At 41.4% G+C, this 234,450-nt stretch overlaps 16 protein-coding genes across 26 annotated transcripts; 12 read left to right on the forward strand and 4 right to left on the reverse strand.

Moving 5' to 3' along the window:
- The first annotated feature begins 17,290 nt into the window (after positions 1–17,290).
- Positions 17,291–24,486, forward strand: slc32a1 (solute carrier family 32 member 1). The gene is made up of 2 exons (XM_052076021.1): positions 17,291–18,626; positions 21,569–24,486. The coding sequence occupies exons 1-2, from the start codon at positions 18,219–18,221 to the stop codon at positions 22,754–22,756; spliced, it is 1,596 nt and encodes a 531-aa protein (XP_051931981.1). The 5' UTR covers positions 17,291–18,218; the 3' UTR covers positions 22,757–24,486.
- Positions 24,487–25,667: 1,181 nt separating this feature from the next.
- Positions 25,668–31,626, reverse strand: aurka (aurora kinase A). The gene is made up of 9 exons (XM_052076023.1): positions 31,364–31,626; positions 31,070–31,135; positions 30,026–30,479; positions 29,910–29,952; positions 29,641–29,838; positions 28,349–28,487; positions 28,093–28,241; positions 27,830–28,004; positions 25,668–26,155 (listed from the first exon to the last, which is right to left on the reverse strand). Exons 2-9 carry the CDS (start codon positions 31,130–31,132, stop codon positions 25,979–25,981), a joined length of 1,398 nt encoding a protein of 465 aa, XP_051931983.1. The 5' UTR covers positions 31,133–31,135; positions 31,364–31,626; the 3' UTR covers positions 25,668–25,978.
- Positions 31,627–32,145: 519 nt separating this feature from the next.
- wdr82 (WD repeat domain 82) lies at positions 32,146–37,816 on the forward strand. The gene is made up of 9 exons (XM_052076028.1): positions 32,146–32,555; positions 32,953–33,050; positions 33,775–33,841; positions 33,917–34,016; positions 34,787–34,903; positions 34,975–35,130; positions 36,215–36,284; positions 37,295–37,437; positions 37,646–37,816. The coding sequence occupies exons 1-9, from the start codon at positions 32,395–32,397 to the stop codon at positions 37,673–37,675; spliced, it is 942 nt and encodes a 313-aa protein (XP_051931988.1). The 5' UTR covers positions 32,146–32,394; the 3' UTR covers positions 37,676–37,816.
- A 1,379-nt stretch (positions 37,817–39,195) lies between these two features.
- LOC127607577 (twinfilin-2) lies at positions 39,196–48,802 on the forward strand. The gene is made up of 9 exons (XM_052076026.1): positions 39,196–39,392; positions 39,464–39,619; positions 42,985–43,163; positions 44,271–44,366; positions 44,455–44,559; positions 45,024–45,149; positions 45,223–45,373; positions 46,874–46,995; positions 47,224–48,802. Exons 2-9 carry the CDS (start codon positions 39,523–39,525, stop codon positions 47,389–47,391), a joined length of 1,044 nt encoding a protein of 347 aa, XP_051931986.1. The 5' UTR covers positions 39,196–39,392; positions 39,464–39,522; the 3' UTR covers positions 47,392–48,802.
- Positions 48,803–58,897: 10,095 nt separating this feature from the next.
- On the forward strand, positions 58,898–64,430 carry cish (cytokine inducible SH2-containing protein). Of its 2 annotated transcripts, XM_052076924.1 has the most exons (4): positions 58,898–59,556; positions 59,717–59,784; positions 61,356–61,522; positions 63,625–64,430. In XM_052076924.1, the coding sequence occupies exons 2-4, from the start codon at positions 59,765–59,767 to the stop codon at positions 64,125–64,127; spliced, it is 690 nt and encodes a 229-aa protein (XP_051932884.1). In that variant the 5' UTR covers positions 58,898–59,556; positions 59,717–59,764; the 3' UTR covers positions 64,128–64,430. The 2 variants fall into 2 exon arrangements, with proteins under 2 accessions (XP_051932884.1, XP_051932883.1); XM_052076923.1 differs by having other exon boundaries at positions 58,899–59,784.
- A 539-nt stretch (positions 64,431–64,969) lies between these two features.
- On the reverse strand, positions 64,970–205,047 carry hemk1 (HemK methyltransferase family member 1). Of its 3 annotated transcripts, XM_052076920.1 has the most exons (12): positions 205,034–205,047; positions 71,490–71,647; positions 70,428–70,601; positions 70,263–70,354; positions 70,091–70,184; positions 69,836–69,952; positions 69,485–69,549; positions 69,336–69,385; positions 69,044–69,149; positions 66,965–67,060; positions 66,687–66,797; positions 64,970–66,498 (listed from the first exon to the last, which is right to left on the reverse strand). In XM_052076920.1, exons 2-12 carry the CDS (start codon positions 71,550–71,552, stop codon positions 66,438–66,440), a joined length of 1,029 nt encoding a protein of 342 aa, XP_051932880.1. In that variant the 5' UTR covers positions 71,553–71,647; positions 205,034–205,047; the 3' UTR covers positions 64,970–66,437. The 3 variants fall into 3 exon arrangements, with proteins under 3 accessions (XP_051932880.1, XP_051932879.1, XP_051932881.1); XM_052076919.1 differs by lacking the exon at positions 205,034–205,047 and having other exon boundaries at positions 71,490–71,721; XM_052076921.1 differs by lacking the exons at positions 71,490–71,647; positions 205,034–205,047 and having other exon boundaries at positions 70,263–70,350; positions 70,428–70,551.
- nprl2 (NPR2 like, GATOR1 complex subunit) lies at positions 71,924–80,778 on the forward strand. The gene is made up of 11 exons (XM_052076918.1): positions 71,924–72,334; positions 72,447–72,538; positions 72,616–72,784; positions 74,970–75,078; positions 75,638–75,774; positions 76,493–76,590; positions 78,509–78,545; positions 78,779–78,872; positions 80,081–80,198; positions 80,290–80,432; positions 80,510–80,778. The coding sequence occupies exons 1-11, from the start codon at positions 72,257–72,259 to the stop codon at positions 80,575–80,577; spliced, it is 1,143 nt and encodes a 380-aa protein (XP_051932878.1). The 5' UTR covers positions 71,924–72,256; the 3' UTR covers positions 80,578–80,778.
- On the forward strand, positions 82,651–91,983 carry zmynd10 (zinc finger, MYND-type containing 10). The gene is made up of 12 exons (XM_052076910.1): positions 82,651–82,843; positions 83,906–84,014; positions 86,082–86,198; positions 87,289–87,342; positions 87,986–88,138; positions 88,228–88,316; positions 89,064–89,158; positions 89,247–89,419; positions 90,829–90,954; positions 91,258–91,379; positions 91,473–91,598; positions 91,692–91,983. Exons 1-12 carry the CDS (start codon positions 82,755–82,757, stop codon positions 91,795–91,797), a joined length of 1,359 nt encoding a protein of 452 aa, XP_051932870.1. The 5' UTR covers positions 82,651–82,754; the 3' UTR covers positions 91,798–91,983.
- Positions 92,914–107,252, forward strand: LOC127608054 (ras association domain-containing protein 1-like). 2 transcript variants are annotated; one of them, XM_052076916.1, is made up of 7 exons: positions 92,914–93,195; positions 94,834–95,189; positions 96,021–96,145; positions 103,301–103,405; positions 104,617–104,914; positions 105,005–105,120; positions 105,607–107,252. In XM_052076916.1, exons 1-7 carry the CDS (start codon positions 93,155–93,157, stop codon positions 105,751–105,753), a joined length of 1,188 nt encoding a protein of 395 aa, XP_051932876.1. In that variant the 5' UTR covers positions 92,914–93,154; the 3' UTR covers positions 105,754–107,252. The 2 variants fall into 2 exon arrangements, with proteins under 2 accessions (XP_051932876.1, XP_051932877.1); XM_052076917.1 differs by lacking the exons at positions 92,914–93,195; positions 94,834–95,189 and adding an exon at positions 98,937–100,387 and having other exon boundaries at positions 96,022–96,145.
- LOC127608060 (tumor suppressor candidate 2-like) lies at positions 107,274–115,414 on the forward strand. 2 transcript variants are annotated; one of them, XM_052076926.1, is made up of 5 exons: positions 107,274–107,413; positions 109,790–110,028; positions 110,176–110,296; positions 111,373–111,432; positions 114,808–115,414. In XM_052076926.1, exons 2-5 carry the CDS (start codon positions 109,880–109,882, stop codon positions 114,904–114,906), a joined length of 429 nt encoding a protein of 142 aa, XP_051932886.1. In that variant the 5' UTR covers positions 107,274–107,413; positions 109,790–109,879; the 3' UTR covers positions 114,907–115,414. The 2 variants fall into 2 exon arrangements, with proteins under 2 accessions (XP_051932886.1, XP_051932887.1); XM_052076927.1 differs by lacking the exon at positions 114,808–115,414 and having other exon boundaries at positions 107,276–107,413; positions 111,373–111,975.
- On the forward strand, positions 124,141–134,818 carry hyal2a (hyaluronidase 2a). The gene is made up of 4 exons (XM_052076908.1): positions 124,141–124,363; positions 125,385–126,357; positions 130,028–130,117; positions 132,701–134,818. The coding sequence occupies exons 2-4, from the start codon at positions 125,428–125,430 to the stop codon at positions 133,103–133,105; spliced, it is 1,425 nt and encodes a 474-aa protein (XP_051932868.1). The 5' UTR covers positions 124,141–124,363; positions 125,385–125,427; the 3' UTR covers positions 133,106–134,818.
- hyal1 (hyaluronidase 1) lies at positions 136,181–145,101 on the forward strand. 5 transcript variants are annotated; one of them, XM_052076915.1, is made up of 4 exons: positions 136,181–136,359; positions 137,168–138,008; positions 138,127–138,216; positions 139,594–141,485. In XM_052076915.1, the coding sequence occupies exons 2-4, from the start codon at positions 137,187–137,189 to the stop codon at positions 139,918–139,920; spliced, it is 1,239 nt and encodes a 412-aa protein (XP_051932875.1). In that variant the 5' UTR covers positions 136,181–136,359; positions 137,168–137,186; the 3' UTR covers positions 139,921–141,485. The 5 variants fall into 5 exon arrangements, with proteins under 5 accessions (XP_051932875.1, XP_051932874.1, XP_051932873.1 ...); XM_052076914.1 differs by having other exon boundaries at positions 136,182–136,359; positions 137,119–138,008; XM_052076913.1 differs by lacking the exon at positions 136,181–136,359 and adding an exon at positions 144,954–145,101 and having other exon boundaries at positions 136,451–138,008; positions 139,594–139,931.
- Positions 145,085–147,144, forward strand: npffl (neuropeptide FF-amide peptide precursor like). Its single transcript, XM_052076928.1, has 3 exons — positions 145,085–145,254; positions 145,908–146,023; positions 146,760–147,144. Exons 1-3 carry the CDS (start codon positions 145,102–145,104, stop codon positions 146,878–146,880), a joined length of 390 nt encoding a protein of 129 aa, XP_051932888.1. The 5' UTR covers positions 145,085–145,101; the 3' UTR covers positions 146,881–147,144.
- On the forward strand, positions 147,255–168,249 carry LOC127608059 (protein phosphatase 1 regulatory subunit 1A-like). The gene is made up of 7 exons (XM_052076925.1): positions 147,255–148,286; positions 156,785–156,845; positions 160,932–160,969; positions 161,094–161,157; positions 161,966–162,148; positions 164,417–164,551; positions 166,329–168,249. The coding sequence occupies exons 1-7, from the start codon at positions 148,206–148,208 to the stop codon at positions 166,409–166,411; spliced, it is 645 nt and encodes a 214-aa protein (XP_051932885.1). The 5' UTR covers positions 147,255–148,205; the 3' UTR covers positions 166,412–168,249.
- LOC127608050 (dual specificity calcium/calmodulin-dependent 3',5'-cyclic nucleotide phosphodiesterase 1B-like) lies at positions 170,015–186,161 on the reverse strand. Its single transcript, XM_052076907.1, has 14 exons — positions 185,942–186,161; positions 181,283–181,396; positions 180,947–181,129; positions 180,099–180,165; positions 179,866–179,982; positions 177,750–177,890; positions 176,604–176,704; positions 174,211–174,336; positions 172,865–172,966; positions 172,679–172,799; positions 172,136–172,217; positions 171,933–172,050; positions 170,498–170,634; positions 170,015–170,319 (listed from the first exon to the last, which is right to left on the reverse strand). The coding sequence occupies exons 1-14, from the start codon at positions 185,992–185,994 to the stop codon at positions 170,216–170,218; spliced, it is 1,566 nt and encodes a 521-aa protein (XP_051932867.1). The 5' UTR covers positions 185,995–186,161; the 3' UTR covers positions 170,015–170,215.
- nckap1l (NCK associated protein 1 like) lies at positions 193,060–218,150 on the reverse strand. 2 transcript variants are annotated; one of them, XM_052076905.1, is made up of 31 exons: positions 217,943–218,149; positions 216,661–216,771; positions 216,483–216,575; positions 215,991–216,047; positions 214,586–214,728; positions 214,407–214,497; positions 213,098–213,235; positions 211,529–211,577; positions 211,256–211,412; positions 210,725–210,781; positions 210,556–210,652; positions 209,770–209,879; positions 209,532–209,664; positions 209,372–209,453; positions 208,659–208,717; positions 207,546–207,691; positions 207,341–207,473; positions 207,079–207,198; positions 206,869–207,005; positions 206,531–206,662; positions 205,464–205,682; positions 205,055–205,185; positions 203,768–203,865; positions 202,740–202,833; positions 202,391–202,473; positions 201,310–201,390; positions 199,556–199,649; positions 199,345–199,461; positions 195,060–195,169; positions 194,329–194,409; positions 193,060–193,397 (listed from the first exon to the last, which is right to left on the reverse strand). In XM_052076905.1, the coding sequence occupies exons 1-31, from the start codon at positions 218,030–218,032 to the stop codon at positions 193,281–193,283; spliced, it is 3,360 nt and encodes a 1,119-aa protein (XP_051932865.1). In that variant the 5' UTR covers positions 218,033–218,149; the 3' UTR covers positions 193,060–193,280. The 2 variants fall into 2 exon arrangements, with proteins under 2 accessions (XP_051932865.1, XP_051932866.1); XM_052076906.1 differs by lacking the exons at positions 193,060–193,397; positions 194,329–194,409; positions 195,060–195,169 and adding an exon at positions 198,930–199,266 and having other exon boundaries at positions 217,943–218,150.
- Between the last annotated feature and the right edge of the window lie 16,300 nt (positions 218,151–234,450).

A 234,450-nucleotide genomic window follows, 5' to 3' on the forward strand; every position in this document is an offset into this window, starting at 1 on the left:
GGGGGGGCTAAAAATGCCTTACTATACATGGTCGCTTTTTGGGGCTAAAAACGCCTTACGATACATGGTCTTTTTTTCGGCTTGAAACGCCTTACATACATGGTCGTTTTTTGGGGCTAAAAACGCCTTACTATACATGGTCGTTTTTTTCGGCTAAAAACGCTTTGCTATACATGGTTGTATTTTTGGGGCTAAAAACGCCTAACTATACATGGTCGTTTTTTGGGGCTAACAATGCCTTACTATACATGGTCATTTTTTTCGGCCAAAAGCGCTTTAGTACACATGGTTTTTTTTCCGCCAAAAATGCCTTAGCATACATGGTCTTTTTTTTCGGCTAAAAACACCTTACTATACATGGTCGTTTTGGGGGGCTAAAAATGCCTTACTTTACGTGGTCATTTTTTTCCGCCAAAAATGCCTTACTATTCATGGTCGTTTTCTGGGGGGCTAAAAATGCCTTACTTTACGTGGTCGTTTTTTTCCGGCCAAAAATGCCTTACTATACATGGTCGTTTTTCTCGGCTAAAAACGCCTTAGTATACATGGTCATTTTTTTCGGCCAGAAATGCCTTACTATTCATGGCCATTTTTTGGGGGCTAAAAACGCCTAACTATGCATAGTCGGTGGGGGGTTTTCGGCTAAAAACGACTTACTATACATGGTCGTTTTTTTTCCCGGCTAAAAACGCTTTTCTTTACATGGTTGTTTTTTTTGGCTAAAAACGCCTTAGTATACATCACTGGTGTCAAACTCTTTTCACATATTGTATTGTATTGTATTGTATGGTGGGCCACATACGGCCTCGGTAGATGTCAATTGGGTTGGACTATTAAAATTATACCATACTTTGCTATAAACAACCAAAACAATGTCTTTCCTTTGTTTTGGTATAAAGAAGCACAAGAACATTTGGAAAATGTTGAAATTTAATGAACGTATCTTTTACAGAACATTTCATGAAGCACCTTACATTTCCTTCAACAAATGTGCAATTTACTTTTATCATTCACATATATGCATTGCAAATGATCCCATTGATTGTAAAAACTTTAACAAGTCATTAGTATTGAAAAATATAGGAATGCACTTTATGATTAAACAAGATTTATAAAGAAAGGAAGTTTTAAACCATTTACATGTGCATATCAAATCTAAATGTAATTAATTCCTGCCTACACCTTACAAACTAAGGTCAGTGCTACTAAATGTGTAAATGTGAGAGTGCTATTGATAACGTCTGCTGTCATGGGTCTGTCTCAGTGACGGACTGAGGTTGCTGTTGTCTTCTTCTCTGGTCAAAACAGTATCCCCCTAGCGGATACTCAGTGAATTGCACCTTATTAAAAATATTAATTCTGTGTTTTTTTGTGCATTGTTTTCATTTTTAAATTATCCTGCGGGCCTGATTGAACCTCGCATGCGTGTGTGTGTGTGTGTGTGTGTGTGTGTGTGTGTGTGTGTGTGTGTGTGTGTGTGTGTGTGTGTGAGTGCCTCGATGGGATCACCACCTTATCGTGGTGAGGCACTTTGCGCGTCTCCATGACCCCTAGAGCTATGTCGGCAGGAGTCCCGTACTCCTGGCAGTATGTCTCTCCACTCTGCTCTACGGGTCAGAGTCATGGACTCCATACCGCCGGCACATTACTTCTACCATGGAAGCCTTCCACATCCGCTGCCTGCGAAAGATCCTTGGCCTGTCCTTAGAAGATCGAGTTCCCCATACAGACATCCTTAAAAGCACCAATTCTATCTGCATGGAAGTAGCCGTGGCGAAGAAACATCTTCGGTGGATCAGACACACCATTCGCATGCCCGACAATCGCCTGCCCCGCCAGGTCCCCTATGGCTAACTGAGGGGTGTAAAGCAATCTGCTGGGGGGCAAAAGCGGCGCCTCAAGGACTACAGCAGAGACCTCCTAAAGCGAGCCAACATCAACCCCACGCAGCTTGAAACACTTGCAGACCAACCTGGTAGATCACTTGTGCCACTGCAATCTCTCAAATACACCAAATTAACCAAGCCAGATGAACCGAGACGCATTCAACGACACCAGCGGGCTGCTGATACCCCCCTGGTATCTGGTTTCCCTTGCTCCATCTGTGGTCGAGTCTGCGGCTCAAGGATCGGTCCCTATGCCCACGAGAAGTTGCACCAGCGAGAGTCGCTGACCCCCCATCCCCACCCTACCCATCCTCCCCTCCCTTGGAGCAAGTGTCATCATCAGACATGATGGACAGCTAATCCAGTGTGTGTGATGAATGAAATTCCGCATTGGTGTGCAATTGTAAAACAAGGCTGTGTGTTGAAAAAATACATCTGAAACTGCATTTAAGGGTGGCTATATACGGGCCGGAGTTGTAAATTGATTTCTGGCCCAAATACTTCACTCCACAACTGGCCCTCATCTGGTTTGCCAGAGTCAAGCCAGTGCCTCAGTTGCCACTCCTGGGCCTTGTTCGGCCCACATGCATTATGCCAGTGCCAACTCAAGGCCAGCTGTGCCAGCTTCATGCCGAATCCGGGCCAGATGCCTTAGCTGACTGGGTAGCAACCCGCATGCACACATAATGTTATTTGTTGCATCCCCCCCCCCCCCAACACTGAAAAGAAAAACAAAACAAAAGTAAATTAGAAGAAAGACACTCACACACCACACCACACATACAAGCACAGTGAAATTGTGTTGATCACACAGTCAATTCGTGTGCGGTGACTTTTATGGTTAAACTATTTTTCTGTACCGTTAAAATGACGCCACGGAAATGACATGCTACCGGTAACAATTGTTACCGTGAAATCCTCAGGCTTGCCGTAGTTTTTTTTGTTTGTTTATTTGTTTTGACTGAGAAATTTCCCTGCGTCCCAAAAACACACATTTGGAACTGTGCGTCCCGTGGGAAAATTATGCGTCTAGGACGCGGGACGCAGAGGTAACGAGATGGCTGAATCTCTAAACATTCTCTGAGTACTACTATTATTACCACTCCCACTAATACTACATTCATTAATTTAATACCTTCAACTTCACAATAATAATAAAAAATAATTAAATTAAATATATATTATCAATATTCATTATTGAATAACTAAATAAAAGAACTGTTACAGAAAGGCTTTACACGCTATTTAAACTGCAGATCGCGAACGGAACGAACCGTGATTAAAACTAACTGTGATGCCGCTCTTTACACGTTGTACTGACTGTCAGCTACAGCCCCGCCCCTCTAAAAGTGCCAGACAACGTTATCAACGTCGGTTTCCTTGGATGGATTTTGTTTGATTTCTTTGTGATTTTTGCGCTCCTCTGGCCCACTTTATACCTGTGGACGAAGGATTAGGAGCTCTCATCCCTCGTTGTATCCGATGACCGTCAACCCGAGGCATAGGCCAAGGACTTGACTCCGAGGCCAAGGCCAAGGACCAAGGACTTGACTCTAAGGCCGAGGACCAAGGACCAAGGACATGACTCCAAGGCCGAGGACCAAGGACCGCCCTTCGGTCCTCGAGCCAGTCCTCGAGGCCAAGGACCGGCTCGAGGAACACATCACTGATATTAGGTGTAGGATATGACTTAGTTTTATTTCCTGGCCACTTCCTCGTTCGTCAGTCAGTCAGGTTTTGTGTCAATTCACTTTTGAATCCCGTTTCTCCCAGTTTGTATAAAGAATGTGCGGAGGGGTGTGTGACTTGAACAGATGTTTAGATATGGAGGTGTTTAATATTGCCGGCTGTTTATCTCCAGCAAGCCACAGTGGCGATTGTATCGGCAGGCGGATGAAACGATTGACACGATGCTGATAAGGCGATAAGCGGCTGTGAATTATGAACATCGGATTGGTACAAGCACACGCGGATTTACTTGTTTTCATAGGCGAGTGTAGGCGGACCATTGTCGTTTCTGCGTTTCCACAACCAGGAAGTCCTTTACCTCTCTTTATATACCGTATGTATGCCATTTCCATTAACATAGTATAAGACGTTTTGCATGTTTTATTACACAGTTCGTCAATTTCAAATGTGCAAAAATGTGTTCGTCAAGGGGATACAGTATATTTTTATAGACTAGGCTATTGGTTTATTTGAACCCATATTGGGTTAAATATAACCCAGCAATTTAAGGGTTTAGTCTTCAATAATGATTTCAGTTTGGATACTTGTCGTATGCCGAGGAGCAAGACGACCAAGGAATATATAAGAATATATATATATATAGATATATAAATAGCTGGATAGCTCAGTTGGTAAGGCAATTGTTTTGCATATTCGAGACGGTGTTTCGAATCCCAGTTGGGGCAAAAAAAAAAAAAAAAATAGCACATAACACCATCCAGTGTGGGTCTGTGGGCAAGATCCTTCACGCTAATGCCTACCTCATACAATGATGAGAGACAATAAAATGAATGACATGCCGGCTCAGACATCGCCCGGCCAAACAAGGTCTGTGTCAGGTGCTGGGGAACCTTGGAGCATCTTGATGAAAAATGGGCTACCGGAACAAAGCGGAGATGGGCGAGATGCGATAACATGGCTCTGTTGGAATGCTACTACTCAAGCAACCCTAGTCAGAGGGGTTACATGCAGAGAATGTGGGCTAAATGGTTACTTCGAAACCCACAGTCACGGTTGACAACGAAACAACTAGTAACTCAGTATTCCAATATCCACAAACGGCAACTGCTGTCACAACTTGAGATTGATGAGGTACAACGCAGGTTCCATGGTGAAGGGCCCCAGGCTGCCAGATCAGAGGAGGAGGTCATACCAGAGATCGGGAGGCAAGCCCCAATGAAAGCACATGATGAGATTGGGAGGCCAGCCCCAATGAATGAAATGCTGAGCGAGGCAGCAGCTGACCTGAAAGCTAAGATCATGGTGAGAATGAAAGCTGGGCAACCTAGAAACCGATTACAACGGCTATGTGAAGTACCACCTAAAAGTCTCATGGAAAGTGTGAATGCAGCACTGAGGGCGATCCCTACCGTAACGATCACGGAAACCAATGAGCTGATATATGCTTCAGCATCAATGATCCTTGAGATGCTTGGCTATAAGAGCAACCATGGACGCCATGACTACGTTACCCACCATGGAAAAGACGGTTGGAGGCTAAGATCAAGGCGGCTCGGAAAGATGTGAGTCAATTGACGGAGGCCCAGAGAGGTGTGATGAAAAGGCCGATACCGGAGAGGTACATCCAGATGACCATACCTGAAGCACTCGAAACTGCCAAACAAAGGCTCCAAGCCTTGTCCAGCCGCCGAAAGCGGTACTCGAAAGAGAATGAGGCCAGACGAGTAAACAGGCTGTTCGCAACACAACCTGCAAAAGTGTACGCTCAGTGGCAGGGTCCTACCAACAGAGCTGATCCACCAAGACTGGAAACTGAAAGGTACTGGAAAGGCATATGGGAGAAGGAGGTTGCACATAACAGCAGTGCACAATGGCTGGTGACCCTGAGAGAGGAGCACAGCAACCTCCCTGAACAGAACCCAGTTACCATAACAGTGGCAGACATACAGGAAAGAGTCTCAGATATGAAGAACTGGACAGCACCAGGCCCGGACATGGTTCACACCTACTGGCTAAAGAAACTCACAGCACTCCATGAGCGCCTAGCAGTACAAATGAACCAGCTGCTGAGGGAGGGGACTCACCCAGGATGGCTAACCGAAGGGCGAACGATCCTGATCATGAAGGATCCCTCAAAGGGTGCAGTCCCATCCAACTATCGGCCAATAATCTGTCTCTCCACAACATGGAAGCTCATGTCAGGCATCATTGCGACTAAGATAAGTGGACACATGGATCAATAGAAGGGCATTGGTAGAGATACCAGAGGAGCCAAACATCAGATCCTGGTTGACAGAACAGTCGCACAAGACTGCAGGTCCCGACGTACCAACCTGTGCACAGCCTGGATTGATTACAAGAAAGCCTATGACTCGATGCCACATACGTGGGTCACTGAATGCTTGGAGTTGTATAAGGTGAACAGGACCCTAAGAGCCTTCGTTGCGAACTCGATGAGGATGTGGAATACCACACTTGAAGCCAATGGCAAGCCACTTACCCAAGTGTCCATCAAATGTGGCATCTACCAAGGTGATGCACTCTCCCCACTGCTGTTCTACATAGGACTGAACCCCCTAAGCCAAGTAATCACCAAGACAGGCTATGGATACCGCCTCAGAAATGGAGCTACGATCAGTCACCTCCTATCCATGGATGACATGAAGCTGAGAGCTAAAGGGACATAGAGCGAAAGGGACATAGACTCCCGGATCCACACAACCAGGATCTACAGCAGCGACATCGGGATGTCATTCGGGCTTGAGAAATGTAGTCGGATGGTGACTAAGAGAGGAAAGGTAGTCCGCACTGAAGGGGTCTCACTCCCTGAAGGAACAATCGCAGACATTGAGGACAGCTACAAGTACCTCGGTATACCACAAACCAATGGCAACCTCGAACTGGCAACAAGGAAAAGTGGCTACGGCCAAATACCTCCAGCGAGTGAGGCCAGCTCAATGGCAAGAATTAGACCCTGGCAATTAACAGCTATGCCCTGCCAGTGATCAGATACCCTGCAGGAATAATAAGGTGGCCAAAGGAAGAGATTCAGACCACGGACGTTAAGACCCGAAAGCTCCTAACCATGCATGGAGGGTTCCATCCCGAATCCAGCACCCTGAGACTGTACGCAAGCCGAAAGGAAGGAGGCTGGGGACAAGTAAGTGTGAGAGCCACTGTCCAGGATGAAACATCCAAGCTCCATGATTACATCAAGGAGAAGGCTCCAACGGATGACGTACTCAGAGAATGTCTCAGACAATGGGGAACAGAGGATGAGGAGCTGGAAGAGGGACCATCATGGGAGGACAAGCACCTACACGGGAAGTACCACGGACCATAACTGAAGTGGCCGATCTCAAGAAGTCCTACCAGTGGCTAGAGAGGGCTGGCCTGAAGGACAGCACAGAGGCACTCATCCTGGCTGCTCAGGAGCAGGCCCTGAGCACCAGGGCCATTGAGGCCCAGATATACCACACCAGACAAGACCCAAGGTGTAGGTTGTGCAAAGAGGCACCTGAGACGATCCAACACATAACTGCAGGGTGTAAGATGCTGGCAGGGAAAGCCTACATGGAACACCATAACCAGGTGGCTAGCATAGTCTACCGAAACATCTGTGCGGAGTATGGACTGGAAACCCCAAGGTCAAAATGGGAAACACCTCCGAAGGTGGTGGAGAATGACAGAGCGAAGATCCCGTGGGACTTCCAGATCCAGACTGACAAGTTACCATGGCGAACCAACCAGATATCGTGATAATCGATAAAGGGCAGAGGAAAGCCGTTGTAGTGGATGTAGCGGTCCCAAGTGATGGAAACATCAGGAAGAAGGAACATGAGAAACTCGAGAAATACCAAGGGCTCAGAGAGGAGCTGGAGCGAGCCTGGAAGGTAAAGGTGACAGTCGTGTCTGTGGTGGTCGGAGCACTCGGGGCAGTGACCCCCAAACTAGATGAGCGGTTGCGACAGATACCGGGAACAACATCGGACATCTCAGTCCAGAAATGTGCAGTGCTTGGAACAGCAAGGATACTGCGCAGAACCCTCAAGCTCCCTGGCCTCTGGAAGAGGACCCGAGCTGAATGAGGGACGGACACCACCCGAGGGGTGAGATGAGGATTTTTTTTCCTGTGTGTGTATATATATATATATATATAAGAAAATAAACAAAATAATGATAAAATGTAATTATTTATTTATTATTTTATTTTTTTATATATAAAGTCCCTTCAAGAGAAATTCTGTATTAAGAATTCAAGAGCATGTCTGACGGTACAGTATCTGTCCTGTGTGTGTGTGTGTGTGTGCGTGGGTGTGTGTGCGCGCATGTGTGTGTGTGTGTCCGTCCCTCAGCTCTTGTGTGACTGTGTTCCAGCATAAAGAGCAGAGAGAAAGCAATCAATGTAAGAACTGTGGCCATGCAGCGCGGTGTCCCGAGGGCACGTGTTGGGCTGAGTGACAAAAAGTTGAGAATATTGACACCATCGAATGGGAGAGGTGTTACATGCGCGCCCCTGGGACACGACACCACTACCACCGGCTCAGGATTGACCACTGACTTGTCACCTCTGCTCTGTCCCTGAAGAAGAAAGGGGATTGAGGGGTGGGGGGGGTCAGCCGAAATGCACAGTAAAAATGGACTGCTTTAGAGTGTGTTACTTTGTGTGCTCATTTTCCATGGGAGGGTTTATTACGGTTGTTTTTCAGCTATATGCAATAGTATTGTAAACACACTCGGATCCAACTAATATGTTGAGACTTAGACCACGATTGCACTTACCTATTTTATTAAACTAATTACAAAGGACTAAATAAATACCCGATACATGTTTGTGATTTTTTTTAAATTACAGTATCAATTATTTAATGATTTAACAAATGTTATTGACTTATTAACCTATTTTTTCATTTGGCAAAACAAAATCTGAGGAAAAATAATTTTAATTAGAATAGAATAAAGTTAGTACAGCCCGGTAGTCGAGGTCAGCACGTCGGCTTCACAGTGCAGAAGTACCGGGTTAAATCTTGCTTCGGCCTTCCTGTGTGGAGTTTGCATGTTCTCCCCGTGCTTGCGTGGTTTTCTCTCAGTCCTCTGGTTTCCTCCCACATTCCAAAAACATGAATGGCAGGCTGATTGAACACTCCAAATTGTCCCTAGGTGTGAATGTGAGTCTGAATGGTTGTTCGTTTCTGTGTGCCCTGCGATTGGCTGGCAACTGGCTTAGGGTGTCCTCCGCCTACTGCCCAAAGACAACTAGGATAGGCTCCAGCAACCCCCGTGACCCTAGTGAGGATAAAGCGGTTCGGGAAATGAATGAATGAATGAATAAAGTTGAATTAAATTTTTCATAGAGGATAAAGAATATATGCAGGTATTGTGATATAATCGACACATTACACCACTGCTTGTGTTCAAATATCAATTGCTTTTAAAACCGTAACTATTGATGCTAACTGTGAGCATGGCAATGGCATTTTGCATTATTTGCTTTGCATTAATCTTCCTAGGGAAAAGCTGTGGCTTTTTTTGACACAACGTGCAAATGTCTTTGTTTTTTGTTTAGTTTGACACTAAACTTCAACTGGGAGTGACAATAAAAAGCTTGAAGCCTCTTTTTAAATCCTCTCTGCCAAACAGCTGCTTCTTGTGAAGTGAGTAGAATTGACTTGGCTGCCACAATCGTATTGAGCTGCTGCCTAAAATCAAACAGTCATTGTCCAGGTGTTGCAAAGCCACTATGACATTTTTAAAAAAAACGCCTTTTCGTCCTGTGGCTCGTGCGGTGTCTCGCACATCCGATCCTAAATCAATAGTAACATCTTCTCTCCTGGCGTCTACTTTCTCGTGTGTCCGTTGCATCAGAAGTGTGTACATGCTATTTCTGAGCTCATAATGGCTTCTTCCCCCACATCACCTCTCTCGCCTGCTCTCAACAATAGCAGTTAATAGCAGTCCAAAGTGGGCGCGCATTTCCACCATAGGGGAGGGCTTTCAAAAAGAGTCCATGTTTTTTTGGGGATGTGTTTATTCACAAGCTACATGCATTATGGCCCGTGCTCTCTCCGCAATTAAATCAAAGTGTTTCACATCACAGGGAACCCCCACCCCCACCCCTAGCCCCCAAACCAACCCTTTCAGCGGGTTATGAATGTTGTCAATTGCAGGCAGGCAAGATGTGCATTTCAATGAAAAATAGGAAATGGAACCTTTCTATGAATAACACAGACACACTGACACACACACACACACGGGGATTCTTCAAGAAGAATAAAACACCTATTTGCATAAGGAACCAATTTCAGCTTTTAGCCCTAAATCAAATGAAAAGCATTTTTGCGTGTTAATGTATAAGTATGTACAGTGGTGGCTCTTTAATAAAATTGTAATCCTCAAACGTCATTATTATTAGTAGTAGTATCATTAACCAACACACTCGCAAACCTTGTGAGAATCGAAAATGGAGGGATGGATGAAAAAAATGAAAAGCAATTTCAAGTTATATTTGACTGAATTCTTTTTCAAAGCGGTAAAACTTCCTGAAATTGAAAGCATCCGCATTAAAGCCCTTAATGATCTTGCAAATGCACACTCGCAATTGTTAAATACAGTACTTATTTCAAATAATAAATGAATAAATACAACATTATGAATAATAATACAAATAATAAATACATTTTAAATAATGTGTTGAGTATACATTTCCCAAGAGCACAAACATTAGAACATCAAATGACATTTTTGCAGATGATTAAAAAATAAAGCACCATGTTTCAAATGCTTTAAATCGGATGGCAGTCGCCTCCCCTTAATGTAGCTAATAATGATGACAGTTGTCATTTTTACAATGGTGATTGTAAATTACTAAATGTTTATCATCAGAAATATAATGTTTTAATTGTTCTTCAAAAAATCCAATCTAATATATTCTATCGAATAATGTAATATTTTTAATGAATTGTGAGTTTGAAATAAACACCCGAATTTAAGTGAATAGTCTTTTTTTTTAATGCATCATGTTACTTTTTTATCGTGATTTTGTTTTCTGTTTGATCAATGGAACGCAATTTTGGCCACGAAAAGGATTGACTGTGGTACAACACGGTGACCTTGTGGTATGCATGTCTGCCTCACAACTTTGGGGTTCTCGGTTTGAGTCTTACCCCAGTCCTTTGTGGGGATTTCCATGTGCTCCACATGGGTTTTCTTCGGGTACTCTGACTTCTTCCAAGTTTACGATGGACCCCGCTTCCCAAAGTAAGCAGGGATAGGTTCCAGGTCACCTGAAACCCAGATGAGGACGAGCGCCATCGAAAATGAATGAATTGAGCAAAGCATCATTGTTGCCCTGGCAACATCTGAACTCCAGACATCATTTATCTCATCGGCCGATGTAAATATCACCCCCAAAAAAAGTGTACTATTATTAGTAGTATGATTATTGCGGCTACTACGGTACATTCTGAGCATACTGAGAACCTTTTTGCGTGGCTTGCAGACATGCAGTCAGTCAAGTCAATGTTAAAGGTCAAACACAGTGTCGCTCACACGAGACAATCCCAGTGAGAGCAGACATGATGTCATTAAACTTTCATGACAACTGAAAGGTGACAACTCTCAGCCGTTATTGACTCCGCACGACCCCAACACACGTAGGTGTGCGCACACACCACACACAGACCTACACGCGCGCACACACACACACACACACACACACATACACACGTACAGTATATATTTACGATACAGTAGGTACCCCTCAACTGTACTGCTAACCAATGAATTTTAAATACAGTGACTGCTCATGATGAAGCAACATGTGGCTCAGTGGTTATTTGTTTTGTGTATAGTATAATGAGAACGTACTTGGTATGCAGAATCCAATGCTCCGATGACGCCGTATAATAAATTGTTCTAAATCTCCTCCATTTTTGGTGGAGTTATATTCTTTGCCAGTAGATGTTGGCACACAGCTTACTCTGTGTGAATTTGGGGGCGCGGGGGGGGGGGGGGGGGGGGACAGAAGAGGAATTTAGAAGAAGAAAGAAACCCCAATAATTTTTATTGAAAACTATTTAAAGTCATCCTCTGTAATCCTGCTTTTCATCGGCTAAGGTAAGCAACAGCAACACATTAATTTCATAATCTTTGAGCATGACTATGGATGGCTATTGTGAGATGATAAGTTTGTTGGGAAAAAAACAGGACTGTTTATACAAGTACTGTAAATACCGAGGGATTGGTACACTGTTAGACTGTACTGCACAGTATTTTTGGGGTTGCTTTTGCTCTCGCTTAATAAATGATATGAATTTAAATGTGTTTGTAATATTGTGTGTCAAATACTTTGAAATTCAGTGCCATAAATGCTATTAAAAATGCTATTGTCTTTGGAGTAGTTCTCTATACGGTATTTCTATATCACAGATTTCACGTATTGCAGGGATGGTCCCAAAATGGCCGTTTAGTTGACATTTTTTATTTTCTATCATCATGATGGTGGGTGGGGGGGGCATGTTTTACTTGTGACTTCTAGTTGCTGTATGTTTTAGAAAAAAAAACGTCTAAATTACAAATGACTTTCCAGAGTGTCATCCGAGCAAACATTACACGTGTGTTGTCGATGGCAAGCAGCGCAGGTTGTGTGAAAAATGTCCGACGCGAGCTTTTGTGTTTGCCGCCGGCTCCGGCAGGTCCCATAGGAGCGTCTCCGTTTATTGTGCTGCAAAAAAAGCCAATTACAATGTTAATGTGTCACAGCGGGTGCCTGAACCCCGAGGAACGCGTCCAACGCTTGATGGAGAGGGCTCGAGTCAACGCGGGGTTAACAGCAAAACGGCGTCTGGGGAACGCTTGGCCATAGCATAACACTACACAATAGTAAACACGCACACATATGCTTGATACATTCAGGAATTGCTGCATGGAAAGAATATATCAGAGTCAGGATCAAATACTACAATTAATAAGAAAAAAAGGTATCTAGGCTAAGACGAAAAAAATGGGATGATAAAAATAGACAACCAATGATACAACACAATTTGATTGATGAGTTCACCCCTCTCAATAATAATCACGCATGATACAATAATGATCTAATAGAATGAAATGACCTCGGCAAAACTACGCAATGCAGATTTGCTCAGCTAACAAAATGAACTGTAGATATGAAGTAAAGCAAGTTTAGATGCACTCCAATATTATCATCTCACCTTAATCAGGCTATGTGAAGCTAAGCTATGGAGGATATGCTATGGCTTGCTATGACGATAAAATGAGCTAACCTAAGAAAAACTGTGCCAAAATGTGCTACAGCTAAAGTAAAATAAATAATCCAAAATTAAGTGAGCTGAGACAATACCCAATCCGATACGATGAGATGAGCTCACTTCAGCCATGCTAAGCTATGTTTACAACATAAGATGGCGTGTCAAACAGTACAATATTAGACAAGATAAGGTACGACAATTCGGCATTGAAAGATGAGCTCACTTTAGCCAATCTAATCCACGCTTTGCTAAACTAATAAAACAAAGAGCCTGCAATGAGAGCAATGTACATACAAGACAAGATAACTCACTTCAACCAAGCGAAGATCAGTGAAAGTATGCTAGGCTTAGCTAGTATATAAATGGCTGCCATTGTACATAATTAGACAATGCAAGATATGACAGATCGATCCATCACGACATTGCCAAAACAATGTCCTTTTTTTTCCCTTTGTTTTTCCAGATAACACAAAAAAGTCAACAAAATACTGCCTCTATCATATTCATGAATAATTTCATTTTCGGGGTAGTATTGAATGATCTGTCTCACCGATTTTAGCGGAGGAGGCCAGCATCATGAGATATTTAAAGCACAATTCTTTTATTTCCATCAAAATACAATTTTAAGATGCTAAAATGATAACATAAGTTAACCTCAGCCAAGATAGGCGAATCTATGCTACACTATTGTAACAAAATATGGTTTCTCTCAATGTACAACATGATGAAAGACAATGTAAAGTACGAAACTACAGCATATGAAGATGAGCCCATTAGCCAGCTCAAGCTAAGCAACTATAAACTATGCGAAACTAAGCTGAAACAGGATGAGATTGCTCTATTTTATCTATCGATCTACGTATCCAGTTAAGGTAAGATAAGACAATGCAGCACATCCTCAGAGGACTCCCGCAGGACGATCTCTCTTGGGAGGCCATAATAAGCCATTAAATGGGCACATTAGGAGCTAATGAAAAGGCTCTTAGTGTTTTTTTTTCCACTGCGGTTCACCTGAATATATTTGTCACACTCTCGGTTGTGCATGTGTGTTACTTACTTGGACTGACAAACGCTCAAATTGCAAAGCAATAAACATATTTCCCCACCAATTTTATGATGCGTTTTGGTCTGTGTGTAAGGCTGGCAGCACAATGTTCTCGACACACAACGCGATGTTACACTTGTTATTGTCATGCAAATGTTCATAATAGACTGCAGCCAGCATCTCTGATTAGCCTGATGTGTGCTCATTCCCCACTCTCAGAGGGTCTTTTCTCTGCCGTCCATCCAGCCAACCATGATAAATAGACGCACACACGCACAGGCACAGGAATATCATCATGTTACCTCACTAAAATGCTTTTGTAATCATTTTCAAATGCATTGAAAAAGGCTTGATGTGGTACACACACACATGCACACAAACGATAATATGAAATAACACCGACAGTAAAAATTCCAAGACTAAATAAATACAGTGCTGCTTTGACCTTATGGGACAAACAAACACACAGATACCAAATGAAAACACTCACAAGGAGCATGGAGAAAACATTCACAGTTAACGAATCGCACAGTGAACGAAACGTGTTAGAGTTTATGATTTCACAAACTATGCCACGTACCGTAAAGACACTCGATGGCTCCATGAGGCTACTCGTGTGACGCCTGCCTGGGCCTAGTGGCGGTAGTCGTGCCGCAATGGTAGGCCAAAAGTCATACTAGTCGTGTCAAAAACCTTATGAGTGAGACACAGTTTTCCCACGAGTGCGCCGATTTTATTTAATAAAGAGGAAAAATAGCATACTAGTATATGGAGCTAATGCTGGACACAATCATTACAAGTGCACCGATATATCTTACTAGTGAGGACAAACTGCGCAATAGTACATGGACCCAAATCTGGGTATCAAGTATATCGAATTAATGCTCAAATGGCTTTGCATAAAATTGGGTGTCCTCTCTGTGTTGTGCGTTTCTGACTAGTTCACTCAAGGTAATTGATCACAGGCGTGACCACATGTGCGTTGATGATGGCGATGATGATGATGAGGGGGTGGTACCCACAGCCAGCTCACCCATGTGTGTAATGTGAAAAGGAGGGCTGGGTGGGTGTTTGGGGGAAGGGTGAAATGTTGCTGCACTGACACTGTCGAGTGTGGACACAAGAGTGCATGTATGTGTGTGTCTGTCACACTTCAAAGCTATTTTTCACCTATGTTCTGTGGTGGGATTGCTTTAAAAAAAGTCTTTCTGTAGGATAGACAAAATAGTGGAAATTTGGTAGCAAAGGAATGAATCCCCCTGATCCCCAGAAAGAGTTCTAGTCCAACCACTTGAAAGGAGCTTAAACAAATGGATGGATGGACAAGTGGATGAGGACAGATGGAACATGTACGTCAGGGGTGGGCGTCGGTCCTCAAGGGCCAATATCCTGGATGTTTTATATGTTTGCCTCCTCAAGCACACCTGATTCAAAGGATCAAGACTGTTATCAGGCTTCTGCAGAGATTGGTGATGAGCTTAATCATTTGAGGGAAAGATCTAAAACACGCAGGATGGTGGCCCCGTGGGACTGCAGTTGCCTGCTATACGTGAATGTGGATGAATGGAATGATTGCTGGTTGGATGTTACTAGGTGGATAGATGGACAAGATGAATAACTGAAATAAGGATCCCTAATCATCCCCAAAGGATGGGTAGTTTCTTATTTTTAACCGAGGTTACTACCGAGAAGTTACACATGATGGATGGATAAATGAATGGATCAATAGATCGACAGGTGGCCATACAGATAAGAATTTTTATTTTCAGATATTTGCTCTTTGTCTGCTTTATTTTTCAGTTTGTATTTTTGAATTTTAATTCCTGTTGTCGAGCAAATGTTTTGACACTTCTGGATTTGTAATGCTTTAAGATGAAATTTGAGCGAGGCAGCCTTCGCTTACCCTTTGTCAAATGTAAGTTGCCTGTTTAAAATATATTTTAAAATTACTCTAAACGACGGCTTGTAAATAAATCCGTATTACACAATTGTTATGTGAATTGTTCTCAGAGGCTCACTGTTGAAATGGACTCAAATATCACTGAGCCTCCCGATTTTTGTGGCGAAATAATTAAGTGAAAGAATATGTTAACCAGCCTTGCATTTGATTCATGAACGTCATATATGGACATATATTAAAAATATAATATAATGGACATATATTTAAAAAAAGACTCCAAGATTCTGTGTGGTTCCATCTTTCCTAAATTGGCACTGACACGGATGAGCAACGTTGATTGGTCGGACGTCAGACGCAAATCCCCGTGGGGAGTTGGCCCCGCCCCCTATAACGTCGTCCCCAGCCACCCACCATCATCATCGTGGCTCTCCCCGCGGGTGATCAAGAGAGGAAAATCGCTTTCCTCCCCTTGATTCTTGGTTCGCACATATATAAATATTTTAGAATAATTCTCTCTTTTTTTTGCGGGATTTCTCGAATCCGAGTTGAATGAAGACGCAAATATATTTCATTTAACTGATGATGAATGGGGTTCTTGCGTGTTTTGATGGGATAGGAGGTGGTACACACGCACACACACTCACACAGTAACCTTCATCGTGCAGACCAGAGGCTGTCTGCATGCTGCTGATAAGAGCGTCGGTCGTTAACTCGGCCACGCAGGACAGCCTTGTGAGATTTAATTTCGGCGTTTTGAGGGATTTCTTTTCTTTTTTTTTTTTAGATTTCAGTTTAATGGGTTTTAATCATTTGATCATAGCGTTAACACAATTATGATTTTTTTAGGGAATATTTACATTAAAAGTGCAGGGAATCCTGCACAAAATATGATAGTCCACGATGCAAATGTCTCATGAATTGTTGTTTCCTTTTACAAGGGTATATAAAAGCATGCGCATTGGATTGCATTGCATTCGAAGCTTTTACACATGAAGCAGCGAGGCCGCTTTGTTGCAAAGTGATGATGATGATGGTGATGATGATGATGATGATGATAATTCAGCGTGGCGTGCATGCAGAAATTTGGCGTGGGGTCATAAGAATATCCATATTTTGTAAAAACCTACAATGCGTTCAAATCTCAGAATTTGTGCGCAAACAACAAATGGGTTCTTTAAAAACAAAAGCAGAGCAGTTTTGTGGGTATGAATACAAAACGAAAACGTTGTCATATTTTATATTCCAAATTATATAATTAAAAAAAACGAAAACAGACAAATTTCCCCCCCATTAAGAAAATCTCCTTTTTCTTGAACGGGCGGCCATTCTTCACAATGGCACACACGCGGGCGCGCGCAAACACACGCAGTGATCCTTCGATGGATGAATGAATGAATGACAATTTTTCATGTTATGAAACAAAACAAAATAAGACTGAAGCAAAAAGGCCAAATTGGAGGAAGAATAGTCCATTTTAGGTCACTAAAATCTATACCGCTTGCATCCGCAATCTTTTTTCTTTCCCCAAAGAGAATCTGGTTTACGAGAAAGCTGTCCGTTGCTTCTTAAAAAGAGGCAAAATGTTTCTTTCATATTTTTAAGAGAGCGAGAGAGAGATAAAAAAAAGGAAAGAAATCCGACATTTGGTTGTGATCCAAAGAGGTTGGCTTTTGGCACAGATCTCAGCCGCCTTTTATACGCGTAAACTTGGGCGAGATTGGAGGCCGCCGGAATGCCATTGGACGTCGGTCTGAAGTATTATAGATCGTGGCTCCGGGAGGGGGTGAGGAGGGAGTGGGTGAATAGGGTGATGGTGGGTGTATGGCAAGGGGTAACGCAAGCACCTCCCCTAGAAATGCAGCAAATCTCTCCCGTGTTCTCCTGGTGCGGGGCTCTATCTACTAAAAAAAAAGGAGGGAGGGGATGGAGGAGAGGGGGGGCACTCAATCCCACCCCCCCTGAGCGCCACAGTACCGCATTGGCATCAGTGAAGGCACCTGGACGCACCTAACGCCCACCCCACGCGCAAAAAAAGACACTTTCTGCGGTCGGTGCGTAAAGCTTTACGCACGGCGTCTGGGAGCCCCCCCCCCCAAAAAAAAGACAGCGAGGAAGCGTCTAACATCGAGGAGGAGAGGACAGGACAAGGGAAGGAGAGGAGTGGGGGTGCGGGATGCAGAAGCGGAGCAGCGACGTCTGAAGGTGAAATGATCCTGAGGAGAAGCACACTGAGGAAGAAGTGGAGATAGCGATTAAAAAAAAAAGAATCATCATAAACCGTCGGTGTCTTAATCAGAGCTCGTCCTTCCCCCCCAACCCTCCCTTCGCCCACCCACTCTCGTGTCTTGTGGATGCAACGAAGCGGACGCCGCCACCCAAAGTAGCCTCTTTTGTATATTGGATCAGAAGAGGAGAAATTAAACGCAAACATGGCGACGTTAATCCGGAGCAAACTGTCCAATAAACTGTCCAACGCGGCCACGACCGTCACCAACAAATCCCAGGCCAAAGTCAGCGGCATGTTCGCCAGGATGGGCTTCCAGGCCGCCACCGACGAGGAGGCGCTGGGCTTCGCCGCCTGCGACGACCTGGACTATGACCACCGGCAGGGCATGCAGATGGACATCCTGGCCGCCGACGACAAGGCGGCGGTGGCGGCGGAGGGAGGAGGGGAAGGCGGGGCAGCAGGCGGCTTGGATGGGGACAGCCACTACCAGAGGGACGGCACCGGGCCGTCGCGTTCGTCCTCCAAGGACGGGGGTTCGAACGAACTGTCCGAGGTCAGACCCAAGATCACGGCTTGGGAGGCGGGATGGAACGTCACCAACGCCATCCAGGTACGAGCGCGCACCTCATCATCCATCCATTTTTTAAAAATCATTTTACCCTCACAAGGTTCGCGGGGCACCTCATCAAGTTTAAAGCAAATCGATCAGATTGCTGCTCATCTCATGACTCGAATAAAACACAACGCAGATGTAATGCGACGATGTCCTCCGCGCACGTTGTCCACGAACACACACCTTCTATTCTCTCAAACACTCCTACGGTTAAAATAAAATGCACCAATAAAATAATCATTCAACGTTTTTCATGCCGAAACAACACGTTTCGAATGTATTCCGTGCGCAATTACGCGCGTCCGTGGCGCACGTAAACGCGCAGTGGGCGGGGGGAGGGAGGGCGTGAACGAACCGAGTCAACCACACCACGATTAGAACCATGTCTCGTTCGCAAAATCTGCGACAAAATAAAGAAATAAATCCTATTGGGGGGTGACGTCACAGAGTGTCTCCGATGCGGCTCGTGGTGACGTTCGGGGCGGGAGGGAAGACGGACGCGCTCAAAGCCAAGTGGAAAACCCACGCTACGTCAAAACGGGAAGGGAGGGGTGGTGGGGGGGGGGGTGCACGAGGAACGTCATTTAGAATTACAAGAACAGTCAAAAGAATGTAGCCCCCCCACCCCCAACCAACACCACCAAGGTGGAAATAACCACAAGTGACTGGATGAACCACTTCCAGTGGGGTACTAATTGGAAGAAGATGTGACAATCTGATTTGACAAATAAGCATCAATGTGCAATCTGGATCAAATCCAGTCCAAACTAGATTTGATGATGATATTCAGTGAAGCCTTTCGTTTGAAATGGCTGATGTTAAAGGCACCGAATTTGTCACCTACCTGCTAAATCAGGGCTAGATGAATCCACGTTCATCATGGCAGGATTTGTCTCTGCATAATTTTTTGAATCAGAAAGGGGAGTCATATGATAAATTGAAAGAGCTTCTGAATTGATCTGATAGTCTTTTCTGATCTGAATCTGAAATTCTTCTTCTTATCTTATCTTATATGGACGATGCCTTCTGTTCAAATTGGCTTTATGTATATCTGACCATGTTAAATATTTGCAAGTTTGAAATAATACATATGTGAATATTTGGTGCCAAATGCCGAATCTAGATTACATACGGCGCTGAAAGTGTGGATATGAAAACATCTGACTTTGCATACAGATCAGACTAAAGGTATTAGCAATTAGGCATGTTGAAAATTATTTTCCCCTTTATATTGAAATGTTTTCAAAATGATCAATCTGGGTCAAATTTGGATTCAATTTGGTTTGATGTTAAAATGTCTGACACCGTTGTATGAAGATCTGGATTAGTTTGAGTTGGCAGCTTTTGATTCTGTATGAATTTCAGAAGCGTGACAAGGAATAGGGCAAGGTAAAAATGACTTTTCCCTGTTAAATTGAATGCTCAATGCAGTTCAACTCCGGATCAAAAGAGGCTGCAAATTACGTCGAATGAACAACCCTTCACAAACATAACAAGTTTTGTTCAAATGACAAAAATATATCACCTTGATAAATCGCACGTTTGAAGATGGCACACATTCAATCTGGAGCAACCAACTTCAAATATGGGTTGAGGTAACAACTTCTGAGATGTTTTTATATCGTGAAATCCACTGGAATAAGTATATATGGTGCAGAGGGAGAGATAGAACTTGTTGGATGGAAGTCAGCACACACCCGCGACCATTCAAAGTGCCTCTGATTACGCGCAAATACATTTTAGGTGATTTACTGAAGTTTTTTTTCCCTTTTTTTGGGTACTTGAAACTGATCATAATTCTTTCCACCTTGACTAAGACCTCATCTTCAGCTGAAGCAAAAAGCCTCATATCATAATTTTGCCACCACCATTTTTCTAGGCAATTCTTTTAATAATGAGCAGTGTTGTGTTTAGTTCCAGAAAAGGAAATCCCTGCCACAGTTTGGCTTTAGCCACAAGCTTCTATTTAACAAGCTTGTTTACCAGCAGTTGAGTAGAAGCACCTGAAGCCAAACTGGCAATGTTTATTTTTTTTCCGGACCCAAATTAGCCACCACTGCTCAGTAGCCAAATATTTGCATGTTAATTTTCTTTGTAAGAAAATACAGTGATCCCTCGTTATTTCACGGTTCGTTTATCGCGGCTTCGGTGCATCGCGGATTTTTTCAAACATTCATAATTTTTATTTTTCATTCATTTATTTAAGTCCGCAAAAATCTGTTTCTAAGTGTTGTTTACTATGCGTGCTAGTGTGTGCGCAACTGCGCACTCTGCTCAAGCAAGGAAGGTCCACGTGAGGCACGTGCGTGTGCATGTGTGTGTGTGTGTGTGTGTGTGCGTGTGTGCGCGCGCACATGGGCGTGCAGGTCCACAGTATGTGTGTTGCTGAGACAAAGAGAGAGACAAAGAGAGAGAGAGAGAGAGAGAGAGAGATACTTATAAGAACAAAAGCAGGTCTCTCCACCCTTAATTGTCTAAACAACCTTAATTGACTAATCATAAAAAGTCTACTGCATGCCAGAGGGAGGGATCCTAGCCTTTGTGTGTGCGTGTGTGCATGTGTTAGTGCGTATGCGTGTGTTAGTGCGCTCTGCTCACGCGCAAAGGCCCACCTGGGGCAATTTTTTAATACATATATGATAATTGGTCGCTATTTCGCGGATTTTCGTTCATCGCGGCTGGTTTTGGGCCCATTCACCGCGATAAACGAGGGATTACTGTACTTCTGTCTCACCACTCAAGCCCATAGCCTGAGATGATATCTTTTGGCCTTGAATATTCACATTTTTTGGGATCGGATCCCGATCGGCCAATATCATGTTTTGAAAGGGATGTTGGAAAAAAAAATTGTTGCTATTTTGATTTGAATCTCGCTTCGGGCGTCCTTGGCGGTTGTGACACGATGATGCGAAATCACCGGCCGTGCGTTCACCTCGCAGGGGATGTTCGTCTTGGGCCTTCCGTACGCCATCCTGCACGGAGGCTACCTGGGCCTCTTCCTGATCATCTTCGCCGCGGTGGTGTGCTGCTACACGGGCAAGATCCTGATCGCGTGCCTGTATGAGGAGGACGAGGACGGCCGGCTGGTGCGCGTGCGCGACTCGTACGTGGACATTGCCAACGCTTGCTGCGCGCCGCGCTTCCCGGCGCTGGGCGGCCACGTGGTCAACGTGGCGCAGATCATCGAGCTGGTGATGACGTGCATCCTGTACGTGGTGGTGAGCGGCAACCTGATGTACAACAGCTTCCCCAACATGCCCATCTCGCAGAAGTCGTGGGCCATCATCGCCACGGCGGCCCTGCTGCCCTGCGCCTTCCTCAAGAACCTGAAGGCGGTGTCCAAGTTCAGCCTGCTGTGTACGCTCGCCCACTTTGTCATCAATGTGCTGGTGATCGCCTACTGCCTGTCGCGGGCGCGGGTGTGGGCGTGGGACAAGGTCAAGTTCTACATCGACGTCAAGAAGTTCCCCATCTCCATCGGCATCATCGTGTTCAGCTACACGTCGCAGATCTTCTTGCCGTCGCTGGAGGGCAACATGCAGAAGCCCAGCGAGTTCCACTGCATGATGAACTGGACGCACATCGCCGCCTGCATCCTCAAGGGCCTCTTCGCCCTGGTGGCCTACCTGACGTGGGCCGACGCCACCAAGGAGGTGATCACGGACAACCTGCCGCAGGGCATCCGCGCCGTGGTCAACCTTTTCCTGGTAGCCAAAGCGCTGCTCTCCTACCCGCTGCCCTTCTTCGCCGCCGTGGAGGTCCTGGAGAAGAGCTTCTTTCAGGAGGGCGGCCGCGCCTTCTTCCCGGACTGCTACGGCGGCGACGGACGACTCAAGTCGTGGGGCCTGAGCCTGCGCTGCGGCCTGGTGGTTTTCACGCTGCTCATGGCCATATACGTGCCGCACTTCGCGTTGCTCATGGGCCTGACGGGGAGCCTGACGGGCGCGGGCCTCTGCTTCTTGCTGCCCAGCCTCTTCCACCTCAAGCTGTTGTGGAGGAAGCTGCAATGGCACCAGGTCTTCTTCGACGTGGCCATCTTCGTCATCGGCGGGATATGCAGCATCTCCGGCTTCATCCATTCCATGGAGGGGCTCGTGGAGGCCTTCAAGTACAACATTGAGGAGTAGACTCTCCCTCGTCCTCCCCCTTCTCCTCTTCTCGCTTCAGTTCATGCGTAAAAGCGCACGCTCGCAACCATCCAGTCTTGCGCAACCGCCCCGCTATACCCTCCTGTCACGAGGCCTTGCATTGACATACGACAGAAATATCACAAAACACAATAGTCTGATGTGGGTGTACCTAATAAATTGGCTGCCCCCTCCTCCCCCACCGAGAACAGTTGTCCCCGTAATCTACTCGACTGATATGTTCTCATTTCTTGAGGGCAAGATGCGCTGAGATATTTCATCTGCGCTTTCCTTTTTCTCGCCTTGTAGAAGCGCGTGCTCCCACCTATCTCATCTTACGTATGTGGAAAAAAAATCAATAAGAATTAGCAGCGCCCACCCATGGAAAATCAAACATTATCGTCTTCTTCCACTTAATCTGCTTGACTGACGCTACCATTAAATACAAATTTCTTTTCGGGGGTGGTCATAAAATGAATCATCCGGCAGTCCCCAGCTTCGCGGTTCAATTTAAATACGCACGCTCGCAACCATCCGGTTTGGGCACCGCGCCGCTACGCGCCCTCCTGCAATGAGGCCTTGCGAGAAATAAACGCAATATGCATTCGTCTGATGTGGGGTCGTGCCAAATTGGCAGTGTACATCTATGAGAACAATCAATAGTTTGGCTTCTTCCTATTTGTCTGCTTGGCATATGAAGTGCGAATTTCGTTAACGCCTGTTGCAATAAGATTAATCATCCACAGCCAAAAATGTCCAAACCCAACGGCAATAACCTTCAGTAGAAAAAAATAAGCAGCTTTGGAAAACAAATAGGTAACCACAGCAAAAGTATTTGTTTGTCTCATTTTCCTATCTACAGTTTTAGTAAAATCAATATTTGTTTCAGTTTACGAACATAACTCTCAATTTCCAAATGTAAACACTTACATTTGGAACACTTATTTCTTGCAAAAAAATGAAATATGGTTAGAATACCCTCCAAAGATCTTTTTTGGTGGGTGGGGGAGTTAATTGCTTAATTCCAGAGTTGGAGTTTATATAGTCAACAAAAAAGTTGGAGATTGGACCGAACAAGCAGCTACTCAAACTATGCACTGAATGTATGATATTTAGCTCACAGACACGCGCATGCATGCGCTCGCTCGCTCGCTCGCACACACACGCACACACACAAAGAAAAGAAATAAGTTAGAAGGGGATATTACATTTTTAAAAAAGGTAATTAATTGGAACCCCCCCCCCCCCAAACTTTTTCTTTATAACATTTATTTGATTGGCAGCTCCCAAATCCCAAACCTCCCTCTGCATATACAAAATGCTGTTTGTCATCTCATTTCAAACACGTGGCTTGCAAAAACATGAAATTATGAATTTGGTGTATGCAAAATATTAATTTAAAAAAACAGGGAAGGGAGAAAGAGAGGAAAAAGTGCATACGGACATTTTTCATTCTGTGCAATCAAATGGGGTCCTGTGGAAACGTTATTTAAAAAAAAGAGACGAAAACAACAAACGTACTTGTAGTGTGTTTATTATTGTGGTTTCAAAACAGATGGAATGTATATCTCAAAGTCGTTATCATATATCGTGGAAATCAATATTAAAGAATAACAGATGAAAATAAGTGAAATTATATTGTAAAAAATCGTGTGGTCTTATGTAACACTAAAACGATCAAAACATGTTTTTTTCTCAGTAATAAAGAACAGAAAATAATGTGAAAAGTAGTTGCATTCCTTTATATGTGTGTGTGTGTGTGTATATATGTCAATTGAATCCTTCTGGGAGATGGTGATAAAATCTTGAAACAAAATCCATAATTCAGTGAATGTGTTCCCCACTTGTATGTACGGCCATTTAAAAATCTAGAGAAATGTGGAAGACAGGAAAAAGTGGTCAAAACGACACTCATCTTTAAAGAAAATGCATCTAATTCGCTAAGAGAAAATATACGTAAATGTATTTTGAAAGTTCCGAGAAAGGGTTCAAAAAGAATCAAAATCAGTTTAGGCCGTTTCGCCACCTGGCCTTGGCTTTTTGACAGAAAATTAAATAGAACCTATTTTACCTCCGTGATTTTTTTCTCACACACACGCACACACACACACCGTTACATTTAGAACATAAATCAGTAAATGCCTGTTCCCCGCTTGGCCTTGGGCTCCTTAAACAGAAAAGTCATGCTTAAGGTGCGTTCGGAAACTCACTCGAACGCCCGACCACTCCAACGGAACACGGTGCGCCCGTGCTCCAGGTGATTCAAATGGAAACAATTCAAGAGAGAGCTTCTGATTGGTTCAGAACCTCCGCTGCGTTCGGAAATTAATGAGGGAAGCGAGCTCTGACTGGCGTTAGAGTAAATATCCGAACGCACCCCTAGAGTTTGTTTGTTGTAGGGAGGGGGAAGTGGCGAGGGCTTACTAAAAATCATTCAAATTTCTACTCTGAATTTGATCTTGGCCTCCCAAAGACACAACATTTCGGTAGTTGAACTCGGTAATGTATTATGAATGTGTGTCGTGGGATGAGGTGAGCGCAACCATTCCCTTCTCGCCCAAACATCTCCGGAAACAAAAGTCACAAATGACGAACATAGTTCTGTGCTTCATTGGGGCTTGGCCACCTGCGTGATAAAAACAAACCCCCAAAAAAGCAGATTTTGAACTCCGAGGACGCCCGTGACCTGCAGCTCGAACAAGTTCATGCGAGGTGCCGATTGTATCGTTAACAAACGTTCATTTAAATATGCTTATTTATACGGATTAATGTTTCAAGGACAGGTCACTTATAGCAGCACTTCTGAAATGTCAGCAGGGGAACGTGGCAACAACCATTTACCTCAAGTGTATTCACTTGAAAAAAAAATCAAAACCCGACACAATAGGAGGAAATTAATACAGAGAATGCGTTCTTAGGTTTCAACACTTTTATTGGAGCTTCAAATGCAATTCGAGCACAAAGAGACAGCGGGAGAAACGCGTCACAATCCGTATGAGCGATAGTGGTGCACTGGCGGCCCCTGCTGTCCAAAGACAAAAGAGCACTGAGAAAAAAATCTCGAGGGCTCTTGGGGGGGGGAAAGTGCAGGTGGATAATTTATTTTATTTCAAGTAACGACATCTCAAAAGTCAATAAAATTCTTAGTTATTCGAAGAAAAAAACAGTGAAATATTTACAAGAAAGGAAACGGGAAGAAAAGATGAAATGATTGTATTAGTATCAGGGTTCTTCTCTGGTGTGGGTACTGGGTTTCTTGGTGGAGTTTTGGACCACCCATTGATGAGCGAGAACCCCTTGTATGGGCAGTCTGTGTGCCGGGTTGTGCTTCAGCAGGAGAGAAATCAAATCTTTGGCCAGCGCGCTGACGCTCGACTGCGATGGGTACGAGTACTCCACCTGCACCGGGAAATGAGATGGCAAAAGATGAACAATCCACACGTTAAATAACTTTAAAAAAATCATTTATAGGCCTGACTATCAACTCATCAGTGAAGAATGGTGGCAGTACTGCCGAGGGGTGGTGAGAATGTGTAGCTGCCAATGGAACTACCGTAATTTCCTAGTACGCAATTTAATGACGTTAGGAATGGCATACAATAAAAAGTTTGGCCAGTTGCGTACCAATACGCAGTCACAACACAAGACGGCATGCTCAGTTAGTGCCTGGTGGTTTTTGTTGGATTTTTTTTTAAAAATAATCATTATTTATGGCTTGTACAGTGTAACCTCAAGTTATAAATATAATTCGGTCTGTGAGCCCATTTGTAACTTGACATTCATAAATCTAGATGATGTTTCCCCATTGAAATGAATGGAAATGTAACCGTTCCAGCCACAAAACTAACTTGTAGTTACCCTTTTAAACCATTGTGAGGTTGAAATTCTGTGTAGAAGTGAAAATACATTATTCTGAAGAAATAAAACTTCAGAAAAAAATGCTAACCATTATTGTTATTAACTTTGACTTATGGGTGGCAAAGGTGACAACTCCTCCAATGAAAAAAGACTTTTTCCATATATAACATGAAGAAATTCTGATTTAAGTGTTGTACCCCCACTTTGCGTTTCTTTTCCAATTCATTAGTTAATGTGGCATACCAATCAACTGAAACTTGGTGGTGGTGGGGGAAGGGGGGCGCTCAGTTTGTTGTCACATTGTCATTTAAAACAAGGGTCCTCAACCCCCTGGTAGGTTAGCGCTAGACTCCGTGATAAACTGAGGCCACCCTGCACAGTAGCTTACGACACAAGTTTCTCCCTATATTGCGGTAGACAATAGGGCTCAACCGATTAATGGACCGGCTGATTTAATCAGATATTTTTTAGCATATCTCATACAGGCAAAAATCTGTGCCCCCCGCCCCTCTTTTCAACACATTAATGTTACAATATAAGGTTGAAAGACGAAGTCAACCCAAAAGTCTTGTTGACAATAACATGTTCTATTCAGGCCCACAAGGCTTTCTCATGAATTTTGCATTAGTGGAATATGAATTAAGCAGCAAAATCCACCAGTTTTTATCTATACAGGGTAGGAGTCGGGAGCTCCGGTTGCTCGAGAGCCACATCCTGCCTGTTTAAGATCCCTCCCTACTCCAACACACCCGATTCAATCGTTCAAGATTGTTTCAGGACTCTGCAGGACTTGCTGATCAGGTGTGTTGAAGTAGAGAGGGATCTAAGACAGTCAGGATATGGCTCTCGAGGAACCGGAGTTCCCTTCCCCTGATATAGGGGGTGGCCATTTTGCCACTTGCTGTCATCTGAAAATGACATCACAGATGCTCAGGGTGCAGATGTTTTCTGAAGCAAATAAAAATGGGTGGATTTGCTGAAACATACAACATATTGAGAAAAAAATTTGGGGGTGACTTCCCCTTTTAACCCCCCCCCCACTAAAGTAAAATCAATTTCTCTCAAATACTGTACTTCAGGACAAACTGCCTGTGATTCATATTTTGATTGTTGAAAGTGTTTAAGTTTTGAAATGGCCATTGGAATGTTACTCTACCAAACATCGGAATCGCCTCAATAAATATCAGCTGAACCCTAAAGGACTTGTTGCCTTACCCTGGATATCCTACGATACGTGTCCTCATGAGACTTGGTTTCAAATGGGGGTTTCCCAAGCAGGAATTCATAGCAAAGTACACCAAGACTCCACAGGTCCACCTTCTCATCGTGGGTCTTTCCTTCGATCATTTCGGGGGGCAAATAATCCAGTGTTCCACATAAAGTCGACCTCCTGCACCAGAAAGAAGGTTTAGGGAGGGGGGTCAGTCATATGGCACCTTGACACACACACACACACAAAGTAGTAGCCTAAGGGGCACCTGGATGACGGCGTGTGAACAGACCAACCAAAGTCTGCGATCTTCAGCTCCCCGTGGGCGCCCAGCAGGAGATTCTCAGGCTTAATATCCCTGTGGATCACCTTCCTTGAGTGACAGTAGTCCAGGGCGTCCGCTAGTTCCATGATGTACTAGAGTAGCACAGTTATCATAGCCAGTGTTACAAAGAGCATGCCTTGGATGCCAACGACACCCTCCCCAGACCCCCCCCCCTCCACACACACAAAATAAAAATTACCGTGGCACTGCGATCTTCAGAGAAAAAGCCACAGCGCTGCAGCTCACCAAAGAGCTCGCCCTTGGGGGCGTACTCGAGAATGAGGTACACCCGGGAATCGTCGTGGAAATAGCCGTAAAGGCGCAATATATTGGGGTGCCTGCAGAGAAGCATTTGTAGTAAGTACAGCGAACCCTCATTTATCATGAGGGATACGTTTCAGACGCAATAAGCCGCGCTCGAGACCGTGAGCATGAGAGTTGCAAATGCGGGCTGTTTGGCAGTGTAAGCGAGTACGAATTTCTTATGGCCGTATTTGTGTTGGCTCCCACCAACAAAGGTGGGAGCCGGTCAAAAGTCACCATGGTCAGTCTTCTACAGTTTCTGCATTGTGCGTACGCCGATCTCTGTGGACCACAGATGTGTACGCCGTTTCATTCATAAACCATTTCAGGTTGTCGTTTTAAGTTCCACACTTGCATGTGATGAATGACATCCGCCCAAACATATTATCAATGGAAACACCGGCGTCTCCACATAAGTGTGAGCAATTCGATACGCTCTGCCTCATCAAAGACAGTCTGACATCCTGACTGGCCACATTGAGGTAAAAAACTGGCCATGCCAAAAGGTAATATGTGTCTCGTAAATTAAAATAATGAAATATGATTTGAAAAGAAATCATGGTAGTCGGGGTTGGACGATTCATGGAAATTTTCATCAGGACTTTAAAATCTCTCTTTAAAACGTGATTTAAAAAAAAAAAAGATTCACGCGAAAGAACCTGAATGCACCATGTTGTTTGTGCAGAAAGTGTGTAGCCTATGAGATTCTGCTGTCCCTGAGTGGGCTTCAAAATGTTGGATGAAACGCGCAACAAATCACACATTCAAAACATGCTTCATTTTCAAAATCCCCTGCCTTTGTTATCGTACCAACACACAGTTCCACATGACATGGCATGAAATACCGTCCCTGAGATCCCAGGATAAGCCAGTAAGTGCCAAGACTTGTGAAAACAACATAAGATGAAATCAATATCTTTAAATTCTGGAATAAGGCTGAATCAAATGTGAAAAAACTGAAGCGCTTTGAAAACTTTCTGGATGCATTGCGTCTCTCTCTGCTCAACTGCAAATTCTGGTTACTTTGCTATTGTAGGAAGCTAACTCCTCGGTCAACCGAGGATGATTAACAACACACAAAGAGTACCGGTCAGTCAAGGAACAAAACGCACCATTCTGTGACCATCTGATCACACCTCTCAGAAAAAAACCCCAGTCAATTCAAATTAAACTTTTTTTTTCTTTTACCTGAGATGCGACTGGATCTCCACCTCTCTCCTCAGTTGGTGCTCCACACCTGCCTTCTCCAACTGCTTTTTGAAGAGCACCTTCAGAGCCAGGATGAATTTGGTCTGGCGCTCTCTGGCTAGGTAGACGTTGCCAAACTTGCCCTTTCCCAGTGGCCGGCCGATTTCAAAGCTGTCCAGGCTCCAGCGCTTCTTGCTCCTTCCCAAAGACAAACAAGTCTCAATAAGGTACAAGAAATTAAAATGGCATGTTAATGCAGACAGACGCACTTTGATGATGTTGAGTCTGCAGAATCTTTCTTGAGCGGTTTGTCTGATAAAAACAAAAGCACATATTTTGACAATGGTACCCCACACCCCCAAACATTCATTTCACATGACCATACTCTGTGGTATCTCAGGTTTTGCAGCTTGCGTTGCAGGTTTTGCAGATAGTGCTATAGCTGGTTTAGTGACCCCTACAGCAGGTACAGTAGCTGGTTTAGTGGCTCCTACAGCAGGTACAGTAGCTGGTTTAGTGGCTCCTACAGCAGGTTTTGTCATCCCCAGGTTCACTTTGGATTCATTCATCTTGGGCTGGCTTCGCTGGACAGCAAGTTTGGGCTGCAGATTCACATTTGTGGTCACCGGTTTGACATTCTGATCAGCGGGTTGAGCAGACCTGGTGGCACTGAGGAGTTGAGGTGCAGACTTATTGTGTCTTAATGGCTGCACGCAGCGCTGTGGCCCATTAGACACTGACAGAATACGTTGCGGTTGGTGGGATGGGGCTACTAAATGCTTAGAAGCCATATGTGACAGGTGGGAGATGGGGATACGCATTGGTCCGTCTTCTGCTCGCTGGAATGAAAAGAAAACACAATGAATTGTCAAAAAAACAAAAAGTTGTGAAACTGTATACTCATTCTAATGCACAGGAAGTGTGATGACACTAACCCACAATGAGTCTCATCTGCTTGTCTGCCCTCCAATATAAGTTTTCATCAAGCTGCTGCTGCTTCCTGTCAAGCCAGTTGGCTATTTGCAAGAGGCCGAGGCGAGCCACTCTTCGGTGTCTAGCAAGGTCAGGTTTGCCCAAATCTCAGCACATCACTCCCATACTTCCCAATAATAGTTTGGGAAAGTCCTAAAACTTCTCCCAAGGACCCCAAAAACTCTCTACGCCTTTGCACCTATCACCAACCTCCTCCATTCATTCACCCATGCCCGGAATCTATCCCATCTCGGGAACCGTCTTCCGACAAAAATCTATGATGCGGCTGGCATGAACAATTAGGAAAAATACCAGATGACAGAGCGACCTCTATCTTTATTCGTTTTCTTCTACTCAAGTAAAATGTGAGACACAATTATCCACCTCTGCCGTTTAGTGTCTCTTAATGTTATATTAATTGTCGTGGAGGCCATGTTAGCTTGGCAATGCAACTTACCTTCATTTCAGGCCTCTGAACTTTTAGATCGTTTTGTACCTTGACCCTGGCAGCGGTCTCCATAGTCTGGGGTGGAAAACAAAAGTACAATAATAAATGTTAATTATTTTAGCGCGTTTTAAAGTCGCCGTCTCAAGAGCAACGACTTGACGCTACCCGAGCATCCCGCAACACCTTTGGCGTTATATTTGCGGCTAAAATAAACAAACAGTTTTTGTCCCACAATGAGGGCATTTCATAAACAATACTAAATTAAATAGTGTAACAATTTAGAGTAGATCAAACCAAACTTACCAAAGTGTAGGAAATTACACGGCGACCCTGAGGAACCACTCCAGAAAAAGATCGATGGTGTACGCAACGTTAACCTCGCTTATGTTACAATTCTTTCACTGCAGTTGACAGTAGGAATCGAGTAATTCAAGACGGATTTTACGCTCGGCGTCTTAAAACCTAAACGCTATTAACGTTCGTCTATTGAGCGAGAAAAAACCAATGTGGCGTCTGAAGATGGCTCCAAACATAACCCCGATTCGTTAGTTTAATTTCAAAAATCCCTCGCGTCCGAACCTTTAAGACTGTAACGCGATTCTATTGGCTGAGAGGATGCACTCCTTGCTTCCTCATTGGCTAACAAGAGTTCGAAATATGACGTCATATATTGTAGGTGAATCCTGGAAAGAAAATGAACATGTCAGCTGTGTAGTGAGAAAAAGAGAACAATGATGTGAAAACAATATTATGACATTAGCATAACGATTAAAATATACTGTTACTTATTGTGGTGATATGGTAGAAAGTTATGCGCGAAGTAACACAACGCGAGACTTGAGTGCAAGATGGTGTGTGATTGGTGGATACTAAAGACGTGTGCGGGATACGTGTGTGTCGTCGAAATGTAGCGTTTGGAAAACAAAAACTCATTGAGTTGGTAAAATAAACCTCAGAATAGTCGTGGTGTTTCGGGATGCTACAGTTTGTTTTGTTTATCAGAATATGGTCGTCAAAACCGTATCGGAAAACACTCCAGCGGGAAGTATGTCAATCTCGCGATATAACCAACACACATGGTTTCCGGCTGTCCGTCGGGCCAGCCGCGCATGCGCGACACCGACATCACGCGGGCGTTGCAGCAAGTAATGATTGCTCCGAAAGAAATAATATCGTTCCTTAATTTTGATCGAAAACGACGATTACCGCCGTTACGGGTCTCTTAGTATATTTTAGAGGTTAGGTGTATTAAGAAGTTTGAAGGTGTGCAAAGAGGCTCGTGGAAGCGCCCACGGGACACACGTACAAGACAGAGGAGTGAGTGCAAGGCCGCCATGAAGCTGACGGACAATGTGCTGCGGAGCTTCAGAGTGGCGAAGGTTTTCCGGGAGAACACGGACAAGATCAACTGCTTCGACTTCAGCTCCAACGGAGAGTCGATCATATCCAGCAGTGACGACGATTCGCTTGTATTGTACGACTGCCAAGAAGGGAAGTAAGTCAGACGGAGCCGTCCTCCAACTCCCAACAAATACACGCATTCTAGCTGTTTTGTTAGCTGACATGCTAGCGCTAGTTAGCAGCCACGGCCTGCGAGAATTGTGTGAAGGGCCACTTGCTGGTTTAGGAAAGTTTAAAGAAAAAAGCATTTGTGTGGAAACATTTGATCAATAAACGCAGTTATCATGTTACCCTTGCAGCATGCAGAGAAATGGGTAGCATTTCTGCCTTGCAATTCTGAGGTTATGGGTTTGAATCCGGAAATTGCATCCAGTTCAATATCCAGCATCTCTTAAGTCAACTGTTGTAAACAACATAAGTTAAACAGAAGATGGATGACTGGACAATGTTCCTGCCGTTCTCATCGTTTTCTCTCTAAAATTTGTGACCAGACCCAAGAGGACTCTCTACAGTAAGAAGTATGGAGTGGATTTGATCAGATACACACATGCAGCCAACACAGTGGTCTACAGTTCCAACAAAATTGATGGTATGTTGATGCAAGTTGTTTTTTAAAAATTATTATTATTGGAAGTCAAATGTGGGAACTATATTTTTTTGTTTCACTTTCTTAAAGCATTACTATCACCTAACATTCAAATGGTGAAAATATGATATGTCCTCTTAAATGGCAGCCACCTTTCCAATAAATTAAATAATGGGTCCTTCCATCCACTGAAGAGATATATTATGCATATTTTTATTTTTTGTTATTTTGTATTTACAATGTTTGTATGATGAATTGTTACTGTTGTTTTTAGATGAACACCTGTCTCCATTTATTAATTCATTTATGAAAATAGCAACCATGAAGGCAATTTAAAGGTAATAGCAGTCTGTTTCAGTTTGCCTCAACTGGTCATTTGTGTGTGGTTTGATAAGTCTCTAATTGGCTAACAATTTCAACTGAGAGAAACTCTATCTATTTTAGTTTCCCCACATACTACGAGCAATAAGTGCAGCGATTGAAGTTAATGTTCGGCTAGAGTGTGTGCGCACATGTGTTTGTATGTGTCTCCAGGATGCTCGCCACATGACTGCTCGCTCTGGCCTGAGGTAGTTGTTTGTACAGTTTTTGGGTCTATGATTGTTCCCCACACTGGAGCTAACTGTACAAATGACTGCCTTGCCCATATCCGAGCACACTCATCTCCACTGAGCGGGCCTGATTTTGTTCATTACACCAATGTTTTTAAATTTTGTCCTCTCCAAAGATACGATCAGATACTTGTCCCTTCACGACAATAAATACATCCGCTATTTCCCTGGGCACGGTAAAAGGTGAGTTCTGCTAGTCTTGTCTTATTCCCCCCAGTTGGGCCACGTTGATTTCATTCAATTGACTGTTGTGTTCAGAGTGACCTCCCTCTCGATGTCTCCCGTGGATGACACCTTCATTTCTGGATCTCTGGATAAAACCATTAGACTGTGGGATCTACGCTCACCTAACTGCCAGGTAACCCAGGAGTACTATGAATATTTATTATTATCACAGTTTACCGTTGGACGATTAATGGCGGACAATACATAATTTGCTGACTTCCAGTGGTTAGCACGTCGGCTTCACAGTGCAGAGGTACCGGGTTCGATTCCAGCTCGGGCCTCCCTGTGTGGAGTTTGCATGTTCTCCCCGGGCCTGCGTGGGTTTTCTCCGGGTGCTCCGGTTTCCTCCCACATTCCAAAAACATGCGTGGCAGGCTGATTGAACACTAAATTGTCCCGAGGTGTGGGTGTGAGTGCGAACGGTTGTTCGTTTCTGTGTGCCCTGCGATTGGCTGGCAACCGATTCAGGGTGTCCCCCGCCTACTGCCCGAAGACTGCTGGGATAGGCTCGGAAGATGAATGAATGACTTTGAATTGAGTTTGGCCTCACCTATCCATCAGTGCACAAAAAGCACACTGGCAGACATGGAAGGGAGCGCAGTATTCAATTTGTCGTGCTCCTGCACACTGCTTAAATTCACTCTGGTCCAAGGTTTTTATAAAGTAGACTACTATAGTGGAATAATACTTGTCCTTATATAAATACACAAAACACAATTTTGGACGGAAGGGTTATTGGCATTTCCATTAAATTCAGTGGGGAAAGATGTCTTAAGTTAAGATTGTGGTCACAGAATGAATGAAACTGGTATCTCAAGGCACCACTGTATTGGTATACAACCTATGAGAAAGTCAGTTTACTCTCCTTTGTCCCCTTTAAAGTACCGTGTCATCCATGCGCAGGGTCTCATGCACCTCCAGGGGAAGCCGGTGTGCTCGTTTGATCCGGAGGGTCTAATTTTTGCTGCGGGCATCAATTCAGAAATGGTCAAGCTTTACGATCTGCGGTCCTTTGACAAGGTGAGCGCACGACTATGCAACGTGCAGTGACGTTGAGCAGGTTCACATTCATCCTTCCCATCGGTCTGCAGGGTCCCTTCGCGACCTTCAAGCTGCAGTACGACAGGACCTGCGAGTGGACTGGACTCAAGTTCAGCAACGATGGCAAACTCATCCTCCTCTCCACCAACGGCGGTGCCCTCCGCATCCTTGACGCATTTAAAGGGGCCGTGCTGCATTCCTTCGGGGTGAGACGCACACGGCCATTCGCGTTGTATTCAGCGCAAAAGTTAATAGAACGGGCACTTTGTGAAAATAAGCTGTCAGAGAGCTATCGATGGAACAAATTCAACGTGTTCAGTATTTCTACTTTACAGTGCAACTGTAACATACTGAGTGTTTCTATTTTAACCGAAATGTTCTTCATAGGTCCAGGGTCAACTAAAAGTGGGTAATTTAATGTCCTCCTCCAACATTGCACCATTCCTCAAACCAATTTCAGTCTATCAGTCTCAATAAAAGCTTCAAAGATGAGCTCGGACATTATAGATGTGAAAAGCAAAAGTGATGATTACAAGATAGCAGGGGTGTCAAACTCCTTTTTTCATGAATCCATCTTAGTTATGGTTTCCTTTGGGAAGGCCATTATGACACGAAACAAATAAAATGAAGGATGTTACAACAAAACTGGTGAATAATATCTCAAGATTTTTAAAAGTGAATTTGCAATGTTGTTGTTTCAGCAAGAAACATGAAGTCAATTCACAAAATTTGCTTTTGCGAGGTGCCTCAAATAATATGGCAGGCCAGATTTGGCCCCTGGGCCTTGAGTTTGACACCTGTGCAATATAGGGTTTGACGCTAAGGAGGAAGGTTACAAAGTAGTATTTAAAGACGTTATGATTTTAAAATGGGGTTTCAAGGAGAGATAGACCTGTGTGTGTGTGGGTATAGATAAAAGAAACGGGTCCTCGAAGCAGAAAGATTATCTCATGGATTTTGTTGAACTGTGGTACCTGAATAACTCAAGGACTCGTTTCTGCCCTAAATGAAAACCTCGTCAGAATATTTGACACATTTTTACCCTGGTTCATACCTTGTGCTTCTGCTCTGTCACTCCTTAAAGGGCCAGCACACACGCGCTAAACCAGAATCGGGGAGTGACAAAAAAGTCCCCCGTCACTTACATTACAAAAATAGAAAAGTACAACTGAAGCGTGTTTCACTCGTGTAATTTCTTAATTCAAATTGTAAAATGTAGTTTTGAGTCAGTGAAGATGAAACGGAGCAGAGCGATCGGCGCTACCAAGTGTTGTGTTTCTGTGTTTCCAGGGATACAACAACAATAAAGGTGTCACACTGGAGGCCTCATTCACACCCGACTCTCAGTTTGTCGTCATCGGTAAGTTACAGTCTGCGTGGCCCCTCATGCAGAAATCCTACAAACATATTTAAACAATTTATTTAAATAATAAAAAAACGTTTAGAACCCAGTAAGTGTATGGTAATGTTTGAATTTATTGTAAAACATTCAAAAAATAGTAGTGTATAAAATGCACAGGAGAAGTGAACCGAATGCTACAGCTTCTTGTTGACTTTGAAACTTGGCTTATAGTTGACGTGAGCACATTTTGAGCATGACGTCTCTGATCCACTGGTGAAAAGGACACTTTGAATCTCTCTCCTTTCATCTCAAAACTGCTTTAAACAACAAAGCGTATGAGGGGAAAAGTGGTTAGGACTGCACGACTGTCCGTGTTTTATGTGTTGTCTAATATTTTACTTTGTTAACTGTTAAGCGCTCTGTTACAGCTGCTGCTTGCTGTTGTGAAAGCGCTATAGAAATCACGATGTATAAAATCCTGTAGAGAACATTTATTGAAAGGTTCTAGGTTTTAATTTCTTTGTAAATTTGAAAGTTAGAACACATGTGAAACCGTTCATTAAAAAGGACAAAGGCTGCAAGTAAATTCTACTCCATTAAAAAACACTCAATGAAAAATTTGGTTTTATTGAAGGAAATCTGCATCCGATCGATATTTTCAAATGATAGTGGTGCCTTTTGAAACAAGATGACATTTTGTTAATCTGTTCCAGCGCCTGTACTCAAAAACATTCATGTTAAAGTTTTTTAAATGTGCTTTTTCTCAAGACAAATTGCACTCAACAGCTTTGAACTGGGAAAAAAAGAAACAGTCATAACACGTAGTCCCCACATCACCCCGCAAATGCAAGCTCAAAGCATAACCGTACCTAAAGTATTGGCCTTACTTGTTCTTCTCTCGAGTCTATTTGGCAGTTGGCAAACCAGTCATTCATGATTTGCCTATTCATCATTGCAGATGAGCCAATTGTTGATTGAGTTCACGTTTCGTTTCCGCCTGGGCTCAAATTTACAATTGTTTGTCGCAGGATCCGAGGACGGCAAGATTCACGTGTGGAACGCCGAGAGCGGCATGAAGGTGGCCGTGCTGGACGGCAAGCACACGGGGCCCATCACGTGCCTCCAGTTCAACCCAAAATTCATGACATTTGCCAGTGCCTGCTCTAACATGGTGAGCAAATGCTGCACCATCATATGCTCACGCCCGTCCGCTTCGTGGAATGTAGAAGCAACACTGGTTTATTTGTTCCCGGCAGACTGGAGACAAAGGGATGAAGCATGACATTCAGTTTTAGGGCATATCGGACGACACTTTTTGAATGCTCGTAAAATACAAATGCACACAAGTGGCTTTAAATTATATACGATTGTCTTTTCAGGCGTTCTGGCTTCCCACCATAGATGACTAAAGTGCGAAATGGCGCCAGCAGGGGGCGGCATGTCATCTTCTGTGAGCCGATTGTAAATATGTCGTGTGGTAATACATTGTGTTCATTTTTTATATATATGTATATATTTTTATTTTATATTAAATTTTCCATGGAAACGTATGAGTGTTTGTCCACATTTTTAAAATATTCTCCAACGGTTTTGATGAATACTTGAATGTGGTTTTGTTAAAATGGATGTTAAGAATTTAGTCTCACCTCAATTGCTTTAGGCTTCATAAATGATAATTCCAATTTATACAGTCAAACATGCCTATAAGTGGAACTCTTTGAGATCGCCGGAAGGTTCAACAATTTCCAAATATGGTATTGTACTTCCTGTTTCAATTCAAATCATCGTGTAATGCAATTAAATATTAGCAGAATCATGGAAGTCATTTTTAATTGCTTGTGCTGAAACTAACTTACAACAAAACATTTAACAAGAATAGTCAATTTGCCTTGATTCAATCTTTGAGAATGACCTGGATGACTGATAATCTACACATTAAGAAAAACCCAAATGTTTAGCAATACCTTTCAATTGATATTGTGACTGTAAGTTAAAAATGAGTGGAACAATTAAGATATTTAACAAACAATATCATGTGTCCTTTTCTGTTTCACCATAATTCCAAAGTTTATATTATGTAAAACAATTATCAATGATGCCAAACAAAAATACACACACATATCCATGGCATTCGATTTCCGATCCGCTTCATCCTCACAAGTTTCGTAGGGGGTGATGAAGCTTATCCCAATCGTCTTCGCGCAGTCGGCGGGGGACAGACGCCCTGAACCGGTTGCCAGCCAATCGCAGGGCACATAGAATTACACTAAAACTTGACAAAGCTGATGAATGCCTTTCTCAGTCTTTTTTGTTTCAAAAAGCTTTCTCCTGATTATCCTGCAGATCACCAAATCTAATGAATTTCATGTTGGCAGACAAAGGAACCAAAGATTGACACAAGCAGACTATTGTTGCTGACACGTGACTTGTAATGTCTCTTCAACATTCTCCCCCAATTTATTTCCATCTGGAATTTTGGATAACTTCAAAAGAAAAAACCCTCGCTAAGCCATCATCTTATCATTGAGCTAAGGTTTATGTGTCCCACTGAGTTGACTTGTCTGTGACTTTATATCCCTGGCAGGGTCACCAATGGCAAAAAAGGTTCTAGGTGAGGGACCAGAAAAAGCATGACTCAAAAGACCCCTTTGAAGATTCCAATACTTGGGGAAACGTTTTTCCTTGTCAGGACCAGGACATGGTCCACCAGGCCCCTCGTTTGGAGCCAGAAGGCCGGGCGACAAGGTCGCTTGGCCTGCACCCATGGGTAGTGATGGGAAAATAAAGCTTCAAATTTGTTTCCTGAATCTTTTTTTTTTGGTATCTATCTGTGCGTGCACGTGTGTACACAATATTTCGAATGGAAAAACATGTCTAAACAGTGTTGTCACCTGCCCCATTCACTTGTGGTGTTGGGTGCATGTTTTTTTTCACAGGTCAGCACCAAGACTGGACCATCAGTGGGAGCTAAATTTGGTAGTCAGGGTGGGTGATCATGTTCCCTATCTGTGTGCACACGATACTGTCCCAGTTACTTGAGCGATGTTCTATCTCGCACACCCATAAGGTCTCTGATGCCCCTGACAGCTCCACACAACTGTATTTTGACATTTTCAACTTAAAACAGTAAATTGCAGACTTAGGATTGTTTTTTAGGCTGTTTTTTTTTTTTGCCTTCTCGTGACTCAAACTGACAGTTTCGTGGGGCCTGCCAGGAGGACGACCCTGCTACTTTCTTGCTGCTGCTTGAGCCGCCATGTTTCTCGCCCTTGTGGTGACGCCAGAGCTGAGGGAGTTTTTGGTTCAGGCGAGAGGAGGAGCGGTGCGCCTCATCAAGGTGCGCATACAAGACGGTGAGTGACCCTAACAACACGCCACTGAGATGATAAAATTCTGTGTTGGTTGTTTCACTGGCTTTGTATCTCTTTGTGATTGGTTCTATATTGTTTTCATTGTGCTGCCTTGGAAGTTTTTCAATCGGCAATTTTTGCATGAGTTTTAGGGGTCAGGAATACAACGTCCATAAGTGTCTAAATATCCAGTTACATCAATCAGCCCGACACACTTTTGACCATTTGACACAAAGTTGGGTTTACCCATCTACCGATAATAGGACACCTACTGCCCGGAGACAGCTGGGATAGGCTCCAGCCTGCCCGTGACCCTTGAGAGGATAAAGCGGATTAGAAAAATGGATGGATGGATGGACCATGTGGCAACCCCTGACTTGAAGGGACTAAGCCAAAAGTTAAACATTTTTATGTTTTTTAATGATATTTAAAACCTCTCTTGTTGCCAGTCTACTACGGATGATTCAGATAATATGCATATAATAGCAAAACAAAGGAATGCATGGAATAAACTAAAGCATTATTCTCACGGTGCTTTGAGTACAAAGGTGCCACAATCATCTTGTTAATCATTTCAAAGCGGGTTGGTTTTCAGCGAAAAAAACATGAAAAGACGATGATGATCTGATCCGATTTTCTAAGGGGAAAAAAACCCCACAAACATAACAAGATTTGGAGGCAGGAAGGAAAGGAAGGGGAAAAAAAGATTTGGCGGCAGCTGCTCAAGTGTTAAGTGGGAAACGGTTGAGTGAGGCCACATGAACATACCTAGAAAACCTAGGTATGTTCATGACTGATGTGGTGTGTGCATCTGACTCTTGTGTCACACCACTCGTGACTCTTGTTTTTTTGTACGGACCCTTTTTACCATCTGTGACATCACTCCTGCGCTTCACCTCTTTTTTGGCTGGGTCATGTGAACCAGTTTCTGCCCGGTGGCACATATTGCTTTGACTACTTTTCATCACTGACTGATTTTTGACCCTTGTGCAATCAGAGGCAAGGATAGGATCACCTATGGCCCAGCTAAACCATGATTCTTATGATCCTGATATAAATAAATACCGGTCATATAAATCCTAAAATCTTGTTCTGTAGTTGGGTATGAAAGTCTAACATATGGTATGCCAACACACCCCAAGATAGGATTGTGAGTGCAAAAAGTGCTGCGGCGGATTGGTAGGGATTTTACATCATGTTACATAGTAAGGTTTTATTTAAATGGAGAATTGATCAAATCCTCACGTGTTTGGAGTTGAAATGTTAACACATCGCAAGATAGTGACCTGATTGCAAAAAGTTGTGAGGAAGAGTTAAGGAAGCGATTTATATCCTGTCCTGTGAATAACAACTAAGAACACACTAACAGACCATTTTCACTGCCAAAATTAAGCATAGCTATCTTTATAAAGTCAATATTTTGTACTGGATCTCATTCACTGTTGTGGTGGTCATTCAAGAGAAGTGCTGTACTCACATAACAAAGGCATGGTTAAAGAAGGATAGTTGGTGGAAAATATGCAGAACAGGAATTTGTTACCCCTCAGAATAGAAACAGTTTGCAGGAGACTAGTCAGCAAAGCCAAGCAGTATCCTGCAAGGACATAGCTTCATTAGCTAGCTGGACGATGGCCTGATGAATAGAAAATCACCAACATGCTACACTAAAAATTACATTAGCTTGATTAATGATTAGATATTGAGCAGATCCGTTTTTAGATGGAAAATGTCTGAAATGCCATGTTGGAAAGCAAGGCACTTAGCAGAATTAGCTTGGTTGATTAGACAGACAGACAGACAGACAGACAGACAGACAGACAGGGTAAGACTGGGAGGGACAAACAAACAGGTGAATACACATGGACAGCACTGACAGACAGATAATAGACAGATAGAGATGGATGGACACAAGCAAGTATATTGAGACAGACAGACTGACTGACTGACAGACAGACATGAAGGTGAGACGACAGGAATGGAGGGACAAGAGATGGATGGACAGCTCAGGGAGAGACAGACAGGTAGCGAGAGACAGACAATCCCAGCCTATCGTGACATCAGCTGAAATTGCTGGCCAACAAATAACATGGTTGAGAGAAAATGGCCACCACGTTCCACAAAAGAAACAAACAAACGAACAAAAATACCATATACCCAGCATAACTATCCAGCACGTAGGTTAATGTCGAGAAAATGGTTGATATGTTTCTCGAAAGAGGAAAGCGACATCAGCTCACATTGCTATCTAGGAGATTGACTGATGGCTAGAAAATGGCCGATGTGCTATGCTGAAAGGCAGGGGTCACCAAACTTTTTGAGAGTGAGAGCTACTTCATGTGTCCTGATTGTGTGAAGGGCTACTAAATTGATACACGTCTAAAATAACATTTGTACAAATTACATTTAATAATATTAGAACATTAGCTAGCTAGATGTATACTGTAGCTAGCTAGTTAGATAGCTAAATAGGTGGCTATAGAATCTATAATGCTGCCCATGTTTGCATTTTTAAATCAAAATTTCTACGAGCAAATCACAATCCTAGCACTGGCGGGCTACTGGTGTGGTCCTCACGGGCTACCTGGTGCTCGCGGGCACCACGTTGGAGACCCCTGCTGAAAGGCAAAGCAACATTAGCTCAAGAGAATCAAGACAAGGGCACGGAAAATCCTCCTGGATCGACCGCACCCTGCCCACCACCTTTTTCAGCCACTCCCCTCAGGCAGACGCTACAGATCCCTGCGCACAAAATCCAGTAGACACTTAAACAGCTTCTTCCCTCTAGCCATTAACTCCTTAAACAGTCACTGACATAGTCACTCTTCTTGCACCACAAAATGGTACTACAAAACTACTGGTATACTCTAAAATGGTTCAATGATTTTCTTGTTTACGATAATACTAGTGCAGCGTGTTATACCGGAGACAAATTCCTTGTGTGTTCTACATACTTGGCCAATAAAGATGATTCTGATTCTGATTCTGAAGAAGCTATCTAGCAGATATTGATTTGATATGGCAGATATGCTGCACTAAAAACAAAGCAACATTATCTCAATTTGCTGGCTCGACAATAGCTAGCTAGCTAGATAGATAGATAGATAGATAGATAGATAGATAGATAGATAGATAGATAGATAGATAGATAGATAGATAGATAGATAGATAGATAGATAGATAGATAGATAGATAGATAGATAGATAGATAGATAGATAGATAGATAGATAGATAGATAGATAGATAGATAGATAGATAGATAGATAGATAGATAAAAGGTTGCTAAAAGAAATTAAACATTACATCATCCTGTGAACGTGTGTTGTAATGCAAGGTAAGGAATGTAATGTCCGCCTGGTGTGACTTTCAGAACAGCTGGTGCTTGGGGCCTACAGGGAACCAGAGCAGAGCTGGGACCGGGATTACGACCATTTCCTTTTACCTCTGCTGGACCGGCAGGAGCCCTGCTATGTGCTCTACCGCCTGGACTCCCACAATGCACTGGGCTTTGAGTGGCTCTTCTTATCCTGGTCACCTGATGAGTCTTCCGTATGTTACAGACATCACCTTCATCCTTTCCTGATAAACACATTGACAAGAGCAGTCAGAATTTATGAGGCTTGTCCACAAAAAGTAATGCGCAGAGGAAAGTTGAAATGGGTCTATCATTTGATCTGCTGCTTAGCGAAACGAGCTTATCAAAAATACTAATCGCTTTGCCTTTTCGCAGAGCATGTCACTTATGATCTGATATCTAGCAATTTGAGCTCCTTTGTGTTTCCATTAATCTGTTTGGCTTGCTAGTGTCTTTAGCTGTGATTGTGCAATGCACAATGTGCATGTAACCACTGTGCTACATGACAAATCATCAACTGATCTGTGTGAGCAGAACAACAACCAGCTAACTGTTTGCATCACAAGCTATCATGGTTCTTGGCGATATTAATTCAAAGATCTCTTTTGTAGTCGCCAGTGTGAATTACTGATAAAATGACATTGTTCTTTTGTCTAAACATGCACCGTCTCCTTCTTATAAATCATCAGTTGTTCTTCTTCAAAACAATGGTAAAAATCACTCATTCACAGGACCAATGCCAAGTGATGCTTTCCATTACTCTGATAAAAGCGGGTCAGGCTAACTCAACTACATTTAGATTACAGTGGTAATCTTATCAAATTAATCTCTCCAATCATAAAATTATGATCATGTGTTAATAAACTGATAATTTTACAGTCGTGTAGTGGTAATCTTATTTTGACGTCAGAACCCTACTGTTTTAAATCCGTAATGTTTGATAATTATGCACTTGTGACTTTTCCAGACAAAAGCCACCTAGTTTCTCAACTAAAGTATCAAATCTCCTTCCCCATCCATTTTCTATGGTGCAGATCTCAAGATCCAGTGATGTTGGAGGCTAGCCGTTCAATTTTGGGCAAAAGGCAGACCACAACCTGGACTGGTTGCCAGTTATTCAAAGGGCACATAGACAGACAATCTTTCAAACTTACATTGAAAACTGAAGTCAGGAGGGGGGGCGTGGGGGGGGGATATTTTTTCACTTCATTGTACATGCATTATTTTATTTTGTCAAGCTGAGCTTTTTTCAATCGTACATTTTTTTGGGGGGGGATTCTATGTTTCTCTGCTATTTGCAGGTCAAAGACAAGATGCTGTATGCTGCCACCCGTGCCACCGTCAAGAAGGAGTTTGGCGGTGGCCATGTGAAGTATGAGATGTTTGGCACACTGGAGGTCAGAGTCCATTTGGTTGGCAGTGGGCAGGAGCAACGTTTGTTTCAAAGGGACTCTCTAGTGTATCTTTTTCCACCCCTCCCCATAGGAGGACGTCTGCCTGTCGGGCTACCAGCGTCATGTGTTGTCGTACTCCAGCCCTGCACCGCTCACACTAGCGGAGCAGGAGCTGCAGAGGATCAAGCTCACTGAGGTGAGATGTCAAAAATCCATTCTGTTGTGTTCTCATTGCAAAAAAATTCACCTGCTTCACTTTTGCAGACATTTATATCATACATAACATAATATATTTATATATTTTTTAATAATATTAAAAAAATATAACATAATATAATATGTTGGTGAGTGAATGAATACATGATCATCATTATTTCAGGAGTTACGCTGCAATTTTGGTTTGGTGATCTAGTATGAAAATTTTACAGTACAAAATGTGTGACTTGGCTCAATAAAGGTTGGGAAACATTGAGTTAGACATCAGTTTCAGACCAACAGGTGATTGTGATCGGAAGGGATGATGTATGTTCTTGCCGAGATCGAGGGAAGCCTTTCTCACAGAATTTGACGTCTGCTCTTTAGTAACCTGATGAAAAAACACATACAGTATTTCTTCATTCATGACTAAAAGATGAGCTGTGTGCTTGCTGCCCCCTGCAGGTGGCAGTAGAGAACAGCGTGGAAAGTAAGCAGCAAACCCTTCAAGGCCTGGCCTTCCCGCTGCAGGAGACGGCCAGACGAGCCCTCCAGCAACTTGCCCAGAAGCAGATCAATTACATACAGCTGGTCAGCGCCCCACCACAACCACTTAGAACACCAAAATAATTCAAACACTGAATGACCACCTCCACTTTCTCAGAGACTGGATGTGGAGCGAGAGACGATTGAACTGGTTCATTTCCACCACACGGAGACACGGGACTTGCCTTACAGAGTCCCCAAAGACACGCCAAGATATCACTTCTTCCTCTACAAACACTTCCATGAAGGCGACTCCTTCGAATCCGTCGGTACGCCATTATTGAGTTTCGTGCTTGATTATGGAATGTCTCCACGTTTGCCCCCCCCCCCCCCCTACACGCACACACACACACACACCCTGACAACAGGCCTATATTTAGTCGCAGATGTCACATGAGATCAGCTGTCGAAAATAGGCGAGATGGACAAGACAAACTTGCAGTAATTTGATTTCGGAGAAATATTTTTCTGCATCACCACAAATAGCACTGTGACCAAGTAGTTGGATCTGGGTTGAAATCTTGGCTCTGGCATGCATCGAAGAGTCGAAATTGTCTATAAATGTGAATGTGCATGTGAATGGTTGTTAATCTATGTGTCACAGGATCACTGTGACAGGGCCACTATGTGGCCTGTGATTGATCCGCAACCGGTCTGGGTCAGTTAACTCAGTTAAGCCATGATCCTCATGAGGACAAGCGCTGTACAAAATGGATGAAATGGACAGAAATAAACCACTCGTGACTTCTCTGAATTCATTGTGGGACACAAATAAGCGGAATCAACAGATCTAAATCAATATACAATACAATTAAGAGCCGCCTGTAGCTCGGTCCATGAACCAAGCCACATCATGGCATCATGTGTCATTCATTGTTTGTCCATTTTAAATACACACAGAAAAATGCAAACGTCAATAAAAGAACCTGAAGCGGTTCCCACTCAATCACAAATAGACAAGTATTCACAGCGACATTCGCGCTTATGGACAATTTCAAGTCTTTCATGACCCCAACATGTTCTTGGAATATGAGATAAAACTGGAGTACCTTGAGGAACAAAAACGAAGCAAGGGGAGAATTTGGAAACTCCACACAAGAATTTATAAATTCTCAGGAGGTCAAATGTGAGACTCAACTGTGGTAATGTGGAAAATTCAATTTTAAATTTGATAACCTTCCCATGGGGAGGCACGGTGAATGAGTGGTTAGCACGTCGACTCCAGATTGAAGGGTTGCATGCTCCCAGTAGACTAGGAGAAGCTTATCTATAATAGACTTGACTATTTGAATGGTCTTCTTTCCCTCAAAAAAGCCATCAAACAGCTGGAGCTCGAATTCTGGCCAAAACAAAGAGATCGAAACATAGTTCTCCTGTCCTAAAGGCGGAACACTGGCTCCCCTGTCAGCCGGAGACTTAAAAGTTCTGCTTCTGGTCTATAAATCACTGAATGGTTTAGGTCCTGACTACATTAAAAAAATAATAATAATTTTTTTTCACTGTTTGTTCTTTTACAAACTGTCATAAGTGACTTTTTTATTTCTGTCGTTTAAAAAAAATCTGTTTTCTTTGTAAATCCTTTTAATGTTTTTAATTATGTGAAGCACATTGAGTTGCCTTGTGTATGAAATGCGCTTTCTAGATCAGAAAATAAAGCTGTGTTTGCCTCTTAACCACATTTTCAAAATCTATCAGAAAGGTAAAAGTAGGTATGGGAAGTAATGGTCTGAGCGTATGCGTCAATTAAACATCTGTCATCTTGTTTGTAGTGTTCATCTACTCCATGCCTGGGTACAGCTGCAGCATCAAGGAGCGAATGCTCTACTCCAGCTGCAAGAGTCGACTCTTGGAGGAGGTGGAGAGAGATTACCAGCTGCAGGTTGCGAAAAAGGTGAAAGGGAGTTGTACACGGATAGAACATTCAATTGAGCAGCTGTCGGGGAAAAAGAGTCCTTTGAGGACACTGAGGTCATGTGCGCCGTGTAATTCTTTTATAGGAATTTGATGCTCAGAGAAACATAAAATGCTTTGTATTTTTGCGGAGGATTTCACGGACTCATATAACAAGCGACATAAAATGCAGCGCGTCAAATACATGAAGTTTTTTTCCTCTCTCTAGTTGGAAATTGACGATGGAGATGTGTTGACGGAAGAGTTTCTGTACGAAGAGTTTCATCCGAAGCAGCACGCGCTCAGGCAGGCCTTTGCCAAGCCACGCGGCCCCGCAGGCAAGAGGGGACACAAGCGCCTCATTAAGGGCCGAGGCGAGGCGGTGCAGGACGGCTAGAAGGCGGACAAAAGTTCTTGCTGAGGTGTTTCTTGAGTACTGGCACTTTGTAAAATAACAGACACATCGTCAGGCCCAAAACAAAGAGCTCAATGTCCAGTTCTTTGTGAGCATAGGAGACATTTGTGATATAGAGGCTGGTCTCACTGCATGTATGGTTCAGAATTCTATTGGTGTGTTTAAAAATGTATGAAAAAAAAACACTCAACACCTTTCTAGTAGCTTTTATTTTCATACACACACAAATGCAATGGGGTCAACTGGTTAGCACGTCGGCCTCACAGTGTAGAGGTGCAGGGTTCGATTCCGGCTCCAGCCTTCCTGTGTGGAGTTTGCATGTTCTCCCTGTCCGTTGCTTCGTGGGTTTTCTTCGGGACTCCGGTTTCCTCCCACATTCCAAAAACATCCGTGGCAGGTTAATGGAACGCTCTAAATTGTCCCGAAGTGTGAGTGTGAGCGTGGATGGTTGTTCGTCTCTGTGTGCCCTGCAATTGGGTGGCAACCAGTTCAGGGTGTCCCCTGCCTGCTACCCGAAGACAGCTGGGATAGGCTCCAGTGCGCCCCGCGACCCTTATGAGGGTGAACGGATCAGGAAATGGATGGACAAAAAAAACAAACCAGAAAAAAAAAGACAGGTTGGCCAGGGGTGTGAAGACAATGCAGCATGGTGGTACGAACATCATGAAACTATGTTGGTCCCATTTATGGCCTATTCGGCATTGCCTAGGACATCATTCTGCCAAAAAGGAACCACCTTTAAACTTGCTTCCAGGCTGACAAAGTCAAGTCAAGCTTTATTCATCTGTGAAATAAAAGTAATTTCACAGGTGAAATTACTTTCCTCTCTCAACCATAGTGCAAACAGTGCAAAAATGAATCCCCCGGAGCGGCCAGCCTCATCTCCAGAGATGAATCCAATAGAGAACTAGCAGGGGGCAATTAACCAAATGCTGCTTCTGAGGTCAAAGCATCAAATTCAGACAATTATGGAAACATCACGATTCAATTCACTTCAATTCATTTCAATGCAACAGAGATGAGAAGCACCTGTCAGAAATACTAAATATTCGATCAGTGATACACAAAGAAACAAAAATTTCAGCAGGTTTTAGTTTATACGTCCCCAAAATATGTTTTTAATCGCCTAGTATTCATTTTTTAATCTTTTCAAAACATGCAGCAAAAGGTGTATGCTATGAAGTGGCTAGCTTGGTCTCCTGATAAAAATCCAATAGACAGCTAGTGGGGGTGACATTAATATTGCGGTTTCTGAAGCCAAACTACGATAGGCAGCTGACTTTTGGACTGCCTAATCTTCGATTTTCTTCCATTTCTTCAACACATTAGATTTTTTTTCAGTATTTAATTTTGAATAGTTCCCATTGTATTCAGGTGTATGCAAATAAAAACTAGTACCGGAATGAGATGAAGCCACTGTTTTTTTTTTTTTTTTTTTTTTCCATTCTGTTGAATTGTATCAGAATAGTTACTTGATTACCTTATGTTAGACTTACACAATGAATCTGCAGTGGACTTTTAAGGACACAATTTTGTACCAGCAATGTTTGTAAGAAAACTAAAATTAAATTCCAAGTAAAAATGTTTTGACTGTGACAAGATGTTTTCACTCAGCCTGCGGCGGGTAAGTCAATTGACTTAAACTCATCGTATTTACATTCAGAAAAAACAGTGCTATGTGGTGATGGTCATAAAGCAAAAAAAAAAAGTCAACCAAGTTGACATACGGCACTGGAGTGAATTTTGAGTTTGAGTTTGTTTATTGAACATAAATTAATGGCATACAAATGCATTTTTGCAGTGCTCTGGCGTGAGCCCAGGGTGTATGAATGCGTGACCATCAAGCTATTCAAGAGCTCCGAGATGGATTTTCTGTAACTGCGACTGCGATGTCAGCTGCAATGGCTTCCAATCATAATCTGCCACATTCTTGTTTAAAGTAACACTGATATGAAGTGCCTTGAAAAATAGCATTTGGCATCCGCCGCCGCTATTACTTCACTGCTATCGCTCGAGATCATGAGGATCATTGAACTGGAACGGAATTCCCAGAAGCAACAGAAAACAGATTGAAGGAAGATAAACATGATTAATTTAAAAACTCCTCTCAACCAACCCTGAGAGATAAATTATACTCTTTGGCACCATTTATTGCCCTTTTTGATGCGTAAAGCATGGGCTTTTCTTAGTTTTGCTGTTGTACCACAAAAAAATGCAACCACACCAAAATCTGCAAAACTATGTTGTGACACAGAGCAAACCATGAAATACAGTGACCCAGCAGCTCGGGGACCGTTTGGAGTGCCCAACCACAGTGGGCCCCAAACACCAGTGCGTGGTACTGGGGCACGTCTCATTTGTCCCGGGCCAAGATCCTTTTGTGTTTATTTTTGTTTTTCCTGAGCGTCAGTCAACCCCTCCCCCGCCCACCCGTCGATTTTACCTTTTAAAGCAGCCGTCCCCAACCTTTTTTGCCCCACCAACCGGTTTGATGTTAGACAATATTTTCAGGGACCGGCCTTTAAGGCCAGATATACGGTATACAACAAAATAATAAGATATGACATGCATGAAAACGGCGGCATTTTCGTAACAGTCATAAACACGAATCATGACACGAGGAAGTCTGATCTGGCCGCAACGCTCTCTGATTGCTGGGGTAACGTTAAAACTACCTTCTAAATAAGATACACCGCAAATAAAAATTGCATGAAAAATATGACTCACCATAGCCGCATATTATGCAGGGTGGGCTTGATATGAGGAATCTTGTGTTGAGATAAATCCGTATCTTAAGTAGGACTCCTCATACTTTCTTATTATATGTAGCCTTCTTTTTCTTGGAAGTCGTTGGCTCCTCTTCCGTCTCCTGGCTGGGCCTTTTCCCCTTTCCATAGGAACTTTGCAAAGACGTTTTTTTTAAACTCATTTTGCTAGCTGTAGGGCAGTATGTCCAAAGTCCGGCCCGCGGGCCAAATCCGGCCCTCGGTCGAATTTCATACGGCCCTCGGCCCCTGTCATAAAATCAGTGCCGTCTGGCCCGCAGGTTGGGCGCAATGGAACACGTGTTGCATTGACTGAGGTCTCGTAGACTGGTGAGTGATGTTTTATAGAGTACTGCTTCCCTCTAGTGGCTAAATGAGTAATAGCATTCACTAAATGAGTAATAGCATTTAGACACTAGAGGGCAGTAGCACTCTACGAGACATCACTCACGAGTTAACAAGACATAACTCCGTGTTTATATTGACTGATATGTCATATTTCAAATGATCCTTGCAGTTGTGGATATGTGTATTGCTTGTTCATTTCCCTGTTGTTCGAGTCAAAGGTTTTGTGACTATTGAAAAGTCATGGTGATACATTTTATGTTTCAAATCAATAAATTTGCACTGAGACTTCTGTTTAAGAAAAAGTCAAGTGAATAAGCAGTTGCATGTGATATACCTGTTTCAAATGAACCAAAAGAAATTCTTAAGATTGTTGAAATTAAAATAAAAATGGAAATGTGAAACAGACTGGCTTACTAAAATTTGTTGAACAATATTGTTGTTCAATGTAAAGAATGTCAGCCAAGGTCGGCCCCCCGACATTTTACCACATAAAATCTGGCCCCCTTGGCAAAAAGTTTGGACACCCCTACAGTGTAGGGTTTCATTTAAGCGGTAACCTATCACGTGACCAAGAAGCGCCGCCTTCACCTGCATCAAGTGTGACATATTGTAGACTGATTTAACAGAGAGTCCGGTAATTTTTCAAAATAAAATATATAATTCAGATTCCGAAATGAATAAAACTGAGATAATATAAGTTATTTAGTCTTTCTGTGCGGCCCGGCACCAAGCCCGGGGGTTGGGGACCTCTGTTTTAAAGGACAATATTAATAGGGCCGGTTGATTATATGAGCGAGAATCGTGATATTACCTAACCAGCACGAACTGTGAGTATACTGAATTTGTGCCATCAAAATATGCGCGACTCTAGTCACCATTCTAACATTGTTTTGCAAATAAACTGAATTTGTCAACTAAATGAAAGAAGAAGCGTTACACAGAACAATAAATTGACGAAATGTACTTCTGCCAGAGACACAAAGGCCCAGGCAAGTCATCTCCTTGGAACGAATAAACCCTTCATCCACAATAAGGTGACGTCTCAGGGAGGGGTTTTTAACTTGAAGTTACACGAAATTCCAGATGTAAATTAATTTGAACGTTGATGAGTTATTACCAGTCATGCGTGAACAACAATAGTCTGCTTGTATCAATCTTTGCCTCTTTTATTGACTGTCAAAATGCATCACGAATTTCATTGGATTCTGTGATCTGCAGGACCATCATCACGAGCAAAGCATTTTAAAACAACAAAGGCATTTATCAACATTGTCTAGTTTTAGCCAAATTGTCACCATGATGAACAACCAACTGTGGACGCCTGCGCCTCACAGTGCAGAGGTGCCGAGTTCGATTCCAAATCAACCCCTGCACCTTTGCGAAAAGTTTTTATGAAGTACAATATTATTACAGTGCACTCCGCTTAATAGAACACCATTGGGCCGAAGCGCTTCTGTTCTACTAAGCGGGGTTTCTATTAACCGGAGACACTTTATTAGGTACACCTTCAGACACGTCGACGACCAAGTTATGCACGCAGAAAAACCCCTGCTGACGAGTTAGAAGAGATATTTCGACTGTGGACGTCCATATCTTTAATCAAACAACAAAACAACAACTTTAATCAACTTCAGTCAAACATCTCAAATCACGAGAAAAACGTCGTTACTTTTGTCTGGAAACAGGAGTCCGTAATTTTGCGGTTGACTTCCCTCTCAATGCGCTGGATAAGAGGGAAGTCCTGGAACCGCGGGCGTACCTTCTGAGAATCCGGCAATGCATCGTATCGTCTGAGTATGTCCTTCTTGTCGCTAGAACTACCGCGTTTTCTCGCGATAGTGGTACAGTATCGCGATAGCTACACTTCGTCTCTCTCTCGTCTCTTGAATGAAGTTGAAGCCATTGTGACGTGCGTGTGTCTATGAGTGGAGTGACGCGTGCTACCTGTTACTGTATACGGCTAGAACTACCGCGTTTTCTCGCGATAGTGGTACAGTATCGCGATAGCTACACTTCGAAAACCACTAGTTTACAATGTTCATTGCTTACGGCCTGTTCTATTAAGCGGAGATCTGTTCTACTAAGCGGAGTATCTTTATAGGAAATTGCATTAGGCAAATCGGTTCCAGAGCCTTTTGCTCTATTAAGCGGATCACTCTATTAACCGGTGTTCTATTAAGCGGAGTGCACTGTAATAGCAAAGTGGTGGGAGAGATTTCCATTCATTACAATGGGGAAGCAGGATGATTTGAGTCAACTTTTATCGCAAGACACCACTGAGAATGGAAGGTGTGTATTTGTGTTTATTGTATTAGAACTTGAACCCGACAAGTTATGATAAGATACTTCCTGGTTCGTGGAAGCAAGACATTGCAAATAGGTGAAGCACGCCATTTGGATTTGAGATGGACTGCACAATTTGAGCCAGAGAGTGTCGGGTCAAATGGCACAAGGTGATATTTAAAAAAAAAAAAAGATTTTCAAACGTCTCCATTTCTGAGAAAAACAATTATATCTGTGTTTTTAACATGCATAAAAACATTAAGATTATGTTAGCTTTGGGCAAATCAGAAAGCTCCACCACTCAGTACAAGTGAGTTTATTGCTGCATGCTGCACACAAACAGGCATTCATGAACACAATAGCCATAAACGTGACCTCCCCTCCACCCCGCCCACCACCACTACCCCTACTTACCAATAGCACCATTTTCCCTTGAAAATACTTGGTATGCACCCAGTGTACTGTGTGAATCATTGTCCTGCTTGCCTATTAGATCTTCCAGACGGATAATCTCCCATGTTCCCAGAATCTGCTCTTGTGTCTTCTGAACATGGAAAAAAATGACACCTCATATTGTGAAGGAAGCAGATTCAATAACAAGACCGTCTCAAAGCGCTTTCGAAAAAAAAACCCTGCCAGAAAAAAAAAAACGCCTCAGGGGAAGGAGAATTCCTCAGAATAGGCGACGTCCCATACATGAATGTTAATCATCAGGCGAAGCACATTTATGAGGTCAGCTTGACATGCATTTCTTGCCCGGATACTACAATGTATTTACTTTACTCTTAGGAAGATGAATGAATGAATGAATAACTCGGAGAGATTTATGCAACAGCACCAACGCTTTTGAGCCCTATTTTTTCTTGTATTCTTACACGTGAAAACATATTTGCTTAACTGCATCCGGATAGACAAAAGTCCGCAGGCCTTCTGAGAACACAGCTCGCTTGAGGATTTCTAGGAAAGGGTTCCCATTCAGCGGTACTGTATCAGAGCACTCCAGTGTAAACGGCAATGATGAAGACTCCTAAATAGTTGCATGTGTTGGTGCGAGGCCAATCCACCACATGCGTGTGCGAAGGAATATTTGGAAAAAGTTGTGTTCAGGAAAGCATCTCGCCAAGAATGGCCTTTAAAAACACACAGGTGTTCGGTTGTTTTTAAACTAAAAAGCAGTCAAAGGGCCTTGAGTTGACTTGTCTATAAACTGTTCAGACGTTTACCCAATCAAAAATACTGTCTATCAACCTCCGATGTGTTGGATTATTATTATGATTTTTGCATAATAATGATGGCCCTCATAAAGCCTTACAACATTTCAACATTTTACTACCGGTATTCTCAGCTGACATCAAGTGTAAAAAATCAATTCTGACTGATCAACCACCGACTCATTTCAATTTGGATTTATTTTTCTTAGCATGATGAGAAAAATATTCGTTTTTCTGTTAAACTACTGCAATCATTAATCATCACGGCTATGTTTTAACATTTGAAGAAACTTTTTTTATTTTTTTGCTCGACAAAAGTTTCAGAGTCAAACCGCAGCCCTCATGAAAGCTTACAGCACACGTGATCGTTCCATAATGTTCTGCGTGTCTGTGTTTATGTTCAAGGGGAGCTGTGCGCAACATATAAGTTGTTTGCTCTTTCACCACAATACTCTCTTGTTTTTAAGGGTCCATTATGCATTTTCCCCCAGGATTTAAAACGCTCAGCTGTTTAGTACACACTCAACATCCACTTTGTTAGGCTAAGAGCATAATTGCAAGTCATTTTTTCAACATTCTCTGAAAACAAGAAAAAAACACAAGAAATTTGACAAACGAGAAGAGTTCAGTTGCGTCAATTTTAATATTGCGGATTACCATGACTTGAAAGTCTGAGAATAAACCCAGAAATAAAGAAAAACAACGTTTTTCTTTTTTAGCAAGACACATTGGTCACTTCATTCATATTCTGACAGCAGGTTAAAGAAGATTTGAGCAAGTAGGCTAACGACTCGTAACACTTTGGCTGAAATCACTCAGTTTTGGGGTTGGGAAGGTCAGTGGCTTGAATGAGACAGAATGGATTCATTTCTGTGAGGCCCATGACGGGTGTGGTTTCAGGGTTGTGATGAACAGCAGTTCCACATAGACAATAAAAGCATGGGCTGCATTTTCCCTCGGGGTGGCAGCACTTCATCACCAAGCCGGATCCATTCATGTACAGGCCGCTCCCTTATCATGTTCATGCTAACCTGTGGTAACCTCAGCCCGTTGATACAATCGTGTTTCGGTGTGTTTCCGACCGCTGCTTGGAAATGGCGGACCTTCACCCATTCTGAGGGAGTGGCAAAATATCACACGCCAACAATTTGGAAAATCTTGCTCACAGACATATTTTCAGAATTAGGCTGCTCACAAAAGACAGAATCGGTTGGGAAATTTCACACGTGATGGTTTAGCAGCAACAATTTAGAGGAAAAAGTCCAGCCGTGCATTTTCGAGTTTGTCCTCATTAGAGTTGCGGCTGACCTCGGGTGAGAGATGGGCTAAAGCAGGATTGATCACTAGCTAACTGTAGGGTTTTTATCATAGGGTGTCATTTTTTTTAAACCAAAAAGACCCCAACAATTTAGATTGGAAAACCGATTTGATTCAACCCAACTAAATCAAATAAATGTATGCTAAAATATACCATCCTTGATTGATATCACACCCTACGTATGCATCGCATCGAGGTGCATCTCGAATCATGTTTATGACACGTGGGCACCAGGTACAAATCGAAATAAATCAGTTTGATGTTGCAAATGATTTGTTGTTTCTTTCAATTTAATGAACTCAAATAATTTGAGATTTGCAGAACTTGTAAATATGGTTACATGATAATAAATATGACCAGAGCTACAGCCTCAGCATATTGGAAAAATCTAATCGCAATCCCAAATAAAATTGCTCCACTTGAAAGTGTACCAATTTCGAATCATGTCGCACCCCATGCATCAAGACACGTATCAAATCGTCTTTTATTGGAGAGACGCACACTGCTACTACAGACAAACAACCACTCACATGCGCATCCGCACGTCTGGAGAAAATATTCCACAACTACGAGGAAAACATGCAATCTTCATCCAGGGAGGCCAGAGCTGAGATTCCAACCCAGGCAGACGTACTTAACGTTACTAGGTTACGCTGCTCGCTCACTGATAACTTTCTTGAAAGAGGCAACACACACAAAAAAAAAATAATACTGTCTGGTGTTTTTCCATACAGTATGTTCACTTTAAATCAGATTTCACCATTTATTTATTTATTTTTTTGACACAACAGCAGCTCAACAAAATGCAAGTGGGGTAAGGGGCGAGGTCACTCAGTGCATGCTCAACCTCATGTGGCCTCACGCCGTAGCAGTGAACTGAGGACTCACACGTTCCAAAACAAGTGGCCCTGGGCCTTTTAAAACCTCTTCCATTTCCTTGTTGGCGCTCACAACAGCGACAGGTTTTCACAAGTGACGTTGCGTCAAATAGGCTGCCAGTGTTCTTCCACTGAGGGAAATCAACACCCAAGCTGCGGATTGTCTGTGCATGTGTGCACGGGGCATAACCACAGCTACAGGAATAGGGCAAGCAATTGCCCAGGACCCCTAGCTGAGCTACAGGGGGTCCATGAGGGACCGTTGACATCGGTTCATATTAATTAGGAATTTACCTTGAAGACATTTGATGTACTCTGCAGCAAACAATTTGCTTACCGTCATTGTTTAGAAACATGAGCCTTAATCAAGTGTATGACTAATGTGGCTGGTTGCTTGGTACGCTACTCATCCAAAAACAACACTCTTGATTAATTGCCTTGTCAAATGTTACCAGTGGGCACAAGCTTGCCTGTCATTAAATAATCAACACTTGTTACAGTTCTATTTGAAGGTTAATTGTTTTAATGTGTCACAGCGGCCAGAGCGACACAACATTTCGCTGTAGTAAGCTGACACACTTTTGCATAACTGAAACCCTCTGTGTAACTGAGAAGGCATTGTGTATCATAGCGTCCACAGTCACGGTTTCATGAAATAAAATTCACACATATCCAGAAACTTGCTCAACCCACTGCTGGGCTTATTTTAGCAGCTAATGCGACTTTCTTTGCAGTGGCTTTTGTGTATTATCTCATAGTCTACTTCTATCTGCACTGATTTGCTAGCTAACAGTCAATCACAGTGGGCGTCACCGATGGCCGAATCCATTTTGTACACTCGATCGGCAAATTGGTGCCGTTGTTAAATCCAGCTTCTTTCACCTTAGACAGCTGGCCAAAATAAAACCTCTCCTCTCACATGAACACTTTGAGACAGTAATTCATGCCGTTGTCACATCCCGGCTCGATTACTGCAATGCCCTTTACTTTGGAGTCAGCCAGTCCTCCATTAAGCGCCTTCAGCTAGTCCAGAATGCCGCTGCTCGCCTCTTGACTGGTACTCGTAAGAGGGAGCACATAACTCCTACTCTGGCATCCCTTCACTGGCTCCAAATTCATTTTAGAGTTATTTTCAAGATCCTCCTCTTTGTTTTCAAATATCTGAATAATCTCGCGCCACCTTACCTCTCTGAGCTCATCCGCCCCTACACACCTGCCTGGCGCCTCAGGTCTGTGGACCAGTCTTTGTTAGAAGTACCAAGAACTAAACTGAGGCTCAGAGGGGATCGAGCCTTTTCTGTTGCGGGTCCCTCTCTCTGGAATGACCTCCCACTGAACATTCGGCAAGCCTCCTCGCTGCCCATCTTTAAAGCCCTCCTCAAAACTCACTTGTATTCTTTGGCGTTCGACTCAGCATGATTTGTCCTTGATTTTACTGCTTGGTGCTTTCTACCGCCTTTATTACCGATTCGTCTTACTGTTTATTGTGTATGTTAAATCGCTCCATGTGCAGCACTTTGTATGCAGCGATGGCTGTTCGAAAGTGCTCTATAAATACTGTTGACTTGATTTGACTGTGAGTGACGGCTTATTCATTCAAATCATCATGTCAATTTCGTAATGACACAAAAATCTCTCAATTCTTCACAATTTTAAACGTCCACTGAGTGGCGAACAATTGCGAGTGCTTCCAACGCCAGCGACCGTTGCATTCACATCGGAGTTCCTCGGGATTCCTTCAAGGTCACAAATGCTTGCTGAGTGCTTCCGAGACGTTTGCCTGTGCTTTTCTTGTCCCAAGGGAATTTTGAACATGTTGAAGGTATCCTGTGTAAATTGCACATGCCATCGAGTGGTGAAATAATGGCATGTCTTGTGGGTATCCGAAGCAGAAAGATGACAGTGAAACATGTTAGCCTCGACGCATGTGATATAGTTAGTGAGTACTACACCTACGATATTATTGAAATTAATAGTGGTGTTTTCAAATGAACATTGAAAAATCAAACAGTTTCCCTCTAGGAAATTGCATTCGGGTACATTTGTGCTTTAAATACACAATTAATATTAATGCATTGTGGCAGATTATCAAGTGATTTAAGAATACTGCATCAACGTGAAAATGGCAGGAAAGTCACAGGTATCAAAATTTTCCCCTAGGCCAGTGGCCACCACGCAGCTCCGCCCCTGGCCCTATGTCAGCAAAATGTTTCCACATCTCATTCCCTGCCTGTTGTTCCTTAACAAGGTACGGATGAGCGAAAGGTCATTGAGGTCTTTTCGAGCACAAGCTACCGTGTACTGTGGCTGAAGAAGAGACACACAGAGTCCTGCGTGAAGCCACCTTCATTACAAATAAATGATTCTGTCCCGATTTCTGATCACGTGATCGTATGGGAGAGCTCATATCACTGCACTGCAACGACAAGGGGTCAGAACCCCTTCACGTAGGGCCCCTTACTATTGCTGCACTCTGGTGGTGAGATGACTCAGAGAAACAGCCAATATTGGTCCACGTCAACGACTGAAAACCTTGTATACGCTGCGATTTTGCTCAAGCCAAGGTCAGCAAGAAAAAAGTCATCAGCACGGTACTGTAGACTTAATAGCATGGTGTCAGCAATTATTAAAATCTCGTTTTCCATTCCATCCATCCATTATCCGAGCCGCTTATCCTTTTTTTCCACGTGGTTGTGTGTTTATCAGTCTGAAAATATTACCTCCATGGTCCATTTTATCTGGGCCGACAGGGGGTGAAGAAACGCCCCTGCCAGGCACGACTAGTATCTTTAATGACGAGGCGGTGAATTCCCAGAATGAAGCCCGCACCGGGGGCGGCTCGGCGGGGCGGAGTCAAAGCGCAAGCAAGCTTATTCCTGGAAAGCGTGTAGAGAGAAACCAGCGCTCGATTCCCGGGAGCGCGCGCCGCTTCAGCGAACGCAGAAGTCAGCGGGCGGGCACCGAGAACAAGAGGAGGGGCGCGCACACAGAAATGCACGCACACTCACGCGCGCGTACATCGTAATTAAAAAAAACAAACACCCAAAGTATAGAAGGACTATTCGTCACGAAGAGTCGCATTTCGGGCTGTACGCTTGTTTTAAAAAATTGCGCAAGGAGACTGTGTCGGGGATCGCTTGCGCGCGTGCACGTCGTCCGGAGTTAGTGACGTCAGAGCTGCCAGTGCCGAAAGGCGTTCTCGGAATAGACTTCTAGGAAATACTCAATTTTAAAAAAAGCCAAGACTTTTCGCTGTGCTCCCTTCGCACATTGGAAGCTCCCGATTCTGGCGACAACACACTCCACAAAACGAGGCCGCTAAACCGGACTCTGTTATTTAAAAGGTACCACTTGAACAAACGTCGTATATTTTGGCGACCGACAGTGACGCGCGTTTACCGAAACTGGTTTGGTGAACCAGCGCTTGTTTATTTTTTAATTCATGTTTTTTCTTACAAGCTTTTTTTTTTAATTAGCTTATCTTTGTCTTTTTTGAACAAAAAGCGAGGAGTGCGTTACGACTGGAATTGGAGTGTGGCTTGAAGAAGTAGTATGATTCTCTGTGTGCCAGGGTGAGTACATAATTTCTTTGTTTGCTTTTTAAGTCAACAACAAAAGACCTCCGTGCGAATCAATGTATTATTAGATCGCTTCAACACACACAGAATTTAATTTAATACAGTAGCATAAGATCGTTATTTATGTATTTATTCATATATATACATATATGAATGTGTGTGCGCTGTATGTATAAATTCACCACCATAAATTGCATTATAAAGCATATGGATAAAGTGATTCTCATCAGAATCACAGGAAGTCCATCCTAATTTAAAACCTTAAAGTTATTTAATGATAAATACTGTACAAAACTGTGACTATTTGGTTGTACCCGTGAACAATAGTCTCAGTACTCGTTTTAAAATTGTGCCTCGATGAGGGATTATTTATCTTTCTCGGGATGGTACTGTTTTATAGTTGTACTATGATTTAGGATGCGTGCATGATAAACCAACAAACAACTCCACTGGACCCAAATAAGGGTAACTCCTGCATAAAGTAAACATGAGGGAAATTATTTGTTTACGACTTTAAAAAAAATCGATTAGGCATGACTTGTTTGGCGGGGAAGGAAGTCTTGCGTCTGTTTATACAATTTAAACCTGTATTTTTAATGTGTTGTGTAAAAAGAAGTCAGATTTTTTTTTTAAAAGGACATACCGCAACCTAAATCACACACGGCACTGGCTTGTCGGCGTAAACTGCTGTGTGCATTTTTTTGCCCGAAGAATTTATTTCGAACGTGCAAAAAATACAAGTACAGTGTAATATACGCATTTACAGAAACTGACATTTGCCGTGTCTGTAAATCGCTTTCAAACTGGTATCACGGTTTAATCCCAATTTTATGACGTTGTGGGCTGTTGAAACAAAATCTTGAAAACACATTATAGTGTAACTCTGCTGTGAACATTTGTTGTGTTTGTAAATAGCATTTGAACAGATATATTCACCATGTTCGTCCTATTTTGACCTTTTAGGCCATGCTAAAAGTCCAACTGCACTTTATAGTGAGTCTTGGGAGTAAACTCGGCTTTTACCAGTTGTTGTGTTTATAAATAGCTTTCGAACCAGCATTACTTTTTAATCTCTACTATTCTGTCATTTTGGCCTATAATAAAAGACAAAATAACATTATGTTGCCACCTGAGTGAAACTGTATTGTAATATTTTTTTGGTAGTATTTAAATTGATATTATCACTGTTTATTCCGAACATACCGAATCCTGTGATTTTTTTTTTTTTGCGTTTGGCGGAAGTATTTAATACTTATGACAAATTTTACTTGTTATGATGAAGTACAGGGCCGTGTTGAAAACTGAATGACACAAATTGATTCCAGGCAGTTAGCTCTGATGTAAACATTTGTTGCGTTTGCAAACTGCTATTATTACTGCATTAGCCTCATTATGACAAAGTTAAACACATTATGTTGACTCCTGGGAGTGGCCCATTTGTTGTGTTTGTCACTCGCAGTTACACTGATGTCATTACAGATGCATTCAAAATTTCAACGATGCATGACTCTTTGCTTTTGTTTGTTCACGACTGAACCTTAATAAAGCGATCATGCTATTTTCAGTCCCCGAGGTCTTTTGCCTACTGCTACAACAACTGAGGCCCGCCACAGGGGCATGCGGGCAGGGACGGTTGCGCCAACGCCTTGCCTCCAAAGCAGCACGTCACTATGGGATCCCACCAAGGATCTGCAGGCCATTGCGAGCAACTTCTGCCACTTAGAAACATCAGGTGTGGTATATGAGCATAAACAGTGGACTCTCCCAAGTTTTTTTCTCACTAAACTAAAATTAAGTAAAACGACTCATTTGAAGATGCCACGGAGACGTGGAATGGCGAGGGGGTGTTTCCTGTTGTTGTCTTACTGTTGGAATTAATTGTTGACAGCACAAGAGCCTTATACACTGTAGAGGGCATATACAAAGTCTACACACTTATCGGATGTTTTTATGATAAAAAAAAGAGAGTTTGAATGTAACTAGTTGATTGTAAACATCACCATATCCCCAGTTAACTCATTGAGGACGAGCCAATTCTGGACCCAGTCTGAAAAGACGTTTAAAAACGTCTTTGGGAGTGAATGAGTTAAAAGGTTGTTCACACTTTTGCAACCATGTTATCTCAGATTACAACTCCAAAAGTTTAAATGAATACATAAACACATTCAATAGAGTTGTACACGGTACAGGCCACATTGTTTTTATTTTTATGACAAAAACTTGCCATTTGAACAGGGGTGTGTAGATTTATTTTTAAATTCACTACTTGTGTAAGTGAACAGGGCATGTGCTTGGTAAAATGTATGGGGGGAGGGGTGCTCAGTTTACGATGGTCCCATTATACATTGCAACATTTTGAGGTTATGAAAGGCGCGCAATCATCTCGTTTGTTTAGCAGCATAAAAAGGATACATTGCCATGTGGCACAAGAAGGGCACAATGTGTTCACAGGTTTTCATTTGATTGTTTTACATTCATGGACTAAATGTATTTACGTGCAAAATAGGGTTATGCAGTAGGAATTGAACTCTGTTGGAAAGAAAGAAGCCCCTGTATTTACGTTACATAATTGATATGTCATCACCTACATTGTTCGTACAGTACTGAGTAACGATAAGTTACATTTGTGTTCAGTCGCCAGCGTCACACTTTTTCCTCTTTGCTGTTAGCGGTGTCGTTTGTGATGGCTTTAGACAAATAAGAACACATTTATGGACTTGGATTTGGGCTGTCCAACTTGTTTTTGTGGCAGAGGGCGCATTGTAACTAAAGTTGCCCTCGGTTATACAGTAACTGCGAAATCATAAATCTATAAACATTGTCACGACTGCCCGTGCTTTTGTTTCAGAACAAATCTGACCAACAGAATAATGGAAAACATATTTAGAAATCAGATGTAAAAACAAACAAAAAAATCATGTCAAGTTTCTTAAGCAGAGAGGTCTTCTACAGTACACATCAGAACATGCCATTTTGTCTATCAGTAACCGAAGATAACGCAGCAGTAAAAGCATAACGATTAATTGTATGAAAAACACTTCTAGGCCATCAATAAGAAACAAATGAAATAGAAAATAAGTAGGGCGGTAATTGAGTGTGCTTTCTTGTGCCGCCGTATTCTTATGTGCTGCGCAAAGTTGTTCATTGTGTGAGGTTCATATCCCCGAAACCTCATGATTACAGTAAATATTGTTTTGAAAAACACGTGCAGGCCAGAAATTTCGAACCAATTTTTGTTTTTAAAAAGGAAAAAAGAGGTAGTACAAAGGTATCTGTGCTGCGTGACGTTTTTTTTTTCACTACCGCTCAAAGCAGTTCATTGTGTCTAACCTAAAAAGGTCATTCTAACAGTCGATATTTGGATGAAAATGCTTGAAGGCAGTAAATAAAATGCAAATCAAATGCATCAGCAGTGATTAACTTCTTGCTACCTTCTTGGTTGGTGTGCTTTCTCGTGCCGCGTCAACACGTGTTGTCACGCCTCTGCTCTAGCTAGAATTCGTCACACTCCATATTTGACTGTGACAACTATCTGAAAAATACATCTATGTCACAAATATAAAAGAAGCAAATGAAAACTCAAAACGCAAGAGTCTTGTGTTGCGTGTCAACATATTCCGAGGCTGGGCACGATTCATAACCTCAGAAATTCTTGTGACCATCTAAACCAAGCTCTCTTGGCATTATTTCCAGATCTTGGGTTTGCCAATTGTCCTTAGTCGTATCACATGACAACAATTTCAACTTTGGAGGCATATTTTCCAAGAATTTTTGGGTCGAGGACTTGTCTTGAGATGTGCTAAGCGATGTGCTAACATGGCGGTTTGTGTGTAGGGTGGTACTGGGGAGCTATAAGTGCGGCCCAGGCGCACGGTGCACTTCAAGAGGCCTCTGAGGGGGCTTTTCTGGTACGAGACAGCAGCCACCCTTTGTACATGCTCACCCTCTCCGTCAAGACGGCCCGCGGTCCCACCAGCATACGCATCCAGTACAGCTATACCCGCTTCTTGCTGGACTGCAGCTCGCCGGCTCGGCCCAGCTTGTCGTCTTTCCCCAACGTGCCCAGCCTGGTCCAGCACTACATGGGACTGGAGAGGAGCGCGGCAGACGAGGAGGGGGGCACGGCGGCCAAAGAGGCTACTTCCAAAGTGACAATCCAGGAGTCGTCGGCATCTGTGGTGCTAAAATTAAGGCGTCCCGTGTACAAGCCGCAGAGCCTGCCCTCCCTGCAGCACCTTACCCGCCTGGTCATCAACAGGCATTCGGAGCGCCATGACCAGCTACCACTCCCAAGGCCTCTGCTGCGTTTCTTACAGGAATACCCCTTCAAGGTATGAGGCTTATCTCAACTGCAAAGGAGGACAAACACACAAACTGTTCCTTTTACACCCCCGGCTTCACATGGAAATGACATTGCTGCTTCAGAACTTTGGACACAGGGTCATTATTATATTTTTTAAAAACGTGTATGAATTGAGTTGATATCAGTGCACACGAGAGCGTGTGCGCAAGCGCGCGCGTGTGTGTGTGTGTGCCGGTATATCATTTGGACTGGATTGCATGAGATGTACATACACTGATTCCATTTACATACCTTTGCCGTTTTATTTTTTTCAGTAAAACCCTTTTTCTACCTTTTACATGTGCAATGTGTCGTTGTTTTTAACATACAGTATCTACTGGTTTTGGAAAGAAAAAAAAGGGACCACTACTCTGTATATTAAAGAAACAAAACAAAAAGATGACTTCAAAATCAAGGATGCTTGCTACTCTTCATCACAATCTTATACATTTGACCAGCGATTGAAAAAATGTGGTTATAGTACCACTCTTGGGCGCGGGCTTCCTTAGTCGTTCAGGGGGGGGAGTGACAAACAAACAAACACAGTTTAGTTGTATATTACTACAAAAGATTTGCGCACAATTTGCCAGAATTGTGTTTTTTTAAATACTTTTGCCCCTAGGTATAATTTTTATTAAAACTCTTAAATCATCATACAAGTATTTTTTTCTTCCTATATTTCACCAAATCGTTAATGTTCAGACTGTGCAAAATGTTACGCCATCTTTCCATAGCCTAATATGCTACTGTTATCAATTTAATCATGTTGGTGGTACTTGGAGAGCCAAGTATTTTTTTAGATGGTTCTCGGAGTAAAGATATGACAACTAATCATGAACATTGGCAGAAAACGACAAACAATTCCGTTTATTTGTATATTAGTGACACTTCAGTGGCTGTTCATTTTAATAATAATAATGTTGCAGGAGTTTCCAATTTTTTTCCAGAGCTGTATACATATACGATTTGTGGGTTAAATGTTTTGGGTGCAATGTGAAAACTGCCCCTGAGGTTTTCATTTGTTTTTAGAATCGCATATTATATGCACGACTGTTCAAAGGTTTGGGGTCCTCCGGAAACCACTTGTTTTTGAAAGAAAAGCATAATTTATATTTGCTGGCAGAATTTGTGAAATACGGGCAATTCTTCAGAAAATATGATCATGCTATTTGGAAATACCTTCTAATTACATTTGAATTCTCCTCCCCTAAAAAATGTTTTTCTTGATCACTCATTGACACATTCTGCGGATATATGTCAACTCACGGGCACAACTGTATATACACTATAATTCAAAACCTCATTTGCAAATGTCGGGCTTATATAATTTGAAGTAGAATGATGCTTTTTTCCCCCCAATGAAGATAACATTAAATTAATCATCAATAAAATGCGGACATTGTTGATGTGTGCTCAAAAAATGATTTGTTTTTTAAATAAGAACCTTTCTATGTGATCCCCAAACATTTAAATGGCAGTGTATATACTGTATATGAAGTGGTCTGATTGACCAGTCGTGCGTGTATAAATATCAGATTCCTCAGTCTGAAATGAAAGCTTTTATTTTTAAATATTGTTCCGCATATATATTCGCACACGGTGAAGAGGGCTTTTCTCCCGAGGCGATGGTCCTTTGTTTGTGCTAAAATGAATTACCGGTACACTAAAACTACTTGACTGATTTCTAGGAAATGTTACATGTCAATCCTTCCCCTTCGATATTCAGTCAAACATGGACGACCATGACAATTTTGGTGTTGTTCCAAATGGGGATTGTTTTGGCCTTGGCGACGTACGGGAAATATTTCAGCCATTTGATCAGCTCAGGAATAAAAAGAGACCATGAGGCCTGTGAGCTTCGAGTGAGCGCGAGATTGCACGAGGCAGTAATGGCCACATTGTGCTCGCATGTGTGTGCGCGCGCGCTCCTGCATCTGAGTCAGTGAGTGGACGGGCAAAGGGGAGGACTATTCATCAGGCGATTCACAGAACTACAAAATGCTTCCAGGGAGGAGGGTACGATTTCTGAGAGAGAGGCTTCTAAGAAAAGCCTTGGTAATTACCTTCTGCTTTGAGCCGCTCTTGTGCCATCGCACACACAATTTTTTGTGGCATGGGACGCACGCAGATTAAAAAGCGCAGTAGCGGGTTGATTTGGATGATTCCTGCTGGAAATAATACCAGAGAATATTGAGCGATTAAAGCCGGCGCGTGTTTGCCAGTTCGGGAGTGGAGGGGGAGGGGAGCTGGTCAGCAAGGGCTCCGGCGACCTGGCCTAAAGCCAACATAATAGGATCTCGCTTTCTCAACCCAAGTGCGGCTTGCGGCCGTTGGGCTTGTCTTTACGAAGGATGCAAAACCTAGGCCTGGGAAACACAAACAAATCAATGTCATCCTTTCCGAATTTGAACATCAGATGGGAAGGCAGCGCAGGGCATTACGCGCACTTTGTGTCTAATTTGGAAATAAAGTTACGATTGTCCGTGCGGTGGAAATCTAATGCACAGTCATGGGCCTACTCTATCGCATTCAGCATTGCGCTCTGTGGACGGACCTGCTGGTGATGTCGTGACGTGTCTCTGCCAAACGAAGCCACTCTACGTTGACCTCCAGCCAGTCCCGAATGAGCTGAGGGTGTCTGGGGTCCACCTCCAAGTAAACGCAGCTGTTGTTTATGCGGCAACAGAGCACAGGATTGATTGAAATGCAATTACAATAGCACAAGATTATCACAAGCAGCTTATGGGTGGAGCACGTGACTTATTAAAAAGGCTTAGGGGCAAAACCATACATGGGTTGTTAGGGGGTGGGGGAATTACATCTGGGCATTACCCATCATCCGACAGAATCTGTGGAGCCAGGGTTAAAATCTCGCGGATCACTTTCAAGCCGTCTTTTCCCCCGTCCAAAGCGGCGTGGTCCTCAAACCTGCCAACATATGTAAAAGAACATTTCTGTCAATGGACATCTAATGTTTTTAAAAAGTATAATTTTATATGATGTACACAGCACTGTTCAAAAGTATTGGACCCCATGTCATCAAATAATGGATGGATGGCTGGATGGTTTGTCCAAAACATGTCTAAAAGACTGGCAAAAGCAAGAGAGCTGAGCTAATCATGCTAGTTTTCAGCTAAAGATAAAGAGGCACACTAATTTATCACAGTTTATTTACCTATGTCTCCTTGTTATGTCCTGGGAGTGAAATAAATTCGTTTATTTATTTATTTGGTTCTATTTATGTATTTATTTGTTTATTTTTTTTTTATTTTTAATGTGCTAACATGTAACTAAATAGCTTGAAAGGAAATCAGCGAAAGGTACATAGTGACATTGTGTATGTTTCACATTTTTGCATACCCTAGAGCAGGGGTGCCCAAACTTTTTGGACCGAAGATCGATCAACTGACCTCCCGGGATCTACCCTTACCGGCACGCGCACACACACGCACACATGAACGCCATGATGAGAAACAGCCTGAAACTGAGGCATGCGATGCACTTTTGCAGCCTGTTAACTATCGTAGCTCACACGTACAGTTTTAAAGTGCTTCCCTGGGCCCTCCGAGATTCCTATTCTTTGCCCGTGCCCTCTGTGAATTGTACATGAAGCAAACTCTGAATGAGAATAATGACGATAAAAGATAGAACGCAACAGCTCTGATCACAAGCTGCAATTGCAGACTGCTGAGCGCAAACAACTTCCGGTGACGTACTCACGCGCCACCGTAAATTCAAGATTTACCTGCTTTATTTTATTTTTTATTTTTATTAATTTTTTTGTGTGAAAATGAGACTGAGGATGATTAGGGTGCAGCGTACATTAACACAAAAATATTACTAACATTCACAAAAACACACAAATTGTTGTTTTTTGTTGTTGTTGTTTTTGTTTTTTCCGTCCTCGACACTCCTCGGATCTACTTGGGACCTGTCTTAGATCTACCGGTAGATCAGGATCTACCTAATGGGCACCCCTGCCCTAGAGATTGTGTCCAAATTTTAGCACGAGCTTTTCTGTTAAGAATTTATGAGTACCCTGAAAAACACTCCAAAAATGTTAGTGATCATTTCTAATGGTAGAGAGTGTCAGTACCTGTGCTAACATGTTAAAGCTAGAGCCAAGTCAAGCAACCAGCTGAGCAATTCTCAGTGTGGTTCAAGTCCCACCCAATGAAAAAATGACTTAAATGTAAAGGACTCCAGTATAGTTCAGTTCAGTTGTATTTAACATTTTAAGGACAAAACATTTGTTTTCAAAAATTTATATGCAATAGTTTTTAATTTTGGTACATTTAAGCACAGCGCTCATGTTGAAATTGTGCTTAATGTTACAGTGGCTATACTTTGAAGGAATAAAAGATCTGCTTGATTTTTGATGAACATTTGAGTTTACTACTGCACTGTCTTTCAATGTTGGTCATTAGAGTGGTTGTTGGAAAACCAACTACCGTACTTTTTTGAGGTAGTACTTTGTGTCTAAAGTTTGAGAACCACTGGTCTAGATCAATCAGGAGGACCTAAATTGTCATAAAAGCTCTGGCATAGCATGTCCTCCAAAGTTAAACGATACTTAAATTGACAATTCATTTTTTCCTGATTTCATCTATAAACCATTTCTGTTTCGCCATAAATGCACTACTTTGCCATTTTTAAATATCATGTGTCCTACCCGATTTAACGATGGTATCAGATCTTGGTAATACAGTCCTAATAATGAATGCACAGCTGTATTGGACTGTTTTTAGATGGGAAATGTTCAAAAGTCAGCATATAGCTCTACTCAGGAAGTTTCGATTCCCATTGCAAATATACTGTAGATTGTCCACACATCATCAAAATACTTCCTATTTCGCAAAGGTTTTTACACAATATTATCAATTTCCTGTTTTCCCGCTCTTGGTTAGTTACCTCAAAATTTCTGGTTCCAGTGAAGGCATATCTTCTGAGAAGAGATAGGGAGGGTTACTGACCAACACGGCGACATTGCTGCACAGATTCAACACCGTCTCGGCATCTGGCAAAGACATCAGACAAACAATGATAAATAAGAAAAAAAATATAAATGATCAACATTTATATTTTTCTTTTGTGTGTGTGTGTGCGTGTGTGTGTGTGTGTGTGTGTGCGTGTGTGTGTGTGTGTGCGTGCGTGTGTGTGTGTGTGTTTACAATAAATACAGTGTTGATCACCATTCGGTTACCTTTTGTGACATCTACGTGATAAACCTTGAGTCTGTCTTGAAGTCCTAACCTGTCAAAATAATTCGAATTAACATACTGGATGTTAAAACACACACACACACGCACGCGCACACACACATACATTTTAATGACAGAAATTACAAGTTACCTTAATGCATTTTCTCTTGTCAACTCTACAGCCTCCACACTTTGGTCCAGTGCAATGGCTCTAAGCTGCAGTAGAAACCACAATTATTGTTCATTAGGGATGAAGAACTGTTTGGAATTTTTTTAAAACTATTTTTTCCACATTATTATTATTAATGATTTTGCTTATTATAAAAATAAGTATGATAGATATACAGCATAATAATGTCATTTAGCTACGTCAGGGGGCAAAGTGGCTAAATAATTGATTATAAGATAAATATTACTATAAATAGTTAACATGGATGAGAATACAAATAGTGTGACACAGTAAATGAATTCCTTACAGTCAATAAATGAGTGAAACGCTAACCTGAGGTAGATGCTTCAGCAGGCTCAGAGAAATGGCACCAGAGCCACATCCCACCTCCAAACATAGAGGTGAGCCGGTCTTCCTCTGCAGATCAGTTAGGACCAATTCTACCAATTCCTGCACCAAAACACACACACACACACACACGCACAAACACACGCACAAACACACACACACGGCTATAATGTAATGAAAGCCGAGCCAAAGTCGATTACCGGTAATCAATGACAGCAATGCTTCAGAGTTCCCTCAAACCTCAGTTTCAGGTCGTGGGATGAACACGGGAGGCTTCATCTTCAGCGTCACGTCTCTGAAGTCCCACTCCTCGATCACATATTGCACAGGCATCCTGAAACATTCACACACATCACTGTAAGTCACTACATATGGATATAAAATACATCTAATGTCATTATAGACTTCCAACCTGGCGAGGCGTTTTTTGCAGAGCTTCCATATTCGCTGCGTTTCCTCTTGTGTGAGAAATTCAGACATCTTCACCTGCTTGACACCTTCTATCTGACAGTTACAGAAGGACAACTGAGTCACATACGGTCAGCGAATAGATCATTGAGTACAAGCCGCAACTCACAGTTTTAGCCCCGAGCACATGGGCGATGATGTACTGGCTGGAGAGGTCGGGTTCAGTCACACTGTTCAACTCAAAACGTTTCCTCCAAATATCTACTGCTTGCCGCGCATTTATTATGCCTGAGGGCAGGGCCTGAGAACTGCATGGACGCACCGCACAGGGGCTCAAATATTCCTAAAACATTAGATTTAAAAATATTGAACAAGGTGACAACCATTATTCCTGCAAACATCAGCATTACAATTAGTGGTGCAAAATTGTTCTGACGTATATGTGATATTTGAATGCGCAGTGACCCAAGCGGTCTTTGATCAGCTGCCGCAACGTATTTGTAAGATGTGATACAATACTTATATATACACACACACACACACACACACACACACACACACACACACACACACACACACACACACACACACACACACACGCACACACACACACACACACACACACACACACACAGTGAGCCAAAAGTAGATAACCAATTTAAAAAAAGACGAAGGAAAAGAAAGAAGTAAGGACGGCCGTGAAGAAATAAAACAATGATGTGTAGTTGTAAAGTAAGGACAGAAGGAAAGAAACATGGAAGGATAGAAAAAAGGAAGATAGGAGGCAATCCCTCTCGAATAAATGAAGGGTCTCACTGCCACTTTTGTGGTCTTCGCCAGGTCAACACACACACGATCCAAAACCCGTTCTTGAAACCCAAATGCCGGCTTTGAAATCATGATTTCAAACCCCAACTACAAATCTTACACTTTGCTAGAATCCCTATTTTTTGGAACTTAACTTTGGAATTTTTGTTTAAACCTTCCATCGAATGCTATTTTTGGAGCTTCAATCCTGGCTTGATTCTACTATACCGTACAAGATTAATATTTTAAACGTTTACAAAATCAAACTGTATTTGATAAATGCTTGAAGCGTACCATGTAGTTTTTTTTCCTCAATGACACACTTATATGGAAAGCCATTTGAGAATTTATGGCAAGTGTAACACACTTATGTTTGATATCAGGGATTTGGAATAAATGCTCAAATGGCTTGCCATACACTTACCTTCAACCCCGCACTTCTCCCAACTAAACAAATGTATCCTCTGATCACTGACTTGCTCCACATGTTTCATCCGACTTAGTCTCTTGTTGGGTTGAATAGAGAACATTCAGTTACGTTAACGATTTTTTAACCACGTGGTGTGTCGTTTATTTGACATTGTTTGCGGTGATTGTTATCTATGTGCATGGCGCAGTAGCAAAATTCCTGATGTTCTAATGTGACGTCACTCGCTTATATGCACAAAAGGCTGCGCAGCGCTGGCTCTCTCGAGTAGTGTTGCATTTAGAGACAGTCGTGACAATATCGATAGCACACAAACTGAACTATAAAACAGCAACGGAGAGCTGAGATATGATACTCTGTCTGAGATATGCTACTCTGTCATATATGTATTTTTTTGTTTTGAAGAGTAGAGAAATTCTCATTCAAATATTGATCTCACTCAAATTGTATAGTGTTTTTACAAGGTTCTATGAAGGCATCATTGTTGTTTTCCCAACTCTGTGTTGCGGCTGCAAAATGTTTTTTGTGTAGTAGCAAAAGTTAAATAGTGTTTGAAAAATGTACAACGGCGCATTTGTTATGATGCATTTTATGTCGTTCGTGTGCTGATATGGCTTTTCATTGTGTTATTGTAATTTTCGTGTCAAAACAACAAGCTAAGCTCAACAGCTAGTTTAAAAAGGAAGTCTGGTGCATATTTTAAAAAATGTTTTTTGTTTTGTTTTTTTTCGTATAAGTAAGAAGCACCAAGTGCCAGGTGCGATATGTACATGGACTCTCGAATAGAGTGCATATTCTTTAGCGAATTTCACCCGACTTTGGGTCCCAAAATAACATATCAGGTGAGTGTAACATTTTTGGTGAGTGAAATGCAATACTACTGTAAGTTTACAGTGAAAATGTGCAATAATATGCTATAAATATGTCTGATTATAACCCTTGTTTTATGTTCAGGTCCCGGAAGAGTACATTTCACGGGAACTCTTCGACACGGTTCAGGTTTATATTATCACCAAACAGGAGTTGCAGAACAAATTAATAACAGTGTATGGAACTAATTGTTTTATCACACTGCATTAATGTCACAGTGTTATGCATTGTCATCCTGTTTGCCTCCCTGTAGCACTGCGATGGGCAAAAAGTTAATCGGGTGTCCAGTGTGCATCGAGCATAAGAAGTACAGTCGTAACGCCCTCCTGTTTAATTTGGGCTTTGTTTGTGATTCACAAACCAACACGTGTGCCCTCGAGCCGATTGTCAAGAAGCTGTCTGGATACCTCACCACACTGGAGGTAAAATATTTTATAACTTCATAATACAGTATCGTGTCATAGGTTTTGCAATTTGGAGTTTTCTGGGGAAAAATGTGAACCATTAACATGTGTACCTTTATGTGAGAATCTTGTGAGTATTTACTTTACTAAATTGTCTTTCATTTTTCTTTTACTTTTGACAAAATGCTTGTACATGTGATATCAAAGAGGAAAAGAGGGTTGATGACCATAGAACTAGAAATGCAATTTACAGCAATTCAGGAAAGGATCTAGCTGCTCACTGCAACATGCGCAACAACAGATCCATGATCTGAACTGCTGATCCGTCTTCGGGCAGGTGGCGGGGTACACCCTGAACTGGTTGCCAAACAATTGCAGGGCACACATCAACAACCATTCACAGTCACACCGAGGGACCATTTAGAGCAGGGGTCACCAACCCCCGGGCCGCGGACCGGTACCGGTCCGTGGGTCATTTGGTACCGGGCCGCACAGAAATAATAAATAACTTACATTTCTTCCGTTTTATTCATTTCGGGATCTGAAAGATGTTTTATTTTGAATATTTACCGGATTCTCCGTTACATCCGTTTACAGTATGTCACTCTTGACGCAGGTTACACCATAGCTTACTGCTGAAAAGAAACCCGTGAGCTAGCAAAATTAGTAAAAAACAAACGTCTTTGGGAAAGGGAAAAGGCCCAGCCAGGAGACAGAAGAGGAGCCTACGACTTCCAAGAAAAACAAAGCTACATTTAATTGACAATAGCAGGAGTCCGACTTAAAATCGGGATTTATCTCAACGGGAGATTCCCACGCATCAAGCCCACTCTGCATAATACGCGGAGATGGTGAGTCGTATTTTTCATGCACTTTGTAACTTATTTTGAAGGCAGGTTTAAACGTTACCATCGTGACCGGAGAGTGTTGCGGCCAGATGGGATGTTCATTTTGTCATGATTCATGTTTGTTATTATCTTTCGAAAATACCACATTTTTTCATGCAGGTCATATTATATTATTTTGTTGTATTTATCTGTCACACCTTCAAGGCCGGTCCCTGAAAATATTGTCTGACATTAAACTGGTCCGTGGGGCAAAAAAGGTTGGGGACCACTGATTTGGAGTGTGCCATTAAGCTACGTGCTTGTTTTTGGAATGTGGAAGGAAACTGGAGTGTCCGGCGAAAACCGGGGGTCCATTGTGCAGTGTTTTTAAAAAGTGACAGTTTCTAAACTGCTAAAATTTAGTTCTAAGAGTTTTTTTTCAGGGGGGGTTATTTATTTATTTATTTATTTTACTCAACCGTGCTGGGAAAATGTCATGATCCCCCCCTCTACTTTTGCTGGTACCAGCAGTCAGCGAACCTGACAACATTCCCCTTTGTTGAAAAAAAGTAATCTCATTTGGGATTTTTTTTTAATTGTACCGTGGCTTTATAGAAGAAGGATATGCAAAACTTGTGGCGAAATAACTACCGGGTAATCATTTTCTGAGAAGAAAGTACTTTCGTTTTTGTGCTGTTTATACCGTCAAATGTTGTCAGAATCTGATTCTGGTCGCTGCCTACCCCACCCATACTTATAACTGTGAAATGGAGTCCACTGTGTTTTTTGGTTTGTTTGTTTGTTTTTAAGGGGGTAAGCACCCCTAAAACAATGAAAGCATTTGTGCACAATTTGGCAATTTTGCTCACAGAGACTTTCACATTCCAAAGACACATACATTTTCGTATACTAATTATTCATTCATTCATTCATTCATTCATCTTCCGAGCCGCTTGATCCTCACAAGGGTCGCGGGGGGTGCTGGAGCCTATCCCAGCTGTCTTCAGGCAGTAGGCGGGGGACACCCTGAATTGGTTGCCAGCCAATCGCAGGGCACACAGAGACAAACAACCATTCGCACTCACACTCACACCTAAAGACAATTTAGAGTGTTCAATCAGCCTGCCATGCATAATTTTGGAATGTGGGAGGAAACCGGAGCACCCGGAGAAAACCCACGCAGGCCCGGGGAGAACATGCAAACTCCACACAGGGAGGCCGGAGCTGGAATCGAACCCGGTACCTCTGGACTGTGAAGCCGACGTGCTAACCACTGGGCTACCGGGCCGCCTGTATACTAATTAAGTAAACTTAATTTTACAAAATGTTGTATTTTCCCTTCTTCATGTGTACGGTATGTGTTTGCTGTGCTGCAGCTGGAGAGTGGATTCATTTCCACTGACGAGAGCAAACAGAAACTTCTGCCTATCATGTCAACCCTGTTAGAAGAGCTCAACGCGACAGGGGCCTGCACCTTACCCATAGGTACAGTTCAGTATCGTACATCATTCACGGAAGTGACATTGTTGATTGTTTCTGCGAATGGAAATGTGCTTTGAACTCCCCCCCGCCCCCCTCCCCAAAAAGCAATGTCAGTTTTATGATACTGTATGTATTGTTAAGAGCAAGATAGCGCACAATCTTTGACCATCATAATAACATTTCCACAAATTATAATTCCAGGCATGATGGTGAGTTGTTAATTATCCCATCCCAATCCAAGTTTTCAGCCTAAATCTGATCATGTCGAATGATAAATCTGGATCGGAAAAATTCAAATTGTCTCAGTTATTTGTACAAGTAGCTTCTGGAAGTCTGATTGGTTGCAGCCAAGTTACTGAACATACTATTGGTAATATGTCTGGATTTTGCTCTTGAAAGACATTTGGGGAAATTTATGATCATCAGCCTGCTTTTTTCTCTCTCTCTCTCTCTCTCTCTCTCTCTCTCTCTCTCTCTCTCTCTCTCTCTCTCTCTCTCTCTCTCTCTCTCTCTCTCTCTCTCTCTCTCTCTTTTTTTTTTTTTTTTTAATTTCTTTATAAAGACGAATCCAACACCATCCATTTAAAGCTGATCCCATTGCGGAAGGATCCCCCAGTCGTCCAGGAGTACGACGTCCCGGTTTTCATTCAGAGCAAAGACCACTTTATTAAGTCTCAATGGGATCTCACCACGCAGCAGGTGCGCCAATGTTGCGTTTAATGTCGTGCGACGTCAGATAAGGCATCTCTAAATACTAAGAAATGTTGGGACAATGCCTCTGATCAGATAAGTCGTCCAACAGTTCACAGGCAGCTCAATGTTTGTGGAAAACTGGAAAACAACAGTTGTCTAATGTGAGGAAGCTGCGCCACTAATGTGGTCTGACAAACAAAGACAATTCATGTGGGTCAAAATGTCAAATGCTCCATTGCAGGAATGTGTTTGAACCTCACTAGGGTTCTTTACATACATGTAGAAGCACAGCTGATTTGAACATTTACACACTAGCAAGACGATGCTTGACAGAAAGAGAAAGAGTGAAAATATTGCGTACATAAAACCTTCAGTGGCTGGGTTATATCCCACCAGGACTTTCCACGACACAACAACGAGGCAACCTTGACAGCGCGAAGGCCTTATCCACACACTGACTGTCACGTCAGACATGATTTATTTTACCTCGCTCTTTTTCCTTTTCTCCATGATATATGTGCACTCCCGGCCGACAATGAGGCGCTCTAAAGCTGCCACAATAGCCCGAATACCAAAGACCCATCCCACACGCTGACTGTCAAGTCAGATTTAAAAAAAAAAAAAAGACAAAAATTCTCTGCTTTATGAGCGTGCACTTTTGGCCACCAATGTGGTGCTGTAAAGCAGCCTGATGATGCAGTCGTCTTCTTTATTCTGCCTACAGATTCTGCCCTACATCGATGGCTTTCGACATGTGCAAAAAATATCTGCCGAAGCAGACGTGGAGTTGAATATAGTTCGTATTGCTGTGCAGAATCTGCTGTAAGTACACTTCGCCAAGTGGAGTGATGGATGAATGAAGATCTCTGTGATGGAATTGACATTGTAATAAGTCATGTTATATTTTTCAATGGGGATGCACCAACACCACTTTATTTTCACACTAAGTCCGAGTTGAAGTCTTTACAAAACGTGTTGATTGAAGATGAATATTGTTTAACCCCCCCCCCCCCCCCCCCGCCCTCACACACACACATTTTCATTTCAAATGGCATAAGTTTCACACATACCGGTAACTATGTCATGTAATGTTTTAATATATTTAAAAATGTTAGGAATTTCCACATGATTAATTTACTCCACCAGACCATAGGACAGGGGTAGGCAAACTACGGCCCGCGGGCCGGATCCGGCCCGTTGGTCTTTTTAATCCGGCCCACCGAAGATTGGTGCCCAATTAACGTTTGATTGCATTCATTTCGTTTGGACTTGTAATGACAGGTATTTCAACACCAGGTGACGCAGTTACTTCAAGTTGCAGAGCACAGGGAGGGAGGGGAAGAAGAAGAAAGAGGGAGAGAGTAATGACCATGGAAGGAAAAGTGATATGTATCTGATTAAATGAAGCGGGTAACAAAGTACGAAACATTCAGGAGACGCCTGGAGTCAGAAAGACTCAAATCTACGAGACTTTGAAAAACAAGGAAGCGATTCTTACTCAGTCCGATTCTGGCAATTTCCATGCTCAGAGTAAATTGCTTGTGGCTCGAGTAAATTAACATTTCCTAGAATGGTTTGATTGTTATCATGTTAAAAACTTTCCGCAAACTGGGCCGCTAATAAGAGTCAGAGAGCAGTGAAATGTGAACAACAGGGGGCTCAGTACACATCCTTGAGGAGAACCGATGCTGAGTGTGATGTTGGAGGAGAATGTTACATTATTACTGGCATACAAAGATATTGTGCTGTCTTCTTTATTTTCTATTTATATTTCTAACTTTTGGCCCGGCCCTCCACAATATTTTCTGCTTCTCATTTGACCCCCTCGGAAAAATAATTGACCACCCCTGCCACAAGGTATACTGCACGTGCTGCTTCTGTTTTCAGAAACAATCATCCGATTTGTGCGTCAAGGCCTTCAGGGGGCAATGTGGTGCATAAAGGCAGATCGTACGTGCTGTAAATGACATGAAAAGAGGCTAGGTAGACTTGCAACTCATCTGAAGCCGTATAACTAGTTTACCACAGAGTAGAAAAAAATTTATACCTGTGACTATTGCTACACCATCTTTCTGGAAATGTTGTTTCACCGTTTGTTTTCAAATATTAATTATTTAAAGGTTTATACCATGAAATTGATGTTAATTCTGTTAGCCTGTCTATGGCACCTCACAAAATGCGTTGAGGTCAAGCTGGCAAACTTTTGTAAGATGAAGCTATTTATTTATTTTTGCTAAACATATTGTAGTTTCTTTTTTGGGGGGATGAGCTTAGTTTAAAGGTAAACTTCAACTTATAATATATATCAATAAACAGCTTGTAACATGCATAGTAACTTGATTCCTTTGTGCGTGCCAAGGTAGTCACTGTTCTATTTATTTGTTTCACTGACCGCCACAAGTTCATTCATTCATTCATCTTCCGAACCGCTTTATCCTCACTAGGCACCCTCGTGGGGGGTGCTGGAGCCTATCCCAGCTGACTTCGGGCTGTAGGCGGGGGACACCCTGAATCAAACCACGCACGCCCACACGCACACCTAGGGACAATTTAGAGTATTAAATCAGCCTGCCATGCATGTTTTTGCAATGTGGGAGGAAACCGGAGTACCCGGAGAAAACCCACGCAGGCCCGGGGAGAACATGCAAACTCCACACACAGGGAGGCCGAAGCTGGAATAGAACTCGGTACCTCTGCACTGTGAAGTTGACATGTATATATTTTCCCATTTTATTTTCAGGTACTATGATGTCGTGACCCTAGTGTCCATATTCCAGGTACTTTAGAAATTAAAATCATCACTGAGGATTATACTATGATTGCATATACTGTAGTACTGTGTTTCTGTTTTAGGGAGTAAAGAAAGTTGACATTAAATGATGACAAAGAATTGCATACTGTATTCATTTGTGTTGGAAATTTATTTTATGTAGAAATGAAAACATGTTGATTTTACGTGATCTTTTTTGTTGTTGTTGTAATCTTTTTTTTTGCTACTATTTGCTTTCAGTACTCCAATGTTTACTGTACCACCCCCAAAGTGCAGAGCCTGATCGATGATAAACTCATCCAGGAGGAATGTCTAAACTATGTCACCAAGCAAGGTAAACAAGATAAAAAAGCTACAAAGATTGCAAGAGAGTGTAGTACCTTTAACCCTTGTTATTCAGAGGGATGAGGGACCAAGCCACACAAACACCAAGAGCAGAAATCTCATTTTAGAGCATCACCCTTAAGAATAAATAGTTTATTTGGCATAAAAAATGCACCTGAAGTGTGAGGATACTGATGGTGTGTGTTGCTGCTTTGCAACCGATGTACTTTATACCAATTACTACTTTCCTATTAGCCATTTCATGACCTTTTTGACTCAATGATACAGTACATAGATATGCTGTTTTTTAAAATATAAATACTGTACAAATATAACAAAGGACTCTTTATCTTTGGATGGGTACTCACTGCACCTGACATTGGCCAGCTAGCGATTACGAGCTCATCTGCTCTTCATTCCATCGCTGCCAGTTGGGATCTAAACCTTTCTCATCATCATCTTGAGATGTTTATCACATACTGTAGTTTTCTTTGGCATCAACCACACAAGTAGCTTTGCCTTCTTAACACCCTAAAAGGTGCAGGGTGTTTGAGTGGCATCTTAGTCTTGCCACAAACCTGAGTGTCATGGCCAAAAGCGGTGAACAGAAAGATCATTAATTCATTCGCTGTAAAAAAAAAAAAGAAAATACTGTCTACACTGTGTTGTTATGACTTGGCCTGGTGGTGAATAGCTCTATGTTGCTTCTCCTCTGCAATGTAATTTTTGTTATGATGCCTTGTAAGCATTTTAGTTGCACTCTCAGCATTTCACATTTTAGCTGCAAGTACATGTGAAATCATATGGTTATGTATTATTTATGTGTATAATATACCGTACATAATTGGTAATGTTTTGTGACGGCTGACTGAGTCTCTATTATAAACTGAAACATCTTTTTATTGGGAAAGCTCATGTGACATCTGCAGCTTTGCGACACCATTCACCCGTGATTCAAATTTTGAATCGCAAGCGAAACTAGTCGCAGACAGTAGGCCCTGAACACTCGTGTCCAAACCCTGCATACTGCACGCCAGTTGAGTCAGCTTCACTACAGAAGGAGTGCAGAAATACATCAAATAAGAAAATACTTTTTTTTTTGTGAATAGTTAATTTCACAAATAGTTATTCGCAGGCTGACCGGAATTCACTGCACAATTCTTACAAAGGAGTGCCGTATTTATGTTCATTTATACTGGATATTGTCATTACCGTTAGGTCAGAAGCGTCCAAGTGTGAGAGATGTGTACCAGCTATACTGTGGTCTGAGTCCAGGAACCACCGTCCGCGACCTCTGTTCCCGCTACTCACAGCAGCTGCAGAGAGTTGACGAGAGGTCAGTGGCTCACGGGGGGAAAAAAAACATGATGTCGCATGACAGACGAGGTCAGATGAGATTAAATTCTGTCATGTGTTCACCCTTTCAGGAGGCTAATTCAGTTTGGCCTTATGAAGTCTCTCATCCGACGGCTGCAGAAATACCCTGTCAAGGTGACACGTGAGGAGCGGAGCAGGCCACCTCGCTTCTACACGGGCTGTCACAGCTATGATGAGATCTGCTGCAAGACTGGCAAGTATTAACTTTGAGACTCGCTGAGGGGGGGAAAAACCAGACGGTGTGCTCATGATGCTCTTTTCACTTGGCAGGTGTCAGCTACAAGGAGCTGGATGAGCGTTTGGAAAATGATCCCAACATTGTTGTGTGCTGGAAGTGATGTTGCATGTGCCATCATGAATAAGAGAACTGTTTGATTAACAGATGAAGAGTAGCCCAACCAAAGATGTTTTCCGGCAAAGGAGTGTTGGTCATCAAAGAAAATGGTCCAATTTTTTTTTTGCCACTTTTTATTATCACCTGCTTAAGATGAATGATTATTGTACAGAAGAAATTATGATCAATAAAATATTTTAAAACTCTTGTTTTCATTCTTTGTCTTGGAGGCATGCAGAGGTAGCAGTTAGCACATCTGCCTGACATATGAAAGGAATGTTTTTGGTAGTTTTTTTGTTTTTTATATATATATATATTTATATATGCACCTGCACAAAGGAATCCAATTTTTAAAATCTAAAACACAATGTATTGTTTTTGTTTTCAGATGAAGCTCATAATGTGGTTTTAAAAAAACAAGAAAATTAAGTTTTTATTTGTTTTTGAGATATCAAGTCAAGTCAAGTCAACAGTATTTATAGAGCACTTTCAAACAGCCATCGCTGCATACAAAGTGCTGTACATGGAGCGATTTAACATATACAATAAACAGTAAGACGAATCAGTAATAAGTAATAAGTAATAAGGCGGTAGAAAGCACCAAGCAGTAAAATCAAGAGCAAATCTAAGTCATGCTGAGTCAAACGCCAAAGAATACAAGTGAGTTTTGAGGAGGGCTTTAAAGATGGGCAGCGAGGAGGCTTGCCGAATGTTCAGTGGGAGGTCATTCCAGAGAGATGGACCCGCAACAGAAAAGGCTCAATCCCCTCAGAGCCTCAGTTTAGTTCTTGGTACGTCTAGCAAAGACTGGTCCACAGACCTGAGGCGCCGGGCAGGGGTGTAGGGGCGTATGAGCTCAGAGAGGTAAGGTGGCGCGAGATTATTCAGAGATTTGAAAACAAAGAGGAGGATCTTAAAAATAATTCTAAAATGAATGGGGAGCCAGTGAAGGGATGCCAAAGTAGGAGTTATATGCTCCCTCTTACGAGTACCAGTCAAGAGGCGAGCAGCGGCATTCTGTACCAGCTGAAGGCGCTTGATGGAGGACTGGCTGACTCCAAAGTACAGGGCGTTGCAGTAATCGAGCCGGGATGTGACAAAGGCATGAATTACTGTCTCAAAGTGTTCATGTGAGAGGAAAGGTTTTATTTTGGCCAGCTGTCTAAGGTGAAAGAAGCTGGATTTAACAACGGCACCAATTTGCCGATCGAGTTTGAAATCACTGTCCAGTTTAAGTCCCAAGTTTGAGACCGTTGATTTCAGATAAGGAGATAGGGGGCCCAAGTCTACAGGATGGAATGTACAAGGTCCACTGGGGCCAAACAATATCACCTCTGTCTTCTTTTCGTTGAACTTCAAGAAATTTTGTGCCATCCAGGTTTTGATTTCTTCCAGACAGGATAGGAGTGGCCTTAATGAGAAGGTGTCTTTCTTGCTCAGTGGGACATAGATCTGGCAGTCATCTGCATAGCAGTGGAAAGGAATACCATGTTTCCTTAAGATGGAACCCAATGGGAGCAGATACAGCGAGAACAGCAGAGATATGAAGAAACCTCCAACTGTAATTAAAAAAAAAAAATTTTTCATGTACAACAACAACAAAAACCTTGCATAAATTGTTTTAAAGAAAAATGCTTGATGTTTTAAAATATATAAAATACACAAAATGTTCTGTTTTATGATGTATATTTAAAAACTGATCGAATATTTTTTTCGGTAAAATGTGCTTTCAAAAATTTATGTCGTTTTCTAGAGAAAAAAGATTCAAAATTCATTGGAAAAAAACAAAACTGACTGGTTTCATTTTTTGGTCGTGCTTACATGCCTTAATCAGTACATGCGCAAAATAAGGTAACAAAATCAACATTCAGTATGATGACACTCTTTTATCAATGCAAGCTGCAATGTTAATTAATTCCTTGGTGAAAAGCTCATTCAATCATTTTGCGAGGTCAGTAGTTTAGTTTTGATTCGGCTCTTGAATTGGTCCCGATCGGATTGTTTGTGGGTCTGGAATTCCGCATCTTTATGATGTGGCGCCTCTCACTGACGTCACAGAGGTACTGCGCCGTTAGTGTACGCTGCTGCCATGACGACCAAAAAAACGACACTTAACACTAACGACTGACAGCAGTCGCTCGTAAACTCACTTTCCACTCGACACGTTTTCAACAACACCAAATGGAGGGCTCGGTGCTGTTGCCAGTGGAAGCGGAGGCATTCATAGAAAGTTTGGAAATATTTTCTCTCAAAGACGTGGGCTCGACGAGGTAAATTCGAGTCGAATTGACAAACTAGTGCTGGCTATAAAAGTGGCTAGATTACAGAGGTTCTCAATTTGGGTACTCAATTTTTCACATGTTGCCCCCATCATCCTAACGCCAATTGAACATAACTATCACGTGCACATACAGTATATTAGTCATTTGGAGACCCAAGGAAAACTCAGGATGGCCTGTAACGTACGTACTGCATCGAGTTTTCATCTTAATGTTTGTCATCAAATACAAAATGTTAATGTGGGGAAATGTTCCTGTTTCCTGAGCAAGATAAAATCCTTAAAATTCTGCATGAGGATTATTATCCAATCATAAGTGAATCCTGATCTTGTTACTGTAATTGGCATGAACATGAATCCTCATTTAATATTTTGAACGGTTTTATACTTGCGTCTCCGTAATGAAAAGCACAAATTGTGTCACTCTTCACTTCATCTCTACTGCATCCTCTGCGGTCATTCTTCTTTTCTACTCTCCACAGGGCTAAATCTAGTTAATTTTCACCACAGTGAAGTTTCAATCATCTTAAATCATGTACACACATGTGCAGTAAAATGGAATAGACTGGCAATTAATGAGCATTTGAATAATTTTTAACTGTATGAATGAAGACAAAAAATAGCTTTAAAAGGAAAACAACTTTCTTGTTGTTTTTTTTTTTTTAGACATTTGTGGGCCGCTGAAAATCTCAGCCCCATTCAATTGTCTGTGCTTGTCTAATGGTATGTCAACCCCTAGAGTACATGCAGTTCTTACACTAACAACATAAGTTAAGATAACCTTTATTAGTCCCACACTGGGGAGATTTGCAAACATGGCTGCAAACAGAGCAAAGCTAGTTGACAAAAGCACAGTGAGAGTTTCCAACATAGCAATTTGATCACTATATTAAGTGGTGAGCACCCCCCCAAGTTGCATCTTGCTGTCTCTAGGGTGCCCTGGGATATCACTTTGAGAACCACTGGGTTAGTAACAAATTGTACTTAAAGTGGTTCCAAAACAATAACTGAGTGATTTAAAAAAAAAACGTTTTAATATGTTCTCGTTTCCTAGGTGGTTCAGACAACATGAGCACATTGAGAAGCTCAACATGCAGGCAATACTGAGTGCTTCTGCGACACTGGACGAGTACATCAAGGAGATGTTAGTGTCTCATGGAAAGGTGATGCACAAACAATCACATCGTCTTTCTTTCTAAATGCTAAGAGATTTTGCGAATGTCCAAGGGGGCATGTTTGTGAGGACAATGACAAACACATGTATTGTCGGTATGGATTGGGAACGATGGGGGAAAGGACGCACAAAAAAAAGTCTAAAGGATCCATGTCATGTAGATGGCCGGTTTGGTTTGAAGCAGTTTGGAATTAAAAAGCTGTGTATAGTAAGGGAGAGGAAGGATTTCCTCAGTCTGACAGTGTATACTAGGCTTCACTGATAAACGGCATGTTACCGAAGCTTTGTGCCTTGAGATGGTGCTATGCACTGGATGATGTGGATTGTTCATCATGGATCCACGGTTGTTGGGCGCCGTCCTTTCTTCCACAGGCTGTCCAATTTTATGCCCATGAACGCCTTGCCCATCAAGTTTATCCAGTCGAGAAGCATATCTCTGTTTAATGTTAGGTTCATTGAAGACTTCACATTATTATTATTATTATTATCCCTCGGTGTGAGTGGGCGTGTGAAAAGATGTGGACCCCGCCTCCCTTACCAAATGTGAATTGTGAAGGGCTTGCAGCTCAACCGCATATCCTTCAGTCCCTTGGGCTATATAATAATAATAATAATACATGACATTTGTAAGCGCCTTTCACAACACTCAAGGACACTGTACAGCAAGACCAATGGTAAAACACAGATAAAATAATAAATAAATAAATAAAGATTTAAGGCGGGTAGGCAAGTCTGAATAGGTGGGTTTTGAGCTGGGTTTTGAATAAGGAAAGAGAGTCAATATTACGAATGTTGGGAGGAAGTGAGTTCCAGAGTTTGGGGGCAGAGCGACTGAAGGCTCTGCACCCCATTGTACTGAGACGGGCAGAGGGTAGAAAAAGGTGGAGGGAGGATGAGGACCTGAGTGAGCGAGAGGGAATGGAGATTTGAAGATCTGACAGATAGGGGGGCGCAAGGTGTTGGATGGCTTTTAATTTATAGAGAAGTAATTTGAAGTTGATTCTAAGTTTGACAGGAAGCCAGTGGAGCTGTCGGAGGATGGGGGTGATATGATGGAGGCAGGGGGTTCTCGTGATGATCCGGGCTGCTGAATTTTGAACAAGTTGAAGTTTATGGAGGAATTTCTGATGGACACCGAAGAGGAGTGAGGTGCAGTAGTCAATACGGGAAGTGACGAGACTGTGAACAAGGATAGCGGTGGTGTGCGGAGTGAGTGAGGGACGGAGGCGGTTTATATTGCGAAGGTGGAAATGAGCAGACCGGGTAATATTATTGATGTGAGAGTGAAAGGATAGTGAACTGTCAAGGATGACACCCAGACTCTTCACCTGGGGGGAAGGAGATATAGTAGCATTATCAATTGTGAGGGAGAAACTGTTTAGAGTGGATTTGGTACCGACGAGTAGGAGTTCAGTTTTATTGCTGTTTAGCTTGAGGAAATTGTGGGTGAACCAAGATTTGTTTTCTGAGAGACAGTGAGAGAGGGATGAGAGTGGGCGAGAAGCGTCGGGTTTGCTGAGAGAGAGAGTTGGGTGTCATCCGCAAAGCAGTGAACGTGTAAGCCAAATTTGCGGAAAATGTTTCCGAGCGGAAGGAGGTAGACAATGAAGAGGAGTGGACCGAGGACAGAACCCTGGGGAACACCAGAAGAAACGGGGAGGGATTGTGAAGTGAAAGAATCAAGTCCATTTACAGTATTTAATTGTATTTTATTAATGTGTATCCTGTTTCAGTGATGTAAAATTTTACATAAAATTGTGCTTTTTTAAAAATAATTTTAATGGCGCCTTTATAAGGGTGACTTAACGTGATTTTTTTTTTAGATACGAGTCATCAATCAACCATTAATTTTTTTCTGTTTTGCGTTGAGTGTTTGGTATCACATATCCTGGTATTTCCAGAAAGATTATTTATAATAGAGTTAAAGGGCGTGGTAAAGATGAGTCAAAGGCCGTGGTCAATGAACAGTTTAAAATGGTATTTCAAGACACCACCATACCTGAAAAGAGAGGTTGATTCTTTTTTTCTATACAGGAATGCCTTTTGTCCTTTGCAGATCTCAGTTCTGGTACATGAGATGATCCTGACTGAAGTGTGGAAGCAAAAAATATTCCCCATTTTATGTCAACTGCAGGACTTCACGCCAAAGAACACTTTTCCTCTTTACATGGTGGTGAGTGCATAGTCATGCAATACGTCATGAATCTGACTCGAAGCGATTCCAAGAATAACTTTCAAAGAATGAGCTATACTCAACGTAAGTTGTCAGTCATATTTTGAAGCTAAATAGAGTGTAATACTTGACAGCAACCAGCAGACAACACTGATGATTCCGGCTACCAGACTGACTTGTGATACTTACTGTAGTAAGCTTGAGGTCATTTATTTTGCTTCTTTTTTTTTTTAATCTTGTGGTGCTCGAGCAGCACGGTGATTAAGTGGTTAGGGTATCTGCCACAGAGTTGAGAGGTTCTGAGTTCCTAGCTTAGCTCTTGTTTGCATGTTCTCGTCATGCTTGAAGACTTGCAATTCTCTGGCAAAAAGTCATCTGATAGGCTCCTGCTCAAAGTAGAAAACGTCTGGATGGCCGAGGACCCCATTTATGAAGAGGAATAATTCACCCCAACATAAAATAACAATTCCCAGATACCAAACTATACCGTAGGCTCCTTCAAGGCTCTGACTAACATGACTAACAGGATGTCATCACAGCAAATGGAGTGTAGACTTCTGAGTGCTTTGAGTATGCATGGGCGTTTGACAACATTTACTTGATCGACGATGAGAGAAAAAAAAATGATCAAATTGTTCATCAATTTATGATCAATTAAACGATTGTTTGTTTTATTGGTATGGGAGAATCTGAATGCATAATTTTGGCTTCGTTTAGACTGCAAACTAGTACTACTCTCTAGTTTGCCTCAGTTGCTTCAAGACGCAAATTCTACATCATGACTGAATGTATAACCGTCTGTTTGTGAATTATGCCATGAAATCATTTTTTATACGTATATATTTTTTTACCATGATGTCAACCTTGATAATCTCGCCTGAAAAAATATGGATAAGTGTTAGTATTTAATATTTTATACAATACAATACATTTTATTTATATAGCGCTTACTCAACAGCTGCAGCTGCGGCCCTCTGAGTCTTAATCCGTTGAGAAATGGTGATATATAAATCAGCATGTATTGTATTGTATTGTATTGTATATCATTAGGGACGGAAAAAAACATTTCTATCTTCTGTCTTCCTCCCAGATCCACCATGAAGCCACCATCATCAACTTGCTGGAGACCATCATGTTTCACAAGGTCAGTTAAGGTCAGCCTTAGCGCTTGTCCCATTTATATATATTAGAAATGGAACCAAGCCAAATGATTTCAAAATGTATTTGTCACCTGCAAAGCGTGTATGACTCAATTGACCAATAAAAAAACTTCAAGAGGTACCCTAAAAATGAAACAGCTGAGATAAGTGATGAGAGTGGCTGCCTTTCCAGCAGCTCCTATATGTTGTTCTTCTACTTCTTCCTTTCATAACTTTGCTGCTGTGAATTGGGAATTTCTCCATTGCGAGACTAATAAAGGATTTCTTATCTTAGCTTATGATAATGTGGTCGCACATGTTTCCATACACTCTTATAAATTGGGATGTGGCTATGTTTCGAATAAAACCCATTGAGGTTAAGATCTCACAAGGCTAACCGAGCCAAGAGGTCGCCAGCACATGTCAGGAAAAAAAAAAACAATGAAAAGTGAAAATACTAATTTTTTTTAAGGTTCCTCAGATTTACCCCATATAAAGTTATGATCTTTTCGTCGCCTTAACATTTATCTTGGACTCTTTTTTTTTAACCTCACATTTAAAAACCTTGCATTTCAACAAGGTTGTGTATAGCTTTTATAGCAGTTTTATTCATGTATCTATTGACAAACAAGTTGACATTTTGTGTAGGACTCATGCGAGGCGAGTGACGATTCTATTCTTGACTTGGTGGATTACTGCCACCGGAAGCTCACCCTGGTGGCCGCCAACACCGGAAACCACGACGACGTGACCCGCAACACGCACAAGCTGTCCGGCGAGGCGCTTCTGTCCTCCAAAGAGGTAAACGAGTGTTGGTTGGGGTCACATCTAGTGATGAAAAAACAAGGTGATGGATGATGTGTCTTGTCGTGTCTCTGTTTCTTTCTTAGGAGTTGCAGATTCAAGCTGCTGAGCTGGAATTCGACATTTCCTTGAAGGCTTTGTCAGTGCTGCGGTACATCACTGACCACACTGACAGGTACTGTACAGTACCGTTGCTGTCCATCAAAGAGCTTATTGGTCAACATTTTGTTATAACAATGCACATTTTTAAATACAGATCAGATCAGATCAGATGGTGCAAACTTTCTTTTCTTTGAGGAGCAAATTTGTTAATCAATAACTTCATATGAGGAGGAAGTGACTGAAAATTGAATAACAATTCAATAATTGGATAAACTATATTTTTTATTCTGTTATAGTTTATTATTTTATATTAACTCTTTTTGAAAGCACTTTGTGACAGCTGTTGTGAAAGTGCTTTATAAATAAAGATGTATTGCATTGTATTGTACTTTTTACATTTCTTTTCATAACAAACTACCAATTTCTTTGCTATATTAGGACAATTTAGAGCTGTGGTGCTGGATAGGGCACCAGATTTAGGCACAACCTGATTTAGAGCCCTCAATGTACCCAATGTGCATGTATTTGGGCTGTGAGAAGAAACCACTGCAAGCATGGGGAGAGGACACTAATTCCACAGAGTTGAGATTCCAATCCGAAAATTCTCAACAATGAAGAAGTGCTAACCACTAGCGCGCTCTGCTGCCCTACATATAAATCCATACCGATCAACAACAACAACAAAAATGTTGCGAAGAGGGTGCACATACCATCAAGCCACACAGATAACAACATAACCTTGATAATATTAAGATAATATTACTAGCCCATAAACCTTTCACCCTTTTGTAATAAAGCCTGTGTAATTTTCCGTTTACAGTATCAGTGCCATTAACCGAATGCTCTGCACGCATAACGTGCCTTGTTTACTGGTGCGCCTGATTGAGTGCTGCCCGTGGAGCCGCTGCACATCAGGTAAGCGTCATTACGCCGCTTGTGTGCTTTGCTTTCCTCTTCCAGTCTACCCATCCATACTTTCGCTCACTATCGACACCCCATGCAGGCGACACAGAGAAGTACATCAATGGTAAATGGCAGAGGGTACCAGAGGAAGACCGCCTGAAGATGACCAAACTGGATGGGCAAGTCTGGATTTCGCTGTACAATCTGCTCCTTAAAGAAGACTGCCAACGAAAATATGACTTCAACAGTTTCAATAAGAGTCAGCTTCTAAAGGTGAAGTATTCTTCATGAATTAGCTACTATCATGGCTACCCATGCATGTGTCACTCAAGTCCACCTGCTTTCCAAGTAGAAAGTTATACAGTGGTACCTCCGCGTACCTATAACCTCACATCCAGGTGTTTCCAGATGTGAGACATTGATCAGCAGATTTTTTTTTCCTCTTGAAGAAATGGATAGTTGAGCACAAATGGTGAAGCAACACCCACTGACTGACAATATAATCTATATACTCTGCAAAAAATACTATTTGCTACGACAGTTAATTCAACAGTCGTCACTGTTTTCATCAGTTATTTGTGTGTGTTTACATTCCACTGCCCCTCTGTAACTGAGGCACGCACACCCAGAGCTGCGCAATAAATTAAAGCATGAAATCATCATGCATAAACTATTTAATTCTATTTCATTCTGATATTACTGTATGATTTGATAACATACAATACTGTAGAGGGCCATTTTTTTCATTAAAACATATTACAAAAATGAATCGGATTTTATGGGAGGGCTGGAATTGTCTTGATCTGTTTGTTTGTGTCTGAGTTCCAGCTTGAGCGTTGGGTATTTCTCGCCAACAGTGCACCTGTCTCGCGTCATGATTATGTCACGACTTTCATGATTTGACTCCATAGTTTTTTGCCATGTTTTTGTACTGGTTCAAATAAATAGTGTTTTGGTTCTTACTTTATTCGTGGTTTGTACCATACGCGTTTTGGGTCCTCTTGTCCTTTTGAGACAAGCTATTTCTGTTTATGTTCTCCTTGCCTTTTGCTAGTGCTTATTTTCCCCTCATTGTATCCTAGTTTATTGTATTATTTGTACTTTGTCGGCCTAGCACCTTTTTCTGTAATTAGAATATTTTTATCAAAACCTTTATCTGAGTCTACGTTTGGAGATTTTGATACTGTCCGGAACCTTCCAAACATCCTGTCAGGAATGGATTTATGGCATATTTCAGTTAACCAATTTCTATTTAGGGGTGAAAACCTTTTGCCTTCTCGATGTGAATTTGGGATTTTTGTTTGCTTTAGGCTATGATTCTTACAATCATTTTTAAAAAGTCATGAAATAATTCTCTCTGTATATGGGATCTACGCAAAATGTTTCACTTATTGAATCAAACTATTGAGATATTCTTCCACAATATTGATACTTATTGAGCTGCACCTGTTTATATAGTTACTATGGCAGCATTTTTCTTCCTTGTTTGCTTTCTCGAAACTCTTTTGGCTAAGGAGCTCCCTCTTCTTATATGCACCTGCATCCACTTCCTGTTAATGACACAAACAGATGAGCTTTTTATCTAGCACCATCGACTTCCACCATCTATCTAGCATTAGATGTAGTGTTTGTGGTGATGATAGTGGCTTTACACTATAGTACGTCCCCTTTATGTTTCACAGCTGCGCAGTTTCCTGACTGAGGTGTTAATCGACCAGCTGCCCAACTTGGCCGAGCTCCAGCGCGTCCTGGCTCATCTGGCAGTTACAGACCCCGAGCCCCCAAAGAAGGAGCTCGTTTTAGAGCAGGTACGTTTGGAGTGGTACAATTTGGAGTACAGTATACCAAGAGTCTGCCTCAAAGTGGTTTTGCTGCCATCTACTGGCATCTTGATGCAAATGATTTGATGTGAGCTGAGGAAATTCATTTAGATAAAAGTAAAGTAGTCCTCTGGTGTTATCTAAAGGCATCTATGGACGATTATAAACTTTTTGAGAGGGTATCAATGAATGATTTTCACAAAAAATAATGCAATACATACTAACAACGATTAACTCGATACCGTTCTAAACGAACCTTTGTATTCACCTTCTGCTTCTTTTCACGTGTAGATCCCTGAAATGTGGAACCACATCATGAGTGAGAATTCCAGTAAGTGGAAGGCCATCGCCAAGTATCAAGTCAAACAAACATTCAACGCCTCTGAAAAAGACCTAAGGTTGCAGGCACAGAGGTATCCCCCCTCCCCCAAAAAAGACTTAAAAGAAAAGAAGGAAAGTAAGGACTTTCCTTTGCATTTGCGTGAATAATGGTTGTCTTGGACCAGGTTGGCTAAGACGTACAATTTGGACGTGATGGAGAGTTTACTTCCAGAGAAGCCGAAGTGTGGCTGTTGTGGGAAGGACGCTGCGAAGAGATGCTCTCGATGCCAAGGGGAGTGGTACTGTCACAGGTAAGGCCATCGACATTAATTGAAAGTTGTCTTTTGATGTCACCACTGTCAAATGAATGTCAAATGAATCATCTCTTGGCTGCTATTTTTTAGAGAATGTCAGGTGAAACACTGGCCAAAACACAAGAAGGCCTGCCAGCTCATGATGGAGGCCAACAAGAGGACTCAGGCTGAACTGAGCAGTCACAACAAAGAATGATGAACTGAGAAGAGAGTTTAGAAATGGACAAGACAGAACCCAGACCTAAATCCTATTGAAAATCTGTGAGGTGACTTGCTAAAAAATTGTTCTGATTGGGACGTTTCAATTTTTATGTTTTGTCAACAACTTCCTGATTGGTTTAATAAACTGCTTCATTTGTTCCAGAGAAAATATGAAAATTCATTACTATTTTTTGGTTTTCTTTTCTTTTATTTTAACATAGTCATCCATTGCCCTGTCACATTACTACATTTGCACAACATAATGCGCTCAAATGTAAGAGCTGGGTATATGGGTGCTGTGATGTCATTTTTTCAGTCGACAGTAAGTTACAAAATGGCTAGCTCCTGAGATGGGTTAAAACGGGTTTGTTTTGCCACTTAATTTATACTCCACAAATGTGATATTAATCAGAAGTCCGTGTTTAGACAAGTGTTTGGGACTTAGAACATTATTGTAGAAGAACATTTTTGACCTGACTTTCCCATGAACCACGGTGCTGTGGCCCGAATTGGTGCTGGAGATCGCCATCTCGTGGGCAGTAAAATAATTTCAATTTTCCAACTCTGGGTCGTGGGACAGCGTATTTGAATTACATTTACATTAATATAAATGTATGTTGCTGTTGACGAGATGCTCAATTACAATCAAGCTTCCTGTCACCAGGCGACAGTAAGGTGTCAATGTCAAACCGCACCAAAAGGAAGAAGCACTGAAGGTTTCAAAACGTGTCTTATATTCTTATATCAAACATACAACACTACAAGGTTTGGAGAATTTTTGAAAGAAAACATCAGATAAACATTAATGTCACCATAAATCATATTTTTGAATTTGCCTCGAACCATTTCACACAGGACACACTGGGCATTCAGGTCAAAAGTTAAGAAAGCCCGTGAGAGCCCCTGAGAATGGAAAGTACTCTGAATAAAATGCTTGTAAATTAATCATTACAGTTCAAACCCATTGTGGAGGTGTGCAAAGTCAATCACTGTGCAAATACTTGGACACCGTATGCCAAATTTGCTCATTTATCAATGAAGTGGGCTTTCTCACAGCCCCCTCCACGGCCTGCTTGAAAACATCCCGGATGTTGCTTCAGTTCATCTGATGATCCTTCCTCCTACTCTTCCTCCCCCTCGTCTTCCTCCGCCTCAAACTTCAACCCGCTATACTCATACTACTTCGAACCCCCACAGATGTTTCCAATGGAGTGCCCTCCTCCGTGATGGCACCGGGCAGAGCCGTGACAAACGACCGGTGCTGACGGCGTACTTCCTCAAGACGGGACGCCGAGAGAAGAAGCCCAGCCCGACCGAGATGTCTGCCGCGGAAAGTTTTCTTCGGATGGAAGATGTTTTTCAAACATAGCGCGTATCTTTCTCATCTTACTGAGTGAGTGGGACTCAACGAAAACACGCCGAACAATACATTTTGAAAAGAGTGTTTATATAATGGTTTAATGGAGAAGCATGTGGATGATAGTCTGATTAAAATGTAGATGTTTATTCGTGATCTTAGTTGAGGTGAGGTACTTTTGGCAGTCTGCTGACATCACGATTTATCTAACACTTCGGTTTCAAAGTTTTCTCATATTTTGCGCATTTCGATTTTGCGTATTGCTTTCTCACATTGACATAACAATATTAACGACACAATAAATAATGCCTTTAAATAGCTAGAACTTGAAAATGTTGTTTAAGCGTGATGCATCAGCAATTTTTCTCAACCATTATCCTGCCAAAGCACTTGTTTTATCCTCGAACTTTTTCTGCCAAGTACCACCATCATATATACAGTAAAAATATCTCTCTCTCTCTCTCTCTCTCTCTCTGAGAGAGAGAGATATTTTTTACTGTAGATAAGTATTTTTTACTTTTTACTGAGAGATATTTTTTACTGTATATATGATGGTGGTACTTGGCAGAAAAAGTTCTAGGATAAAAATAGAGAGAGAGAGAGAGAGAGAGAGAGAGAGAGAGAGAGACCTAAGGATAAAAAGTACAGTATCTCTAATATTAGTGTAAAGCACTGTAACATTATGCACGGTATACACATTTAAACTGCATTTAATTAAAGGAAAATTAAAAGGAAAAACTACTTAAATAATAATTTCAGTGAAATCCACTCCATATAAAAGTTAGATTTAAATTGTGTCTTTTAATAATAGTCAAAGATGAAATGCAAATGTACTAAAGAGTCAAATATAACTGAATTGTTCAGTGATTAGAGGGAGGCGACGTACCAATAGTGATACTGTACTTGAATTTGAAATCTGACTGGTTCAAAAAACAGTCCCATAGCTAATATAATTGAAGTGACATCGCCCTACACAAATAATTCTGAAGTCCCTGGCAACATGGTAACATACAAAGGCTGAGAATCTGACATTCATGAATACGTCCTGGAACAAGCCACGCACAATTGTTACAAAATAGTTGGGAAGATCCATCCAATCCATCCATCCATTATCTGAACCGCTTTAGCCTCACTGGGGTCATGGGCATGCTGGAGTCTATCCCAGTTAATTTCGAGAAACAACCATTCATACTCACAATCATACCTGCAGACAATTTTAGAGTGATTGATTAACATACCAAGAATGTTTTTGCGGTTTCCTCCGGAGTACTTGGAGAAAACCCATGCAGGCACGGGGAGAACGAGCAAACTCCACACAGGAATTTCCCGGCCTGGAATCGAACTCAATAACTTCTGCACTGTGAAGCTCACACGCTAACCAGTCTTCATCGTGCCGCCGCTGTTGAGAATAAAATCATACAATTTAATGGAACAAATAAAATTTTGGTTGTAAATGTAGGTCATTGCTTCTGGGCCAATTCCAAAGAAATCACTGAGCACAATATTATCAGAACTGCTCAAGTTAGAGTGATTTCTATTGTTTTGTTTACCGTATTTTGCGACACAAGAAGAGCACATATTCATTTGTCCAAGTTAGCAGCTTTGTGAAGACAGTTTCTGTGCAGAGTAACTTAATATTTCAGTGTTTTTAAGTGTGTCTTTACTGTATCTTAGTGACCATGGAGGTGTAGAGGTCGTGAGTGACACAATGTCCATGGGGGAGTTCATCGAGCTGCGTGACCTAACGCCTGGCGGAGAGCAGGTCCAGCTGACTAGCGCATGCTCGCCTCGCTCCCCGCCACGTTTGGAAAGAGCCAACGCCCTGAGGATCAGCCCGGGGAAGGTGCCAGATCTGCTGAGCAGGGCGGGCATCATCCGCGTCCTGAGCAGTTGCGACCTGGACCAGAGCCTGGCAGAGGAGACCGGGGAGGGCCACGACTTCCAGCCCTGCAGCCATGCTCAGCCCACGTGGTGCGACCTGTGTGGGGACTTCATCTGGGGCCTCTACAAACAGAGCTTGCGTTGTGCCAGTGAGTTCACCGATGCGTGTCTGTGTGGAGAGAAGATTCATGGAAATTAAATAAAATGACAATTGGAAGTTGACCAGCTTAATTCCGCCCTTTTGGCAGACGTTTATACATGTCAGACTCCCTTACATTGTCTGTATGTTTCTCTTGTTCAAGACTTTATCTTCAAGATGAAACAAAGTCTTGAACTTCCTGTTCTTCAGCAGAAGCCCACACAAAGATAACCTGGTGGTTTTATACAGAAAGTGTAACCACGTGCCTATACAGTAGTTATGAAACACGAATGCGTCACATGTCTGATGATAATAATAACAGCAAACCATCATCTTATTTTGGTTATTTTAACCAAAATTACTAAAGTACTCAGTGTCACATGATCTTAAAAGCTTTTCATTTAATAGTGTGGTTTGAGATGAAACATTTCATGCCTCGATTATCATGACCAATATTTCCACAATGATCAGTATTATCACTATATTATTCAAAGAAAACAAAAACAGGATACATGCGCATAAAGCACAGCAACAAAAATCTGATTGTGTCGGATCGTGTTCTTTTTTACTTTGTAAATTGCAAATAGCAATAACCAAAATATTTGTTCATACAAGCATTCTCGTGTGAAACTGGAAAGTATTTCATCCCTGATTGTAGTTATATTTTCTAATGTTGCACTGGTCTCCAAATTATTCATAATAACTCTCGACAGCTCTACTCCACTGCAATGTCTATAGTGGCCACTAGTGGAATTTTTGGAACATGACAGAGCAATGCAATGAATTGTGTGTACAGTATACATAATTCTACTTGTGTGTCTGAAACATTCCCTTCCTCCAGATTGCAAGTTCACATGCCACTACCGCTGTCGTCCACTGATCCGCTTAGACTGCAGCTGGGATCGAGGTTCTTCCACTGACTACACGTTGGTTGTGGAGCACACAATCGAAACAGATACCAATGTGGTAAGGAACCTTGAATCACAAAGCATGGATTTTCCACTTGTCTAAAATAGTAGTTGTCACATTCATTCATGACCTCCATCAAACAGGGTATGTAATTGTTGCTGACACACATGGACAAAATTGTTGATAACCCCTCTGCTAAGAAAAGAAAAACTTGCATTGGTCACAGAAATAATTTGAATCTGACAAAAGTAATAATATTTTCAAAAAATATATATAAATAATAAAAATAAAAATAAGAAGAAAATCAAACAATGAAAATCAGTCTAGATATCAAATTGCTTTTGAATTGTGGTTAAATAAACAAACTCATTAAACACACATGGAGAAAAATAATGGTAACTCTAGAAAAGATATTGATAATCATTTGACTTAAGATAATGTTTTCGAGTTAGCACCACAGTTGTCTTCAAACGTGTAATCAGTCAGTTGTTTGGTTTAAACTTTAAAGTGTTACAATTAGTCACTGTGCCGTTTGGAGACATTGTGTATACCACACTAAACAGGTAGTAGAGCGGGCATGTCCAGCTCCGTTCCTGGAGGGCCACTGCCCTGCCTGTTTTCCATTTCTCTGGGCTGCAACACAACTGATTCAGATGATCAGCTCATCAGCCAGCTCTGAAGTAGCGTTAGAACGTTCCTGATTATTTGAATCAGGTGTGTTGCTCCTGGTAAAGCTGGAAAACGGGCAGGACAGCGGCCCTTGAGGACCGACTTTGGACACCCTTGTTAGAGGAAGCAAAGGAAAGAGCTGTCTTGGAGGATTCATCCTATTCACAACGAAGTGCATTCACAGAGGGAGCCACAACTGAATGAAAGTCATTGACATAGATACGTTCCCTCATAACTTGAAAGTGGAATCACCAGTTCAAGCAATGTCGCATCTGTAGCGAGTATGTATAATCACAGGTAGTTTATTTATTATATTGTTTTAGCATCACTTGACACACCCTCACCCTCATTCCATACCTTGAAAACAGGTTCATCATTCTCTGGTGTGGGGTGAAGTTCCTGTTTGTTTGGATTTTCAGTTTAAATGTCCAAAATAACATCCAAACATGAGTTGTCAAGATTACAATTAAATGGGTGGACATTTATGCTCTATTACGACCCACCATGGTAATAATGATTATACAGATGGAAAATCAAATATTACAAAGGATTACGTTATTAGGAAGATGCCAAAAGGAAAAAGTAATTATACCATATATATACCATATTTTTTAGAGTTAAAAAAAAAAATCTATGTGAGGAAAAATGGTAGCAGGTGTTTGCTGACTCCCATTAACATGAATTTGAATGTGACTGATCAATTTTGGACAGCGCCAAAAGTAAAGTACAGGTACTTACAAGTGGGTGTGCACACTTATGCAACCACATTACCTCATTTGCCTACCTCGAATACCATCATCCAAAATGTTTTTAATTGAGTTGTACAGGTTATAGGTACAATACTGTTGGAAAAAGTTTGAAAATGATTTGTTCCTTTCTCACTTTTTCACATCCTAAAAACCTGCCCTTTGAACAGGAGTTTTTATCTCCACTGAAAGTAAAACTTAACTTCCTTGAAGCTATTTCATTAAGATCCTACATAAAACTAAAAAGAATATAACCTAATTTGGTGAGATTTGAACAATATTATTAACATGAACAGATTTGTTCATATTTTATATTTAAATGATCAGTGTCGCTATATTGGTTCAGTGGGAGAATCATTTTACTTTACTTTACTTTACTTTCACAGAGTCATTGCTGTAAAAACAAGTCAAACAAAAACACCACAACAGAGAGAGCAATACATCTTCTATATCAGTGGTCACCAACATGGTGCCCGCGGGCACCAGGTAGCCCGTGAAGACCACTTGAGTAGCCCGCCAGTGCCTGGACATTGTGATTTGCTAGTAGAAATTATGATTTAAAAATGCAAACATTGGCAGTACTGTGAGACATTTCGAAACACGATCAAAGTCTGACAATTTAAATCATCAAGTATTAAAAATAACACATCCTCATATTATTGAAGGTATTTTGGACAAATATGTTATTTCAGACGTGTATCAATTTGGTAGCCCTTCACACAATCGGTACACATGAAGTTGCTCTCACCCTCAAAAATGTTGGTGACACCTGTTCTATATATATATTGCGCGTCGTCCCGCACGCGGTCTGTCCTTCCGTCTGTCCCTTTTCAAAACGTACCTACTTCACCGCGCCGCTGCGCGCCGCTCAGGCAGTGGCTCACTACGATCGCGCAGGCATCTTAGCGAAAAAATGTTGTCTACCCACAAGCATTGCAATGAAATTGTTAGTTATTTAGTAGAGCTAAACATCTCTTTATTTTCGCGATAAGCAATGAAGATGAACAAAATGTTGAACCAAGCAACAACACTTTTGTGGGCCGAAGGCCCACCTTACCAGCCTTCCGCAGGAACTAGCTGATGAGCCGCCCAAAGGGCGGCGAACCAGCTAGTAATTTAATAAGAGTAAAAAAATACTGTGATGGTAAAAATAATTTCACACGAAAACAATCTGACAAAAAAAATAGGCACACATACTTGGACTAGATTTATCTATTTTTGTAGTACTGGATTGTTAAACTGTGCAGCACTTTGGTCAACAGATTAGGACATCTGTCTCCCGGTACTGAGGTCATGGTTTTGCTTCCGGGTCCTGGCCTTCATGTTTGCATGTTTTACCTGTGCCTGTGTGTGGTTTTCTTCATACTCCGGCTTCCTCCCACATTCTATAAACATGTGTGGCAGGTTAATGGAATGCTCCATATTGTCCCTAGGTGTGATTGGGAGTGTCAGTGCTTGTTGTCTATGTGCGCCCTGTGATTGGCTGGCTACCAGTTCAGGGTGTACCCTGCCTGCTGCCCAAAGACGGCTTGAATCTGGTGCAGCATGCGCTCGATGCTTGTGAGGGGAAGCGGCTGGATGTTTATTTTTGAACCTATTTTTATACGCAACCAGTGATTTCCACCTTTTTAATTCTCTTTAAATGTTCCATGAATGGACACCTTTAAAAATGACACACATTTGCTTTGTCTGTTCTTGTCATTGATTTTTACAAGACACTTGCGCCCCTGAATCAACTCTATGATTTCGAACAGCTTCCAGGTACTGTGGTAAAGTCGGTTATTCTCTGTTTTGTCTATCATTTATGGTGTTTTGAATTGGGAGTTGTGAGTATTTAATTTGATAAATATCTGATTTGTTGAGTTTTGTCTTACCCCATGTCTCCACTTGATATATCAGTTATGAGAGTAATAATGAACAACATAATGTATAAAATGATTCCCGATTAAGAGGTCCTTGGTTTAATCAAGAATACTGATGGTTTTAAGATATTTTCTTTTGAGATTTTCTATCTGTGGTTTCCAGGATAATTTTGCATCAATTACAATGCCAAGAAATGTTAGTTCATTACTACCTAAATTATGTTGAAAGCCCCCCAATCCACCGCCCACCCACCACTTACATTATTAATTAGTTGGACTGTGTGCGGAAATCATATGACATACATCGGCTAAGTGACGGTTGATTTGACGCTATTTCCGTTGGCTTCGACATGTGACCACTTTAACGGTGAGCACGAGACTGCGCGGCTTTTCAATGCGCATGCGCAGAGTACCCTTCAGTTACCTTTTTTTTGCTCTCTCGGTCACTAGTCCAATCAGGAAGCCTGTCAGAATCAGACGTTGCTTCCGGGTGTCACGCGTCCTATCAGAAAACGCTGCGTTGGATTTGTGTATTTTCTAAAGCCAACGGTCTAACGGGCGGGGCCACGGGCCGGGCGGGGTCTCCACCCAAGTGCATCCTGTTTCACACAGTTACACTTTTGTCGAGCGGAAACGAGGCCGGGTGAAGACGTCTGCGAGAGAGATTAGTTGACGTTTATTCATTGATCATAGCTATCGATCAAGTTGTTTGAGGTAGTTCGTCACCTGTGTTTTACATCGGCTCGCCATAAAAGTTAAGACAGCCTCCAAGAAGCTCTTAATTTGATCGCTTAGTTGGAACGTATTATAAGTAGCTTAGGGATTTTCAGGCCCTCATCACCATGTCCACGGCCAGTAGCGCAGACAAGTCGCCCTCCTTCGAGAAAACGTGGGGCAGCTCCACCAGTAGCGGATACTGCAGCGACGAAGCGGCAGACTCCGACGCAGAGTTTGAGCAGTATTTCACTGCCCGCACGTCCTTCTTCCCCAAGGGCCGCAAAGCGAACTCTGACGTCAAGAAGGTGAGAGACAAAACAAACAAAAACTCGAAAAAAAAATAACGAACAAAATCGATGGCAACGTGGAAGTTGTTCTTCGCTTCCGCCTTTTAGACCGGAGTACTCAAAATTCCCAGTTGTCCTTGAATGCATTTTCAACGGGCAGTCAACTGCGCGTGTGACCTTTTTTGGTGGTGTTCCAGTTCAAAACCGAATTTATTGGAATCTACATTCCTTGTTTTTGTAGATCTTACAGCTGTCTGTTTACTGTCGTACGCCAATCAGAGTTTTCCATTTTGTAAAACGAGACTTTTTCACCTAAGACGTTTGAGTTCCAAACGCTGTCATTTGACCGCCTGTAGTGTTGTTTTACCCGAAAACCATGTTTACATTATTGTGGTTCTAATTTGTTTAATAACTTGGTGTGGTGGTTAGGATTTGGCATTTTTGGATGGTGTTTTATTTATAAAGCAAGACTAGTAGCAATTTATTGTTAAAAGAAGGTTGTTTTTTCTCAAGTAAAATATTTGTGTGATGTTTGGGATTTTACCTTATGAGACCACAACAACTCAAGAAACTAGAATGACAGCAGAGGAGAATTCTTAAGCCTTCCAGTTGTCTCTGCCTTTTCAATGGGCTGTTACTTCGACCAGTTTCCTTGCTTTCATTTAGAAATGGTGTAATTTGGTATTTGTTTGTGTTTTTTTGTTGTTTGTTTGTTGCTGTTCTAAAGTGCTCTATAAATACTCTTGACTTGATTTGTGTATGGTCCTTGACCTAAAAACCACTGGGCCCATGCAGTGAGAACTTAGCTTCCAGCCATTAATAGGTTCGCACTTATTCTGCTGAGTGGTTGCCACTGATTTAAATGGTTTTGATGCAGTGTATATCCTTAGTTTGGGAAAACCATCATGAGTTGAAGCAGACATGGGTGTCACCATTGGGAATTTCGCCATTGTGAGACGATTAAAGATTTTCTGATACTGATTACAGTGGCCCTCTCTTGCGCTGACTGTCATGTCTTTATTGCTTTTGATGTACTGATCCGTGTCAGCCACAAAGTTTAAAGTGGGTGCAGATTGAGTAAAGAGTTCGGGAAGATGACATAAATGTAGTAGGTCTGCCTTTGGACAGTATTAAAGGTTTTTGAACTTAGATTGGCGTGGACAGATGGCGCTGTATTCCATCATAATCAATGACTGCGTAATAAATGAGCATTTTTTTATTTATTGCCTTAGCCCGTTCCATGACAGTGCTCACTATAGAGGAAAGCTATTCAAAAGTTGCTCTCTCGTACATGAATGAATTCCCCCACCCCCTGACTGGTGGAGGTTATCATAATTCATGCATGAAAGGTGTAGTGTGATTTGGATTTGGTTGTGTTGGTGATGTTTAGTGTTGGTAGTAAGGTAATGTATTAATACCAACTTGTTTTTTGGTTACTCAAGCGTATTGAGTTAGTTCTCCTTTCCTGTAGTGATTGTGACAGTCCGGATAGGATGCTAAGCAAGTGAAGCAGACAGACGTTGTTCAAAGTACCCTTTTGAAATACAACCAGCCCATAGCTTGCACCAGAAGGGTGTGTTTAGTGACGCACAAGCTCCTCTCATATTTCCATGGATATACGCCCATCATTTTTTACACTCATTCTTGCATCATAGATGATTCATGGGATGTTGTGGTATTTTGTGTTGTAGTAGTCCACACCAACCCACGCATTATTTGCTCGTCGGTTTGGTTTTACTCCCAGCAGCGTTATCGGAAAACTGCACCTGGGACTCTGACAGATTATTTTTTTGGATAAGATAAGATATCCTTTATTTGTCGCAATGGGGAAATTTACCGTCAGAGTTCAGAAAGGAAACCACTAGGTAGGGAGAGGGAAAAAATACAGCGTAATTTTAACACATCTTTCTTCAATCGGCCAGGAGTAGTGATACAATTGCTTTTTTAGACTTCTTACCCATTGAATTCTTGTAAACCCCCAGTCTAGACCTCATATTTAGAATACATTTTCTAAACTTAAAGAAATAAAGGCGCTTGGCCACATTCTTAATCAGAGAATTGTTGGGATTTTCACGACCGTAGTGGCTTGAGTGGAAATAAAATGTGCTGTTTCGTTGTTTTCCGATGCAGGAAATGCCATTTGGCCTGTGCAAACAGGAAAAAGCCTATTTCATGCTCACGAAACTGCCAGCGCTGTAATGAGTGAAACGTGACTGGCTGAGGAGTTAGCTGACCGCACAGGATGTCTGCTGTACAAGGGAGGGCATTGTATCTCCCACCGGCGCGGGGGCTATTTTTACAGGAACACTCGCTGAAGGAATGCGCTGTCGAGTTTTTTTTGCTCACAGTCATGCAAACAGCTGCAAGTTGTACTGGCGCTCTCCACAGCTTCCCACCGCCACCCTTCCCTCATCCTCCCATTAGCCCTCCCACAGCTGCGAGGCGCAGGCGCAGAACAAGATTGGATGGCGTCACTTTTGCCTGCGTTGGCAGGATGTGAGTCTGATGCAACCAGTGCATGCCAGATCCAACAAACAAGTCTTTTCAAGCCTTGATATTACAAAGACAACGTTACAATGTCTTGCAGCAAACACTTCATCTCTTGGAGCCATAATTTTGAAGTCATGTCATTTAATCAGAAATTGTGTTTACTATTTTGACCACATGTAAAATAAAAAGCTAATAATAAAGTGATTATGAGAATGAAGTCAACATATTGTGAGAGAATTTATAATGTCATAAGCATAATTCTGTATTATGAGAAGATTAAATCATAATAAAAAGCAATTGAACAAATAGAGTATTTTCATTACAATTGAGACTGGGCTAAGTGCAACAGATCTATGATACTATTTCCTGATTATGTTTGGAAATGGAACACTTGAAGTCTTGTGGGTGTCAACCCTTTTTTCCCCTTCTCTGTCCCTTCAGGATGAACCAACCGAATGTGGAAAGCAGGTGTTGACAACTGCCGATACTCAGAAGAAGGTCAAGGAGTACAATACTCAAATCAATAGCAATCTGTTCATGAACATGGTGAGTGTTACGTTTGCAAGACATAAAAAGTCTACACACGCCTGTTAAGTCAAAGTCCATCAAGCCATCCATCCATTTTCTACCGCTTATCTGGGGCCCGGTTGTGGGAGTAACAGCTTTAGCGGGGAAGCCTGGACTTCCCTCTCCCCAGGCACTTCCTCCAACTCTTACCGGCGGATCCCGAGGCGTTCCCAGGCCAGCCGGGAGACATAATCTCTCCTTGGTGTCCTGGGTCGCCCTCTGGGCCTCCTGCTGGTGGGACATGTCTGGAACATCTCACCAGGGAGGCATCCTAATCCGATGCCTGAGTCACCTCATCTGGCTCCTCTCGATGTGGAGGAGAAGTGGCTTGACTCTGAGCCCCTACAGGGTGACCGAGCTTCTCACTTTATCTCTAAGGCAGAGCCGCTCTCCGGCCGCTTGTATCCGGGATCTCATTTTTTCGGTCAGTGACCATAGCTCCTGACCATAAATGAGGGTAGAAATGTAGATCGACCGGTAAATCGACAGCGTGGCCTTTTAAGACAGTTCCTTCTTTACCACGACAGACCAATACAAAGTCCGCATCACAGCACATACTGCGCCGATCTGCCTTTCATTCTCTCGCTCCATCCTGCCCCCTCCTGTGAACAAGACCCCAAGGTACTCCACTTGGGGTAAAATCTCATCCCCGACGACCAGGAGATACTTCTGAAACGTTGCTTTCCGAATGGATTTCTGACTGGCTTTGTACACCACCATAGGGAGCTCCGCTATTGTTGCCTTGATGTGACGTCACACTTTTGGGTTTTTCGCTCGTCAGGATCTCACTTCGGGGAAAACATTACTTTGTAAAATAGAAATGGTTTTTTCTATGCTTTATTTAATGTATATTGTTTAATTACTTGTGACGTTTGGGGTTTTCTAAAATAACTTCACTCTTGACCTTTTAAGCGTCTCAAACCAATGGGGGAGATAATGTGGTTGCACATGTATGCGTATGCCCTTGTAACGTGGGCTGTGTTCAAAATTAACCAATCACAGTCAAGTGAATGTTAAACAGTCGTCAGTTAACACGCATCTACCATTAAAAGTGATACTACCATTAAAAGTGATATTCCTTTCTAGAAGAAGCTCAAAGAACGGGTGTATGTAGACTTGCTTCTACATTTACTGATATGTATTAGTGTTAAGATTGTACCACAGTTGTAATGATTTGTTCCTGTGCACAGAACAAGGATGGTTCCTATACCGGCTTCATCAAAGTTCAGTTCAAGCTGGCACGGCCCGTGTCGGTCATCCACCCGAAGAAAGCAGGATGCGGAGGTGCGCAAAACGCCGGCTCCAGGAAGGGCGGCGGTGTGAAGCGGCGAACCTCTTTTTACCTGCCCAAAGACGCGTCCAAGCACCTGCACATCAGCTCCCGCACGTCAGCTCGCGAAGTCATTGAGGCCCTGTTGAAAAAGTTCACCGTGGTCGACAACGCTGGCAAGTTCGCTTTGTTTGAGCGCAGCGAGCGCCACGACCAAGGTATTGCACATATTCACACAAATCATTTAACCTTCAATCTCACTTTAGTTCTTTAAATTGTTTTTAAACTGAGCTTGTGTTTGTTTGCAGTTTACATTCGCAAGCTGTCAGACAATGAGCGCCCCCTACCTCTGCGACTGTGTGCTGGACCCAATGAGAAAGTGCTCAGCTTTGTTTTGAAGGAGAATGAGACCGGAGAAGTCAATGTAAGTGTTTCATTGCTCATTAAATTGGTTGGCATTAACTTGTAGTGCTGCCAAATGCACAGTCTTGATGGGAGTGGTTTGATACACCTTATGACCAATCGTTGCGTAAGCCACACTACACGGACTACGACGCAACAGCACTCAGAATCGGCGATGAGACTTGACATTACATTATTTTTCTGCAACATGTCTGTCAGCTCAAAACAGGGCGACAATCATGCAGTCTGACTTCGGCATCAGGCAGTACAGTGGAGTAGGCATATTTGTCTCACAGTTGCACGGTTCTAGTTTCATTTAGTTTAATCTCAACTCTGGTTCAAGGTTTCCCCATGTTTTAGTGTTTGTTTGTTTATTTTTGGCCGGCTACTCCGGCTTCCTCCCACATTCTTAAAATTTTCCTGTTGGTTTAATCAAGGAGTGGTAATTGCTGCGAAACATTTGAAAACGACTTTGCTACAGCTAACCTAGTGTTCCTTCTGTTTGCAGTGGGATGCTTTCACCACACCGGAACTGAAGAATTTCCTGCTCATCCTCCAGCGCGAGGAAGAGGACCACATCAAGCAGATCGTGGAGCGCTACAAAGTAGCTCGAGCCAAGATGCAGGAGGCTTTATGCGGCTCCACGCCGGGATGAGCATACCTTTACCCCTGCTGACGGGGAGACCTGGAACGTAGCACACCTCCGGCTGGACCGTGGCCTTCAAAACCACCAGTCGCCAATGCACGTGACGCTCCCGTTAACAAACGAAAACTAAAAACACCTTTTCGGTGAACGAGAGTGTGAAAGAGGCGCGAGACGATGAGAGCGTGCGCGAGAGAACGCTGACGCGAATGTGCGTGTGAAAGAATGCGAGAAGCAGCGCCTGACACCTTGAGAGTCTGAGAAGCAGCGCCTGACACCTGGAGAGTCTGATGTGCCTGAGAGAATGAGTTGAGACCAATGAGGACTGACAGACAACCCGACGGATGTAGTCAGTCTACTTCCTGATGACCCTACAGTACACAGATTTTAATTATTTAATTTAATTACATGTTTTTTTTTTTGGCCACATCACTTGTGCCACAGTGAACCAGTCTTGGACATAAACACACATTCCAATTTTAAAACAAAATTAGTAACATCAGTTATTGCCGCATACACACAATCAAAAAGCTGAATGTTAAATTCTTAAGTACCAATAGGTGTTCTTTGGAAGTAGCCGTGCCAGTCTTGTCATGTCCTCTATACCCTTCAAGGGTGCAACTCAATTTTTTTTTCCACTGTCAATTTGTGAGCGAGGCGGTTGTGTGGACATTGTTGTGCGATGTTAAATGTGTCAGCACCAGTGTCAAAATCACTTGGATCGACTGTGATTGTGAATGAATTTCACTTAAAGCTGATCTGTATTTCATGTTGTTGACTACCCCTCCCCTCGTCTTTTAATGTACAATGTCTTTTAATGATGGAAGCTCACTGAGATGTTCTTTATTTCATATTTGTTAACTCCCCTCCCCAAGCTGTTCTTTATTTCTTGTTGTTGACTTTTTCCGTGTTTAATCTCTTCACTCTGATTATTTGTTGAATGCACAAAGTCACTTGTTGGCCAATACTGTTCATTTCATCCAGAATAATGCAACTGTCCTGCAGATGATTACTAGATTTCTCCCATCTCTTTTCTAGTCCTCTCATGAGTCATCAATTACTGACACAGCGGGCAAGATAAGCCATTTAATTGCGGATATGTGAGCTATACACATTTCTGATGCACCTGAGCTAGGTCCTATCCCTCCTGGCTGATGAGCAAAGCGCAGCACTCCCTGCAGTTGACTGGTGAACTGTCCATGTTATACCCCTTTTCTTTCACCAAATATGTCACCTGGAGAAACCAGTCCTGCGTCTCTTGCCAAAAGGTCGGCTGGCATAGGGTCAAGCTCACTGAGCAACCAAGTGAGGATTGGTGCGATAGAATAGATGGCTGTGTTAAATGGAAATGACAAAATTACATATATATTTTATATGAAGTATATTTTAATTAGAGAACAATAGCAGGGCTGTTGTCTACACCGGGTGACTAAGTGGACATCCAAGTGGCTTCATCACATCCTTTCAAATGTGACATATGTGCACTACTTAAAATAAAGTATCTATCAGAATGTGTTTGTTTTTTAATTTAAAAGGCCTTGAAATCTCATGTCTAAATGCTAAGGGGAAGTACATGAGTGAGCCATTAGGGGTGTGTTCACATAATCCCATCAATGCAACCACCATAGCAACGAATGCTTACCATCATGGAGATTAAAAGGTGTCAAAGAAGGTAGGTTGTGAAACGGAAACACCGTTCGACATCACGGTTTGTACAGTACTGTGCTTCCAAGGGTTGTAGAGAGAGGTTTTAAACGACACCTGCCTTGTACGCTTTAGCTTCCATTGCCCAGCTGCATCAAAGGAGGCTAAAGAGCTAGCATAGTTCACCGAGCAGCAGCTTCGGTTAACCACCTTGCTAACTGGCTAAAATTTACAGTTAAAAGCATTGTGTCCACATTATAAGGTACGTTAAAATTACGAAAGGCTTGGGGTGGTTGTTAAACCCCTGATAGTGGCTATTAATAATTACTACGTCCGATCTGCCTTTTATGCTCCAGCTGGTTAGCACCCCTCATCATAAAGCTAACCTATGGTTTAACAAGATGGGACGTTCAAAGTGACGAGTATTTATTGCCCACTTTGAAATATTTGCCTTCTGGTGAGAGTTGTGTTGTTAAATGTGCACTAGTGTCCACTTAGTAGGCATTTCTCTGAATTCAACACAAGAGCTACCGCATACCGGTCAACTCATACGGTTTAGCCATACGGATTTTGTGGTGAATCTTACGTATATGGCCGTATCGCACAAATCATACGGATTCTGAAAATTTCTGTTTTTTTACCAACTTCAAATCATTTGAAGTTGGTGGAAAAAAGTAACGCAGGAATACAACTCTGAACACCGTAATGCCACTAAGTAGAATGATGATTAGACATTAACCACACATTGTATTATGGAGAGCTACAATAAATATCATTGAACATTTCGTGGGTTTTTTTCTGCCGTTATTTTGACATAAAAAGCTTTGGTATGTTTATAAGGATTTTTTGCTCTTTATAAGGATTTTTTTTTGGTAGTTTATACAGGTTGGCGCTCCGAAAAGTTGACTGTACGCATATTACAGTACAGTACATCAAATTAAACTACTACAGCAGAAATGCTTTAAAAATGAATTTATCAAGGTAAGTTTATTTCTATAGCACAATTAGCACACAAGTCAAATGATAAATGCTTTACAATGGCAAAGGAACCCAGACGATATTTAGATGTTTAAAAAGTAAATTCAAAAGATAAATTGTATGGAGACATAAATACTAGAAATAAAACAGTTGAAGCAAAGTGATTTCAAAATCAAGAAATAGATTGAGCATGTAAGGGTAGCTTACAATAGACAACAAGGTTTTCAGGCCTCATTTAAAAAGGCTGACAGTTTGAGCAGACCTCAGGTATTCGGCAAGTCTGTTCCGAAGGTGAGGAGCATAGTTGCTGATTGCTGCTTTGCTATTTTTGGTTCATATTCTGGGAACACACAATAAACCTGTCCCGGATTACTTGTGGGCTCTGAATGCTTCATATGGAGCTAATAAGTCTAGGATGTATTTTGATCCAAGACCATTTAATGCTTTGACGACCAGAAGCAATATTTTAAACTCTCTACTTTCATTAACAGCAAGCCAGTGATTTAATTTGAGGACCAGTGTAATATAGTCCAACCTTATGGGATTCGTCAGGACACTGGCGATCAGTATTATATATGGACGGACCACTTACTCGAGTTCTTCCAAGGGAATTCCAAGGCATTCCCAGGCCAGTCTACAGACAGACTCTCCGGCCCGTCCTGGGTCCACCTCCTCCCGATAGGATATTCCCAAAACCTCTGACCTGGGAAGCGTCCAGGAAGCATCCTTAGAAGATGCCCAAGCCACCTCATCTTGCTCTTCTGGGCACTTCCCAGATGACCGATCTTCTCACCCGATACCAAGGCAGAGCACAAACACCCTGCAGAGGAAACTTTTTTGCGTTGTATCGAGGTTCTTTCCTTTACGGCTCATCGCTCATGATCAGAGGTGAGTCTGGGAATGTAGCTCGAATGGTAAATTCAGAGCTGAGCCTTTTGGCTCAGGTCCTTTTACACAACGACAGACGGATACAGAGTCTGCATCACTACAGACGCTGCGTTAAGATGCCTGTCAATCTACTGCTCCACGCCCAGCTTACTTGTGAGGAAGAATCCAAGATACTTCAACTCCTCCACTTGGCGGAAGTCTCTCATCCCCAACCTGTAGAAGGGATGCCACGGTTTTACGACTGCGGAACATGATCTCAAATTCGGAGGTGCTGATTTTCATCCCAGCTGCTTCACATTCGGTTATGAACCGCTTCAGTAAGAGTTTGAGATCGCGACTTGATGAAACCACATCATCTGCAAAAAGCAGAGATGCAATACTGGGGCCTGATCAGTCAGAGTCTCTTCTTCTTCTCCTTTCGACTTGTCCCCTTTTAAATGGCCTGATCAGTCAGAGTTTACCCTATTTAATATGGTCACCTGTTTGATTGTGACCACATGAATAACATTTGATTTGTGTCTTGTCTTTACTTACTCAGATCCTGCCTTCATTAAGGAATTGCTAGGCTGGCCCAGGACCAGATAAGTGCTTCACGTGAAGAACTAACAATGCCTTATGCGTGAGGAGAATGGGAGGAAGCGGGTCCAAAGCCAAAGGCGCTTGGCCTTTCTCGGGCAGCGGGGCGGGCGGTGACTCTGTTGAGAATGTCAACGAACAGTCGGTGGCCCGCCTCAAAAGGCCCAGAAACGCAACACCCTTTGTTTTTACTCGGAGGAGGTAAAACCAACACCGATGAATGTTTGTTGTAAATTGATAAATGAAGTCTAACTGGTTTCAGTGGAATCTCCAATGTTATGAATTGATTCAACTTCTTTATGAAGTTTGACATTGCATTTTGTGCAATGTGACTGTTGTGTTTTGCAGCTCACTCTACTACGACGAGGATGGGGACCTTGCCCATGAATTCTACGAAGAGACGGTGGTGACAAAAAACGGTCGAAAAAAATCCAAGTTGAGGAGGATTCAAAAGAATCTGATTCCACAGGTAAGATAAGTGTTGGTAACAGGGGTGGGAAGCTCCTCCCCTCACGAATATTTGAAAACACTGCTCAAAGAGGGCATTGCCTGGACGACCATTGGGCTCGTATGAGGGGTGAAATGGTTGAGCATGGTCTGGCTGTGATTGACAGCAGCAGTGACAAACTATGACCTAAATAATTTCTGTAGTACAACAACCTATGCTCAATAAACAAATCAAATGCTTTACTAATAAATCATTAACCTGAAAATGAATAGAAAGATGTCCGCAAACGCTGCGATTCCAACTCCCAACTCACTATGGAATTGTGTAGAGGGCTCAGCCGTTTATATAAACCACGGCTGAGTGTGTGACTATGTCAACATTCCGAAAGTGGCCTCAGAATTCCCTGCGAGTCAAGTCAGAGGACACAAAGCCAAATGCACATACAGTGCAGTGTTTAGCCAGATTGGCTTCTCACATAAATTTTGTGACCCAAATTCAAAATCTCAACAAGCATGCATTAAAATGTCAAACTAATTATCTGGACATGTAGACAGTGTGAGCAGACACACATTTATGCAGTTTATTACCCCCCCCACCGCCCCCCAAAAAAATTGATTTGGAAGTGTGTAGCCCTTTAATTGAAATGTAGATGATTGATTTTACATGATACCCTGAAATTATTTCCCATTTGTAATGTGAACTGGTGAAATGTTAGTATGATAGCAGCTGGTATTTCTCGGGACTGCCCTATATGGATTTTTTTTTTGCGGCTGATGCTGATTCCGATATTTGGAAGAAAAACTCGATTAACCACCCGAAAAAAAAAAACCCCATCAAATTTTGGGGGGACCTTTAATGCTTACAACAATGAAGATATGGATTAAAGGCATAACGTGACTATTTTACAATATTTTGCCCTTTAGTACTTGGGCAACGAATTTTATTATCTTTGTCTTTGTCTTTGTAATGTGATAATGTGAAATAAAATAAAACTAATTGGCATTTTAAAAAGAGCCAATATCGGCCAATTAAAATGAGATTAGTCGGGTCGCAGGCATTAGTATTTTTAATGATCGATGCTGTTGCTTCTTTTTTAGGGGATTGTGAAGCTGCAGCATCCCTGTATTCACGTGGACTTCCCCATCGTCCTCTGTGAGGTGTGAGAATTGTTTTGTTTTTTTCAAATGAACAACTGGCGCAAATTCTTCCCCTTTAACTAAAAGCGGTCTGACCTGAATGAGTCTGTGTTGTTCAAACATGAACTGCCGGCTGCAGAAAGAAAAACTCCATTGCAAAGTGACATATCAATGTTTTGTTATTCACACACAGATAGTACAGATTTCTGTAACGTGTTGTCTGGATAGATTATACGGTATGTAAGCAGACTTTAAAGGAGACATGGTATGGAAAATTGACTTTTGAATGGCCGGTATACACAACGTTGAAGCGCTGGAGTACTTGTCTAAGCTAAAAGCTAAGACAAGCTTCTGTGTTACCAGAGTGCAATTTGGCTTCTTCATAAAGTCCTGCCTCCAGAAGTGAAAATACAAAATCTCAGTGGACACTTGCTATTTTCATTCACACTTACCTCGTCGCAACTCCCATGCTCCGCCCTGGTCGTCATCATGCCGAAAGTCGTTCTCGGCACTGATCTCACAGTCGAAGGGGGCCGGGGTGAGCAGTGGCTCGTTTGCATTAGACAGGGCCTATCAGTTTTTTTTGAGAAGTTAACAAGACAGAAAAAACCCATAGTATGTCTCCCTTAAAAATAACCCATCACACTATGCTGTATTTCTACCCCGAGGTGTTCTTTGTGCAAAACTACAAAAGGAGTATTTGAGCCACATCGAAAAGAGGGACAAAAAGTAAATTTACGAGGAAAGGACAGTCAAGTCATAACATCATCTTTTTTTCCTTATCAATTTCTTGAACAGTGGTGCCTTGATAGATGAGTGATATGACTTACAAGTTTTTTGTTTTGTTTTTTGCTTTCACTTGTGAGGAAAAATTTGAGACAGAAGTGCTGTATGGTGGCAGTAAACTCAACTAATGTCACAACAAGCAGCCGTTTGTCAGATCGTGAACAATTCTTCCAGGAAGAGAATTTTAACTTTTTAACATTTTTACTTAAAAATCTTACTTTATTTTTTGTACATCTTTGTGATATGACATTCTTGTAATTACCTATCATGTAATGTTATAATATTCCCTCTTTATTTTGGGGGAATAGTTAAACTTACTCATCTTTTTTTGTTGTGGTTGAACACTTGACCTCATAAGTGTAGGACTTCTTCTTTCACCCAAAATTTCTTTTCACCCAAAAATATTTTGTTTCCTTTCTTTTCCCACTTTTTTTATGGCTATCACTGATGAATAAAAATGTTTTTAAAATTGTTCTTCCAATATTAAGCCTCTCACAAAATATGATTTATTACAAATCAAATTTATCTTGAAATACATGGTGTAAAATTAATTTTAATATTTTTTTCCACGTAAACCCTTTTTGTCAGAATATTTTGAGTAGGACTCGACCGATTAATTGGCTGGCCAATTTAATTGGTTGATATTAGCACTTTTAAAATCAGCAAAAAGTGCAGACTTTATTTGTGATGATTGTTTTTTTTATGTATTTATTTATTTATTAAATATATATTTAAATACATGAACTCATTGTAGCATAAAACAACAATAATGACGTTGAACCCCTCCCGCCCCAAAAAAATTAATTGCATATTTCTACTTGTAATATTGCGACTTTTTTCCTTCTTTTCAATGTGGCTCCATAGTCACTTATACAAAATGGAAGCGGAAGTTAGTATCTGCCTTTCGTGAGCCGCACAAAGTGTGTGTGTGTGTGTGTGTGTGTGTGTGTGTGTGTGTGTGTGCGTGTGTGTGTGTGTGTGTGTGTGTGTGTGTGTGCGCGCGTATGTGCGTGCATTTGGTCTGCGTGCAGCTTATCTTTGAATGAACAAATGTGTAAATGTGCAGCTTTGGCGGCTGGGCAGCGAGTGTTGTTTTATCGTAATAAACGTTGCATATAATGTGAGCCTTTTTCAGTCACGTGAGCTCAGACTCGTTAAAACGTTGCACTGTAAATAATTCTGATGCATTAGTTGGAAATACTTGAATAAATAGTTTACTGAGCTGAATTTCTTGAGTCGGATCAGACTTTGTGTGGAATGGATCTTTTTATTTTTTCAAAAGTGTAATTTATTCACCCATTTATAAATTATTCTTTCATCTCCCGGTGCACTGGAATGAAACCAAATCACTGTAGTGTTCTATCTACATTTTGACTGTTCTACCTGAAATATTGCTGCAAAACGTTCATCCAATTATTATTTTTATAGTTCTTGTCCTCACAGCTGAAGCAACCGGTACAGGGTGTACCACACTCGCCAACAATAAACCAGTCCCCCGATGTACACCACTTCGTCTCTCGCAAAAAGCAGTCTTGGACAGGGATGACAACTTAAATGTTGGCGAGGGGCGCACAATGTTTGATCACTGCTACTAGGGGCCACATAAAACTATTTCCTAACCAGATGTGTGACAAAATGCTACTTTAAAAGTGGAAGAAAATATATGCATTTGTGCAAAATATGTGCTCTTAATATATTATATTTTATTTTTCATAAAACGGTACATTTTTCGATGTATGCACTCTAAACTGAGGCTCAGAGGGGATCGAGCCTTTTCTGTTGCTGCAGCACAAAACTGGCAAACGGAAAACCAACAGTAGATGTAAGAATGAATTCTGTGTGTGTGTGTGTGTCCACACAAAAAAATCAACCCACTTAAAATGTTTATATTACTGTATTGGGATACAAATCTACTCCTGCATATCATTCCAAGTTTTCAAAAAACAGATTTTAGGCTCATGTTGTAGTATAGGGAATTGTCACGAAAGTCAACACCTGCATGCTGTATTTGCCATTCGGCAGCCATGGAGTTGGATGATCTCAAATGTTTTGACTTTTTTTTTTCCCCAAGATGTTTTTAAAAAGTATTATTATTATTAAACAAATAAATAATGTGGGTAGATCAATAAGCACCCCCGTTCCAACCTAAATGAGTAAACATGGATGGAAGGATGGATTTTACAAATTTGTAAAAAACATAAAAACATACATTGTAGCATTTCCCTAAACAATTAATTGGACACACTTTTCTCACCACAGACCCAATTTTGTCTTGGATCAAAAAAAGGAAGAAAAGATATATAAAAAAACTTGTCATTGTAATTACATTCATGTCTGAGTTTTGTGTTTTACCTGCAGATGGCAGCAGTAGCAGCAGTCTCTTTTGAACAAACCTCTTGACTGAGCTTGTTTCCTCCTCTCTTAATAACAATCCTCTGCTATTGTGCCTCTTGTGTAATTATAGGGCCTAACTCACGCACTAAGACTACAACCATGACAATTTGTGGCCTGGCTGTCACCGCTTTGGCAGCACACCAAGGCTTAATGGCAATGTAAACATATTCAGAGGCCTATTTCGCGGACAATAAATGGCCCGCTGTTCTTTTCCAGGGCTGCCGTGCTGTCTGTAATTGTGTGGAATGCGGTTGGGTGTATTCCGGTGCCAGAGGTCACTCATTTTCATGTGCTTCCTCTCCGAGCCTCTTTTGATGTCGTGCTGGGAGCCCACTGAGGTTTGGGGAAGATAAACCCCTGTTCTTTTAGGGCCACCCGGTATTACCACATTGAATATATGTGACAGCGTTACGATAGAACAGCTAATGGGGCTGACACATGCTCAGAGACAGGAGCTGAAAAGAACTTGTGTTATCATTATGAAGGATGTAAATTATGTTGTCACATTATGTCCTTTTTCCTGATCAGGCCGTTTTGCCCAGAAACGAGAAGCGTGTATCCAGGATAATGGACTGTTTAAATGCGGACTCTTTCAATTTCAGAGAGCCTTGCTTTTTGGATAATGAATAAGAAATGTCTCCAGTGTCATGAAATGAAAGGCCATTAATGAAGTCACCCAACAAGTTAAAAAGAGAAGAAAAAGTCATGGAATATATTTTTTAACATTCAGGAAATGGGAAAATATTACACAAAATAAAAAAGTCGGTAAATCATAGAAAAATATTTAAATAATGTAATCATATAAAATAAATAAATATTCATCCATCCATTTTCCAAACCGCTTGATCCTCACTAGGGTCGCGGGGGGTACTGGAGCCTATCCCAGCCGTCTTCGGGCAGTAGGCGGGGACACCCTGAATCAGTTGCCAGCCAATCGCAGGGCACACAGAGACGAACAACCATTCACGCCCACACTCACACCTAGGGACAATTTAGAGCGTCCAATCAGCCTGCCGTGCATGTTTTTGGAATGTGGGAGGAAACCGGAGCACCTGCAGAAAACCCATGCAGGCCCGGGGAGAACACGCAAACTTCACACAGGGAGGCCGGAGCTGGAATTGAACCCGGTACCTCTGCACTATGAAGCCGACGTGCTAACCACTGGACTACCGGGCCGTCCGCTAAATAAAATAAAAAATCTAATAAATAATCCATTCAAAGAAATGTCACTAAATGATTAAAACTGAACTTTATTCAACTAAAGGCCATTAATTAAAATGTAATAAAAATGCCATTAAATAAATCTAAATTATAAATGTAAAAAATAATTTAAATAAATCACCAAAGATCAACTAATAAATAAAGACACAATTAAATAATCCACCCATTTCCTAATCTGGTAATCCTCATGAGGGTCGCGGTTGTGCTGGAGCCTATTCCAGCCATCTTCGGGCAGTAGGCGGCGTTCACCCTGAACTGGTTGCCAGCAACCATCCACGCTCTCAGTGAAACACAGTGACAATTTAGAGTGTTCCATTATTAACCTGCAATGCATGTTTTTGGAATGTGGGAGGAAACCGAAGTACCCGGAGAAAACCCACGCAGGCACGGAGAGAACATGCACACTCTGGAATTGAACGCTTCACCTCTGCACTGTGAAGCAGATGTGCTCACCAGTCTTTCACCATGACACCCATCATTAATTAATCTAATATGTACTGTAATTAAAAATGTAACCAATGAATAGAAAATATCTGAAAAACTTTTCATTTTAAATATTTACTTAAAAAAAAAAGAAATGTCATTAACCCTTAGATGCATGAGTGACTGGCCCCTACACTCTTCCATAGGTGGGTGAAAAATGACCCATAATACAATCAATGCTTTTTTTAATGACATTTTTGTCATTTTAGTTAAGAATAATCACTTCTATAAAATTTTGTAATATATTTAGGACCATACAGGAATGATTTCATGTTTGAAATATCTTTATTTTTAATTTTTTAACATTTTTGAAAAATTACCCAGAATAGCAATAGAAAAATGTGAACATCCATTTTGTGTGTGTGTGTGTGTGTCTGTCTGTCTGTCTGTCTGTCTGTCTGTCTGTCTGTCTGTCTGTCTGTCTGTCTGTCTGTCTGTCTGTCTGTCTGTCTGTCTGTCTGTCTGTCTGTCTGTCTGTCTGTCTGCCTGCCTGCCTGTCTGTCTGTCTGCCTGTCTGTATGCATTGCCTGTTTTGCCTTTCTGTCAGTGATCATTGCACACAGGTACATTGCATTTCCCACACCTATTGCTGACTTTGCGATCTTTGTTACTTGGGCAGATCTGACACCTTTTTCACTTTGGTTGGCCCTGTGTATTTCTTTCCTGTGTCTTAGTGGTGGCTTTTGTCACCCCGCACCTTTTCATTGCTTCAATAAACGGGATTTGCATTTGGGTGCAGCTTTCCAGTCGACTCATCATGTGTGGTGTGACAAGCTCCTTTGACAGCTCTTTGAGGAACAGCCGTCGTGCATTGGTGATGCCACTCTTGAAATCTGGGTGCTGAGCCATGAAAAAGGTGTAGGCATTTAGGGTGCCGATGTCAATTATGTTGTACCATTGCACCATGGGCCACCTCTGTGTTTGTCGCTTGCACGGGTAGTTGCCAACCATCTGGTCAATCGTGTCTACACCTCCATTTGTCTTGTAAAATTTGATCACTTCTGTTTTTTTCTCTTTGTTCATCCACTGCTTTGTCGTGGTGCATCGTGCTCAGGAGCACAACAGATTTTCCTTTCTTTCTGGCGTAGCTGACCATGGTAAGGCTGTCATTGAATCCAAACTCTGTGCTGTAAACCTCCCTGGTCTTGGAAAGCTTCATCAGAGTAGGGATGTCTGGCTTGTTCTGACATAGAGTCCGCACAATAGTGAGCTCCTTCTCCAGGAGATGCTGCGCGAGTGGCACACTGGTGAAAAAGTTATCCATGGTGATGTTGCGACCGGTGTTTCTAAATCTACCACACAGCTGCTGGACAATATTTTCTCCCAGATTCTTCTGAACGTCTTCCCCTGGTTGTCTACCCGTGTAAACTATACCATCTATTGCATTGGGGATGCGTGCATCACAAACCCAGAATATCTTTAGGCCATACTTGGCAAGCTTGCTTGGCATGTACTGTAGAAACTTGCACCTTCCCCTGAATGGCACAAGCTGTTCATCGACAGTGACACAATCACTGGGGATGAATTGCTGTCTGCAGTTGACCAAGAACAGGTACCATACATAGCGAAAGACTGCCATATGATCTGTTTCCAGGCGGAAGGCCAATTTGTAGATAAATCATAGTCATGAACGACACACAAACAATTTTATATGAAGATAATACTTAGACGTATCAGCTCTTACAGTGTAAAATAATTTTCCTGAGGGGTTCATTTCTGATAGTATAGTCTGCCCAGTCCGCAGTCAATGTATTGCTGACAGCCAAAGTCGATTCGAATCAGTGGTTCCCATTGGACTCCATAGAAAATGTACACGGGTCACTTTTGACCCATTTATGGAAACTTTGGGTAGCAATACAAAAATTGAAATTTCTTAAAATGTATAAAATGTAAGTTAAAATTGTGAATGACATTATATAAAAAACATGTTTTTTGAGGAATACCCGGAATATGAAATTATAATAAATTTTCAGTACGAATATATTTCAAGAAAAAAACCTCACCGGGTCATTTTTGACCCACATATGCATCTAAGGGTTAAATAAAAAATTGATTACATGATCAATCAATTTAACAAGTGCATATTTCAATAAACAAAAATATGAATAAAGATTCAAGAAAATACATACCAATGCCATTAGATAAATAAAAATTATATGAAATATTAAAATTGGTCATTGAATAAATTGCCATCAAATGTGTTAAAAAAAAGCCTTCAAGTTTCCACTTCTTCAGTTTTATACCAATACCCAATGTACAGTATCAATTTTTCCAAAATGACATGATCCTTGTATCATGAATTCTCAGTATTGTTGGCAAAATCTCACACTAACACATTAAGTGTTACACCACCACAATTCTGGCCGTGGGCAGGATGAGACTGCGACAATATTTCCATTGAGGAACTTATGCTCCAATGCACTTCCCTTGACAAACACTTGGCTGAATCTGTCCGCTTCCTGCTTTCTTTCTGCACACAGGAACATCTTGACGACCACAGAAAATATTTGCTTTAATCTAAAGTGCTGAAAATAATGGAGCTCTACAGGGCGTATGTCAGGGGTGTCCAAACTTTTTGCCAAGGGGGCCAGATTTTATGTGGTAAAATGTCGGGGGGCCGACCTTGGCTGACATTCTTAACATTGAACAACAATATTGTTCAACAAATTTTAGTAAGCCAGTCTGTTTCACATTTCCATTTTTATTTTAATTTCAACAATCTTAAGAATTTCTTTTGGTTCATTTGAAACAGGAATTTGAAATATGACATATCAGTCAATATAAACACGGAGTGATGTCTTGTTAACTCGTGAGTGATGCCCTCTAGTGTCTAAATGCTATTACTCATTTAGTGAATGCTATTACTCATTTAGCCACTAGAGGGAAGCAGTACTCTATGAAACATCACTCACCAGTCTACGAGACCTCAGTCAATGCAACACGTGTTCCATGGCGCCCAACCTGCGGGCCAGACGGCACTGATTTTATGACGGGGGCCGAGGGCCGGATGAAATTCGACCGCGGGCCGGATTTGGCCCGCGGGCCGGACTTTGGACATGACTGGCGTATGTTATTGCAGTATTTTCTAGTTTAGCTCGATTAAGTTATTTGTACAGTGGTGACTTAAAGCATCTCTTTTCCCACCGAATTGATCAGTTTGCCGCAACAGAGAGACTGGAAGAGTCCTTGGAAGGTATAGAAATGGATGTCCTAGAAAACCCCAAAAACTCAAGACCAAAAAAAAAGTAATGCCGCCAGTTTTCCACAATTCCCACTCTGTTTCCACTTCATAATTGTCTAACGTCCTGTTTTATGTCAATCACAGTCTCTGTTACATGTTCGAACTTGGTGTTGAACACCTATTTGCAAACATAAAAAGTGAAGCAGAAGTTAAAGAAGTAAGTTTGTCGACCCCAATCATTTTCTGAGCAGATCTGGGAGAAGGGGGGAAGCACTTTTTTTTTTAAGCGAGTGAAGTCGATAACAATATTGTACAATGTCACAATGACACAGTGTAATTGATCGCAATGTTTTACAGTCAACAAATCACATTTTTTCCAAACTAACAAACGGATTGTGCCCAAAGATGTTCATTATAAAATCAACCTACAGCTGTGGCTTTGAGAAGGCGAATAAAGCAGGATGGGAGAGGATTTGACATTCAATAATAGACTGAGTATAAAATACCTCCTGTTTTGCTCTTGTTCTTTCAAATGTACACTGTGTCAAGTGTAATAGTATGCCGCTTGCTACTGGTCGACAGTGGAATTACACTGAAAGTAAACGGGAGACAGAACAAAAGTGAGAAGGAAGTTTACTGTACTTTTCTTGTAAGACTTTTGTCCATTTTTACTTTGGATGCTTGGTATTTTATTAGTTTTTTTACCTTTTGAGATATGAGTGACAAGTTTTTCTAGAAATGAGCCGTCATTTGTGTTAAGTGGAGTGGAATACTGTGTCCGTAGAGATAGTATGGGCTTGATTCCCTTGAGTGGATGGACCCCTCCCACAAATATGCATTCCATCGTAATCATAGAGTGGCGGAGGCCCAAAGTGAAGGTGGTGGGGTGTGTTTAACGTTTCCCTGCCATTGTTTGGACTTCCTGCCTTTTGCCGATGTCACATTCGGGAAGCGGAGGTCCAATGAGGAGGCGGGGCACCCCCCAAGGGGAATCCATCAAAATGCCTTTGTTCCCTTTTCCAACCCACTTCCATTCATACAGACGCTTTCCTAAATGGCACTCTCAACGGGATGGACCCTGATGACACTTACGGTGAGTCAGCAAAGGCTTGGGAAACAAAAGGCGGAAAACGTTTCACTTCCACCTCATGTGCACTCGGAAAAAGTCCTGTTGGGGCAACTTTTCCACACAGGTTCATTCGTAATGACACAGAACGTTGTCAAACAACACAAATAACTTGCCATATAAATACAAAATGTCCATCGAATAAAGAAATGCAAGTCAATGAAAAATGTCGTGAAATAATGAAATATGTCCATAAATAAATAAATCTATGATGTAATTTTCAAAACAAAATCAAATACAAAAGTGAAGTGAAAATCTGTCGAGTAAAATAAAATAGCATGATCCAATCAAAAAAAAATCAATAGAATAAAAAAATGGAGTATTGAATATTCTAAAAATGTCATGAATTAAAATAAAACAAAGCCTTTAAATAAAGAAATAAACAATCAAATGATGAATTAAAAATCCAATACATAATAATTGAACGTTTAATTTATTAAATAAAATAGACTTAAAAATGTCAGTTAATCACTGAAATGACGAAAAATAAAATACAAAAATATTTAGAATCTCAATGAAATAACACCTAAAGCTGACAAGAATAATAATCCAATAGAATTTTTTTGAGCCCCTTATATATATATATTTTTAAATGCCATTAAGTCAATATAACAGACACGAAATAAATGATTAACAATGGCTCTGTGTACTTTTTGAATAGATGTTTCACATTAAAAAAACAATGAAAGTATTACAAATCTTTCAAGATCCCTCAAATGATTAAACTGAATTAAATCAGTAAAATTTAATTATATACTTTAAAACAAATGAAATCAAAATTCATATTAAATAAATATAATTGCCATTACAACATTGAAAAAGTCATTGAATAAATAGAAAATTGAATAAATTGTATTCATGAGAAAAAACATTAAATAAAATACAATGCCGTTAATCAGAAACCATTCCAAAAAAAAAACACTAAACAGAACATCTATTACATAATTAGAACTTGTGTGCTTACATCCACCGATGCTTCTGGACACTTCTTCAGTGATGTTCCTGGAATCTTTGGGTGTTTCACGTCTTTCAACATCATACGCCCTCATTCAGGTGACCCAACCAGGGGTGATCTGACCCCGGCTTGTGTCCAGATGGCCAGCTACCACGACTCCATGGCTCTCCTCTTATGAGCCACAATGATCTTGAGGCTCTCTCTGCCATGTTGGTGATACTACGGACGACTCTGCTCTTCCTCTCTCCTTCGATTCTTAAAATACTGAAACCTCAAAGAACGGACTGCAAACCCCCTGCAACCGACCTCCACTGGGAGACATCTTGCTTTATATTAATTACATAAAATCCAATTAAGCCTTTCATGCACCCTGTTACCTGATAACATGATAAGCTGTCCACTGTAGTAACCGCTATGCCTGAAAGGGTTCATTAAAAATATCACGCAGCGAATAAAAAAAATCTAAATTACCGCTTGTTTAAAAATATTGATTCAAATACTTCAGGCCATGAAATTATATGAAGTTGCTGATTAAATAAGTCCACTATTTTTTATTGAATATATAAATCAATTCATGGACCTTTAGACGATTATCAATGAGTCATCGTTGTTCTCATCCCTCAATCAACATTAACTGGACAAGTCAGCAATGGAAAAGTGAACATTATGTGTGCTTCATTAGACAAGTTTCCTCCCCACCACTCAGACACATGACAGCACACACACCCAGTTTCTTATCTTCTGCATTTGCTGGTGCAATGCCAGCGGCTGTCATCGCCAGCCTCCATAAATGGAGGACATGTGCATAACACATGCCCGCTGTCTCAACGCAGAGGTGGCAAAACAGCAACCACTTAAGTTGCAAGCTTGGAGAAGAAGTCTGTTAAAAGTGAAAAAAGAGAAGCTAATTATAGAGCAATGAAACACTGGCATAGGAAATCTAAAAAAAGGAGCCGTTCAGAATCCTATTTTCTCATTTAGTGACTCCATCATGTTTGTGCAGGGAACGTGATCTGTTTTTAACTCCACTTTAACTTTGTGCTTCATGCTGGTCGATAATCCAAACTCTCTTACCTCATGTGTTACGCTTAAGTGAGGCCCTCCGAATGCTTCTTCCGCCACTAATTGTAGATGGCTCAGAGACGTTCGACCTAGCTTGCAGCGCAACGGCAACCATTAGTTTGACTGCGTCCACATCCCAACTTGTACACTGTTTGCAAAAAGATGCCGAAGCTTGCGTCGTACCACCAAACATTGAACAGCTCAACTAGGGATTGGTGACATAACTATCAAGAAGTATTGTGATTATGTTGGTATGCATCCCGTCTTCAAAATTGCTACTTTTCATCTAATCAAACAGAGGCCATCTTGCTTGAATTAACAAACGCTGTGTAATTCAAGTTGGGATTGTAATTTATATTGCTATGATATACCACGACGGACCAATGTCAACACAACACCACTCCAAAATCATTTTCAATCAGTAATTTAATATACCCCAATTTGTTTTATACTGTCATTGATTTAAATGGTAGAAGATGGTGGAAGCCATCTACGTCAATCTGCAAATGTGCAAAAGCAAACTACTTTGGTTACGTCATCTTCCCAAACTCATTTTCCAAGGTCTTAGAGCCATGGGCGATCCAATAAATAAAACAATGAGCTGACTATTGTGTAATAGGAAACAAGTCTTTGTGGCTGACTCTTTCCCTCTGTCCCAAAGCATTCAAGCTATCCACTTTCTAAAAAAAATGCATCTATGCAATCTATTTTACCTCGTTATTGTTTAAAAAAAAACATCCAGACTTTCAATCTTGAGACGACATAATGTGACACTCGGTGCAGGGTAATTCAAACAGGATTCTATTTTTTAATTTGTTGAAAAGGAAACATTTTGAGATGCAAGGTTCTCAACTCGTACCGACAATATCTTATATATAAAATGGATTCTACCTCATATTTGAATGACTTGGGCGATTTGTCCTTTCATTAACTGAAAAAGGCCCTGCAGCACAGAACCCCTGCTGTAAAGGAACGTTTCAATTTCCCTAAAGAAAATTTGCTTTGAAATCTGAACGAATTGCAACCATTTGTCTTGTATTTATTTTAAGCCAAAGTACTGTATAATTTCATTGAAATCATATTTGGGCGCTTGTTCTTATTCTCAAACTAATGGGAAAAGCATGAATAAATTGTCCTGAGGTCCATGTATTTATCTGACTGTAAATGATTATACTTAAAAGGGGCAACTGCTCATTTCTGTCATGGCTTTTTTTATTTTTAGGGAAGAGACAGTGTGGCTGTGACCTCGGATGAATCTCACTTTATCTGCTTCATATGGTCTGTGACAAACTTTTCGGAGCAGCCCATTCAGCCGGTATTCCACGGGGACGATTGGATTATTATTTTTAAATCAATGGCGCCAAATACAGAAAATGAATGCCTCTATTCCCACTAGATTATTAAGTGTGTGGATTTGAGACGTAAATCTTGTTTTTATCGGATGCAAAGATTTTGGTAAACTGCAGCTCACCCCCCTTTTCTTTTAGCTGAGTGGAACCTTCCAGTGGTGGTGGTTCTTGTATCCTCGCAGGGGGCAGCTGCTCGTGTCTTCAGCCCGCTGGGAGGCCAACCGATCCGCCTCTCGACCTGGACGACACTTCTACAGCTTCTTAACACACAAAAGAAAGCGCAGCGATGTTCACTTGTCCTTCTTTCATGCTTTGAGCCGATCAACAACCCCCAAAACGGCGACGTGACTTGTTGGGGATTCTGGGGGGAATGCTTGTCCACACCGTCTGGAAAGGTGAGTGAATCCCAGCGGACCGGTGATAACTTCATTTTGCATTGATTTATGGAATACAGTATAACAATCTATTTTTGAATGAACAAGTGAAAGCCTTTTGAATGTACTAAGCTTCAATGCAAGAGCAGAATTAAATGATGCCTTTATCAAAGATACGTGTGTGAAAAGTTTATTAGAAACCATCATTATGCTGATACAAGTGCCATGTTACTGTGATAAATGTCACCAATAATTATTATTTTAAACTGGTGAAAATGCAGCACTGTCCTGGCAACTCGTATTTCCACATTGAAATGAATTAAAACTCCATTGAAGCCACTCCTTCCCCAAATGTTTAACATTTGTTTGCTTTTTAATAACAAAATAGCACTCACAATATACTTAATGAAAACATACAGTAATCATATAATTAAATTTTGTTGGTGTGTCGATTTCATAGTGCAGAGGTCGTGGATTTGATCTCGGCGGTGGCCTTCATGTGTAGAGTTTGCATGTTCTCCCTGTACCTGCGTGGGTTTTCTCTGGGTACTCCGGTTTCCTCCCACATTCCAAAAACATGCATGGCAGACTGATTGAACACTAAATTGTCCCTAGGTGTGAGTGTGAGCGCGGATGGTTGTTTGTCTCCACCCTTTGTGATCAGAATATCCATTGCTTGAGGGGTAACACCACCACCAGATGCTAATTGTGTTTCCAGTTCTGCACTCGTAGGGGCTATGTGGTTGTTTCAGTTACACAAGGTGTAATTGTCTCTGTTGTTGTTATTGTCTTAGTTTAACAGTAGCTTTCACTTGAGAGTGGCAATAAACAGCTTGAAGGCTTTTTTCCCCAAGACTTGTTTACTCTCTGCAAACTGCTGCTTGATGTGAAGTGATTTGAGCCACTTGCCGCCATACAGCTCTTGTATCCCAAGTTTGCTCTCATAAGTCAAAGCAAAAAATGTTCCTGAAAAACTCAGATGTAGGGTCACTTGTACCTTGGGGGAAAAAAGCCTCATGTAGCTGTCTTGTGCTAATTACAGAGCAGAGAGTGACAGTCAATTCAGCCCGTTCCCATCTGGAGACATGCACTGGACGGTGGCTGACTACAAAGCTCTGCTGCTGCTGATTGTTCTACTGTGGGATGAAACCGGAGCCTTGGGACTGAAAGCCACAGTATGGCCGCTGTATTCCCAGAAGCCCCTGCTGCTGGCGTGGAACGTCCCGACAGAGGACTGCTCCCCACGGCATCGCGTCTCTCTTCAGTTGGACCAGTTCCAGATTGTGGCCTCCCCCAATGAGGGTTTCGTGAGGCAGAACCTCACCATCTTTTATAATGACCGCCTGGGCCTGTACCCCCATTATGAGCCGGACGGAACGCCTGTCAACGGGGGTCTGCCGCAGATTGCCAGTCTGTCACAGCACTTGGAAAAGATGCCAGAAGGGGTGAAAAAGTACATACGTGAGCCCAATGCCAAAGGCCTAGCAGTCATTGACTGGGAAGAATGGCGCCCCCTTTGGATACGTAACTGGGAGGCTAAGGACATTTACCGCCGACATTCGCGTGAGCTGGTGCGCCAGAAGAACCCTACCTGGCCGCCCGAACGGGTGTCCAAAGTGGCCGTCCAGGAGTTTGAGATGTCTGCCAAGAAGTTTATGCTGGAGACACTGAAGCTTGCCAAGCACCTGAGGCCCAACCAGCTTTGGGGTTTCTACCTGTTCCCGGACTGCTACAACCACAACTATAGGTTGACCCTGGAAAGCTACACTGGTCGCTGTCCTGACGTGGAGGTGGCGCGCAACGAGCTGCTCAACTGGCTGTGGACCGAGAGTACGGCTCTCTTCCCGTCCATCTATATGGGCAGGGTTCTGCGCTCGTCTGCTTCCGGACGCCAATTCGTGAGAAACCGTGTGAAGGAGGGCATGCGTTTGGCATCATCTGGTGATGGGCTAGCGCGTCCCGTCTTTGTGTACACTCGACCCACGTATATGAACTCTCTGGAGCAGTTGACAGAGGTGAGACCTGCCTTATAATATCCCCCCGTTTTCGATAGCAAGCAGCCTCTTTAAGAGTCATGGGTGAGCTATAGCCTATCCCAATACATTTTGGGTCAGAGAAGCAGCATATACCCATCACTAGTCTCTGTGAGTGTTTTTCAAAGTTTTTTGAGCCAAGGCACACTTCTTTCATTGAAAAAAATCTCGCGGCACACCACTAGCTGAAAATGTGAAAAACCCTGCTTATTTTAACAATTTACGTGTTATAGTGTTACTATAACCGTTTTTAACATTGAGGAAGGACGTTATAACAGATTGAATTGCAATCAAATGACCACAAAGAAAAAGGTATTTTATAATCTTTCATATTTATTGTTTCACTGTCGTCCAATGGATGCGTTCATGCGGCACAAATTCGCTTGTCTCGAGTGGTCGAAACACAAGGCAATTGGCTAGCTGTTGCTGCTTCCTAGCGGTATGGGAGGGTACTACATGATTACTTTCTGGGCGATAGACCGCACAGGCATACAAGTTGCATATTTCCCCGCGGCACATCTGACAATTTCTCGCCGCGCGAGGTTTGAAACATTGGTCTATTTCCACTAGGACTGAACACTCAATTAAATTCAAAGACAATGAATAGTAGAATGCAACTTTCAAATCGCAAAGGCTACAATTTCGAAAGAAACACAGAAGTTATTAGAGTCATAACAAAAAAAAAAACAATACGATCTGAATACAAAAATAGTTTTTATTTATTTAAAAGACACACGTTCATCGAATGGAATTGATTTATGATTTACGGACTTATATTTACACGATACATTTGGTAGAAAATTGCAAAGTCAAAAAGACTGCAAGTAGGGTTTAGTAAGTTACCAACTCTTATTGAAGTAGATAAATAAATGGTCTTTCATCTTAATTCGTGATTCTTTTGCCTTTATTTAGCGTAATCTATAAAATCGAATCTACAAAAAGAGGACCTTGAAAAACAAAATGCCATATCAAACCACAATAACAATATTAAGGTTACAAAAAAGAAGAGATCCAATTATGTTATTTTTCAAAATCTTTCCGGCCTAATTCACTCTCCCATTTACACATCACGTGCAAATTCCACACAGGAAGGCTAGAGCTGAGATTTAAACCTCAAACGTTTGAACTGCGAGGCAGACGAGTTCAGCACTTGACTCAGGATACTGCTCCTTCCTGTAGGCTTTCCAATCAATTCCAAAATGTCATGCGCATTCGCTCCTTCTGACGTTTTGGACAAACTAAACTTGGCTTTCTCTTACTCGGTTTTTCTGCCCCCAATTGAAATCTTGGCCCTCTGATCTGGAGGAGCTTCACACAGCTTATCAGCGAGCGCAGTCCTTTCCTGTGCTGATATGACACCTTTGTGTGCGGATGGGTGTTGGTCCTTTTTCAAAGCTCGCTAACTTCCCGTTGAGGGCTTCCTTAGGATAGGACAACAAATACGAGAACGTCACATGTGGTGGCGAAGGAAATAAAAAGGATGCCTATCCTAATTAAGTGAGGCCGATTCTGTCTTAACTCGTTTGCTGTTCGAAGACGACAGCGTGATGTCATGTTTCATGACATTCACCGAGACCTTCATGCAACTCCTCGTGGCAGCATATTCTGCTTAATAACACAATTTCATGGTTGGATTGATTAGATTCAGAGAGCGATTTAAAAAAAAAATGGTCAATGACATCAAGTCGAATGCCAATGCTCTTCAAAATGCAAGCACTGCATATTCCTTTCCCTTGAATAACACAGGTAACACTTCTCGTTTGGGTGTCTAACTCCACCCTGGCACCCCCATGAAAACTTGTCAAAAAATGTGGGAGTGACATATTGTGTATTTGATCATGGAAACGGCAAACTATGTGTTCCAAACTGAACCCAAAGAGCTAAGTCCATTGCCACGTCGACAGTGAAAATAAAAACCTGTTCTCGATTACCTTACTTGGATAATTATAGATCAAAAGAAATAAAGCCTGTCCTTATAAATTAAAGGATTAATTTATGACATGCTCTCACTTTTATAGTTGTTATAGTACCTAGTTGAAATGGGACAAATGGTGAGGGGGGGGTGTAAAAGTAGAAACAAGGGAACAAACACTAATACATGAGGACACAAACAAAGAATTTCCCAACTGCTGTAAATGGCTTAGTAATCGGCAATGATACTGTCACTGTGCCTGTGAGTATTATTATATTGTTTGTCTACATGTGTTGATGCAGTCTTTGTGTTCTAGTATCCATAGTTTAAACAATATGACATAGTTATAAATATGGTCTGAAAGATTCATCGGCTGATATTAGCTTATTTAAAATTGGCATAAGCCAGCTGCTTTCCTTGCTAATTTTTATTTTTACACAATAACACACTCTAACATAGCGCAATGATAATAACATTGAAAGATCCCACCCCCAAAAATAATTGGCAAAACGAATCTGCCATTTTTTCCCCTCTGTTGTGAAGTTAATCAAATACCGAAGGACAAAGTATTGGTAAGTAGTTAAATGGTCTTCCAGTGATTCTTGACTTTATTCTTATATATTTATTAATGGAACAAAAAAACATAGTCATCCATCAATTATTTTGACCCGCTTATCCTCACTCTGGCTGAATTCAATCCCAGCCGACTTTCTTCAGGCGAGAGGCGGGCCACATCCTGAACTGGTCCGGCCCTCGTTACAACACCGTGCCAGTCGATGCCATATTGCATTTTGAATTGTTAGCATTAAATCGGCGTAAGGCAAAGTTGTATGGTTGCTTTAAATCAGGGATCACCAACCTTTTTGAAACTAAAAGCTCCTTCTTGGCTACTGATTAATGCGGTAGGCTACCAGTTTGATATTATGCACTTTTGAAATCAATTTGCGGCAGCTACATTTACATCTATCCATCCATCCATCCATCCATTTTACAAACCACTTTATACTCACTAGGGTGGTGGAGGGTGCTGGAGCCTATCCCAGCTGTCTCCGGGCAGTAGGCGGAGAACACCCTGAACCGGTTGCCAGTCAATCGCAGGGCACAAAGAGACGAACAACACGCACACCCACACTCACAGCTAGGGACAATTTGGAGTGCTCAATCAGCCTGCCATGCTGTGGGAGGAAACCGGAGGACCCGGAGTAAACCCACGCAGGCCCGCGGAGAACATGCAAACTCCACACAGGAAGGCCGGAGCTGGAATCGAACCCGGTACCCCTGCACTGTGAAGTCGACGTGCTAACCACTCGAGGACCGGGCCGCCCCCACCATCACATGTTATAATAAATGATATTCATTTCTCAGAAGACACTGATCACATTAGTGATTTCCCACAATAATTATGAAACGGATAAATATCAATTTGCCACACTTTATTATAAATATCTGCCAGTTTTCACATTTTGAAATGACTACCATATTCCTGAGAGAGTCACAGTGTCTGATCACTTGTGGGCTATTTTTGGAATAGCCCCTCAAGAAGTCCATGAGGGGGCTACCTTGTGCCCACGGGCACCACGTTGGTGACCCCTGCTTTAAATATACAACCTATAATTCTCCGTTTTATGTAGAATATGACAGTAGACTTCAATAGGATTGGCATCGAATGGCTTGAAGCCTCTTTTTGAAGAATTGTTTGCTGCTCTTATGAGCTTGATCCAGCATGGTCATGTGTTTCAGATGGACTTGGTGTCCACCATCGGTGAGAGCGTGGCTTTGGGAGCAGCTGGCATCATCCTGTGGGGAGACGCAGCCTACGCCAGCAACAAAGTAAGCCGCTGCCACGGCAGCTGTGACGCACGTGCACTGTGTAAATGCAACATTTGCATGTGATGTCATCTCTTTCAAGCAGCTGCTCTTGTCAAATGGCTTTCTTCTTCGTTTTCTTCTTCCTTGGGGGACCACTTCAAAGAAAAGGGTCACATGGCAATGCTGAACATGCCTTTGATGGCCGTAGCTTCTCTTGTTTGTTTGGGAGTAAAACCAAACTTCAATCTTGGCAGGACACTTTAAATACAAGAAGATACAAATAAAATGAATCCCACTGGTGGCGATTATGCTTTGATCTGTCTGTGTTGGAATGCATGAAAAATTACCAGCTGAATTTTGATGAGAAAAGTGGGGTATACCCTGTACAAGGGTTCCCCAGCTATCTTTTGGTTGGTGAACCAAGGTTCAGCCTGGCATAGTGTGCCAAGGGGAATATTGGCAAGAGAAGCGGGATACAACCTTGACTGGTCGCCCCAGTTGACTTTTGGCAAGAGAAGTGGGGCACACCCTAGACTGACTTTTGATAGGAGAAATGTTCTCTTCTTCCCACACCTTTTCAGGATCGGTCTTCATTTTAGGTAAATTGGAAAATTATGTTTTTGGTTGACCCGTGCCTGAAATAAATGAATAAATGCGAACCCAAAAAAATCCAGGTACACCACTGGACTGGTTTCCCCTGCTTACCTTTATCGAGAGCAGTGGGGTCCAACCTGGATTGGTTACCAGCGAATCGAAGGGCACATCTAAACAAACACCGAATGACACTGTTCATTCATAGTTCATTGTTTGCAATGTTTGCATGCAATTTGGAACTTAAAATTTCTTGTGACTTTAGAGGCATATTTTTTTGGAAAAAAAAGAAACTTAAATGTGAAATTCAGATTGTTGATGTTTAACCGTGAGAACCCATGGGGTCAAATTTGGCCCCTATAAATTCTGCTACTCAAATGCCACCGTTAAATCCCAAAGGGTCAAATTTGGCCTGAATCCTAAATTAGGATTAAAGCATTGAATATTTGAAAATACAAAACATTGTTCCATCAATAAAGTCTACATGCATACAACGTACCCCCAAATACCCACGTAGACAACATTTTTGGTACTCTGCTAATGAGACAACAACCCACAGAGCTCACAGAAATAATGTGATCGATAGAAGTAATGATTTTTGTAAAAAAATAAAAAATAAAGAAGAAAAATAACCAATGAAAATCAGACAGGGTTTACAAACTTTTGAAACAGGACACGTTCAACCAAGGTGTGCCTCTAATTTAGCTCATTGATGTTTTCAAATTTCTAATCAGTCAGTCGGCGTAATTAAAGGGTGACAAATAGTCACTGTGCTGTTTGTTGACAGGGTGTATCCCACACCAAAAAGGGACCAGAGGAATCAAAGGAAATAATCGTCTCTTAGGGCTCCAAATTGCCCATAAATGGTCACACGTTGCCCTTAAAATATGAGGCACTAGTACCAATAAATCTACAGTTTAAAAAAAAAAGTAAACGGTGTTTATTTTTATGTTATGCTTTCAGTGTGTCTGTAGTGCATGATTTACGTTTAATATTATTCCCATAATGCCATGGGCCAAATATTTATAAAAAAACAAAAAACTTTTTTTTCCCCATGCTTGTGCAAGTCACTACCCTGTGGCATTATGGGACAAATTCTACGTTTCATAGCATTTAGCCGACAAGTACATATTTAAATACTTTTGAACATTTTGCATTTTGCAACATACATTTTGCTGGTCAATATATTTATTACTCCACATTGGCAGCTCCACGCTTCTGTAGAAATAAACCCCAAAGGCTCATATATTGTATTTATCCTGGATTTTGATGTGAATTATAGACCATATAGCTCAGCCCCTGTATGCCATTTGAAGTAAAAATATGGAAACACAAGGTCTTACAGTTTATTTTCCATGAACATGTAAATTTGTTTCAAAGTTGAAACATTTTAGTCAAAAAGATATTATATTTTTAAAATACAGTTTTACATATAATTATGTATTTCTATATGTATGACAGAAAGTGGGAGTTCTTGCTTTATTGAACCAGTTTTAAAAAATTGAAGTACTGTCTCTCTCACACAGACTCTTTAGGGTCCTTACATTCTTAGGACCAATTTTGTATGTTTTGATGATATTCATGTAAGCTTCTGTCATATTTGTAAATTTTAATGTCCCGAGTGAATATTGCCCTGAAGTTGGATTTCAACTAATCAAATCGAACGGGCAATTTCTGTGTGAAAAATCACAATTGAATCTTTTTTCTGAAATTGTTCCGCTATACACTGAATTCAGAAATTTGTGTGACTTTAAGGACATATTTTTCTCCCCAAAATTGTAACATGAAAAAAGATCCAATGTGAAAATCCAGAAGGAAGTTGACACTGAAAAAACAACATTGAAAAAATAAATAAATGTCTGAAATGGAAAAATGTAATGTAAACCATCCAGATAACTTGGAGCGTGTCGAGTTTATTTTTCTCCAATGCCAACATTTATTTCCCAGTGCATAAATTGGTCCCCCTGTCCACAAGCTGTAACTCTTGTCTCTTCTGTCTTTGCTCTTTTTCAGACCACCTGCTCAGAGCTGGATGCTTATCTCCGCGGTCCACTGGGCAAATACCTCCTCAATGTCTCCACGGCAGCTGAGGTATGCAGCCAGGCTCTGTGCTCTTCCCACGGCCGCTGCTCACGCCGGGACCCCGATGCCGACGTTTACTTGCACCTGAATCCTGCCACGCACAGCCTGCGGGTCGGAACGGGCGGCAAGCTGGAGGTGGTCCGTGAGCCGGGCCGGGAGGACCTGGTGGACTTCGGCTCCATGTTCCGATGCCAGTGCTATAGCAGCTTTGAGGGGGAGCGATGCGAGAAGATGGACCCTGTGTATCAGAAAGGAGCGGCGTGTCTAACCTCGGCGTCGGCTCTGCAGTGTGCTATCCTTCTGCTTTTCTATGTTTGGGTGCAACATATACTGTAGACCAGGGGTTCTCCAATTTTTGGGTTCCCAGGACCCCTTACGATAGGAAAATTTACCGTACATTTCCATGGGAAGTTAAGATGGGAAACTTGGGAAATATTCCATCCAATCTATGCAATTAATAGAGTTGATTGGTAATTTGGGGTATTTTCATGGAAAAGTATCTGATTCAAGCTTAAAGATGGTGGATTTGATTAGTCTACACACGCTTGAAAAAAATACATATATCAAGATTATTTCAAAACTTTGTCCATAATTAATGTATATTTGTACAACTCCAATGATTAAAAAATATATTTTAAGAAGTGGAAATTAAAATAAACAACTGCGATCATGGTCTTGCACAAGTGTGCACACCCGCTGATAGATCGGGATGTGGCTGTGTTAAGAACTAATCGATCTCTTGGGAGTCGGCATACACCTGCCGCTACTAAGAGTGCTGCTTATAACTCTAAAGAAGTTCAGTTTGGAGAAAAAAAAGGCTTTATTCCTGTAATAATACACATTTTGCTCTAAGAGAAAATTCTAATATTACAGTGATTAAGTCAAAAGTTTCACAGGTTGCCGGGCATCACCGAGAAGAAAATGAAATTGGAAACACTTAATTCCAGGGGGACCGCACTTTAGCCAGTTACAATTCCACTGCCATTCTGCGGAATTTGAACCGAGCAGTACATGGAAAAAAACATTGGTGGCTACAACATGCGAACATAATGGGAACTAAATAATCAGAGGAAGTCTGTTTTCAATATCAAATTAAGGAAAACAGCCATCCAGTCAGAGCAAGCTTATTTACATCTTAAATATTTAGGAGAAAACTGACTGTCTTACATGCCAGGTTTTTAAGACCAATTAATATGGCTTTGTGGCCATTTCCAACCCAAGTTATCTTGCTCTTGTAATAATGGGCCTGTTGTTCTTCCTATTATAACATTAAAGTCAAATCTTTTATTGAAGGAACAAAGTCAGATTTTAACAAGTCATTTAAAAAACTACCACTTTATTCTTGTAATATTGTGCCTTTTGTCTTGGAAAAGAAGCCTACAATAGTTGTACAGGGATGTCGGATTCATATGATGAATCACAATCGAATCAAAGCTTTTAGTCGCTGAAAAAAGGAGTCATTTGTAGATTATGTGCTTTGTAAATGATAGGTCATAATTTATTGCAAAGCATATAGAGGACCCCCTTACTATGGCTCGTGGACCCCAGTTTGAGAACTACTGCTGTATTCACACACACATGCGTGCACACACACACACTTTTCTGGTGCCTTTCATATACTGTACAACATGGATGGCAAAAAGTGAATTTTTATCTTGAGATCACTGTTACAAGAGAAGGAAGAGGGGGGAAAATGTTATTTTTTCAGCGAGCGAGAGCGGCCAATTTCCTGGCCCTCGCCGTTTCTCCCAAAGGTGTCAGATTCCAAGTTTCCCACAGTGGATGAGATGAGTTGAGATGTTTGCTGAGGGAAAGGTGAGCAGTCAGTGGCTGAGCTGATTTTAATGAAGGCCATTGCAGTATTTATTTGAATGTACCTTAGCTGTTTTCACATGTGTGACATTTCTGTGCCTTAAACGCCACGACGACTACTAATTTACTACTTCAGAGTTAAATTGTAAAAGCAGATTGTTTAAAAAAAACATTCAATTGAAGCACAACTGTTGTAAAGAGCAAATGCATTTCTGAACAATAGATTCACTGACAGAACTGACTTTTTTGTATTCTTCATATTTTGATTTTTAAATCCATCCATCCATTTTCTGACCTGCTTATTTTCACAAGGGTCACATGGTTGTTGTTTTTTTTAAATCAAATGACAATTTTCCTGACAACCGCTTCACTTTTATTTTTAATTTGACAAACTATATTTTTACGAATTAGACTGTCAAAACATTAATTAATTTTTAATTATATTACATGTGACTATATTCACTGACATCATTGCCATTTTAGTTTTATTGTATATATACTTTTCAAATTAATTTCACATCAAAATTTTATGAACATAAATCCTAATTAATTTGCAGATTCTATATCCTTTTTTGTAAATTATCATATAAGTTCTAAAATAGTAAGCAAATTGATGGTAAATTGTGTTTTACCGTCAACGCAGCATTAAATACATGCGTTTGATTTATTATTGTTATTATTAAGAGTATTATTATATTACTGTGTGGCCCGGTAGTCCAGTGGTTAGCATGTCGGCTTCACAGTGCAGAGGTACCGGGTTCGATTCCAGCTCCGGCCTCCCTGTGTGGAGTTTGCATGTTCTCCCCGGGCCTGCGTGGGTTTTCTCCGGGTGCTCCGGTTTCCTCCCACATTCCCAAAACATGCGTGGCAGGCTGATTGAACACTTTAAATTGTCCCTCGGTGTGACTGTGAGCGTGGATGGTTGTTGGTCTTTGTGTGCCCTGCGATTGGCTGGCAACCGATTCAGAGTGTCCGCCGCCTACTGCCCGGAGACAGCTGGGATAGGCTCCAGCACCCCCCGCGACCCTAGTGGCGATCAAGCGGTTCGGAAGATGAATGAATATTATATTACACGACGTATAACCACTAGAGGGAGCTACAGTTAGCTATTGGTTTGACCGGGCTTGCTCCAACTTCTCCTTTCCCCCTATGAACCCAAATGTTTTTTTCCCCTTACGGTTAAAGGGAAACACTCAACTTTTTGGTAGAGAGAGAGTTCAAGTGTCATATTTCAGAGCGGATTGTTCTTTCGTTGATTAGAATCCTGTTTGTTGATTTGCCCAGTATTTGGATATTTAAAACAGTATGCTCTGCTTTTGTCACCAGTTCACAGTTCAATCGGCTCACTGCCCGTAGTCAGCTGGGATAGGAATGCCTGGACCCTCATGAGTTAATGAATGAATATAAGAATTTCTACTGTGGGTGTTTGTGTTTACATTAAGTACAATCATCTGCAAATAATCGATCACCTGACTCGTTTTCGAGCTGCCTATCACATAAAAAAGTCTCAACTCTACTCTGTCATCCCTCTGATTGGCTGTTCGAGATCCAATCCTCTTGGCTAGGGGCGGGTTTTGAGACATACCAAGGACCATTCTGATTGGTTGTGACAAATCCCACAAACTCACATCTGTTTTTGTACCGCTTCCCCTTTTCCTGTGCACAGTATTATTCCAGTCACGAGACTTGTATTTTTTTTGTTTGTTTTTTCCAACATGAGTTCATTCTTCTTGAAAAAGTATTAACGTATCCACTTAAATACTTTCTATCGAATGCAGGTAAGTACAAAATTTAAGAAAATGAACAATAGTTCGCTTTAAACTACTGTACTTACTTGGAATACGTTTTGGACAAGTGAGTGTAGATTCACTAACAAAAACAATTGTACTAATTGAAAACTTTAAAACTAAAACACTGTTCGTAGATGCTTAAAAAGTAGAAGGCTACGGCATGCCTTATTTAGCAACGTCACTCTTGAAGAAAATGATGAAGCAAGAGAACTCCCGTCAAGACTTTCTACCAGAAGGAATGGCCATTTGATGATTCTATGAACTTTGACTTTAAACGTCACTTTCGGGGCTTCTTGTTTTTCGACGGAGTTCTGTTCCTACGACAGCGACGGAACCGAAGTGTGTCCGTAAATTGGAACGGGCCGTAGTCCATTTCTAATTTCGCTATCGGAGTAGTGAAGCAATAAATGCAGTACAGTAATTATTTATATGAAAACAACCAAATGAAAAAGAGTATTCAACCGAGATTGCCATCTTGATGTACTCTTGCAGCAAATTAGTAAAAAAACAATATCCTTGGCGGAGGTAATTAAGCCAAATTGGTACAAGAGCAGTCGTGAAATTTGAGTACTTGCTTGCACCATATACTTATACTGTACTTCGTCATGCCTTTATGACTTTGAATTGTGATGAAACATCTAGCCTGTAATACAAGATTTCTCAGTTATGGGGTGACATTACCAATTATTACATGATCACTTATGTTGATTTTTTTTATGTTGTTGTTGTTGTTATTTTTCCTCATAGGCATGAGTTGCTTTCATCCTATCCCGCTGCCCTTGTTCATCTTATTTAGTAACATTCCAGGCGTCACCATGGCGCTATCGCCCATCTCCAATTTGCCCTTCTCGAGTGTGTGGAACGCTCCCTCGGCCGCCTGCCTCTCCCAGTACGGCGTTGATCTCGACCTCGGCACGTTCAGCATCGACCAGAACCAAAACCAGACTTTCATGGGTGACGACATAACCATCTTCTACACGGACAAGCTGGGTGTGTACCCGTACTATAGTCGAGGTAAGGCCGTAAACGGCGGCGTGCCGCAGAACGCCAGCCTCGATGAGCACCTGAGGGCAGTGAGAAATGACATCCACAAGTACATCCCTGATGGGGATTTCCAGGGCTTGGCTGTGGTAGACTGGGAAAGCTGGAGGCCAGTGTGGGAGAGGAACTGGGACACCAAGCAGGTGTACTGGGAAGGATCACGAGTACTGGTCCGGTCCAGGCATCCAGACTGGAAACCTGCGCAGGTGGACGCCCTAGCCCATGTCGAGTTTGAGGCGGCGGCCAGAAAGTTCATGGAGGAGACGCTGAAAGTGGGTCAGAAAGAGCGGCCTGGTGGACTGTGGGGCTTCTACGGATTCCCCAACTGCTACAACTACTACAAAAACAGCAACTACACAGGCCAGTGTCCCACAGTGGAGTCCATGAGGAATGACAAGCTGACGTGGCTGTGGAACGTCTCATCTGCGCTCTATCCCGACATCTACCTTAGCCAGGAGCTGCGAAGCCTCGACATGGAGGTGTCGCTCTATGCCCGTCACCGCATCCTGGAGGCCTTCAGAGTGGCGACGCCACCTCGGCCCATTATTCCCTACGCCACCATCGTCTACACCTACTCGTTCCAGTTTCTCTCCCAGGTGAGTTAAACACGGTACACAAATACTGTCATGATTTTTATCAGGAGGTTTTAATTAACATAGACTTGCAAAGAAGTCTTTTTTCCCTCACACATATCCTTTTGTTTGCCTCATGCAGGAACATCTGGTCTACACTGTCGGAGAGAGCGCTGCCTTGGGATCTGCAGGGGTTGTGCTCTGGGGTGACCATGTTTTCTCCAAATCTAAGGTATTACCACTTCTATCTATGCATCCATTTTCTATATTACTTGCACACATGGACAAAGGTTGCTGGCATAGTTTGAGTACTGTCCCTGTCGATGGAAACTTTCTTAATTATATATGCAACTGTAGTTACAGCAACATCAAGCTGCTTTGTAGATGGTAATCGGCTCTCATTTGGAGGGCAAATTTAGTCCAGCAACATTTTCCAAGAGTGTGTATTTTGAAACATGAAAATTACAATAAATACAGCCATGAAAAAAGTATTTCCATCCCTACTTTTTTTAAAGTTGTATCAGTAACCAAGCCTACACACTACTTCCTCAAAAAGTATTTCGGAAAGTTTCAGTGTTCAAAACATGTTGGAAACAGTTGGGGGTGATGGGGCAGGGGAGGGGGGGGGGGGAATATCACAAGCTCAACATAACTGACCGAGTTGAAATGTCATCAATAATGGGTAAATTGTGATGTACAATACAATACAAAATAACAACCATGTATAATTGTTGTTGTTTTTTTTTTGCAAGTTTGCACAGGAATGATTGTGACTTTTTGTTTTCAATTTGCAATTAAGGCTTGATCGAAGTTTTTTATTTGTTTTGGTGGAATCTAAATAAACAGATAAGTCAAAGGGCACTCGTTACAATCATATGCCAAACCAGCGGAACTAAAACTCCTTGATGACCTAGGCTCAAATCAACAATTCATTCATTCATTTGTTCATTCATTGTTTTAGAAATATTCCCCCAAAATCAAAATTATTTGAAATATATTTTCACTGTACGGTAAATAAAATTTTACAAAACAAAATGCACTTTTTGGAATAATGTTTTTTAACTATTCATTGATATTTTACCATCTAATTTTAATATAAAAAACAATTACAAATAATCCAATCATAATAGAACATATTTATATGACAAATATTGATATTAGGAATTATGATTTAGAGTGGACCCCTGCTATTTTGGGATACGGATTGGTCCTTAATATGATTAGCGAAAATCTGTCACTCTAACTGCAACAGGAAAAAAAATGCAATAAGTGGGGGATTGAGTAAAAAAAAAAAATCACAATAATAATTTCATTAAAAAGGGGAAAAAATTGTGGATCCGGCACATTTGAAATTATTCGTGGCAATTGTAGATGACCTTCATCTAAGTAATATTACAATGACTTTAAATACTAACTACTAAATTAAATTCTTTAATAAATAGCAGTCTCATCTATTTTTGCCTCAATTGTTTCAATATGAGATTAATAAACTATCAAACCCACATAGGAAGATATTTCTTAAATTGACTAATAGGTTACTATGACCATCCTCATTTGTACGCTTATAGACCACCACCATTACGACAAATACATGATTCCTTCCCCTCAGGCCTCTTGCGACGCTGTCAAGTGGTACATAGATAAGACCCTGGGTCCGTATTTGGTCAACGTGACGTCGGCGGCCGTCCTCTGCAGTCGTGCCCGGTGCTCGTCCAGGGGCAGGTGCGCCAGGCGGGACGCTGAGTCGCAAGTCTACCTCCATCTCCACCCCTCTCACTGGAAGTTGACTTCTGAGAGGAGGATGCAGGGCGGGCGCCACTACACGGTCCAAGGACGGCTCAGCACGCAGGAGGAAATATTGATGATGTCCCGCTTTGAGTGCAAGTGCTACCCGGGATGGGTGGGCGACAAATGCGCCACGCCTCGGCATGGATAAACGCCTATCCAGTAAGTGATTATGACATTTATGGAACAAGTTTGCCAGCATTTCAGTACATACAGTATGTACTGTCTTACTGCACTTCTCTAATGTTTTTTTTTCTTTTAGTGGTTTCTATCGGATTACATCATTTGTCAATTTTTTTAGCTATTTCGTGTCACATTCTTAGTTTCTTTAAGTGGTGTGTAATAGCTTACTGCATTCTAATGGTGAAAATGAAAAAAAAAATTAAAAAAAGTGGAGATACCCTTTTCTGAAAATGGAGGAAAGACAATATAAGCATTAAACTTGTGGAAGCGGCACTTAATGTGTATCATGATACGTTACCAACACTTTTTTGTTTGTTTACTGCTGGTCAACCTTATAGTGCAGAGATCATGTTCGATCCCGGCCTTCCTGTGTGCAGTTTGCATGTTCTCCCCGGGCCTGTGTGGGTTTTCTCTGGGTACTCCCAATTTTCTCCCAGATTCCAAAAACATGCATGGCAGGCTGAAATTGTCTCTAGGTGTGAGTGTGAGCCCGGATGGTTGTTCGTCTCTGTGTGCCTTTCGTGGCCCGCGACTGGCTGTCAACCTGTGATTGGCTGGCAACCAGTTCAGGGTGTCCCCTGCCTACTACTCGAAGACAGCTGGGATAGGCTCCAGCACCCCCCGCGACCCTTTCGAGGATAAAGCAGATCAGAAAATGGATGGATGGTTTACTGCTGAAGACTTTGTGTAGAATTGTTGTTGACCAGGAGGTGGTGATGTAATACAGCACAAGGAAATGCATCAAAGTCGAGGTCAGCGCATTTTTCAGGTTTTGGTTAAGTAGGAGCCCATGATGTAGCACGAAGGTTTTCCCAACATTGCTGCACCTAAAAGTGATTTAAAGCAACTTGAAAATTTTTATTTATTTTTTTAAACATGAAAAAGTGTGATTTTGCTACAGCTGCTGCAGACCTGTCGAAATCAACCCCTTAGACCTTGAACAAGCTCACCTGCAAAAAAGCATAAATCCACCGATAATATATTCATCCCCCGGCCCTGGCCTCTTTTAATAGTACGTAAATGTCACAAGATGGAAGAAAAGCATTTAAAACCATGCACCACAAAGCACCAACACCATGCTCATAGAAGGTCCATAAACATGAACCCATGTCACATAAACAACAAATTGAAGTAGTTCAATTAAACCACAAACAAACCACATTGACATGAGAATCGTCGATAGTATTAGCTGATATATTGTTTTAAATAACATCTCAAATTGGCATAACATCACACATTGGAAAACACATATTGGATGTGTACTGGCACTTCACACTTTTTGGTGTTTACACAATGAAAAAAAATGAGGCAGTTCAAGGCACATTGTAAAGGCAAAGTAGAAAGCATGGGGTATTAGTAGCTCCATCAGGAGAGAAGCAAAAACATACCCTTGAGGTGCATTCAGAACCGGCAACAAAATAGGGTACCAGGTTAACAGGGAAAAAACAACAACAACAAAACAAGCACTACCAATGAATTAAAGTTCACAACAACACAAAGATTCCACCAGATGTCATACAAATTGACAATCAACCCAAAACCTAAGGGGAATAAGCAAATATGTGAATAGTGAACTGGGAATATGCAGAGGTTGATCTCTATTGGGGTTGATAAGAAAAAATAAATAATGTCCACATTTATGTGGTTAGGGTTAATTCAAGATGATTATCGCTTCTAAAATGGATGCCCTCGCTGTCAAGATTTGAATACACAGCATGAAAGCCAACTATATCTTGAATGTGATCATGAATACTGTTGTGGTCCTTGTTCAAAGCATCTTCAATAGTTTTTGGACATCAATGTGCTTTTCAAGTGAGCTAGATGGACTTATTCACTTATTTATTATTATTTGTTTTAAATGCACAGCAATAAATGTTGAAATCAATCTGCTTGTACTTCTCATGATGCCAGCGACTACATGCAACTGTCTATCATGTGCTGAAATGTCCGGTCGCTAAATTGGTTGCTGCCTGAGGCTTTCCTGGAACATTACGCTGGGCGTGCGTCAGCAACAAAAGAAAATGACGCATGTCTTCGTTGGTTCTGCTGGACAAGCTTGCATTCATGGCAGGGTGAAGGACCTCTGTCGCCCTCTCCTCTATTTGTTGATAAAAATTCAATTGAATAATAAATACAAATGTCTTTAAATAAATAACAATTCCATTCACTAGTTAAAATTTCCACCATCAAAAAAAGAAAAACATTAAATTAATTAAACATATATTTAAATAAAATAGAGATTCAGAAACAATTCTGTTAATAAATACAATTTAATGAATAAAATGCCTTTCACTAATTGTCAGTAACATGCATTCCAATTCAATGGTTAAAAATATTGTTAATGATGAAAAATATCATGAAATGAATTTGAAATTTTTTTATTTCCTATTCCTATTTATGTAATTTTAGCGCAAGCACGCCTTCATACAAGATACAGCTGCCTTGGAAATATTATACAGCCAGTGTATATATAAATATTATACATCAAGTGTTTCATTTCATTTCCAATGTGAACAAAATTTGCCACGTGATGCACATTTGATCGCGTTTGCACAGTTGTTTGTCGTTTCACTTCATTCTGGAAATCAACCGGGTGATTATTTGTTACGCTTGGGTAGGAATTTCACATCTACAACAATGCGCAGTTACCGGTACGTTCTTTCCCAAATGTTCAAAAATCTTATCTTTTATCGTTTACTCCAGTGAGTCATTCTTGATGTATTATTATGAGGACTTATTAGAGGCTGCTGGAAATCTTTGCATTGCCAGTAAAAAGAATACAAATGACTGACACATTTTTAATATCGCGTCAGGGGAAATTAGAATGTCATCTCACGCCAAGGTTTATTGATCTCCATTTAAAATATGAAGTCCAGATGACAGGCTGGTTGCCATGGCAGTTAAACATTGACTGTGAATGTGTGTGTGAGCGCGTTTGTTTAGTTTAATCCGATTCTCAGCCATTAGACGTGTCACAGTAAAGCATGGACAATGTGGGGATTATTAATCACTGCGCAGTGCACACACTATCAACACAATATATCCTACAAATATGACAATGCTTATGAAAAACGTGTCTTTATGAATTGTTATCTAACACGCAAATGTTTACAGTATGTAAAGCACTGGAAATATGTTAACATGCTGGAGCGTAAACAATGTGATACTCTGTATATTATTTTAAAAAATACAATATTTAAAGTAGGCGGCCCGGTAGTCCAGTGGTTAGCACGTCGGCTTCACAGTGCAGAGGTACCGGGTTCGATTCCAGCTCCGGCCTCCCTGTGTGGAGTTTGCATGTTCTCCCCGGGCCTGCGTGGGTTTTCTCCGGGTGCTCCGGTTTCCTCCCACATTCCAAAAATATGCGTGGCAGGCTGATTGAACACTCTAAATTGTCCCTAGGTGTGAGTGTGAGTGCGGATGGTTGTTCGTCTCTGTGTGCCCTGCGATTGGCTGGCGACCGATTCAGGGTGTCCCCCGCCTACTGCCCGGAGACAGCTGGGATAGGCTCCAGCACCCCCCGCGACCCTAGTGAGGATCAAGCGGTTAGGAAGATGAATGAATGAATGAATGAATGAATATTTAAAGTAATTTCCTTGTGTATGCTTAAAATCAGTGTTTGAACTGTCTTTCAAGCTGAGTAATGTGATGGTGAACGTGCAGACTGAGGTTGGCTTCAACCTGAAACTTTCTTGCGGGGGGGCTGCTTTTGAGTGAAATTTAGAAGTGAGTTTAGGCCCTAAACTGCACACATTTCGACTTGTTTGAGTTAGCCAAAATATGAGCCCAAGACTGACCAATTGACCAATCCAACTGACCCACTGAATGACCCATCGATTGACCGACCAATTGACTGACTGCCCGAACAACTGGCCGATCACCCCACCAACTAACCAACCAACTGATCGACCGACCCACTAAAGACCATTCCTCAGCCTGACCGACTCAGCCACTGACCTAAAAACCAACCCAACGACCGATTGACTGACAGACTGACTGTCTCCTAAAAGACTAGCCACAGATGACCGACTCCCCCAACGCTCCACCGACTGACCCACCAGTCGTACAAATCACTGTCTGACCCACTCACTGACACACCAACTGATTGACTGACCGACCTACTCACTGACAGACTCAATACACCCACCGACTGTACGACGCATGATTGAAGGTACGACTGACCGACTCATGGCAGACTAGCCACCGCCTGACCGACTCCCCCAATGTCCCACCGACTGACCCATCAAGACACTGACCCACCAACCTTCCCAACGACTGAACAACCCACGCACTGACCCAACAACTGACCCCCCTCACCCCCCCGACCGATTGACTGACCGACCAGCCACCAACCGACCCACTCACCCAGTAACCCACAGAACTGACCCTTCAATCAAACAATCACTGACTCAGAGACTCATTGACCCACCCAGAGACTGACTGGCGTACCTGCTGACCCAACAACTGACCCACCGACCAATTGCACCCATCTACCCACCGACTGAACGACCCGCACACTGACCCACTGACTAACCTAAAAACTGACGCGGCAATGGACTGACCCCACGCTAGCACTCACACCAAAATGACTTCCTGTTCGATTCCGAGCATGGGTCCTTGAGACTTTGAAACACGTGGACTCCCACTTCCCCGATCCCTTCCAAGAGGGCCTCATTAAAATCAAAAGACAATGTTCCAGCTCTGTTGTTGATCAGGCAGGCATCGTCGCTTACAGTATGGGCTGATTACGGAGCTGATGAACGTTTCCTCTAGCTCGTCCTGTCTTGTACTCTGCCGTCAGGGGGGCTAGTGGATCACGGCCCATTTGTGAGGATTTATCTGTTTAATAAGTCTTGACTTTTGTGCTGCGCGCTGTCCTCTGGGTCACATAATGACTGTCTCCTGTCGTCACTAAATACTCCGGTGTTGAGCTTAAATGGCCTGGCTTCTAGCCTCCATCCCATCCCTCGCCCCTATTTGCACCGTGACATCTTTCTCCAGCTCTCCTGAGGTTTGACGGCGTCTCGGCACACGGTGTATAAAAGACAGCGGACCAGGTCGGTGCATCTCATCTTGCACTTATTGCCTGGAAGTCCTTCCGAGCTTTTGGAAAGTCGTCGTCATCTTCTTCTTCCCGAGGCTGGCCAATATGGACACGAGTGCAGCTGTGACCATTCTAGTGGTGCTGATGGCACTGACGGGCATCAGCCATGGGCTTCGCGCTGGAGGCCCGCCGGAGGAGCGTGAAGCTATGAAGGGGGCTAGCTCAGAGGACAACATGGACAATCACTTGCTGGCGATGGTGAGACGGCCAATCCAAATCATCACATCTGCATACACACCGCCTGCATCTGTACTGTATCTAAAAAAAATAAATAATAATTCGTAAAGCTTTTCTGCAGAAAGTCAAATTGTAAACACAATTCTGTGTTCATTCAAACATTTAGACAACTATACATTGCAAAATATTTTTTTTCTACATTAGGAATTTACATGAAACTAATCTTTTCATTTGAACTAAGACTTAAAAAAAGAAGTACCGGTAAATAAAACGTGAAGTTACAGATGCATATATATATACATTTACGAATAAATAAATTGATTTTGTCCCAAAGTTAAATCACAAATGTATGAAATATAATGGCCTACTTTTTATTAATTTTATTTCTTATTTCATTTCCAACCATGGAAAAGTAAGAATAAAATGGAATGATCCATGTTTTAAATACTTTAATACATAATTCAAAATTTCCTTTTGTGGAAACATAACTAAACATGTCCCATATGGCGTGTTTATAAAAATATATGAAATATATTGCAGTTAATCGAGTTCACGTGCAACACGGAATAAGAGTGGTCAAGACTTTGGAATATCCAACACTTATCATGTGTGTTTTCATGACATCTATTATTCCTGATAGCATTGTTTCCAATGTCCCACCCCACGACCACCAGGAGAGCGTCAAAGCGGAAAGAAGATTGGACAATCGTCTGCTGACGGCAATGCTCAGAGCTCTGCTGCTGGGATCTCACAGGGAAGCCCGGAACTCTGTGCTCCATGAGTCACAGAGGTTGGTGCTAATTTTTGTTTCTTCCAGGATCACAAATGACAAATTTTCATCATTAAAAAAATAAAAAATAAAAAAAGGTATGCCGTAATTCCGGGTATATTGTCTTGCCTTATAATCTTTAAAAAAATGAAGAAATACAATAGTAATCAGTATAGCTTGTTTAGATGAGTGGGGGCACATAGAACATATTTTATTGTAAAGGCAACGTTTGTGTGAAATAATTTTTCTAATCCAAACGAAATATTTTTATGTCACAAATAGAGTAATTAAACAAAATACCTTAAATACAGCCCCTCAAAACCGTTTGCCTGAATGTGAACAGTGCATCGCCACAATCAACAATGCAGTACGATGGCTGACTGGCGATTCGGCATTCTGTAAATGACGTCACTCGCTGGATATTGCCGAACAAAAGCATTTTTGTTGTGAAGCGTGTTGCTATGGGTCTAACTATGAATCTGGGTGGGTTGCGTTAAAAAAGCAAAAACTAACGCAAGTATGCTTGAAATGGTTTTAGCCCCATGTATTGCTGAAAAGATGGTTGGCCACGTTTATTTCACACCTGACCGTTAAGGACCTGCAGGACCTGTCCCTCATCCAAAGCATTTTTTTCAACTTCTTACCATCCATAAAGAGACAAAAGCGTTTTTCATTTTAATCCTCTCATCAGTCAGCCCCCCTCAATTCCCATGTGTCTCCACCCCCCCCCCCCCCCCCTCCCACCTCCTCCCGACAGGCTCGGGCGCTTGTCCCAAGGGCCGCTCGTGTTGGAGGATCACATCAACTCGCCTGACTGGGAGGAGGCTCCTGGCCAGATCTGGAGCATGGCGCTGCCCCAGAGGTTTGGCAAGAAATAATATGCTGCTGCAAAGAGGACGCATGAAGGGCAGCAAGCTGACAAGAGCGACCCCTGTCCATCAGATGAAACTGAAATGGAAAATCACTTGTTTTTTTTTCACTTGAAACCACAGATGTATTGAGCTAAAAAACAAACAAAGCTTTATTTTTTTTTATCTTCACTGTCACCAACATGATACTGATTGGAGTAAATGCTAAGGCCAAAAAGGACAAGTTCTTATTTAATAAAACAATGAGATGATAATAAAGGCTTTGAACCTGGAGGAGGCATATTTCACAAATATGCTCATTTCATTGTGGCAAAACCATAGAAACAAATGATTGTTAAAAAAAGTAATCCCCCCAACACAAACTATTCAGTAACAACATATACCCGTAGCTAAACAATATTACAACACTCACAGTCGCATTTTATTTATCTTCTGCGTAGAATTACTTTTATTAGTGCTGTACTGATGACTTGGGAGAGGAGTTCCGATGTATCATTTTACGAATCCCACTGAGTTTTAGGCTGGTCACGCCACAGCTGCAATATTATTGCCTGTAATGTGGCAAAAACGGCTTATTTTTAATGTTATTTAATCATGTATCTGCTTTGTAAAATACAAGCATGGTTCAGTAATAAATTAAACTCATATCTCAAGGTAGCACTGTCACTCACTCTCTAGCTCACAATCCATAATTTTACCCATAATCATGAACTATACGACCGGTGATAAATAGTACACTATTTTCCTAGAAGAAGAAAAAACACTTTTTTAAAACTTAATCACAATTCAGTTTGTATATGCTACTGTATGTAAGGACATTTACTGTACATCTAAGCCAGCTCGTCAGGGTGGGATGGTTAGGATGATGCCGCCCTCCCACATATTCAAGAGAGACACTTTTTTTTTCATGCTCACTCTCCCTGCCGCAGAGCTCTGAGCGCGCCAATACACAGGGTAGGAGGTTTAGAAAAAGGGCGGGTCTTCCCCCGAGCTCAGCCAATGCACATGAAGGAGAGCTGCTTCCAGATCGGAGTGCCCTTGTCGTCTCAGCATTGGGATCCAGAGAGGAGGCAAAGCACGACAGGCAGGTGCTTGGATTGGTCACATTGGAAATATCTAAAAGGATGCCCAGAAGCAAGTGAATGACGGACAAGTTCACATTTTCCGGATACGGCAGGAAACAGTGACACAAGTCTTGGTTTTTACCATTTTTTTCTTTTTCACTCTTCTTTGCTTCCCAGTCTCCTCACTCGGAGGGATTCTCCTTTCTTGCGCTCTTCAAGGACTGCTGACACACAGAGACACACACATCTATCTACTCGAGCACAGCCGCCATGGAAACCGGGAGTCCTAGGAAGATACAGTTCACCGTCCCGCTACTGGACACCCACTTGGACCCGGAGGCAGCGGAACAGGTAACACCGGAGCAAGGAACTTAAATAGTTGTGAGAAAAAGTTGACATTTTTTGTGTAGTTTAAATACAAATAATACAGTATAAATAAATAAATAAAATAATGTTTTTTTTCCTCTAGAAGTTGTTTAATTTCAAGGAAAGAAAATCAAAATATTCGGAGAATAATCAACTTTTTTCTAGAAAAACTTTAAGGTTGCATGTTTTCTAGAAAAAGAAAAAAAATCTTTTCGGAATAAAGTTGAATATTATCTTGATTAGAGTTGGACTCTTGAGAAAATGTGTTTTTGATGAAAAAAATTATTTTTTCATTTCCAAAATAAATTGATAAATAAAAATAAAAAGGAAAAAAAACAAACGTACTTACTTTTTGTAGAGAATGAATATCTGTAAATGTGATGAGGACTTGATCAATGAAGGTGTAAAATAGCCCAGACTTAATCACTGATTCAATCATGGAGCAATATTCCTACTTTACTTTATTGTCATCCCTCAGCTTAGAAACAATGCATTGGGAAAAAATCATATAATAAGATATAAAAAAAGATATATATTAGAGAACTATTACAGGAACAAAGTTGTGTAGCCTGAAGAAAATAGTTAATACAGTAATAAAAAAACAAGAGTAAAAAAAGCCTTTGTATTATTTTGTCAACCCCTAACCCCCAAAGTACTTTCTTTTCTCAATTGATCTCATTTCTGGCTAGGCAGAAAACCTTTTGGTGTTCAGTTCACTTTTATTTTCCTAGACATACTTGTATATTCTTTTTTTTATACATTTCAGTGCCCAATGTGAGCCCCAAGAAACACATTGCTGCTTTTTTACAACCCCCCCGGAGCCAGTTAACTGTCTACAAGTCCACCTCCAGTATTAGCAGAATGAAGTGTCTTCCACCTCTGCACGCACGCACACACACGGGCGCGCACACGCACACGCACGCACACACGCACACACGCACACGCACACGCACACGCACACGCACACGCACACACACACACACACACACACACACACACACACCGCAGGCATTTAATGAGACACCTCAGCATGCAGGAATGTCCGATGTTGCTTGTCTGCAATGTGCAGTATTTCAAGAAGTCGTGAGTATGGAAGTGAAGGACGGGCCACAGTGGGTGCATGTTAAGAGCCGCTTGCAACCACAGCCCATGCAGTAGATACGAATGTCCTTGATCTTCTCATTTCATGAATCTTCCATGAACAAGATGGCCCATTCATATTGAATGAATCTTGTGTATAAATAGCAGAGATTTATGGGTGAGTCTCTCATTTGCCGTTTCTGACGTGCGTCTCTCCCTTTTCCACTCCAGCATGACTCAGGATCTCGCAGATATATTAGAGGAAACATTTTAGACATTTACAGATTCGCGTGCGGTATACTGTTCTACGAAAGACACTCTGACTTTGATATTATTGGGGGGTAAAAAAAAGTAAAATTTTGATGGGGGGAAAAAGGCAGGTTTTGAAGAAAAGTTGTTGAAAAAGTTAATTTTATTTGTCAGAAAAAAGTCGAAGAAATAGCTCTCGTTTTGAGGAAATAAAGCGTAGTAAACATTTGAGGAATATCGGTAGATCCTCAAAATCAGATGACTTGGACTCTGGTGCAAAAAAAAAAAAGTGACCGGGACTTCCCTCGTTAAAACGCTTTCTATTCTCTCAAATATTATTTTATGAATACCGTTGTGGGTGGCCATAAGTTTGCATTGTACCCAATGCTGCTGTGTGTGTTATATGGAGAGATTAATTCATAAAAGTGTGTGCGTGCGTGTGTGTGTGTGTGTGTGTATGCGTGCGTGCGTGTGTGTGTGTGTGTGTGTGTGTGTGCGTGCGTGTGTGTGTGTGTGTGTGTGTGTGCGCGCGCGCTAGCCACGGTTCCCTGCAAGCTGACACCTCTGCTGGTGAATCAGTTTACGTGGCGAGGCGCATGTCAATGAAAGACGCCTCCCTAAGGTGTGTAACACTCACCATAACAACACTATGCCGCTTTTCCGCATACAAAGAATCACACAGAAAAACAGTGTTTCACACATAACACGACCTCAGATTTGAAGCTCCTGCCAAGCACGGACTGGCCATGTTGATAGAGATCCACATATCACGTTTAATGATTTGGAAACGTGATGTAACATGATAAATTCATTCATGCAAATGACACGGCTAAATTATCTGCTGTGGAAGCTTAGCTAGTCATGAAACCTGAAGCGTGGAGGAAAAATTAACGAATAGTGGGAATACAAGGGTTTATAATTGTTTGAATGTGTCATTTAAAACCTCGATGTGTCTGAAACTGATTCAAAACAGTTTTCATTTTGGTTTCATTTTACAACATTACTATTCATAATAAATGGCTTACATAATAAAAAATAACATAAATGCACCGCAAGCCACATAGATGCTATTTGTAAGCGTTTCTATGGGGTTTCCTATTATGTGTTAGCACTAGCGGACTTCGGGCAGTAGGCGGGGGACACCCTGTATCGGTTGCCAGCCAATCGCAGGGCACACAGAGACGAAGAACCATTCACGCTCACACTCACACCTAGGGACAATTTAGAGTGTTCAATCAGCCTGCCTCGCATGTTTTTGGAATGTGGGAGGAAACCGGAGCACCCGGAGAAAACCCACGCAGGCCCGGGGAGAACATGGAAACTCCACACAGGGAGGCCGGAGCTGGAATCAAACCCGGTACCTCTGCACTGTGAAGCCGACGTGCTAACCACTGGACTACCGATTCAGGGTGTCCCCCGCCTACTGCCCGGAGACAGCTGGGATCGGCTCCAGCACCCCCCGCGACCCTAGTGAGGATCAAGCGGTTGGGAAGATGAATGAATGAATGAACGAACTAGCGGACTTTAAGGCAATGCTATGTGGATGTTTTTAAATAAAGAATGTGTAATTCTCTTTGTTCCATTTTAGTTTCACAGTAAACATCAACTGGGAGTGGCAAACAGCTTGAAGTATCTTTTTGTAGAATTCTTAACTATCTGCCAAACTACAGTGAGTTGAGTTCACTGCCACAGTCCAGGACTCATAACTCAAGGTTTTGCTTGCAAGTCAAACCAAAAAAAAAAAAAAAATGCATATAGGTGCAAATACGCAAGTTTTTCATATTAAAACATTTTTGAGACGTCAGTAAATAATTAATCGGAATGAGCTATTGCTTCTTCAACATGTGCAGTGTTTGTGGCGTTCGTTGTTCTGCGCGTAGTTTAGTTTAATCTGGAAATGAGATGCAAAACATCCTCCAACGCCCTGGGAATCACTCGCGAAATTCATTTTCTCTACTCCTGAATCTTGCTTTATGGCTATTTTCTCCTATCAGTATTGTAAGTGAAGCTCATCACACATCGCCACTCTGAATCAAGCTAGTAGACTGTCGCTCGCAGTTTTTAAGTCTTGTTGGATTTGTTTACACTCTCGATTGATTTCGCTGATCACATATGGAAGCTCATGATCATTTAGATGAGGGTCACTTAATTAGCAAAACCAGCGCAGACGAAGATGATATGTTTCCATGTTAGTTCACTACAGACCTCCCAGAAAGAAAGAGGGCTTTCCCCGCTCCGGTTTTCCATTCTATCATCTTTTGTCCTTGAGCTGAATAATGTAATGCAGATATATTCCCTCAAGGAAGCATATTTTCCAAGAAAAATTGAAGACAGGAAACAACTGCTCTTGTGACTCCACTCATCCATTTCCATTTTGCTGATGTGAGTTTGAGCCTGTTGCTTTGTGTAACTTTGTGGGCTATTTTGTGTGTTACCTGTGCATGTGGATGAGTGAGTCACTCACTGTTTTTTCTTTAATGCAATCAATGCATATTGTGGCTGTCGGGCGGAAACTTCCAATGTCTAATTTTTTTTGTCCATTTTTCTCTCAAACAAATCTTTATACCAGTACTGTTTTTTTAGCAATCTAAAGTGTTGCAAAAAAAGCTTTCTCTCTGTGACAATACAATCTTTATGGCTCAACAAAAATGCCGTATTTTTATTTTTTTTGGTTGCTGAAAAGTGATGGTTTTGGAGATGCGAGGATTCAACCCACCACCAGTAATATCATAATTTTCTGTCATACCACATTAAAATAGTGGTCGTTACACAGATAAATGCCTACAGATGTTGTGAGCAGTGAAAGCAGTTTTTTTTCCAAATTCAAGAGGTGCCAGTCCTTACTACATCCTCAGAGGAAAGGTGCTTAGGTTTCTAGGAGAATACATGCACAGCTAGATTTGACAGAGGATACCCTCCTTTAACCCTTTCATGCACCCTGTAAACAGGTGTCAAACTCATTTTTGTCATGGGCCACATTTTAGTTACCGTTTCGCTTGGAGGGCCGTTATGACTGAAACCAAATAAAAAAGTTTAAAAAAATGATAACGGTTTATTCAACTATTGTTTACGTTTCTGTCATGAGGGGTTTGGTTACAAGAAAATGCTTACAATATGTCTCATATTTGTTACATATAAGAATTTGAAGTTTTGGTTGAGATTTTAAAGCATCATAGAAATTGAAATGTTTGACTTGCTTTCGCGGGCCACATAAAATGATGTGGCGGGCCAGACCTGGCCCCCGGGCCATGAGTTTGACACATATGCTGTAACCTGATAACCTGAGAACATGATAAGCTGTCCACTGCAGTAACCGCTGTCCCTGAAAGGGTTAAATGTAGCTACACCCAGGGTGTGCACATTACATTAAAGTGTGTTAAGTGACACAATTAAGTGGATGGGAGAATCTGCGCAGCCCAAAAAAAGTGCATAGCAGCACGCCTTTTCTGACTGGAGTGTATGCCCCTAACTGTGCTTGAATATGAGAAAATCTAAAAATCAGTATCTGCCTGTTTCTCTGTCTATCTATCTATCTCGCAAGCTAGCTAGCGAATGAGCTAGCAACTCTCATCTTTATCTGTACTCTTTCTGTTGAATTGAGGACAATAAAATGTAGAAGAGCAGCCAGATTTTGGAACATAACCCAAAATTAAAATTTCCATCCAAACACAGATAATTTTGGACTACTTTATGAAGAAGACACATTAGTTTCTTTCAGGCTAAAAACGTCTCTCTGTCGAACATGCTCGACAGGCATGATACAACCCCTTCAGTTTGAGATGTCCATCAGTGAAATTGAATTCACACGAGAGGCTGAAGAGTGCAGTATTTTCCCCCCTAAATGTCAGGCTCAATTTCGCCTGTCAGCAAAATGATGTGCGCCCTTTCTGCTGTTTTATGACGGTGCTAAACCTTTGGCCAATCACATAATCACATAATGGAAATCCCAAATACTGTATAACCCTTTAGGCAATTGATATTTGAACACAAACAGTGCAGCAACACATTTAGGCAGACAATAAAACAGTTGTCAGTTTTATATTATTTTATCTTTCACGACAAGCTGACACATCTATTTTGTCGAGAAGTATAATAGATCCCAGGTGACCAAGGTGGACAGCAGCACAATGACCATAAAAATTTCAATTCTATTTATGTCATGACTGAATGTTGAATGATATGATTTGCATGCATGCTCATGTTATGCTGTGTCTGGGTACAGTGTTCATGTTCATACTCTGCATAATGTTGGCTTATACACACACTTTTTAGATTTAGTTGGTCATAATTTTGGTTGTTATGGTAGTACTTGGAGATCTAAAAAATCAAGAACCACCGTTTTATACTTTCAAGAAAGTCTGATACAAAAGGCACCTTTCAGGGCAGGGAAGGAGTTTGGTTTATTTATTTATATTCTTTGCTTACCTGCAAATCAACCTTTTTGTTTATAGTCATCATGAGTAAAAATAGAACCGTGAAAGCAAAGTGCTGAATGGGCCAATATGCAATCAAGATGTGAAGTTGGCAGCATTCGAAGCAGCAGGAGCAGGTGCATATCTCTGACGAGAGAAAGGGCACAGAGCACACGCTCTTATTCACACGGCCTTCCTGTACTCCACTGATACGGCTCCAATGCTAATGAAGCCTTTTCCGCTCTCATTTGCACTGTGCCGCTGTCGTAGTACGCTCTTCACTGCATTTAAGCACATTATTCCTTTAGCATCAACGCCGTGTAAGACATTCTCATTTAGTTTTACCGTTATAGCTTTTAGGAACAATCACTAAGTATGTAAACAACTTGGAATTAAATGGGGTGGTTTTCTGGAAGCACGATGGTAGAAGCTCAGCTAATGTCACGGCTGATTCGACGGGTGCGACTCAAAGTGGGTCACATGGTCCGTGGTGAATCTAAAATGATGCAATGTGCAGGCCGCCAGGAATAGCACATTTTGAAATCAGACCACTTCTGCGATTAGTGAAATTGGCAATATAGAAATAGCATATTTAAATACTCTCTGGGCATGTTGTTATAGCATTGACAGTAATTCTTTTTTTAACGTCTTTCAATGCACTTTTGAAATAATACAAACACATTTAAGAAATAAGAAATAAGATATCCTTTATTCGTCCCACAATGGGGAAATTTACAGCCTCCAGCAGCAATAATGTATGTAGAAAGAAGAAAGGAGAAAGAGAAAAAAAACCCAACAACAAACATCTTTCAATTAAATACAATATGAACACAAATGGATAAATCGCAGTACTATTTACAATTTACCTTCACATCATTTAATTATTATTATTATTATGATTGTTATTTTTTATTCATCAGCCTGACAGCAGTCGGTAGGAACGAGCGTCGGTATCTCTCCTTCTTGCAGCGCGGGTGTAACAGTCTCTGGCTGAAGGAGCTACCAAGTGCTGTCAGGGCGGGCTGGAGGGGGTGGGAGGGACTGGCCATCATAGCTTTTAGCTTAGTTAGTATCCTTCTGTTGCCCACCTCCTCCAGAGTGTCAAGGGAGCAACCCAGGACAGAACTGGCCTTCCTGACCAGTCGCTCCAGTCTCTTTCTGTCCCGGGCCGAGATGCTGCCTGACCAGCAAACAATGCCATAATGGATGGCCGAGGCCACCACCGAGTTATAGAACGTCTTAAGGAGTGACCCCTGAACCCCAAAAGACCTCAGTTTCCTGAGTAGGAAGAGTCGGCTCTGTCCTTTCCTAATCAGGATGTCCGTGTTTGTAGACCAGTCCAGTTTGTCGTTGAGAAGAACACCAAGGTACTTGTAGGAGGTCACCCTCTCTATGTCCATACCCTGGATGTTCATCGGTGCTGGTGAGGACTTTTTCCTGCAGAAATCCACAACCAACTCCTTAGTTTTCCTCGGGTTGATCTGGAGGAGATTCTGCTGGCACCAGTCCACAAAGTCCTTTGTCAGTCCCCTGTACTCCCGATCGTCCCCTTCTGTAATGAGGCCAACAATCGCAGAGTCATCGGAGAACTTCTGAAGGTGGCAGTTTGGAGTGTCGTGTCTGAAGTCCGAGGTGTAGAGGATGAACAGGAATGGAGCCAGAACAGTCCCCTGCGGCGCTCCAGTGCTGCAGAGAAGCCGGTCCGACTCACAGCTCTGCAATCTCACGTACTGCGGCCGATTTGTGAGGTAGTCAATGATCCATGCTGTGAGATGGTGGTCCAATCCGGCGTTCTGCAGTTTGCCTCCCAGCAAATATAATATTATATATATATATATATATATATATATATATATATAATATAATATAATATAAGCATTTAAACACATAAAATATATTAGAGTATACCAGAGTAATGGACAACACAAAAATACTGTATCGTATAAGCAATGCATCAGTGTGTTTACAGTCAACAAATGGCGTTTTCTCACATCATCTCACAATGTATATCAATAATCATGCCCAGAGTTCTACATTAAAAATTAACCTATAGCCATCACTTTCTGTTGGCATAAAAAGCAGGATTACAGGAGATGACATGCAATAACTTTCAACAAAAAGTAGGCTGAGATGAAACACAGTATTTCCTGTTTAGTTCTTTCAAATTTTCACTTTCTCAAACTAAACAAACGGCCGCCACCTAGTGGTAACGGGTGAAATTAGACCTAAATGAATGTTAGACCAAAACAGCATTATTAACTGTCCAAAAAAAATCAGTCACGTTGTAAGACTGCGAACTTAGAACATTATATATGAAAAGATGATTTGACATGCAAATTCTTCTGAGTTACAAGCACGGTGACAGAGCGCATGAAACTTGTATCTGAAGGCACCACTATATTTTGAAGTGATACGTCTTGACTGAGAGATAAACTTTGTGTGCCAAGGAGGAGCTAAGTTTAGCGTGGGTTGGTAGTGGAAGTCATTGAGAGTCTTTGCCGCAAGTACACGTGCATTTCCGGTGCATTTTTTTTTCTCAATGAAATAATCCTTAAAACATTTTTATAGCGGGATCATATGATCATAGTTTGACACTCAAAAAATTGTCTGTGTGTGGGTGGGGTGGCGCATGTCAATTTCATGTCGTTTTTGGTTGGCAAGGCTTGATCGCCATACTCCCCCCACCGCCACACCATTAACTATGCATCTAATAATTTAAATGAATTTATTTTACTCTTTCAGATTAGGAGACGTCGACCAACACCTGCAACTTTAGTGGCATCCAGCGACCAGTCATCACCAGGTAATAAAACCACACAAACACACACTAGATTTCTCTAATTAGACACCAATATTTCATTTTAAATACAGTACATTGCTTCCCACTGCTCCCTTTTTGACTCTAAATGTGAGTATGTCAACTTCACACACAATTCAACATCTTATTTTGTCTCAGATATTCAGCTTCAGAGCAGCAAAAACATCCAGGCGTATTCTCGAGGGGGAAAATGCAGATCAAACACAACAGCGCTCCTCTGGAGAGTTCTCTTGTTGTACACGAGTCAGTCCTGACCTACTTGTTGCTCTCTCTTGCTCTCTCAGTTGTTGTACCACCTTGTGTGTGTGTGTGTGTGTGTGTGTGTGTGTCTGTGTGTGTGTGTGTATATGTTTTCTGATCCGCTTATCCTCACAAGAGTCGTGGGGGGTGCTGGAGCCTATCCCAGCAGTCTTCGGGCAGTAGGCAGGGGACATTCTGAACCGGTTGCCAGCCAATCGCAGGGCACACAGAGACGAACAACCATCTGCGCTCACACTCACACTTAGGGACAATTTAGAGTGTTCAATCAGGCTGCCATGCATATTTTTGGAATGTGGGAGGAAACCGGAGTACCCGGAAAAAAACCCACACAGGCACGGGGAGAACATGGAATCGAACCCACTGTACTGTGAGTTCGACGCGCGAACCACTGGCCCGCCATTGAAAAGAAATCTTTTAATTAAAGTCAACAATTAAAATACTGTATCCGCTGCAGTCCTGAAACACTTACCGCTTCATTCCATTTTGAAACCGCTGGACAGATTTGAATGTAGCCTCACTTGACTAATCCCCCACTACATTTACCGTAAATGTACAATCCCATTTGGGTTAAACACATAATATTGTATTTTTTGCTAAAGGAAAAAAAAAACACTGCACGGTGTAAAAAAATTTTTTTTTCAGGTATTTCCTCCAAATTAAAGCAGAATTCAGATAACAGATTGAAATCCAATGTGGAACATTGGTCACAAGCTGGAACAGATGCATTGATCCAGACTGGGACAGGCGGAGGATGCTGCTAGGGAGGGGGGATGGGTGAGGAACTGATACCATGACAAGGTTGAGACGAGCTGTTCTGCCGTGCCCTAAATCACACAGAAATCTCTGCATTATTTATTAGCCTGCCTCATACGCGCCCTGTGAACCTTCTCCCCCTCCCCGTCCTAACCCCAAAAGCACCCATCAGAGGCTGCAGCTGTACACAAAAGTAGCATTTAATCAAAATGAGGATGTCGAACGTGTGGCAAGATTTTTCTCTTCATGACAATGAAGCTTTAGTGAGATAAATGATGCAACATAAAACCTGAAGCCGAAAACAAATGTCACTTTCCCGCTTCAAATTGTTCCCGGACACATTCGGTATTTTGTAAATGACTTCAAAATTGAAACTCCTGAAAATTGAAAACGACTGAAGAAATGACATTTTACTAAGTTATCAGTGTACAGCTTTTATTGTGAAATATACGGTCATCAACAGATCTCAGGACACCAACTTTAAAGTCTCAATCATTGGCAACAAAAGTGAGCACACCCCTTTGTGAAACCTGAGCTCAAATTAGCCATTTTCCCTCCTTGGCGGCACGTGTTACAAGATCTCGGCATTCAAATACATCAGTGGATGTTCAATATGGCGCCTCGTTGCATTGATGTCTGTGAGGACCTGATCACTAAAACCAGTTTCACTGATGATTTTGACAAAATATCTCTTATCTCATATCTCCCGTTTGACACAAGTAACCACATTATACAGTTGAAATATGTCCTCCATCAAGATGGCCTTGGCTAAAAGAAGATTGCCACCACGCTGAAACTGAGCAACGCTGCTAAAGCAGAGCTGGAAAATAATGGTAGACACACGAAATTGGGCACAATTTTGACATTTTCACATCGGGGTATGATGACTTTTGTTTCCAGTGGTTTATTCAAAATATGCGGCACTTCTTCACTTGTGCTTTGAATTGCCACTGCTTTTGCTCATCCAAGAGAACTCGACGGGGGGAGTAAATTGAGCTGGAGCACCAATCGGCTGCTAAGTAGAGCATCCATGTTGTATAAAAAGGACACAGAAGCTTGTCTGTGTTCTCATCTGGTGTTGTGTCCACCAGTCAGTCAGCTGGGAGTTTCCAGTCAGCTAGAAAAGGCTTTCATTACTGGTGTTATCTCCACTTCTTGGGGGGGCGCAGATGGGCCCCGAGACGCACAGAGAAGCCAATTAGTATAGACATCAATACCAAAGCCATATTTCATGTTTCTTAACCCAACTCGTCATCTGCACATCTCTTATTACCGCCACGGCTGCTCACTCTCCCCGAAGATGACAGGCGATGCGATGAAAGCTCCGATTTCTAATGATCATTGTGAGCAGAATCTAATTTTTCTTGTTGCAATTGCTTTTTTTTTTTGGACTTAAAAATAATGACCTTGTTAGTTATTAAAAGACATTCGAATTCGGACAGTTTGCCGAATTGTACGCTATCATGCATTCAAGGAATTAGGTTCTTTTCATTTAGTCTGCTTTGCTGTCTGAAGAAGTCAAAACAAGACCACCATGCAAAAACTGGATGGGTCAAATTTGAACCGTTTTGACATTTGACCTTTTGTTAAAGTGAGCCAGAATTCATTAAAAGTCAAACATAAAAAAAAAGTCATTCTTTTGCAGAGGTGCTACGCCGTTTGTGTACACTGAGACTGTTCCGTTCATTTCGATTCATCCCTCGGCATAACTTTAAACGCCAGTCACCGATGTGAACAGATGGGTTGAAGCCATTAGGATCATTGTGTTATGACTCCCAGGCCTCTCGGAATATAAATCTTTATTTGACTTAAAGGTCTCCTCCATTTACCACCACTGATTTGTCATCGCGATTGCTCTATTAAACCTTTCCAAACTCGCCTGATGCATTAGAAATACGGCCAAGCTGAAATTGCAAGTGGTTAACAGTTTCATCCGTGACGATCCGAGCGTACGTTTGCTGCTTCAAACAAGTCAGGAGTTAAGAAACCCACGGGCGCATGCTTTTAAGTCACAGCAATATATGCGCACTGGCGTGCTGCCTCCGGGATGTATAGGTTGCTGAGCAACAGCATGGTGTCCTAGAAAAAGTTCCACCATCGTATTGCTCACAGTTTACGCTTTCAGCACCGAACAAGCGATACTTCTTTTTCGATTTGTTACAGTCATGTGACCAGAATTCACCACACATATACTTAAAGCTCGTCTTTGTCTCCTGGTGGTCATATGGTTGTTCGACGTGCTTCTCACCGCAGACCGCGAACCGCATTTCAAGCCCCATAGGAGGCGTTCCGACACCAGCGGATATAGAGTATAAGTCTGGACCTACCCGTTCCAACGTCAAGTATTTGTGATATAAAGAAATGAGACTGAGATGAACCATTGAAAGCTTTTTTTTTCTGCGATGAAGTAAAAAATAAATAAAGGGGGAGCTAAAATAAATAAACGTGATAAAGTGCACTCACACTCATAATCACGGATGGAGTTGTGTTTCGAATTCACAAATCAGTTTCATTATGGCTGATAAATTCAACCTGGGCTTAAAGTTTTTGCACAAACACATGTAAAAAAATGTGTTGATGAAAGTCCAAAAGGTATGTTTGAAACAACACCGTTCGTCAACAAGAGAAACGGTGGACAATACAAATATCGGAAAGAGTCATCCATTGTACAGTCAGAATAAAGTGAAGGACGGTGGAAGGAATTAGAATGAAAAAAATAAAACAATAGTAATAAAAAGAAAAGCCTTTTATAACAACTGATCTTTATTTGAGATGAACCCCTTTTTGACATGAATTGAAAATCTAATTTGTTATTGGTTCATTCGGAACACTTCTACAGACCAGGTTATAAGAGGGTGTGTACACTTATGCAACCACATTATTTCAGTTTTTTGGTTTCACTTACCCTCTCAAAAAGTTTTTTTTAAAGTGAGTTGTGCAGGTAAGAGGTCACATCAATGGTGGTAAAAGTCCGATTTTTTCATTTTAACAGGGGTGTGTAGACTTTTTATATCCATATACATGTTTGAATTTCTCTTGTTTGATTCCCTCTCACAGAAATCGATGAAGACCGTCTACCAAACCAGCTCTACAAGGTACTTTGAGTCATGTTAGACATCACAGTAATAAATAACCAAAACAAAAGACCCTCTTTTAAAAAAATGTTTTAGCTTTATTGATTCTCAGTTGATTTCAAAATAGATATTTTTCATTTTCAAGGCTGCCTTGTTGAACTCCCCTCGACAGAGGCGAAAAGGACAAAAAGGAACGCCTACGATGAAAGGTAAGTGATGTTCAGAAATGGATTGTGAAGTTTGTTTTGTGTGTGTGTGTGTGTGGGTGTGTGTGGTATCCATAGTGATACATCTCATTGCTTTCTGCACAATACCTCCGCAGGTAAGAATTCTCGACATGAATCTCCACTGAGCAATTAAAAGATATGAAATGGAATTTTACAAGTCGAGACCGCTTCATGATTTTAACAGCGAAACCTCCAATTCAATACGATCATTAAATTTTGGTGTTGCTCATCTTAATCCTTAGTGTGTAGTTTTAAAGTAGCAGGCAGTTGCGTTGGTTGGAGGGAATTTTGAGAAGGTATTAAAAGATTTAAAAAGGTATGACACTTAACTTGAGGATTTCTGTAATACCCTGATTACACAGAGCCTAATTAGGTGGAGAATTAACGATGGTGGGATAATTTTTTTTTTAAATTTAGTTTCCTCGCTAGGCGGCCTTTAGAAGAATGAGTCAGCCTGTTTTAGTTGCCCCTCCAATGTGATGGAGTAATACAGTATTAAGTTTCAAGCATCCCACTCACTCATAATCATGACCGGGGCGTTAATGTTTTTTTTTTAATACATAATTGCATTTAAACAGCTTCTAGTATTTTGGACGTGCCGGATGTCTCATCACCTTTCTGTCCCCAACTCCCTGTGCTAATCCCCTCTCCTCCTCCTCACTGGTGGCCTTCATCTCACCCCTCTCTTCTCCCCAACGGTCTCCTCCTTTAACATTCTGCGAACATTCACTCAGTACCCTTTTTTTTCCCACTGTGTTATCCTTGATCCTTATCCTTTGCCTGGTCCCAGAGCTGCAGTTTCTTGTGGAGCATCACCTATACAGGCAGCAGCAAGGAGGCGCTGACGAGTGCTCCTCCGAGAGTTGCCTGTCGGATAGGCCCAGCCCCGACTCGGTGGCCCCGGGGGAGGAGCTCCCGCGGGACGACGAGGCTACCGCCGAAGCCTTTGAGAAGTTGCGCTGCCAAATGGAAGGTATGAACGGAGTCAGCAGAAAAGACAGCATGGATACACTTTTTGGATTGTTTCCACAAATGTTCAAAGCGCAGCAAACCATGTAGACATAAAATGGTGTAATTGTCCAAATGTTGACATGATAATTTATATTGACACAATGAATGAATGAATGAATGTTTAACAATGATAAAACAGAGGTGTGATAAAGTTAAACAATTCACACATAAATTGTCATAGAAAAAAGTCACGAAACTATCAGTGGGGACAAAAAGAATAGGAGAGCACACATGAAATTTAACAGTAACATTATATTCATCCATACGTTTCCCTGAAATATATTTTGGTGGATTTGGAATGATATGCAGGACAAAGTACCTCAGAAAATGTACAAAATGAATTGTTGCACTTAATGTTGGCTTTCTTGTTCAGCAGTTTTGTGCCGTCCTTGAATGGTAACTTTTAGATATAAGAGAGCCCCTTGCACTGGGAAAAAAAAGTACAGCGTGTTTTTACGTTTATTGTTTGCTACAAACCTTTTAGAGTTGGGTTAAGACCATGTATCTCACTGATCAGCAAAGGTTGTAAGCATTTGCGCAGAGTCCAAATGTTGTTTTATTCATCATGGGTTTGTCAAAGGTTGCAAACGTTGGCAAGGACGTCCGCAAACTCTTTTCCTTGTCGCAAGGAAATTTTGAACATGTTCATTCAATTCAATGGTGACAAGAAAAAACTGTATGTGACCATTAAAAGTGATTTTTTGTCACCTTTACCGAACCCTGATGAAAAAACAACCACATCCTGTACGTTTGCCGACCCTTGCCGCGCTCTCTTAGTGAGATACCACCTTTAGCATAGTGGCTCTTTAGAAAGACATTATAAAAATGAAATCTGTTAAAGAACACATATTTTGGACATTTGCATGCATTTTATCCATATTTAGAATAACATTATAGTTATAAATCTGTCTAAGAAGTAGGGAGTCCCAGTTAATTCATTTATTTATATTCATTTATTTAGTTATGGCGGTACAGTACCTATTTGCCAAATTCCTCTGGAGAATGGACTGTGCACATGCATGCTGATCTTACTCATTTGTGCCGGTATCTCCTGCGACTTGTATGGATGTTGTGTCCTTGCTTTAGTGACAAAGAGGCGCTCCATCTCAGCCCCCGTAATTCACTTAAATAGCAGGTCACCAGATGGTCAGAGAGTGCAGCGCATACCCTGCACATGCAACCAGTAATTGCCCTGGCTTAATGCTTCATAAGGGCTGTATCTCTGGAGACAACATACATTGTGAATGTTTGTTTTTAGTGCTGTCCTGTATCGAGATAGCATCACTGCCCACAGTATTACCCTAACATACTTAGTGTTTTGTTTTGTAACATTGAATGTGATACTGTCGGTCTGGGCAAAATATCACGCTAATGATATATTGCGAGGACTGTGGTGAAATATTATTGATATCAGAAAATAACATGATCATATTTTACTGTGAGTACTGTATCATGATACTATTGGTAGGATATCTGAGTAATATTGGGTTACTGCATTAAGAAACTGTTAGTACCTGCAATACCATACTGGGATGCTGTTTGCTACTATAATGTCTGTCCTGTATTGTGATACTGTTGGCATATTGTGCAACTACGGTTTTGTATGTATTGTTGCATAATGTTGTCCGTATCACACAAATAACCTTATGAGTACTGTATCGCAATACTACTGGTATGTGCAAAATATTACCACAATATCCTAGGGTGAGGTCTGCTGTCATACCATTAATATAAAAAAAAAGATTCTCACCTTCTATTGTAAGTGCTATATCGTGATCCTAGCTGTAGTGTAACGATATTGTGGTATAGTATTTTGCGTACTGCATTATGATTTATCAGCAGCAGGAAACACACTCACAATATTGTATTGTGAATCATTTATCATACTACTACTGTAGTGTATCTGAGAACTATCGTGATCATATTTCGGAAGTACTGCATCATGATGTGAACAATGTCTGGGAAAGATCATAACATAGTATTGGATGTACTGTACTATCGGTATGAGCAACCTATTGTGAAATCGCTTATGATGAGTATTAACAATATCAGAAAATGATGAGATGGCCACGTGTCCTCATTAATGGGGCGCCGTTGTAAATAGACTCAGCGTGAGTAAATACAGTAACATGTGAAATGTCAGGCAGCATTGATCGGGCACATCATGTCCATCTAATGAGTGTAACCTTATTGGTCAACTATCTTGACTCCCATTATTTTGCGTTTGCAGCCGAGTTCTCCAGGGAGACTCTGTCAGAGGCGTCCGTCGACGGATCGGAGGGCCCCTTCTCAAAGGAAGAAGACGACGACTGTTCCAGAGTTGCTTCATCAGATCCTTCATCGCAGCTTAACGAGGCTCAAGCAGGTAAATAAGAGGGGAAAATAACACCATATTATGCCGTCAAGAAGGTTTTCCCAGGGGGCGCTCTTCTATCTCATCAGTATGCAAAGTGTGTTTTGCGCAAATTATTCTCAAAGCTCCGCTGCGGCTCAAATGCCCAGAGGACACTACTGTGCAGTCAGCCTTTTGTGTTTCTAAGCTTTTTTTCCACCACCCCCACCCCCAAACAGTATTAAAACTAGGGTTGTTCGAACACATGAGGTGGTCTTTAAAGTACACTCACTGCACTTTAGCTGTCAATAGTAAACATTACCTTGATTTGCACAGAATACATTTCAGTCAGGCTGATGAATAAAAAATAACAATCATAATAATAATAATAATTTTTATCCATTTGTGTTCATATTGTATTTAATTGAAAGATGTTTGTTGTTTTTTTTTCTCTTTCTCCTTTCTTCTTTCTACATACATTCTTGCTGCTGGAGGCTGTAAATTTCCCCATTGTGGGACGAATAAAGGATATCTTATCTTATCTTATCGGTTGCTTTCTTCATAGAAATTTGGAATTATCTAATCACTTTCCAATCATTTGCCATCATAGTTCAACGGAATAATTATATATGCTGGATCTCCATACATGTTATTTCAACAGCTTGAATGTGGGAGGTGCAGTAAAGTAACAGGAGTTCACTTTAGTGGCTCAAAAAGTAACACTTCGATTATACTTTGTGTGTTTGTTTTAGTCTAGTTCCTTTGGATTCAATTCAGTTGTGAGCCAAGTTTGTCTGACTCTTTTGACCGAAAGTAAGGTTAAATAAAGAACACAAACAAAAATTCCATCCATTAAAGTATTTCTTTCCTGACCTCAAGTACTACATTATTCTTGTCAACCAATGTGTCTTGATCTGTAACGACCAACCTCTTTGAAAGTGTTGTAGCATTGGTTTTAAAGTGCATGACAACGCCGTGGCAGCAATACCCATGGAAACTTGATTAACATTCACTGTGGCGACACAGACAGTCCCGCTGTCTTCATGGGTGGGAAAATGTCCTCTGAATTCAAGTCTTCTGGACATTGCCAATTTTGTGAGTGTTTAGCTTTTTGTGCAGAATTGTTTATCCCAACTCTCATTAAGTAACACAGGGAATAGTGACACTCACTGTGATACTTTTTCATGTTTTGCGCTGATCAATCTTGTTGGTGGTAAAAACATCATATGATGAATACTGCATCCTGATTAATTTTGCGATAATATTGGACTCTGATTACTGTATTGGGATACTATTCCATCGTATTTGATATTGCGTCATCAATACTGTATCATGATACTGTGCATATTACTGGAAAATATGATGTCATAGGTATTGCATACTGACATACTACAATACTTATGTAGTTGCATGATTATTCTTTCATACTTTTTGGTATCATTGACAAAATATGATGAAATAGTAGTGTAAGTCCTGTATCATGATACTGTGAGAAAAATATCGCTGTATCGTCCAAATCATATCAAGATCGGCATGAGTAAAATATTTTTACATCATATCACACTGTATCATGATACGTTACGCTGAAATTGGGCTCTGACTTCTTGTATTGTGATACTCTTGGATTGTTGGCACAATATAGTGATAATATCACAACATAATCAACTTTGTAATTCCCACACAGAATTTTAATCACGAGCAAGGATTAAGCCGAAACACTTATATTCACTTGACTACGGTATACTTTGAGGACAAGAAGGAAGCTTTCCTGAGAATGTCCAAGACTGACTGTCACGCCTGTATTTCGCAGACACAAAAGCGGCGACGTGCGGCAGCACCAGTCAGCTAGCTGACGAGAAGATAAAGAAGCTCATCCCGGGTACAGAAAAATAAATGTTGAAAAAGAAGATAAAAAGAATGAATGAAAGCACTTGTGTGTACATCATAAATGCTGCTCCTTCTACTCAGCCAGCTCCACACAATGACAAAAAGATTGTGTGTGTGTGTGTGTGTGTGGGCGCAGACTCACTTTCTAGGGGGCCTCAGTTACCAGCCACAAAACAACCTTCATGTATAGCCATACAGTTCCAAAGGGATCCTTACGTTTTTGCTTCTGTAATTCCAATTTCCCATGATTCAAAACACTCATTTCAGCGTCGCACTTGCGTATTACACATCTCCTGTCATATCAGCATTTCATTGAATCAATATAATTTTTTGTGCCATGACGTCTGTGATTGTTCCGTTGAAGCAAGAACACCCCGTTTGTACCTCGTGAAATTTTCATTTTCAAGTTCATTTTCACATTCCTAACTGGCATACGGGGTTAAAGCTATTCATTCTCAAATAAAAATAAAATAAAGTCAAACGATTCACCCTTTGATGACAGCTGATGGACGTAACATAAAAGGGAACAGGAATTGGTAGATATGTGAATAGATGCGGTGATACTTTTCAATAATTGTCTTAGTTGCCATAAAATGAGGCCATCTATAAAGAAATTGGTCTCAAGGAAGTAAGGTGAAGCATCTCAACTTCGACCCAAGCTTTTATGGAAAGCCATTTGAGCATTTAGCCGATACCCAGTTTCAGGTTCTTGTACGAAAATGTTTTTTCCTTTTTTGTCTTTGTGCACAATTCAGTGCACGACAGTGAACGACTGTGTCTAACTATTTACATTTTTTCCCCCCACGAGTGTGAGCGTAACAGCTTTTGTATGAACCTATTAGAGCATACTGTATATTTTGAAGTGGCTGTGGTATCCTTGATGGATATCAAGGATATCCCAGGTCCACGTCATCGTACATTCAACTTTGGAATTCTAATGCTGGACGGGCTTTAACCCTTTCAGGGACAGCGGTTACTATAGTGGACAGTTTATCATGTTACAGGGTGCGTGAAAAGGTTAAACTGGATATCAGGATATGGAATAAATGCTCAAATGTCTCTCCAAAAGCTTGATATGGTGGCGAGGAGCTTTAGTTTGTTTAGCCTGGATTGTTAGTAGACGTTAGTAGAGTCGTTTCTAAATGTGCACGTAGATGCGCACTTCAGATGCATTGGTTTCCAAATCTAAATAATCTGTCAGACGTTTATTTTTTAGGTTCATTTTGTAAGATGAGTTTGAAAATACATTTCTCTTTTTGGCCATGTAGGCAATTGTAAACATTTGTACTTGCTTTTTTTTTTTTGGCGCTCCCTTGTAGAGCTCGAACCCTTGAATATTAGCGAGGGATTACTGTGTAAATTTGCTGATTTAATGGATAGGAGCCAGGTCCATGTTCCATTATGCTGTATCACATATTTTCATTTACTAGTTTTATTTCTTTCTTCTAATGTAAATTCATCTGATAAAACACTTTCTTGCATGATCCAACGAGAATTTTTTTGTGCTTCGTTTTGTATGGCACAAACCCATTTTACAACCGGATAATCCTTCGTCTAATCAACCAGAACATGTAAAATTCCTCCAAATTGAAGTTACGTTGATATGGAGATTGTGACAATCACTTCTCATTTACGATACATCACACACATCAATAACAATACTGAAAAATACAACTTAAAAAAACAACAACAAATTTTGCTCTTTTTTTCTGCTTTGTATTTATGGATTCTGTCGTGTTTATTTTGTTTTTCAAAATGGAACTTCAACTCAAACTATTTGTTCCAAGCTTACTTGAATTCATGAGTTCTCCAAATGTGTTTGATACAATAAAATGTTGAAATTGGTGATGTGTTCTGATTTATATCAACAAAGACAACGTTTTTACAAGCGCGCGCAACAAAGAGGACATTTTCACAAGCGCGCCACTGGCCATTTGGTTCATTGAGGGTGACTCCCCTAAAAATAGGCTCAGCGTATTAATAATTCATTGACTATGAGCAGGAAGCACAAAAAGCATACATTTTTCATAAACAAGGCCAGTTACATTGAGTGGCATTGCATCAACTTAAGTCTAGAAGCATACATTTCTGTGTAAGTATGCATCAGTTGAGGCAGTTTGTAAATTCAACAGTTGCAATTGGTACCATAGACCAGGGGTACCCAATACGTGGATCGTGATTGACCGGTAGCTCGCGGACTGATCTTGGATCGCGAGGGGTGTTGAGGAAAATGGGGGAGAAATTTTGTCCGTGCGAGTGTTATTAATATATTTTTGTGTTAGTGTGTTACTCCACCCTTAGTATCCTATCAGTATCACTTTCACAAAAAGTATTTCAAAAAAATAAAATAAAAAAGCTGGCCACTTTAACTTCCGTTGGCGCGTGATCCGAATCACCGGAAGTTGTTAACGCTCAGCCGTCTGGAATTGCAGCTTGCGATCAGAGCTGTTGCGCTGTAGCTTTTATTGTTATTATTTACATTTCGAATTTGTTTCGTGTACAATCCACCGAGGGCACAGACAAGGCATGGGAATCTGGAATGCAGGGAGAAGCATTTTCAAACGGTACACGTGAGCTATGATCATCAACATGCTGCGAAAGTGCGTGGCATGCATCCGAGTCAGGTCTCCCGGTAAGGTAAGCAGGAAACCCTTTCCACAAACTCACACACTTTTGTGTATTTCTTATTCTTTTCTGTTTCGTTCATTTTATGTGTCATTATGTCTATTGCTCATCGGGGCATGCGTGTGTAAGCGCGTGCGTAATGCGCGCGTGTGCGGTAACAGTTCGATCGATTGCGGGAGGTTGATATTTGGTCAAAAAAGGTTGGGCATAACTGCCATCAACACAATATAATGACAGCCCATACGAGCTGCTATTAATCAATCTATTGACGTAACCCCCCTGCCTCCCATTTCAACAAGTTTAGTCAATTTAGTTTAGATGGGGGTTGCTGTTTTCCATTGATAATCGTCAATATAAAAAAAGGAAATATGAATCCTTTCAGTTCAATAGGAACTAAATGACATTGATATAATTAATATTTATATAATTTTTAATATTAATAGAATTATTATTAGCCACCAAAACATTTTAACCCCCCAAAACATAATTTAAGATCTAAAACAATGCAATGCAATTATAATGCAGATTTGTGTTGCTTGTATATATATTTTATCTTAAATGGAATAAAAGAATCAAAACAATAATGGCAATGAAACTGCATATGAACAGAAATTACTGTTACTAAAAATGGAAGATGGAAATGAGTCAAGTCGTGCTTGAGCAGTGAATAAAATATTGCAGTCATCCTCATCAAAGTAATACAAATAATGGAATAATGAGTGTGTTTTAAACATCGGGGAAGTCAACGTATAAAAAAAACCCAATAAACAACTTTACTATAATGTGTTCTAACGCTCTAAATTGTCCTTTGGTGTAATTGTGAGTGTGAATGGTTGTTTGTCTGTGTACACTTGCGATTAGTTCAGGGTGTACCCGCCTACTGTCCGAAGGCGGTTGGGACAGGCGCCAGAATGCCCGCAACCCTTGCGAGAATAAGCCGGTTAGAAAAGGGACGATAATGTGAATAGAACACTTGCAAAAAGCTGCTTGGAAATTAATTTAATAAGATGCTCTAGATATCGCACAACATGGCCAGCATGTTACAGAATTGTACCATTAAATTATGTTATTAAAATGAGACTGTATCATAGCATTGTGGTTTTGTTACAAACAGTGACATTCAGCCCAACAGATACACTGTATATTGTTCCAAAAAAAGAAAGACTCTTCTTTTTTTCCAAGTAGTCAAGTCGACTGTTTAGTGTATGTGGTGGCATCCTGCTGTGATTTATGCGACTGCTCCTCTGTTGCGCCTCTCAGCTCTTTTGACACCTCGGCTTCTGAAAATCCTGCAGGTTTGAAAAAAAAAAGAAGAAATAAATAGCTACAATGTATCTCTATTTTTCTTGCTGCTGTAAAATAGATTGTGTGACTCAACACAGCTTATTTATGGACATTGTCCCCCAATTACAATCAGCTATCGGGACAGCGCACTGTCCTGTGGATGTTGACTGATGGGGAAAATACCTTTGGATCCTCCGTCTTTCCACTTGAGCTTGTTGTCGTCGGTGTGACGCGTCCACGTTGAACGGAAGCTGACCAGCTCGGCTGTGATGTGAGCCAGACTCCACTGCAGGCCTCTGGAGCTCTCTTTCCACACGTTACTAGTAAGCCAAAAAACACAGCACAGAGGCAATAGAGCAGACAGTCACCTGGCAACCGGGGAGAAAGTCCAAGTGATCGAGTGCGAGTGTGATTTATTATATATATATATTTTTTATAAATAGTTCTACCTAAGTGACGCAAATAAAAGAGACATGAAGAGTTAAAAGCGTCCTCAAAAGTGGGTATACCAATTATTTACCACCAGGCCTAATGTGCTGTAACTGTTAGGCTGGTTGAAAACTTTTTATGCTTCAATATTGACTAACACTGAATCCAAACGGCCTCCCAGTGTCGCAAAAACATCTACACAACATAGTACCAATCATACCTACTTGTATCAGAATCAAAGGATGACTTCACTTCACGCGACACTTATTTTAGAAGAACGACCCCTCCTCGACTAGGAAGGTGGTAACCCAAAATTTGACTTTGCCTGTGCCTTTTCAAAAAAAATTTAAATTGTCGCTCTTTGAAACCGATATGGGCTCATGAAATAGCAGTACCTTGACTTACAGTATGAGTGCCCTGATTCAAAAGTTTTTGCTGGCATTTATTTTTAATTTTGCCTTGGAGGGAGGGAGGGAGGGAGGGAGGGGGGGGAGAGAGAGAGAGAGAGAGAGAGAGAGAGAGAGAGACCATGAATGTACTACAGTGTGCATCTGTGTGATTTCTGGCTTAATTGCACGTCATTGAACCCGTTTATTAAATATTTTATTTTTTCACCTTTATATTTTCCTTTATAACAAAAAATATACAGCAATCTCCTTCCCCATCTCGGGTTCCGGGTTTATGGTCCAATTAGTTCAGGAATTATTTTCATATGGCCTGTGTGTAGCTCTCCATCTTTTGTTCCGGCTCACATTTATTTTGAGTGCAATTCCACTGTTGACCATTAGGTGACAACACACTATTTTCCTTTTTTTGAAAGAAGAATCAAAACACTATTTCAGATCAGCGTCATTTTTGCTGAGCATTAGTGAATGTTAAATCCTCTTCAATCCTGCGTTTTCCATCTACAGGCTGTAGGTTAATTTTATTACGCACATCTGTGGGCAGGATTTTTTATGTATATTGTGAGATGATACGTTTGTTTGTTTGAAAAAATTGTTTACTCTCAACACAAGGCAACAGGATAGTGTAAAACTATTGGTACAATATTTTTGTGTTATTCATCTCTTTCCAAATATTACATGTGTTTTTGTTATTTTAAGTGTGCTTGAAGACCTTTACATTCATCTTGTGTTAGATGCCTTACAAAATCCTGACCCTCCTCCGAGTGGTGACCACACGCCAGTACCTGTGTCTGTTACCGGGGTCCGGTGGACCCGGGTTCTCCTCCACCAGAGGCACCACGATCTTTTCCGCCATGTCCGTCAGCAGGGAGAACGTCGGGTACACGATAAAGTCGATGAAACCTACGGGAAACACAGTCCAACTTCCGTGTGATGTTATTTACAGCAAAATGAAAAGTGTTTTTGTGTGTGCGTTTGGTGGACATACCAATCTGGGACTCTGCCACGAGGGTGCTTTTTCGATCACACAGTGGCGAGAAGGGCAGACCGAGCTCCGCTTCTCTATCACCCTCCCCATGGTAGAAAGAGACAACCAGCCGATATCTTAAAAGGCATCCCACTCCAAGACTCAAAATATCTACGTCAAGCTTATGTGACACATATAAAGTGTTTTTCTCCCCCCCCCCCCCCTCACAGTAGAAACAACACTGAAAAGCCTTTTCTTGTATAGTTCCTCAAGAGAAACAACGAGGCAGCACAGCACGCCTCTTCTTTTCTATTTTGGAGGGGGAAAAAAGCGCTCAATGATAGGAACAGACTCGTGATGGAAGACGCAGTTGGCGATTTCTGTATGTGAATGGCTCTTCAAAGCGGTTGTGGAGTCGAGCCACACAAATATTGGATCATGAGAATGATGTGGTGGTGCCACGATGAAAAACTCTTGAAAAAAGTTGCATGAAAAAATGTAATCTTGTGAGGAATATCTGAATTTTACCCCCCCCCCCCCAAATATATATATTTATGTTTCTACCTGCCTGAAGAACTCTTCCATCAGGGCTTTGGTCCATCTGGAGTGCAGAGACCAGGGTTTAGACGGATGGCTTATGTCGGCCGTGTGCAGCAACAGTGATAACGCCTTGGACTTCTCGATCCTATCAGACCGAAAATTAATGATGCTTTTAAGTGCTCCCTTAAGAGTTCTTCAATATGTCGTTACCGTTCTTGTTGCTGCAGACAGGATTTCATGGCTTTTACTTGGAGGAGGTGAGAGGACATGTCTGTCGATAGCACCATCTCGATGACAAGGGAACGCAGCTCTCTGTGTGTGCATCCGTTGATTACAACAAAATATTGTACCTCTAGGTTTTGAAAAGGCAATATTGCATGAAAATGGTATACAAGGACAATTTCAGATGTCCTTGTTCCTGTGCTAAAAAAAAAAAAAAAAAAGATTGCTTCCATCAACCCCACGTTGCAGCAACAAAGCTTGAATGTCACATTGGAAAAATATTCAGCTCAGGGGTGCCCAATACGTTGATCGCGATCGACCGCTAGCTTGCGGACTGGTCCTAAATCAATCTCAAGGGGTGTACAGGGAAAAAAAGAACAACCCAGAACATGTGTATGTCTGTGTGCATGTTAATACAGTATAATATATTTTTGTGTTAGTGCACAGTGCACTCATAGTATCCTATCAGTCTGACTTTCACAAAAAGTATTTGAAAAATACATAAAAAAAGCAGGTCACCTGCATGCTTAAAAATGCAGGTCATTGCATTCTATTCATTCACCACTAGGAGGTGCTAAATTCTACACGCTCTACCTTTAATCATACAAGAATACATAAATTATTTTACAAGAGAGAAAAAAAGTTGTGATCTTAAATTATAGTGTTAATTAAAGCCTTCACATGACGACAAAAATAACATTTTCTAAAAAGCAAATCTTACTGGTCTCACACTTTACAATTGTACTGCATAAGGTTGTAATTTTGTGTTGTGACCTATTCCTCTGTTTTGTTGATTAAGCCTCGGCTTATTGAGTATCGTAAGTTATACCGAATGATGGAAACTCTAGTAAATCGCAGTTCATCTCCATAAAAGTCAAGTGAGAAGTAAACTAGTGTTAATGTTTGCAATTCGATGCTTGCTGTGCAATGCTGTAAAATGCGCACGATCAAGTCAAGTCAAGTCAAGTCAACAGTATTTATAGAGCACTTTCAAACAGCCATCGCTGCATACAAAGTGCTGTACATGGAGCGATTTAACATATACAATAAACAGTAAGACGAATCAGTAATAAGTAATAAGTAATAAGGCGGTAGAAAGCACCAAGCAGTAAAACCAATAGCAAATCTTAAGTCATGCTGAGTCAAACGCCAAAGAATACAAGTGAGTTTTGAGGAGGGCTTTAAAGATGGGCAGCGAGGAGGCTTGCCGAAGATGGGATTACCTATTTGGTCCCGCTAGCAATGAGAGCAAACTTTAGTGGGTTGGCCTTGGTTTGACCTTTAAAGAGTAAATCTAAACCATAAAGGCCTTTTGAAAATAGGAAAAGCCTTACATCCACTCCTCTCGAGTCAAATGAATGAAGATATTCATTTCATCGTCCTGCAGGAGGCGGAACGCTGCGCTCAGATGATGACTTTCCTGCACCGAGCGGTCATTGTAGATCAGTGCAATGTCAGACCTGACAAGGCAAAAAACAAAACAAAAAAAAAAACACATCCATGAAAGGTAGGTGCACTCATTGTTTGAACGAGTTGACCATTTTACCCATTGGAAATACAGTGGGAGCTTGAGATTTGAGTGACCCAATTTCAAGTTTTTTTGAGATACAAGCTATCTTTTAGAGGATTTTGCGCGTTCTGTTTCGTGGCTGTCAACTCCACTCAACTCACTTTACAACAAGAAACAATTTTCTTCCAAATTAAATACAAGACAAAGAGAACCAAGGCGGCCCGGTAGTCCAGTGGTTAGCACGTCGGCTTCACAGTGCAGAGGTACCGGGTTCGATTCCAGCTCCGACCTCCCTGTGTGGAGTTTGCATGTTCTCCCCGGGCCTGCGTGGGTTTTCTCCGGGTGCTCCGGTTTCCTCCCATGTTCCAAAAACATGCATGGCAGGCTGATTGAAGACTCTAAATTGTCCCTAGGTGACAGTGAGTGTGAGTGTGGATGGTTGTTCGTCTCTGTGTGCCCTGTGATTGGCTGGCAACCGATTCAGGGTGTCCCCCACCTACTGCCCGAAGACAGCTGAGATAGGCTCTAGCACCCCCCGCGACCCTAGTGAGGATCAAGCGGCTCGGAAGATGAATGAATGACAAAGAGAACCACACATTTGGTATTCCAATTAACCACTTAACTTGGCCTAAAGAGTCCACGAGCTTCATGTTAAACCTAATGGTTAAACACAAACCGATAGCATCTGTCTTATAACCCGCTAAACACCAAATATTTGTAGACAGAAAATTTAACAATACTTACTGTCATCTATTCTTTATCATCTGCGAAGATTGACAAATATTAAATATTATGCACCTTACTGAGGAGCATGTAGAACTGGGCCAGATATAAAAAAAAAAAAACAAACACCTGGAAATACTTAACTATACTGTAATACACCAAATCTGCGAAATGATGAATGTTCTTTTTATTATATCCTCCATTGTCAAAGGGTGGAACAAAAATTTTATGTGCCCCCTCTCCCCACCTTCAATAATTAATGTGGCACTGTCTTTTTTGAATTGTGTTCACGCCTTTGGCTCTCCCCTTTTTCTCTTGATGTCCAATGGGGAAGTAAGCATCTTTCGAGCTGAAGAATGTTTTGTTTTTATTTACAAGTCTAAGTGTTTTAATGCATTGCTCTGCCATCTGATTTGTGTACGGGCACACTGGATCACCATTAATTGACAGGAGGACGTTGTTTTCTGCTGTTATCGTCAGATTTGTGATTGAGATGATTAAATGCAACCAACGTGAAATCCTACTGCGCGGTGTCAATATTTTAAAACACAACACAGTTGGACACCACCACTTTTGTACAGTATATATCCCTTATGTCTGCATACTAATAAAGGTTATCTTACTACTTCTTGAGTGGCCAGACAAGGCACACTAAAAGCATGATGTCCATTGTATTGAAACAAAAAAAAGGCAAAAACTGTTTCGTTTCTTTACATTTGACTTAATAATGCCACTAAAGTATGTCTGTAATATATCTTATGAAAAGCACATTGTCCAAATCTCGTTTGGGAGGCTGAAATTGGTTGATGGTCTTTCCATGTGTTTCAAATGAGAAAGAAGCCCCTTTGAGAAGTGATTCAGATAATGGAGGGATGGATTTGTGATACGAATGTGTAATCAACATGATTACGGAACAATTAAATTCCTATCTCAAGGCCCCATTGTAAAGTGAAATAGTTCCAGACTATAAACTATACTATGGTCAGAAACAGCACAATAAAAGTGGTGGTTTTTTTTTGTCTGTAGCGTTTACAGAATATGCTGTTTTTGACCTCAGAATTCATTTTATTGCTCTTATTGTACTGCCAAACCAGAAGCCCTACTTCATCGTCATGTTACATTTCCTGTACTACGCTTATGATGGTTAAAAGCTTTGTTTTATTTTGAAGTTTTGAGGCATAATTTTTCAGATCGTTTTGGTTGAACTCCAAGTTGTTGCACTTTTCGAGCCGCTCCACTTGAGTAGGGTCCGCTGTATTTCATTGGACATATAAACAGTGAGCCATATATAATGCAAGAGTCTCCCCTGCGAGGATGGATATACGGCATCTAAAAATACTGACCTCCCGCCGTGAAATGTTTGTGTTAAGAGTTTAGCCCTCAATAAAACAACAAACAGTGTATTTTATATTCCTTGACATTATAACAGGATATTACGCAAATGGCCACATTTGATTTGTGTCATTTTTCCAGGGGAAAAAAAAAACAACTTACTTTGTGTGGATGTGAAAGTTGTTGGTGGTCCCCGTATGCTCGTAGTCATGAATGGCTGCAGCGAACAATGACGCCATCACCTCCAGCTCAGTGAGCCAATGCTGATTGTTACATGGTAGAAACACACCAATCGATCAATCACAGAGCCTTCATGTAGTCTTGACTTGGTCATAAATCTTTCAAGTTTTATTTTGACTTGGTCATAACTTTTTGATGTCTTAAGTCTTGGTCTTGACCTGGTTTTAACTCCTCAAAGTCTAAAGTCTTGACTTGGTCTTGATTACTCAAAGTTCTGGTGTTGACATCTTAAAGTCTTGGGACCCTCATTTTGTGCCCAGAAGAGCAAAAAGCCCAGTCTAATCATGCACATGGATGGGGTTGAGTTTTATTTTTGGTATTTTGGTTAACAAGTGCAGGTACAAAGTCATCGTGGGAGGGAACACGGACAACTTTTGTAGACCGGGCATGCGGTCTACATGGCGGTAGAACTCGCTACAGTCCATCCATGAGATTGGCGCATGCAAAGTGCATTTAAAGGAAACTGCGAGAAGATCTCTACTAGCTAATGAAAAGTTGTTGGCTGTGAACACTTGGAGACCGCCTATCAGCCCCCATCGCGCTCCTGAACACCCAGCGAGGCGCAACATGGTCTGCCAAATTCTCAAACACAGTAAACTAGACTTGCCCTTGCATGAAAAAGTCTCTGTCTTGACTTGGTGTGAACTACTCAGTCTCCAGTCTTCTGTTGGTCTTAAGCCCTTAAAACCTTGGTCTTGATTTAGTCTTAACTCCGTTGTCTTTGTTATCACTCCTGAAAATCTCAGACTTGACATGGCTTTTTCTCCTCAGAGTCTTGGTCTTAAATTGGTCACAACTCCTCAAAGTTTCGGTCTTGACTCAGAGTCAACACTTTAAAGTTTTTATCTTGAATTAGTCCTAACTTCTCAGATTCTTGGTCCTTTCTTGTTCACTCCTCCAAGTCCTCCCAACTCCTCCATGTCTTTTGACTCCTCAAAGTCTTGACTTGTTGTTGAATTTTTGACATCTCAAGGCTTAACATGGTTCTTAATTTGCCAAAGTCTTAACTGTTGCATTGGTCAGCAAATTCTTTATCTTGACTTTAATTCATCAACATCCGAATTGTACCACTAGACCGGATCGCAGCAGCAGGCAGTGCATGGTCTGGGTGACGTCCGCTGCATGCACGTGGCTGTGGTACGGGTTGTTGTGTTTGCAGTATCCTCTCTCCACAGCAGACAGGAACAGCGTGAGGCTCGAGATGGGGATCTAGAACAAATCAATCAATTGCATGAGCCCCTTTTAAACTCCTTGCAAATTCCAGCGAAATCTAATACGATCCGTTGGACTCGTACTGCGAATAGCAACAAACACCACAGAAAAACAAATACTGACCTACTGATCTGGAGGATAAACAATTTCCAAGTGGTGTCTTTTTTCCTCCACCAAGCAGGCTGGATGTGTTTCACTCATTACGCTCTGCATTTTTTTCTTTCCGTTGTCAATGTGTGAAAGGTACCAAAATTATACGTGTGTACGGTCGGACATTTGTCACTGTTACCTCGGAAAATGGCCACAATGATTCAGTCTTGTGGCCTCGTTGCCTTGGTCTTGAATTGTTCTTAACTGCGTCATCTACTGGTCTTTGTTTTAATGGATCAAAATGTTGGTTGTGATTTTGTTTTAACTCCTTAAAGTCATGGTCTTGTCTTTGTCATGTTCTTAACTTATCAAAGTTTTGGTCTTGATCTTATCTCCTCAGAATTTGATTCTTGACTTGGTCTCCTATTCTTCACAGTCTTCATCTTGATTGTGTTTTAAGTCCTCAAGGTCCTAGTTTTGACTCCACATAATTTTAGCCTTGACTTGGTTCTTCATTTGAAGTCATCAAAACCTCGTTATTTACGTCTAAACTCCTTAGAGTTGACTCCTAAACGTGTTGGTCATGACCTGGTTTTAATTCCTCAAAGCCTTAGTTTTGACTCATCCAAGTCTTGACTTGGTTTTAGGGGATATAAGTTATTGGTTTTAACCCGATTGGTCTAAAGTCTTTACTTGGTCTTCGCTCCTCAAGTATTGGAACCCTGTTTTGGGAAACTGGCACTCATGTGCTCTGCGCAAAAGTTGATTTTCGTGCCAGCTCAAGTCTAGTCGACTGTGTTTGGGCTGTGTTGGGCCTCTCCTGGCGTTCCAGCACACTGACTTTCCTCGCCTCCGTTTCAGCCCAAAATTAGTCACAGAAAGTAGTCACAAAAAGGGTCATTCATTCATACGTATGACACGAGCGTGGGACAATCCCTCTTGATCATTGTCTAAATCAATTTATTGAACAGATTATAATCATTCTTAAAAAATATTTTAATAGCACCTGCATCATTATTACGCAGTCGTTGGGGGGTCACACACAGTGCAAGGGGTGTCCAATTGTCCATGTCACATGCATGGCTGACCATATCATTTGCAAGGGGAGAGCTTGCAGTTCACCTGCCAATGTCATCGGTGCTATGCACGGAGCTCAGCGAGTCTGTTTTTGGTTGCGCAATGTCAAACACGACATACTTTGGCGTACTGCGCCCAGACCGCCCTGATTTCAATGCAACTGAGAGATACCACTAGGATTGGCCGGGGATAGACTGCTTCCACTCCACAAAGGTGCAAACTCCCCGTTACACCCATTTCCACCTGTGCAAAGTCTAGCAAAATACCAAAGGAAAGAAAACTCAAGACTGCGCTTTGCGCTAGACTTGAGCTTGGCACGAAACTAGGGCCCTCGGTCGAAAAAGGGACGTCAAGTGACAAATTTTCGTCACAATTATATGTTCCATTTCTCCCACTAGGTTCAACATGGCATTATAATTAATATTGTTTGTGGAAGATGAATTAAGCAGCAGCATTCATCCATTTTTATCCATCTCAAGGGATGACCATTTTGCCACGATGTCGACTGAAAATGACATCACAGTTGCCAATCACAAATCACCTGTTTTCCGAGTTTGGTCATGTGACATTCGCAGGTTGAGTGAACAAGCTCGTTTGCCTGCCTGTTGAGGCAAAGCACCTGTGACTGAAGCTACACTCTGGAAGGGGGTTTTAACTTTCTGGACTTGGATTTCCACATCTCTGCCACTGTCTCGCCTACACATGTAAGTCATGTCCGGCGTTTACTGTTCCTAATTAAACTGTAGCACTTGGTGGTAAAGTGGCTTCATATCCTCTGTCTGATGAAAAAGGCTGCAAAAAGAACCTTGAAGCGGCTGTTGAGTTCATATCTGGTAACTAGTTCGAAGAACAATGTTTGCAGTGCGTGATCAGAGCTGGCGGCGTTCAAGGCAAACACGTCAAAATTCCAGCGGTCAACGTCCTTAGGAGAGAGATTTGAGAAAAGGTGGTTAGCACGATAGCATTATTGATATTCGTGCCGCGCTCGGACAAGCTGCACAAACACGCAACTCACAGCAAGATGCTTTGGAGGCTTACCCTCAGACATTTTATGATGGCGGCAGGTTGGTCTGGCATGGAGGCCGTGTAGGCCCTCTTGAACATCCTGGAATAATGCAATGTTTATGTTCAGTTCACTTGAAGTTCACATGCTGAGACTGTGCAGCAAGCGCGTCTCGGGAGGTGTTTATATAAATCCTCCAAGTCCCCATACACTTTGGTGAGGATGTTTCCAAATAGAAACTGGGGGCCAATGTTTCATTGTTCAAGATGGCGCGTAGTGGGGTTGTTCAGGTTCTTGTCTCGACAAAAAGCTGCGTCGCCTCAGTGTTTGTATCTAAGCAAAATACTGTCATCTCATCATGTTAAAGTCACAGCCATTTGATTGACAAGTGACCTATCCACCCCGTAATTCGCAACTGGGAAGGGTTGCGACGAATCCTTAGCGTATTGCTTTGCTCAGCTGACTCATGCTTTGAGCGTGGGATTGATTCTTGCACACTGACTGGATTTATGAATATGAATGGTTGTCTATTTACCCTGTGATTGACAGGCAACCGGTCCTTGGGCAAAGTCATTCACACAGCTAATGTTTTTTTTTTTAATCCATCGCACACTCTCAGTGTGGTGTCGATTTCTGTGAACAGGTGAATATGAGTGATTATTTCTGTGTGCACTGCGACTGAATGGAGACCTATCCTTAACGCAGTGGTTCACATAAGCTGACTTCTGTTCGGCAACCGTGCGTTTGATTCCTGTTCAGACTCTTAGTATGAGTTTGAATGGTTGTCTGTTTGCCCTGTGACCGACTGGTGACCACTTGTATTATCATCCATCGCCCCAATATGACTCAGAAATGATGAACAAACAAACAAACCAAGTAATACCTCTCCACAAAAATCCCTGCCTGTACCGCATGCACGATGCTACGAAACTTGGGCTTCTCGTCTGACCGGCGCTTCAACTGTCGGACCTTCTGAGTGAATGTTGATGCCAGCCAATCAGTAACCTCTGCTGGAACTCCATCAGACTGAAGCTGCTGGAGGTCGTCCTCAGACTCCAAGCACTGCCTGACATGCACAAACACACACACACACATCCATCTACAAACACTGAACGCAAAGTTAATTTCATATTCTGCACAGTTTTTTCTTCCCGCTGTCCGACAATGCCAAAGATACGTCAATAATCTCACCATGCCAGTGGTTTTCGTATTTTCCTACCTGCTTCCATCCAGATAAACAGCCTCCAATAGTGATGCTGTCAAGTCCAAATTCTTTTTGATGTCTTCAAAGTCAACGTCTTGGCCCTCCATCTGCTTCAAGATGCTCCGAAGCCTCAAAGCCGTCATAAATGAATGATTTCATATGTTGAAAGACACACAGAAATGTAGATGTCGTTTGTGACCATGGTTGGTTAGAAGGCTGCTCTAGGTTCTTGAAGATTTTCTGTTCGGACTCCAGTGTTTGGGGATTGCCCTACCCACAGAAATTTGAACAATGTTTAATCTCGATTTAAGATTTACCTGGATTTTCTCCACTCTCGCATTGGTTTAAATCACACCTAGTAGGCAATTAGTTCCTTTGCCTGCCTTACCTCTTGAGATCTGCACTTTGGCCTGTTTTACTGCTGAACCCCTCCACCCCAACCGCACCCCTACACTTTCTTTGCCAATCTTTTCTCAAGCTTTCCTCCTTTTTCCCCCGTGAATGGGTGTTCTCAGAGATTTCCTTGCTTAGGATGAGTGCCTGGAGTTGGCAATGTTGATTTTTCTAAACTGTGTGCCTGTGAAGCCCTTTCAGACTCTTTTGGCTAAGCATTACAGAAATAAACTTGACTTGATTTGACCTGAGTTATTGTTTGGTTGAACAGATTTAGAGCGCCTGCAGCGATCTTTTGGTCCAACTTTTGGGGATCGCTGGTGTAATGCCTTTGCTCTGCTTGGTGTGTTTTTCAGACTGGGTTTGAATGTGAGCTGCGGGCTTCCTGTGCTTGTGCAGGTTTTCATGACGTAAATAGGCTTCTTCATACCTCCCCAAAACAGACATTTTAGCTCCATTCAAGTTTGTTTATACTCTGTGAGTGATTGGCGACCATTTCAAGATCTCTTAGCAAAAGTCAGCTGGGATAAACTCCATACATTCATGCAAGGTTAAAGATTCTAAATCGGGTATCATCCACCTCTTTGAAACCGAGAGCTACTTCTTGGGTTCTGATAAATGCGACGGACTACCAATTTCATACACACTTATAAAATAATGAATTTGCTCCAATTATCTTTAATAATGCTATTATTGTCATATTATAAACGTAATGATATCCATTTATGTGAGACTCACAAGTGTTACGAAACGTACAGCAAATATCTTCATGCAACAATGGTTCTCTGCCTTTTTAAAAAAATTCAAAACACTAATTGGTTTATAATCCATCCGCTTATCCGAGGTCGGGTCGCGGGGGCATCAGTTCCCCGAGCCACTTGGTGCAGTTTTTTTATCCACATTGGCGTGAAGACATTCGTCTTACATGTGCGTTTCTGTAAATCCGGGAGCATCGCAGTCAAAACTGCAAAAGCAGACGTTTAAATCTTGACGTTCAGAGCAGGCAATGAGGTCTTCTCAAGAGTTCATTTGGAAGCCATTTAATGCCAAATTATCTTAAGGAGGGGAACAAAAAAATGCCATTGGCAAAAAGGGCATCATGGCTGCCAATCTTTCCATGCGAGTAAAACTTCCCATGCTTTGGGCGTTATGTAAGGCACACTTTGCGAAAGTAACATTTTGAGAATTGGGACTCTGAGAATGATTATTGTCAGTCATGTGTTGAGGAAACAAATGAGGATATAATTCAAAAGTAAAAGCCCCACTGGACATTTTGTGGCATTCGGTTTTTCATTTCCAGGCCATTTTTGGCTGTGTTGGATTAAGTGGAGTATTCCAATTGTCATCTCTGTTGCCTGAATTAGCCTAAAAGGGTAAACAAAAATCATTCTATTAATATAATCAAACTTTCAATGTTGTTTCCTTTTCTTTCTCTTTCCTAACTTAAAATGACTGCATTATGTTAATTATTTCAATTTGGATTTATGCAATTGCAAATGGCGTTGGCATAAAACATATAATATTAATATTTGCGACGCATATTGAAGTGTGAAGTGGTTGAAGTCATTTAAAGTGAAATAATCTATATATTCATAGATTCCTCGAACATTCAGATAAAATTTTAGTTTGCACTAATGTATTAAAAAAATCTGCCCCATTGTTGTTTAACCAATTATGGTTATTGATTTGGCATTGTTCAATGATTTAAACAAAAAAAAACCCCACAACTGCTCAACAACAATTTGTACTGACCAAGCTTTTTGAAACCGATTTTTGCTCTTTGTTTTCCAAAATAAACTCAAATATTTACCAAAACCTTATTTCGACTAAACACAAAATATAATCGGTCTGCTTTCATGACGGACAGAGATTACAGAGACTATTCGAGATTTTACGATGAATATTTTGGGAATCCAGTTATCGTAATTGCAAGAATTTTATCTCTAAAAATATCAATTTGCTGTCATAATATTACTTTTTCTCGATGACAGGCAACTTTGAAATTCATTTGGCATTAGGAGTGAATGTGCTACTCATGTTTAATTGCTGTGAGGATTATATAGAGTGCCCTTCTGAAGGGTTAATAAATTGTGACATGTGCTTTGCATTCATGCATTTCATAAATCTTCAAAGCTTCAACAGGTTTACTTGGGTCTCCATGAGAAATCTCATCCTTTGTTTACAGAAGCGATTTATTCTCTCATGCAGAGTTATTGGACGGGACGTGAGTTTCTTTCAAATAATAGAGGAGTTTCTCTCTCCCCTTGTCCCCTTCGTGACCGTTGTTGAAGCACTGCCAGACGACGCCGTGCAGCCGACCCAACAGGCGAGGATGCCACCGTTGGCACTCGCGGCTTTTTCAAGTGTTTATCAATCTGGCACCATCTTCAGAAAGCTGTTGAGCCATAAAAATAGCAAGCGCCTGAATGTCAGCGCTCATAATCTTTCCAGATAACTCCTTCTTTTGGGTTTTAGCAGCTGGGGAAACATTTGACAGTGCCTTTTCCCCGGAAATGACTTGTCAAGTGCACTTTTGTTTATGGAGATGAATGACAAATCTCTTTTGTCTTGTACGGAGTGGAGCCTCACTGTTACGACTTGACGACATGCTCTTACTACTTTACTATACTCAAGCATTGCGAAGATACCACACAATTCCTTGAACTAACATGCTTCAGTGCTATTGCAGGTTTCATACAAGAGGTGAGGAACCTTATTTGGTAATGTGTCGAGCTGTACCACTATAAGGCCTGTTCCCCCCAACCTTCCCATTAAAGAAAACAATTTTTAGTGTGCTTATTCGTGAGGGTATTAAGAGATATAGACTTACAATTTTTCTCTATTTTTTATATTTATATATATTTTTTAAATGTCACTTTGTGTGGGTGTGTGTGTGTATAGAGTCTTATTATGTCCAGCAAAAAGTTACTTCTTCATCACATTCAGTCACTTAAATTCAAAACTGTGCCAGTTCTGAATAATCTAAACAAATATTTAAATATTTCCTGACATTTTCTCAAACTGCTGATGTGCTCAAGCATTGAAGTTATCCATCCAAATAGAACACTGGATACACCTGTACTGTATTGAGAAAAGCTCAGAATCATTTTGGACAGTTTCATTTCTTTTTTGCTGTACGGATTGGCCAAGGTGTGAATACGGTAATTTTGGTCTTAACTGTATCTTAAGTCATTTTAGCAGGCAAATATCTTTTTTTTTCAACCTGCCGCATCTGCACCAGTTTTAAAATCAACTTGCTAATCGGACCATTCTGATAAACTATACATTTCAAATATACAGTAAAAGAACTGCAAAAATGTGTTTTTTTTTAAATCAAAATGTAAAGAGAATAAAAATTGCACATTTTAACATTTATATTACTTCTAACAATATTTCTTTGGAGCGACTTCATCTCATGTCCAGCCAGAAAATACAAAAAAAAAAAACACTCCTTGAACTTTGGTAAGGTAATAGTAGTTGAGTTTAGTTTAGCAGATTATCCTTCCATACTCTGCGTTAGTTTAGGTTAAAAGATACAATATATTTGTTCTCTTATCTTGAGCCGCTGTAGCTCCCAAGTGCTTTGGCTCCCAGGGGTGATTGGTTTCACACATATGCCACATGCATGTACCGACAAAGCTTTGAAAATTTGGGTTCTGAAACATTTAGTCAAAATACCATAAAATGTTCCTAAAAATAATAAGAATGCTTTAATGCGGGCTCTTTTATTGACAGTATGCTCTCCACATTTTATCATTTTTGAATACGAATCGGGTCTTGACTGTACTTTTGATGGCGAATGAAACGACAAAAGAAACATGTGCGTTGTGTTCACCAACCGACGCAAGGACGTCAAAGCCCTATCCAACACAAAAGCCACATGACCCATCATCCGCGCAGCTCGTTTCCCCTCCCACAAAGCCACGCCGTAAGGAAGTCAAGCGCTCCTGTAACAACTGGCAAGTGTCGTGGCTGCTAAGTATAGTCAGGCTGGTGACTACAAAACATGCGATCAGATGTTTAGTGCAAGTGTTCAGCTTTTGATCTGCATACTAGTTTGTAAAAGATGCGTGTTTCAGTTATGTCCCCAGAACAAAACAACAATTTGAACAAGATAAACAACAACGTAGAATAATTTGGTCATGCTCGTCAAAGACATAGTGACTTCTAGTGGCTGTTTTCAGCATAGCACACTTCAAACAAGTGGTCAATTCCCCTCAGTAGGGTTAGGTGGCGTTGAAAGCTGTCATTCAAATGTCTCAAAATGTGCTCCCAGCTTACCTTGAAATGGGCATCTGCAGATGTTTCTTACGGATTTGCACCAGTTCAGCCATTCTGCGCTCAAGCTGTACCCTGATGGATTCCAGAGTTCCCCCCACCAAGCCCCCCCTCCCCAAACCAAAACAAAAGTGCACGGGAAAAAAAGGGATTATTCTATAGACCCCCCAAATGAAGTTCCCCAAAGCACCAACGCAAAAACTTGTGTGTCCTGAGACAGACTTGTTTCACCAACTCTCCCACCCACTTCTGGGGGGACCTACTCACTCATTCTGATTGGTTGGACGAGCCCGGACTGTGTCAGTGTGTGTGCATGAGTGTGGTGTGAGCATCTTTGTCAAGTTTGTATGCATGTGTGTGCACAAGTGTGAGTGCACTGACCTCACTGATGAGGTGTTGACTGCGAGCCTTTCAAGCCGTGTATACTTAAATCCCAAATGAGTTTTTCCAACATTGCCACGAATCAGCGAGCCACAGAGACAGTCTTTCACCAGAGTCGCGCCAACTGAGGCTCATAAAACAAAGCTTGTCCTCCGAAGACGGCCACAACAGAGCAGCCATTCTGCAGGCTCATGGTTTGAATGAGCTTTTTTTCCTGCTTCAATCCTGTCCAGTCAATGGCTCTTGAATACTGCACAGCTTTAAAACTTCAGTAGTCTCAGAACAGTGCCGTAGGACTTAAGAGGTGTACTACTCGTGTACGGATATTGCTACACATTTAATATGAATGTTACGTAGTTACGATTCAAAACAAAATCATTTATAAAGGTACAATAGAAACATACAATCAGGGATTCAGGAATTTCTAAACTGTGGAGTAGTCTCGAACACCTGACCTACGATGCGCACCTCAACGAGCCCACATGTACGGCACCTCAGTCTCAATAAAGCACAAGAAATCTCCTTAAAAAACACTGACGGCAGAGCCCCTAAAAGCCCCAAGCCCCCCACAAATCACATCCATTTAGCACAAGGGAACCCCTTCGTATTGCAACAGAGCCACCAAAAATATGTACCTGAGGCCTCACAAAGAACACGCGGCTCCTATGCTCCTATGCATGTTTGAGCCCCCCCGCCCCCCGAAATGCGCCCCAATGCCCCCACTAAGCGCAATTCAGCCCCCATGAAGTGTACCCCAACCCCCTGAAATTTAATGTATAGCTCCAGGGTATCCATGAAATGCAACTGTGCCACTAAGAAGCCCTTTCGAAGCAAACTGTCCCCGCAAACTGAGTGCACTGGACTCCCGAAATCACTTCCATGAAGCAGTCAAGCCCCGCCTCCTGCAACAGAGCCTTCCCAACGTACAGCATACACAGAGTCCCCACAAATGGCGCTTTCTCATTACTGATTCCAGAACGGCCTGACCCTGCTCTGCCCCTGCGTCGCTTGACCTGGTTTGGCCCCCGGTGCTTCTCAGTTACAACATGCTCCAATCAATAGGGGTGGAATCTACTGAACAGCACAAGCTTCCACTGTGACTGCAGTCTTACCAAGCAGAGTGGTGGCGTGTGCCGCTGTTTGGGGATAATGGACAAGGCCACCCGAGTCCACACACAGTACAGCATGCCCTTAAAACAAAAACTCCTCACAAAGGTGTGCTGGACCCTCTACAAATGCCACACGAACCTCGGCACCCAAAAAGGGGCACCTAAGTCCGCAAAAAAAGCCTTGATGAAACACTCCCGTGTTCCCATGAACTACACCTTAGCCCACCTTAACCACAACCAGACCCCTAAAAAGCCTGAGTTGTGTCCCAGAACCCCCCACAAAGCACACCTCAGCACCTAAAAAGCCAGAGGGAGCGCACCCGGGTATTCATCACAATTTTACTGTTGATGACATAAAATTGATTTTATTGCAAAAAATGTTGTCGAAGATGTGGGTCACAGACCAAAACCATTAAATTATAGTGCAACTTTGGTTAAAGTTGAAGATAGTCATTGCGTGTAAACGAGTTCGGGGTGTACCCGCCTACTGCCGGAAGACAGCTGGGATAAGATCTAGCGTGGCTGCGACCCTTCTGAGGACAGGCGGATCGGGTCATGTATGGAAAATCATTGCCAAATGGACATTTTTCGACGAGAAGGAACGCTTCATAGGGCACAAGGTTAATAATATACCACAAATCGATAAGATCAGTAAAGGTTGTTCAACATTCCTTGATCTCCCCCCGCTCCTATGTTTGATACCCTTGCGTAATCTTTTTATGGAGTTAGAGCGGCACTGTGCAGCAATGTGACTGGGGAAAACCCCTGCTCCAGTCTAAACCTCCTACCCCCACCTCACCCATTGGTGGTATACTGGTTTGGCTGCTGGGTCAGACTCACTCTCATGCTCCCATGCTCTTTGACATGGCACAACACATTGCCGAAAATGAGGAAAAGTCCCATCGACTTGACTGGAAGCTGGTTTTGTTTTCACTTAAAGCAACCTTTGATGTCAAAGTGAGAGAAAAAAAATAAAAGACACTCAAAGTCTGTGAGGTTCAGGAATTGATGAATGAGAACCTCCCTCGTGCATCCTGGTCAAATTTCTAGCGGGCAAGGCTGTCTCAAATCAGACAGCATCTGAAGGTCTCTGGGGTTTGTTAAAGTGACAAATAAAACATTGAGCTATGGTGACCACCAAAGAGATTGTTACATGGGAATTACAGCAGTTACATCATAACTGGACTTGTATCTGAAGATTTCATAACCACTTCCTACGCTTAACCCTCACGTCTACAAGGCGCTAATCTTTTAAACTTAGACCTACCCGTCATGAGGCCTAGCAAAGTACAGTGCACTGTGGACGAGCCTCTTCGTTGCGTATGCATGCGTACAGCGTGTACAATACTGTACATACGCTGCCTGAAAACGGGCACAGCCCCACTTTGATGTCAGAAGGCGCATCCAATGAGAGCGATGGTGACATTGATTTCTGATTGAAAAAAACAAACAAACTAATCAACATACAGTATGTTGCCAGTGTTCTGGGCCAGAGTGAAAAAAAAGCAAAGAGAAACTTGAAGAGGCCAAAGTGTACCTCCAAGCACTCTTTAAATAGGTCAAGCTCACGTATCAGCCTGATCTACCCAAGATCCCGCTGTGCCTTTCTAAACAGTTCCTCCTCATCAGTAAAAGTCAAAGTCAGGGCTTTTCGTGGTCATGGTTTAAAAAACAATCCATATTGTCTGTCACGTCCCCCCGCCTACTGCCCGGAGACAGCTGGGATAGGCTCCAGCACCCCCCGCGACCCTAGTGAGGATCAAGCGGTACGGAAGATGAATGAATGAATGAATGAACGTCCCGTGTTTGCCAGCAGGGGGCGGGCTTTTTCCCCACCGCCCACACACCTGTTCGGTGATTACTCTGCCTTTATTAGGACGCTCTGGCAGTCGACTCACTGCCGGAGAATTCCACGCCGTGCCATTATTCTCTGGCTCAGATTCCTACCTTGATTACTCGTTGTCTCCTAGCCTTGTGGCTGTTACTACGCGTCATTATTCTTCTCGTATGAAATTTATACACTTGTCTAATCAGGCCTTCCTCGCCATTTGTTTTCCGCGAGCGTTTTCGGTTGTTCCCTTTATTCCTTCCCTGGTCCTTATTTTGACCAGCGCTTTTTGTTATTTTTTCCCTGTCGGGTATTTTGTGTTCTTTATTAAAGACTCCCTTTGTTCTCTGACAAAATCCTTTTACGTGTCTGCTTTTTCGGGGATCCACCTCCTTATTTTGTTGTGCACAAAGCGATCTTGGCATCGCTTCGGGCACAACGTGACATTGTCGAGCTGAAGCCTACTCAAGGTTCTGCATTAACAGTGGCCTAAGGGCCACTACATGACTCTATCAGGACACCCAAATTCCTAGCACTGTGAATTTTACTCTTCTACTTGATAATCAATTAGCCTTTGATGGATGAGGCTCACAAAAAGTACCTGCCCTTTTCCAACACAGCTGCTATTGCCTCTGTCTGTGATGGATCGGTTAAACAAAGTTGTGTTTTGAATCAAGACATCTGGCCTTCAGGTTCTCTCCTTTAATTTTCTCCCCCCAAAAATGCCGTTTTGTGACAGATCGTAAATAGATCCACTCCAGACTTTTTTGGATTCCTATTTGGCCTAATGCTGAAAGCCTTAACCAAGTTTGGATAAAAAGCCTTTAGTTTTTGGCGTAATCCTGTTTACAGACAGACGTACAAACAAACGAAGGCCTCCTCCTCGCGAGGTTAGTTCTTACAATCTCAGAGAACATTTGCTCCTGACGAATAGTTCAAGTCGCAGGTTGGCAGCCACTTGCAGTTTTGATCTTTTTAGTGTTCTAACTATTTCGGTTTACTGATTGGTCTATCCTTCCCCTGAGGATGATGAACGTGCACCCTTTGATCTCTTTGCTGTCCGCTACAGTTCGCAGAAAGAAATGTGACTCCGTGACACCATAAATCACTTTGCAAAAACGTTGCAAGTCCCCTCATGGGAACCACACTTCCAAGAGGCTTAGGTTTCTGAGGGGCATGATTGGTGGTCTTTTTTTGTTTTTACAATCCTGGTGTCCAAAATAGAGTTCACAGAAGGTTTTAAAGTCTCGAGTCTCTTTCAGCGTCGTCGCGGCAGTCTATAATGTCACCAAGTGCTACTTCTTGGTTAAACACCATAAGCAAATGCAGCTGGTTGACATATTTGGCGAAAGCAGGGTGCACGCATACCGATACTTGAGTCAAATTTGAGAATTTTCACACCCTTCCGATTAGTCAATAAAGACCTGATCGTTGGACGTCTCCAAAAGCCTACGGAAAAGGGTCGCGACCAACAACCGTAAATGTTTATGGCTGAGCATACATAGCGACAGTTGGGCAGAATTTGAACGTTTACCTTCCCATCCAATATCATTCGCAAATTGCATAGCAATATTTTTATGTTCATTTGTTTTCTGCATTATGGTGCAATGTTTCGCACTTTACGCATGGCTCTACCAAAGGCGCATCACGTCTGCATTATCTCACTGTATGCGCAGTTAGCATATGCAAGAAAAAGCAGGACACAGATACATAACTACGTCCACGTCGATTTTAATTGCAGGCTGTGATATAATCCAATGCTTATTTTTAGTTTATTGACACTCTATGCTAATTGCAGTTGCCACCCGAGCACATCAATGTTAGCTTCTAGCCCATAGCAAAAAGTCGCAACCTCAGATTTCGACCACCAGAAATGATGTCATGTACAGGTACGTATTGAATACATTTTTTTTACATCCTATAAAAGAGTGAGAGAAAAAACGTCAGCATTACCGGCCCAGTGCGATCCTCCATGTTGCAACAATCGGATGTTTGTCAGGCTGTCTTCTGCATATCTTGTTGAGGGTGTTATGACCTCTGGCATCAGTGTGTGTGTGTGTGTGTGTGTGTGTGTGTGTGTTACCAAGACCCCTCCGAAATGAACATGAGCCCCTGTGCCTTACTGCAAAGCCAGCACATGCATATCCATTGTCATGGTTTATGTTAGTAAGCCTGTGCTGCTCTGTGTTTACGCGAACACGTACTCAATGCCTTCTCTGTGTATGCACGTTGTGTGGTATTTATGCGTATGCGTTTGTGTGTAAGGGCAACATGCTCGACTGCGGACTCCTCAGAGGTTAGCAAGTCAGCAGGAGAGGTTCTGCGTCACAAACACAATCAGCAGAGAGTCTTTACATCGGGACCAGAGTTCCACCATTATGTGGCCCAAGTGTCTCGGGACTGGAACACACTGTAGAGCTGCAGTAATGGTCCAATTGCATGCAAGACACACAAGAATCCCATGACTGCTGCATCAGTAATTCTTTGCTATGCAATGCCAAATGAGTTAAAGTTAGAAAATTGCACATGACAACAGGGCCCAAATTGAGACCCCAAGCAAAATTTTATTTGGAAACCCAGCAACATCGCAATAGTAACTATTACTACTATGACAACTCTGACACCCATCATTACTATTTGTACAACAGAAACATACATTGAAATATATAAACTGAGAAGCAAAGTTGAAGACAAGTGAGTGGAAAGAGACGTCTCGCTGTGTAAATACGGGTCAGATGATCGTTCAGATGTGGCGTCTCCTCATTGCCGCAATCATTGCCTCTTTCCATAATCAAATGGTGCAAATTTGGCTACCTCAAGGGAGTTCTTTTGCAAAATGCAAGCGCACCTCCCGACTCATTGCGCAGATCCCCACATCCACTGCACGTTTGCTCAAAATGAAACCGCCTACAGAGGATGCAGCACTATGCACCATGCATGCTCTGCGTTTAAGGAGGGGCGGTCCTGAATGACAATACATATATACGAGTGACCCAAGTTCTGAGTTGTTTGCCTATAATACAATATTTGGATGGCATTTTGGGGTTGTTACCTTACAGAAGCACTTCTGCAGAAAGTGAACAGTTCTTCGAAAGGGAGGCTTCAAGCTGACTATTGACACCATGTTATTGTGTGGTGTGAAACTCGACATAAAAACAAAAGCAAGAACTATGTAATTAAAAGAAGCATATGGCTTTGCCTTCATTAAGCATTTGGCTTAATGTTAAGAAATAATGACATCCCCCCCAAACTAGATGTTGAACAAATAGGATCGGTGTCACGGCATGAGAACGGATTTGGCATATATTTTTTATCCTCGGCACAGAATGACATACATTTGACTGAAATCTGACATAGTCCATTCCATATAAGTGTCACAAAAAATAAACGTAGTCATTAAAAAATGCTGAATTCTATATTTGTCATCTTTCACCAAATATGTAAAACAAAATATTTCTATCACTCATTCATTATCTGAAGCGCTTATTTCTCATGAGGGTTCCGGGTGTGCTGGAGCCTATCCCAGCTGACTTTGGGCAAACAAAATATTTATTCCTAAAGAAACTAATAAACACATCCGGGTAAATTTATTTAAAAATGCATACAAACTGATTTTTACATTGTGTAAAATATTACTATACTAACATGATTTGCTGATAATATTTACTATTTAGTGTCTGCAATAAAACTCAAGTCATTTTAATTGGGTGAAATTGGGCGAAAGGGAGTAGGCGGTAGGACGGCTAGAAACAGATGAGGAACACATGTTGACTTGGGGCCCACGACAAGAAAAACAAACTAAATATAATTAAGACCTTTATTCATGGAAAGTTTGCAAGAATAATACACACGGGCATCAGCGACTTTCCAGTCTGAAAAGTGCAGCGTTTGCAGTGAGAACTTGTAACAGACTTCCACCTGAACGACCAGAGGATTTAGTATGGACATTTCGCAAGAAGGTGAACAAAATCGTAAATCATTTTAAACGTATTTAGAATAAGTGCTGGGGAATGTCGGTATGTTTTCACCCGAGGGTGATGATAATGGACTTGTAGACTTCTCTGTAGGCATTCCGGAGCAGAACGTACGGGAAGCATCTTTCCAGCATGTCTTGGCTCAAGAACGCAGACTCCTCCACAATCTAAATAATACAGTTGATGAATCCCAAGTGAGAATGTTAGCAAGGATTAGCCTAATTTCCAATATGCTGAATTGCTTGGTTTGGTTACGTTTGCTGATCTAGTTTATTTTATTTTTCTTGTGTTTACACACAGTTAATGCATTTACGACATAAAATTAAGGGGAAAAGCTGTATTTAATCCTCCAAATGCCACAAAAATAAGTATTGACATGAATTTTGTGACATTATCAAATTTGATCCATTCAATGAAAAAAATGATTAAATTATACAAATTAAATGTAAATTTACAAACTTTATTAAGTACCATGTTTGGAAACCTATAGTAAAATATATAATATATGCTGTATATTTTGCCCAGTTTTAAATCTTAGGTACATGTAGAACGTAAAATTAAGGAAACATATTTTGTCATTAATAATTACATACAATTGAAAACACATTGGAGTCGATTTATGAAAAAAACAACGATGGAATCCATTACATTAAACTAAACATTAGTTTCTTTTTTGAAGCAACTTAAACGGCTACCCTCAGCGAAACTGTAATTTTTCATGATCATACAATTGATTTTTGCCGAATTTCATTGCGCTTACATCACATGTATTTTACATAATCTAAACAGGTTAGTCAACCACGAGTAATGTTGCATTTTTGCCAAAACAAATTCCTTCAAAATTTAAGTGAAATCATTTAATATTATGAATAAATGAAATTACCAATAACAGAACAGAACCATAGTGCTTAATGGAAACTGCACTCTTTAAGTTTGTAAACAGTCAAATACACGTAATTTTATTTTCTGCTAATTGGTCAATGTTTCATCATCAGAATTGAAGCCCGAGCAGGAAGTGGAGTCAAATTGAGATTGATCCACGTAATTAGCATTCCAAACTGTACCGCAAAGCATTTAATGGAAATGGTGTGAGTTTACCATGTGCAGGAGAAGGTAGATGGACTCTCTGTTTTTGCTCTCCACGTTTTGTCCCATCTGAAGCAGGGCAGAGGATGCCAGCTGTGCGCGTAGAAGGCAAAGAAACATGCACATTTAAGCACAAAAAGTTGTTAATTTGCTGACTGATTTTGAACAATCATCCACAAAATGGCTGCGGTTTAATTCCAAATGCAGCTATGTTATTGCTCTTGCCTCTACCGAGCATAATTTCAAACCAATCATCTGAAAAATCCAAGAGATAATCCAAGTTCACCTGTAAAGCAAGAACTCACTTGATTTTTGAACCGTCAGCCACAAAATGGCTGTGGTTCAACTTCAAACGCGGCATGTTGTTCCTCTCGTCTGTACCGATCACAATTTGGAAGCAATCTTCTGAAATGTTCAGGGGATTATTGATGACCTCGTTCCAAGTAGGATCCCAGATGATTGAGTCAAAGCAAGGGCTCAGTTGATTTTGCATGATCAATCAGCCACAAAATGGCAGACCCCATCTTTCTTAAAACTATCGGAATACTCGCAGTCTTCCCAAAGCAAGATTAATCTTGATTTTGAGTCAAACCGAGAACCAGTTTGTCCAAACCAGTCTGCTGGAAAGTGCCCGGGGATTATTTAGGACTTCATCGATCCCAACCCCGCCGGATAATTTGTGATTGGTTTCAAAAGCTAAAATGGAAATGAAAAACCCTGGAAAGGTTTCGTGGAGCACTCACCAGGAGAAACTCTTTGAGGTGCTGCTCTATGTTCTTGTTCTGCACCGTCAACATGGCGGAGGCTACCTGGTTGATGGCCAGCGCCAAACAGTGGATGTTGTTGTTGTGACCTGATGGAAACAAACATGCAATGAACAACACACACAAAAGTCAGTGTTGATTATACAAGAGTGTGGGTGAGTGCATGAGTGAATCGTGAGCGTGCGAGTGCGTGACGTACAGTCAGCGGAACCCGAAAGAGGATGTTTTTGTACGCCGTCAATTAGCGCGGCTTTGTTAACCAGCCGTTAAGTTTAAGAGGGAGCATTCCTCCTTCATTTCCTCGATCGCTTTTGGAGCTCGTCAATGGAAAGTGGAGGCAAAGTAGATAACATGGCGCGCTTTGATAACACCATTACCGCGGACTCTGCGGCGAATACTTTGGGGTCCAGACACGCCAGCAGCGACTGTGTCAATGCACGTCAGTAAACAAAAAGTCTCAACACAAACACGTGTTTCGCATTAGCCCCAGACATACTTGAGAGCGGAAAGTATGACACGCCTGCTGTTCTCAGGGTGAGATGCCTTGTTTACGCACGCACTCCAGGACGCGATGTTAGGTGCACTCGAATATTCAAGTCAGTGACCCGGTGGAAAGTTGAGTCTTATTAAGAGGAGGGCAACAAGGTGGTATTTGAAAAAAAACTGTAATTTCCAATTTCTTTCTTTCTTTTTTTTAAATTTTATTTATTTTTTGCTCATTTAACCCTTTCGAGGACAGTGGTGACTCACAGTGGACAGCATACCGTGTTATCAGGTTACAGGGTGCACGAAAGAGTTGAGTTGAATTTTGAAGGAAATACTCAATGTGAGAAAAAAGTGCTTGTGCTACGACAGGGGTGCCCATTAGGTAGATCCTGATCTACCGGTAGATCTAAGACAGGTCCCAAGTAGATCCGAGGAGTGTCGAGAAGAAAAAAAACAAACAACCATTTGTGTGTCTTTGTACATGTTAGTAATATATTTTTTTGTGTTAATATACACTGCACACTAATCAGTCTCATTTTCACTAAAAAAATATTTAAAAAATAAAATAAAGCAGGTAAATCTTAAATGCGTGTGTGTGTGTGTGTGCGTGCGCGCGCCGGTAAGGGTAGATCCCGTGAGGTTAGTTGATCGAAAAGTAGATCTTCGATCCAAAAAGTTTGGGCACCTCTGTGCTACGAGAATAAAGCTGCCTTTTTACCAAAAAACAAAAACAAACAAAAAAAAAATCGGAATATTGTCATAAGCATTCATGTCACTCGATTAAAGTTGTACTAAAATACAATTGAAATTAAGATAAATACATTTCAGAGAAAATCCCCCAAATCTTCAGAGTTAACATTACATCTTTTCCTCGGGAGGATTTTACAATTAGTTGAACCCTCCAACAAAAAAGAAAAGTACTACTGATAGTCAATCAAAGTTGTATTTTTAATAGAATGAAGTGGTGATGTTAAATCGGGAATAAAACATTTATTTATTTATTTTTGCAAGAATAAATATTTACAAGTGACACTGTTAAGAGAAGTCGTAACATGACAAAAACATTCGTAAGAACAAAATTGTAACGTTATTACTAAATTATCAGAATAGTACAAGAATAAATGGGAGTTGTAAATAAATTATGGGAATATTTAACGAAATGTTCATTTTTAAGTGGGCAGAAGTTTGTCATTTTCCCTTTCTTATATTGCTACAGCACCCAGTTAAAAATGTTGTTTAAAAAAATTTTTTTTTCATTAATTAGGGAAAAGACGTAATTTTCCCATTTCTATGGACCTAAATAATATAACTGAGCATTTTTAAAACCAAATGTTAATTTTTTGAATAGGGGCTGATGTCGGAAGATTCCTCTTACGTCTTCATTCGACACAGCTATTATGTTCAAGGGAGTAGGATGAAGTAAAAAACTTATCTAGTCCTACCCCGTTATGTGTTTATATCTACTAAATCATTTTTATATCAATCAGAAAAGAAAAAGTAAGAAGAAGTCTCCGTTAAGGCTCATACTTTACCCTTAACCGTGATATTTTTACAACATTTGGTTTGCATCGGGATTATATACATCCACACCCTGGCACTCTTGTGTCAATTTTCTCTTGTATTCATAATGGATATTTCAATACCTTTCTCTATTTATCAACTTAGTTCTGATTTATCATTATATTTAATGTTTAGAATTTATCATTTTAGCTCTGATTGATGTAGGTTGTTTGTACTATTTTTTTGAATTTGTTTTTGAACTCAGCAAGCAATTTACTCATTTTCAGGTCCGTTTCGTGATTATTCCACAGATTAACACCGTTGCTAGATACACTTCTTTGCTTGATGTTTGTTCTTGTTTTGGGTTTTTTGAATAAGTTGGTACCTCTTAATTCATAGTTGCTTTCTCGAATTTCGAAAAACTTTGAATGTCTTGGCAAAGCAGGTTATTGTGTGCTTTGTACATTAATTGGGCGATTTTAAAGTCAACCAGGTCATAAAATTTCATTGTATTTAATTTGATAAATAGTGGATTTGTGGGTTCCGTATATTTTGATCTATTAATAATTCGAATTGCTTTTTTTTGTAGTTTGAGAATAGGGAGTGTGTTTGTTTTGCAGGCATTTTCCCATATTTCCACACAGTAGGTCATATATGGTAATAATAATGAAGTGTATAATGTGTACAAAGATCTCTTATTTAGCACTTCCTTGGTTTTGTAGAGGATGCCTACGGTCTTGGCTATTTTTCTTTTTACGTTATCGATATGTGGTTTCCAACATAGTTTTGAGTCTATTACTAATCCGAGAAACTTGGTTTCATATGCTCTTTCTCTTTCAATTGAGTTTCCCATAATTTAGCTTGGTGTTTGATTGGTCTTGTGCCAAAAACAATTAACTTCGATTTTTTCAGGTTAAGTGACAATTTATTTCTGTCAAACCAGTTTTTTAATTTGTTTAATCCGTTTTCTACGGTTGTCAGGAGCTGTTTCAGATTTATTCCAGAACAGTAGAAAGTTGTATCATCAGCAAATAGGACACATTTAAATTGTTTTGAGACCTTGCAGATATAATTTATGTATAAGATGAATAGTTTTGGACCAAGCACTGACCCCTGAGGAACTCCGTGAGTGATTTTCAGTTGATTCGTTTTTTTATTGTTGAGTTGCACATACTGATATGTTTTCTAAATAACATTTAATCCATTTATAAGCTACACCTCTAATGCCATATAATTCTAGTTTTTTCAATAATATACTGTGATCTATTGTGTCAAAAGCTTTTTTTAGATCTAGGAAAACCCCAACAGTAAATTCTTTGTTGTCTATATTAATGGCTATTGCTTCTACAAACTCCATAACTGCCATTGAGGTGGTCCGTTTTTCCCTGAAGCCATATTGATTCTCACTTAACAGCGCATGCTTTTGTATAAAGCTATCAAGTCTGCGAGAAAATAGTTTTTCTAATATTTTTGAAAATTGTGGGAGTAGTGATATTGGTCTATAATTTGTAAACATATGTCTTTCTCCACTTTTATAGATAACTTTAGCAATTTTCATTTTTGATGGAAAGATACCAGCTTTGAATGACAGGTTGCATATTTGCGTGAAAGGTCGCACTACATATTTTATAATCTGCTTGATTATTGTCATATCAATATTAAAGCAATCAGTTGACTTTTTATTTTTAAAAGTTTTTATAATATTTGATACTTCTTCTTGTTTTACAGCAGTAAGGAACATCGTGGAGGAGTTTTTTTCGACGCATCTATCTATTTCAAACAAGTTTGTTGGAACAGGAATTTTTTTTGCTAGGTTACTGCCGATGTTGACAAAATACTCATTAAATTCAGTTGCTATACGTAGCTAAATAATGTAACTGAGATGATTGTTTTTTTTTAACACAATGTCCATTCTCAAGTAGGAAACGCCTATAATTTTACCTTTCATTTACACAGCTAAAAAAAACGATTTTTCATTTCTTTCCCTGAAATGTTAATTTATAAGTGTGGGAGAAAAGTCCTAATTTTGCCCTTGCTATGTAGCTAAATAACAGGACCCTACCTCTGGGATATTATTCTCCCCTTACCTTTAGCATGGTGGTTACTGGTACGTTATTATCACATCGGCTGTCAAGAATTTAATTCCTGGCTGAAGTGTGACGATGCGGCTCAATTTATTGAATGTATTGGTTCACGGTGGCTGATGAATGTCAGGTTGAGGGTTGTGTGAACACTTGATCTTGTCAGGGAGTCACGATTAAATGTAACAAACGCGCACCTCCGTGCTCTTGGCTGTAGCAAGAGTTGGGATCCAGGGCCAAACTCGGCAGGGACACTGCGATGAAGACCAGCAGCAAGCACGACAGCTTGTACTCCTCTTCGATGGACATGTTATCTATATATGTGTGTAATATTGTATTTAGAAAATATTCATGAGTTCAAACACTATTTTTGGGCATCATAACGACAACGTATATTTTTACGGTCACCTGTATGCATGCTTCTGATAGCGGAGACGAGCACCGGATCCACGTCGCAGCTCATTCCTGCAGCGGACGCCATTTCGAACACGCTAAGCGTCACCTGGAAACATGTTCAGCCAGAGATTCTCCAAGTGTGATATGGGTGTCACCAGTAGAGTAAAGAATAATTGCCAAAGTACGGTTCAGTGTATCTAACTTTGATGTTAAATATCATTGCATGTAATCTTGAAGAGCAGTTTGGTTTTGAACATTCATTTTGGTACAATTTTTACTACGCTCGTGATTTTGAATGTCAGTCATGATGGTGGTAACAGAGCTGAATAGTTTCCTTTGATGTGGTACTTGGTGTATAAAGTTTAAGAACCATTACGATAATACATTCCACAATTCAGATCAACTCTGACACATGAAACTAAAAGGCTTCACAACAGGCCACGTGACATCACTCTTTGTACTGGTGGCCGGAGTGTCTACAGGGCGGTTTAACATATGCACTAAATACAGTCAAACCCTCCTACTCGTGGTTCATTTTGACCAAATTTCACTGATTCACATTTTGTTTTCTGTGGAAGCACAACTATTCGCGGAAAACGTCACCATCCACATTTTAATGAGCATTAACTCACAACATGACTGGACCAAAGAAAGATTATTGCACGGTATTAATTAGTCATTTAGAATAGGTTACATAGCACGACGGAGTTTTATTTGGAAAAGAAAAAAATCTGGTTAATTAGTGTATGTGTAAAAAAATGAGTGGATCAACATTATCTACTTCCAAGAGAGAAATAATTTTTAAAAATTGAAGTGAGAAAAAAAGTGATATTACATGATAACAGACATATTTATACATGATTAAAGCTGTACTGCTATGAAACAAAAGTCAACGTTTTGTGACTATAAAAATCATCAAAGGTCCCGCTCGTCTTACTTTCAACAGGAGGAAGTTGTAATGCCACGAGAAAGGGTTATCGTGTTCTGAGATTAGAGTCAAATGTTCACGAGAATATAGTCAAAACATAACAACGAAAAGGTCGCAATTTTCCAAGATTAAAGGACGATGTGCACATTTCACATTGTTCATCTTTTAATTGGAACCGTACTGAGCGCACTGGATTTCTCACAATAAACTAAACAAGGAGAAGCAAATGTTTGATTAAAGCAAACTGAAGGGTGACTGTCGGTATTGCCCTACTTGCACTGACATGGTGTTTCCGCTGATGTGGTCTCTCTCACGGCAGGAGGAGGGTGGTGGGACGCGGCGGGGAGGGGGGCTGCTGACGTCTTTGGGGTTATCCTGGTCTGAGCTGTGGCACGGCTGTCATGCCTCACTCAGGGGCCAGACGTAAGCAAAACGGGGGATTGCGGGGGGGTGGCGTGGGCCTTGTCGTGTCATGTTCACATAAGAGTGCTCCACCGGGAGATAAAGAATTTAATTTGGTGGGTAACTGCAGGCACACATTTGCCCCACCCCCTCAACCCCTCTTTAACTCATTCAGTACCAGCCAATTCTGGACAAGTCTGAAAAGACGTTTAAAAACGTCTTTGGGAGTGAATGCGTTAACGTCCACACTGTCCTCTCATTTCAACAAACACACCACACGCTTTCTGCTACATGTTGAACCTTTTGATTAAATTCCCCGTAGGGTGTCATGTAACTACACAGCGATAAATGTCAAGACATGGTACGCATGTATCCACTTGGAATCGTTTCCATGAGGTAACATAATGTGACACGTTGTACTCGTACTGGTTGGTACCTTGATGTCCGTGTCAGGAGAGACGCAGTCCTTCAAGCATTCGATGGGCCCCATCAGGAAAGGGCAATGCTTCTCCAACACCTGTATTGTGTGTGGGTGACACATTCAGAATCCAAAGTTAGTGAAATAAATGTTCTTTATTCATTTATTTCATATATATTTATATTAACAACAGTAAAAATAAAAATAACAACAATAATAATAATAATAATAATTAAATTATGTGGAAAACAATTGTAAATAGCTCTGCGATTTATCCATTTTGTATTTATATTGCACTTAATTGAACGGTGTTTGTTTTTTTTCTTCTTTCTACCCACATTCTTGCTGCTGGAGGCTGTAAATTTCCCCAGTGTGGGACAAATAGAGGATACCTTATCTTATCATATATATATATATACATACAAGAAATGAAGTCAAACATACTTGAACATGGACATAAAATGTTCTTTTATTAAAAAAAAGAAAAATAACTGCTTTTGACCGGCGGCCACTTCAGGTTTTACCCTGCCCCAGCACGCCCACGACCCAAGTGAGGATCAACAGGTCATTGAATGAATGAAGAGGATCAAGCGGCTCGGAAGATGAATGAATGAATGAATGATAAATACTGTTAGAACAAATATAAATTCCATCATTTTATTAAAACCCTAATATAAGGAAACGGAAATTTTCAGAATCCGTATGATATGTGCGATACGGCCATCTATGTAAGATTCACCACAAAATCCGTATGAACTATGGCTAAACCGTATGAGTTGACAGGTATGAATATGTTCTATTTTATAATTTAAAATAATTTACTTATTTTGAAAAATATTAAATACCAAGTAATATTACAAATTCATAAAATAATATATTTTTTTAAAGCAGCAGGAACGAAAGTGGGGTCTTCCACAAGTTCATATATAAAATTTATGTAAAATACAACTGCATAACAATATTTTAAATTCTAAATAAAATCAATTAGTTGATTTAACAAATAATATAAATTACATTATTTTTCTCACTGGATAGACATATTTAGCACTTCCACATGATATTTTCAAAAAACAAACAAAAACATCTTTTGAAAAAGCACCTCTTTGAGGCAGTCCTGCGCCATTGATCTGAAGGACAGGATCACTCCGATGATGGTCATCCTCTTCAGCAGGCTGTCTCCTCCTGGTGGTATTGGGAGACACCGTGGCAAACTTGATTTTGGAAGCAGCATGTGACTCATTTCCCGGGATTCTCGCCATCCGCTCAGTTCCATGTAAACACATTTATATTTGTGGCCACGAGGCAGCTTCATTTAGTACAAATGCACTTCAGCCTTTGCAATGTTGTCCTTGTTCCCCAGTTCAGAAAGGAATGCTTTTGAGTTTGCGGTGAACCCGCTTTGAGTCGGCGATGTGTCCCAAAACCCTTTGTCGCACCAAATCGCTCACCTGTCAGCCTCTTCTTGAGATTGGCCATCTCCTCCACCTCCTCAAAGTTGTTCCTCATCTGCACCAGGACGTCCATGTTCTCCATCACCAGTTTCTAATGGCAGTAACATCATTAATATGTTGCATACAACATTTATTCTAGTAATAGAAATAATAGGAGCTAAAAGTGAAAAAAGTAAAAGTACTACTACTACTACTACTACTACTACTACTGCTACTCCTATTAATAATTACAATAATAATAATAATAATAATAATAATCCCCTCAGTGAATTGTCACTTTACTGGGGTGGAGTAGTTTGTGTGTCCTAATAATCCCAATTCATGCCCCGGGAAGAGTTGACAGAAGTGGCTGGGGAGAAGGAAGTCTGTGCTTCCCTCCAAATGCTGTAATAGATACATTTTTTAAAATGTAATATTCTGTATATTTATCATCAAAATTACCAGCAATAATCATAGTCGTATCGTTATTCTTGGCAGAGCATACAACACTACTCACAGGCATATGTTCTTTATCCTCTGAAAAACTCATCTTACTTGAACTTCGTTGTGATGGTCTTCTGTGTTTCATCCTCAAATTTACCGATATGTGTTGCGTATACATGCATTATTTTAAGATCACACTATTGAGTGCTAATTTTCTGAGAAAGGTATGTTGCATTTTTTTTGGGGAGATGTTTTTTCAGACTTCTGAATGTATGGATGGCATTTCCATTCATTTCAATTGGGGAAAATTATGTAGCACCACTGTAGTTTTAGAACTGTTTCGCAGTGTATGTTGTGTAGACGTTAGTGTCAGGTCTACAAATCGTTCACATGTTTTTTTCAAAAATCTATACTAATGTGAGTCCATACACGTGTCCATTATTTGTTTACAAATTATTGACCGAACTTGTTGAAAATGAAAATGGTTTGCTGTCTATGCCATGCATGTTGTTTTTGGAGTCTCCTGAAAAGTGATGATTTTGGAGCGACAAGGATTCCGCCCGACACCAGCCCTATGTGTTACAATGATTTCATTTCGGTACCTTGAGCTCACTGATTTGCGAGGTGATGTGCCACATGAGGTTCTCGCTCAGGAACTTGAGGCCGTAGGGGCCCAGCAGCTCGGCCAGCGCTCGCAGCTCTGTTTGCAACATCATCTTGGTATCACATTCACATCACGACGTACCAATATAGATATTTGACAAAAGAACTTGTGTGTGTTTAACATTGGGGGTGGTAGTTCGTGGACAATGAAGTGCCAATGAATCACATGAGGTAGGCGTGTACAGTATTGTAAGCACTGAAATATACACGTAGTGAGCAGGAGTCTGTTCTATGTGTGCATAGCTCAGTGTGTGTGTGAGAGAGAGAGAGAGAGAGATGGTTGTTAATAGAGAGGTCATCCACTCCTGCAAGGCAGCTTAGAGGGGTTCTGCAATAGTTGAGTGGGTGCTAGTGTATATCATTTAGAAAGTAGGAGGTGGTTACTTTGTGGGTGAGCAGCTCTAAGTCTTCAAAACGGACTGCTGGATCATCCCCAATCTATCGCTATTCACCTCATCAATTTCTCTTTAATATAATTGCGTGCATGTTGAAGGTCTTCAATGTGTTTTGATGGGGTTACAGTTCATGGTGGGGTATTTCAGTTTGCTTTTATTTATATACCGGTTTGTACTGCATGTTCTACATACTTCATGGCTGCAATTTGTATTGTTTTATGGTGAGAGGCGTAGCCAGAAATTTTTCAGTGGCCAGGGTTACAAAACCTCGAACTGAGACTGAGTATGTGTATTTCCGCGTGCTCGTGGCCTCTTCTGTAAGTGAGAAGTCATCGTTTATCATACCACCCACAGTTAGGGTTTTATGAAATAAAATGCACACATGTCCAGAGGTGTGCCCAATACACTTTTAATACAAGCAGGATATAAAAAGCAACATTTTGCTGAGCTTAATTTACTAATTAATACCATTTTATCTGTCATTTCTTTCCTTTTGTGTACTCTCATGGTCTACTTCTCTCTATCTAAACTAGCGGCCAATCAGAGTGATCAATTGTCAATTAAATTGTGAAAAAGACTTAGACTTATATCATTGTGACAATTGTTTTGTTTTCTACCGTTTCCACTTTTATTGTAACCATTACAACTAAGCCACAGTGTTGAAGTATCAAGTCAAGTACAACTTTATTGTCAAATAAAGTTGTTGTGTTGCCTAAAACCTAAAAAAAAACATGACAAATGTGGTCCAGTTCCTCATTTGTATTTGCGTTTTGGAATTGGCGTTAGTCACCGTACGCAAGGATAGAGTTGCACATTGTTTGCGGGGCTAACCTGATATGTCTGAGAACTCTTCTGCTTGGAAGGCGGGATCGTTCTCAGATATTTGATTGACAAAACACTGCATGGCCGGAGAGTGCACAACCAGCGAGTTGCTGGCCAGACGGAGCAGACTCTCCAGGTACCTGCGGTGTGCGGACCAACATGAAGAACAATGAAACAATCAGTTAACAATTAAATAACGTACATTTTGTAGTCTTTTTTTGGGGGGGGGGGGCGGACAAAATTCAGAGGTACATTATCAAAAGAGCAAAACTTCACACGCCGCAGTGTTGACTGCTGATGCTTTTCGACAATAGAAATCCAATAAATATACCGCTAAAATGTAAGAGATGAAGAAGATGCTTTTCAGTTGATGTATGTGACTGAGCGGCTACGCTTTAATTGTCACGTTTGGACGTACCAGGTGGTGTAGAGGTTGGTGATCGTAGGCGCCCCTCGGGAGTCGAGAGGCTGCGTCTGCTGCAGCAGGACGCTCTTCAGCAGCCGCACCACATCCACGTTGACGTAGTTGGGGAGGCTCTGCAGGCTGGCGCCGTACGACCTCACACCAGCCACAAGTTCAGAGGGCCGAGCGATCTCCTGTGTGCTCTGGTTGTAATTGGCCATTCTCACGATGATCCTGGACAAACGCGTTCAACATTGAGCACCCCGTGAGGGCGCACGCATTGTAGTGTAACAAGTCTCAAATGGGCCGCGGAGGCATTAGCATGATGTGATTTTTGTTTGACTCTTTGACCTACGAAAAAAAAAATGCATGAAAAAAATGACTTTGACACTTCAGTCTATTTTATTCGCAATTTTTTTAATTGATGAAAAAGTTTACTCTTATTTAATTAACATTTTTCTTGCAGAGTTCAAAAAAACAACTATTTTGAGGGAAAAACTGATTTTTCCTGAATTTTATTTTGTCAAATATCGGCACATTTTTCTGATAAATTCAGCCTACTGCTACAAAGTAGTTTCTCCCTCCCCCCAAAAATATATATATATACAGTATATTTTTTTCTAGCAAAATTACAGTTATATTCTCATAATACAATCCCCCCCCCTCCCAGCCCTTTTCATTCTATCCCATATGACTTTATCTCTTATCCCTTTTTGACCGGCCTAGTTTGATTTGGGGTCTCTTTAAGCTAGAGGTGCACATCACAGTGAGCGTTCTGTTACTCAAGAGTGCTAATTTTAGGGTGACGGGGGAGATATTCATCAGCTCAAAGGAGGGAGATTAAGCAGAGCGTGCGCACATGAAAAACATTAGGTTGCCCTGGTACCAGACCCTAATCTAAATAACATTTGGCACAGGAATGACGCAAAACAAAGTAGTGACTTGTGACTTGACTGATTGTCTCCAAATGACTGCACGGAGATACAGTAGTTTAAACATGCAGGACACATCAAATCCCATTCAAATTCAGTAAGGGTCACTTAAGCAAACCTTTCCCCACCCCCCTTCCCAACTCGCCCTACTCGGAGAGGCGTGCTTCCAGATGAGACGAGAGGAACTCGGTGGGAACGACGATGTGCTCGTAGACCAGGATGTTGCTGCACAGGCTGTAGGAGGAGCAGATCTCGGTCAGCATCAGATGCATCTTGTCCATGCTAGGGGAGACGGAACGAGAAGATGCAAGTGTTTAGGACAAATACTCGGATGTCAATCAATAGCCGCTCGGTTCACCGCAACGTTTAAGTCGTGCCCCTGTCACAATCACGAAAGATGGGAATAGTTTGGGAAGAAAATGTCATCGTAGGTCGACATTAAAAGTACTTTGTGTGGTAAAGTGGAGCCAGTTAAGAGAAAATCTGACTTGGTTGTTATGGTGCGGTCCTTTCGCAGACTTTCGGCTCCCGGATTTTCCTTCTGGACTTCTTTCTTGGGCGCGGCTTTCTTTTGCTTCCTGTGGCGAGCGGCGCTGATAGCTTCAGAAAACTGTTTGGGCAGCAACTAGAGGGTGGAGGGGGTTGTATTTATTATCCGGAGTATATCATACATGACTCTATTTGTATGGAACTTCGACCTGGTCATTGAGGTTGCGCTGCTCAGCGCAAATCTCCAACATGATAGTGCTGGTTTGCTTGGCAATCTGCTCTAGGAAGGTCACACACAAGCGTAGACTCCTTTTCGCTACGGCCTCCTCCTGGGCAAAAAAATACAAAACAGGGTATTTTGTAAATATTGTTGAATCGACAAATTTTTACACTGTTTCACCTCAACAAATTTGAGGAAGTCAAGAGTTCATCTGTCGCTTAATTGGTGCAGTTGATAAAGTGAACACTGACCTCTTCAGGGCACAGAGGGTGTCCACACCAGTGAAAACTGGAGCAGACAGAAGGGAAGGCCATGAGGTATCTCTTCATAGTCATCTCATCGATGCTCTGGCAAAACATCTTCTCAAAGAGTCGCGGGTAGAAACTATTCAATGGATCAACGCTCACAGTTAAGAGTCGAAAAGTAAACAACTGATTAAGAAACACGAAAACTGACCAGAGAATTGACACGTCCGCCGTTTCCCGCAGGAGTTCTTCTGTAGCGTCCACCATCTTGGTGTGAAACTGGATCATGTTCATCACCTTGGCCAAGTCCGGGTAGTCCTTGATCGGCAGAGGGGCCTTGTTCACACTGGTGTAAGCCTACGACATGAAAAAAGACGTCTGCTCATGCGCCTGTGATGCCATCATACTGTAAGTTATAAGGTACTCACAAAAAGTTGAGGATATTTTGATTTGATGGGTGACCATAAAATGCTTTTCTCCAACAACAAGTCGAATGGTGAAATTCCCGTTTGATCCGTGAATCGATTAAAACATTTCTAAGGCTGTCCATTTCACTCCACTGTGACTCTTCCAGTCTCTCTGTATCTCTTGCAACTTGCCAAACCTTTTTAATCACTTGTGCAAAGTTGATCTTGTGTCAGATGTCGTCTTGGTCTGCCAATTGTCAAAATCGGAGCTGTCTGATTATACCAATTATAACTGAAACGGGAATAGGATTCATCCAATAATGGATCAAATGCATCCTGTGAATTTTGCAGTTCAGCAGGTCGTCAGAGGAGTGTTTCCCAACTGTTTTTTAAATTTGTGTAACAAACGTGTTTTCAAGGCAATATCATTTATTTTTAGGTTTAATTTGAGTTCATCCGAGGAGGCAAGATAAAATGATATTAACCCTTTCAGGGACAGCGTCTACTACAGTAGACATCTTATCATGTTATCAGGTCACAGGGCGCATGAAATGGATAATATAATAATCCTTTAGGTTCAATTTATGGAAAATTATCAACCACTGCAATGGCAGCTAATGGGGATCCCACAACAAAAATAAACAATCATCCCGTATGAGTGAGCTACGGGTTTGACGAAATGGTTTGGGCGGACACATTCTACACTACAAAGGTTGGGAACCACTGTGTTCGAAAACAGCAAGTTATGCAAATAGTCCTGAAACATGAAACAATTGGACATGTTTCGCGAAGTCAAATTAAGTTCACCTGTAAGGTTAAAGTGCATTTAGGGTTTTGTCATGAAATTTCAACCAAAAGCACAATACCGTACTCCGAACTTTATGTGAGTAGGTAGTGTGCAGTATGTTTGTGCATACCTGCAATCTCAGCCAGTCCAATCTCAAAGCCCTGAAATCGAACTCCTCTTTGCTCTCCACTGCAAACACACAAATGAAAATCATCAGAGGGATCCAAAATGCAGCTGACCATCCATCCATCCATCCATTTTCGAATGAGCTTGTCCTCGCGAGGGTCATGGGCGCGCCGGGGACTATCCCAGCCCTCATTGGGCAGTAGGCGGGTGACACCCTGAACTGGTTGCCAGGCAATCGCAGGGCACATATAGACGAAGAATCATTCGCACCCACAGTCACACTCTAGGGGCAATTTAAAGCGTTCCATGAATGTGGGAGGCAAACACCACAGAGGAAGACCGCAGCCGGAATCGAACTCTGCACCTCTGCACTGTGAGGCGGACATGCTAACTAGTCGTCCACCGTTCACCCTGCAGCTGACCAACCTCTGCCAATTGAAGAATTGCATTCCAAAATAATAATAATAATTGGTATTTGTATGGTGAATTGGCGCCCCCTTGTGGAGTCCACCAGTTACATTTGACTGACCTCAGCACTGTAAGCATTAATCACACAATGGGGGCGGGGGGTTCAGAGGCCATAGTCTTACATAGACTATATGGCATCAAGGAAGGCCAGAAGGCAATACATTTGAAATTAGTTCAGAATGTAAACCCTCATAGGGGGGCTCAAGTCAAGTTGCCATTCAAGCGAAGACTATCACTGACGGTAGTGACCTTGTTTCACTGAGAGCACAGAAAGGGTCGAAACAAAAGAACTCAGCAGAACCGATTCCTCTTCTGGACACACGTGCATGTTCTGTGGACAACAGTGACAATGAGGACGGTTACAGACGAAGCACTGAGTAGAAATGCTACGCTGTGTACGTTCAAGTACCTGTATTGTGTCATTGAGAACCAAGGCATCAAACTGAGCCAGGTACTGGATGTGGTAACGCTGCACAACGTAGTGGTACTTTCTTATAAGTTCTTTCAGTTTCTCCATGTGGAAGAGCAGCTCTGCCATCTGACTTGAAACACAACACATGGCCCTTCATTTTAAACATTGCTCCAAATCCAGTCCACTGAAAACAATTGTTTGCGAGCAATGTCAGTTGAAGTTTGGAACTACTTACTTGTCAATATAGTCCTCGGGTGTTTTTATTTTGGGCATGTTTTCAGAGTGTCGTATGAGCCACTGGACCTCATCACGGGAGAAGGAGAGGGCCATGAAGACAAACAGAGCCTTGGGGGAGATTCAGTCAACACACAAGACAGTAAAATAAGAGGAAATGCTGTCGTTTAAAAAAAAAATCTTTGAACGGTTTGGACAATTCAGCGCTTCCAAGTTTTTTGAAAACAGTTGGGCAAAAGCATGAATGAGTCCCAGCATAATGTCATCATCCGTCCCTTCTTTCCATCCCCCTCTCTGTCCTTGAACTTGAAAAAAAATCTGACTTTTAACATCATCAGACACTTTAAGGCACATGTGTCAAGGTCCAGGGGACAGATCTGGCCCACCACCTCATTTTATGTGGCCCGCGAAAGCAAATCAAGCATGTCAAGTTCTATGATGCTTGCTAAAGTCTGAACCAAAATGTCAAGTTGTCAAATGTAATCCACAATAACAGTCATTATAATTGACTTCTGAATGTAAAACTAGTGATCCATCAATTTGTTGTGCGCTGTGTATGTAATATGTGGAGGTGATTAAACATTTATATGGTTTCCCAAAATTCGCAACGGCCCTTCTAGGGAAACCATAACTATAATGTGGCCCGCGACAAAAAGAGTTTGACACCCCTGCTTTAAAGGATGACCTAGAAAATATAGAAATACATCATGAGGTGAATACAAATATTTTGTGATCATTGGACAAAAAGGCCAAACGAAAACCTGATCCTGAGTCAGATGTGTCTTACCTTTGGCCCCAGCAGTCCTGGTTCATCCTCCAGAACTGTTACCAACTCCTTCAAGGCTCCTCGGAGAAAGTGTCTTCTCTCACGATGCAGAGCCCCGCTGTTAAGAACACAGTTCTAAAGTAACGAGCCATATTGTTGGACAAGACCGGCACAAAATGACGTGTCCTACCTGTTGGCTATGGCGTAATCGCGGCACTCCTTAATGTCTGCGACTCGCTTGCCATATCTGATCAAGACGTAATTACTTGAAACAATCACACCATTGATCTCTGCGAGATTCACTATACAGCCGCGCATAGAGAGATAAGTTTCATTTCTCCGTCATCTCATGCATAACTCACAACACTTAAATCACGTTCCCTACTCAAATGAATGGAAATGTCATTAATCCATTCCGGCAAACGTTTGTTGTGTGTTTAACAAGAAGAATAGCACCCTATAATAGTGTTCTTTATAAGAAGATATAGCAATGAACGTATTTCAATAGAATGTTGACGATGAAACACTTTCGGCCTCAATTTTTGCTTGAATTCAATGAGCATTGTTCTGCTCCTTCTGGTGTGCATGCCTTGGCCACCTGGTCCTTCAGTTAGGATATCTACTGTACATTCATGGGAGGATGGGGGTGGGGGGGGGGGGCGCAGCGAGTGTAGAGGAAGAACATAGCATTTCTATTAAGAAATAAAGGGGAGCTCCATACCCTTTGATGCTGTCAAAAAGGTCCTCCGAGACTTTGTGTATGCTGAACAGCTCGTCTCTGATGATGGTGACGTATAAGCTGCTCCGCAGAGCCATTTTCCATAGTTCCTGGGAGGATGGATTGCTATTCAGGCTGCTGTGGCACAAGAGGAAGCCGACTGGGGGACCAAAAAAATGACATGTTTAAAACAATCGCAATCCAAATGTTTTTTTTTTTTTTTTACAAAGAAAATGACAATAACTGGAGTTAGTCGTCAGTGGGATTAGGACTTACTGACGATCCAGCGCTCCATGACCTCCAAAGATAGATATTCACATGCCATCTATAGGATGGGAGAGCATCGGGTTTATTAACTTCCAACTGTGATCGATTACAATGGGCTTCCATGCAATAAAACCTGCATACAAAAGGGGAAGGTAACACCCGATTCTCCAGCTGTGTGCCATTTTGAGATTCAGTTCAATCTGGGTTCGTTCCACCCCAAGAGCAACTTTTGCCCACATTCTTCTCACCAGATATTTTCAGAAGTGTCTTGTTGTTGTATATAATCTAAAGATAAAGAGTTTCCTCAAGGTCCATGCCAGCAAGTAGTTCTTATACGAGAGAGGTCCCGACCTTCAGGGAACGAAACATCGCCTCAAAATAATGGTAACGGACAAACAGGATATAATGAGGTGTAAAGGAGGAGACATGCCCAGAGCGATAAATGGTGATGGGGTGGACAATTTTGGCATGATTTACATAAGTGGCGGAGAGAACTTTCAAAGGTGTGTAGCCGGGGACACAGTTTTTACTTACTTTATGTTGCTATTCATTTTTTCTCATCTTTGGGGAAAAAAAGGATACCCACAAACTAAACAAGTGTTATTTACTATGATTATTCTTTGATCATAGTAAATTGATCTAGTTGACTATGACTGATATTTACTTACAGGAACCACCAATCCTGCCTTCCTATCTACTTATGTACGGTATCTACTTGCCTACATTACCGACCTACAGGACTTACCGTATTGGCCCGAATATAAGACGGCCCTGATTATAAGACGACCCCCTCTTTTTCAAGACTCAAGTTTGAAAAAGGAATTTTTGAACACCAAATTAATTTTTGTACAGAAAATAATTGCAGTACATCTGAAACAAATGATTTTAACAATATATTTGAGAGAAAGCAAGCATTTATCCTCATTTAAATCTTAATGTCTGAACATTTACATATGTAAAACTAAAGTGCAATCACATTCGTAAATGAATGGCTTCTTGTTTTTGAAATGTAAATTACATCATAACTTCTCCTCAGCTGCCGGTTAACCGGGCCGATCTTCGACCCACTTTTCTCCAGATTGTCGCTATGTTTCTCCATTTTCTGTTATCTCTTCTATTATTTTCTTCTCTTTTCTTTTTTACCACTATTTTTTTTATTTCTCTTCTTCGTGCTACCGCTATTTTTATTTTTATTCTTCGTGACAGGGGTTCACTTTGGCCTGGGGAGTCAAGTTCAGCATTCACTTCAATGATATCTGGCCCCATCTAGCGTCGTGAATGGGTATAATGTCTAGACCCCGAATATAAGACGACCCCCACTTTTTCAGTGTTATTTCAATGCAAAAAAAAAACACCGTCTTCTATTCGGGCCAATACGGTATTTACCTTCTTGCAGTACTTTCCTAGTAACCTCGCTAAACCAACTACCGGTATCTGCTTACCTCCATATTCACTGTACTTACTCCGCTACCTTTCCACAGTGTCTACCTACCTGCCTACCAACTGTACCTACCAACCTTTCCAAACATCCATCCTTCTGGGAGCAAATAAATAGAAATCGATAGGTGACAGACTTACAGTGTCACAGCAGGCCGGGTCCAACATGGCGGTCGAAGCATTGAGCAGGCTGAGTAGCTGGGCACTCCGCCACTGCGCCACTGGCAGATTCCTCCGTGGGTAGATGATCCTCACAGACAGCAGAGCAGCCGTCACCGACTAGAGTCACAGACAAGACAATTATGAAACTACCAAAAAAAAGATGGCGGTACATTCCAGATGCACCTGTTATAGGTTAAAAAAAATTCTTGCCACTCTCACACACTCTTAACATATTAAAACACAACTTAGAAATAATTTCAAATGTATTTCAACACACACAAAAAAAGAATTCAAGTGTAAAATATATTGAAGATGCTTTATGTATTGTAGTGGCTGTGCGTTAGACGTGTGCCTTGAGGAGGCAGGGTCTGGTGGGCGGGGGCGTCTCACGTCGGCAGGTCTGCATGTGATTGTCTAGGCGTCAACTGTGGATTACACAAGCTGTGTGCACATTGTTTGTGTTTATTACTCTCCCAGAATTTAAGATTTGGCTGAAAAGTATGTGTGTGGGGTTTTTTTTTTTGGCCTCCTGCTTTTGTCGCTTCTCTCAGGTAATACATGTTGTCATTTATTGGTTCATAAATGAACCAAAAAATATAGAAAAAAATAGTGCATGCCACAATCACGTTTTATACCTACCAACTGGAATTCAAGCTACAAATCCACCCTAGAAATTGTCAACTTGGTAAACAAGGGTTGGAAAGTGGCACAATCGTAGTTTTATTTAAGATGTTAGGGATACACCTAATTTTAGAAGCACTATTATGCACTGCTCTTATTGTACTTTTGGCTATTATACAGTACCTGCATTTGATTTGTGGATGGTTGTTTTTACAATATTTTGGTTACACCATATTGGGTGCTTTTTTTTTTCAATTTAAATCTTGCACTCAAGAAATACATGATTTTTATTAAAAAAACAAAAACTAATACTAAAACAATTTCAAATAAAGCAAAACATTTCTGAAAAAAACCCTCAAACGTATAAGAGCTATCAAATCTACTCTGAAAACGAATTAAAATTGACTACATTTCACAAAATCAAAACTAACTCAAAGTGAAATAACAAAGATGAAACTCAAAAACCATGATAACTGAGCCCCGCTGCGAAAAGTGAAAATCTGTGCGTGATTGACACCTTCCCCTGAAAAGGTTTATAACTGACCACAGATGCCAAAGGATGACACTCCTTAACTCACCTCAACACAATGTCACAAATTGGTGCTAAATCAATACTATAATATTATACAGAACTTTGGCCTGAGCATGCTAAGACAGTGAGTGAAACCTTAGTATGAGGGCCAAACTCCTCAGTGAGCTTCTTCCAGGGATGCTCGTACTCCACAAACATTTGGCTGAGCCGCAGGTATGAGGGATCACTGTGGGATTCAATGAGGTGTGTGAGAAGAACACGAAGTGGGCGACGCTTTATGATCATGTCTCATTGTAAATATCAAATTGCCTCACCTGCTTCCTTTGGTCATTTCGTGAGCGCAGTTAAACATCCCCACAAGGGCCTTCTTCTCGTCGATGCGCGCAAGTGTGACGATAACCGAGGTGTACGTGATGATCAGGTCCAAGTAGCTCTTGGTGAAGTCAAAGTTGATGGCCTAAAATCCGAAATTTCAACGCATCTGTCAATCTAAAGTGGGGAGCACATTCCTAAAAACGGGCCAAATTAGAGTATTTTCTCTCCCTGCCAATCAAAGGTCAGAGGGCAGATTATCAGATGTCTGTAAATATTCAGAGTATTATCGGTAATTACCCTAAAGTCAAGCAGGTTGGAATTTAAACATAATTTTATGTACCGGTATATGTGGATACAATACATTGTTTAGATGAGCATGGACAAACGGTTTATCTTTAATGATGATTAAAGGTGTTCATGTGTAATGTCAACATAGTGACACATTTCCAGTCGGCCACACAAATATTTCCCCAATGACTTCCGTTCTAAGTTTAACATGCGCAGTAGTTCCTCTTCAAAGCAATAGGACCAAGTTGGGTCGCAACATTACAGCGCCTCGAGCGAGCCAACATTACATCTATGATCACAACACTTGAGAGATTTCAATAAAATCAAGAAGAAAAAAAAGCGTGTGTAGGTCCAGCCGACTCCATTTTGTCTGCTGGAATTATTTGAGTTACTACTTTATTTATGGTACCTCCAAAACAATGTTTAGGCTTCTTGGATAAATCAGACAGTCTTCATTATTTTAGAAGTGAGTGTTGTTACAGCTGTTTGTAACCAGATTGTTTGTTCGAAAGTGTGTGTGCTCATTTTGAACACTGCTATGAAAATGGGGGGGCACGTTTGTTGACTGATTCGCACGCCGGCCTCAGAGTGAGAGGCGCAGGGTTCGATTCCAGCTTGAGCCTTCCTGTGTGGAGTTTGCATGTTCACCTCGAGCTTGTGTGGGTTTTCTCCGGGTACTCCGCTTTCCTCCCGCATTCCAAATACGTGCATGGCCAATTTGGTCAATAGGAACACTCGCAATTGTTCTTAGGTGTGATTGTGAACGCGAATGGTCGTTCGTCTATGTGTATCCTGCGATTGGCTGGCAACCAGTACAGGGTGTCCCCCGTCTACTGCCCGAAGACAGCTAGGATGGCCTCCAGCACACCCGCGACCCTTGTGAGGATAAGCGGATTAGAAAATTGATGGATGGATGGATGCCATGAAAATGCGTCAGCAAGGGTGAATTACAAGGGTAGAATTGCCTTTCAAAATTCAAATGTCAATGTAATCAATCATTAGTCAAAACGATAATTTAATGACATTAATCATATTTACATTTCAAGTGTCATGCGTCACTGTGTAACTCTTCCCTTATCCGCTTAGAAAACAGTTGTGTCCTACAGTTGTACTTACAATATTGAAGAAGCACTGACTGGCATGGATGGTGTTTAATAACTCATAGACGTGGTCCTTGAATCAGACAAATATTGGAGAAGAATTTAATTAAAAGCAAGCGCGGATGCCAGCGAAGCAATAACACACACATCAGTTGTCACCGGTATCCTACGCACAACACCAGCCACGCAGATGATTTCATCACCCCAAAAAGAAATTGCACAAATTCATCACCAGGAGTGAATTCTAATCATAAATGCAGACGATGCCTCGACCTCCATCATGCAAATGTTTGCAAAGAGTGTGACAAAGTGCACCTAACTAAACCCCAATTTGAAAATCAACTATTTTCTATGTCATCTAAACCACTCTATATGCAAATGTAATCTCCCATAAAGACTATATGCAAGTTGATAGAGAGAAGGTAATAAAAATAAAATAAAAAAATAACATTGGTCTATGGCATTTTAAATACATTTGTGTAATTGTGTGAATTTAATTTGCAATTACCCGGAACTCTATGACGTCCAGAAAGGAGTCATAGTAGCTTGTTGTGGCTTCCATCACTTCAGACTTTTGTCGCTTGATGCTGGTCAGACTTTGCTATGATGAGACAATTGTCATTACTTAGGAGCAGAGTAATACAGTGTCATGTTCAGAAAAGACAACCGCACTGCGGAATACTTACAACGGTTCCGCGAAAGTCAATGTTAGGGAATTTCTTGGTGATGTATTTGATGGCAGGCTCCATGGTCTTGTCTGTCAAGATGGCTGGCCGCAGCTTGACATCTGCACAGATCTGCACCACAGCCGGGGGGTGGGGGGGAGCATTTGACTTTATTATCAATTTTCAGTTTTGTTAGACTTTTGTTGGTCTTATTTGAAGCTTCAAATAAAAGAAAGACAAAAGGCAATTTGTTTTCCAGAATGTTTTCTCGCCTTGCCTAAATGGCTACAGATCAAGTGGCGGCAATCAGAAAGATGGGAAATGAAATCTAAAAGTATATATTTTTTTAAATATAAAAGTGGACGCTATGACAAGTACGAATCATTTCCTCAAAATACATGTCAAATTTGCATGCATACTATATCTCATGACTGGTTAGCACTTTCTGCCTTACAGTTTTACTGTATCTCATCTCAACTCCAGCTCTGCCTGTGTGGAATTTACACGTTCTCCCTATACTTGCGTATTTTTATTTTCTGGGATACCCTAACTTCCTCCCAAAATCCGAAAGGCTGCATATTTATTTCATTGAAGACTTCATCGTCAATAGTTGTGCGTGTTTGCTTGTCTTGTGTGTGCCCTGCAATTGACTGGGGACAATTCAAGGGTGCACCCCACCTCTCTCTCACCAAAAGTCTTTAAAAAATGTGTCCATATACAGGAAGTGAATGTGAGTGTGATTGGTTGTACAGTGCAATTAACTGGTGACCACTCCAGGGGTGTTTCCCACTTTTTTTGCCGACAGTCAGCTGGGGTAGACTCCAGCTCACCTGTGATTCCACTAGAAAATGGGTGGAGGGATCTCATTTATTGGCTATTGTTGTTTGACAGTTTCAGACTAACTGAAAATGGTAATGACTGACAGCTCGGGCCCACTTCCTGGTTGCACTTCCTCTTTGGTTGAGTGCAGTGGGGGAAGACGGCAAGTACGCAAATGGCAACAAGCGACAGATACTTTAGTTTACCTCAGTAGTGTGGTCAGATTTCAGAAGCTTCTAAAGTCACAAAACAATTTTTTGGTGATCCCCTTGAGAGTTCAACGCACACAATTATTTACTTTTGACCTCATGTACCAATGATTTTTTCCCCTGTATAATCTGTTATGCAAAATGTAAATACATAATGTGCATTATGTAATTCGGTCATAAATTGATTTAACATGCATGTCTGAATATATTGTGAATGTGACTCAAGTTCCGTATTTCTTGTCTTTGGTTCAAACTCTTCTTAGTTCTGCGCTCACCTTCTTGATGTAATTCATGCGTATCAGCACCCCGTTGCCCCTCCCATTAAGGATGGTGAGCTTTTCTGCCAGTTTCTGATGGTTCTCCATGGTCCTTCCCAGTTTGACCGTTAAATCCGCTGAAGCGTCAGCCTCCGGTACACAGGCCCTCGAAAACAGCCGAGAGCACCCGAGGCGTCACCCCTGCCGATGGGTCACATGGGGCTTGTGGTTGTGGGTGGAGCTTGAACTTGTTGGGGGTGAGTTTGTTACAATCATCCGTATGATGAAAGGATGTGTCAACAAGTAGATATGAGTAGAAATACGAAGAGAGGAAATACATGAAGGTACCTTGTCATGACTTCTATCTTGACTAGTCCGTATGGTCATATTAATACAATTTCCATAATAATGAGAATGTAATCCATTTTATTTTAATGTCCTTTAACAGAGGTGTGAATATGTGAGTGGTTGTTCGTCTATGTTTGCCCTGCGATTGGCTGGCAACCGGTTCAGGGTGTACCCCAATTGCTGCCCGAAGACAGCTTGGACAGGCTCCAGCACGGCCGCCACTCTCGTGAGGATAAGCTCATTTGAAAATGGATGAATGGATTGATGGATGTCTCTTAACAGGATGATGTCATACATGTTTAAAGCATAATTTCTCAAGAGCATAAAATAAAATCTTAAAGCATAAAATCTTTCTGATATTTTCTTTGCATCTGAAGTAAGACTTCTGCCACATTTTTATTTGCATCAAACCACATATTAGGCCTCCATCTTTTTTTTTTTTTAACAACAAAGTCAAACCTAAACAAAGTTATTTGTATTTATTTGTACCTGTAATGTATGACATATACACTTGTTCGTTTTTTTCGTGGACATCATAGTTATTCCAAAGTTATCAAGTTATTCCAAAACCCTAAAGTAACACAATACTGTATAAAATAAAATGTACAAATACATTTTTACATACACGGTAAAATACAATAAAGTACAATTAATAAAAATAAAGCAAATAATACGAATTGTTATTGTCATTATTATGATAAATATTTGTTACTTTGTATTTGTACATTTTTTTCATTGAATCCATAACACAGAAAACATCTAAAATCTTTATTCTGCCACAAGGTGGGGTAATTTGACAACTTAAAATGACTAAAGTGGTAAATGCAATATTGTATGACAGTATGTCTCAAGTGAATGAACACAACTTTGCTTTGAAATTATAAGCCACAAGAGGTTTTGTTTATTAAGAGAGAGACACACACATAGAGAGAGCGAGAGAGAGAGCGAGGGATCATGTGATGCCACCCTCTCACCCGAGTGGCGATTTTGAGCTACTGATCCTTTTGTTTGAGGAGAGGAAGAGGCAATGCTATCCAAAGGTAGGCCCAAAACAACTATAAACCGACAAAGCAACTCATTGACAACACAAACAGTGCATTGCTATGATTTAACAAGTGCCAACATAAAATAATATGCAACGTGCACTGGATTAAAGTCTTTGGGAACTGCTGGCATGTTTCGGCCAATGGTGCTTTCGGCCTCAATGCCCGTCTTAAAAATAAGATGGAAAGAGTTTGAACAATAACTGGAACATCAATTTGTAAATACTCAAGCAAAACCTGACAAACACATTTCCTTACTAGTCAGACACAGCATCTACAACATATCGAACAAGTACAAACGTATCACTGGTATGATTTTTAGCTGGTGGATGCTTCTTTCAAAATATATAAAGCAAAGTCAGACTACCAGATAAATATCGTTCTATGTCTTGGATCGAGCGAGATATCACATTACAAGACCAGACATTGCGTATTTGTGGGCTTCTGTCAAGATTCAGTCTGTCGCAGGTCCGTTGGGGAGGCGGGACAGGCAGCTGTCAAAGTCATGTCAGCGGAGGCTTTATATGCATGTGCGTCGTTTCTATGTTCATAAAAGGCAGGGGGAAAAAAGAGAGAATGGACCCATTGCTCAATGGTCAAGTGAAGGTGGTAATGACTGTTCTTTTCTCCATAAACAACATGAGTTGACAAAGATGTTTAATACACCACGTTTGCTAATTAGCTATTACCTTGATACATATACTTCCCTATCCTCTCCTTTTGTTCAAGTCGCTTTTTACCATATTGTGATTGTGTGCGCCATGTCCAATCTCTCATTATAAATAGGAATGCATTGTCTTCCTATTGGTCAGTCTCGAAGAACCAATTGGCGGATGACAGCGGACACTGGTGTCAAACTCAAGGCTCGGGGGCCAGGTTTGGCCTGCCACTTTATTTTATGTGGCCCGCGGAAGCAACTCGTCAACATCTACTTTGATGAATCTTGCTAAAATGTCTCCCAGAATTTCAAAATATCATCGATCGTATCGTAGAAATAATAATGCACAGATATATTGCAAGCGTTTTTGGTTTGTATTTGTTTTTGTTTCGTTTTTTGCCAACCCCCTTTTTAAAACAACTTGCACAATAGTTGAACTAACTACTATCCGTTCCATCTGATTTCAAGCAGTTATTCATCAATCGTTCTGTATATGTAATAATATGAGGAGATTAAAAATGTGTTTGGTGTGCCAGGTCATATTGGCCCTCTCCAGGAAACCACAACTATAATGTGGCCCGCAACAAAAATGAGTTTGACACCTATAAAGGAGGACCTTTCACACTGCACGGGCTACGATGCATCAAGATAACTCAAAATCGGCTGCGAGAATTTACGTTTGTCTCTGAAACGTATGTCGGCTCAAAATCGGGCTGCATTCTGTGTAGAGTGATGTCGCTATTGTTTTAGCAGTGCCAGAATGATCATATATACTGGATATACAACACTAGCCAATCAGTTGCTGGACACATGCCGAGGGAACAATTACCTTTAGATTCTTCTATTTGTTCTACTTCTCCAGGGTCTTGATGCCTTGTGGCACCATGTTGCCCCTCACTGGTTAGTCTTGGTGCGATTACAGACAGTCGGAGGTTAGATATCGGTATATGCATGGTGTGCTGTGTTGAGCATAGCGAGTACACTACACACACTTTTTCTCATCGTGTGTGAGGGGTCACTCACAATTTAAAAATCGCTTAAGATGTTAAAAATCAATATGTGTGTCAGCTACACAATGCTAGAACTCAATCTTAATGTATTGTGGTTTGTTGCGCTCCCTACTGGCAGAAATTTAACCTCTGACGGGAGCCATGGTCCATTGCTGGTCAACATCTATTTTTACCACATTGGGTTAATTACTGTGACTTCAGTCTCTTGTCACATAAACAAGAAAAAATCCAAAGCTACCTTGACATCCATGTGTCACTTTCCGCCTTCTCGCCAGCACCCCTGTGAGCTTTGTAACAGATTGAGAGAATTGCAAATGGAAAGAATGGAAAACAGCTCACAGGGATTTGTTGTCTTCACTCGAGTCAACCACAGAAAAGGAAAAATAAAAACCCTAATAATCTTGTTTGTTATTTCCCTTTTGGCAGAGGCTCAGAAATGTTGAGAAGACATAGTGGAATGAGCAGGAGCAGGGCAGAGCCTGTTAAGAAGATACTCAGCTGACTTCATTGTTGTAGAGACAGTGAGGAAATGTTTGGCTCACCAATCATAAATGAAAAAAAAATCCAACGTCGAGCTACATATCACAGCAACAAATGTTTTTAAAAAAGTACTTTTTTTGGTTGCATTTTTAAGTCTAAATCTGCCCTAGTTTTTTTGTCCAGCACACAATTTACAAACCCAAATTAGTTCTGTGATCCTGCGTGTAACTAAACATTCATAAATGTGAGGGATAAAAAGATTTAGGGGGAAAAATATGAATTCAATGATTTTAGAGAAAAGCACAGAGTGTTACATAAAGTCGACGGCTGCGACTTAATGCTAACGACAGGGGAAGCGCTTGCCAAGTGCTTCCAGCTTCGGCTGCCGTCCAGATGTCTGAAGCGTGACGGCAAAGCACATGGGCAGGCCCAGTAAATGCAATCTAAGCCGACTGGAGACCTGTGCAGAGATGTCAGATTTATCAGCATTTCAGGTTTTAGATATTGGCTCCTCAACAGTTTTTCGTATGCAGCTTGCTTTTTTGGACCATTTTGGGTTATGCGTCATAGCATACAGACGTGAAGGAAACACTGTAATTACAAAGGATAACAGGTCAAAGTTGTAATAATAGTCAGAATATTGCAATTAATTGGCTTCAAATTCAGCACAGGAGATCAGCATTAGCGAAGTACGTTTATAAGAACGACATAAATCGTCAATGGTCCATTGGAACTGGGCGTAACGCAGTCTGACAAATTCCCAAACGGTAAATTAGACTTTATCCTGACACAAAAATAAAGATGCACCAGTTTTCAAGCGCATGTGCACCGGCCTACAAACATACGGTCCATTGTATACTATGCCTTTTTTATAGCATTTTACTCTTATCTCACTTCAACACTAACCTAAATTCTCAAACTAAATTTACTAAAATACACACTGCAAAAACATATTGTACAAAATGTATTAATAAATGTGGAGAATTGTATTTGTAATCTCTCGGTTCTGCTAAATCTTGTGTCGACCACGCTGGTTTGCTACATTTTGTAGTTTGCCTCAATTATGGGAATTTGAAACAAAAAAGCATTTCCATCAATTCATACTGTAGCTAATTAAATATGAAGAAAAATTCAGATTTATTTTTTTGTCTGAGCTTTCTGACATTTTGTGGGATCCATCGTATTTTCGAAAGTGTATGAAAATGTGCCCCGCGGACCATAACGGTCTACAAAGTAAACTCATGTAATTTTACATTTAAATGGTGAAATAATAGAGCGACATGAAAGAGATGGTACTCTCCCGCAGCAAGTTTGGACATGCTCGACAGAAGGACGATGCGACGGAGGGGAACATTCACAAACAAGTGCAAAGCACAACTTGAGTTACACATCATTTGACCGGTCGCGACAACACACACCGGTCCATTAAATCTGAACAGTTTTACTAGGGAGTATAATTTTTGGGGGATGTATTAGGAAACAGACGCTAGATATTTACAAGACAGATGCTTATCATATCACAAGAAGACTTGCTGTATATGTGACCAGCACGTGAATTATTGCTCAAATGTGACCTTCTGTCTGCTTGGCAAACCTGAGTTTTTTTGTACTGTTTTTTTTTTCAACTATAACTGTTTTAAGCAATAGCGATTACCCCATTAATTCTACTATTTATAAAGTCACGTATACTCTAGATCAGGGGTGGGCAATTATTTTTTGCATAGGGCCACATGAGAACCAGAAAATATGGTGGGCCGGATCAAAAGGGTGAACTAAATTCAACATAATATTGTTTGGATTTCTTTATTTAAAAAGCAGTATTTTGCATTTTTTGGCACGTTTTTCAGACTTTAAGAGTACATTATTCCGTCATATCAAAAGGGATTTGCTTGACTTGGCGCTACTGCGGGCTTCCGTATCCTCTCCCCCTTCCTCCCTATGCTCTGCAACTTCAAGTAACTGTGCCACCTGGCGTTGAAATGCCTGTCATTACAAGTCCAAATGAAATGAATGCAGTCATTGTCATCGAACCTTAATTGTGTACCAACCTTCGGCGGGCCGGATTAAAAAGACCAACGGGCCGGATTTGGCCCGCGGGCCGTAATTTGCCCACCTCTTCGTCTAGATAGTTTTATCTTATGTAATAATTATTGCAGTCTTTTATCTCGGTTATTTTCACTGTTGTTGTGTCCCAGTGATAAGAATCAAGCTTAACATTATTTCACATTGGGAGTTTTAATGATTTAATGGTGTAAATTCAGCAAGTTTCAAGCCAATTTGAGAGCACTAAAATGAATCAAAACCTTCAATTTACGACATGTTAACATAGCAGATTTTTTGTCAAGCCATTACAAATTATTAAACAGAATGAATCCTTTCGTGGAAAGTGCTGCACTCAATCACTAACATATGATGATAAATATTTTGCTTTTGGAGTTTTGCTGCAAAACTGGGCGCCCTTGATAATAGCGGAATGTTGTCTGACAAGATCGTCGGAAACTGACGGATTTTGGCCAATACATGAATTTGCAAGCACACACCTGTCCCTGCGTAAATTCAGCAAGTGCATTCCGTGTGCCGTTCACAGCCTTGCATTTTCCATTACCCGGCTTGGCCTCACACAGCAAACAGTCGACGCTCCGGAGGTTGAAAATGGCGGTCATGGGGGTGGGAAGAGTGCAGAGCCACTGTGGGCCCTTTTTGAAGAATTCAGTCAGACAGTAATCCTCCGACCTGGCGGCAACTTCAGCCTTGCCAACTGCGTGTTGCAAACTTGTCTCTGGGGAAGGGGGCGGGGGGGTTGACCTGTAAAGTCTGGTCAACGGAGTAGGTTCAGGCAGTGAAATAATGCCAGGTGTCACGTGATGCTGATGGCTGGAACATATTAATGAAATAAACTGTGAATAGTGCAGGATTGGTCCGTGACTGCTTCCTCACAGATGGTCAAGCCATCAACCCACTCACTCATTCGCTGATTATTTATTTATCCCAAAATACAGAAGAAGGAAAAAGACAGCCATGTGATATAAGCTACGTTTGACGATCACGTAGGCATTTTGGATGACGTGAGCCTCTTACTTGAACCCCTTTCTATTGGAAATCAACAATGGGAAGAACAAATATTCCTTCACTTATCCCTCTTTTTAAATATTTTTTCCCCCCATCGTGAAATCCTGTCAGGGCTTTAGATGCTGCGTTTCACTTCAATGTACAGTACTTTTTTTCCTTCACTTTAAGCCTCCTCCTTTGTCAAAGTCACAAGAAAAGAACACTAATAGGGAATTAAAGGAGACAAAGTATTATGCATGATTTTGTCTTAGAATTTCAAACAGTTCCGAGGCATCTTCATAAAAGCTGTCTGACATACTGTATTTGATCAAAATTATAAATTGTCAGGGCAACCAAGAATCTGTTCTCAATTGCCTTACTTTGATAAATCAAGGTTAAATAAAATAAAATAAAGGCACAAATGATAAAGAAAAACATATCACTTAACATCCATGTGTCACACTCCAATCACTCGGGCATAGTTCTCTTTCGTGCAGCTTTTGTTACCATGGTGACCAGGGGTGTAGCCTCAGCATGTGAAGTAGTGAGCCTACTCAACATTGTCAGCTTTGTGGCTTTGTAGCTATATTTGGCTTTTCTGACACCGTTGAGGTACCAGAAAAGGTCCCGGACTGTTGTCACAAAAGATACATTTCAAACCACAACACAAACTATGAGTCATCGCCGACCTGTAGCAGCACATTTTTTATCTTTTTGAGTAGTGAGTATTGAAAAAAAAAGTGATAAGCAATAAATCGAGCTACATTTTGTGGAGTTTTTGGAAACTCTGCATCCAGGCTACAAATGAATAGTATTTGTGCAAAGACCAATATTGACCAATATTAGCATTGCAGCTCTGCTTACCTTTTGGTGTCAGCATTTTCATCCTTTGTTTGACTAGTCCAGCAGTGGATGTAGGTCCCCCGCTGCTCATTCATGGGTGGAGAAACTCGATGTTTGTGGCAGTTGTCATGTTAATTGTAATTTTTTATTTCTTCTCCAGAAATGCGGCTATTTGTGTAGAAACCATCAAAAAATGTTTCCATAATATACCCACTTTAAAGCAACAATAAGCCAATAGCATTTTATATCTGCTGGTTGAAGACTCCCTACATGGGTGTCTTTTATTCCATAAAAATCAGACTAGTTTATGGGAAAATAATGCAAACTGTTCATAGACGTTCTGGCCCAGAATAATAAACAGGTCATCAGTGCACCAGCAGCTCAGCTGGCACTACAGACTGATTCATGTATTTCAACTTGACGTTTTTCTTGTTTGTTTTGACTCCCTTTAACTTTAAAGTACACTTTCCCTTACCACAACATTTATCTGAGGCCCTTTAATTTGCACCGAAAACAACAGTGATCCACTCTTGCACAACGCTGCCAAGTCTGCTCTCTTGGAAAGGGCCGTTTCAGTCAATCAGCTGACATCTGGTGGGGGAGGGGCCGAGGCACGAGGAGCTCGAGATTGGAGGAATGTCATGATGGCGAGGGTGGTGGGAAAAGGAGGGGAAACTAGGTGAGGAGGCCGCCATCGATGCAAGGAGGTGAGAGGAGTGGGAAAGACATTCTTTCACCGATGTGAGATTTCCGTCCTGGCAAAACGCTTTGAAAGCATGGAATGTCGCAAATGACTGACACAACACTTTGCCGACAATGCTTACTCCATATTTTTGTTCGCTTGTGTGCTTTTGACTCGTATTTTGCAACGGCTGGCATGTGTCCATATCATTACAAAAAAGAAAAAAAAGTTCCATAGAGTCTGAATGTACTCCTGCCTGCCAAGTGCGTCTCGTCACGAGACGAGAATTATGGAATGCCAGAGGGAAAAGAGCTCTCGAGCAGGCATGCTTCCAGCAGCTTCTGCAGTGAGGCTTCACGCAGTTTTAATGCACGCTCGCCGACAGTTACTGCTCTAGATGATGGGAAAAGATGGAACTTTGATTGTTTCTTCAGATCATTCGCAGTCTAAGTGAATGCGTTCCTTCAATTTGATTGGCTTCTGGTTGGCACGTTCGTTCAGGGTTTGAATCGACCTTCCTTTGAGCCAAGAGACAAAGACTCAAGATTTCGCAGAGGTGTAAATGTTGAGTGCGAATAGTTGATGTGACCTGCAATTGGCCGGTGAACCCTGCTTCATGTTCCCACAGCTCACCCGATTAATTGATGTATGTTCCCTTTTAATTGACTTCTTGTATAAAATGTTGTCAGGCCAGTTTCAAACACAAAACATTTTGGGATGCTTCTGTTTCCGATTCTTTGATATTTCACAACAAATTTTCCCGTGAGAAAAATGGAACTTGTGACCACGATAAGTTTTTTTGAACAACAAATGTTAATTTCCACAGCAGACATAAAAATATAACCACGTAACAACAACACTTTTGTTCTTAGCTTTTAAGGTCAATGATGACGAAATAGTTTGTGGTTAAATGATTCTGGTTGTAGGTGCACAGCAGTCTTTGAACATTCCTAAGGGTGACACAATTGCAAAAAAGTAACCACTGGCAGTAGTAAAATGTCTGGATCCGAAACGAATATCTGCCGTATGGAATTGTGGATGTATCTGTACAAATGTACAAAGGAAAAGTTCTCAACAAATTGAGGTCTGAAATCATCACCAGAGTGGTTTAAACTCTTTTATGACTTCACGTGCATTTTTTTTCCTGGAAATGTTTGGTTGCATTCCAATTTGTGTGGCCTTAGAGCATTTGACTGTAACACTTACACCAAGCAAGAGGTGTGACAGAATACTCCCCCCCCCCCCCCATCCAGTTTAGTTCCTCGTGTTCTCACTCATCAATGTATGTTGTGGTTTAGAACATCCATCCATCCATCATCTGCACTGATTATCCTCACTGGGGCAGTAAATCACTAATTTTCATCATTAGCTTTGCTGTAGTTTATTGTTGAAAATGAATGTGCAAACTTTAGGGCACTGAAGAGATATTTTTAGCGATTCAGTGTGTGAGAAAGATTTAAAGAAGTTTTTTTGTGAATAAGTTTGAGGCGATTTAGCAGAATAGACAACTCGTTACTGTGGATTGAGCATAATGTCTTCTTTTTAATAATATATCCTATTTCAAGGCACCAAATGATGATAATCTACCCTCTGACGCAAACACTCTCACTCACTCCAACAGCAATAAGAATGACAAGGCACTGTTGCCTTCGACCGTATTGATCACAACTTCCTGAGGTTCCCTGTCAAGTGCCTGCAGGTGGCACACTTTTCCTGGAATTGGCTACAGCTGAGGCTGGCTGGCCGCTGACTCAATGTCAGCTGTCTATGAGGCATTGTATCGCTGAGGCAAAGATAGCATCACCTCAAGCAGGCCACAGAGTAGCCAGTGTTCACGTCCAACTGAACCTGAAAAGGAGCTGCATTCCCTCCCACACAAACTCCCCGCCCACCCCAACCCGCTCTCGTCTCACCTACTCCACCACTCCCTCGCCGTTTCTACCCAAATTACACTCAACTACTCACCTCCATGCTTTGCCTTACAAAAAGCCTTTCCTCGACTCTAAAGTGATTTCAAACTTAGTTAGCTGCGTCGCTTCAGTGGCAAGACACTTCATTTAGGGTTGAGCCCAAGGTCAGGAAAGGTGAGTATTGTAACAAACAAGTCGGGCCCCTGCTAAAGCCGCCGAGGGAGGAAGGTGATAACCGACAAGTTTTGTCTGTCACAACAAATTTATTCGTCATCCTTTAGCACCGTGGTCAATGGTGCACACGAGACAGGCGTCTGTATTAATCACGCCTGTTTAAAGTAATCATGTCATAATGACAAGAGAGTAAATGGTATTTCCTATATAGCTCTGTGTCAAGTTTTAGTCCAAAGCTTGTAAACTAAACAGACCATGAAGTTGATAGACTACACCCAGCGGGTTCGGATTTCGGGCCCCTGGCCATTTGGTGCCGGGCTATGCAGAGAGGCTGAAAAGAAATCTGTTAGCAAATATTCAAATTGAAATGTTTTATTTTGAAATTCAGGTCCATCCGCCTCTGCGTCTGTACGTCTCAAACCATTCGTCGTGGGTCTCATGAGTCAAATAAGTGGGGGGAAAAAAAGCAAAAATTAGTTTTCGAGAGCTTCTCCGAAAATGGGAAAAGGCCAAATAATGAAACACAAGAAAAACAGCTCCCAAGTGAAAGAAAGATGCCTTTAAACAGACAGTATCAGCAGGCCTACTGGAAATAGCCCATTCTGTATAATTTGAGGTAACAGGCTCACAAATACGGCATTGCAACTAAAAACGGCCCAAAATGTCCTCTTGTTCTTCTGTTTACGCCACAAGTCTTCCAGTAGACCTCAGTGCTCCTGGTATGTTGCTGGTATGTTGTGGCACAAAGTGCTACTACACAGAAGAGTGTGACTTGCCTATATGTTTAAAAAATCAGTTTAAAAAAACAAAACTAAACAAAACAAAACAATAAACACAATGTCAGGTCCCTGCAAATCATCCCAAATCCCATTTTTGTATCATGACTAAACTTATTATCTGTCATCCCATTATGATCTATAACGAGTTTTAATAATGATCAGCACACTTTACGTTGTGGCCGTTAAGTGTCAAAGGACATTATGACTTTCTCTTTTAAGGACACTTTATTCTCACTTTTCAGAAACACATCAACACTCCAAGTTCCTCCAGTGCTCCCGGTAGCGCCCCAGGACCGACAGACAAGAATATCCTCCCCTCACAGAACAGGATGTCCTGTCTATGACAAGTGCCCTCAGATGACTCCGACCCTCAAAGAAAATAAAGTGTTTCCAAAACGCGGTGTGAGGCAATCAGAAACTCAGTCGCTGGCCACCCAATGTAGTTTACCCATTTTAATCTCCGCTACATCCTGATATCATCTGAGAGGCAGAGTCAATTCCAAGCCAAACACATTTTCCCTAAACATATCAAGATGAGGCGTGATAGCGCTCTGATGAAAAGCACGCAGATGCTAAACAAAGTCCATTCAGCCTGCTTATCAGACTTAATTACCATTGTGATTCTTGCACATCTCCCTATCGCCCTTCATCACGAAGTACCACGTACAGCAACGAAGCTCCCATAACCTGCTCTTTCTTTTCAAAGTTTCAAATACACGACGGGGAGTTTCGGAAAATCAGCAGACCAATCACATACCATGTGGCATCGTGAGGTGAAGTCTGGGCAAACACAGGATCCAGAGTTGGTCCCCCAGGCCTCCAAGGCCACATGATCCCTCCCACCCATGGAGGAACCTTCTCTGCAGTCCACAGTGCAGATGTTTGGTTTTCTTTCACATCCATGCACATCTAAATGTGGCTCACAGCAAGCAGATCCTAATCCACGGTCGAGGAAACCTTTAGCTGTGTGTTGTCTTTGCACAATTTTAACGCTGGGGGAGAAACGTTTTCCATTACTGAGGAAGGAATATGAATGGTAGCTTTGTTGGTCGGTTTCCTTGTTAGTTTTTGCCAGGACTTCAAGCAACCCCCCCCCCGGACCACCAACCACAGTGTACCCCTCAAACCGTCGATACCATCCTTCCTGTTCTCTTACTACAAACAGTACTCAATTTTTTTCTTCTTCTTTGAGGATTGGTACTGTGTATCCTTTACGTAATTTCATTTATTGTCATGACAGGAAATAAGTACAGCGAGATGTTTGATCAGAATGAGGTCATCCGGGAACACAAATAGGACCCAGGGGCTGAACAAAGGTTGCTCAGTCCTTCAGGCCTGACCGTGCTTATTTGGTGAGGAGAAGGAAAGCATCTATTTTTTCATCAGCCACATACCAACTTCAGCACATTCTTGACTCACGCAGACTGATTTTACTTGACTGATGCTAAGATTAAATGCTATTCCTGTACAAATACAGTACATAGTGCCGCAAATTGTACCAGATCTAAAATGTGCCATAACAATTAATAATGCTTATGCCATCGTGCAATCTGACAACCTTTATAGGCTTTCATTGTTTGGATAACTAATGTACGGACAAGTCTTTTTAAGAACTTAAGTAGATGATTGTTTGTTTTTGTGTCAGTCTGAGTTGGTTGCCTATTGATTGGTCGCAACCACGTTAAGAGCCTTTTCGCTGAGAACTGTCAGAGTGACTCAAATTGTGTCCAAGAGTCTCAAGGGGTCCATGACTCCGAGGTACCCATCTCACAAAACAATTAGCGACATGTTTCATTCGCCTGACCCCTTTAAAAACGTCTGGGCGATGTCAAAGAAATCATTCATTCACCACCTAAGTAGCCGTCTCACAACATCAATGGCCAGAAAAGTCACTTGGACCTACCCCCGTTTGTGGGAATGTCGCAGTATCCAGGGATATTTCTTAGAGAGGCACGGCCGAATTGGTGAGAGGTTAGGAGACAAACAGAGCCAGTTTGTTTGGGATTCTTGAGAGGCGATAGCCATTCACAAAGCCCTTCTAATGGGAACCAGCTGACCGCTAATAAAGCTACAGCCAAGGTTAGGCTATTTGCTTTTGTTGTGGATGATCAGAGGGGGGCTTCTGTTTATTGTGCTTGATTCTCGCAAGTCCCTAAAAAGGAGGCAAGAGAAATGTATACTGGGTCGAGTTTTTCCAACACAGATATTTGCTGACAAAGGGAAATCCTCCTGATCAGTTCACATTGCTCAGATATTACTCAACTATACTTCGACTTACTCTTGGACTGAAGGAACGCTCGATGAAAACAAATCTGGACAAATATGACAAGAACTTGAAAAGCAATTGTGGTGAAATGTTGACAAGTTTGATATACCCCCGTCTTTCTGAGTTATAGGTCATGTCTGGTGTCCAACCCCTGGATAACAACTCATCTATTGCTGGTCCAAAGTCAACACTGAGATCAAGATCGAGTTCAGTTGTGATTGAAAATCAGCCGATCCAAGGGAATTTCTTTCCTGTCCAAATATTGAAGTCTTTTATTTTGCCAAGTCGAGAAACAACGATAGTTTGTTTTGTCTGAGCTTGTGATGCCTTGGTCAAGAATGCCAACAGTCCTTTGAGAAGCAGCTTGATGAATTACTGGAAATGCTCCAGTAAGCTGTACGAGCTGTCTGAAAGGCACGCGCTATTACAATTTGAATTCAACTCGAATTATGTCTAAATATGTGATTTTTGCAATTAGGCTAGCTTGGCAGTGTCCACATAGCGGACTTTCATGCAGTTGCGGTGGGTTTAAATCCTACAACTTGTGCCATTCACAACTGCGTATACATACTCCCTACTTTCCATTTCCCTTCACATACTTTACCGAGAGAATTTTTCACGCCGCACCTGGTAGCGCTGCACTGTAATTTATTTGAGGAAAAAGTAGGCATTTCATACAGCCTTGGAAATTGGTAATACAGCTAATTCTAGAGCATAACTCCGTTGGATGAATCAGAACCTTGTCCCAGCCGGCTAGCCAGTATTGACACAGTCCTGTTCTCTGCCGCTTAAAAAGCTCTCCCTGTTTGTAGTCACAGTCAACACCTTGAGCTACTTGGGCACAGCATCATTGCTACGCCACGACCAAAGGGTTCCTCAAGCCGCGCATGTATAGAGGGCTCTCTGTGGAGAAAATGTACACAAGATTGAACGTCCTTTTCATAGCAATTCATTTACACGACATCCTGTATGAATAAGCAAACCACCCCGACTTCAATTCAGAAATATCATGGCTCGTCCTCATGGGAAATGGATTCACACTGACCTGCCTGTTCCATAAATCATCTTGTTTCTGAAGTTCTTGAGACATTCAACATTTCTTTTGCCATTGTCTTTGAAGAGGAAGACTTGATACTTGATGAGACATACCGTATTTTCCACACTGAAAGGCGCACTGGATAATGAGGCGGACCTTCAATGAATGGCCTATTTTGTAATTTTTTTTCATACATTGGGCGCACCACTTTATAAGACGCAATATACAATGCATCCACTAGATGGAGCTACACTCAAGGAAACACCAAAAGAACAATCAAATGTCAGTAAAACTTATTTAATAAAGCAGCGACACAGTTCACTTAACCAACAGCAGGTTAAAACATTGACTCATTAACGTTGAACTCTTGCCGCTGCTCTATTTCCGTGTTCAACTGCGTAATCGATCGCCTTAAGTTGGAACGCTGCGTTGTCAGCATGTATCGAGCAAGGAGCAATTTTGGCGTGGAAATATTACCGTAATGATCATGCAGAAGGCGCATTGGATTTTACGGCACGCTGCGAGCTTTTAAGAAAATGAAAGGCTTTTAGGTGCGCCTTTTAGTGCGGAAAATACGGTAATTGTCTTATTTTGGGCTATCACCAGGCATGTCCCAACTCACTTGATAGATACAATGATTGTGTTTTGGTGTTATCCGTATTTGCCATTTGCAAAAGCAGGATATCGCCTGAAACCCACACTGTGCATTCTGTAGTTGGAATCTTGGATGGTTGGAGTCTTGTGATGCCCACTCACATCAAACAAGAGATAAGCAATGGAAAGAAAGAATAAACGTGACTCTTTCAAAGCGGGATTATTGCACTTCGGACAAAATGTTTGGAAAATCAAAATTGAGTATCATAATTTCTGCCAAGAGCATTCTGTTGCTGGCGGCTGATCCTTTCTACAGCAGAGAACCAAAAGTGTAATTTATGTGGGTTAAAGTCTCTGCAGCATTCGTTGACACAACAAGTGTGTCTTCGAGCCTGAAAACATTTAAAACGGGTGTCTTGTGGACTACTTGTGGAGCTTTTTCTTTTTTTTTCCAATATATGCATTTTGGATATCCGTTCATGGCAAATGATTTCTACATACGTTTGTTTCGTGCTGTCTAAATGTACCGACAATTACAGTTACCTTGGCAACACAGACGGGACTGTAAGGTGCCTAACAACGTGGCATCTCATATTTAAGCTTGGCAAACAGACGTCAAAATATTTTCCTGATTAAAAGGCAACTGTGCTCCCCGAAAAAAAAAGAAAGACGTTTCCTGTTGCGCTCAAATTAAGTACCCACTAATCGCCGACTGTTTTATGCCTTTTGGGACACTTGGAAAACCTTTTTGTGCATATCCTTTATTCCACAATGAGCCCATTATAAGGAGATGATCACTTCTACACCCTCAGAATCGGTTGGCAAGATTGTTTCATTCCTGATTGGTTTTGTTTAATTGTGCACCATAATCAGCTTAGAGGATTGCTGCTCTTATGCTGACAAAGCCAGGGTGCATTTCTACCACAAGGGGGCTTCTATGGAATAAGATTTTGACAGCGTAGTGTACCAGTGAATAGCGGCTCTGTTTACGAACACGTTTTCCCAAGCATCATTCGCCAGCATGCCCATTACACTCGTGTCTCTTTAGGTGGGCATGAATTGAGCTCTCTCACTTGTGGCACAGGGCAAGTGATAGCCTACAGTGTACCAAAATATAATTTTCGCTATTTCCCACCTTCACATACAAGGGACTCTATCAAAGCTTCATATTCACTAACGCATGCGAACAACTCCAACCACAAGATAAATATATAACATGGCAGGATGTGTTTGGTTTTCTTTTTAACTATTGAAGCACAATCTCCACCATGCTGTTTGTGCTCCGTATTAATGCGACCTGAACACTGGCCTTTTGTCCAGACATGCAGGTAGTGTTCTAAATTGGCCCAGTGACCCGTTTTCGGCTGTTCAAAATCCCCCGAGTGTTGGACTGGATTACTAATCTGGACAAATCTGGTAAAATAACAATTGGTGTTTTCCGATGGAAGTGTATGAAATATGCAATATATCTCAACTAGGACTGCAACGTATAATGACTTTCATAATTGATGAATCTGTTGATTACGTAGTCGATTCATCAATGAATTGGATGCGGGGCAGAAAATCCACAATAATGCATGAATGATGGTTCAGTTACTGGTTTGTTCCATAACCAGTCAAAAAGTGGCAAAAATGTTCATAATTGTCAAGTAAAA

This window comes from Hippocampus zosterae, chromosome 9, assembly GCF_025434085.1.
Source record: "Hippocampus zosterae strain Florida chromosome 9, ASM2543408v3, whole genome shotgun sequence".
Lineage (NCBI taxonomy): Eukaryota > Metazoa > Chordata > Actinopteri > Syngnathiformes > Syngnathidae > Hippocampus > Hippocampus zosterae.

Excerpts from the sequence above, each read along its gene's own strand:
- hyal2a (XM_052076908.1), top strand. The coding sequence starts at position 125,428 with ATGCACTGGACGGTGGCTGACTACAAAGCTCTGCTGCTGCTGATTGTT. Across the intron at positions 126,358-130,027 it reads CTCTGGAGCAGTTGACAGAG|ATGGACTTGGTGTCCACCAT; the intron begins GTGAGACCTGCC and ends CATGTGTTTCAG. Across the intron at positions 130,118-132,700 it reads CAGCCTACGCCAGCAACAAA|ACCACCTGCTCAGAGCTGGA; the intron begins GTAAGCCGCTGC and ends GCTCTTTTTCAG.
- nckap1l (XM_052076905.1), bottom strand. The coding sequence starts at position 218,032 with ATGGAGAACCATCAGAAACTGGCAGAAAAGCTCACCATCCTTAATGGG. Across the intron at positions 209,665-209,769 it reads CCCGAGGACTATATTGACAA|TCAGATGGCAGAGCTGCTCT; the intron begins GTAAGTAGTTCC and ends TTGTGTTTCAAG. Across the intron at positions 206,663-206,868 it reads GACCGCACCATAACAACCAA|CATGGACAAGATGCATCTGA; the intron begins GTCAGATTTTCT and ends CGTCTCCCCTAG.
- hyal1 (XM_052076913.1), top strand. The coding sequence starts at position 137,073 with ATGTTGATTTTTTTTATGTTGTTGTTGTTGTTATTTTTCCTCATAGGC. Across the intron at positions 138,009-138,126 it reads CGTTCCAGTTTCTCTCCCAG|GAACATCTGGTCTACACTGT; the intron begins GTGAGTTAAACA and ends TGCCTCATGCAG. Across the intron at positions 138,217-139,593 it reads ATGTTTTCTCCAAATCTAAG|GCCTCTTGCGACGCTGTCAA; the intron begins GTATTACCACTT and ends CCTTCCCCTCAG.
- LOC127608059 (XM_052076925.1), top strand. The coding sequence starts at position 148,206 with ATGGAAACCGGGAGTCCTAGGAAGATACAGTTCACCGTCCCGCTACTG. Across the intron at positions 160,970-161,093 it reads TACCAAACCAGCTCTACAAG|GCTGCCTTGTTGAACTCCCC; the intron begins GTACTTTGAGTC and ends TTCATTTTCAAG. Across the intron at positions 164,552-166,328 it reads GCTTAACGAGGCTCAAGCAG|ACACAAAAGCGGCGACGTGC; the intron begins GTAAATAAGAGG and ends TGTATTTCGCAG.
- slc32a1 (XM_052076021.1), top strand. The coding sequence starts at position 18,219 with ATGGCGACGTTAATCCGGAGCAAACTGTCCAATAAACTGTCCAACGCG. Across the intron at positions 18,627-21,568 it reads ACGTCACCAACGCCATCCAG|GGGATGTTCGTCTTGGGCCT; the intron begins GTACGAGCGCGC and ends TTCACCTCGCAG.
- nprl2 (XM_052076918.1), top strand. The coding sequence starts at position 72,257 with ATGTACATGGACTCTCGAATAGAGTGCATATTCTTTAGCGAATTTCAC. Across the intron at positions 75,775-76,492 it reads GGGATCTCACCACGCAGCAG|ATTCTGCCCTACATCGATGG; the intron begins GTGCGCCAATGT and ends TTCTGCCTACAG. Across the intron at positions 80,199-80,289 it reads CTGCAGAGAGTTGACGAGAG|GAGGCTAATTCAGTTTGGCC; the intron begins GTCAGTGGCTCA and ends TCACCCTTTCAG.
- zmynd10 (XM_052076910.1), top strand. The coding sequence starts at position 82,755 with ATGGAGGGCTCGGTGCTGTTGCCAGTGGAAGCGGAGGCATTCATAGAA. Across the intron at positions 87,343-87,985 it reads AGACCATCATGTTTCACAAG|GACTCATGCGAGGCGAGTGA; the intron begins GTCAGTTAAGGT and ends CATTTTGTGTAG. Across the intron at positions 89,159-89,246 it reads GTGGAGCCGCTGCACATCAG|GCGACACAGAGAAGTACATC; the intron begins GTAAGCGTCATT and ends CACCCCATGCAG.
- npffl (XM_052076928.1), top strand. The coding sequence starts at position 145,102 with ATGGACACGAGTGCAGCTGTGACCATTCTAGTGGTGCTGATGGCACTG. Across the intron at positions 145,255-145,907 it reads ACAATCACTTGCTGGCGATG|GAGAGCGTCAAAGCGGAAAG; the intron begins GTGAGACGGCCA and ends CACGACCACCAG. Across the intron at positions 146,024-146,759 it reads GTGCTCCATGAGTCACAGAG|GCTCGGGCGCTTGTCCCAAG; the intron begins GTTGGTGCTAAT and ends TCCTCCCGACAG.
- LOC127607577 (XM_052076026.1), top strand. The coding sequence starts at position 39,523 with ATGTTTCTCGCCCTTGTGGTGACGCCAGAGCTGAGGGAGTTTTTGGTT. Across the intron at positions 45,374-46,873 it reads CGACTCCTTCGAATCCGTCG|TGTTCATCTACTCCATGCCT; the intron begins GTACGCCATTAT and ends TCTTGTTTGTAG. Across the intron at positions 46,996-47,223 it reads AGCTGCAGGTTGCGAAAAAG|TTGGAAATTGACGATGGAGA; the intron begins GTGAAAGGGAGT and ends TCCTCTCTCTAG.
- hemk1 (XM_052076920.1), bottom strand. The coding sequence starts at position 71,552 with ATGTGGAGCAAGTCAGTGATCAGAGGATACATTTGTTTAGTTGGGAGA. Across the intron at positions 70,355-70,427 it reads ATGTGCTCGGGGCTAAAACT|ATAGAAGGTGTCAAGCAGGT; the intron begins GTGAGTTGCGGC and ends TGTAACTGTCAG. Across the intron at positions 69,386-69,484 it reads ACAAGAGAAAATGCATTAAG|GTTAGGACTTCAAGACAGAC; the intron begins GTAACTTGTAAT and ends TTATTTTGACAG.
- LOC127608060 (XM_052076926.1), top strand. The coding sequence starts at position 109,880 with ATGGGAGGAAGCGGGTCCAAAGCCAAAGGCGCTTGGCCTTTCTCGGGC. Across the intron at positions 110,029-110,175 it reads TTTGTTTTTACTCGGAGGAG|CTCACTCTACTACGACGAGG; the intron begins GTAAAACCAACA and ends TGTGTTTTGCAG. Across the intron at positions 110,297-111,372 it reads AAAAGAATCTGATTCCACAG|GGGATTGTGAAGCTGCAGCA; the intron begins GTAAGATAAGTG and ends CTTCTTTTTTAG.
- LOC127608054 (XM_052076916.1), top strand. The coding sequence starts at position 93,155 with ATGTTTTTCAAACATAGCGCGTATCTTTCTCATCTTACTGA. Across the intron at positions 95,190-96,020 it reads ACAGAGCTTGCGTTGTGCCA|ATTGCAAGTTCACATGCCAC; the intron begins GTGAGTTCACCG and ends CCCTTCCTCCAG. Across the intron at positions 96,146-103,300 it reads TCGAAACAGATACCAATGTG|GATGAACCAACCGAATGTGG; the intron begins GTAAGGAACCTT and ends CTGTCCCTTCAG.
- LOC127608050 (XM_052076907.1), bottom strand. The coding sequence starts at position 185,994 with ATGGCTGAACTGGTGCAAATCCGTAAGAAACATCTGCAGATGCCCATT. Across the intron at positions 180,166-180,946 it reads GCAGGGATTTTTGTGGAGAG|GATGTTCAAGAGGGCCTACA; the intron begins GTATTACTTGGT and ends GCATTATTCCAG. Across the intron at positions 170,635-171,932 it reads GACCCCGGTAACAGACACAG|TAACGTGTGGAAAGAGAGCT; the intron begins GTACTGGCGTGT and ends TTGGCTTACTAG.
- cish (XM_052076924.1), top strand. The coding sequence starts at position 59,765 with ATGATTCTCTGTGTGCCAGG. Across the intron at positions 59,785-61,355 it reads ATGATTCTCTGTGTGCCAGG|TCCCCGAGGTCTTTTGCCTA; the intron begins GTGAGTACATAA and ends TGCTATTTTCAG. Across the intron at positions 61,523-63,624 it reads CTGCCACTTAGAAACATCAG|GGTGGTACTGGGGAGCTATA; the intron begins GTGTGGTATATG and ends GTTTGTGTGTAG.
- wdr82 (XM_052076028.1), top strand. The coding sequence starts at position 32,395 with ATGAAGCTGACGGACAATGTGCTGCGGAGCTTCAGAGTGGCGAAGGTT. Across the intron at positions 32,556-32,952 it reads TACGACTGCCAAGAAGGGAA|ACCCAAGAGGACTCTCTACA; the intron begins GTAAGTCAGACG and ends ATTTGTGACCAG. Across the intron at positions 35,131-36,214 it reads CCGTGCTGCATTCCTTCGGG|GGATACAACAACAATAAAGG; the intron begins GTGAGACGCACA and ends CTGTGTTTCCAG.
- aurka (XM_052076023.1), bottom strand. The coding sequence starts at position 31,132 with ATGGAGACCGCTGCCAGGGTCAAGGTACAAAACGATCTAAAAGTTCAG. Across the intron at positions 28,242-28,348 it reads CTGAAGATCGCAGTGCCACG|TACATCATGGAACTAGCGGA; the intron begins GTAATTTTTATT and ends GTGCTACTCTAG. Across the intron at positions 28,005-28,092 it reads GTTCACACGCCGTCATCCAG|GAGGTCGACTTTATGTGGAA; the intron begins GTGCCCCTTAGG and ends TTTCTGGTGCAG.